At 41.6% G+C, this 288,358-nt stretch overlaps 2 protein-coding genes and 2 pseudogenes across 9 annotated transcripts; 2 read left to right on the top strand and 2 right to left on the bottom strand.

The window, feature by feature from the left end:
* Nucleotides 1-14,558: 14,558 nt before the first annotated feature.
* ARHGAP29 (Rho GTPase activating protein 29) lies at nucleotides 14,559-87,027 on the top strand. 7 transcript variants are annotated; one of them, XM_033114745.1, is made up of 24 exons: nucleotides 14,577-14,707; nucleotides 30,576-30,812; nucleotides 42,664-42,798; nucleotides 55,822-55,918; nucleotides 56,280-56,352; nucleotides 58,521-58,569; nucleotides 58,989-59,126; nucleotides 59,962-60,026; nucleotides 60,442-60,552; nucleotides 60,666-60,746; nucleotides 60,957-61,145; nucleotides 61,898-62,035; nucleotides 70,717-70,874; nucleotides 71,437-71,576; nucleotides 71,843-71,947; nucleotides 73,042-73,128; nucleotides 74,664-74,762; nucleotides 75,806-75,945; nucleotides 76,240-76,428; nucleotides 76,705-76,842; nucleotides 80,069-80,298; nucleotides 82,206-82,536; nucleotides 82,668-82,776; nucleotides 84,947-87,027. In XM_033114745.1, exons 2-24 carry the CDS (start codon nucleotides 30,608-30,610, stop codon nucleotides 85,831-85,833), a joined length of 3,894 nt encoding a protein of 1,297 aa, XP_032970636.1. In that variant the 5' UTR covers nucleotides 14,577-14,707; nucleotides 30,576-30,607; the 3' UTR covers nucleotides 85,834-87,027. The 7 variants fall into 7 exon arrangements, with proteins under 7 accessions (XP_032970640.1, XP_032970638.1, XP_032970642.1 ...); XM_033114746.1 differs by lacking the exon at nucleotides 14,577-14,707 and adding an exon at nucleotides 24,951-25,081; XM_033114749.1 differs by lacking the exon at nucleotides 30,576-30,812 and having other exon boundaries at nucleotides 14,559-14,707; nucleotides 84,947-87,026.
* Nucleotides 87,028-108,535: 21,508 nt separating this feature from the next.
* On the bottom strand, nucleotides 108,536-108,906 carry LOC117027565 (60S ribosomal protein L28-like; annotated as a pseudogene).
* A 12,139-nt stretch (nucleotides 108,907-121,045) lies between these two features.
* ABCA4 (ATP binding cassette subfamily A member 4) lies at nucleotides 121,046-246,013 on the top strand. Of its 2 annotated transcripts, XM_033115500.1 has the most exons (50): nucleotides 121,046-121,111; nucleotides 128,706-128,799; nucleotides 129,925-130,066; nucleotides 132,532-132,671; nucleotides 137,995-138,122; nucleotides 142,698-142,895; nucleotides 157,729-157,818; nucleotides 160,125-160,365; nucleotides 161,381-161,520; nucleotides 162,212-162,328; nucleotides 162,999-163,193; nucleotides 178,548-178,753; nucleotides 179,377-179,553; nucleotides 181,472-181,694; nucleotides 184,941-185,162; nucleotides 187,020-187,224; nucleotides 190,756-190,821; nucleotides 193,577-193,666; nucleotides 195,408-195,582; nucleotides 197,192-197,323; nucleotides 198,275-198,414; nucleotides 198,899-199,036; nucleotides 200,054-200,247; nucleotides 201,337-201,421; nucleotides 204,181-204,386; nucleotides 204,745-204,793; nucleotides 207,935-208,176; nucleotides 208,815-208,939; nucleotides 209,420-209,518; nucleotides 210,341-210,527; nucleotides 214,881-214,975; nucleotides 216,483-216,515; nucleotides 217,891-217,996; nucleotides 218,114-218,188; nucleotides 218,446-218,615; nucleotides 220,573-220,750; nucleotides 223,329-223,444; nucleotides 224,469-224,616; nucleotides 226,483-226,606; nucleotides 227,010-227,142; nucleotides 228,155-228,275; nucleotides 228,711-228,773; nucleotides 229,834-229,940; nucleotides 231,934-232,075; nucleotides 236,143-236,277; nucleotides 237,201-237,304; nucleotides 237,389-237,481; nucleotides 239,244-239,493; nucleotides 240,909-240,995; nucleotides 245,656-246,013. In XM_033115500.1, the coding sequence occupies exons 1-49, from the start codon at nucleotides 121,046-121,048 to the stop codon at nucleotides 240,966-240,968; spliced, it is 6,765 nt and encodes a 2,254-aa protein (XP_032971391.1). In that variant the 3' UTR covers nucleotides 240,969-240,995; nucleotides 245,656-246,013. The 2 variants fall into 2 exon arrangements, with proteins under 2 accessions (XP_032971391.1, XP_032971390.1); XM_033115499.1 differs by lacking the exon at nucleotides 245,656-246,013 and having other exon boundaries at nucleotides 240,909-241,565.
* Nucleotides 246,014-254,500: 8,487 nt separating this feature from the next.
* On the bottom strand, nucleotides 254,501-255,144 carry LOC117027105 (poly(rC)-binding protein 1-like; annotated as a pseudogene).
* Nucleotides 255,145-288,358: the final 33,214 nt, after the last annotated feature.

Raw genomic sequence — 288,358 nt, 5'->3', positions numbered from 1 at the left:
GAGTCCCACTACAATGCAGATGAAAAGAAGCAAAGGCCAGGACACTCTGAGGCCTGGTTCATAAGGCATGGAGGAGAGAAAAGCAGAGGGGAAAAAAAGATGTGAGGCAAGGAGATATTGCTAGCTCTTAAGTTGGCACTAAGTAAGTGCAATATTCAGGAGAAGTTAGCCCCTTCTCTCAGAAAGGGAAAGAGATCCAGACTCCCATTCAAAACTCTGATAATTCCCCAACATAGTTTGGAGATGAGAGAATATTGACTTTATTGAGAGCAGTTTCTGGAGTAGCATGGGTTTCAGGAGTTCGTTGTTTTTGCGGCCCAGGAATAAGTATGCCACAAAAGGAGCCTACTGAGAGTCACCAGTGCTCATCTAGTGCCTGGTGTTTGAACCTGGATGACCCACTGCCCTGAACATGTCAGCCAATTTGCCTGTCATCCCCTACTTCCCTGCTAGCTTTGCCTTAGAAGGGCCAGCCCTTTCTCTCATTCCAATGACCTGAACTCTGAGTAGGTTTCAGTTTCTTTTAATCAAAAGCAGCTTGACCAGAAAGAATACCACCATGTGCCTTCCTGCTGGCTCATAAAATAGGCCAGAAACAAGAGCAGTGTTTCTCCCCAAGCTCCCTACGTCCACATTCCTGATTCTGTGTCAAGTCTGTAACAGCTGCTAGAGTGGAAGGGCACCAGACTCTCCTCCTGGGTTTTTAGACTTTGGCTTCACAAACCAAGACATCTCCTCACCTTCTTGGTTTTGGTGTTCCTGCTCTCTCTGGTGAAATAGCCCCTGCCCCTGTAGAACTTACCAAGGCTACCAGCCACTCCCACCCTTGAAGCAGGGAATTCACACAGTCAGCATGAGGTCTAAGGAAAAGTCACTGGGGCTTGGGGAGCAGGCAGCAGTAAAAAGGAGGGGTGATCCCAATTATGTAATGAAAGCACCGCGAGAGCTCCCAATACATTGATGATATGGAATTGGATAAGAACACCCCATAGAAGGGGAATAGGGGCGTTCTAAGCAATAATTGATTATTTGTTTCTTAGAATTTCTTCAGATCAGCGTGGCTGCCCCTATTCTCCATATTCCTTCCTAAGGCGTGTCCATGGGAAGAGTTTGCTGGAAAGGGATGGTCTGAGCCTGAGCTGCCCATATTCAAGTGTTAGGCCTTACCTTTTCAGGAGAAAACTGAAATTGGAGAGGTTAAAATATCCTATCCACACAGCTTCTGGAGCAGGGCCAGAGCCAGGGAGGAGGTAGGGCCCTCCGGAATGCCAGGTCATCCCTGCGAGGGCAGCTTATGGATTCAGCTCTTGGGGAAGCCAGCCCAGCCCAGGAATGCCAAGTCAGCAGGCGAGAGCCAAGTGGGGCACAGGGGTATCATATGGTGGGTCAGAGGCCAGAGGGAAGGTCAACCAAGGTGCTGATATCAGAGGGAGCTTAAACAAATGGGAGGCAGGAAGGACCAAACGAAAGTCGGAGGGGGGGAGGATAAGCCTGAGGAGTGGAATAGAGTTTATTAAGATGAAACTGGCAAACTGCCACAGCCCTTCAGTGAACATTTAGTACACCCTCTTAATATCCTGAAGCAAGACCTTGAAGCGTCAGTTTCTCACCGGACTTGCAGTGCACGGGCCACGGCATGCTGGGATCAGAGAAGAAGCCCTGAGCCAAAGTGAGAGGGACTTGCCAGAGTCAGAGGCAAAGCTAGGGCAGAGGTGGCAACCCAAAGAAGAGTCTGGCAACAAAACCAAGAGAAGGTTTAGAAAATACTGCCCCATTTCATAGTTGTCAAAATCAATGGGACAACTGACACAGGAGAACAGCTTCAGGAAATGGTCTCAGTGGCCTCTGGCAGAGAACAGGAGAGGGGGTGGAATGGAGGATTGTTGGGATGGAGAATCGTGAGATGTAAAGCTAAATCTTTCAGGAAAGATTTACCCATTAGGAGATGGAGAGAGCAAGAGATGGCCCAGCCTCAGGTAACGGGGCAGACAGGGGTGATGCAGGGAAAGCAGATACCAGCTTGATGGTGGAGTAAAGGATGAAACTCCTGTGAGTGAACTCAAAAGCCCAAAAAAATCAAATGGAAGGGAGTCGTAGAGGGGCATCCAGGCACAAAGAGAACCATTTCCCAAAGACACTGAGGCACCTGGCTCTCCTTTCAGACTGAGAACAAAAAACGACTTCCAGACCTTCATTGCCTAGTAGGGCAAGGACACTGATGTTCTTCCCAACCAGAGCCTCCTGAGGCTTGGGATGGAAGGGGTAGGTACCAGTTATGCACAGCGAAGATGCGATGACGATCAGCATAAAACCTAACAAAGAAAGACTCAGAGAGGAGCCAGCAAGAACTCCTAAGGTTCAATGGGACTTGTGCTAGCTTGTGGGAGAAAGAAATCAAGGGCTGCTGTGGTAAGATGGCTATTCTGATATGCCACTGCCAAGACTGTGAATAGGTATATTCTCTCTGGAGACCAATTTGGCAATATGTAGAAAGAGCTATAAAAATACGCCCAGCCTTTGGCCAAAAACTTCCACTTCTAGGCATCTAATTTAAGGAAATAAATGGAAAAGCAAAGTCAAAACAAAATAAAACAAACAGAAGTAGAAAGTGGCATATATAGAATAGTTTCAATTTTGTGAAAAATTTAAATATATTTACATAGAAAACGAGATTGAAAGGAGTACCTAGGCATTGATAATCACTATCTTTGTTAGTAATATTACAAGTTATTTTAAAATGTTCACCAGCTTTCTAAAATGAGCCTGTATTATTACGAACAGAAAACATAGACATATTGTGTAACACCCAAAGGGAATTAGGGGACGCGGTGAAATTCATTACATTGAGGTGTTTTGCCTCCTTATGTGATCCTTTGTGATTGTGCCTCAAAATTACACATGTGCACACAGTTCGCAAGGCTTTTAACATCCTTAGAATATAGTTGTCTCTGATTATACATAGACCAGACACACAAGAGCCCCAATTTTTTACTTCTAAATTACTGAAATATTTAGTTCTGTTGTAAGGTAGCTATAGTTGACCAGTATGCATAACACAGTACAGACAAATGAGACCCAGAGTTACTGAAGCAAACAAATGTTTATTACTTCATCATTCAATTGGATCAGTGTTTTCATGACCTAAGTGCCTTGATTTGTAAGGCCTGCCAGTGCTTCTGCGGCAAGTGAATTGGGAAAGGGGACGCAGCAGAGCTGGGGGTAAGAAGGACTAGTTAAGCTATAATAATGAGCCATCCAAGAGTCAACGTCTAATAGGAGACTAGGTACTCAGATCACTGGGATGGTGTCCAAGAATGCTAATCTGATGGCAGTTAGCAGTGGCAGATGGTGGTCTCATGGCTTGGTTTTTTAATGTTTCAAGACTAGAGACACATTTAGCTAAGTTAACGGGGGGATGGGAGGAGTCAGAAGATGGTGTTATAGGGATGTAGTATGTAAGGAAGTTAGGGAACATTCTTAACAGCTACACAGCTGTACCTCACAGGGACCAGAACATCATTTAAGACCTAGGAGCTGCTGGAGAATGCAAGGCAGCTTGGGTTATTCTGTGGGCCCCTTGGTACCCATCAGCCTGACTCTAATGCTCTGCTATTGTTACAATGATACAGCTATTCTTCGTTTTTACTGTTCCTGCCACTTACGACCATCTTCTTGTATTCACCTTTTTGTCTTATGATTTCTGCCCACTAATGGCATCTGCCACCTCAAAGAGTCTGCTTTCTGTGTATGTTTTTTATTTCTGTGTATCTTTCCAACATCTCTCCCTACTACCAATAGCAGGGCTCTCCAAAGGCCTCCTATTTAAACTCTCCAACCTAGAAGGTCTTATCGGTGTTGTTGCTTATCTTTTTCTTCATGGGGTACAGCTCACTTGCCAGATTATTTCACAGAACACTGATCGACCTACAGATGGGGCACCATTGAATGAGACAACCAAATTTGGTAGACTCAGCTAAGGACGGGATGTAGGAGCTGTGGCCAGCTTTCCTCAGAAGGGGCAATGGGCATTTAAGGAATTGAGAGTGTAAGAGATTCTTCCTCAATGCAGAGTCCACCCAATGCGAGGCAGACCCCAGCCAGAAGTTAGAGTAAGGCAGAGATCTGTCCTTAGAGAAATAAAAGCTGGCAAGAATCATAGTCAGAATTATAGTCTCAGGAGGGAAATGGAGTCAGATGCCAGTTAGATAGATAGAGAACACTTGGGAAAAGACTAACACGTAATGCACATTAAAATGTCCATGGCTCACGCCAGCCATGTCCGATTTCAGTCTTGGGGCATTGTGATAAATGGTGGTATATTGGTAGATGGACTTTTTATCACAATAAGTCTTGGTCAGGATAAGCTCAGAGCTGAGCCATATTGAACCAACATGCTGGGAACCCCTGGTGCTCTGTAGAAATTCCATAAATGCTTTTGCATTACTCGTAAATAGGGAGGAAATTATTCCTCTCTGAAGACTTTATTCTTTAGCTAACAGAGGGTCAGGAAATATTGCCTGAACTCGTGACTGGGGAACTCTGAATTTAAACATTCAACACAAATTCTTCCATTTCATCCTGAAATACTGTCAAATCAAAATTTACAGCACTTAATTTTTTTCCTTCAATGTGTATATTAGTTTCCTGTGGCTGCTGCAACAAATTCACAAACTTGGATGGTTTTAAAAAACCCAAAAATGTATTCTCTTACAGTTCTGGAGGCTAAAAGTCCCAAATCCAGTCATTGACGGGACCATGCTCCTTCTGAAGGCTCTAGAGAAGAATCCTTCCTTGGCTTCTGATGGTTGCCAGCAATCCTTGGTGTTCCTGGCTTACAGCTGCACTGCCCTGATTTCTACGTATCTTTTTTTGGCCATCTTCCATCCGTGTAGATCTCTGCGTCTCTTTCTCTTCTTATAAGGATTTCAGTCAACAAATTAGCGTCCACCCTAGTCCAGTATGACTTCATTTTAACTAATTACATCTGCAAAGACCCTATTTCCAAATAAGGTCACATTCTGAAGTTCCAGGCAGACATGAATTTTGGGGAGACATTAGTCAACCCAGTACAACATGTTAAACAATTCCCAATCTTTGGTCAAATTAATAATGGAAAGAAAACCCTATACTTTTCTTAGGTTCCATTGGATGAGGTCTGTTTGTCACTTGCATCTCTAAAATTGATACAGGATACAAAGATGACTGGAAGTATAAAACCTTAAATCTTTGACCAGTTGCTGAGCACCACCATAGATACTCAAGGGATATGGGTAAAAGGGACACCTGGTAAACGAACACTGCTTCTGACTAACAAGGACTCTGGCTCTAAAAGCCCAGAGGGTGCCCTTTTTAAAGATTTGGGCTGAACGACAGGGCCTCTGGTCTAATGCCCTGTACAAAGGCAAGAAAATGCCTTCTTATAGACCCAGAATCAAGACTATAATTTTCCATAGTGACAAGAAGTAAAAAAAAATAATTAACGCAAATGAAAAATGTCTAAAGGAAAAGAGAAAGCTGATCTCTCTACCTTGGGAAGCAGCAGACAGAGGATAAAAGCTTGGGCTTTGGAGTCAAGTTTGACATGAGTTCAAATCCTGGTTTCACCACTTACTTATTGGGTGACTGTGTTCAAACTAATTAATCTACTTAAGTCTCAGTTTCCTCATTAGGACAGTAGAGATAGTAATATCTTCCTCACAGAGCTGTTGTAAAGAGTAAATGAGCTAATCCGCATAATGCATTTAGTACTTGAGACTTGCTGCCTTTACTCATTACCAATGCCTGGAAAAACTGACCTAAGCTGCTCATATCAGGCCTTTCACCTCCTGGACCCCACACTGATTTCTACCGGAACTTCCTAGAGCAAGAAGGCCCTCCCCTGTGGGAGGCACTCTAAGACCTTTGTCACCAGCTGCAGGAGAGACAAGTTCTCCAAAAAAGCAAACCAAAAAGCACTTTCATCTAAGCTAGAAGTTTTAACCTGGAGGTCGCAAACTGGCAGCTCCCAGACCAGATTCTGCTCCTTATGAAATTTACTTGACATGGATAAAATTTTTAAAAATTTGGAATTTCTTGGCCACACTTAAAAATCCAATGATGTTCTTTAAAACACAAATGTCTGGTTTTAGAAATCAAAAGACCAGGCAATTCTATGCCTAAATTTTCCTATGACTAGAGTGCCCTAATTGTAATGTAAAAACTGGCACACTTTTGAGAGTGAGAGAAGGCTCTGTTAATAATTATGCCTGAACAGGCATTAACTGAAACTGCCTGAGGCAAATCAGGATATGTGGTTGGTTACCCTACCTCAGTGGTCTGTAGCTACCTAGGAATGAATTCCTCCTTTCGGGGGTCTGGCTCTCTGTTTGTCCCTACTTCTAGAGCTTTGAGTTTTCAACCTCAATTCTACTACCTTTGTATGTCACACCTAATAATTGGCCCTTCGTCACCAGAAGCCAACATCTCTGACCTTCTCTAAGAAGGAAAGAGTCATCAATCAGTACATATGCTGGACTTCATGTGGGTGCTATCAGGAATTCTGATAGAATTTCCAATAGCCTAGCAACACTTAAGTGATGTCATTAACACTTTGTCGTCACCCGGTATCTTATTAAGTAGTAGTCTTTCTCTGCATCTATAGGGCATATGTCATTGGGCTATGTCATATGTGTCATAATCTTTAGAGACATTGCAAGATTCTTGAAGTGTCTTCTGAATCATAAAATGATCAGTTTGAGAAGAATATAAACAAATTCTTTGAAAATTCTTAATTTTCAGGGAGTCCCCATCCAATGAATGGGTCATATTCCAAAAGTTTGCTTGTAACTCTAGCCTAAAGAATCAAAAAGAGTATTCCTATAGAAACAATGTTGTTGCCACGCTACCCCAAACACGTATACACACCCCAAATAAAATGTATTATATCCATTACAAAATAAATACACTATAGACTATCTAAAGATTAGTACTGGGCACTAATCTACCCCTGAGTATTAGTAGTTGGAACTCTGTATTTATGTCATGGAAAGTATCTTTTAAGTATTCTTTTTATTTTTTAAGTACTCACGCTTTAGAAATTGGTGAGAGAAGTAACTTACTGAGGGGGGCTTGGGGGGACATTCTACTCTTCTGCCCATTTGTAGGTGCAAAAGTTTATTCACATAGTATTTGTAGGATAGGGACAATCTGTATAACAAATTTCAAAGCTCTTTATTACCTAGAATATTTGATGAATACAGAAAATGTCATTCTTTGATCAAAGTGGATTGTTTGAAACTTAGTGTGGAGTAGGACTATTTAGAGCTGGGGGTGCATTGGAAAGAGTCCTGCTTGAAGAGACAGGTGACCTTGCTTTAAGTTCAGTCTTATTAAGTTGTTGTTAACTTGTTGTGCAACTTTGGGTAAATGGCTTATCCTCATTGAAATACAGCTTTCTTATCAGAAATCTGAATAGGAATGATAACTATAATTCACACTCATATTTCACAGACTTGTTTTAAAGATACATTGAAGTTATATGTGTGATAGAGCTTAGCACACTGTGAAATGCTATGGAACCAAAAATAATAGAAAAGTGAATTAATGTTTGTTGACTCTTATTATGATCCAAGAACTGTGATGGAATTACTATTATTAACTAGCCACCAATATTAATTGCAGTGGCAGCAATAATATCCTTAACATTGCCAATCTAGCTCTTCCTCTGTTGGATACAAATGAAGAGACCAGGGTATCCCTTCTACTCTGAGCAGAAACCAACTAGCTTCCTCCCACTGGAAACGCTCACAGAGCACCAGGCTTGTAAACACCCTGCCTTCTGATTTTAATGACAATATTACAATGGATGTGATGCTGTATCCTGGTCTACACCCCAGAGTAGGAGTGATGTTGACTCATTGGGACTTGTGAATATTATGCAGAAGAAATGCCCCACTTAAAGAGTTGGATAATGGCAACTTTTGGCCAGACCTGTTGGACTTAATTAATATTCTGATAGGGTTGGGGGAGTAAATGGTCTTGGGTCCTTCTAGAACCCATTAATGGTATTATTATTTGATTCCTAGTACTTAAATGGTGTTGTGTGTTAATTTGCTGCCCTAACAAAATACCGTACACCGGGTGGCCTAACAGAAATTGATTTTTTCAAAATAATTCAGTATTCTGGAAGTTAAAAGTTTGAAATCAAGGTGTTGGCATGGTGGTTTCTTCTGAGGATTCTCTTGGATGGTAGATGGCGTCCTTCTCCCTGTGCCTTTACATGGTCAGTGTGTGTCCATGTCCTAATCATCTCTTCTTGTAAGGACACCAGTCATATTGGATTAAAGCCCACACTAATGGTCTCCTTTTAACTTAAGTGCTTCTTTAAAGACCCCATCTCCAAATATAGTCACATTCTGAGTTACCGGGGGGTTAGGACTTCAAAATATTGATTTTGAGGAGACACAATTCTGCTCATAACACCTGATAAGTCAGTTTTCTGTTTTGTTCTCAAGGAAATTTCCCTGTGATCTCTATCTCCTTTATCTTTTCCTCTTTCCTCTAGTCTTTCCCTGCCCCCACTACCAAAACCAAGTAGCCACTTCAGTTTTCATAGCATTTCAAACACTGATTCATGAATGTAACATTGCTATTTGTATTGGGAGATCCATTTCACTGACTTGAAGTTCAAGAAAAGCTTGTGTAGATTCAAATACCACTTCTCTGTGAAACCTCTTCAAAGAGTCCTTCTAGAATCCGCTGTTCATTGACCCATATTCTAAACTTGTTCATATTCAATATTCATATTCATATTCAAATATTGACCCATATTCAATATTTGTTCATATTCTAAACTTCTACTTTTTTTAGTCTCTAAGTAACTTCATAGTCTATAATAAGACCTGTCTACTGGTCTACTCATTTCCTTAGATCCTGGTGTCTTGGTAAGCTTGTTTTATCGTTTTGTAATTTTTCCAGAATGGAACTCTTTTTTTCCCCCTCTTGGTTCTTAGTCATTACCCAAAAGGAAGTCATTAGAAGCTGGCTTGATCATATTTATTTCAACTAAGAGTATTGTCTTCATCTATTCACAGGAGAAATCTAAAGCATATTTCATTTTGCAGCCCAGTTCAGGCTAACTTCTAAGCAAAGCAACTTAATGCCTTGATGATGTCTTGTTTGCCAGTCCATCTTCTCCACCCTGCATATACTAAGCTGATGGTTTCAGTGATGTTGCCTAACAGGTATTTCATCAGATTTTTGGCTAGTAGGATATATAGTTATGCTTGTGACCTCATATACTCTAGTACCATGTAGCTCCCAGACAAAATTTAATTACACTGATGAATATCCTAAACTAAATATGTCATCAAGCATAATAAGGATGTCAAATACATTCATGGCAAAGGATGTCAGTCTATCAATGATAATCAATAATTTTCAAGGACTTTGAAGCAAAAGTTTATAGACATTTTGAGGCACCAATATTATAGAATTATTAACTCATAGTACTGTTTTTCCTGTGTTTTATTATTTCTAATTTAAGCCTCACATTGTCAGCTATTGAGTTAATTTCAGAATAAAATCATTTAAATCCAGGTATCTAAATGATTGGATAATAACTGTTCTTCTGATTCTGTGGCACGTAATCTTCTATTGAATGAGGAGACTTCGCTGAACAGGTTTGTAAAGCTAAATATTTTTCAGCTTTTACAAGCAGTCACTTCCCAATCCTCTGGCAAGTATGCCACAGGCAGCCACCCCTATATAAATATGCAGTTAGAAAGATAAACACTCATTAAAATCCCTAGTGGAAGCATTGTTTCTCAGGGTTCAGCAATATTTGTTCAGTGGGTAGATAAAGACAGAGATTAGCAATGTTTCCATTGGGCTCCATTCCTTCCGAAAGCCAGCCAGCCTCTCTGAGAGAAAGCCAGGACTCTGGGCAGGTGTTCCAGAATGCCTCAGGAAAACTTTCTACTTCAAGGGCCAAACCAAGCTCCTCATTGGTTCCATGTTAAGCCACCCATTTGTTTTAGGGCCATTATTTTTCAGTAACTTAGTAAGTCAGACCTCCAAATTAGTAAGGGTAAATTTGTAGTACAAATTTCATATTTAAAGATATTAGTATAGCTTAAATATTTACAGATTAAATATTTACAGATCAGGTGTGCTGATCTAATTTCATAGACTTACAATACATTTGAAAACCTTAATCTATCAGTCTAGAAAGACCCCTGGTCTTGGTTTCAGTCTAATTAGGCCAATGACTAACTGTGATCTCTGGGAAAGCTGGGCTGGGCTTTCCTTATAAAATAAAGGAGGATAGAGTTGATGAGCTCTAACATCCCTCTGACTCTGAAAATTATATTTTCTTGGTAAAAAAGTGAACTCATCTTTCCATCTCATAAGGGTTTTGTGAGGACCAAATGTACACCACAGCATAGTTTTATCCATCAAATAAAATACACAAGTGAGGGGTGGCTGTGTTTGCTGTCTTATCTGGTCAGTATTTGGTAGAATAGATGAAAAAAGAAACAATAGCAGAAAATGTTTACCCCTCCACTTTAGAAAAGCAAGGAGATAATTTAAGATTCTGGTGTTATTTATAGTTCTTTCAGGTAAAGATTGGGTGAAATGGTTAAACTTGGCATGCATTATGTTAATTTACAAGCAGTTAATGTACAATCTTTGTCAAACAAAACAATATGTTGGCCGGCCTGGTGGCTCAGGCGGTTAGAGCTCCATGCTCCTAACTCCGAAGGCTGCTGGTTTGATTCCCACATGGGCCAGTGGGCTCTCAACCACAAGGTTGCCAGTTCAATTCCTTGAGTCCTGCAAGGGATGTTGGGCTGCACCCCCTGCAACTAGCAACGGCAACTGGACCTGGAGCTGAGCTGCTCCCTCCACAACTAAGACTGAAAGGACAGCAACTTGAAGCTGAACGGCACCCTGCACAACTAAGATTGAAAGGACAACAACTTGACTTGGAAAAAAAAGTCCTGGAAGTACACACTGTTCCCCAATAAAGTCCTGTTCCCCTTCCCCAATAAAAATCTAAAAAAAAAAAAAAAAAACCCTAAAAAAAACCAATATGGTACTTTTATTAAAAAACTTTAAAAATATTGACAAACTAATCTATTCAAAAGATAAATCTAGTATTTAGGCATATGTACTGTGATTATCCTTAAACCTTTTCACTTATTGATGAATTCCAAGTACTTTTCCAGGGGCTGGGGATACAATGGTGAACAAAACAGGTAGAGTCCCTTCTATCACAGAGCTACCATTCTGACACTAGCGTGGGGAAATAAAAAACACACAAATAAACACATAACTATACCAAGCCAATAGAAGGGTAAATGCTATGTGACATTTAAAGCAGGGTAAGGAAGATAGGGAGAAGCAAAGAGAGGGAATGCTGTTTTCTACGAAGTGGCCCGGGAACATGTCAATGACATGGAACATTTGAGGAGAGACTGGAGAGAAGCAAGGAGCAAGTCACATAGGCAGGTGTATGGGGGGAGGCCATTCCAGGCAGAGGGAACAGCAAAAGCAAAATCCCTGAGGCAAGTGAGACCCTGGGATATTTGGGCAACAGCACGAAGGCCAGAGGGGCAGAGGAAGAATAAGAGGAGTGATTCTCCACGATCTTTTTCTAAGAGAAGTAGTCAAACTTATTTTTCATCTTAGCATCGATTTTCATTAAGTCCAACAGAAACTCTTTATTGAACTTTAGTCCTGTGCCTCAGTTTTTCATTTGTAAAACAGGGATGATAATAGTACTTCGTAGGGTTGTTGTGAGGACTACGTGACTCATTAAATATAAAGAATAATTAAGACAATGTCTAGTACAGAGTAAACCACGGAGGGCTGTTTTTATTACTATCATCATCGTCGTCATTATCCTCTCCTTATTCACAACAATATCAATGATTCAATTTTTAGGCCAATGGTATACTTGTGCACCAACCATTAATTATGGGGAGAGTTTCCTTACACGTGTTGGTTAGACATTAAGTAGGATCATGGTACATAATGACTCAGGCAAAGAGGTTCATGTTATCAAATGTCTTAGAGAGAGCTTAAAATAATATAAAAAACAGGTTTGAAACTTAATATGATAATCTAGATGTAAAATTAGTATGAGATCATATCCATACACTCACTTGAGTTTTTTCTTTTTTCTTTTTTCAGTCTTACTCAGTTTCCTCGCCTCATGACAACACAGAATTCTTGGATGTTTGCAATGTTTTCCACATTCATTTCCAGTATTTGGTCTGAACTGATTCGTTGTTTCTCAGTTTCAACCGTCATGGAATCAAGATTAATAACCTGCTTGGTGAGTTTTGTCCACTTTGGAATCTGGTGCCTTTGTAGTCAGCATGGCCCGTCGTGCTCTCCGTGATTCCTTCTGAATGCTCCAGTAGCGAGCGTCAAGACAGCTGCAGTGACAGGAAACCTGCCTCCCTTTCGACCACCCCTACCTGCTTCCATTATTTCATCTCCTCTCCCAGGCATTTATTCATGGATGAGGAGAGTCTGAAAGTGGATTTAAAGTTCACTAGTATAATCCCAGTGCTTAGAATAATGCGTGGCATATGGGAGGTACTCAATAAATATTTGTGCAATGAATAAAATAGGACAGGTCTGGTGGACGATGTTGCACTCTCCTAAACAGACTGTCACTGAAGTGTGGCTGAGAGGAAAAGCATATGCCCACTGTACTCTGCTGTGGGGTTGGGTTCCCATCTCCACCGCCCACATGGAGCATCCACCTTCACTATCATTCCCTGCACTTCAGGGCACGGGGTACCTGGGACGGGCTTTGCTTCAGGCTCGTGGTTTTATAGCCATTGCATTTGGTTTCACTAGTTATAACAAGTTGAACCGAGCTTATGGTAACAAAGAAATAAACCAAAAAACCAAAACCAAAACAAAACAAAACTATCTTGGAAGGATTTTCATTCCTGAGCTCGTTGGTCATTCCCTCAACATTCCTCCAGGAAATACTTAGTCCCTTCTATACCAGACACACACCTAGATAATGTAATACTGTAGACCTTCACAGTCTAATTAATATAACTAAAGACTACCAAACAAAATACTGCATGAGAACACAAGTGCCACAAGAATGGGACTCTACATACCATATAATGTCAAATGAGATGATTGGTTTTCAGTGAGGAGAACAGGAAGGCTTTAGCAGAGGTGGTATTCTCTCTATCATGGAAACAATGAAGAACATTTCAAGAGGCAGAGTGGTTACATGTTATTAATCAATACTATAATTACAAAATAGTAATACTATACCGTCTGTCATATCTGTTTAATTATTAATCCAGCATCCTTTATGCCTCTGAATTTTTCCTTTGTTTGTCTGCGATTCTTTGTCCTCCAAAGCAATGATCCTGAGCAACTTTAACCAAGAAACATTTACATGTAAAAAACAAGTTGGTGTATAAGGGTATGTTCTAGGACTGTCATAAGATTTGATGGAGGTATTGCCTTTTATTTCTTCTTTTCTTTACCAAGCACATGAGCCACCTGTCCCAGATAACAGATTTTTGATGTTCATTCTTTCTCAGTAATTGCATTTATTTTATAAAAATGAATTGCCATTTGTCTCTGTTTTCAATTATCATATTCCTTCTGACTAAGTGGAGAATATGGCAGATGTTTAATATATTTTTAAAAAGAGTTAAGGGAAGGACGAGATTGAGGAACTTTTCCAAATTCCCTTCTCATAATTTTACACATTTATTCAGCTAATATTCATGGAGTGCCTGCTATGTCTCAGCATAGATGACAGGAAGGGTATTCTTGGTAGAACGGTTGTGTTAACTAATGTATACTCTCATTATTCAAGAGAAATGCTATACTTTTTTGTGTGTAGGTTGTGTGGTCCAACCACTAGGTAAATGCTTTAATTTTCGTTGTTCATTTCCGCTGCAGTGCTGATGAGTCCCTTTACTCAAGGAACATCTAATGGTAAGAAGCAAGTAGCACAGTTAGGGAGACACACATTCAACTAGTATTTATTGAGCAACTACTATGAGCCAGGTACTTAATAGTTGATGTTTTGAGAAATTTAGTTTTCTGAAAACGACAGTGTAAGACAGAAAAGAGTGGGTGCAGTTTTAAACTTAAGCACAGAATATATTTTTGTTCCCAAAGGGTGTGGGAAGAAAGCAGAAAAAACAAGTTGAAGACCAGATTCCTTACTGGAAGGAATTCAAAGTGTCCATCTGAGAAATCTCACAAACAAGGACAGAGGACCTGCTCCTTGCTAGAGGGTGCAAAAGGTGACTTATTCCTAAGGTTCGCTCCGCATGTCCTGCCCCAAGCGGCATAGAGTGGCTAATACGTCCTGCATTGTTAGGGGCAGTCTGCGGGCTCGGGTACAGCTGACAGCTAGCGACTTGGGCGCCAGAGCTAGCTGCCGCCCCACCTGCTGCCGGACGCTGAGCCCCGCCTCCTAGGCGCGCGGGCCAATGGGCTGGGCGCCAGGGGGCGGGGCGAGGCCGGGCGGGAGGAGCGAGGACAGGGGGTGGGGCGGCGGCAGCCGGCGCGATCGTGGCTGTAGCTCCAGGGGTGGCGGCGGCGGCTTGGCCCGGCGTCCGCGGGCCGTGGGGGATGGGGTCAGCGAGCTCCAGCCCTCGGCGGCGGCGGCGGCGTCCGTGAGTGTAAGGCGGGCGTCCGCGTGCAGGACGCGGGATGGAGCGCCGCGGTGAGTGTGGGGCGGCGGCGCTCGCTTCGGCCGCGGCAGCTGCGGCTCGGAGCTGGGGTCACCCGCGGCGGCCGCCCACGATTTGCGGTTCAGGGTCCCCGCGGCCGAAGCGGCGGTCCAGAGCGGAGGCGGCTGCGGGGTGCGTTGGGGCCCGGGCCGGGGTCCTCGGGGCCTCGGGTCCTTTGAGGAGGGTCGGACCCGAGCGGTGGGCGCGCGGGGCGCGGCAGGAGCGGAGGAGCCGGGAGGGCGCGAGCGGTCGCTGAACGGACACTGCGGACCCCGGATGGGTATCCTGAGTTAGGCGACGCCGCCCGGTCCGCCGGGAAGAGACTTGCCGGGCCGGCTTTCATCCCATTCCACGTCCCCCCGAGCTTCCTGCAGTCTCTCTCCCTTTTCTGGCCACACGCCCTCATCCGCCTCCATGCGGAATGCAGGGGCTCCTTTTCCCTTTTCCCCATTCGTTTCCTTCAGCGGGTCTTCACGTTCGCGTTCCTCACTTGGGATCTTTTTGAAAGTTTGGTGGCGTTTTCTGAAATTTCAGCCTGACAAATGCGAAGGCTGAGATAAAATAACAGACATCTGGTGTCGCATCTCTACCTTTTCTTATCACACTTCATTCACCTCACCTCGGCCCAGGCTGTTTTATCATTTGCTGTGGGGGGGTGGGGTAGGGGGACCAACTGAAGGTAGAAAAACACTCCCCTTCCCTTTCTATCCGAGTGCCCCCCTCTGGTGCATCGTTGTCACTCTATCCACACCCCTCCCCTTCCACTGTCCCCACCCCTTCTCTCTCTTCCGCCTGTAGCTGTCCCTTCCCCAAACCCCCCTCCCACCTCACCCCCCTCCGTCCCCGCCTCTCTGCACCTTTTCCCAGCCTTGGCCCAAGTGAGAGTCCTGTGCTTTGCAAAACAGGAATTGACAGGCGAGGAGTTGCAGCTCCTACGAGGAGGAGAGTGTATCCCTGTGAGTTAGTTTCTCTGGGTGTCCAGGACCTTCTGATCGCAACCTCGTGCTCAGGACGGCTTTCCTTTGCCCGGAGGAATAACCAGGGACTCTCCTCGTCGTTTAGCCTCTCTGACTTGTCCAGGGTCTGTCTCCCTTTTTCACCACTATCCCTCTTTAGAGACAGAGCTGAAGTTTCTTTACTGCCACCACCACCCCCACGTTGTTGTTGTTGTTGTTTTTTTATCTTTGATATACTCTGTCTTCTAACGGTGGATCTTTTGGGAGTGTTAGAGGGTGTTTCTTGAAAGTTCCAAGACCGCGGTGAAGCTGAAATAGCTAACACGTTTTTAGTTCCACATTTCTTTTCACTTCTTTTTTTGGGAATTAGCTTCACCTCCTGTTCAGTTTTGGGGGAGGGGTATCCTCTTCACAAAAAAGAATTTTAAATGAGATATGAAAGCGAATATTTTAGATTGAGTAAAGAAATCGCAATAAATTATGAGATCCCTTTCTTCAGAAGATTTTTTAAGGCAGTTTGCCAGAAATGTGTACTCAAATGCTTTCTGACTGTAGGAATTGTGCAAATGAGGAGTCTTGACCTTAAGTTTCATTAGCTTTTAAGGTACAAATAGCGTTAGTCTCCTGATTCTGAGAAGAGTTTAAGAGTGAACTTGAAAGAAAGTAAGATAGGCCTGGATAGAAAATGTTTCAGTTCCCAAATTGGCAGGAAATAGAACTTTGGCTGAGATGAAGAAAGTGCTGTTCAGAGAATATATGGTGAATGGTCATTCTAGCTCTGCCCATCTCCCTAAAATAGAACATCCACCTAAATTATCAGCACCTTCACTGCTCACCTGTAAAGGCCCCTGACCTAGGAATGTGGACTTCTACAACTACTGCTGTTGGTCCCAGGAGTTAGTAGTATGTTGAACAAAACTCATGCCCAGAAGCCACCCTGGAAGGATTTGTATTCCCTGTGCTGTTGGTGATTCGTTTCAGCTTTCACTAAGACAATTTTGTGTGATCCCACTTTGTGTTAGGGTCCTGTGGAGCCTTCAGTCTATTGGGTAGAAGGGATAATATTGAATAAATAGGGCCCAAGACATAATATTTTGGATTACTCAAGAAATGTATGTTGGATGTCCTATGGGAAAGTAGAGGGATGATTTATTTTCAGTGGAGGAAATGAAAATGCTTCTTGGAAGAGGTGAAATTTTGTATGAGATTGAAGTTAAGAGAATGATTTTATTAGGTTGGTGCAAAAGTAATTGCGATTCAAAAGGTTAAAAATAATTTCAAAAAACGCAATTACTTATATAATAATAAGCACAGAAGGCCCTTCTGGCCAGAATTGATGGTTATCTCTAATGTATACCAGGATGTCACTGATCAGCTTCCACCATTCTGCTTTGAAGTCTATTTTGTTTACTTGTTTTTAATTTCCTACCTCACCTCCAGCATGATGATGAGTCACAACACATAAAGACACATTCACGTGTAAAGAAACAAAGAGGTTTAAAAGGAAGGTTAAGAACACATTTTTGGTACAATGAGAATTTTCCCCCGTCTTCTTTGTCTTAATTATTACTCTAAGAAGCACAAGAGCCATTTGATGATATTGCCTCCCTAGATAAGAATTTTTCTTTTTCTTAAAAAAATGTTATTTGTCACTAAGAAAGTTTTCAAATACCATATTCTTTCTTTCTAAGGAAGAGGATGGAAAATATTTTGAAAAGTATCAAGGGAGGAAGTTGAGTTTAAGGGAATATTCAAAAGGAACCTCCTATAATTTTACTTATAACTTATCGAATATTCATTGAGCATCAGTCATAACAGATTTTTATATACTTTGAGTGAGTTTTCACAGATGTATACACTCATGTTATCACCACCATAATCAAGATATAGAACGTTTCCATCACTCCAGAAAGTTCCCTCATGCTTATTTGGAACTGCCCCACCCCTACACCACAACCTCTGTCCCCTGGCAACTATTGATGGTTTTTATTACTAAGGATTTGGTTCCATCTTTTCTAGAATTTCATGTAAATGGAATCATACAATATATATTCTTTTGTGCTTGGCTTCTTTCATTCAGTATAATGCTTTTGAGAGTCATCCATGGTTTTTGCTATATCATGGATATTTATTGTTGAGTAGTATTCCACTATAAGGCTGTATCACAATTTATCAATTTATCTGTTGATGGACATTTGGGTTGTTTCCAGTTTTTGACTATCATGAAAAAAATTGCTATGTACATTTGTGTACAAGGTTTTAGATGAATGTATGCTCATTTATTTTGGGTATATAAACGAGTAGAATTGCCGGGTGGTTTTGTAAATGTATGTTTAACTGTATAAGAAACTGCCAGACTATTTTCCAAAGTGGTTATATACTTTGTGTAGCAGCAATGTGTGAGAATTTTAGTTGCTCTGCATCCTGCCTAAAATTTGGTATTTAGCTAAAATTAAGAATTATAGTAGATATTTAGTGGTATCTCATTGTGGTTTAAATTTGCATTTCCCTGATATTAATGATCTTGAATACTATTTCATGTGCTTATCACCCATTTGTGTATCTTCTTTTGCTAAGTGTCTGTTCATATCTTTTATTTATTAACTTACTGGGTTGTGTGTTTTCTTAGCATCCAGTTGTAAGAATTCTTAATATAATTTGTATATAAGTCCTTTGTCACATATTTTCTCCCAATTTGTAGATTCTATTTGATTTCTTAACAGTTGTCTTTCTAAGAGCAGAAGTTTTAAATTTTGGTTAAATCCAGTTTACCAATTTTTTCTCCTATGGTTCTTGCTTTTTGTGTCAATTTATAAATGTATAAATTTATAAATTGTGAACAATTTATAGAGAAATTGTTCCCTAGTTTTTCTCCCATGTTTTCTTTTATAGGAAGTATCCTCAAATTTTTTCTTAATAGACCAAATTGTAAATATTTTAAGCTTACAGCCTGTAGCAACTCAATTACTCAACTCTGCTCTTATATCTCAAAAGCAGTTATTGACAATACATAAATAATTGGGCATGGCTCTTTTTCCCCAAAGCTTTCATTTATAAAAACAGGCAGCCGCCCCTCCTGACTCCTGAATTTAAAAGACTTAGGTTTTAAGTTATATGTTTAGGTCTGTGATACATGTTTGAGTTAATTTTAGGGGTATGCTGTGAAGGGCCGAGGACCATTTTTTTTCCATATGGATATCAAGTTATTTCAGCCCCATTTGACTACCTTTCTTCCTATTTAGTTGTTTTGGCACCCCTTGAAAATCAATTCATTGTATATATGTGGGTCTATTTCTGGACTCTATTCTATTCTGTTAATTTAAATTTCTCTTAATACTAATATCACCCTATCTTATTGTAGCTCTATACTAAGTGTTGAAATCAGGCAGTGTTAAGTCCTCCAACTTTGTTCACTTTCAAAATTGTTTTGGCTGTTCCATATCTTTTACATATTCATGTACATTTTAGACTCAGCCTGTCAATTTCTATAAAAACTTCAGGAGGGATTTATTTGGGATTGTTTGAAACTATAGATCAATTTGAGAGAAATTAAAGTCTTAACAATATTGAGTCTTCCAATCTATGAAGATGGTATACTTGTTGATTTATTCAGTTCTTTAACTTGTACTAGTGTTTTGTAATTTTAAATTTAGGATCTTGGACATGTTTTGTTCAATTTATTCCTAAAAATATTTTGTTTTTTTTTATGTTATTGTAAATGATATTAGTTACTAAAATTTTATTGTCCAGTTGTTTGTTGCTAGTATATAGAAATAAAATTGATTATAGTATATTGACCTTGTATTCTATGCCTTTGCTATATTTATTTATATATTATTCAGATGTTAGTACAACCCCATCCCCAGTTGTAAAAAGCTTATTTATAGGTTCCTTAGGATTTTTTAGGTACACAAACATATCAACTTGGAATAAAGTGTTTCACTTCTTCCTTTTCAATCTGAATGTGTTTTAATTCTTTTTCTTGTTCTATTATACTGGCTAAGACCTTCAGTAACAATATTGATCCTGGTCTCATTGGGAAAACATTTTCTTTCATCATGAACTATAATGTTAGTTGTAGATTTTTTTGTAGATGCCTTTTATCAGGTTGAAGAAATTCTTTTTTATACCTGCTTTAATCATGAGTGGATGCAGAATTTTGTCAGATGCTTTTCTGCTTCTATTGAGATGATCATGTGATTTTTTCGTATTAAATATTAAAGCTCGCATTCCTGGGAAAAACTCTTCTTGGTCATATGTATTATCCTTTTTACATATTGTTGAACTTGACTTGCTAATGTTGTGTTAAGAAATTTGTTATATTTTCTGGTGATGTCTTTCTCTGGTTTTGATATCAGGGTCATGTTGACCACATACTATGAGTTGGGAAGTGTTCCTGTCTTTTCTATTTTCTGAGAGTTTTTGTAGGATTATTTTACCTGGTTCAATAGATTTCATCAGTAATATAGGTCATCTGTGTCTGCAATTTTCTTTCTGAGACATTTTCAATTTCTTTAATACATATAAGGCTATTCAGATTTTCTATGTGTTAGGTTTTGTCATTAGTGTCTTTCAGGAAATTTTTCCATTTCATCTGAGTTGTTGAATTTATTGTCAGAGTTGTTTGTTATAATGCCTTGTTACTCTTTTAATATCTGTAGGGTCTATACTGAAGTCCCTTCTTTCATTTATGATGTTAGTAATTTGTTTTCTCTCTTTTTGGTCAATCTAGCTAGATATTTATCTATTTAAATGATCTTTTCAAGGAACCAGCTTTTAATTACATTGACTTTTTTCTAATTTTTCTCTGTTGTCTGTTTTATATGTATTGATTTCTATTCTTACCATTATTTCCTTCCTTTTACATACTTTGTGTTTAATTTGTTCTTGGTTTTCTAGCTTCTTAAAGTTGAAGCTTAGCTCATTGGTTTTAGACCCTTTTTTCTTTTTAACAAAGCATCTAAAACTGTATATTTTTCTAACCACTGCTTTTACTGTGTAACTTACACATTTTGAAATGCATTTTCATTTTCATTCAGTTCAAAATATTTTCAAATTTCTCTTGTGGAAACTTGACCCATTGATTATTTAAAAGTATATTTTATAATTTACAAATATTTAGAGATTTCCCAATTATTACTGTTATTTATTCCAAATTCAATTTTGCTTGGGTCAGAGAACATACATTGTTTGATTTCAATCCTTTTCAATTTATTGAGACTTGTTGTATGGTCCCATAGACGGTTTAGCTTAGTGAATATTTTATGTGCACTTGAAAAGAATGTGTATTCTGCTGTTGTTGGGTAGAATTTTCTATAAATGTCTTGTTTTTAATTTTGTCTCATCTGTTTTTGTTTCTTTTTCTTCTTATCCTGCCTTCTTTTGGATTAACTTTTTGAAATTCCATTGATGTCCACTGTTGGCTTACTAACTGTACCCCTGAAGACTTTAATATGAATTTTTACTTATTATAGTATACCTTCAAATAATATGCTACTTCACATATAATGTAAGAACCTTATGTATACTTTCATTTCCCTCCTCCCATACATTTTGCTATTGTCATATATTTTACTTCTGTATATGTTGTAAATGCCACAGCACATTGTTATTACTTTTGTTTTAACTTTAAAAAATTTACAAAATGAGACTTGTTTTGAAGCTTCATTGGGGTGAGTCTAGAATGCCATTTTTATTAGGCCTATGTTAGATGTACTACTAACACACGCCTTTCTGGGATCGTGCCTTGAGTGTTCAGCAGGTGTCTCTACTCCAGCTGATGAAAACTCAGAGGTCTCCCAGGCCTGTGGGAGCCATGGGAAATGTCCTGCTATAGCTCCCTGGAAATTCTTTCCCCCTCCTTGTGGAGTTTCACCCTACACATGTGCAGCTTTATATTCAGTAAGAGAATTAAGAAATTGCTTATGCAAATTTCTGGAGTCTTCCTCTTTTCTTTCTGGTACTCTGTCCTGCAGACCCCAGCCTCCCACCCCTCACTGCCCATCTCTCTGAAGTGTGATCCCTGTCTCTCAACACAAGTACCACGCGCTGCTTGGCTTCCCCCTTCCTGTGCTATAGGCCAGAATGTGCCTCCAGACAGAAAGATGGGGAAATTGCAGGCTTTACCTCATTTGTTGTGATCCCTTCTCAAGGATCACGGTTCTGTGCTATCTGTAGTAGTGTCTGAAGACAGTATAGGAGAAGGGCAAGTTGGGTCTCATTTATTTCTGGCACTTGATATATCTAAAATTTTAAGTCTTTTTTAATCTACAGATTTTCTTCCCATCTTATCCTTGCAATTTATTTGTTAAATAAATCGTGTAGTTTGCTCTATAAAATGGCCAACAGTCTAGATTTTGCTGGGTGCATCCTTGATGTAATTTAACATGTTCCTCTATTACTGCGTATAGATTGGTAATTAGGTCTAGAGCAGGGTTTCTCAGCCTTGACACTATTGATCATTTTGGGCCAGATAATTCTTTGTTAGGGGTGGGGGTGTGAGGGGTGGGGGGTGCTCTCCTGTGCAAGGAGGATATTTAGCAGCATCCCTTGCGTCTACCCACTAGATGTCAGTACAACCTCCTCCCCAGTTTTGACAACCAAAAATATCTCAGGACATTGTAAGATGTTTTTAGACCAGTGTTCTGTTATGAAAAGTAGGCTACCTAAACTACAGAATCAACTGTGGGAATATGAAGAAACCTAACAAAAATAACAATACTACGTTAACATTGCAGAGAACACGTGAAAAAGATTTTAACAATATGTAACTTGAGGCTTCACAGAATGGCTGACTCAAGAGCAACATTATAAAGGATATGGATTTCTTTTTGAGAAGGAAAGAATACTAGAGACACTAATACTGTGAAATGGTAAAAATGCAAGTAGTTTCTTCTCAAATAAATGTTTCTTAAGTTTTTTTCGGTAACTAATTGAACAATATTTTAAGTTGTTGGACATTTACAATAAATATACAGATGATTTACTTTTTCTTTCTTTTTTTTTTTAACACTTTACAGTTTAATTATAAACCAAGGATTTTGGACTTGCAGAAAAGTATTGTTGCAATAACGTACTTTTCACACTTGAAACTTATATGTGTGCTATAACATTACTTTAAAACAATGCAAGTGGGGGGATTAATAAAATAATCCTTTTAATTTAAAAGTGAACTGCCATTTTTTCTAATGTTTCCAAAGGTCATCATCCTTCTTACTCAGAAGAAGGATGGAGAAGATGAGATAATTAACATATTTTTTAAAAGATTTAAGAGGAGGATTGGGATTACAAGACTTGTCCAAAATTTCCTTCAGGTGACCTTACTTGTAATTTAACCATCAATTATCATTGAAGACCCACTCTGTGTCAAGTCCTGTGCACAAGAGTTGGCTATTTTGAGATGGTTTAGAGGTAGATCTAGTGGGAAGGGTCTTGATATGAACACAGAGCAGTTGCGAGGGGGCAGACTTTCCTTTATTTGGCTCCCTGAGAGTTGCCTTGCCATTACCATCCTTGGCCTTCAGAATCTTCTCTTCCCATTGGTGTCCTTTAGTTTAGTCATCAGTGGTTTTCATGATGAACGTCCATGGCACATCATTCTCTCCAAACAGGAACATTTGGATGTTAGGTATCTTCAGTATCTCTAGTGCTTTTTATCTTAATACAGTTAGGTTTAAGGCTTAATGGATAAGTTTTTAAAAATTAAGTCTGCAAAATAATTATAGAGCCTAGGTAATAAAGGAGCCTGGGGTTCATATATATATATATATATATATATATTTTTTTTTTCCCCCGGTAACAACCTAGGAGCCTAATTGGCTTCACTTCCCTAGAACTGTATGTGAGAGGTATCCCCTTTCCCTTTCTTGGTCAGTGGGCAGTCTCTCTGTCATCTCTGTGTCTCTTATCTTACTTATTCTGTCTCCATCTTATTTTCTCTTTCTCTGCCTCCACTTGTCTCTGCATCTTTCTTGGTCTTCTTCCTCTCTCTGTCTTTTTCGCCTCTCCATTAGTTTCTCACCTTCTCACGTCTCTGTCTCTCTTTCACTGCTTTTTGTCTCCCTCCCTGCTGTGTGTTCCTTTCAGTCTCTTGTCACACCACTACCTCCACCCCAAATACCCTTTCTCCCATCAGAACCTTGTTCAAGACATTGTCGGTGACACTGTGAGTTCCACTTTAATGAGGAACACAGTCCTCTTTACTAAGGGGAATAGTAGATAAGATAGCACAAAATAATGTATTTTAAAATAGATATACGGGGCTGTTTGAGGTTGAATGGCTTTCTCATATTTCTTCCCCAAAACCTTATTTATGATTTAATCAGGGTTGCACTGCACTGGCCTCCCACCCCCTCTTGGCCTGGGAACGCCTGATGCCTCCTCTGAATAATTGTTTTCAGGTCAGGGCATCATCAGTTTTCATGGTGAGAGTCCATGGTTCATTTTTCTTTTTAAGTGTAGTTAGAAGGAAAGTGGTTTTGAGGTTTCCTGAGTATCTGTGGCATGCATGTCTTGGTACAGTTGTGTTTAGGATTTGGGGGGTGGGGTGGGTAAATTTGTGTAAGTTAAGTCTGAAAAATTCAGTGTGGAGCTAAAGTAACCAAGGAGCTGAGCATTTTCATATTTATCTTTTCCAAGTAGCACCTGAGGGGCCAAATTTACTTTATTTCCCCAGCATTGTTTTCATCTTTCTCAGACATTTTTCTCATTCTGAGCGAGTTTGAGAGTGCAGTTGAAGAAAGTAATATAGGTCTAAGTGGAACTACACAAGGCAGAGTAGTTAGCTGGTTTTGAGGTAGTTCATTCTTCTGAAAATGAGTTGAACCAGTCCTGGGTCACCCTTTTCCTGTGTGGGGTCCTGTTTTGGTTTTTGTTTTCTTAAAGGAATTGGAGAGGGAGGTACAAGGTGGTCAAAGGAAGCACCTCATAAGAAATGTGGATTGGTCACCTGAGAAACTCCCACTAGCCAGATGTAGTCATCAGGTGACTTGTTCCTAAGGTTCGCTCCGCCTATCCTGCCGCGAGCCACACAGGGTGTCTTAACATGTTCTGCGATGTTAGGGACAGTCTGCGGGCTCCGGTGCAGCTGACAGCGGGCTTCCTGCGCGTGAGAGCCAGCGGCCGCCCCACCTGCTGCCGGCTGCTGAGCCCCGCCTTCTAGGCGCGCGGGCCAATGGGCTGGGCGCCCGGGGGCGGGGCGAGGCCGGGCGGGAGGAGAGAGGACGGGATGGGCGGGGCGGTGGCGGCCCTTGCTGTGCTGGCGGTAGCTACCGGGGCGGCGGTTCGGCCGGGCGTCCGCGGGCCGAGGGGGGATGGGGGCGGCGAGCTCCAGCCCTCAGCGGCGGCGGCGGCGGCGGCGGGCGTGAGTGTAGAGAGGACGTCCACGTCCAGGACGCAGGATGGAGCGCCGCGGTGAGTGTGGGACGGCGGCTGCGGCTGCCGGCGGGGGTCTCCTCGCGGCAGCCGCCCTTGAATTGCGGTACAAGGTCCGGGCGGCACGCGGTGGCCCCAGGTGAAGGCCAGCTGAGGTCTTCGCTGGGAGCTGGGCCGGGGTCCTCGGGGCTTCTGGTCCTTCCGGGAGGGGTCCCACACGGGCGAGGGGCGCTCGGGGCTCGGCCGGAGCAACCGGGAGGGCGCGAACGGTGGCCTGAGCAGATGATGACGATGATAATAAAAACACACACACAGCACATCCCATCGTCCGCATCCAGTTCTAAGAGCGCTCCACATTCAATTTCTTTAATCCTCACCACAGGTCCGGGATTACTTAACTCGTTTTTCACACGGGGAAACTGAAGTTAAAACCCTGCTGGAATACATAGACTAGTAATGACAGAGTGCGGACTTAAACCCAGGCAATTTTGCTTCATAATCTCTGCTCTTGACCGCTGCAGTCCGGTCTTACTTCTGATCCCTTCCCGCTCCCACCTGCCCTGACAGCAGTCCTCGCTTCTACTGGGTCTCATTCCTGAGATATTTCAGGATTTCCCTGGTGCATTGTTCTCCTCGTCTGTCTTTTGGGCTAAGGGGAGGGGGGTGTTTCGTTCAGTCTCAATGGTTTTCCTAATTCCGTCGTGCATGTGTTTGGGGCTTGACGGTGTTTTTTTGTTCGTTTTTAAAATTTTCTTTTTGACGCATGAGCTCAAGTCTGAGAAGTTTCAAGGTGAAATGGAGCCTTAGTGAATGACGAGACGAGCCCAGTGTCTTCATGTTAATCTTTTTCTGCTCTTTCTCAAGTAGGAATTGGCCTCATACCTTTTCCGAGGGTAGGACTGTTAGCTGCTAAAGGCGGGACCTGAGCGCCCCTTCCCTTTTCTCCAGCTGTCTCCGTGACGGTATCTCTTGGCTCTCACTATCAATGCTCGCCGGCCCTTTTTGCTTCTTTTCCCCACTCTTTCTAAATCCTGGGATGGAGAACGTGGTCTTGGGCATTGGATAGTTTGAGCTGGTCAAGGGAGAGCACTGCCTGCCAGGAATGCTAGACATTTTGGAGGCGTGGGAGGTTGGGCAGCTTCCTCTTTTTTAAACGCGCTGGGTTCTAAATGCACAGGAATGAAGTGTATGTGCATTGCATGCCTTTCTTTAGAAATTACAGTTATTTGCATATTATTGCTAAAACTTTTGACATGCCCCTGTTCTTTTTTTTTGTGGAGATTTTTAAAAATATGTATTTAAAGACCTCCAGGATGATTTTTTTCTGATTTGTAGATTTCTGATTTTTAGGTAGAGTCCTACCAAATCAGAAATTGTGTTGGGGGAAAAAAAGAAATTGTGCTGAAATGGCAGATTTCTGAAATATCTGGCAGTTTTTTCCCTGAGGTAGAAACAGTAAAATGGGAAGTATTATATACAAATATTTGGGGTAATTTCACACTTCAATTAGACAGCCCAGTGCCTAAAATGAAAATAATTCTGTAATGATACATTTGGAGGGGAGGTACTTAGGGCAGGGACATTAACTCAGGCTACTTAAGTCTTGGAAAAGACACATTCCCAGGGCACAAGGAAGTTAGTGTTCATATTTCTAATGCACATATTGCTTAGAATTTAGAATGTACAGAGAAAGTTTTGCACAGTAATTTTCTATTTGCTACAGAGTTCTTTGAGAAGTGTATTAAACACGTTTTTAATGTTGATGGTTTGGAGTGGAGGAGATGCATGAGAATAAGGAGCGTTTCACAAATATTTTGCTCAACAATCTGTTTGTACAGTTCAAACTTCACTTGGAAGAGATTTATTGGGTTTCCATGAAGTCAGTTAAGTTTCTGCAATTCTAGTGGTATATCTCTTGCTCACAGTCTACAGATATATTGTAGTGAAGCCACATCCTGTTCATTACTTTTGTTTAAGAAGAATCTCTCACAATAAAGCACTGCTAGTAATAATGGCTAACACTTATTGAGTCTTCATTTTGAACTAGGCACTGTGCTTAGTGCTTTCCATATTATTGCCTCATTTAATTAAATTGCCAACTGTTACTAACTACATTTTATGTTACCTCTAACTAAAGGATGGTCAATTTGGGACACAGTAGTGTGGATGGTCTTGGAAAGTGTATATCCTCAAAACTTTCTCATTATCATAGTCCAATTTTATGAGAGCTTGAACTTACTTTGCTATTTAAATATTTTCAATTGTAATGTTTCTTTTTTTCAGTTTGAAATATGAATAGTAGTAAAATATGTATAACCAAATTAGTATATTACTCATATTGCTGATATAGGTAGAATATAATAACCATTTTTTAGTTCCTCTTTTCCCCACCATTTTTGTTTCTTGTTTACAGATTTTTCTTAGTCTTGACTAAAAATATTTAAGCATTTTTGAAGCACTTTTTACAGCTTTGGGTTACTAATTTGACACTTGTTAAAGTAAATTATTTTTGCTGAGATAGGTGAATTGTTTTATTTGGAACTTGTGATATATGTCTTTAATTTTTATAAGCATCTTTTTACCAGGACAATGACCAATTCTCTGATTTATTAAACTAAAAGCCATCAAAGTTAATCAGAGTGACTTTATTAAGTAAGCTGCAAAAATGTTGGGTTAATAGTCTTCTCAATTAATGATCTGTAAAAGAGCTGCCCAAACAAGGCACTTGTTTTTTTGTTGTTGTTGTTGGGGACACTTGGGTATTATAATAAATAATAGCTTAAAAATTGTTGTAGGTTAATTTTAGAAATTATCTACGCATTTAAGTATTAATGTTAGATAAGTTTACAACTAGTTTAAAAATTACATTCTTAGAAATAATTTGAGATTAACAAGATTATTGAATAAAGGAACTATAACCGCTATTAGAGAAGTATTGGGACACCTTATTTAATAATCAGAGGTAGAGAAATAATAATAGAAATCTAACTTTGATTTCAGTTTTATGTAATCTTGCCTGTACTCAACTTTATATGCTTGGGTGTGTGTGTGTTTGTGTTTGAAAGACACTGTTTTAGAGACAGATTTTTAAAAATCATTTATATTTTCCATTAAAACCACTGCAGCAGTCTGGAATTAACCATTTTTTTCTATAAACATTAATAAAAACTATAAATTTATAAGCTCATTCATTCTGCAAATAGTTTTGAGTAGTTCATCCCTCATATGCCATGCACTGTGCTGTAAACAGAGAATATGTGGTTATGTAGCAAACAAATGTCATCTTGATATCCTTGAGATTATAGTCTAGATAGGAAGACGTGAACCATCTATGTGAACTTTGATTAAGTGAAGTGATGAAAAGTACAGGATGCTGTAAAACATCTAACAGGAACTTCTTCTTTAGTTTGGTCGTGGTAGTTACGGGGGCAGGAGTGGTCCAGGAAGATTTCTTTGAGGAAGTGATTTTTGAGCTGAGATTAGAATGAGTAAACCGAGGGGAAGAAGTAGTCGAGGCAAATGGAACTGCACAGAGGTAGGACCCTGAGTCAATCAGTCAGTGTTTTACAAGTTGTAGGGTCATGGACCCATTATGAGTAAGAAACCAATTTGGTGGGTTGCAGCCAGCATTTTAAAAAATGAAACGGGATAGGATAGAAATCATCTGAGTATATCACCTGGCTCCTTCCTTAGCTGGAATCTGTTTTCTGTTTTATGCGTGCCTACACGTAACACCACACACAGACATAACATACCTGATGTGTATCCTGGCCAGGATGCAATATTATTTCCTACTGTGGGTCACAGTAAACAAATATTGTTGGAAGAATGAGAAGGAGGTGTGTGTGGCAGGAGTGTTGAGTAGGAATCCTGATTCCAGATGACATTGCAGAGGTAGGTAGGGGCCAGATCTCCTATTGAGCCTGGTAGCGCATGCTTCCCGTGGCCGTTTCGAAGAGTTTTGAGCAGAGAAATGACATGATGAGATGCATGTTTTGAAAAGTGTACTACTACATTTGGAATGGGACAGGAATGATGTGGAGAGATCATTAGGAAATTAGTAACAGTAGCTCAGACAAAAAAATGATAGTAATTTCACCTAGTGTGGTAGTAGAGATACAAGTGGATAGGTGAAAGGCCTGTAGATTAGGAAGAAAAAATCTATAGAGTTGGGTGAAGTACTGGAAAGAGTAAAGGATACAAAATATATTTTACACATGACCTGAAAATAAGTATTACATAAAATTTACTACTGTAAATTCTGTGGAAGCCCTTAGTAATTCTACCATTTTGAAATTATCCAAATATTCAAGATAAAATATTTGAAAAATGTTTTAATGATGATGCTTGAGCTAATTTAATTCCACCAGTCATTTCCTTTTTGATTACAATAGTAACAAACAAAATTAGGACTTTTTATTCTGGAAAGGTAAAATATAAGAATGAAACAGAAACAAACTAAGATTTTTTTTTGAGTTCCAACTATGTGCCAGGATTAGGTGTTTTAATATCTGACGTCTTTTAATTTTGTGTTTCCTTTTAGTCCTCAGATAGCCTGTAAGCAAAGTGTACAGGTCACACATTCAGAAAGTATTCAGCAAGGATTCAAATCTAAATCTCATTCCAAAAGATGGTGTTTTTATTATACCATCCTGAAATTATCAAAAATATTGCCCATACGATCATACATTTATTTGACCAATCAGGGTGTGTCAAATTAGTGGACACACCCATAGAACTTGTTTTCAACAAAGAAAAATTCTTGCTCAAATTTGATAACCCAGATTGTGTGTATGTGTGTGTATAAGTGTGTGTGTACGTTTATGTATGTGTATGTATGTATGTGTATGCATTATTGAGAGCTAACTGTAATTGAACCTCTTTTATGGACTGGATGGAAACTTCTATACCATTGTCTCTTTTAATGCTTACTGTCATCTCATGAGGTAGATGTCAGGATGTTATTCCTGTTTTATAAGTGAGCACACCAAAATAAAGATTAACAGCTTGTCAGGTTACACACAGTAAGTGATGGAGGAGCATTTTGCAAACAGGTCTTTCTTTTTTCAAAGCTCATATTTCATCTTTATTTTTGAAGGTGATGTCATCGAGGGAGAATATGTCCTTCTACTAAGTGACATTTCAGGAAAACTTTTACAAATTAAAAAAGTTCTGTACCCTAGGAGTTAAGAGGATGGATTTTGGTAACAAAGCAGATCTGATTTAAGTAGCCAGTTCATTTATCAGCTAAGAGTTTAGACAAATTATTTAACCTCCAAACCTCAGGCTCTTTAATTTATGAAGAGACTAGTAGTTTGTATATCATAGAGTTGTCAAGATTACTGGTACTTACTAAATAGAAGCTGCTACTCTTAGTAGTGATATAGTACAGTTTTTGTTGTGGTGGTTGTTTTTAATAGAATACTGAGGGGGGCTATGGGCTGGCTATTTGTGAAAACCTAGTTGAATGTTTCCCCTGGTTGATGTAGTATTTGTGTTTCTCTTTTTTTTTTCTCGACCCCCCCCCCTTAAGGATTTCAGTTTTTCTGACTGTTATATGAAAGGATGATTGCTCACAAACAGAAAAAGACAAAGAAAAAACGTGTTTTATCATCAGGCCAGCTCTCTACTGATGTTACAACTTCTGAAATGGGGCTCAAGTCTTTAAGTTCCAACTCCATTTTTGATCCGGATTACATCAAGGAGTTGGTGAATGATATCAGGAAGTTCTCCCATATGCTATTATATTTGAAAGAAGCTATTCTTTCAGGTTTGTCCACTATTTTCTCTTAGCATTTTTATTGGATAGTTTGTAAAATTTTGAATGCCAGCCTAGTTACAGAGAAATAAATGTGTATACAGTGGTAGGAACAGGATATTCTGTAGTCGTTATTTTATGGTTTTTTATCCCCAATTTTTGATGTTTACAGCATAAACTATTTTATAATCAGATACAGTGCAATACATTATAGAAGCTTTGGTAAGTGTGAGAACAAGAATACAAAAAACTTGAAAATCAGTCTTAGCAGTTGGTGCCATTTGACATAGGACAGTTTTAAATCATTGGAATTTAAACCTTGTTCATGGTAACACAGTGCATTGATTCACCTTTAATAAGCAGACTAATGTTTATAGTTCAAATTGTTGAGACTTCTGCTGGGATTCAGTTTTCTATATTGTTCCTAAAACCTAATCTAAAATCTCTGCATTTGAGTGAATTTTTTTTGCTTAAAAGTCTAACTTAATTCTGTTTTGCTGTTCTTCAGTTTGCTTGTTCAGTTAAGGCAGGGGTGTCCAAACTGTGGCCCGCGATCCATTGTTAATTGGCCCGCAGCAAATTCCAAAAATATATTTAGTTTACTTAAATAAACCAGGTGAGGCAATACGTACTTCACCTCGAGTGAGTGGCCCGGCTGTTTGTGTATTTTACCGCATATGGCGCTTGGTGAAAACCGTTGAAAAAAGTTTGGACACCCCTGAGTTAAGGGATAATCACAATTTATTCTCCGTCTAGTTAGATATGGATAATGGAGCACAAGACTTGATTCTTCTGATGTAAAGAGGACATCTGTACTCCTTGACTTGCTCTTAGTAACTCAGTGTCAACTTTTAGTGTCTCTTTTATATCCAAATTTGATGGCAATGATAATGAAGATACAGCTCTTATTCTTTTGTGATAAGTAGTAGTTCATTTCTATATTCATAATGGTATGTCAGGATGTAGAAAATGAAGATACCTCATGTTACTTATATAAGACCCCCTGGGGTTTTGTAGACATTTGTAAGAGTCCGAGAAATATTTTCTGTATATATAAGTTAAATATTAATTTTCTGATGTATGTTCTGAAAAACAGAAACTAAAACCATATCATGTATTAAATGATGCTTTTTAAGAGTTCATTCTAGCCTAACTGTAATTTTCAGTTTGAAATGCCCAAAGTACATGAACTTGAATTGTAGCTTCACAATTTTCGTATTTGAATTTACCTTAAAACAACAGTCACATAAGCCCCGTTAAACTGTGTGTGTGTTTAATATTTTACATAATTTTCAGTTTCTGAGTAGACAATTGAGAGATTAGAAAGCAAGAGGATTGAGAGCTGATCCTAAGTAAAAAAAGGAAAAAATGATAATACGTACAAGATAGCCAAAGGAGACTACCCCGTGAGGTAAAAGTATGTATATGGAAATATATTTTTCATGGAAATTTAATATTAAAAATCTGTAAGGATATTATCCTTTTAATAAGAAAACCCATATTTCAAAATTTAAATATTCGATTGTATTGCTATTAATAAAAAAGCTTGCTATTTATGGCTGGTAAATTTAAAAAATGTAAAAACCATCTTTTAGATAACCAACTCTCATTAGTAAGCAGTGGCCAGTGAATTTTCATTCTTTACCTTTGGAGTGATTTTAATTCTTGGTTCTTCAATCATAATTAAAAGGATATATGTATTCCATCCCAGAATGAATCTTGGATTTGACAAGAATTTGTTTTCTCTGTCTTTGGATCATTGTTATGAAAATGCAGAAATATACTATTTAGTTTATTTGAGTTGATAGAACCTTTTTTGTTTGTTTTTCTTAAACAAGGGAGTATGTATAAACATATAAATTAACCTCATTATAAATAAGAAATGCTTGTATTTAATGTTGGTTGTGATTTTCAGCTTGCTAGAGTATCAGACTATTCCTTATTTACTTAATAGAATTATTACAAGAATCACATGAGATACAGTCTTCAGGAAAACAGGTAAAAAGTTTAAAATTCTGTAACTATTTAAGGTGGTATTATTATATGTTTCTATAGACTAGACATAGGCCATGCTTTTGTCTTCTGGGTATTGAGAAATATCCCTGGCTTTGCTGTTCTTTAGTCCCGCCACTGTTGTAGACTGTGGCCAGACAGCAAAGAGCTGTTTCATTGTTTTTCTTTTGCAGTGAGGGAGCCTTGTCAGTATTTTGTCAGTGGCCTTGCCAATATTTTGTCTTTTGCCTCCTTAAGAGAAAGGATGCCAGATTTTTGGCATTGTTGATGGCATTTTAATTCATGTCAGTTGTCTGTCAAAAAGCTAAAAAGTTAGCTGTTAAGAATATAGAATGTAGGCATACAATTCAGTCACCTTTTGGTGTAATTTGAATATCATTTTCTTTGTATACTTTACCTGTCATGAGGCAATGATGTGCAAAATCACTTGACCGTTGCTTCCGGTGTTCAGTCATATTGTTGAGCCTAGGCTTTGTTTCACAGAGTACTCTTAATGGGAACAGTACTAAATCACACGGTCCCCACAAAGGCAGGTACGTTTAGTCCCATTCACAGATGAATTGTGTGTATAATTTACACTCTGATTTCATCTGCCCCTACTCCTGATAAATGATTTCATTTGGAACCCAGAGGTCATGAATGCAGAATGGTGTGTTCTTTCCATGCTATGTCACCTGCTTCACATCGCAGGTACTCTAAAAATACTGCAAAATCACTCAGTTTTCGTGATTTCATTAGTTAATTCTGTTTTCACTGGGGATTATCTAGATCTTTGCTATCCAACATGTTAGCCTCTAGATGTGTTACAATTTAAATTTAATTAAAATTAAAAATTCAGCTTCTCAGTTGCACATTTCAAGTGCTTATTAGCCACATGTGGCTAGAAGAGTGGCTGCATGAAGATATGAAAATTTCCATCGATGCAGAAATTTCTATTGGAAAGTCCTGGTATAAACATTTGGCCATTATCAATCAAGAAATTGAGATGAATTTTTGAGTTATAAATATTTTTGATTTGTATAGCATTAAAAGGAAACCTAGAAAAAGTTGGTATGGGAGCAAATTTAGGAAAATTTTACCTAGGAATAAGAACTCTTGAAGTCTATTTGGACTCCCCTTCCTTAAGCTGCCTTTAGAGTGTGTAACTTTCATGCCCTTCATTGATTTGAGCGAGCAGATCAGTTTCCAGCCAGGTTGTATATACAATTTGGTTAAATTGGAAGTAAGGCGTGACAGAAAGAGCTCTGGAAAGACAATCTCGTGATTTAGATTCTAGGCCTAGGTCTGCTACTGACTAGTTCAAATCATTTAATTTGTTAATGATGCTAGCAATTTTATAATTCTGTGATTCAAAATTTGAATCACAGTGGGGTTCTACACTGTTCTGAATATTGATAGTTCAGAGCTGAAGCAGACAGCTACTGTGTTTCCCTGAAAATAAGACCTAGCCGGACCATCAGCTCTAATGCGTCTTTTGGGGCAATAATTAATATAAATTATTTATAGTAAAATAAGACCGGGTCTTATAAGACCCGGTCTTATATTAATTTTTGCTCTGAAATACGCATTAGAGCTGATGGTCCGGCTAGGTCTTATTTTCAGGGAAACACAGTATTTGTTTTCAAACTACATAATGCATTTTAGAGGATATCCACGTCCCACCAGTGTATAGGATTTTAAATGTGAATTTTATGATAACTATCCTAAGTGTGGTATTTATGAAAATTTGCCAAGTGAGAATGTAAAACTTACATTGCGATAGTTGTTGAGGAGCTGATTAGAGAAAACAAGTGCCTGCCAAAGAGCTCTGCCCCTTAACAGAGTTAAGATATGTATGCAGTTTGCCTCTAGTGTTTTTATTAACAAATAAAAATGGAGAGCTTGATGTGGGAGATTAGACTGGAAAAACACTTGCTTTGGTAGTGACAGAGTTTGTTAACTCTATCCACTTATTTACAGGAGGAGGTTATCCTATAGTCGTTTATACAAGTAGCAGATGTGAAATTTGAAGTTTAGATCAATCCAGTGTTATTAAGGTGCATTATGAATAATTATGGGGGTAAATATTGCATCTTATATTAAAATGCTAAAGGCACTCAATTATATACACGTTCTCTGGGTTGAAATATAACACAGATTAATACATGTGCAGTATAAGTGCCAATTCAGGTTTATGGTTGCCCCCTGAGAAATAATGTGTTCTGAATTCCAAAGAACAGATTCATAAATGTTCCTGTAATTTATACAGTAATCTTAAACCTCTGTCTTTGTGACATACCTCCTCATTCCCAGGTAGAACACCACACAAGGAAGCTCAAAGTTTGGGAATTTGGAAAGTGCAAGACTTTATAATTGGGCTAGAAAGAATAGGACAGAAAGAATAATTTTTCTGGTATTCAATACTTGGAAGTGTCCATTGTCATATTCGAAGGAAAATCAGCAGTTAGTGTAAGACTTCTTATAGCTTGTTGATTATATGACACTTTTAAAAATGTATTTTAATAAAAATTTACTATTGTGACAATGGTGTCTTGTTTTTCTGCTTTGTTTTTTAAACAGGCTAGAAAGAATGATAAATAAAACTTTATCTTCAGTTTCAGATAAAGTTTTCTAATTTTTAAAAGTGCTTTCTAATTTAAGAGTATCACTTTTATTTTGTAAAAACATAACTCTGTCATAAGAGAGAGCTTCAGATGAATTCTACGTCTTAAATTTGACAGAACTATAGTTAGAAGAAGAATATTAACTTTCTAAAGTAAATTTTATTGAACAGAAGAAGTTAAATAAAATGTTTAATACCATTAAGTAATATGTTCTGTTGTGAGAGGGAAGTTCTGCAAAAATGTTCAAAGTCTTAATTGAAATCCTGTCTTACGGATTAACCCAGTTTTTTCCCAGGGTTCATGTACAGGAGGATGTATAAATTGATTTCAGACAGATTTCAATAGGTGTTAATTTGACTATTGATGACTATTACTTTCAGCCTTTCTAATGTGCAAGAAATTTTGTGAAATACTGGAAACCTTAAGTTGTGAGTCTCAGATATGCTCTCCTGCTGTGTCCTTTTAGAAGTAAACCTCTCTGAAAGTGATTTCTAATGGATATCACTTAGGAGAGGTTAATGTGAATGCTGATAGGTGCCTACAAGGTATGAAATGAATCTGAGGAATGAGGTATGAAATACAGGTAGCGCATTTATTACACATGTGCCAGCTCTTAGGATATTGCTTTCCTCTTCTGTACTTGCCTAGAATGGTTTACATAATTTAACAGCACTTAAAATAGTTAACCGGCATATTCAATTGGAAGTGAAAGCCTATTAAATCACAAATTGTAGAGTACTATCGTTAAATCATAACTTCTTAAACCATATTGATATGTCATAGTGATTAAAAGCATAAATTCTGGAGCCAGAACATCTAACATGGAATCCTTTGGCCACTGGGCAAGTTACTTATTTTTGTTGCCTCAGTTTCTTCATCTGTTAAAACGAGTTAATAGCACCTACATCATTGGGTTGTGAAGATTAAATGAGTTCATAAATGTAAAGCTTATGGAATAAGTGTTTTAAAATGTCAGCTATTATTTTTACACTCCCCAAGTGGCTGGATAAAGAAAGCTGCTATTCAGGCTTTACTTTTATCCTGTAAATTCGTAAGTCGTTACAGAAAAAAAAAAAAAAAAAAAAAAGAAAGAAAGAAAGAAAAAAAAGAAAAGGGAGTTTCCTAGTGATAAGTTCTGAAACTTTTTTCCTCCTTGTTGTTTTCATTGCTTTCCCATAGAGGTTAAGCTGAATTAACAAGACTCTTTTAAAAATTGTCAGGGTTTTTTGTTGTTTTTTTTTTTTAAATCAAGGAAAACACCATGGATTTTTTTCATTTATTTACTTAAGCATTTCCATGAAGTGTTTGCAATATAAACACTGCGGTATTGTGTTAATGTATGAGAACCAAAAAGTGGAGCTGGCTAATCTGTTTTCACTTGATAAGCTGAATGAAGCAGAAAATAAATGGTACAAATGAGTGAAACAATAAATTAAAATTCAGATTACCATATTATTGGGATAGTAGATAAACAAACAAACATTGGGATACAGGAGTTTTACTGTTTTAGATAACTACTGTTAAGATTTTGGTTGAATATTTGTATATATAAAAACTTTGTGTAGTATAAATTAAATTTTATTACATTTACAATGTGGCCGCTATAAAGTTTAAAAATTATCTTGTATTTAGTTATATTACTGAATTAAATATTGTAATGTAACTTCATAGGTATAGAAATATCTTTATAAAGTATCTTTAATTATAATTTTATTTCCAAGTAATTTACTAATTTAGATTTTTATATACAAAATGAAATTGAAACTTAATTTTAATGTCTGTTTTTCATTAGCCAAATTATTGTGCGACCCTGCTATATTTGTTATTGACTGTAGTTGTATGTGAGACAAATCAGTTTTCAAAGGTATTTAGTTTGAATGACTTACAGATTTAACAGTAACAATAACTTTATATATTAAGACTATAAAGCAGTTTTATTTGTTAATTTATTTGATAGTCACAACCTTTTAAGATAGCTAGATGTTCTTATTAATTCCGTTTTTCTGATGATGAATCTGAGATCAGAGAAGCTAAGAGTTTTGTATACAGTCATCGTCATTTCAAGGAAGTGTGTGGCAGATCAAGCATTGGAAGCCAGGTTTCTTGATCTAAATCTATTGTTTTCTACCACACCAATCAGCCACTTCACCTTTCTTCTGTATTGGGGAAGAATAGTTATTCCCTCATGTGCTTTGCTCACTCCTGCTTCTGTTTGGGGGGAGTGGGGTGGGAAGACTTTTTCTTGTGGTGAAGGAACTGCTTAAATTCCTTAAAACCTTTCTGAAAATTTACTTTCAGCTTGAGACTTTTTGCCTCATAGGAAGAGTTTGAAGTAGCTTTATTCTTTTATAAGGGAAAAGAACATTTGGTAAAAATGGAGTATTTTTTAGCACTTATAAAATGTAATTAAGGGCTTGCAATAATTTATAAAGTCCCAGCTGAAATCCTATCAGGATATAGTGATGTGCTAGTAGGTGACTCTTCTATTCAAAAATTAGAACATTTATGAATCTTTGTAATTAACATTTTTTAATTTAGTTGTCACGTTCATTTCTGTTGATTTATAGGCTTCAGAAGTGTGTTCAATCACAGGAAATTGGAATTAATTATAGGGTAATTTGAGGTTCTTCTGAAATTTCTTGCTGAATAACTCAGTTACTGTTTTTCAGCATTTTGATTTGGAACAACTTCAGTATGTGTTTATAATGGCTTCTTTGTAGGAAAAAAAGAATTTCAAGTTGGTAAAACATTTATGCTGATAGTTATTGGAATGTTTTGCAGTGATTTTTCAGAATAACCATAGCAGGGATTCTTGGGACCCCTTATACTGTTAAAAATCATTGAGGATCCTAAAGAGCTTTTGTTTATGTGGGCTATGTCTATTAATATTTACTGTGTTAGAAATTAAAACTAAGAAAATTGAAAAACATATAATAATTTTAAAATATATTCATTTCAACATATTTAATCTCCTCGACTCTGAGAAGACCAGAATCTATTACTTTGGTTTATTTAGGCATTTAAGCCAATAGTGTTTCGTAGTTCTTGCTTAATACCCAACACTAATTTTGAATATTAATGGTTGTTGTTGACACTCAAAAATCAAGTGCTTTTGGCCTAAGACCTGAAAATAAGGCAAAGATTCTTAGATTCCCTAAGTATATTAATTTCTATAGATTTTATTGTGAAACATCAGAGTAGGGGATAGAAATGACTGGCTTTCCTTTCTCTTCTCTTTTAAGACTAAGATAGGTTTCAAAAAGAGTACAATACCAACTCTGTGACACTCGGTAATCACTCAGCCTTGGTTTTGATAAGTCGGTAGAAGTATTGCCATAAACTACCTTGTTTTAGTTATAGGCCAAACAAAGAATAGATTTTGCAATTCAAAACTGGGAAAAAAATACATTGTTATTTCTTGCAACTAGTCAAATGTTATATTTTCAGACGTTTTTTGCAAAGCTACTAGGTTCCATTTTAGACCTTAACTGTGTTATTAACCTGTTTCTACTGCTGTGTAAACTAATAATAAGAATAGCTGCAAACATTTATTGAGGGCTTACTATGTTCCAGCCACTCACATAAAGTACTGTGAGTACTGTATGTTTTTTAACTCACTTAATCCAACAGCCCTGTGAAGTAGCTGTCATTATCTTCTCTTTAAAGGTGAGGAAACTAAGGTACAGAGAGGTTAAGTAACTTGCCCCATGTCTCTCAGTCATGGAATTGGAATTCAGATTTAGGCAATCTGGTTCTAGAGGCTACACTTTTAACCAACCACTAAGTTATATTGCTTCAACTAAGGACACTGTTAGGTTGGTGCAAAAGTAATTGTGGTTTTTGCAATTATTTTTAACCTTTTAAACCGCAATACTTTTGCACCAACCTAATAACTGAACATCCACCATTATAAAACAGACAAAATAGATATTGATCATTTATTTAATTAAGGTAATAATTATTATACAGATAACTGCATATTCACATTTTCCTGTGCATTAAAAAATACATAAATGAATTTTTAACTATAAAAATAGTACATATTTATGGGGAAATTTTCAATAGTACATAAAATTTCTAAAATCTTTTGCACATTTGTATTTTATTTTTTAAATAGACTTTATTTTTAGAACAGTTTTAGATTTACAGAAAAATTCAGAAGATAGTATAGAGCATTCCCATTTATTTCTATACCCAGTTTCCCCTATTTATTAACATTTTAACATTAGTATCGTACAGTAGTTAATCAATATTTGATAATAATGATACATTATTAATGAAAGTCCATAGTTTATTTAGATTTCCATAAATTGTCCCTAATGTCCCTTTTCTCTTCCAGGATCCTATCATATTATATTTAATTATCATGTCTCCATACGCCCTCCTTCATTGTGATAGTTTCTCAAACTTTCTTCATTTTTGATGATCTTAACAGTTTTAAGGAATATTGGCTAGGTATTTTGTAGGATGTACTTTGTTTAGAATTTGTCTGACATTTTTTTCATGATTAAGACTGGGGATATGGGACATTGGAAGGAAGGTAACAGATGTAAAGCGCCATTTTTATCACATCATATCAAGAGTACTCACTGTGAGCATGATTTATCACTGTTGAGGCTGACCTTGATCACCTGTTTAAGTAGTAGTCAAGTTTCTCTACTGTAATTCTTTTTGTCCCCCCTTCTATACTGTAGTCTTTGGAAGGAAGTCACTACGCTCATGCTTCACCTTGAGGACAAAATATCTATAGAAATTATTTGGAATTCTTCTATACAAGAGATTGTCTGTTCTCCATCTATTTATTCCATCATTTATTTGTATCAGTATGGACTTGGATATTTACTTTATGCTTTGCGTTATAATCCAATACTACTTTATTTATTTGTTGCTCAAATTGTTCCACCTTTGGCCATTGGGAGCTCTTGGCTCCTGTGCACCCTTGGCATACCCTCTTCAATGTGAGGGTTTAAACAAAACAAAACAAAACTCTTACCTTCTGATACTACAAGATGCTCCTAATTCATCTTGTATGTTACCTTCCCCAGTCCTAGAATCAGCCATTTCTCTAAGGAGCCCTGGTTCCTTTTATTGGAGAAGGTATTAGAAACCAACATCTGGGGGCCAGGTGTGCTCATTGCTACTGGGCTGTCATTGCTTTTAGGCCCTCTCAGCTGACAGAGCAAAGAAATATATGTGTGTATACTAACCTGTATATACACATATATCTATAAATACTTCTATATGTAGCCATCTATATCTACATTAGGCTAAACATGATTTCTTACTGAAGTATGGAACTAAAATCTATCCCCACATGTATCATTATTGCCTCCTCCCCTAGCTTATTTGTAAGTTTCCACTCAACAGGGAGGTAACTGGCTCCTACCATCCACTATCCATGTACTCAATTGTTTAGTTCCAGTATATAGTATCAGAATTAACCTGAACCCTCATGGAAAACACTTTATCAACTAGAGAGAGCACAGTATTTATGGGCGTTTTCTTTGCTTGTAGTCTTATAGATTCCACTCATTTCCAAGGCTACTTAGGCCAGCAGCTAGTCCCCTGTATTTTTTTATTTTCCCTATCATTAAAACTTGTTGGTTGAATGAGTCAGATTCTCCTCAAGGCATTCTGTTCTCTCTGCTTCCATCACTACTTGAACTATTTTTCTGTGCCTCTTCCTGGAATACTCATTGTTCCAATATACACAGTTTCCAACGTTGCCTGCTCCTCTTATCCTACGTATTTCTTTCTCTTGCTTATGCTGTTAATGAATGGAATATTTGATGGACACTGGTAAGGTTTCTTGTTTTTGTTTTTTATCCTATTGATAGTTTTTCTTTGTAGTGATTATCTTTTAACATTTCTGGAAACATTAATTGTATTATTATAAAATGCTACTATTTAAAAATGGTTTTTGTTTGTTTTTTAAGCAATTTCAATAGAGAGGCTGTATAACATAAGAGCATAGCTTCTAGAATTATACTCCCTGGGTTTAAATTCTGGCTCCACAGTTTAGTAACTTGGTGAACTTAGGTGTGCCTCAGTTTTTTCATCTTTACAGTGGAGATTTTGAAATTATCCACCTAATAAGACTGATGTGAAAGTTAAAGGAGATAATATCCTTTAAGTACGTTTAGGTAGTAAAAGCACATAGGACGCACTTAATAAATGTTAATTATTATTAAGCACTAGTGCTATCTATGTAAGGTTACAGAAAGGAAAATTACTTCAGAGTATTGTATTTAAAGTAGTTGTCTTTCAGACTTTTGAGGATTACTTCAGGAGTTTTAAAGGTTGGGGTGATTTTGCTTTCTGGTTTGCCTGGGATAGTGATCCAGGAATACGCCTGTAAGTGCTGTTATGATTAGGAGTAGCACCCCTCTTATTACTGGCTAGAGTGTTCTAGTTTGAATGATAGATTATATGGTCACCTTATTTCCAGAGGTTATTAAAATGCTGTCTGTGTCCCTCTGACCAGAGTTGGTGTAAATGAGTGGAAAAGGTAGGCTGGGGGAGCCCAGTGGGGACTAGGAAAGAATATACAGCTAAGAGAGCAGTGCTGCTTTGTTCTAGCTCCTTGAGGCCAAGGAGGATGGTATAACCAGATTTTGATTTTTTAAGAGTAAGCAGAAATCTGGAATTTTTGTAATGAGCCCACAAATCTCATCATTGGAAACTAATTCAGTTTTTCTAAAAAGCACAAAAATTAATTGAACTATGTAAAGGTCTATGCATTTTGTCATATATCTGACTTGCTGATTTCTAGTATCTTATAATTCATTCAAAGAATCAATTCTAACATGGAAACTTAATAAGTAAGTGTTCTTGAGTATTGGTTAATATATCAGACATTGTAGGGCTTTATTACCATATATATGAAAAAGTATAGTAGAATAAAAACTATAAGAAAGAAAAACTCACCTTATAAAGTTGCTGCAAGGGAAATCTGGAGAACATATTTAGACTGAGAAAACTGAAAAAGGTACTGCTAAATTGATCATAACTGTGAGTGCCTTTGAAATCTTTAATGAATTAAAATGATTAAAGATATTTTTGAAGGTTATATATACATTTAAAATTGTACATAATTGCAATGGTAAAAATAGAAGTGAATATATAGTAGGCAAAAATTGTGGAATCATTGCTTCTATTTGAAATATGCTTCAAAATAATCTTTCATAGGTTAGATTCCTGAAACTTGATTTTGGAAACAAGTTTTAAAAATGTTTTTCCTTTTTAAGACTGTTTTAAAGAAGTCATTCATATACGTCTGGACGAACTTCTCCGTGTTTTAAAGTCTGTAATGAATAAACATCAGAACCTCAATTCTGTTGATCTTCAGAATGCTGCAGAAATGCTTACTGCAAAAGTGAAAGGTAAGAAAGATATATTAAAAGAAGGTTAGTGTGGGCAAAAAAGATCCAAGTGATACATTTTCGTTCATAATGACTACAAAGCATCTCCTCATGGCTTTCGTGTGATGTGTGCTATTAGGAGTTATATGTACCTCAATACTTACATTCTCACTGTCACACCTAAAACTCTCTTCCTTTTAAAAATTTAAACTATTTGGCAGGAAACACTCGAAAAATACTAACTGTGAAATAAAATAAACAACTGATGTTTAAAATTTTTGAGTTTTTTGAAAGAGTTCATACTCCTTTGAAATAGGTTATTAGTGGACAAAAAGGCTTTGTTATGCGAGGACAAGTGGTGCTGGAAAATGGCCATTTGTAGTGACTCCACTTAAAGGAGGGGAAAAAAATGGAGAAAAAGGAGACTCAATTGGAGATGTATTTGAAATGTGAAAAAATGAAACTAAAATTGTAAAATAAGTTTATCGTGTATGTGTTTATTTATGTATGTATATATGTATATAAAACATGCTAAAAGAATCAAGAATTGGGACATTATCTTCTGATGAAATGACTTGCCAACCAAAAACATTAGAATCTGTTATTCTGGACTGCGGTATATAAGAAAGACTGAGGGTGGAGGGAGTATTTGAGAAAAGACGAGATTGGAGGCATGAGTTCAGTTAGAAGATTGTTAGAAATGGGCTAGATGAGGGTTGACAGTTTGATCTAAGGCAGAAGCTGGGAGGTGGTAGAGGTGGAATGTGGTTTTCCAGAAAAGGGGATGAATGTTGATTTGACGGAACATATCACCGGTTGTATGTTAGGGTTAAGTTGGAGTTTGGAGTTGAAGAGGACTTGAGAATTATTGCTGTGTAGTAGGTGGTGATGGAAGAGGACAACAGCAGCTCAGGGTATGCAGAGTAAAGAGAGGACTGAGTATGAGATCTCAGGGACAGAGAGAAGCTAGAGGAGCCTAAGAAACACCTGAGAAGTAACGAAATGATCTGGAGAAAGATGTCATGGAATTTAAAAAGTGCAAGTTTCTAAGAAGCGATCGTCAGTCAGTGTTCAGTGTCACTGACAGGTAATATGAATTCAGGTAATGTGGAATTCCATGAAAAGTGACTCCCTGCGGGTTTAGTAAGGAAAGGAAAGGCTTCGTTGGGGAGAAGGATTACCTATCCTGAGTCTCAAAGGAAGAGTAACTGGCCTTAACTGGGCTAGAAGGAGTGTTGAGGACTGATACAGGGCACTTGCACGAGAACTCGGGATGTTGAGGAACATGATGTGATTGGTGAACACACTCATATCTGGAGAGGGCAAAGGGCAAGTGTCAAGGGATGAGGCAGGAAGAGAAAAAAAATCTTTTCAGTAAAATATAGTCCATGTACTTAAAAACCGCCTCCCCTACTTTTGACGTAGATTTATCATGTTTGTATGGTTCTGTTTTTACTGTATTTCAAGCACTGAAGAAAAATGTAGATGGATTTAAATGGGAAAAAATGGATAACTTCTACTGTGACTTTTTAAAATGTGCTTAGTAACCAAATTTGTTTTTAAATAGACTGTTTATAAGTGCCATTTAACTTAGATAGGGAAATTTGTGTCTATAGATAGTAAAATTTCCATGCTTGGAAATAGCGACCACAGTTCATTCGATTGTTGTCAGTAGCTATTGTGTTCAGTCAGGATGTCCTGGGGAAGGAGTGTGCCTGTGTATAGTTGGTGTCCACATTCCAGAAACAGACTTGAGGAAAGTGGCCTCTCAGCTGCCTTGAAGATCTTTTTTCTTTGAGGTAAAGCATATCTTTTGAATATTGTTTCCCACTACGACTGTCTTTATACCCTTAGGTTTATTGTTAGGATTTTACTTTTGTGTTGGATGAAATTCAAGAGATTATTTTGTTGGGAAACTTACTCTGTTTCAGTAGGACTTCATGAGACTAGAAATTTGGAAACATTAAAAGTTGTGTTTTCTATGGTGTAGGTTTATGTTTTTAAATAAAACTCCCCCCGCCACTCTTGTTCTTGAGCCCATCTAAAAATATCACTGAAATTCCAAATGAAAAATATTGAGTGACCTAAAAAATTGAGATCAAATCAGAGCTTATGTCTTTCATTTAATGATTATTTAGTTTTCAAACCCTGAAAAGGCAAGGGAAAGGTAGAAACCATTTATGAATGTCTAATTCTGTACAATCTAACTGTTTTGCGTAAGCTGTCTACTTTAATATTTTCCAAAAACCTATAAAGGTACATTTCAATTTCTGTTTTAAAGAGGAGAATCATTGTATATTAGGATCAGAAAGCTGTCAGGAATGTGGAGATGATCTTGTCTCAACCGCAATTACGTTTCGAAAACAAAGGTGACCTGACTTGCTTTGGAGGTCTTAGCTGTCAAATACATTTTGCCAATATACCAAACCATTTCAAAAAATAACATATAAATACAAAGTAACTTTAGAATCAGCGAAGTATAATCTCGTTTGTGCTACTACGGGTTTGAATGTGTGAAATCTATGTATTTCTATGCATAATAAGTGAGAAGTTGGAATTTTACTCCTCTTACTTTTTATTTTAAATGTGGAATTTATCCTTTAATAACTTTAAAAAGAAAAATCCTTAGCTTTTTCCATTTATTCTAGTAGTGATTTGTATTTCCTGTGTCTCCTCCTGTTTCCAAGCAGGAAGTTTAGTCTGACAAAATATTTGCAATATGGTAAGACAGATACAGCCTATTTTTGAAATAAAGACATCTTCAGCCTGCAGTAATTTATTATGTACTTAGTATTTGTGTTTTCATTAGTATTTACAATTATTTGCTCAATCTTACTTATAATGTAAATTAAAAGGACCGTTTATTTAGATTTTTCATGATCTGTATTTTTTAGGTTTTTCATAATCTGTATTTTACCTTATGTTTAAAAATTGGCAAATTATACTTACACAATTATAGACGCCTCCTGTTTTCTTTGTTTTGAAAACTTAATTTTTAAATGGGCAATTCATTTTTTCAGTTCATAATGGAAATGGTATAAAAGAGATTCAATGGTGAAGTGTCTTTTCTACCTCAGACACTTAGCCACCCATTCCTTTCATTAGATAAACAACAACTGTTACTGGTTTTTGTGTATCTTCTAGAGACATATTACTCATGTATAAGCCAATACTGTATGTTCTCTTTTTTACTCTCCTTTTTACATAAACGGTAGCATTCTGCTTCTTCCTCATTGTTCTGAGTTATCTGAACATAAAGGGTTTACTTATTCTCTTACTTGTTTTGTTTTTTCAAAGTTGCATGGTTATGCATTATATTGATGTTATGTAATAATATTTAACCAGTTTACTACTAATAGATGTTCAGATTGTTTGCAGTTTTTTTCTGTTACAAACAATGCTTTAATGAATACCCATGTAAATTCTTAGATGGTAGTTACTGGATCAGAGAGCGTGTGCATTTATATTTTAGATATTGCTGAATGCCCTCTGTAGAGAGAATAGTGCAGAAAAGGCTGATTTCCTCCTGCACCTTTGCCAACAAAACTGGTTACCAAGCTTTGTTATCTAGTCTTTGTGTATCTACTTATGGTAAAAATTTGTGTTTCAGTGTAGATTTGATTTGCATTTATGTGGATTGACCCTTTAACATTTTTTTCTTTGGTCTTTTTTTTTAGCATTGATTTGTAGAAAGTCTGTATAAGTAAAAGTAGCCCTTAATCTTTGATATAAGTTGCAGATTTTCTTTAGTTTGTTTTTTATCTTTTGATTTGCATGTGACATTTTATTTTTGCATTTAAATTTATCAATCTTCTGTATGGTTTTGGGGTTTTAGGAATTAGGAAGGACTTCTCTGCTCTGAGATTATAATAGCATTCTCCAGTGTTTTTTCTTCTAATGTTTTCATGGTGTCATTTATTAAATAAGCCTTAATAAGCCTAAAGTATTTATGTGCTTAGCTAATTTATCGAATAATTCATCTTTTCCCCACTGATTTGTGATGCCATCTTTATGATAAATACTAAATTGCCACATATATTTATATCTATTTCTGGGCCTTATTCTGTCCCATTGATTTGTTCAGTCTTGTGCCAATACCTGGTAAGGGTAGCTGCTCTTTCTATTACTCTTTTTGTTCAGGATTTATTTTTCCATCAGGATTTTGGAATTGGCTTGTCTAGTTTAATATCGTGGTAGGTTGAGGGTGATTTGAATTAAATTTGTAAATTAAATTAAGGACAATTTATATACTTAGCATTTCTATCTGAGACTATAGTATGCATTTTATTTCAGGTTGTCTTTTGTGTTAATGAAAACTTAAAGTTTTCATTTCGTAAATCTTGTAGCTTATTTAACCCCAAGCATTTTTCCCCCTGTGTGAATGGTGAAAATTTTCTTCCATTATATCTTTTAATTCAGTGGCTTACAAACTGTCACACATGATTTATGGCATCAAGTTAGAAGACTATGACCTACATTTTTAAATTATGAAAAAGAATAGGAAAAAAATCAGAATGCAATACTCGTATAAGATTTAAGGATGTTTCAAAAACTTATATAACTGGTAATTATTATGTATGTATGGTATTTTTGGTAATGATGTGTAATATATATTTCTTACTGAAGGTTGTGGTCAAAAAAGTTTGAAAGTTGCTACTCTAAAAGGTATATGTATGAAAGCTATTCATGTGATTTCTTAAAGAGGTACTAAATGTATCTTAGTGCTTATTGTTATGACATAATAGGGAGTCCCAGAGAGACAATTATTTGAACATTGAGCAAAATTTTGATGAGGTTTTTGAAAAATGGCTAATAGATGGGAGAGAGTAGAGACAGACACTGATACTCTGATTAGCAGGTTGTTAAATAGTCCAGAATAGAGGTACAATGTGACCTTTTGAACTAAGGCAATAACAGTACTAGTGGAAAGGAATAAAAAAATTATTTTAGAGGCATTTTGAAAGCTAAGCTAATGAGCTAAGGGATGTAAGGAGAAGAGTAGGTTTGAGCGACAGAGCAGAAGGGAGGATACTCAGTTTAGTCCATGCTGAGATTGCAGTCCTGGTAGGTAAAGACTGGGAAGTGGGAAGAGCAATATATCAAACAGACCATTGGAAATGTGGGTCTGGGGGCTCCGAGGTTAAAGCTAGACAGGTAGTTTACGGATTCATTCCCTTAAAGGTACGAAAGTGAATGAGATTCTGTGGAGATAATGAATAGAGAAGAAAGCCACTACCGTGTTTCCCCCAAAATAAGACCTAGCCATACAAATTAATATAAGACCCACCATTATATTATATCATATGATACTCAGTCTCATATTATATTAAAATAAGACCGGGTCTTATATTACTTTTTGCTCCAAAAGATGCATTAGAGCTAATGGTCCGGCTAGGTCTTATTTTCGGGGAAACATGTATGAGAAATGAAGGCTCAGTGGGAATGACTGTATGAAGTACAAATTGCCTATAGATGAATATAGAACATGAAGATGCTCATGTTTACTGATTACCAACAACTGTACTCTAGAGGCTTTACATTTATTTTCTCAGAAAAAATTGAAGTTAGGTAATATATTTAGAGTAACACAGGAAGTGGTAGAGGTCACAGATTTGAACTCAAGTCTAAAACTCTGAAGCCTTACTTATTTTACTTATTATAACATGTTGCTTCTAAAAGAGCAGAATACTTCAAGATAGAAGGGGGTAGTTAAAATCTGTAGTAATAATAGCCGACATTATTGAGGATGTATTTAACTGTATGCCAGAAACTGTTAAGCTCTTTACGTGGATCATCCCATTAATCTTCACAGCAAATTTTTGAGGTTAATAGTATTTTTGTATCAGCTCTCTTGCAGATAATGAAGCTGTAATAGAGAAGTTTGTCCAAGGTTGCATATGTATTAAGTGGTAGAGATGTTGAGAGTTACAGAATGGTCAAGTAGGATGAAAACTTAGAAGAAAATAGGCCTCCAAGTTTGACTAATAGGAGCTTTTGTTGATGGTGTTATTCAATGGTATTGAGTGAAACTAATAGCTAACATTTATTGAGCATTTTTTATGTAACAGGCTCTGTTCTGAGTTCATTCAATCTTCACAACATTTCTCAAAATACATATTATTCCCATTCTATAAATGAAAAAACTGAAGCAAATAGAGTTGTTACTTAACCTAACAAGAGACAGAGTTAGGATTTAACTTAGGCAGACTGGCTTCAGAACCCATCTAGTATTCAGGGATCAGCAAACTACCAGTGGGATAAATCTGCCTGCTGGCTGTTTTTGTAAATAATTTTATTGGAACACACCCACTCATATTTGTTTGTGTATCTTTGTATCTCATTTGTTTATGTATGGCTCGTTTAGGCCAAGTTGAATAGTTGCAACAGACTGTATGGTTTGAAAAGTCTAAAATATTTACTATCTAGCCCTTCACATAAAACGTTTTCCAACCCCTGATAATCATTAAAATGGATGAAAAGCCAAATCTTGGTGAATTCAGTCATGACCAATTTATAGAGGTTTGATAGTAAAGAAATATTAAATTAGATTGAGTGGTAGCTTTAAGAAGAAATATGGTAAAACGAAAATTTTTTCGAGAACTCAAGTTGGCAGAGTGGATAAATGCTGTACTCGCCTCCTCCCATGACCACATCAAAATTACAATCAAACTACAGAACAGCCATCATTAAGAACTGCCTGAAGTTTAGCTGAACCGAAGTCTCACAACTAAGGACATGTAGAAGAAGCCACAGTGAGACTGGTAGGAGGGGCAGAGACGCGGAACAGGCTGGTCCCACACCTGCATGTGACCGTTGAAAGTCGAGGCATATCTCAGTTGCGAAGGTTCCCCCTGGAGCAGTGAAATATCACAGCCTTGCACCAGGCTCCCTAGCCCAGGGTTCCAGTGCCAAGGAGAGAAGCACCAATAATTTTTGGCTGTGAAAACCAGCGGAGACTGTTGAGTGAGAGAGATGGAAGGGGGCTGCAGTCCCAGGTGTTCCTCTGAAAGGGCCTGTGCATGAACTTACTTGCCCTACCGGCTCACTCACTCTGAGCTCCCACATGGGCACAGGCTCGAGGGGCAACAGGGACAGGCAGGGAAGAACTGAGTTGTCTGGCTTCAGGGCCAGGCTGGAGGGGTGGCTTTCTTCCAAATAGAAGTGTTAGTAGAATCCATTGTTTCTTTGTTGAGTCCTCCTCCATCCTGGTGTGCAGATGCAGGCAGCCACCTTATCTGAGTCTCCATCAAACTGGCTGACACTGTTTGTTCATCCCACCCTGGTGATTTCGAGTCCCTGCCCACCCAACTTTTGCACGCACCCAAGCCACTTACAGTGGCTTTCCATACAAACGGCCTCTCTTGGCTCATGCTGTGGACTTTCCTAAAATCTCTCAAAGGTTCAGAAACCCCAAACAAACAACATCTGGCTTCAGCTTGCCCCGTACCCCTTGCTGAGCAACCCTAAGCCCAGCACTAGAGGCAGCCAGCCTTAGTTCATGGTCTGGCCTCTCAAGGCACCTCCAAGTTCAGCGCGGAAGGCGGCCACCTGTGTATTACTTTGTGGTTCATGACAGATGGCCTTGGGTAGGGCACAGGCTGAAGCTGAATTTGACTTGTGGTGGGGCCCTTACCAAGAGGCCATGGGGCTAACACACCCAGTGACCAGCTTCGGACTGAAATAGAACATCACAGGGCTGCGTCTGAGGACAACACACCCAGAGAGTGGACTGGGCAGGCACCAGAGCCCTGCTAAAGCGAATCCTGCTCCATAGGGTCAGCCCCTGCACAACAGCTCCTCCACTGTAGTCATGGAGAGTTCTCACAGCCAGTCAGCCCACAGTCCCTCTTATGGATGTGAAAACAGCAACCAAGGCTCAACTACAACAGGAAGGCACACACAGCCCACACAAGGGACACTCAGGTGACCAGGCAGACTGCACCACTGGCCCCTGTAGAACACCTACTACGTAAGGACACTCTGCTAAGATTGGGAGACATAGCAGCCCTATCTAACACATGGAAGCAAACACAGGGAAGGAGCCAAAATGGGGAGACAAATATGTCCCAAATGAAAGAACAGAACAAAGCTCCAGAAAATGAACTAGACAAAATGGGGCAAAGAAACCACCAGAGACAAAGTTCAAAACAATGGTTATAAGGATAGTCAAGGAACTTAGTGAGAAGTCCAACAAAGAGATAACAAGCATAAAAAAGGACGTAGAAACCATAAAAAAAGACCAGTGAAGGATACAATACAATAACTGAAATGAAGAACGCACTAGAAGAAATTACCAGCAGACTAGATGAAGCAGAGGATCGAATCAACAAGGTATTAGAAAACACCCAAACTGAACAGCAAAAAGAAAAAAGAATCCAAAAAAAAAAAAAGTAAGGATAGTTTAAGAGACCTCTAGGACAACATGAAGTATAACAACATTCACATCATAGGGGTACCAGAAGGAGAAGAAAAAGCAAGGGATTGAGAACATATTTCAAGAAATTATGACAGAAAACTTCCCTAAGCTGATGAAGGAAATAGACATACAAGTCCAGGAAGTGCAAAGAGTCCCAAACAAGATGAACCCAAAGAGGCCCACACCAAGACATATTATAATTAAAATGCCAAAGATTAAAGACAAAGAGAATCTTAAAAGCAGCAAGAGAGAAACAGTCACCTAGAAGGGACCTCTCATAAGACTGTCAGCTGATTTCTCAACAGAAACTTTGCAGGCCAGAAGGGATTGGCAGGAAATGTTCAAAGTGGTGAAAACCAAGGACCTACAACCAAGATTACTCTAACCAGCAAAGCTATCATTGAGAATCAAAGGACAGATAAAGAGCTTCCCAGACAAGAAAAAGCTACAGGGGTTAATCATCACCAAACCAGTATTATAAGGACTCTCAAAGGGACTTTTTTAAGATGAAAAAAAAAAAGATCAAAACTATAAATAATAAAATGGCAATAGCTACATATCTCTCAATAATCACTTTAAACGTAAATGGATTAAATGCTCCAATCAAAAGGTATAAGGTGGCTGAACTGATAAGAAAACAAGACCCTTACATATGCTGTTTGCAAAAGACTCACTTCAGATCAAAAGACACACAGACTGAAAGGGGAAAAAGACATTTCATGAAAATCGAAATGAAATGAAAGAAAAAAAAACTGTGGTAGCAAAATTTATACTGACAAAATAGACATTAAAACAAAGGCTATAACAAGAGACAGAGAAGGACCCAGTAATGCCACTTCTGGGTAATTACCTGAAGAAACCCAAAATGCTACTTTGATGGGACCTGTGCATTTGTATGTTCATTGCAGCATTGTTTGCAATAGCCAACATGTAAAGGCAGCCTAGTGGTACACACACACACACACACACACACACACACACACAGAGGAATATTGCGAGGCCTCAAAAGGGAATGAGATCTTGACATCTGCAGTGGCATGGATGAACCTGGAGGGTGTGTCCTGAGTGTGAAGTATGTCAGGCAGAGATGGATGCAATGTGATTTCACTTATAATTGGAATCTAAAGAACAAAAGAGACAGACAAAACAGAAACAACCTTATAGATACAAGACTATTTTGATGGTTGCTAGATAGGAGGGGCTGATTGGGGGAGCAGGTAAAAAAGGGATTCAGGGAAGGAGCAGGGAAGGGATTCAGAAGTACAAATTGGTTGTCAGAAAGTAGTCATGGGGATGTAGGGTATAGCATAAGGAATATGGTCAATAATATTGTCATAACTATGTATGGTGTCAGATGAGTACTAGATTTATCGGGGTGATAGATAGGAGGGGGTTGGGGAGCAGGGCGGAAAAGGTGAAGCCATTAAGAAGTACAGATTGGTAGTTAACAAAATAGTCATGGGGATGTAAAGGCAAAGGTAGAGAATATAGTCAATAATATGGTAATAACTATGTATAGTGCCAGGTGGGTACTAGACTAGTCATGGAGATCATTCTTAAATTATATAAATATCAGTTATGCTGCACACCTGAAATTAATATAATACTGAGTGTCAACTGTAATTGAAACATTTTAAAAGGGAGGAAAAGGTGCAAGGGAATAAGAGGTTCAAATTTTCAAGTATAAAACAAGTCATGGGGATGTAATGTACAGCATAGGGAATATAGTCAACAATAGTGTAATAACGTGGTGCGGTGACATGGGCATGTAAATAGTGAATAACTGTGGTGTACACCTGAAACTAATATCATATTGTCTGTAAGTTACATTTTAATAAAAATCTTTAACAAAATTTCCAATTGGGAAAGATTTGAGTATGTTAATAGCTTAAGAAAAGAAAAAGTCAATTGAATGGGAGATAGTGAAGCCATGAGGGAGGGGTAATGGTGGTGAAGGGTTGTGGAGAATGCAGGAGACAGTGGGAAGATTTGTTATTGGAAAGGAGCCAGATTTTTCTTCGGAGCAGTGAGCAGGAGGAAAAACAGAAAGGATGTTAGAAATATAGGGCTGTTTCGAAATGGAGGCAGTAACAGGAATTTTCATTAGATGGCTGTAACTTCATTCAAGTAGGAATGGAGGTAAGGGAGGAAGATGGTTCGAATAATTGTCTTCTCACCGCTCACAATTATTTTTTCAATCTCCCAGTCATGTTTTGTTCTACGAAAAAATATATTCATAGGAAAGAAAGAAGAATAATAGAATTTTGAATAGTGTTATAAAATATATATATTTTTAAGTCTAACAGGTTAAAGTTTGGAAATAGGAGTAGGCTTTACATTTTTGCTGGTATTACATTATAAATTACTATTTAGAGTCTACTTTCCAATGAGATTTTAAAAACAGCTTTATTGAGGGGTAATTGACATACAATAAACTGTACGTATTTAAAAGGTACAATTTCACATATTTAAAGGGTACAGTTTGATCAATTTTGATATTCATATTCTTATGAAACCATCAAAATCCAGATAACGCATGTCCCTTTGTGATGTCTCCCCTTCTGTGCCTCCCTGCACCACTTTCATCAATTTTGATAAGTTGTGTTTTCATTTTCAAAATACTTTCTAATTGTCCTTTTCTTCTTTGACCCATGTGTTATTTAGAACTCTGTTTTTTTAATTTTTCCTCTATTGGGGGATTTTCCAGAGACCTTTTTGTTATTTCTAATTTAATTACATTTAGTTACAGAACATACTGTGCATGATTTGAATCCTTTTAAACCCATTGACATGTGTTTTATGGCTAATAATGTGGTAAATATTCACTGTGCACTTGAAAAGAACATGTATTTTGCTGTTATTGGGTGGAGTATTCTGTAATTATCCATTTGGTCAAGATGGCTGGTAGTATTAAAATCTTCCATATCCTTACTGATTTTCTGTCTCTGTGTTAGTTATTGAGAAGGGTTATTGAAATCTCTGGCTGTAACAGAATTTGTTTATTTCATTGCAGTTATGTTAGGTTTTTCTTCATGCAGTTTGAAGTTTTTATTGGGTGCATAATGTATAGGATTGTTATATCCTCCTGATAGATTGACTCCATCATTACAAAATCATCTTCTTTATCCCAGGTAGTTTCGTTTGCTCGGAAATCTACTTTGTGTGATATTAGGCAGTAGGCTGGGGCAGTTGTGGGGTTTACCATGTTTGTTTCTTGTCTGTCAGGATTCTTGTCCTTTTTTGCCTCATAGCCAGTGTCTTGAAAACTGTTGTTTCGTATATTTTGTACGGGTTTCTTTTAGTATTTCACGCAGAAGTATAAGCCTGTTTTTTCATCTTGGCCAGAGCAGAAGTCCAAAAATATTTTTAAAATTAGTTATGGTGCTTCTTAAGTTTTTCTTTTTGTTTGCATCAGGGATACTTAACATCTGAAGAAAAGGTATAGACCTTAGCGCCTCATTTCTACAAGGGTTTATACACATGAAGTGTTGGTTGTAATTTCACGAGGTTTACCAGCTTGAGGTTTAATTCATCCCTGCTTAGGAATCTTTGCTTTCCAACAAGCATTTTCAACCTTATTTGCACATTAGAATCACCTGGGAGAGCTTTTTAACAAATATCTAGACCTGTGAAATCTGAATCTTTGGTGGTAGGATCCAGACTTTGTTTTCAAATCTTTCTAGGTAATTCTAATGTGCAGCCAAGCTTAAGAACAACTCTGTTTTAAGGCAAAGGATGGCATGCTTTCTACTTGGTTTCTCTACCTTCCCTTTGTTGGCCAGGATCCTAGGGAGGGGGAAATACAGGGAGCCAGTGGCTCCTTAAACTCAACCTGAGTAGAATTGGGTTACTTTTTAAAAATTGCCTTTAAAATACTACCTTCAGAATTTGTCTTGGTAAATTGTATCTGATTTTTAACGAAGGTGCATACAGAGAAGTTACAGTAAGAAACCTTTTTCAATTATGTTTCACAATTTGTTTTAACAAAATGCAAAATGTTAGAATATCTTTACGCTAAATAAAAGACAGCTACCTAATTAACATGGACCTCAGAGCCCAAGAGCCTATAAGAAATAAGGCTATAAATAAATAGGAATTTAAATTTTCTAAAGCATTGGGTGATTTATATGTGATATGCTTTGTATATAGGTTTTATGCTATGTCAAATGTATATATGACTTCAATTACTGGTAATTCATAATGAAAAATATACTTCACTTTGACTTAAGTGAGCCACAATGTGTTTAGCTGTTTAAAATAAAATGCCATAAAACAATAAGCAAGAGAAAATAGAACAGAGCACTCTTAATGAGAGAGGTCTGGTGGAACATGGACTCTGGGACTCCAAGACTTGATTGATTGATTTCACATTGAGTCATTTCTTCTATGTGTCTCATTATGTAATGCATGTAGTAGTCAGTTTGGAATGCCAGCTACTTTTATGCAAGCTGATTTCTTCAATGAAAAACTTGAACATCATATCCATTTTGTGTATTAAGCTGTTTAGTTTCTGAATCTTCTATTGCTTCTTTAAGTAACAGTGGATTTTTAAGAGATTAAATGACTTGATACAAATCTAGTTTAAAATATTTTCTTCCTCACTTATTGTAACCAATCTTTCCCTATAGCTGTGAACTTCACAGAAGTTAATGAAGAAAACAAAAACGATCTCTTCAGAGAAGTGTTTTCTTCCATTGAAACGTTGGCCTTTACCTTTGGGAATATGTAAGTAGAGGACAGTCATTTAAGGAAATTTGGGCCTCGGTTTCTCAGTGAGCATATGTCACACAATTCAGTAAATAACAAGTAAATTATTAACCAATATAAAATATTGTCACAACTTTGGAAAAGCTACATTCTGTGCTGTTTTTCTACTGAAGGTGTCTTTATAGCTGTTCAGAAGCAACATTCATTTACAAATGACTACGTGATTTGGTTTATGTGAATAGATTCCTAGGAGTTTATTTCTGAGGGTCTTACAGAAAAAGCATTTATTTTAGATGACATGTTGAATGTAAAGCCTATGACAGAGCAATGTAATGACTTGTCTTTTTATTTCTGGGTTTTTTTTAACCTCCGTGGATAGCCTGACAAATTTCCTTATGGGAGATGTGGGCAATGATTCATTATTGCGACTGCCAGTTTCTCGGGAAAGTAAGGTAGGCCAAGTGTGAAAGCAAAACTTTAATATTTTTAACTTAATATTTCAGTAATTTCCTAATCTTAATCTCCACATTACTCTTTGATAGTTTTGAGTTTAGCAAGAAAAACTGATCAGTTCATTTCAAATACTATCATTTATGGTCAGTTTCTGGAGGAACAATTTCATTGTACTTTTTAAGTGAAACTATCACTTAAAAGAGCATATCCATTAATTTTATAGTATCTTGTATAATAAATCTATATGTTATGTGGTCTAAAATTTTAGTAAGCAGTTCTTAACCATTTTTCCCTCCTGACATTGTCATGGATCTTAAAGACTGGTGGAAACCTAGAAAAATAATGCAAGAAGTAAATAATGCATCTTTTCACACATCCCACAGTTTGTTTGTTACAATGGAACATTATTAATAGGCCTGTAGGTCTTAATTCTCCTAAGAGCATCCCTTTAAGTATTCAGAGGATTGGGGTTTTGATTCCCAAATGGAAGCAAAATTGCTATGAAATAATAATAGAACACGAGGAATATATGTAAAATATTGCTTTACAGATTTATAGTACTAGTAATATTTTCATTTAATTAAATTTTTTTCACCAAATGCAAGATACATAAACAAACCACATTAGGGACATAATGTTGATCATTTACTTTTAAGGATGGTTAAATCCAAAAATGATTTCAACAAATATTTGGAATTGTGCCTAGTACTTGTATTTATATCAGAAAAATATAAAAACTTGAAGTCTTTCTTAAAATGTTACAAAATGTGAATGACTACTTAAGGCATTAGTTATGTGTACTACATTACTGAGAAAAAAATTTGACTATTTCTAATGTCATGCATTGATGACTCATTGAGAATAGTTTATAAACCTTATCAGAATGATGAATAATTTTAAGATCTTTACATATTTTGCTTTCATTCAGGATTTTCCCTTAGTGATATCTTTTCAAACTTGCTGCTAATTCAGAAGATGTAATAAAAACTGTATTTATGTGACAAGGCTCTGAACAATTTAAATTTTAGGTGTGAATCATATTTCCTGTTCCTGTACATCTATTGTGCACACTTATTATACTCATTCTTAATAGGAAAATATTTTTTCCTTTCTTTTTCTTTTTGCACCTAGTTTTCCTGTTTGCGATTTTTAATTTACCCTAGAGATTGAAATAAAGTCCACAATATAATACTGCTAATAAAATAAAATTACCTCGTTTGATGAAGAGTTTTGAAAAATATCTTTAAAAATAGTAGTTGCCATTTATGTAATAGTGCTTATTATGTACTGTGTACTGTGTGAAGCCTACATCATCTCAATTCTTAAAATGGCTTTATGAAAATAGTCTAATTATCCCCATTTTACAGATGGGCAAACCAGAGCTAAGTGAGCTGAAATATGTAGCCCAATGTCAGCTAATAAGTGATAGATCTGGACTTCAAACCCAGGCCTCTTTGATTTCTTTTGCATTGAATCCCTTCATTCTCTGTATTGTCCAATTAAATAGATCAAATGTGTTTGAGATCTCACAATTTTGACAGATAATGTTTTCCTGCATTGTCTAATAAAGTAGCCTCTTGCCACATGTAATTCTTTAAATTTAAATTAATTAAAATAAATAAAATTAAAAGTTCACTTTTCATTTACATTAGATACTTTTCAAATGCTCAAACAACTACATGTAGCTAAGAGCTACCTTAGTAGACGGTACAGCTATAGAATATTTACATCATCATAGAAAGTTCTGTGCTAAGCTCTCTGATAGGCTTTCGGAGAAAATGCTTATCATATAATAAAATGGGAAGAGATGGCTGGAAGAGACAGGTCTTTGTCTTCTATTTAGATTGCTTCTGTAACTTCCTGGCTAATATTTTCGAGATGGCAGAATTTAAAGTTTTGAATAGATTCATTAATGTTAACTAATGCTGTTAGTAAATAATGAGGTTATTTATTCTTGGACCTTGAGAACTGCTGTTGTAAAAAGCTATATCATTCTTATAAAATGTTCTGGCATTTAAACAGAGTTCTCAAATCCTTTGAGTTCTAAATACTTGAAATTCTTTAGCAGGAATTATGTCAGAATAACAAGTTAGAGTGAAAAAATTCTGAAGCAAAGATCTGTTACCTTCTGCTCTAATCTTAAATTTGTTTTCTTCTATGTTGTAAGTCTTTTGAAAATGTTTCTGTGGAATCAGTGGACTCATCCAATGAAAAAGGTAATGCTTAAGGTACTTTAAACTTCTGTCAACTTTTTGCAGTTATTTTTGATAAATGTTTTGCATCTCTTCTTGCTTAGTAAACTAATGTATTCATTTTAGCATAAACTGAGATGTAAAGTTTTACATATAAAACTTAAGGAAAACAAACACTTGCTAGAATAATGTGGTGATAGAGACTGATCAAGAATTGTGTATGGCTTGTTTCTTGATAAATAATAGTAGAAATGCACATTAAGATCATAAATATAATTTGAAACCATTTTAAGTTTAAACTATGACCCTTTAATTTCTAAACTTGTTGCTTGTATTTTTTTTTTAACCAGTTTTCATTGAGCATCGTAGGATTTGAATGCTTTTTTGCTTAGAGTTACGTGATCGTATTTAATATATAGTTACCTTAATATTTTTATTTTCAGGAAATTTTTCTCCTGTAGAACTAGACAGCATGCTGTTAAAGAACACTGACTGTATAGAATTGGCTTTGTCGTATGCTAAAACATGGTCAAAATATACCAAGAACATAGTGTCATGGGTTGAAAAAAAGCTTAACTTAGGTAAGTGGCCCTTTGGGGCATCTGATTAACTTTGGAGTGTAAGAACTAAGTTGTTTGCAATTCATTTTGTACAGACTCTGAGTAATATAATTACAAATTAGTAGCTGTTTCATTGTAGTAAATAAAATTATTGTCCATTTTCCCTTTTTGAAATAGAAAAGACTCTTTTTACAATAAATGTACTTTTTGGCCATTACTATAGGGCAACCAACAAATATAGTAGTGTACTGTCTTTGCCTTTAAGGAAGTCATGCTCCAGTGGGTAAAAAGAAATGCAATCAGATAATATAGTAAAAGGAGATAAAAGCAACAATAGGTATATGAGCTAATATTTTTCCAGGGTTTATGTTTGACAGAATGCTTTCACATCTATTATCTCATTTAATCCATACCAAAACCCTAGGAAGTAGACAAGACAAGAATTATTATCCCCATTTTACAGCTGAGGCAAACAAAATGCTTGACATTAGATCATAGGTTTGTCTAAGATCGTAGCAATAACTGGAAGAATATAGAATTTACCCACAGCCTGTCTCTTTCTACTCCATTATTTGTTATTAATAGGGAATGCCCATGAGGATCACCTGAATAGCCTTATAAAGGGATAGGACACAAACCTAGGTCCCATCCCCCAGAGGTGAGGTCTAAGCAAATATTTTGGAAGTTTCCCACTTGATTTTGGCAAACACTTTTGATGAAGAATCACAGCATCATATCGTGATATGGACTAGTATTTGTGATCACGTTTTACTTTGGGAATTACAAGTAATTTTAGAGTATGGAAGGGGAAAAATAAGTTAATTTTATCTTCTGATGCCTTCTTTCACATTTTCAGAATTGGAGTCCACTAGAAATATTGTCAAATTGGCAGAGGCCACTAGAACTAGCATTGAACTAGAGGTAAGTTGTTCAGTGAACTACTAGGGTTCTATACCAAGGGATTATTCAGATGAGCTCCCGATTGTGCCTTGCAAAATCAGAACGTTTCAATTACTGTAGGAAAGACTTAAATGCTAAGCTTTTTATTAACAAAATAAAATTCTTTTAAATTTGCCTGGATACCCATTATGAAAAAAACTAGGAAATTCACAATTTTATATGAATGTTGCTTGTCTTGTTAGCTACTAATTTTGCTAACTAGTTTATAATTAATTGTAATGAATTTTCTTCAGTATTTTTCCAGTCATATTTATGACTAGTCATTTTCAAAAAAATCTAAACTTAAAATTTCTCTTTTTAAAGAAGAGTAGTGGAGGGGTCTAGAACTCTAGTGCCATTTCTATTGGAAAATTTACTTTTCAATTTTAAATTCCAGGAATTTATGCCACTGCAGTCTCTGTTTACCAATGCTCTTCTTAATGATATAGAGAGCAGTCATCTTTTACAACAAACAATTACAGCTCTGCAAGCCAACAAATTTGTACAGGTAAAAATTTATATGCACAGTACACATTTTTTTGACAACAGCATACCTTTAGAAAACAGCTTTTTTTCCCCTTGCTTTTTTTAAAGTAACCCCCCTCCTTTTTTTTAAAACAGCCTCTACTTGGGAGGAAAAATGAAATGGAGAAACAAAGGAAAGAAATAAAAGAACTTTGGAAACAGGAACAAAATAAAATGGTTAGTATTATAATGGAGTTTTATCTACCTATCTAGGAACATCTAAAATCATCTGCAGTGGATATTAGCATCTACCCTGGGAAGATGCATATCTTACTCTATAGTTCTTCTAAAATGCTCTGTTAACCATCTTGCTGAATATGTTAAAGAAACGTGTATATTAGGGTTTCTTTCTTATTCTATATTTAATAATACTCTTTTTCTGTGTAGCTCGAAACAGAGACTGCTCTGAAAAAGGCAAAATTGTCATGCACACAACGTCAAGAAGAGTATGAAAAAGCAAAATCTTCCATGATTCGTGCAGAAGAGGAGCATCTGAGCTCAAGTGGTGGATTAGTAAAAAATGTCAACAAGCAGCTAGAAAAAAAGCGAAGGCTGGAAGAGGAGGCTCTTCAAAAAGTAATGATCCTATTTTATTTGCAAGTTGAATTAGCAATGGTCTGCTAAAGCTTTGGTTCTCAAACTTTACTATGCGTCAGGATCAGCTGGAAGGCTTGTTGAAACAGATTGCTGGGCCTCAGCCCCAGACTTTCTGATCAGCCCCAGACAACTTGCATTTCTAACAAGTTCCCAGGTGATGCTGCTGCTGGGGGTGGTGGGGACCCACACTTTGAGAACCGCTATGCCAAGAGACTTTTGTCTGTCTTTCAAATTTTGGGGTTCTTTTGTGAAAGAAGTATCTTAGAGAAGCCAGCAGTTTAGTATTTTTGACTTGATTATTTAGAAAATTCACCTGTTAGGCAACTATGTGTATATGTGTACTAATTCCAGTACCAGATAGCAAGGCTAGGCTGAAGCTTTGTATTATTTATGAAATTTAATTTGATAAACGAATTAAGAATATTATATAGAAAATGGTAAATGTACATAGCAAATGCTGTTAAATAGAAGTGAACATTTATGTAATAGGCAATACGCTAATTGTAAGTCGTACTTGACTGTCCATTATAATCAGGTGCACTTGAGTCACTGGCCAAAACAGATTATTTGTTATCTTTAGAAATATTGTATTTAAGATATAGAATATTTCAGAATTTTTGTGCGTAAAGGCTTTTTAATTATTTAAATTCAGCTTTACTGCAATAAGTATTTGTTTTAAAATATAGATTCTAGTGATCAGTGTTATTTTTGTGTGTGTGATATTCTTGAAGGTAGAAGAAGCAAATGAACTCTACAAAGTTTGTGTGACAAATGTTGAAGAAAGACGAAATGATCTAGAAAATACAAAAAGAGAAATTTTAACACAACTCCGGAAACTTGTTTTCCAGTGTGATCTTACCCTTAAAGCTGTAAGTAATTTCTTTAGTACTTTGAAAGCAAGAGGGAAAAAAAAGTCTACATATCTGCAGAAGGGAGAGGGATGCTTGATGAGTCATGATTATTATGAGATTTATTTCTAAGATTAATGGAACATTTAGAGTTTGAAAATTGACTTTCAGTTTTTATAGAAGATTTCTTTGTTTAAAATTGAAATCTGAGACTTTGAAATTGCCTCTAAGACACTGTCTTGCTTGGGTTGCTTGTCAGAATGGATTTGACCCCTGAAACTTCTATCAGCACTATGAGATCTACTCTTCAAAATTTCAGTAAACTAGATATTAAAATTGAACTCAGTGATTTATTTGAAGACAAAATTATCCTGCCCTCATGTGTTTTCATTTGCCTCTTTACAACAGTTTTTGTGAAAAATTTACCAAAAATAACCCTCTTTTTTGGTGTACACTTCATGAATTTTAACACATGTATAAATTTGTATAACCACCACCACTACCACAATCCGGATTCAGAACAATTCCATTACTCAAAAAAAATGTCCTCATGCTGCCGCTTTGTAGTCAGACTCTGCACTCACCTCTAACAAATACTGGTATGTTTTCCATCTTTATAGTTTGGTCTTTTCCAGAATGTCATATAAATGAAATCACATAGTATGTAAGTTTTGGAGACTGGCTTCTTTTACTTAGGCATAATACCTTTGAGATGCTTCAATGTTATGCATGAATCAATAGTTTATTCCTTTTTATTGCTGAATAGTTTTCCATTATAGGAATGTACCATGGTGTTTATCCATTCACCAGATGGACATTTGCCTTGTTTCCAGTTTTGAGTGATTGAATATTTGTTGACAGGTTTTTGTGTGAACATAAGTTTTCATATTTCTAGGGTAAATACCTACGCGTGAAATTACTGGGTAGTATGGTAAATGCCTGTTTAACTTTACAAGAAATTGCCAAACTGTTTTCCGCAGTGGCCATAACACTTTTCATTCTAAGCAGCAATGTATGAGAGCTCCAGTTGTTCTGCTACCTGGATAACTCTTGTCAGTTGTTGTTGTTTTAGCTAGAACAGCTTGTTAGAACATTAAGTGGGTAGTGGTAGGAGTTTGAATTTGTGTTTCTGAAATGACTAACGATAGTGAGCATCTTCTCAAGGGCTTATGTGAAGTCCGTATTTTGCCACTTTTTAAAGATTGAGTTGTTTGTTTTCTTATTGTTGAGCTTGCATATATTGTCTTCCTTTCTGAAGCTTCTCTTTATTCTTCTGGCAGTGTCTTTTTTGGAGCAAAAAATTTTAATTTTGATGGAGTCTAACTTGTCAATTTCTTCTTTTTATGGGTCATGCTTTGGTATTGTATCTGTGAGTGCTTCACCTAATCCAAGGTCATAAAAACTTGTGTGCTTTCCACTAAAAATTTTATAGTTTGACATTGATATGTGATCCATTGGAGTTCATTTTTGTATAAGGTGTGAAGTACAGGTTGAGGTTTGTTTTTTGCATTTGGTTGTCGTATTAAAATTATACCCACCAGATTTTAATTTATGGAGATGATTGAACACTGACCTGGAGAGGTCAATGTTATTGAAAGATGAATTACTTACTTATATTTTCCGAGAGACAGGGACACGCTATGCCACACAGGGCCACAGGAGAAATACCAGTTTGGTCAAACAGAGTAGGAGTGAGGGGAAGCGAAGTACAGAGCCTTCACTGGGGTTTCTGAGGAAAAGGCAAGATAGGGAAGGATAAGCCATATAGGATTGGTTATTTTGAATAGTTCCAGTGGGCTTTAGGGTATAGGAGTGTCTCTAGTTGCTTGGTACCTGGCCCTGGGATGACATACGGGAGGAGAAAATACTGGCTTGGTGTGTTGGAGTTGGCATGTGAAAGACATGCTATGCTCCCAAGCTAAGAATTGGCTGGCTCTGAGAGGAGCACTTTCTCCCCAGCCAGCAAGCTTTTTAAAATGTCAACACATCATAAAATACAGAAAATAAAAAACATGGTTAATACAGTTGTCCACTTGTTCCAATACCATTTGTTGAAAATATTGTGTCTTTGCTGAATTGCCTTTACATCTTTGTCAAAAATCAACTGACCACATTTTTGTAGATCTCATTTCTAGTCTCTATTTTGTTCCATGGGTATATGTGTGTCTGTCCTTTTGCCAAAGCCCTACTGTGTTATTACTGCTTTATAGCAAGTCTTAAACTCAGAGGTAGTGTGAGTCTTCCAACTTTATTAGTTTTCAGAATTGTTTTTTGAGTATTTGAGATCCTTTGACTTTCTATAAAAATGTTAGAATCACCTTGTCTATATCTACAAAAAAATCTTGCTAACATTTTGATTGGGGTTATATTAAATCTTAGATCACATTGGGGAGAATTGACTATATACGTAGCATCTTAACTATATATAGAATTGTCTGGTTCGTGAACATAGTGTGTGTCCCTACTTATTTAGGTATTTGATTTTTTTATCAGCATTTTGTAGTTAAACCTATGTATATTTGTGTTTATTTGGGGGGCTATTGTGAATGTGATTGATTGATTAATAGATAGAGCTAGAGATATATACATACGTATAATTAAAATAAAATAATACCAGATATATATATATATGTATATATATATATACACACACACATAGGCAATTTATGTGTGTGTATGTATCTATAGACGCATACACATACATTTACTTAATTTCAAAATCTAATTGTTCGTTGTAAGTATTTAGAAATACAGTTAATTTTTGTATGTTGATCTTATATCTTACAACCTTGCTAAACTCACATATTAGTTGTAGGAGCTATTTTATAGAATCAGTTGGGGTTTTCTGCATAGAAAATCATGTTACTGCAAATAGGAACAGTTTTATTTCTTCCTGTCCAATTTATATTCCTTTTATTTTTCTGATTGCACTGGCTAGAACTTCCAGTTTATTGTTGCATAGGAGTGGTGAGAAAAGACATCCTTGCCTTACTTATTCTTGATCTGAGGGAGAAAGCACTTAGTCTTTCACCATTAAATATGAGCATAGCTGTAGGTTTTCGTCCTTTATCAGATTCAGGAATTTCTCCTTTTTCTGGTTTGCTGAGAGTTTTATCATAAAGTTGTTGGATTTTTGTCAAATGCTTTTTTGTATCATTTGATTGATGTGAGGATGTAGTGTTTCTTCTTTAGTGTGTTATGATGGATTACATTGATATTTGAGTATTGATTTAGACTTGCTTGTGATGCATTGCTCCTTTTATATATTGATATCAGGGTAATTCTGGCCTGATAAATTGAATTGGGAAGTGTTCCTTCTTATTCTGTTTTCTGAAAGAGATTGTTTGGAATTGATGTTACTTCTTTACATGTTTGCTGGAATTCCCTGGTGAAAGCATTTGGACTTAGTGTTCATTTTCAGAAGATTTTTCACTATGTATTCAATTTCTTTGATATTGGACTAATGAGTTACTTATTTCTTTTGGGGGTGAATTTTTGGTAGTTTGTGGCTTTCATGGAATTGGTCCCATTCATCTAAGTTGTTGAGTTTATGTGCACAGAGTTGTTCATAGTATTCTCTTATCCTTTTAATGTCTTAGTGGGCTGTGGGGATATTTTCTCTCTTTTATTCGTGATATTGGTAATTTTTGCTTTCTCTTTCTTTTCCTCTGTCACTGGTTAACCTGGCTAGAAGTTTATGAATTTCATTGATATTTTCAAAGAAACGGCTTTTAATTTCATTGATGTTTCTCTTTTTTTAAAAAAAAAACACAAATATTTATTTCTGCTTGCGTTGGGTTTATTTTGCTTTTGTTTTTAATTAAACTTGGAAGCTTCGATTGTTCATCAAGACCTCCCTGCTTTTTTAATACAAATATTTAATGATTTAAATTTCCCTCTAAGCACTGCTTATCTGCATCTCACAAATTTTGAATTATGTATTTCCATTTTTGTACAGTTCAAAATATTTTCTAATTTCCCTTGAGACTTTATCTTTGACCTGTGGGTAATGTAGAAGTTTGTTGTTTAATTTTCAAGTATTTGAGGATTTTCTGGACATCTTCCTGATACTGAGTTGTAGTTTAATTGTTGTGGTAAGAAAAATATTCTTTATGGTTTCAATTCTCTTAAATTTGTTAGGTTTGTTTTATGACCCAGGATATGGTCTGTCTTGTTGAATGTTCCATGTATGCGCTTGAAGAGAATGTGTATTTTGCTGTTGTTGACTGGAGTGTTCTGTAAATGTCAATTAGTTCCTGTCAGTTTATGGAGTTGTTTATTTCTTCTATGTCCTTGATGACTTAGTTTTTACTTGTTTCAATTACTGAGAAGGGAATTTTGAAGTCTCCAACATATAGTATATTTTTAGATCTATCAGTTTTTGCTTTAAGTGTTTTGAAACTGTCAGTTGCTTATACATTAATGATTTTTATATATTCGAGGTGAATTGATCTTTTTATCCTTATGAAATGTCTCTTTTTATTCTGATCATTTTCCTTACATTTTAGTCTGCTTTATTTAGTATTGATATAACTATTTCAATTTTATTTTTAGCATGGTATACTTTCATTTTTTTACTTTTAACTTTATCATTATATTTAAAATGAATTTTTTATATAGCGTATAGTTATCTTGATTTTTAAAAAATCTGTTTTGACAGTCTGTATCTTTCAAGTGAAATGTTTAGACCATTTATACTTGATATAAATATATGTTCAGATTTAGATCTATATCATTATTGGTTTTCTGTTTATACCTTCTGTTTCCCTTCATTTGTTTGCCTTTAGCTGCCTTATTTTGGATAAATTGGCAATTTTTTAGAATTACATTTTAATTTATCCATTTAATTTACCTAGTATAGATTTAATTTAATCTATTTTATTTACCTATTAGAATTATGTTTTCATTTATTAAAATGCTTACATACATTTTAATTTATCTATTGGGTTTTTGACTGTATTTCTTTGTATAATTATTTTTAATGGTTGTAATAGGCATAGATACATTCCTTTTGGAATTGGAATCTGCATTTTGAACAAGATCCCCTCACATGATTCATTGGCACATTAACTTTTTTGAAGCACTTGTTTAGAGAAGTTATAAATAACTTGATCAAGGTCACCCAGCATGTAAGTTGTAAAGCTGGGATAAGAACCTGATTAAATGACTTTAAAGCATGTGCTCGTAAATACTGTGTTATCTTGCTTAATGATTATTCAGTCTGGATTTGAACAACTCCAAAATTAGGATGATGTTTATATCGAGCTAAACAAAATATGTTTCCTTGTGGACCTTTCAAGTCATTCTGTGCTAATAAAATCCCTCTTCCACAAGATAACACTTTAAATATTTAAAAATTATTATTACCTACCCTCCCTGGGTCTTTTCTCCAGATTAAATACCTCCAAAACTGATTACTTTTCTTTGTATAACATGGTTTTTAAGTTCTCTCATGAGTTACAATCTTGTTTTCTGCATCCCTCTTAAAACATGATGCTATTTGGTGATCCAACAATTATGATTTCCTTTAATTTAATGTCATGTCAGCAAGAGGTTGCCTGATTTTGTATGTAATACATCTGTATTCTTTAATGCCTACTAGTTATGTAAAAGAAATGTAAGATATATGCCTGCTGTCAAGGAGTTCAGTATCTATTTAGAGAGAGAGAATTAACACATCTGAAAAATTGGAAAGTGATGTATACCGGTGTGTGAAGTAGACTTTGATGTTCAAGTTTCCCAAACTTGATCAGATCCCCAAACTTATGAAAATCACTACAACATGTAATGTATAGAGACAGTTTATGTAGAGGTTCCATATACATATTTGTAAAATTTCTTATTAGCTAGAATTCTTTTAAACCAATTTGCTCAGGTTTATTTGTTCGTATGGCATTATTCACATTCAGATCCAAGTAGATACCAAATGCAACAGCATTTCTTGACTGCAGATACTATTTTCTCAGATTTCTGTGTTTTCTTCTCCATCAAAGGCACAAGAATTTGGGATTTTGGGTGATTTATTTTTCAACACCACCTCCAAAATTGTTTTTTTAAAATTATATTTTCATTCTAGGACATATAATTGCATATGTATTTCAGAGAAAACAAAATCATTTGAGATACAAAGATGCTAGACACTCAGATTCATTCACAATCATAAGGAACACACACAAATCAGATTCACATCCCAGCAAAATTGTAAGTTATGGTTATCAAGGATTATTCCTGAATATTCAAAATTGTCTTGAATTATAGTATTGATGGCATAAGATGTAGATCATAATTACATTACTAAGCGAGAGGAGGAGAAATGACCAAGTCAGTCACTAAAGATCTAATCAATGGGCTTTGAAGAATGGGAAAAATTAGAATAAGAGTGTTTTGTGTTGTTCTGTTTTACAGAGCATTCAAGAAACCTTTATCCTTTTTCTAAAGTATAGGACAGAAAATTATATTGAACAAAATTTTTAGATTAGGGCTGATTAAATGGGAGAAACTTTTCCCATTGATTTGAAATTACAGAAAATTCTATTTCACCAGTTGTCAGAAAAATTAGCACTAATCTAGGTGCCATGGACTAAAAATTAAATGTCAGTGATAAAAGCTGGGCATAAAGTTGGAAGTCTGTGTGCTTGAGTGATCAATACCAGAAAATGTGCAGAATTACAGTATGATCTTGACTAATAACATTTTCTACTACTATTCATTTGGTCATTTCCCCTTTATGAAGCATTTAGGACACTGCGTTACACATTGGAGACCTAGAAGAAAAGGGCTAAGTCCCTAACTCGGAATGCCAATTGAGGGACAAAAAGGTCTAGAGACTTGATGATTTTTTATGTATCTGTGAGCCACCCTGCAATTAAGATGCCCAGCAAGTCCTGCAGTATCTACCCCATGGGGGCCTTACTCTTTAGCATTTCTGTTAAGTGAGGGAAAAGGCTAAGTGTTTTAGGGAAAAGAGATTTTAAGATTGGGCTATCTGTATATATTATTACTTAAGTCTCTTACTACTAATAAATACCCAGAGACAAATATTCAGCACATGAATCCATCTGTTAATACCATTCTATTCATTTGGCTTTTCAAACTGGTGGTTTTTTTAACTAGATTAATAAAATTTATTAAAAAGTATTAAAAATGTACAGTTACCTTTAGGATCAAGAGAGTGCGTTCACTTTACCATTAACGGGAGAATTCCCTGAACATTGCTAGTTGCTGGACTTAAGTTTTACTATCGGCAGTTTGAATTTCCTTTGTCCCTTTGAAGAGTCAGGGCACAAATAAGCGATTCTATTAGGTTTACTTTTCAAATACTGTTTGTGCTGAGTCATAGTTATCCTTGAGAAGTGGCTGTCTAGCCTGAAAAGGACTTAGAGGCTAATCAGAAGTTCACCATATCATCTGGTATCTGAAGAGATATGAAGAAGAAGCATGGCAGTCTTGGAAATAACATTAGTCCAATCAAATTTCCATTCATTTGCATTCCCCGCACAGGAGCTGGAGTGGCATTTTAAAAAATAGATCATGTTATATAGTTTGTAACTCTCTTTAAAACCCTCTACTGGCTTCCATTGTACTTAAATCCAGACTCTTTAACGGTGGGTTAGATGACTGCTTCCCTTTCGGGCTCCACCTCTTTCATTGTGCTTCAGCCATATTGACTGTCCTCTATTTCTTGAGCACAGGCTCTTCCCACTCACTCTTGCCCTGGGGTCTTTTGTCTGGATTGGTCTTCTCTCTTCTCCCTGTAACTTGGCATTGGCTCTTTCTTATATCAGGTCTCAGTTCAAATGCTACCTCCTCAGAGAGGCCTTCATTAACTTACTATGTCAAAAATACCCTTCCACAAGCACAAGCTCATATTCCATAACCTGACAACCTTATATAGTAGTATTTGCAGTTTTTAGTACCAGAAATGATCTTTATTTAATTTGTTTTCTCTCCAACACCACCCTCGGGAGAACATAAACGCTATGAGTACTGGAATCTCATTTGTCTATTTGCTATAATATGCCCGAAGCCTGGGTCTTTATGAACATTAAATTAGTTAAGTCATGGGAAGTTCTCAGAATGGCTCTGGTATAGTATCAGCACCCATCAGCTGCTATTATTGTTATTGTTGCTGTCACTATAAGTAGTAGTCGTAGTAAGAGCATATTTAGGCATTTGTAGAAACTCAGTGGAATAATGTATTTTGAATAGATTCAGAATAATACCTAATTATAAAAATTGAGTACTGTAGGATACATTATACATATAAAGCATTTCTATTTTCATAGGATTGAAAAATGGAAGTCAAAATAATCGTGTTCTTATTGGAATTTCCCCCCCCACATTTTTCACTTAAGGCTTTAGATAGTTGTGATCAGACTATGAGAGTACAGAGCTGAGAATTCTCAAAAATACATTCGTTTAAAATTATGAACGAGGAGGGGCATGGGATTGTATTTTTGAACTTCTCAGTTTAAAGCTAGTTTTGCTGGAAATGATTGATATATTGGGTTAAGACTACTTTTTTCCCCTTCTGATCAAGATCATGCACAAAGTCAGGCAACATAGTATGCTCACGATACTATTCAGTGCTGTATGTGTCACTGGATGGCCTTTTTCTTGGTGCTGTCACTTGAAATAAATGTTTCCATAGCATTCTATATATCATGAATTATTTTGCCTTTTATCCCTATCTGTGACTGTAGGTTACAGTTAACCTCTTCCAGATGCAACAACTACAGGCTGCCTCCCTCGCAAACAATTTACAGTCTCTCTGTGATAATGCCAAACTGTATGACCCAGGCCAAGAATATAGTGAGTTTGTCAAGGCCACGAATTCAACTGAAGAAGAAAAAGTTGATGGGTGAGAATTGATGTATAGATGAAATTTTCTTCTTCAGATAAAATATTTATTGCTAACCTCCTGTATAGTATCAAGTGGTATCTTTTCTAACACTGGCAGATTTGTCTTTAAAATTTTCTGAAGTTTTTTATATTATTTAAGATATAGCTAATTCACTTAAGAATAAAAAAAATTTTCATTTTGACACAAAAGCTCAGTTCTTTGAGATTTAAAAATCCTTTGAGAACGACAAATAATGGTCATATCTACTATTTTGAATGCAGAGGACACAGATTTAACCTACATTTTCACAGGTTATAGTAGAAAAGTTTAACCATGACGTGAATAATTGATTTTACTTTTGCTACTCTTTTCTGTATTTCAGCTGTAAAAAGTACAAATGGTTAGTAAGTTTTATTCACATCTCCTTTAAGAAGTTGAACCACATAATATGGTTTGTTCTTAATATTTAGTTAAATTACTCAACATTCATTAAATTAACAGACTTTCCTGAAAATAAAATAAAATAGGTTGATTATTAGTCATTCTTCTCAGTGATGAGTTTTATTTGGGTTTTTCTTAGCAATGTAAATAAACAGTTAACAAATCATCCCCACACTTCTGGATATGGACCTGCTGACTCACTAGAGGATGTTGTGCGCCTTCCCGATAGTTCTAATAGAATGGAAGAGGACAGATGCTCCAACAGTGCAGATATAACAGGTAGTTTTCACATTAATGAGAGCACTAATTTATGAAAGATCAAATTGTTTAAAATGCAATTATTAAGTGAGTTGCAACTCTGGAATTTAAAAATCAAGTTTTGAATTGTAACTTTATGAGGCCTTATTCACAGTTGTAAGCCCTGTGTCTTTCATAAAGTGAGTTATTGATCACTGTTAAAGAAACTTATCTCATTTTAAATAATGTCAGTGTTTTCTCTTATCCATCTGTAGCCAAGTTTAACTTTAAATATTCTTTTCTTAAAGGTCCTTCTTGCATAAGACCATGGACATTTGGGATGTTCAGTGACTCTGAGAGCACTGGAGGAAGCAGTGAATCTAGATCTCTGGATTCAGAATCTATAAGTCCAGGTATATAAGTCTAGCAGTGAAAATTCAGTGAGAGATTAAAATAATCCTTTTTGGGAATATGCTTTGCTTTGCTTACCTTATGTTTATAATTGAACTGTCTCTTAGAGAAGAATATATACCAGGGGTGCCGAAAAAATGTGTACACATAACTTGTATTCATCTTTTGTTATTGGTATATATTATTACAATTTTAACACAGTTTTTTCCTTTCTTAAAATGTGTATACATTTTTTTGGCACCCTCTGTATGTATGTATGTGTATTTACATACATATATATGAATGTATGTGTATATATGTATTTATATACATATATACATGCATATATATATACAAACATATATATGTATATACATACATATATATATATATTTAAAAGAAGAATAAATCTTCGTATATTTACCACCCAGCCTAAGAAATAGAACATCATCAGTATATTACAAGGCCCCTGTGTGTACCTCCGTGATAACATTGTCTTAACCCACCAGAATAAGCCATCATCCAGAATTTTGTTAATCATTCCCTACCTACCGTGTTTCCCCGAAAGTAAGACCGGGTCTTATATTAATTTTTGCTCCAAAAGACGCATTAGGGTATATTTAAAGGGGATGTCTTATTTTTTCATGTACAACAATCTACATTTATTCAAATACAGTCATGTCATATTCTTCTGGAACATCGGCATAATGTCCTAAATGCGTCCATCTGGCTGATGATCTTAACTGGGGCTTATTTTCAGCATAGGTCTTATTTTCAGGGGAACACAGTATGTTAAAATGTTTTAGTACCTATATTTGGTTGACCTTTGCCCTCTTTGGAGTGTTATACAGATGAAACTGTACTGTCCTTTTGTGACTTTCATGCATTTTTTTTTGAGATCCATATTGATGTGAGTAGCTGTCTTTATTTTATACTATATTCTGAATAGCATTCTATTCTGTGAACATTATTGTCAATCTTTTTTATTGTTTTGTAGTTAATTGCTATAATGAACACCATAGTTAACACCAGTTCTTATGCCTATGATCACTTATTCTTATTAATTTTTTACAAATGTAATTTAAGGCCCGTAATTTGATAATCTCATATTCCTTAGAGAGGCAGACTAGGTGTTTTGAACTCTCCCTTAGTGGCTTCAAGGAGGACACCTTGCCATGGGTTATACAGCTAGCAGGAGAAGAAGGTAGGTAGCACTTGAACCCAAAAGATTCTTACTTCAACATCCTTCTTCTCCGCTCCTCTACCAAAGACTGCGCCAGTCCTTTTCTTCCTGCTACGTTCCTTCCTCCTAATTGGCACTGCAGGAGATAATGCTACAGGATTTAACCACAAAGTCCAAGACATTTTTTTTAGTGTTCTACATTTTATAGAAATTTTATTCATGTAAATAAATGTCTTGAATTTAAAGTTAGAAATAACTTCCATGCAGTACTGGGGTTTGTAGGCTTACTTTGTGTCCTCCTTTAAAACTAGTTCTGTTCAAGGGACACTCGAGATTGAGCCTAAATATTTGAGTATTTGTAATGAGCTTTATAAAAACAATGTAGTTCCAGCTGTCCCCAGAAATTAAGACCCATTCTAGAGCAAGCCCTAAATTAGTTGGAATCCTGTAAGACTTCAAGTGATAGACAAAAATTTGGAAACTGGTCACATGATAAATAGGTGAAGACCTGGGGATGCCTAGCCTGGAAAAGAGGAAACTTGGAGACATTACAGCTGTCCTCAAATATTGGAAATGTAAAGTGACTAAAAAGTGTAGTTAGAGTGCTTTTGTTTGCTCCTTTAGGGAGAAGTATGACCTAAGACTAGGATTTATACGGAGGCAGATTTCTGCTCAATAATACAAGAAAGCTATTCTACAATTAAAATAGTTCTAAAATGGAACAAATGACCTCATGATTTCTAAGTCGTTGCGGATATGTTCAAAGCAAAAACTAGATGACTACCTTTTAAGAATATTGTGCAGAGGAATCTTTTTGGGGCGAGGTTATTGCTTTAAATCATTTGTAAAGTCCTTTCTAACTCTGACCCTTAGACTGTTAGGCTTTGATTTAAGTAAATTCTTCCACTTAGTTGTAGCCCTGTTTGTAATATCAGCGGGGAGCAAATGAACCTCATTACCTAGTTGGGCTGCTTCTGAGCTTGCTTTGATACACATGGCAGGATCCTTTGCTGGCATAGGCATCCGGTGCTCTCTGCTCCTGCCAGGAATCATTGTTCCTGCTTCCCAGTCTCCTGTCTTCCTGGGAATATAAATGTGATGTTATTGTTAGTGTATTGCTATATTTAAAGATTTTTGTATACTTTACAAAGCTTTAGGTTGTATCGTGTACATTTATCTATAACTTAATTCAGCAAGCATTTAATGACAACTTTAGTATTGTGCCAGGCACACTGTCAGGTATTAGATATGAGACGTGAATAGAAAATGCTCCTTGTCCTGCAAAGCTTACATTCCCTAGCACTATCAGAAATTGGCAGTCAGGGTCTCATTGGGATGTCTGATCCTCAATTTTGCATTGATTTGTACAAATTTTAGTTCAGTTCTCTTTTGTTCCCAGGAATTCCCTGTATCCGAAGTGTGAGAATGGAAGCAAATTTTGTACATTGTAGCTAATAAAAATAGTATGACTGTATTATTCAAAAAATGTTATGATCAGGCATTCATAAAATTCTCCAGTGCATGATCAGGTAATTGGACCCATAATTTTCTTTTAGGAGACTTTCATCGAAAACTTCCACGAACTCCGTCCAGTGGAACCATGTCTTCTGCAGATGACCTAGATGAAAGAGAGCCACCTTCCCCTTCAGAAACTGGTATTGACAATCCCTGAATGTCACTGAATCAAGTTCTCACTAAACCAGTTGAATCAGTAGCACTGCATGATATTAAAAATAGTATAATTCAAAGAATTACTCTGCTGTGTATTAAACAAAAGGCATTTTAATGACAAATATATTCCAATAAATTATGTACAAGTATGGGTTGATAATATATTAATCAAATGTTACAAATGTAAAAACAAGCAGCAGAACTACTAGATCTAAAATGTACTAGCACAGTGCTAAAATAGGCTAGATGTTTGATCTTTCATAAACCTAATATAGTGACTTAACTGTTAAAAGGGTTGCAGTGCATGAGAAATTCTGAAATAAAGCCACTTTAAAAGAAACAGTGCAAGAAGCTAAGCAGGAAGAATAAATAAGTATACTTCTTGATGACAAGGAAAGTTGTGCATGTTGAAGGATATAAAAGAGAAGTCTGTTACCTTAATGACTTGAATTAGACTCATATAAATTAGTTTTGTATATTTGAAATCAACAGTTACCTGTTTTGGCATCTTTTACTAAAATAATACAGAACATTTGACCTCCGGTAGGATATTGATACACAACTAGCTGTTATTATCTGTAATTTTATAATGATTTAAAAATAGCTTTATCCTTAATGCAAATAATGCTAACACACTAATGTCATACAGCTAGTTTTCTTTGAAGCTTTTATATGGGCATTTTTTCTAAGAGTGTAATGCCACCATTGTAACACCCTTCCCACCTCTATAAAGGGCATATTAATAACAGTATAAATTTTCTAATTCTGAAAACATTATGCTGTGCTGTTTTAGAAGTATCTTACTGGTTTGGTGGTGCTTTTTACTCATTGCTAAAATGTTTGATAAATATGTGCATTGTAAGAGATCTTTAAATAAGATGCTTATTTTGATGTTACAGGCTCAAAATAATGGCTTTTTGTAATATATGAATGATTGCAAAGTCTAAAGATTTTTCAAAATACACTATTCTGTGGTATAATTTTTGCCGCCTTATAATTCTATATAATAATCTATTTCTGTTGCAAGGACCCAATTCACTTGGAACATGCAAGAAAACATTGATGTCAAAGGCAGCTCTCACCCACAAGTTTCGCAAATTGAGATCCCCCACGAAATGTAGGGATTGTGAAAGCATTGTAGTCTTCCCAGGTGTTGAGTGTGAAGAGGTAAGATGTTTCTGGCATTACCTTAGCCCCTTTATGCTTTCTGTTTTATCCTTTTTTGTTACTAATTTTACTAAGTCGGATCTTTTGCAAATATACTTTTAATAAATTATATAGGGAACCACAATGTACCTTCTATAATTTTATATTTTCTTTTGCTATTAAATGTATTTCAAGCACCACAAGTTATATTTTTAAACTCATTTTTGTTGTGTTACCACTCTCTACCTATCGTTTGTCCAGTTGTGAATAGTTTTAAGGTAAGTTAACCAGTTTTAAACTTTCATTTTCTTGCAGTGTCTCCTTGTTTGTCACCGAAAGTGTTTGGAAAATTTAGTCATCATTTGTGGTCATCAAAAACTTCTAGGGAAAATACACTTATTTGGAGCAGAATTCACACAAGTTGCAAAAAAGGAACCAGATGGCATCCCTTTTATACTCAAAATATGTGCCTCAGAGATTGAAAATAGAGCCTTGTGTCTACAGGTATGTTGTAACTCTTGAAATTAAAAATTTTAAATATAAATGCCTTTGTAATTTGTTCTGATGATAAGAAGACTTTAAAGGAAAACAATGATCTCAATTTTTAATAAGTAACTGATTTTATTCAGATTTATTTGGAAAACATTACCTTATTTGGCCTAAGTTTTTTTGTAAAGTATTAATAAAAATTAAAATAGACACATCAGATATATCTAGATGTCCACATTTAGCCATTTGTACTAAAGCAGAATTTTCAAAATTTTTCTTCTTTTTCTCAAGGGAATTTATCGTGTATGTGGAAACAAAATAAAAACTGAAAAGCTTTGTCAAGCTTTGGAAAATGGAATGCACTTGGTAGACATTTCAGAATTTAGTTCACATGACATTTGTGACGTCTTAAAGTTATACCTTCGACAGGTAAAGCTTTTACCCTTGAAACCTACCAGTAAATAGAAAAGAACAAAAATATGATTTGCATTTTGCTCATAACATTTGCTACACAGATCTTTTTATTAACAAAGACCATATTAATATTTTTCTACTTATAGTATAGATCAAAGTGAGTATAAAATATATGTACCGTTTACAGACAAATACTACTAAAAACACTCATTTCCCATCACCTATCTTAAGGAAATTGAACATTATTGTACCTTTTAAAAGGGCCCTGTATGCCCCTCCCCAGTTGTAGCCTATAACCCCACCCCAGTGATCTTTCCTAACCATATTAGTAACTCCCTCTTTTTCCTTAATAGTTTTAATACCTGTTGTGTATTCCTAAGCCATGTATCTTTGGTTTTAGAAAACTCTGTAGATAACATAAATCTAGCTATGTAAAGAAAGGCTATTATTCAGATTGTTAACATGAAGGATTCAGTAAATAGAACAGTGTCTAGGTCATAGTCCAACTTTACCTTCATTGATATTTTAAAATAGCTGTTGTGGGAGGTCAGTGGGCAAGGTCATGAACTCATCCTGGAAGTTCACCATATTTGGGACATCAGGTAGGGCTATCCTTGCATAAGCTGGCTACTGGAAGTCAGCAGGAATGTGGTTGGGCTTCTCTATATTTTCTCTTTCTATGCTCACTGTTGTACCTGTAGTTTTCAGGATTAGATCCAAAGAAAACACTTCTGTGGGGTGAAATAAGTGACCTTCGCGGCTTCATGCAGCAGTTTATGAGGGAGTTTCAGGAACAATCAGCACACTGTCATGATGAGCCAAGTATAAAAATGATCTGGTCCTTGGCTAAAATTGAAGAGACAGTTACAGAGAGCATAGTGACTACGGTCTTCAACATGTCGCTCTCGGGAGTTCTGATCTCCATCTGGGCCTTTCTTAACATAGCGAATAGCTGTCATCCTGGGATCGCTCTTCTCCACCCTCTCCTCTTTTGTAAGGGAACACCTGTCTTCTGTGTCTTGGCTTCCTATGTTGGTTTATTCTCCTGTTTTGATCAAGCCCATCTCTTGAGCAAGGTGGATTAAGAGTACGTATTTGAAACCTTATTCATGTGTCTTTATTCTACTTTCTGGAATGGGAATGGAAGAGTGTGAATGGTGTGGAATAGTAGTCTAGGCTGGAAATTATTTTTATTCAGAATTTTGCAGACATTTTTTCTGTTGTTCTCTTTGAAGCCTGAGATCCTCATTCCTGATTCTCTGTATGTGGCCTATTAATTTTCTCTCAAAAGCTTATAGAATCTTCTTTTTCTCTTCATTATCCTAAGGTTAAACAATGATGTGCCTTGATGAGGGTGTAGTTTCACCCACTATTTCGGGCACTGCAGGAGCTCTATCACTCTGGTTACTTGTCCTTTAGTTCTTACAACTTTTGTTGCTCATTTCCTTGAAGTTCTAGGCCTTCAAGTTGTTTTTCCTACCTATTTTGATTTGTCTTCCATGATCGTCTGCTTAAAATGAGAGTTGGAAATTAAAATGTCTTTGGAAACTCTTGAATGAATACATAAAGGCTTTCAAGATTTTGAACTTTACTGTAGTGTGATCTAGGTGGGCTGTTTGGGAAACACGTGATGTCTGCATCTCCGGGGCTAGTCTGATACCTTAGAGGAGGGTCTTTCGCTACCTAGATGTGTGGTGCCAGCACTCTGGGAGTCAAGTAGGGTAAGAAGACTCTAGGATCTCTGCTTTCGGCATGCATCCAGTCACTAAATTTCTGTTTTTTGATGATTGTCCACCTGTTTCTTGTGCGTGGCATTGCCCGTCCCGAAAAACGTTAGTTTAACACTGCCCAGAGAAGAACCCCAGACTTCTGGGGAACAGGTTGCCCAGGAACATGGAGTGGAGACAACAAGGATCTAGAGACCTAATGCTTCTTGGGTAGCCTACCCTTCCTCATGATTAGAGGACCTTGGGCTGACAGCCCCTGAGTTTCCTGATGCTGTAAACTGATGTATCTCAGTTTGGAATTGCAGTTTTCTCGGGACTGCTAAGTCAGCACTTGGTCATCTGCCCTTCTGCTTGTGAAATGTTGCTTTTGTCTCCATTCCTATTCTCTTGGTCCTATGGGCTGAACTGTATTTCAGTAGGGTTGCACAGGGAAAAAAAAAAAAGATACAAATGTTGGACCTGCCATGTTACCCCAGGAAACCATTGATAGTTCTTTAATCACATTTTATAATATTCTCAGCTGAGAAGTTGAGAAAATGTACCTTTGAATGACTGTAAATCTCACAGTGAATCATCCTTTATCTATTCTAGCCATACAGGAAAAGGAAATGAATGGGGTCCGATACTATCAGCTATCATTCTGTCTCAGGAATACTATGGGACCAAGACTTTAGTGTGGGAAGCCATGCTCAATTGTACAGTATTAGAGAGTAGCCTTCATTTTACTCATATACCATGTGGGAAATCTGAAGCTCCAAGAGGTTAAGTTACCTTCTTCAGATCTCGGAGTGGTGGAGGTAGAAATGGATCTCAAAGTGTCCCCTCTCTGGGACCAACAGGGGAAACTGGATAAGCAGGTGTCTACTTCACCACAGATAGTATAGGACATCAGATGTATGCTGTATTTTTCATTGCTAAGCAGTGGAAATATTGAAATAAGTTATGCCAGTAGACATATCAAGGGTGGCATACCCTTTGATAGTTTGAGGAACTTTTTCTGTTGAACTACTTACGCGAATTCAAGTTACATTTAAAAATTTGATAAATAAATTATTGACAGTTTCTTTCTTGTAAGCCATATTGTCTTATCTTCAGTCTGATTTAAGTAAAACACAAAGACCAGAAAGCATTTTGTTCTGTTTCCCCCATACCAATTAAATTGAGAGTATAAGCTTTTTTTAATTAATTTGGCTTAATTTTTGTATCATCATGGGTTAATTTCAATAAAACAGTTGAAGTTTTTACTGGCTTAGGTGCAGTCATGAATCTAAGGTTTAGAGTTTTACTGATTATGAGTTAACTCATTTTTAATATAAATATGATTTATGGTAATTATGTCAGATCGACTTTATAGATTATGTCTGTAGCAAACATATGTACATTTCTAAATGTGGATTGACCTTAAATCTTGTTAATGTAAAGGGATGTATTAAACCATTCAGTAAGCTATTCAGTAGATATTAATGGGAAGAAAAGGACAGAATTATATTTTTAATGTAATTTTATTTCTTTAGCTTCCAGAACCATTTATTTTATTCCGATTATACAAAGAATTTATAGACCTTGCAAAAGAGATCCAACGTGTAAATGAAGAACAAGAGACAAAAAAGGATAGCCCCGAGGACAAAAAATGGCCAACGTGTATAGAAATAAACCGAATTCTTCTAAAAAGCAAGGACCTTCTAAGACAATTGCCAGCATCAAATTTTAACAGTCTTCATTACCTCATAGTACATCTTAAGCGGTAAGAACTTTGTATAAGATGAGTATCCATTAGTGGATGGATAACTGATCAGTTTTATTGTTTTTACTTTTTTTTAATTGTGATAAAACACATAACAAATTTACCATCTTAATCATTCTTAAGTGCACAACTCAGTAGTATTAAGTACATTCGCATTATTGGGCGAATGTGTTTAAAATGAACATTTCATTTCATACAGAGGGTGCCAAAAAATGTATACACATTTTAAGAAAGAAAAAACCTGTATTAAAATTGTAATGATATATACCTATATCAAAAGGTGAATACAAGTCATGTGTATACATCTTTTTGGCACCCCGGTATGTGTTAGGGAAAGGGAGTCAATGTCTGGTCGGTCATGCACCTGGCATCTTTGCCTCACATGCCTCTGACGTGCCCGGCTCTGGCTCTGGCTGCGGAAACAATGAAAAGGTTTCTGTCATCTGCTGTGCTTGTCAGCTTCAGGGGCAGACCTGCAGACAAGGGCAGTGCGGCATCATTCTTATTCTAATAGAGCTATGCACTGCAAGCCAAGGAAAACTGGGGAGGGAGGGTCATGAATCAGAGAAGGTCGCCCTGAGCCAGACTTAAAGAGCTAAATAGTGGTTTTCTGGCAGGGAATATGCAGAAGAGCATTCCAGGCTGAGGGTAACAGACACAGAGATACAAGAAATCATTTTGCATTGAGGAAGTATAAGCAATTTGGTTAGACTAGGATATAGCAAGCAGTAGCAGGAATGAGCTAGCTAGGCAGAGGCCTGGTAAAGAAAGCCTTACATACCTGGCAGGTAACTAGACTATCTTCCTTCTGTGCCCACTAAAGAATTTTGAGCCAAGAATTCAACATGCTCAGATTTGCCTGCTACATCTTTCTGGCAGCAATCTGGAGAAGGGTTTGGAGGGGAGGGTGGCCTTTACTGCACTTGAGATCTCCTGGAATAGTCATAGAAGTAAAGGTGATGAGAACTTGAAGTAAGGCCACAGCAGAGGGAGTGGCAATAGAACAGAGCGATCTTTAGGAGGGACAATCAGCTGGGCTTGAAGACTAGCTGTGAGCAGTCAGAGAGAATTTGACAATGATGTTTAAGTTTCCAGCACCAGGACCTGCAGCTTTCAGGGGTGTTTTTTATTTCTGCTGGTAAAACTCTAGTAGTTCTGTCGCCGGAGGCTCACGGGGATGTACAGAGAGGGTTCAACTGGAGCAGCGGTGACCAGGTTCTAGTTTTTGCACAAGAAAGAATTCAAAAGTAGACAGATGCAGGAAAGCAATTTATTGAAAACGAAAGTACACACTTGAGAGGAAAGTGCGGGCACTCCGAGGAAGTCAAGATCAGGGTTTTTCATCTCTCCTGGGGCAGGAATTGGTGATGTCCCATTGACTGGTTCATTCATGTCCTCCCCCGGGCAGGACCCAGCCTTTTCTTCCTTATTTTTCCTCCGAAACTGTAAAGGTGTCAGATGCATGGTGGGATACATGTCTCATTGGTCATAGTAACCACAGTATAAATGAGATTATAATGACATTATTATAATCAGTTAAATAAATGTCACGTCGGGAATTAGCCTAGCTGCCTGAATCTAGTTCTTGTTTTTCTCCAGCTGCAGGTAACTGGATACAGTTACTTGTTACTTGTATAACCAGTGAAGCACCTGACAGTTATACCCTGGAGAGGGTTGTCAATATCCTCGGCTATATATCCTGCCTCAGTTTCTTCTACTAACTTAATTTTTATCCTCTTACTGTTGAAACCCAACTTGGTGTGTGTCAGTTTTTAATCAAATAAATATATCCTTTTCCTGGACTTCAGCCCATTTTCACTCCAGCCTTCTCAACCCCTAGTAGTAAACTACCATCAGGGCAATCTAACAGGCAAATGTCATACAGCTTTATGTGTTCTACTCTGCAGGGTCGTAGATCATGCAGAAGAAAACAAGATGAACTCCAAAAACTTGGGGGTGATATTTGGACCAAGTCTCATTAGGCCAAGGCCCACGACTGCTCCTATCACCATCTCTTCTCTTGCTGAATACTCCAATCAAGCGCGGTTGGTAGAGTTCCTCATTACTTACTCCCAGAAGATCTTTGATGGGTCCCTACAGCCACAAGATGTTGTTGGGTGTAGTACAGGCGGTGTTGCACCTCAGGTGGATCAAGGCTGTCTTCTGAAGCCTCCGTTATCACCAGAAGAAAGAGAACTAGACCGTTACATGAAGTCACTGTTTTTTTCTTCAAAAGAAGTGAGTTTTGACCTTCATGCAATTGTGTTGGAACTTTATAATGTTTATGTTAAGTTTAACAAAAACCTTTGAATTGTTTATTTTGAGGTGTGTTTGCTTCTTCAAGTTTAAAAATTCTCTTCCATCAACAGGATATCCACATAGCAGATAGTGAAAGCAAAATTCTTGAACCAGCTACATCGTTTGAGGAATCAGAACGAAAGCAGAATGCATTAGAAAAATGTGATGCATGTCTCATTGGTGAGTGGCCAGATACAATACGTGTTTTCTGACTTAAAACTATGTCAATAAACCATGCTTAAGAGCAAAGGTGAGTGGAGCTGAGAGAGGTCAGAGAAAGAAGCTGCTTTAGTACATGGATCTTTGCTAGCCATTAAGAAAGTTGCCTTTTAGTGGACCTCGCATTTAAATGAATGTCATTGCCTGTAATAGTCTTTCTTAGAAAAAGACATCTTGTAGTTCATAGATATTGCTTGTGCTGTCGCTGAAAATTTTTTTGTTTTCATTTTTGCCATGAATTAAAGTCATGGCAGAAGTGTATTGAGCAGTATGGTGGTTCATTGGCACCTGTTACTGTAGATCATTGTATTGCTCTCACTGCTCCTACGGAGTCAACTGGATTCCTAAAGTGACAAAAAATTTAGACTCCTTAAACTTCTAAAATTGTTTTCAAATGCTTTTACTTATCACTTGCCTTTAACACATTAAGCACACATATATGTATGTCTTTTTATTTCCTTCACTGCAGTCATTTTATTCACTATATGATGATTTCAGTTGCAGTGATTGGTAACTATCAAGCTGGTATAAAGGCTTCCATTTATTACTGTAATTCTACAAGTTACTAGAGCTAAATTCCAGTTTTTAAAAATTCAGCCATATATGTTAAATTTGATGTATAATCAAACAGCAGTTATCATAGCCTGATTGGGTCTAAAAAGTAAGGGACCTAATATTCATTAAGTGCCCCCTGCTCTTTGCTAAGCACTGTGCTTATTGTTTGATGCCACTTACCTGGTTTGATCTTCATAATAGTCTGTGCTATAAAGTCAGTAGTAGTATTAGGCCCATTCAACCTATAGCCTAATAGTCTGAGAAATCATGCCAAAGGTCATGCCCCTAATAAATCGTCAGTCAATATTTGAGCCTATGTTTGTGCTCATTTCACTATCCCATGATCTAGGGCTCCCAGTTCGAATAGTTATAATAATAAATGTCATTTTTGAGTGCTTATTATATACCAGAGAATTCTAAATACTTTTCATGATTAGATCATTTGGGCCACACATCAACACAGATACAATTATGATTTTCTTTTGGCAGATGAAGACACTGAGGGACAGTGAGATGGCTTTGCCCAGTGCAGAAGTGGTAGAAATGAGTCAAACGCAGCCACTGGGCTTCAGAGTCTGCACTCTCTCCATTAAGCTATCAGTTTTTCCCTCAGAATACACTTTGGTGGTTACCTACAGCCCAACCACAACGAGTCAGTTCCCTCAGAGGGGTCTGTAAAAGTGGGGTCGGACCTGGGAAAACAAAACAAGAGAGTGTTGCTTTGGTAGCCCAGGGAAGAGAGGTCAGCAGTCTCAGATAAGAAAGAAGGTCAGATGAGATGGCTATTGGCAGTGATTCTCATGGGCACCTTTCAGCAAACTGCTGCCCAAAGGACTGTGAGCAGAGGGCTGGAATTTTTCAGAAATGTGACTTTTTTAGGAGAGATGTAGCAAAGAGGCACAGGGTTTAAAGGAGCTCAGCGTTCTTGTCTGAGGCAACCTGGACCACAGGAACTTGATAGGAAAGAGGAAAGTAAGTCTGGAAGTAAACTGTAAATGGAGTGAATGGCATTTTTCCTTAAAATAAAACAATTCAACTTCACTGGGATGGGATGAATGTTGTACTCCATTTATTAGTTGATCAGATATGAAGGACATGTAAAGCGTTTTACGTGATATGCTCGCACTGTGGGTTGAGGTAACTGAAAAGCAGATTAAGTGAGTTGGCAAAAGCCTGGGAATTCAAGACCTCTCCTACTTTGGTATGTGAATTGGTGTAACTTTTCTGAGCTTAATTTACCAGTGTCTGCATGTTGAAATCATGACAATCCTTTGACCCAGCAAATACTTGTTCATGTGTGGCACATCAAAAGAGGTTACTTCAGCAAGTGTATTTTATTCTAACCCAAGTGGATTTTGTTTATTGTATTGATTTTATTGATTTAAGTAAATAGACAATTCCAACATTTTTATTCAGAGTCTGCCTTTAAACTCATCTGCATAGATAACTGAGACTAGAAAAAAATATGTAAGACCTTTGTTGTTTGGAGAGTGTATTCATCTATAACTTATTCAGAATCTCTTGTTAACCAGGTACCGTGAAATTGGCTTTTAAAATAAATTTTCCCCTTTTTCAGACAGCAAAGTACATTTGCTTGTAGACCAAGAGCTTGAATCGGCATCACAAAAGGTGGAAGATGTTTTTAAAAGCTCCAAGCCACTTACTCTGAAATCCGACAGGGAAACAAACAGTGTTGTTGAGAGGTATACTCCAAGGACCAAGATTAGACCTGCAAGTTTGCCTGTAGATAGACTGCTTCTTGCAAGCCCTCCTCATGAGAGAAATGGCAGAAATACGGGGAATGTAAATTCAGACAAATTTTACAAGAATCCTACGTTTGAAGGAGTTTATAGAAAAGACACCCCTACTATTTGTTGCAAGTTTGATGGCTTTAACCAGCAAACTCTACAGAAAACTCGGGAGAAACAGTATGAACAAAATGACCTCACTGCAAAGACTGCAGTGATTGTGCCCAGCGCGCTCCAGGAGGGAGGAGTGCTGACCAGCGTCAGGGTTGGTGGGGACCATCCACTCAGCGCCACCCAGCCCAGTAAGCCATACACAGAACCAGCCATGTCAGCAAGACAGGTGTCAGAGAGACGGTCCTCTGACTCGTGCCCTCCTGCTCCTCTCAGAGCACCCAGAACACTGCAGCCCCAGCACTGGACAACGTTTTATAAGCCACGTGCTCCCGCGGGTAGTGCGAGAGCGGCTGAGGAGAAACCCACAGCATCCCCGCCAGGAGTGCCTCCTGGCTCCGCTCACATCCCTCAGGGGCGTGCGCTGAAATCAGTTCCAGACTCCGAAAATGCACCGGCTTGTCCCGTGCAGCCACTCGGTAAGCCTAAGGAGAACTCGGAGGAGCGTGACCTGCCTGATGTGCATCCGCCGTGTCAGAGACCACGGCTTAAGCGAATGCAACAGTTTGAAGACCTGGAAGATGAAATCCCACAGTTTGTGTAGGGTTGTCAAAATTCAGCTTTTCTTTTTTAGTTGTTTTGTTTTGTGGTATTGTGTTTGTTTTGTGAAAGAATTTTTGACAGGGCCCCTTTTGTAAAGGATTGCCAAATTGTGGATTTTGCTTTTTGTCATTGTATTGTATTATCCTGTGTTATATTGAATAGTAGAATATTTTGATAGGGCCACATTTGTGCCTCACTGGAATTACCTGTATTTCTGAAGTTGTGAATAAGTAGGTGGACTCATATTTTTTAAAGTTTAGTTGATTTTCCTCATAAAATGGTCCATTTAAATGCATCCCTAATATATAGTTCTCAGCTAATAGGTGCAATTGGGAAAAATCAGCTTTATTTTTTTGAAGTGAAACTATGCTTATTTATAAAACGAATGTTTCTGAATGCAAGTGCCTAAAAGATCTTTGTTTAGTATGATTGTTTTTTTCACACAATTTTATAGTGCATCTTTGACCATTGTGCTTTTCTTGTTATATATGTAAACTTTTTTTTTCCAATTGGCAATTTACTTAACTTTTAAATATTTACATAATGGCCAAAAGGCTTGCAAATCTGTATTTAATTGCATTTTAATTAATTGCCAGATTTTACATGTGGTAATCAGTTGAATTGTACAAAGAAAATGCACTTAAACCTGTTTCTAAATTACATAGTTCAGTTTTATCTTACTTGGCTTTAGATGATTTTAATACATTTAATAGTTTTTCACCTGTTGGCTTTGTTCTACGTAAACTTTTGTTGTTCAACAGTTCTGAACCTTTTGGTATTTTATATAATGGTCCAAAAAATGTTTTAAAATTCAATGCATTTCCTCTTGATATTGTCTGTTTTTTTTTTTTTAAAAAACCATCTCTTTTGTATGAAATGTTTTTACTTACAAATAATTTTATGTACTTTTTCTACCTGGACTTTTAACCATTGACAATGTATGTTTCATCTGAATCGTGCAAAGATTTATTTAAGTTGATTCTAACTATAGTTCAGTAAACCTCATTGTTTTGGAATTTGAGAGGAGGTATAGATGATTTGGATATATTTCATTTATAAAATGCCCAGTTTTTAGAACTAGTGCAGTTCTGTTATTGTCTGGGTTTCTTCATTTTGCCTAAAATAGGATATAAAAGGGACAAAAGAATAAAATAGCCTCTTTTTGTATATGTGAACTGTTTGTAGTAAATGCTTTTGTATGATCATGTTATACTTGATAAAATACACACACACATGTGTATATGTATATATACATACATACATACATACATATATATTAACCTGTGAAATTATTTCAAGTTCTTTTGGCTTCTCTGAAATTGTTGCCTCTTAGGGCATGAGACTTTAAGGTTTATTAACCACTGGCTTAGTGGTCATACATCCCTTGAGTACTGCAACACGAATGCATTTTATGGGAAGTTATTTAGTTCTGTATGACATTAAGGACAAGGGAGAAAAGAATAACTCTTTTGTGCTGGAGCCTTGTTTTTAGTCCTCATTGTACAAGGTATAAAAGAATTGTATTGCTACGAAAACCTAAAAAGAAAATAAGAGCCAACCTTTATTGAGCCCTCTCTATATGCCATGAGCTCTGCTAAGTTCTACATAAATTATTTCAAGTTCACAGCAGCCTATTACGGGTAAGTATTTTATTGCTCCTGTGTTACAGAAAAGGAAACAGGCTTAGTTAAATGATTTGCTCTAGGTTCCGTCGCTGTAATAGTTGGGGTCAAGTCTTCACACGCAGGGCCGTCAGCTTCTAATGGTTCGTGCTCTTAATTACTGGTTACTAAACCATATCAGAGTCATATCAGGTAGTGTGTAACAATAGAAAATTCACCTTTAAAATTTTTTATTATAGTAAAATATGCATAATTTTTACCATTTTAACCATTTTTAAGTATACAGTTCAGTGGCATTAAGTACATTCACATTGTTTTGTAAACCATGACCACTGCCGGTCTTCAAAACTATCTCATCATTCCATACTGCAACTTAGAAAATGTACTTTTAAAACTCCTTCAGTTTTCTTTTACTGTATTGATACAACCCAGTGAAAGAATGGATTACATAATCAGCTGTGCTCTCTGTTTCCCCTTCCTGTTAAACCTCACAAGTAAGAGTTCCTTCCACTTTGGGGTTCTTTCTGCCTTAAGGGCTCTCCGGCATCTTGTCCAGCTTAAGCTGCCGGTATCTCCTGAGAAGACGATGCTATTTGTCGAGAACCCATAGTGTGCACCGTGCTCTAGTACCCCGTAATGTGGTAGCAATCTTTGTCAGGAAATTCTTTTATGACACAATGAAAGAATGGAAACCAAGGGAAAGGGCGATAGTGGGGAGTCCTTTTAGAGCTGCCAGACCACCAGAAAGCTTTGTGGAAAGCGTATTGTTCAAGTTTCCAAGTCCTTTGTGAAGGGGTGAACGTAACTTCCCCATATGGGCTTGTTTTACATGCTGAGAACTTAGTTAGAATTTATGAGTATTTAAAATTACTTTGAGTACATCTTAGTATATTTTTTTGATACAGAGGTGAAGATATGATTCCTATGAGGGACTTGTTGCCTAGAGATCTCAAGCAAATAGAATCATACCTCACTTCCTTGGGTGATTTAATTTAAAGATGTTACTGTGGCTTCACTACTTCAACTAACATTGTGTTACTTACAGTCTTTGTACAACTATAAAAATCTCTTTAAAATGGCAACCATTATACATTTTCATGACAAGTTACAGTCAACGTAATTCTCTGGATTTTCTTTCCCAGAGGCAGGAAATGGTTTTGACGTGTTGATAGGATTATATTTGTAGACAATTGAGTAGCAGCTGCAGTTTAGCAAAGTTGCTACAATCAATATGCAAAGTCAGTTGTATTCCTTTATATCAGCAACTAACAGAAAATGAAAGTTTTTAGAAAGGTCTCTTAAACAACAGCATAAAAATTTGAAATAGTTAAGAATAAATCTAACAAAATATCTTCATGGAGAAAATTTTTATATCAAGAGGCATTTTAGGAGATCTTAAATAAATGGAGTGCTCCATGATACACATGGATCGGAAGCCGCCTCAATGTTATAAATATGTTCATGTACCTTACATTTACTTATAGGTTCAATATAGTCTCATCCAATATAATTTTTGAACCATTTGAAAGTAAGTTGCAGACATGGTGCCTCATTACCCGTAAATATTTGAGTGATATTTCCCTAAAACAAAAACACTCCTACGTAACCAGAGTATGACCATCAAAGTCAGCAGATTAACACTGACATAGGACATTAATTCACAGACCACACTCAAATTCACTGATTGTTCCAATAATGTGTCTCTACTCCAGCGTCCCAGTCCAGGATTATATAGTGCATTTAGTTGTCCTCTCTCGTCTTCAATCTGGAACAGTTTTTCACTGTTTTCTTTCATGACCTTAACACTTTTGAAGACTATAGGCCAAGTAATGTGTAGAACGTCCTTCAGTTTGGGTTTACCTAATGTTTCCTCATTATTAGATTCAGGATACACATTTTTGTCAGAAATACCAAAGAAATAATGTATTCTCACTGTATCGTGCCAGAAGGTAAACAATATCAGATTGTCCTATTTCTGGTGATATTAACTTGGATCATTGGTTAGGACAGTATTTATCAGTATTATTCAGAACTTTGTGAGGGATTCTTTGAGACGATGTAAATGTCCTATTTCTCATCAAATTGCACTCAGTTTGAGTCCATTAACACTTCTTGCCTGAATCAATTATTACTATTCTGGTTGTCAAATGCTTAGTCCACCATTGCTTATGCTTTGATTGATACTCTCCTGTAAGGAAGAGCAGTCCCTTCTCCATGTGTTCATTTCTTTATTCATTTTTATTGGTATGAACTCATGGATTCCTACTTTATTCAGTAAGTTACAATGTATTGCTGCCATTTGTTTTGAACTTTTGCCAGATGTGGTCTGTGGGAATCTCTTCAAGCTCGCCTCTATGTCCTTTTGACTTTTTGAGTTCTTCCTTATTTTTTGACACTTCAAGGTATCCCAAGCTTATCTTTTACTTTTCCCTGCCCCAACCATTTTTCCACGGAGCCTGGTTCCTTTAAAACAAAAATAGTATGTGGAAAACAAGAGCTGAGAAGAGCTCATTGCTACTGAAAAGCCATTGGTTTTAAGCCCTTATTGGTGGGCAGATCAAAGAAACACGTGTGAATACACACACACAGACATATGTATTACTATATATACATGCAAGTCGGACAATTAAGTTCAAGAACTTATCCTAGAAAAAGTGCTACACACTTCATTGCTGAATATCACTACAATCACCTGCGAAGTACCCCCCTTAGGAAGCTATGCACTGATGCCAGCGCCTAGTCCACCCTTCAAAACAATTTTGGAACTCTTTCTGGAATGGCCATCAGAGCTGTCATCGTATTACACTTGATGTCCTGAATGTCGTCAATATGTCTTCCTTTCAATATTTTCTTTATCTTTGGGTAAAGAAAGAAAGTCATTGGGGGGCAGATCAGGTGAGTAGGGAAGGTGTTCTAATACAGTGATTTGTTTACTGGCTAAAAACTCCCTCACAGACAGTGCCGTGTGAGCTGGTAAATTGTCGTGATGCAAGAGACATGAATTGTTGGCAAAAAGTTCAGGTCGTCTTAACTTTTTCATGCAGCCTTTTCATCACTTCCAAATAGCAAATGTGGTTAACTGTCCAGTAGGTATAAATTCATAATGAATAATTCCTCTGATATCAAAAGAGGTTAGCAACATCGTTAAAAATGAGATCATAAATTTAATTGTCAGATCTCATATGTCCTGAAAACCTTGAGTTCACATTGATACCTTCAATTCTAGTTCAGTACTTCAAGGTTTAATCTTGTCTTTACATATTGTACCGTGTTTCCCCAAAAATAAGATCTAGCCGAACCATCAGCCTAATGCATCTTTTGGAGCAAAAATTAACATAAGACCTGGTATATAATATAAATAATATAACAACATAATAATACTGGGTCTTATATTAATTTTTGTTCCAAAAGACACATTAGAGCTGATGGTCTGGTTAGGTCTTATTTTCGGGGAGAAACGGTAACTCCTTTCTGTCATAGTGAGGAAACTGGCTCCCATGACCCTAAATACATATTTGCTTACTCTTCCTTTGTGTTCCAACCTCCTGACAATGCCAGCTGCTGCCTTGGCCCACCTAGCCCCGAATATGCCAAATAAGTCCTCAGCCATCGCTACACTGGTCCTGACCCTACCGCTCCCTAACATGGAAGTCGAAACCCTACCACTGAGGACCAGGCCAGCTGAATCCTTGACCCCAGTGACAATCCCCACCATGCCATTTGAATCCTAGGCCCTGGTCATCTGGCTGCATCCGCTACCCCAGCAGGAAGGGGAGGGAAGGGACAAACTCATGATCTTTTGATAATGACCAACTATTAAATATTTATTGAATTTACTAAAAGTTTAAAATGAATAGTGATACATATAAGAAATGTTTAAACATGGATATATTTACAAAATAGGAAGTTAAATTATTTGTTGTCCCTTTTTTTGTCTCAGCCCTAACTCTTGCAGCTATTTTTAAATAGTATTAGTACTTCCTGTAATTAAACCATATTACATATCATACTATTTTTAGTGTCTTTACAATCAACCAATTTACTCTTCATACATAAAATTAGCATGCTTTTCTGAAAATAGACTAAAAGAGACTAATTTTCCATGTTTCTGAGGTACACATTTTATTTGTGGTGTTGGCTTTTAAGTAAATAAACAAATAGCCGTAAGTCACATGAAAACCTGTCTCAGGTTTCTGAATATGGTCCTGCCCACTCGGTACAGGATATTTTAAGTCTTCCTTATAGTGTCAAAAGAATTGGAAAGAAAAGGTGGTGTAACAGTGAATACACCAGTGAGTTTGTCATTGTCTAGAAAGTGCTGATTAATAAGTGAATGTGACCCAAAACTTTAAAAATCAAGACATAGACTGGTAAGATCTTATTTACAACTGTAGGCACAGAGCCTGGTTATAATTAAGTTGCTGTCTGCTAAATTAATGATCTATATCTCATTCCATTTTACATCAGAAATTTGCTTTTTGAGCTCTGCTTCCAAGGAAATCAAAACTTTTCCTATACCCAACTATTTTCTTCCAAGTTGTGAGAGTTCATCTAGTCAGTTGCCAATCAGCTCAGAAGGTGTGGTTCCACGCGGGAGAAAGCAGTGAATCTATGAATTTTCCACTTACAAGTTCAGACAGATATTTAATAATTTAGGTTCAGTGAGTTTTAAATGATTTTTATTTTGAAATAGATCATAAATGCAGAAGTGTGTAAATGTATCATTTAAAGACTAATTATAAAATGAGCTCCCCTTTGCCTGCAACCCCCTTAATAGAACGTTAAGGAGCCACCAGAGACCCTGCCCTGATCACATGCCTGCCTTTCCCTCCACAGACTGTAACCGCTGTCTTGAAATTTTATGTTAATTGTTTCCTGGCTTTTTGAAAAATTTGCTACCTATGTGTTTAATTTTGCCTGTTTTTTGAAACTTCTACAAGTGGAATCGTTTGATTCTTTTGTGGTTTCTTACATTCAACATGTTTCTGAGATTAATCCATGTAGATGTTTGTAGCTGCGAACATATTTTTCCTTTTTTTAACCACTGTGAAGTATTGCTGTGGTAAATGTGCTACAACTTATTACTCATCCCGCTGTTGATAGACACTTAGGTTGCTTCCAGGGTTTTGGGGGGTGTTTTTGTTTTGTTTGTTTTTTTGTCACTGAACAATGCTGCATTGAAAACTTAATTTTTACTTTTTCTTTTCTTCACTTTTTAAAAAAACAAATCTGCTTTCTGGTTGTCATCTCATTTAATCTTCACCAAGTCAGGTATTCTTAACTGTGTTTTTCCGACGAGCTAATAGACTTCAAAAAGATTAAATAACTTACTATAAGTAACATAGCTAAGAAAGGGTGAACCCTCAAGGACTTGAACCCACATGTCTGTATTATAAATTTTATCTTTAAATTCTGTTTATAAATTCTTTCTAAATTATTTCATCTTCACTTTTTTAAGACAGAGACTGTCATAAGTCATGTATTTTCAGGCTATATTTTTTCTTTCTAGTTGCTGGGATACTGAAGTTTAGGGTTATCATATCCCATTTTTAGTATGTGTGTATTAAAGCTCATTCATTTAGTTAAAACCGTTGCATCTAAAATTGCCCAGTTTTTCTGGGTTACAGAAAAACTTGTAGGTTAAACTTTGCTAATAATGGGAGAACAACAGCAGGTGACAGCATAAACAAGTTTACCCCTCCACACGCTATCCCAGAACAGTCTGGAAAACAATGCTGTCATGGAGAGCTGTTGAGATTTGAAGCACAGAGAGAATAGGGTTTGCATGAGCTCTCTTAGCTTCTGCCTGTAATCAGGAATAGTGTCAGCAACCCAGGTGAGAAATAAGTCCTACATTAAGCCACTGTCTGTGGGGATGATGACCTAAATTCCAGTTTATTTTTAGGAACATAATTGACAGGGATTAGTGAATGAGTTGGTGAAGTCTGAGGGTGGAGCTGGGCAGGATGCTTAACCTGGAAACTGGAGACACAATAGCTTTCTTCAAATATCCTAAGTGAAAACAAAGGATGAAGTTAAACATCTTGCTTACTCCCTTAGGTAGAATGAAGTCCTATGAGAGTTAAACGGAGGCAGGTTTTGCATCAGTATTCTCTAAGGAAGCAGTTTATGATTAGAACTGTTTTCACATGGAATACATTATCTTGCAATTTAGTAGGTTCCCCAAACCTGGAAAAGTATTCAAGGCAAAAACTAAATAACCGTCTATAAGAATTATTATTAGGGAGGAAATTGGGCTGGATGATCTGTAAAGTCTTTTCAAGCTCTAATCCTGATTCTGTGACCTTCAATTTAAAGTGATTGAGATGTTTCTAGGTGCTAGAAATCCTAAAATCATTGCATTAAGCAATTTCAGTGTTTTCATTTTGCCACTGTCTTTAATGTCAGCACAGAAACATTTAAACCTCATTATCCAGAAAACATCTTTGAAGCTCTGGGGGAAAAATGTCAACCAAAAATTCTATAAAGAGTAAAAATATCTTTCAGAAACAAAATGAACTATAGATGTTTACAACAAACCAAAAAGAACTAGTCAGCAGAGGCCTGCACTAGTCAAAATTCTGTAGAAAGGTTCTTGGGCAGAAGGAAATTCAGAAATGCAGGAAAGAATGAATACCTCTAAAAAGGTGAATATAAATGAATACTGACTGTTGTAAAACAATACTAGTTATGTGGAGTTTAAAATTTATGTAGAGTTAAAATACATGACAACGGTAATGGAAAAGGCAAAAAAAAAAGGAAGTATTATAAAGTTCTAGCATTATGAAGGAAGTGGTAACTGTATTAAATTTAAAATACATGTTGTAATATCAGAAAGAATGATAAGTTAAAAGGAGGGGAAAATGAAATATTTGAGTAATCTGAAAGATAAGACAAAAGGAAAAAAGTGAAAACACTTGTTCAAATAGGAAACAGTTGGATAGTATCATAGATTAAAAGCAAAATCACCTAAATCAGTAATTACATTAAGTGAAAATGGACTAAATACTCCAAGTAATAAACTAATGTCAGACTAGGAAAGAAAACAAAATCTAACTACATCCTGTGCATAAGAGACACATCTTAAACAAAGTCACACAAACTACAAGGGTGGAAAAGATAAACAATGCAGCTACTAAAGAAAAAACTGATGTAGCTATATTAATATTAGATAAAACAGAATTTTAGTCAAGAAGCATTACTAGAGATAAAGAGGGATATTCCGTAATGATAAGTCAATCTATAAGGAAGATTCCACAATTATAAATAACACTGCTTTAAATGTATAAGGCAAAATAGACAAAGGAAAAACTGGCAAATTCACAATCATGAGCATTATTTTAATATACCTCTGAAGAGATTAAAAAAGTAGTAAAAATATAGATCTGAAGAACATAGTTAACAAATGGCCTAATTCACATACAGAGAACACTGTCAACAATGACAGAATTGTATTTCATTTAAGCCCATATTTAAAATTTACCCAAACTGACAATAATCAGGAGATAAAGCCTCAAAACATTTCAGAGGATTGAAATAATTCAAAATATGCTCTCTGATCTCAGGGAAATTATTGTAGAAATCAGTAACAAAAGATAACTAGAAAATCCTCAAGTACCTGGAAATTAAACAGAACACACTGCTAAATAATCCATGGATCAAAGAAGAAATAACAGACATTAGAAAATATTTTAAACTGAATGATAATGAAGACATGCCATATCATTCATTGTGGGCTGAAGCAATGCTTAGAAATTTATAAGCTTAACTACATTTACTATAAAAGTCAAAACGTTAAAATCAATTAAACTTCATCTCAAGAGACAAGAAAAATGGTAAACCAAACCCAAAGAATGTAGAAAGAAGGAAACAATAAACAATAAATATCAGTGAAATAGAAAACAATAAAGCTACAAGCCTGGTTCTTTGAAAAGATTAAGAAAGTTGATAAACCCCAAGTAAGAAATCAATTAAAAAAGAAAAAAATAACATCAGGAATGGAAAAAAAAGAAAAAAAGGATACGAATCATGAGAGACTCTGCAAACATTGAAAAGATGTAATGATATAATAAAGAACCTAACATCAATTTGAAAATTTAAATATGGACAAATTCCCCCAATATTAAGCTGACAAAATAAACGGAAGATCTGGAGAGTCTCTGTCTATTAGTTCAAATTAAATTGGTTATTAAAAGCCTTTCCACAAAACAAATGTAAATTACCCCAACTTTGTACAAATTCTTCCAGAATGTAGAAAAAGGAAATACTTCTAAACTCTCTAAATTCATCCTAAGCGTGGTAACAAAACCTGTTAAGGACATCACAATCTATATAAAAGAAACTTGTAACATATAAAAAGGATAATGTATCACTACCAAGTGAGGTTAGCCCTCCATGTATGCAAATGTGGTTTAACATTTGAAACATCAACGAATTTACCCTATTAATTTTTTAAAGGGAGAAAAATATAGTTATCTCAATAGATGCAAATTAAAAAAAGGATTTAATGAAATTCAACAGTCATTTATAATAAAAACTCTTAATAAACTGAATAGAACTTCCCTAAACATACAGATGCAGTCTATAGCAGACATATGTAGTAGTAAAGCATTGCAGTTTTGTCCCTAAGATCAGGAACCACTATTTCTATTCAACATTGTACTGGAGATTCTAGCCATACAATAAGGTAAAAAAAAAATTTTTAATTTATAAAAAGCATAAAGATTGAAAAGGAAGAAATAAAAATCATTTGTTTGCAGATGATACAACTAGGTACATAGAAAATACAAATGAATTTACTAAGTACGTGTATTAGAATCAGCTGGACAGGTTGAATGTTATAGTCTATTTACTACTTGATCAGATATGAAGGACACATAAGGCGTCTCACTGTGGATTGAGTGTAATTAAAAAGCAGATTAAGTGAGTTGGCAAAAGCCTTGGGATTCAAGGGCACACCTACATTTGGATGGTGTGTAAATTGCTGTAAGTTTTCTGAGGTTAATTTACCAATGTCTGCCTCTTGAAATCACAACACTTTGACCCAGCAATTTCACTTCTATGAATATGTCTTATGGAAATACTGAAATTTTCATAAAGGAATTTCACAGAAGCAAGTTGTATTAAAAAGCAAAAGTGTGTTTTGTAGTTGTTTATTACATTAGACATATATACATATAATTTTATTCCAAGTGAAACTTTAATCCTTTACTATAACTTTTGGGATAGGTATTTCTATTGAGTAGGTAACAGTTTTTGTCTGCTAAGCAGGATGAAATATTCACTAATTCCTACATATCTTTTAGACTGTGAATAACTTGTTTAATAAAATTATATAATTTTATTTTTCTGATAGTGAATCTGTCAACTCAGGCTTTATAATCAAGTGCCACACAAGTTCGATTTTGATATAGACAGTGACAACCCTTTCTTCACTTTTCTTTTCTCTTCTTTTTCTTAGATGACATTATATACCTGCTTGAAGACCAAAAGCTCAAAACATCTTTCCTCCCTCAAAATAAAAAATGTCTGAAAAATCCCTCATCTACTTCCTCTAAAACCTGAGTAGATCTGTAACTTTGCCCATAGACTTCTTCTTATAAAGCCTCCTAATGAGTGAAATGGCAGAAACAGGAAATGTAAATTAAGACAAGTTGGGAAGTGTTCTTCTGTAGTATCTGGAATATCACCATTTTCCCCTGGTGAAACCATACGAGGGAGGATGTGAACCTAGGGCAGTCTGACTTCTAAGCCTGTGGTGATTCCACTATCCCATGATGCGGTATATATTACAAGAAATGTTTATCATAATAAAAGAGCTACAGGTATTGAGAATTAGGTCAAGTACTATTCTAAGCACTTTGCATCTATCTCTCACTCAAGAAACTTTAGTGAGCTCTCTAATGATTTATAAGGTTATACACCTATGAACTCAAGCTCGGCTGTTACTGTGTTTCCCTGAAAATAAGAACTAGCCGGACCATCAGCTCTAATGCATCTTTTGGAGCAAAAATTAATATAAGATCCGGTCTTATTTTAATGTAATATAAGACCCAGTCTTATTTTAATGTAATATAAGACCCGGTCTTATATAATATAATGTAATATAAGACCGGGTCTTATATTAATTGGTTCATTAGAGGTGATGGTCCGGCTAGTTCTTATTTTCAGGGAAACACAGTAATTAAATGCCCTTCAAGTTTAGTTTGTAAAAAAAAAATTGGCATTCATTCCTTTGTAAAGAAAACATCGGGTTTCTGGCCTTGGACCAAGATGTTCTAAAAAACAAATCAGTAAATATCTAGATCTTGCTCAGCTTCAAATTCTTGAACTGCTTTCAGAGTGCTGAGAATATTGCAGCCCAAACATGTAATGACAGTCTATAAATCTCCTGAACGACTTCTGAGCAACACACGCATCACACATTTGGTGTTTGGAAACTTAGAAATGCAGCAAGCTATTTTAAAAATTTTAAAGATCCACTGATTTTTTTGATCCTGTAAAATGGTCTCTTTTAATCCATCTTCAATACAGTACATTTGTCAAACTGATAGATAAATTCAGTAAAAAGCAGTTTCACTTTCTAGGGTGGAATGAAGTGCTTACTTTATAGAAATAATTTTCTGACTGTAGTGGTTTAAAAAAAATTCTCCAGTATAAATTATGTAGTTGTAAAAAGAGAATTTTTTAATAGTTGTACTCTGTTAAACGTAAGCTTTTATATTCTAAATGACAACTGACAGCTTTATTTTCTAATATTTTTCTGTAATAGCCTAAGTCTAGCAACTATGTTTACATATTTTCTTACCAGGATTTTAGTTTTCACCAGTGACAATCATCTGGATTGCACAAAGAAGATGCACATAAGCTTGTTTCAGAATCATGTGGTTTAGTTAACTCTCATTACTTGGATTTTAAAATATAATGATAATTTGTTTTCCATCACTTGGTCTTTGGCATATGTAAATTTTAAATTTCCAATCAAATTCGATGCTAATGAGTATTTTATGTAATGAAAAAAGTTCAGAACTGGATTACAGATTAAAAAATCAAAGTGTATTCATTTACATGTGGAATCTAAAAAACAAAACAAATGAACAAACAAAATGAAACAGAAACAAACCATTGACACAGAACAAACTGATGGTTGCCAGAATGGAGGGGAGTGGGAGATTGGGCGGAAAAGGGATTACCAGGTACAAGCTTCCAGTTATAAAATAAGACAGGGATGTCATGTATAGCAGAGGGAATAGAGTCATTAACATTGTAATAACTATTTACGGTGACACATGGCTATTAGACTTACTGTAGTGACCAATTTGTAAGGTCTCTAAATGTTGAATCACGATGTTGTATACTCAAAAGTAATATGATATTGTATGTCAATGATAATTAAAAATAAATTTTGAAAAATCAAAGTGTACACACAACAAAGCAGAAATATTGGGAGAGGGATGAACTATTAGTGTTTTAAAGCCATCAAGTCATATTCCAAAAATATGACTTCTTTGATCTCACAATCTAAAGAGCACCTTAACTGTAGTTTTTCATTGTAAAAGGACACATTATAAAACTGAACAACTAAAAAAACAAACAAATAAAACAAAAAAATAAAACTCAACAACTGAAGTATAGGTATAAAATAAATAAAATACAGTTTTAAGCTTTTTCACTATTATGGAAAGCATTTTAAAACTGTGTTATATATTTGTAACATATCAATTATATATATAAGTATATATAATTATATATCTTCATTTGTGAACAGTGCACAAAGTCTTAACTAGTACAGAGCTCAAACTAATTTAATCTTGTTTCTGAATAGTTGAGTAAATCATATTGTTGAGAGTATGATGTATTTTTTAGAGCAAGGCAGCCAGCCATGGCCTACGGACCATATCTAACTTACTACATGTTTTTGTAAATAAATTGTATTAGAACACAGTCAAGCCTAGTCATTTACACAGTGTCCATACTTGCTTCCCTATTACAATGTCAGTTGAGTCGTTGGGACAGAGACCCTACAGCCTGCAAAACCTAAAATATTTACTATCTGTCTCTTTACAGAAAAAGTTTGCTGACCCCTAGATCTGATGAATGAGTCAGACTGTGAGCTAAATATTTTTCTTGCTATTCCAATAAGTGTCTGTTTTACGTACAGGAATTCCCTCTTCTGGGTTTTGACTAATACACCTAAAATAGAATATAAGACAGGCCAAAATAGCCTAAGTGTCCACATTAGTATCTGCACATTATATTTATCTGTGCTACATGTTTTTGTATGACCTTGTTATAGCTGCTAAATTTATATAGATGCATAAACTCAATTTTTGCACCTATTTCAAGGATTCATGGCTCCTCTGAAATCATGGTTTCTTAGAATTTATTCAGGTCTGTGAGCCATACTATTGGATTTCAACATTTTGAATCATACTCGCCTTGGCTGTGAGAGGAAATACATTTCATGGGAAGTAGTATTATAGTTCTTAATGCACTAAGAACAAGAGGGAAAAGAGTAGCCCACCCTGTTTGCCTGGAGCCTTGTTTTCGGTCTGCACTGTGTAAAATATAAAAGCATCGTTTTATATATAGGTTTACTTACAGAAACCTAAAAAGAAAACCGTGGTAGCTAACATTTAGGAGCCTCCATTATGTGCTGGGTTTCCAGGTACTCTACACACGTTCTCTCATTTCATTCACACAAGCTTAAGAAAGAGGTTGGTGCATTATCCCTGTTTCACAAACAAGGAAACTAAGGCTTCGTGAAGGCACTTACCCAAGAGCACGCAACCAGTAACTGACAGAGCCAGGACTCACACATAGAATTGTCAGATTACAAAGTCAGGGCTCTTAATCTTACTATTAAATAATAGGTGCTAGTGCTTATGCAGTTTAAGATACCTTCACATGTCTTTCAACATGTCAAGACAGCCAAACCGGAGAATATAATGGAATTACCTGGTAAATTGACATCTCCGTTTCCCTCACTGCAAACCTCAGTGGGCGTGCCATTCCTTGCTGTCACTCCTTTCTTCTCACCTAGTGTTCCTTTCCCATTCCCCAACTCCCTGCCCCCCACCCAACCTGCACACTGAGATGAGTTGGGAAATCCAGCCTTCAGGGTCTCTGGCATCTCATTCTACTTATAATCCTCAGCCTGTAGACACATGCCAGCTTCTGAAAGCCATTAAACAAGAAAAGACGCTGCGATTTCTATTGTGGAAATCACTCGTCTGGCAGGTGACTTATTACAAATGGGCAGAGAGGGCAATAGCATGGAGTTTATAAACCAGAGTTTACAAACTCTGCAGTTTCTGACTCCCAGAAGTGCCCGGGCTGGTGTTCTGTGCGGGTGTGTGAGGGACAGAGTCTAAGAACTTGGAGAACTCCTCCAGGTAATCTGCGTTTATGATCTGAAGACTCAGCTACAAAGATGGGAGGGCATTTGATATGTTTCTTTTTTTTTTTTTTTTTGTGGGTACTTTTCACTTTATTTTACTTTTTCTTAGCCATTGCAGAGTATATTGAATTGAGAATCCCAGTTGTACAAAATCCCTGTGTGAGAAACGCAATGTGTCAATCTGGCTAGTGGGGCCTGGCCAGTTTGAAGCGAGCAGGCCTGAAGGGGCTGGGAAATTCAAATGATGCTTAGCATATCAAGTATTCAAAAACCCTCGTTTCCCAAACCGGCTCCTCGGATGTTTTTCTTGAACAGGGTGATATGTTTCTTATAGGCCACATTTGGGCAATGAGTATTTATGGATACAGAGGTGGAGAAAATATGTTTCCTGTGATGAATTTTCAATCTAGAGATCTCAAGAGCAAGCAGAATACGATCCTCTCTATTTTGGTTCATTTACTTGAGAAACGGTACTATGGCTTCTTAGGCCCAGCTAGTATAGTGCCTCTTACATTTGTAAACTCTGGAATTCTTCCAGGTATACAAGTATGGTCCTGTAACATAAAATCTATTAATGTAATTTTACCTGGGGATGGAGTGGGGGTAACAACTTTAAATGTCTGCATCATACTTAATGGATCAACAATACTAGAAGCATTCTGATATAGAGAAACATAACAAGAATGCCTACTGCTACTACTATTTAACTACCATTTAACATTGTACTACAAATATTAGAAGTAAGCAAGAGAAAGAATGCAAAAGTAAAAAACTTGGAAAGCACAAGATAAAATGATGGCTTATTTATAGATGAAATGTGATTGTTAACATAAAACCTCAAAGAGAATCACTAACGAACTAGAAACAATAAGAGAATTTGGTAAGAGGATGGGAAATTTTAGGAAAAGGATCCTAAATTAATGAGTAACACTTAACAGCTATCTTGAAATAGTATCATTGACCCACCTAATAATAATTGACTCTGGGAAGCGGTAGCTACACAATTGACTGTTCTGTTTAGAATTTCTGATTTAAAAACAATATGTTTATCCTCCCAACTCTGAAAATTCTCTTCAAGTCTGTGTCCTCAAATTACCCAAGAGAATCTTCCTGAACCAATATGGTTAGCTAATTAAGTATTTTTTCCTAAGCAGCCTATTAAAAAAGAAGCCAAAAAGCCTCAGTGGAATTTTTGACCTGTTTGTCATCTGAGGGCCACCTCAGTTTTCTCCCTCTCTTATAACACTGGTAGTCCTACCTGAGACTTTTCCATTTATGTGAATTGGGTCTTTTGAGCATTTACAAAGAAAAAGCAACTTTCCAAGCAAGGTTATTGCAGCTATTTCAATAATCACTGTGCATATGTCTCCTGTAATACTACTTAAAATCAGATGATGCTGACCCAGTTAGATAAGCTCAGGATTAAAGAAATCTGCTTAGAATTTAATTGAGTCCACTAGAGTAACTGCCAAGAGAAATACCTTCCACAGAATGCCCTTCAGAGAACCTCTCATTAGCCAGACTGCAAACCTTTGATTCCCTTACACTTGATACGTGACTGCCTGGAATTCATTTAAACATGCATGTAATGTATATTTGTACATGTTCGCAGCATATTGGTGTAGTCTTTCATATTTCCTGGACAGCATATACAGTCTTATGTAGAACTTAAGTTATTTGTAGGTCTACCCTAAAATAAAAATTAGAGGTCACATAATTTCAATACCAGTTGTATACACTCTAGATACTTTCTTTGTATAATTTTTATACAACTTCAAATACATCAGAATTATGAAAAATTTAAAGCATTACCTTTTAAACTAGAATCAGTTTTTCTGACTATAAGCCTTTAATTTGAAATTCAAAAACAAAAAACAAAAAACAAATGCAGAATCTATTACTCCTACCACCAACCACATGAAATAGAATCTGTCCAAAAACAGCTCTGTGGGGACAGAGCCCCAGAGAGCAGTTTCCAGGCTCTCGACCTCACATGGAAAGATGCTGGCTCGGGTAGTAGATGGCCGTCAGCTGTGAGTAGTTGGCCCTCAGCTGTAACCGGTCAGCCATTAGCCACTAGTATAACTGCCGTGGCTAAGCTAGAGGGTTGGTTGGTTGGCAGAGAAGCGGACTGCGGATTGCAGCTAGCAAGTGTGGTTAGCAAGCGGATTACATTGCGGATCGTGTTGATCCTACTTCTGTGTCTTGCACGGCCGCCAGCTAGACTAGGGCTGCAGGAAGTTTGCTTTTGTGTCTCAACCGGCTGCCATCGAGAGTGTAGAGATGTGGCTCCGCTATTTGTGACTCCGTGGGTGTTCCTTTTTGGCCTCACCATATCCTGCGTTCTTATGTGGGGAGCCGGAGCTGAGACCCTGCATGACATTGCCCCTAAAGCTTTCAGTTCAGTAGACGCGGGACGGGCCCATACTTCAACATTTTTAAAAACCTTTACCAGTAATTCTGCTGCTCAGCTGAGTTGAGAGGTACTCTTTGTAAAATTATACCTAATTCTGTCCATAACATCCAGCATCATTCCCTGGCACATAGACCCTCAAAAACTGTTTGCGTAATTGGTGAATTGGTTTCAGATTGAGTTTAAGGGATTACTGGAAATCATTACATCAAGTAAGTCCAATGATTTTAAGGAAATAAAATGCCAACAAAGCCACAGCGGCACTTGCTCAAGTTGTGTCATTTAAGTCCACCAAATTATTGGTTTAACCCAGACAGGCCCAATCTCTTTTAATTTTTTTAAAAAAGGTCTTTTTTTTTTTTTTTTTTTTTTTGGTAAAGACATTCTGGTTGCTATCAATCTCAGACTGCAGAAAGGATAGACCTTTGTTGCCACAGAACATTCTTTATATTTATGAAGTCCTTTTTCTTGAATTAAACATGAACAAATAACCACACACTCAAATAAGAACCTCACATAAAAAAATCCCAGAGCTGAGTTATACGGTTCAGTAACTTAAAATTCCCAAAGATTTGCAGGTGATGTAATGGAAATCAGTATTACATTTTCTTAGTATAAACCAATTCTACTCCTGGTGGTTCCTACAATAGCAATCAGTTTGTAGTAATCCTAAAACTGTGAGAATTAATTAGACTCAGACGACAGAGACTGAAGGCAAACCCTGACACCCCAGTGGAAGTCTGGCCTGTCTTTCTATTCTCTGAGGTGCTTCTCAAATGCTAGCTGTATCAGAATCACCTGGAAAGCTTGTTAAACCTACAGATTCCTGGGCCTCAACCCGAGATCCTGACTGTGTAGCTCGGCCACCAAGTCAGGGGACTCTGCATGTTTCAAGGCCATTCCAGGTTGATTCTGAAACATTGGTTATGACACCTACAGATGCTCTGGGTTGTTCTTTGGTTTTTTCACATCCAGTAGCTGAAGGAAACCTATGCAAGGGCTTGACAACAGAGGCCGTTGTGGTAGTTTTCCCATGCTAGGTGTGTGTAATACTGTTTTATTAAACCTGTTTTCTTAAACAAATGTATTTGTGCACCCAATAACCTTACATATCCTTGGAGACATTTATTCCTGGTTGAAATTTAGTCTCAGAGTCAATGTTTTCAAACCCAGTGAACTAAACTGTTTTATCAAAGCTGCTGGAAGTGTTTTACAAAGCCTACCCTTTAATCTGAATGAAAATAGAATGCGGACCCCACTAAAACAACTTCAAATATAATCCATGATCTTATCAAAAGAGGATACTACTAGGAAATCTGACACAATAACATTTCTCTACAGCTGGGAGCAGTTAGGAAACCACTTACTGTTGCAAAGGTATTCAGCTAAAATGGTGATTCTGCTGGTGAAACATTTGTAGGAGGAGAGGAGAGAGGAAAAGGAATACTAGTGACTCTTCCCGACTGCATCAGTTCCACTGGATTTCCCCCACTTTGGGCTAAGGTTTCCTGAGAAGGACCTGAGGTTAGCGCCTTCCGTTCTCTCTGCTCTTAACTTTTCTAGTCTTTTTCCTCCTCTCTCCCTTGCTTTCCATTTTGCTTTCCCTTACTTTTTCTCAGAAATATGAGTGAAGTCTGAGACCTAGAGCCTTTTGAAGGGAGTTATTTGACCTTTTTAAAAGATAGCTGGATGATACACTCAGCTGCAGGCTCTCAGTCAAAGGTCTTATCTTCGGGATTAAAAGGGTATAACAGTGGGTAAAACCAACCCATCTTTCCCTCCCTTTGGATGCTCCCAGTGGTAATTAAAGTCTATTGTTATGATTTCTGAAATGGAGAGGAAATAGGAAGTTAGTCTCCAGAAGCTGTATTGGAACCCCAGACAAGCTGCCAATATGTGGCTGAGTCACCAAAAGGTCTGCAAGCTATTTGCCATCTATCAGCACAGAAGGAGGTTAGAATGGAAATCAGCGAAAAACAAATGACTCAGTTTTCCCCTTTAGAAAATGCTCAATTCCAGCTGCCTGATTTCCCTATTGAAATAAAAGGGATAAAACCACGATTGACCAATGGCAGTCTAAGGTGGAGAGTTAAGGACTGCTTTCTGCACTGGTGTCAGTCGAAAAAAGGACGCTTCCCACTCATTGATACACGGGTAACTTTTTGCAGAAGCTTATGACATTATGTACCAGGAAGAGGAGATGTAAGTCAAAGGAAACTTCAATCATGTATTTATTTCCTGCTTTGTCAGAGACTCATGTGGTGGGAAAGAATGAGAAGGCCTGTATTTCCGTCCCAACTTTTCTATTTACACACTTTTTTTGTTTATTTATGTGACCTCGGCACGTCATCCAACATTTTGAGAGTGTTTCCTCATCTGTGAAATGATAATGATATCAGCATCACAGGAGAGTTGTGAAAGACAGGTGAGCTAGTATGCTTGAATTAATGCACATTTTACGCCTTATAAAAATGAAAGTATCTTTGCTGCTGCGAAGGTATTTGGAGGGATGGTGATGGTTTCTGGGTCACAGAAATGAGGCAAGACAGGAAAGTGTACTGTTACTGCATTGAGAGGGGAAATAGTAAATGTTTGAATGGACTTATCTAATAACACAGGTATATTTTTATATGTGTGAAGATGGACCTCCACTTTAAAGGCTCAATCATGTCACCATTGATTTCAAAATATTACATAACAAATGCACGAACAGTAGATATTTCTTATCAAAGAATAATAGCCATCCCTTAATGCTCCCTTAGATTGAGCGTGGTCTTCTTCTCATATCCTCTCAGTTAATCACGGCCTGTGATGTAGGAGTTCTCAACAGCCACTATCGACAATAACCGTACAGATATTATTATCGACAACAGCCACTATCGACAATAACCCAACAGATATTATTATTTCTGCTTTACAGGTAATGAAACTGATCAAAATTAAAATTTTAGAAGCTTTCCTAGGGTCATTAGAACAAAATAAACAAATGAAACAGAAACAAACTCATAGATATTCCACCTAATAAGCAGTGGAATAGAGTTTCAAACCCAAATGTGTCTGACTCTAAAGCATGTGTACTTAATCACCCAAATCTTGAAGAGAATGGTAGCCACACTATTTTCCGTCGAATTGGAGCAGAAGTCTTGTCTCTGTGACAAGTTGACCTTGACTTAAGTTCCTGCCTTTGAAATTGGTACATGATGATGAGAGTAGCTTAAACACATGTACACACACCTGGGGCCCTGTCAACCATGCGTTTGCTAAGAAGGAGAAGTGTGATGTGACTTAGGAAGTGTCAGAAAGCTCAAGTTCTTATTCCTGCCTTAATAAGGACGAGCTATGTGTCTTTGAGTAAGTAATTTAAACTCTGAGCCTTAATTTCCTCTGTAAGTGGAGGTCATAATAGTTATCCAAGCCCACCTTACAAGGAGTTGTGAGGATCAATTGAGATGGTGTACGTGAAAGTACTTTCAGATATTTAAGAGTTTCTTCAACCAGAAAGAGGTAGGGAGAAGGTTTAGTAAGTAGTATAGGAAAAAATTGAAATAACCATCAATCCCCTGCCTGTAATAGTCACTCCCTTCATGATATATTTGACCATCTAAAGAAGTGCCTTTCAAAGTATGGTGTGCCTACTGGTGAGACATAAGATTATTTTAAGAGATACATGAACAATGTATTTTAATAGTTCTGGGCTCAAAAGAACTCCAGAAAAATACATATAACAACACCCCTGCGATTTCCCAGATTATTGTTGAGGATTCAGCTAAGTATAAAAAGTGAGGCAATTTAAAATCAATTCAACTTAATAAAGTACAGGTGTTACATGGATCTGGCAAGCATGGTAAATTAAAAGACAAAGGCAAAAGATCTTAGGAAGCACTGACTAAAGCTTGCTTTGAACACAGACTTATTTCAGAGGAGCTTGTCAGGGCTATCTCTAATTGATCTCTACATGTCTTCAACAGCAGTAATAATAACAGTAAAGAGGTCTGTAGACATTCTATCCAAAACTCACCCATGCCCCACCTTCCCTACTTTGGCTGAATTCACCCATCCCATAAGGAAGGCACCTTCTATACAGGATGTGAGTCTGTAGTTTGAAAAGTGAGAATTTACTTTTGGTATCTTGAAAGTCCTGATCCAACAACTTTCAGAGGGAAAACCTAAGTGCTCTGGAAAAGGATTGTAACAGCCCTGTTGGGATTCATGCCTTGGTTTAGGCCTTGAGTGTTTGCCATTCTTCCGCTGCAATTGAGCTGCTAAAAGTTGAAAGCCGGTGAAAACTTTTTTTTTTAATTTTCAATTACACCTGACATTCAATATTATTTATATTAGATTCAGGTGTACAGCATAGTGGTTAGCCATTCATGTAATTTATGAAGTGATCCCCTGATTATTCTAGCACCCACCTGACACCACAGTTATTAAATATTGCTGACTATATTCCCTATATTGTACTTTACATCCCCATGACGAGTTTGTAACTCCCAATGTGTACTTCTTATTTCCTTCACCTTTTTCACCCATTCCCAAACCCTCTCCCATCTGGAAACTATCAAAGTGTTCTCTTTATCTGTGAGTTTGTTTCTGTTTCATTTGTTTATTTTGTTCTTTAGAGTCCACTTATAAGTGAAGTCGTGTAACATTTGTCTTTCTCTGTCTGACTTAACTATACTCAGCATCATACCCTCTAGGTCCATCAATGTTATTGCAGATGGTATTATTTCATTCTTTTCTATGGCTGGGTAATATTTATGTATTTATGTACCATTGTATTTATGTACCACCTCTTCTTTATCCATTCATCCATTCAGGGACACCGAGGTTCCTTCATATCTTGGCTACTGTAAATAATGCTGCAATAAACGTATGGCTGCACAGGTTCCTTTAAAATAGCATTTTCGGTTTCTTCAGATGAATACCGAGAAGTGGAATTACTGGGTCCTTCTTGGTCTCTTGTTATAGCCTTTGTTTTAAAGTCTATTTTGTCTGGCATTAAGTATTGCTACCCCAGTTTTATTTTTTTCTTTTGTTTCCATTTTCATGAAATGTCTTTTTCCAGCCCCTAACTTTCAGTCTATGTGTGTCTTTCAATCTGAAACGAGTCTCTTATAGGCGGCAAATGTAAGGGTCCTGTTTTCTTACCCATTCAGCTACCCTATGGCTTTTGATCGGAGCATTTAATCTATTTACATTTAAAGTGATTGTTTTTTTGTTTTTTGGGAAAGTTGGCTGACGCTTTATGCTTTATTGCTTTGGGGGGTGCTCAGGAGCTCTGGGAGGGGTGAGCCCTCTTCCTCTTCAGCGTCATGGGCTCCGGGCTGCGCAGGTCCAGGCGGTACTTGTTCTTACGGATCATGTTCAGGAAGCTGCTGATGGGTCCAGGGCGTTCGTGTTGATGGTGGTCCGCACATAGGAGGAAATCCGCTGGCCGGATCTCCTCATCATGACGGCCACCACACCTTTGCGGTTGGTCTCTGACGCCACGCCCACCGTCTTGCAGTGAATCAGCCCGTTGTAGCAGAAGGAGTTGTGGGCCTTCAGATCATTGGGTTCGGTGGTGTGTATCTGCTTGTTCCTTTTGATCAGAACTCTGGAGCAGTTGCACACAGCCATCCATTGCAGATGCACGGACATGGCAATAGCGCCTCTTGCTATGGCGGCTGGAGATGGAAAGAGCTAAAGTGATTGTTGATAGATATGTAGTTATTGCCATTTTATTATTCATAATTTTGATCTTTTTAAATTTTTTATTCATTTTAAAGCAGTCCCTGTAAGATGCCTTGTAATAGTGGTTTGGTGGTGATGAACTCCTTCAGCTTTTTCTTGTCTGGGAAGCTCTTTATCTGTCCTCGATTCTAAATGATAGCTTTGCTGGGTAGAGTAATCTCAGTTGTAGGTCCTTGCTTTTCATCACGTTGAATATTTCTTGGCAATCCCTTTTGGCCTGCAATATGTCTATTGAGAAATCAATTGACAGTCTTATAGCAGCTACCTTTAAGTAACTAACTGGTTTTCTATTACTCCTTTTAAGATTCTTTCATTGTCTTCAAACTTTGGCATTTTAATTATGATGTCTCTTGGTGTGGGCCTGTTTGGGTTCATCTTGTTTGGGACTCTCTACAATTCCTGGGCTTGAATATCCATTTCCTTCACCAGGTTAGGGAAGTTTTTTGTTATTATTTCTTCAAATAAGTTTTCAATTCCTTGCTCTCTCTTTTCTCCTTCTGGTGCCCCTATGATGCAAATATATCATGCATATATCATATGCTGCAAATATCATATGATGCACATATCATATGATGCAAATATTGGTAAGCTTGATGTTGTCCCAGAGACCCTTTCGGTTTTTTTAGATTATTTTTCCTTTTTGCTGTTCTTATTGGGTGTTTTCTGCTACCTTATCTTCTAAATTGCTGATTTGATCCTCTGCTTCATCTTATCTGTTGATTTCCTCTAATGTATTCTTCATTTCAGTTATTGGAATCTTTTTTTCTGACGGGTTCCTTTTCATGTTTTCTATCTCCATTTTTATGTTTCCTTTCTCTTTGTTAAAGTTCTGCCTAAGATCACCGAGCATCCTTATAATCAATGTTTTGAACCACGTCTGGTAGATTGCTTATCTCCATTTTGTTTAGTTCCTTTTCTTGAGCTTTGTTCTGTTCTTTTATTTGTCTCCCTATTTTGGCTGCCTCCCTGTGTTTGTTTCTGTGTATTAGGTAGGGCTACTATGCCTTCTGGTCTTAGTAGCCTAGTAGAGTGGCCTTATGTAGTAGGTGTCCTGTGGGGCCCAGTGGTGCAGTCTCCCTGGTCACCAGAACTGGATGCTCCAGATATGTCCCTTGTGGGTTGTACGTGCCCTGCTATTGTAGTTGAGCCTTGGTTGCTATTTGTACATCAATGGGAGGAATTAGCCTTTAGGATGATTGGTTGTGAGGGCTGGCCATAACTAGGGGAAGAATTGTGGTGCATAGGCTGATCCTACAGAGAAGGATTTGTGTTAGCAGGGCTCTGGTGCCTGCCCAGTGTACCTTTGGGTGTGTCACCCTTGGAGGTGGCCAGGTAATGATCTGGCTTGGTCCAAAACTGGTAACTGGGTGTGCCAGCCCTAGGGCCTCCTGGGAGGGGTCCTGCTATAGGCCAAATTCAGCTGCAGCCTGTGCCCTGCCCAAGGCCACCTGGCATGAGCCACAAAGCAATCAGCTACCTGCGCTGTGCTTGGAGGTGCCTTGAGAGGCCATGCTGCAAACCAAGGCTGGCTCTCACTAGTGCAAGCTTAGGGCTGCTCAGCCATAGGTATGGGCCACACTGAAGCCAGATGCTGCTTGTTTGCGCTTTGTGAACCTTTATGAAATTTTAGAAAGTCTGCAGCTGAGCCAAGGCAGGCGGTTTGTACAAGTGGCTGGGGTGTGCCCGTAAGTTGGGTGGGGCAGGGTCTCAGAATCTTCAGGGCGGGGCCAGGTTGATGGAGATTCAAATATGGTGGCTGCCTGCATCTGCACGCCAGGAAGGGGGAAGGCCCAACAAAGAAACAATAGCTTCTGCCAGCTCCTCTATCCAGGAGAAAACTGCCCCTCTAGCCCTCACCCTGCAGCCAGACAACTCAGTTCCTCCCCGTGTGTCCCTGTCATTTTTCAAGCTGTTGTCCCAGTGCTGGAGCTCATAGTAAGTAAGTCCATTAGTGAGTAAGTCCGTGCTTGGGCCCTTTAAGAGGAGCACTTGGGACTGCAGCTGCCTTCTGTCCCACTTAGCCACAATATCTGCTGGTTTTCACAGCCAGAAGTTCTGGGGACTTCTCTTCCTGGCACTGGAACCCTAGGCTGGGGAGATTGGTTGGGACCCCAACCCTGGGTTGGGACCCCTCACTTCTCGTGGGGGACCTCCACAGCCTAGAAATCCCTCCTGATTCTCAGTGATCACATATGGGTGTGGGACAAGCCCATTCCACATCTCGGCCCCTCCTACAAGTCCCGAGGTGGCTTCTTCTGTATATCCTTAGTTGTAGGGCTTTGGTTCAGCTAGAATTCAGGTGGTTCTCAATGACGGTTGTTCGGTAGTTTAGTTGTAATTGTGATGTGGTTGTGAGAGGAGGTAAACACAGTATTTACCTATTCTGTCATCTTGACCAGAAAATCCAGTGATAATTATTTTACTGCAAGGTTTGTTTTGTCTTTGATGACAGGGCTTTCACTTAAGATGGCATCTCCAGGCCTTGTTAGGAAACAAATAATGACCTCCTATGACCTCTTAAAAAAGCAACACAGTCTTCTGTATTAGGGGACTTTGATGGACCATGTTCAATCTTTCTCCAAATATGCGTATAATCTAACAAATGTAAATATGTGTTGAGAGAAAAGTAAAGAAACATCATTTATTTTTTTTTTTAAAAAACTTCATATATTTTCTTCAGGAGCTCCTGGTTTAATGCAGACATTTTCTCTCATAATTTTAACAGCAACATCCTGCTTTAAAAAAAAAATCACACAGCTAAGGGGCAGATCTGAGATCTGAACCCAGTTCTGTCTTTTTTCAAAGACCATGCCTTTCCACAATACCACAGTACTCACACTCAAATATTTATTGATTGATATAGAGAAATAGCATTTTTCAAATAATTTAATTTCATTACAGAATAAAGAGAATCAGAATTTGGTTAAGTTGTGGGGACGGAAACTGCTTGCCCACCATTCATGGGGGCTTCCGGATGACTACTAAGGGGGACTGCTTGGACCCCAGTGCTCCGTGGCTATCTGTGTTCTGTTAAAATGGCCAAGCAACATTTCCACTGGGTTTGAGACAGAGATGAGTCCAGGGCAGGGACAAAGGCTGACACACCATGTGTAGCTAACCATACGGACCTCTTCCCCGTTCCAGCTTTCCTTGTCCCAAAGGGTGTAAAGAGGAGGAAGTAGAGAGCCAGGGTGCTATGAGTCATTAAGGAAGGCGGTGATATGGAGCTGTTTGAAGAGAGAGAGTTCCCTCATCCAAGAGAGGTTTTTGTCCCTTTGACAAATTTAGCTGAGGGAATCTGACAACAAACTACAAGCTTTCTTTGTCAGGCTGAGCAGGCAAGAACCTTGGGAAATATGTTCCCACGCTGCTTCTACCCCCTCACAGAATGCTGCCTACGTTGTTTCCACTTTCCTCTGTTTGCCCCATGCTCAAGGTCAAACAGTAACTGAAGAATTGACATCGTTTTTGGTCATTGTGTGGTTTTTGCCCGTTGGCGGGTAAATTGGAAGCAAGTGCCTCCTGATCATTTGCTTGTTGCAGGGTGGCACCAGGAGGCAAGCTGTGCACCTGTTGTTGAAAGCTTTGCAGACACACATGGCCCCGGTCTGGGGGAGATTTCACTTGCCAACCTCCTGATTGCAAATTCCTGAGGGCAGGTGCCAAGTCTTCTCTAGAATTGTAAGGAGGCACATACTCCCACACAGGTACTCAACGCACTGCTATTATTTATCTTCTTTAAAAGATCACCACAAAGAAGTTGTTCTGAATTACTCCTGGTCCCTGATTCTCAAAAATTATTTTTGGTACTAGAATGTCTCTTTCTCTGTGCTAAGTTTGTCACTTGGTTGTGTTGCTTGACCCTGGCTGGCTAGAACCTTTTGAAATGTCTAACTCTTGAGGCCACGCTCACGATGCCCTGGGATTGTGGAGAGGCAGATCTGACCAGGGAGTGGAGTTATTCAGGTGTTATCAGACTCGACGCACAGCCAGCAGCTCAAAACTCCTGCTCTAGCTTATGTGATAACAGTCCAGACTAATGGTCTGCTATGAAACACTCCTCAGCAACCCCTAAGACTCTGTTATCTGGCCAAGTATTTTACACTTAATACCCAGAAAACATAAAATCTCTGAGCTCTGGTGGGTTTTCTGAATGTCAAGTCAGCAAAACTCTAAACTGCTTTTGAAGTGAGGGTATAAAATGTGCTTGGAATAGCAACCTGCCTCCTCATGTTTGATAACAGCTTGATTTAGTTTTATTCTGCTAGAGCAGAGTTCTTCTTGCTCCAGTGTGTAGACTAGCCCTTCCCCCACTTCCCAAAGTCCACGAAGAGCTTCCAAAGATACATGGATACATTTCCAAATCTTTAATTTCCATATGAATAATTTCTTCCAAATTGATCTGCGTTCGATGGAGGTGGGGGTGCCAGTAGATGCTCCATGCAATTTGAAGAATGGGGAAATAATTGGACCAACTCCAGAGATAGGACTGGGGCTGGGTGCCCCGGAAAGAGAGGAGTACAGGGAAACCAACAGGGGCCTGGAGGGTGCGGCGTGAGACCCAGAAATAGGACCTTGTTTTCCCAGGGTCAGCAAACCTTTGAAATGGTTCAGTTCTCCCAGTGCAGAAATAACTGTAACTGAGAAAAAAAATTCCAGGAAACATTTTTATTGGTGCTGACTATTAGTTTAAACTATCAATCTGAATTGAATAACAGGACTACCTGTAATTTGCCAACTAATTAGATGAATATAATAGCGTGTGTGTGTGTGTTGGGAGGGGGATTGTCTAGGAATAATTTGGCCCCTAAGATCTACACACTGTATATGAATTACTCTCCCATTTTAGGTGGCTGACTAAACATGTGCTTTGCTTAACAAAGAGTCAAAGGAGGGCAAAGAAAAGATGAGACTATCAATTTGCATGTTGGTTACCGATTTATAATTCATAAGGTATTTCCACATTATCTCACTGAATCTCCTTATTTTCCTATGCCACATTTAAGATAGCAGCCCCTAGGGTGAACCCCTCCACTCCGGGCCTCGGCCTCCCCAGTGAATCTGCACCTATACCTTCCTCTCATCCCCCTCACAAGTGTCCCTGGAATGCAACATGCCCCTCCCCCTGCCCAAGGCTAATTCCACCTCCTCGCCTTCCTTGGGACCCCATCAATCATCCATCAGGAACTTTAGCATCTTTCTTTCAACTGGCTCTTTCCCACATATTAACATGGTCAAATCTCTCCTGTCTTCAGGGAAATGATCAACTGCTGGCCCCAGGCTCCTTCTAGCTACTCTCTCTGTCACGCTTTCCCTGCACAGTCACGTTACTTGAAAGACCAGCTGCAGTCTTCATCTCTCACTCTTCAACTTTCTGCTCTCTGGTTTCTGCCTCCCGTTAAAACTCTTCTCTCAGAGGTCAGTTATCAAATCCAATGGACCGCTTTTGGTCTTGATCCTTCGTGCCTTTTCTTAAGCCATTTGGTAGTGAGGACCAATTCCTCCTTCTTGAAATATCGCCTGTCTGTGACTTCCAAGGCACCCCTCTTTGCAGACTTTTCCCCGTTATCTCTAGCTCATCCTGCTCTGGCTTCTCCACTGGGTTCTTTTCCTTCACCTGCCTTTTAAACAACGATCATGATTGGAGGATAACATACATACAGAGAAGCTTACAAACCATATGTTCACAGGGTGATAATTTTCACAAACTGAACACACCCAAGTAACTAGCATCCAAATCAAAAGAGAAACTATTTCCGCACCCCCAGAAACTCCCTTCCAGCCACCACATCCCCGCCGAAAAGTAACCATCATCCTGACTTTGAACATCAGAGATGAATTTTGCTTGTGCTTGAACTTTAGGTAAATGTGGACTACAAATGCTTTGTGTCGAGCTCCTTTTGCTCAGCACGCTGGGTGGGAGAATTTTTGTTCATGCTCATCGCTGTATGAGCTTTGACCTAGAGAATCCACCACAATTCGTTTATCCATTCTGCGATGGACATGATGGTGAGTTTTAGGTTTTGCTATTAGAAGGTGTGGTGTGATACAACACTCGTGTGCCTGCTTTTTAAAGACCTCCCTAGATTTCCATCCTAGACCTCTCTCTCTGCCTAGTCTCCCCGAGCGGCTTTGGGGTGCTTGAGGAGCAGATGGGCAAAGATTGCTTAGCCATGAAAGCAGTGTCTCCTCTCACTAAGCAAGAATGAAGCTTGTGGAAATGTTTCAGGGGAATATTTTTTCAAATAGTACTATTGTCACAAGCTAAAATTCAATGCCTACCCATTAACCCAACATTAACAACCTGAAGTCCAAAAATCTTATAGGAAAGATAAATTAGTGCTAGCTGATGGGCAAGACTTCATAAGAGAGATTAAATTAGTAAAATATAACTTATTTCTCAGTATATGGGACCAGTGAGACCATAATACCACTGAACGCTGAAGTTCTATTAGTTTGGTTGTTAATTTCTACTCCACAATAATTAGGAGGCCTGGACCTCTTTTAACACGATGTAAATGTTGCTATCAATGTAAAGTAGAAAATGGTCATGCCTTCTTGCTGCAGTGACTGGTTAGGTCAAAGCAATAGACAATAGCTCTAAACCACAAGACTCACGAATGAGACCAAGTCAAGTAAGAGTCAAGATTGGTTAAAAGATGAAATTGAGCTGTAGCTACATTAGGTAAAAGCCAAGTTCTAGGATTACACTCATATCAAGTTGGTAAAGGAATTTTTTTTTTATGTCTTTTGATATTGCTTTACTTAATTCAGAAAGTATTCTTATTTTGGTATAATCATTCTCAGAAAAAACATGTAAATTTAAATCTAGTAACATAGTTTGTGATCCATAGTAATAGATATTAATTTTATATTATCCTGAGGAGGTAGGAAAAAAATGCACTAACCAAATTCTTGTGATTTCTAATTCTTTCTCCCCCAAAGATATTTTTAAATATGGGACTTTTAGAGATTATTTTTCTGGAGAAATTCCCACTTTGTGCCAAATGGTGTTGACATATTCATCATTTTTCTCTGATGATCAACTATGTGGTATTGCTTCTACTTTTAAAAACAAAGGAAAAATGTGTTTACAGTTTCACTTTGAGGCTGTTTAGAAAGAATTCTTGTAACATTTAGTGAATGGTAAATAAATTTTAAACAAATAGTTGGTTCAAAACTGGAAACAATTATAAATACCCGACTTAATTCATTGGCCACCACTGTATTTGAAGGATTGGCTCATACAATTTTTAATGTTTTGATAAATTAATAAAGTGCTTCAGTCCCAGCTAATATGCACAATGAGTGATGTGTTTAGAACTTGCCACACATCATTCTACATGTTATGCCTTCATACTGCTTAGTGTGTTTTAAAAAATTGTCAACCTTTTCCTAATAGATACAGGAATTGACAATATTGACTATTTTGAAGTTCTTTTACTTTCTTAAAGCTACGACGGTATAGCTCTTCTCCTTTAAACTTCACTGCAACTCTTTCTGCTTACATTAATATTGCAGTCATGTACCTACCCAGGTACTTTATTCAGAGACATTCCAATAGGCTGCAAATAATTTGTTTTGCCTTATGTCAGTTAGTCCAGGTCATATCCTCTCCTAGATTAATATAACTCACATCAGTCAGGACTCTTTTGGTTGCAATTAATAGAAGCCAAACTTGAGCTAAGTCAGGCAAAAGGAGATTTTATTGGAAGGATTGGGGTGTCTTACAGCTAAATTGCCTGAAAGAAAATCAGGGAGCAGCTGTGTCCCAAGGACAGCTGGAAACAGGGACACAGCTGCAGCTGGGACTTATGCCGTCTGCCTCGGCCTCTCTCTGTGCATTCTCTTCATTCTCTCTTACTGCAGATCAGATTTCTCCCCATGGTGGGGTACAGAGCCTCAGGGCCTTGACTAGCCTGTATGGCATGTTTCTGCAAATTAGGAAAAGCGCTCCTCTGGGTAGAGGCAGTCTCCCAGTTGCATAGTTTGGTGAGCAGAAGGTACCTTTGTGAAAAGAAAAAGGCACTCCTTTTTCTTGGATGCAGCTCTGTTATACCAGGTCCCAAAATTTGGTCAGCAAAAGCCAGTGAGATTTCAGCCCAAATTCCACTTTTTACATGAGGACCTTTGCATGGAGTACAAAATGAATCAAGTGACCCAGCATGGCTTCTAATTCCTCATAGCTTCTGAACTTCTGTAATGACGAACTCATGCCTCTCACAGGTCCACGGTCAAAAATTCTGTGAATAGAATCTGATTGGCCTAGCTAAGGTCACGTAACCACACATGACCAATCAGCTATGGCCAGAGTGCAGGGATTTACAGCATTGACACGTCTACTCTAGACCTTCCTTTGGCCTTGGGGTCACCCTCAGAGAAGAGCAAGTCTTTGTGAGCCAGGTAGAGAAACTGCTAGTAGCATCTACCCAGACTTGAATTTTTTTTCTATGAGTAACTTTCATATAATGGATGCTTATTCATTTATTGCAGTATTACCTCATTAAATATTATTGAACAAATTGAGGAAATATTTATGGTACTCATGATGATCGAAGGAGTTTCAGATTTTAATTGCCCAGTGATTTAGTTTTGAATTGGGTAGGAATAAACTCAAATTTAGAAATCAAAATATTTTTCCTTTATCTTACAGTTATGATGTCTCAAAGTTGTCTTTATGCTTATAACATAGATTCATCATGCTTCCTACCTCACCTCTAATCACTGTCTTCAAACAAATATATATTTAAAGATGTGTTTAGGAGATGTTCTATTTTCCTCTGCTTGTTTCAAGTAAACTGATGGCTATTTATGGGTATTAATTCATTATCAAATTTATCTCCACTGCAAAATTACAGTTATTCCAACTCATTTAACTTATACATTTTCCAGAACTTTCTTCCAAATAGAAAATTTTTTAAGTTATAAATTATTTTTTATTACTAAATTTTTGTTGGCATAATAACTGGTATAAGAAACAAAATGTTCACTTAGCATAATCTTAAGCTGCATTTCAATCCTCAGAAATAGGAATGACAAAATATGAAAAACTTCACCATTGATCCTGACTTCTTTGTACTTCTGATGATAAATATGGGTTGGTATGATTCATCATTGAACTTCACAATTCTCAATCCATGTGTATGGTTCTAGCCTGAAACCACTGCGTTCTCAACGTTTACATCAATTCCAGATTTACCTCTATCAATTAGAGTTACTGGTGATAACAATGAAAATGAAATATGCAGTTATCCGCACCATTCTTGACTAACTAGGCATATTCTCAGAAATATTTGAGATAACTGAGAACACAGGCTTTTATTTTGACATTATTTTTAAACACCTGTAGTTACCTAGGGGGAAAAATGCATACCTAAATAGAGCTAAAATATTTAAAGAGTAAGTGTCTTCAACGTCACTAATCATTAGGGAAATGCAAATCAAAATAACAATGACATGCCATTGAACACCCATTAGGATGACTATTATAAAACAAAACAAAACAAAACAAAAACAGAAAATAACAAGTGTTGGTGAGGATGTGGAGAAATTGGAACCCTTGTGCACTACAGATGGGAATGTGAAGTAATATAGCTGTTTTGAAAAACATTATTGTAGTTCCTTAAAAAAGTAAATATAGAATTAGCATTTGATCCAGCAACTCCATTTTGGGGTATATACCTCAAAAAATTGAAGATAGAGTCTTGAACAGATATCTGTGCACCCATGTTCATAGCGGCATTATTGACAATAGTGAAAAGATGGAAACAGCCCAAATGATTATAGATCAATGAATGATCAACAAAATGTGGTATATATACATACAATGAAATATTATTTGGCCTTGAGAAGAAAACAATTCTGACACATGCTACCACATGAATGAATCTTGAAGATTATGCTAAGTGAACTAAGCCAGATACAAAAGGACAAATATCATATTTGATTTATGTGGGTAGCTAGAGTAGTTACATTCATAGAGACAGAAAATAGAACGGTATTTGCCAGGGTCAGGTGATGGGGAACGAGGAGGTGTTGTTTTAATGAGTATATAGTTTCAGTTTTGCAAGGTGAAAAATTTCTGGAGATGGACAGTGGTGATGGCTGGACAACAATGTGAATGTACTTAACACTACTGAACTCTGCCCTGAAAAATGGTTAAAATGGTAAATTTTATGTTATGTATATTTTATCACAATAAAAAGAGTAAGTGTCAACATCAACAAACACTTGTTCAGGCAAGAACATCAGTTAGATGGGAATAATGATATTGGAGTCATATCAATATATTATAACAAAATGCTTACAGTTTAAGTTTTTCTTTTGTAACTCAACAAAAAATGGATTCTTTTAACACTATGACAGAACGCAATTTATATAGCTGATATCTGCTGACTACAACTTTTTTCCCTTTAGGAATTAGGAAGGAGGTAGATTTCTTCACCAGCTGTCGCTCCCCTACAGTGAACCCCACACACTCCAAGTTCATTGTCCTTTGGGAATCTGCTTAATCACACCCAGGGTTTAATCTATATGGTTTTTTCAGCACTTCTCCATCCACACCTTCCACGCCAGCCATGATTCACTTCTTGTGGTTTCTCTGGGCAGGATCAGCTATTCCTGCCTCCTTGTTTCTGCATAAGATTTAAATGACTGGAACGTAGCTTTGTCATGTGTGACCCTGAGCAAAGGACTTAATCCCACGAGGCTTCAGTCTGCTCATCTATTAAATAGAGTGAATATGTACCTCCCAAAATTGTAGTGAGGATAAAATGAGATAACACGTGCAAAAACAGTTTGTAAACCATCAATATACCATAAAACATCATTTTGTAACTCATCAAAGCCTATCTTTAATACCACCACCTGCAAGAAGCCTTTTCGATATCCTAAGCAGAAGCCATCCTCCTTCTCTGGGACGGCCCATAGGCCCTCATGGCTTCCATCACATCCCCCTTTAATTTGTCCAAGTTCGTGTTTTGTTCCTACAGCCAGATCACAAACCCCAGGAAGTCAGCATCCATTCCTACTCTATGGCTCTCCTTCCACGCTCTGTAGGTCTCAAGTGTCTAGAGTCTTTCAAAGAGAAGCAACTTCTGTTCTGAGGAGGCAGAGACTAAAAGTTGCCAGTGGTGAAATAACAGGGAGTTTGGGATGCCCCTCAGGATCATGGATCCCTCTCCAGAGGAGACATACATCCAGCACCTCCACACTGTGAGCTGCAATGACAGGAGCTGGCTCGCCGGTTGCCTCTCCTCAATCTTGGCCAGTATCTGACGTGGCTGGTCAGTCATGGGCTCTGTCCTGCTGAGCCTAAAGGGTTCCAGTGACTCTTACAGCACAGATCCAGGTAGCCATGACTTAGAGATCAATTTTAGCACAAGAGATAAAAAATAAAATAAAAATTACCATTCACTAAGCTCAGAGATGCCACCAAACAGCTGATCTAAAGTGACTACAGAGCAAGCTAAAGGGCTAAAAAAAAAAAAAAAAAAAAAAAAAAAAAAAACGATGGGGGCGGGGAGGGAGAAATCACCTCAGATCTGGCAAGTGGGTTGATTGGGCTACAGGCACCGTCAAACCCTGGATTACTCAGGGCAGGTTATTATGGAGGACAAAGCCCAGCCTATAATTATGCAAAGAGATTTTGTCCCAAATTCTAGGGTCACAGATTCCCAAAGGCTTCCCCTTCTAGAATGCCCTCTTTCACAGAGGCGGGAGCCTGAGGGTCTTGGTTTCCCGTTAAATGTCTCCACCTCAGTTTGCTGAGTGCCCAGCCACTGGTTTCTTTAGGTTTCTCTTTCCCTCCCTAAAAAGGAGCCAGCAAAGTGTGCGCCTGCTTTCCTCGACAAAGGGCTTATGTATAATTAAGAGGGATTATGCTTTGAAGGGGGAAATTAGCCTTTAATCACCGAGCGAAAGACACAGCAGACTGAGTGGGAGATGCTCTGGGCAGCACTTCCGGCCACTGCTGCCCATCGGCCTCGGCCCTAGAGGGACGGCCCCGACTGAGTTAGTTACCCACCGGTCTTCTGTGGTCACCATCATGGGCTCTGCCAGACAGATCCAGCTTTTGCTCTGGAAGAACTGGACTCTGCGGAAAAGGCAAAAGGTAATAGGTGCAGTCTGTGGTCTCCAAGTGAGGTGTGGAGCGAATAAACAGGTGGAAAGAGAGGGAGAGGATGGGGGCAGGGAGGGTGAGCAATCGATGGGCTGGTTGCCACTTAGCACTGAAGCAGCGGTTCAGTGTCTGGCTGCTCCACGAGCCTCGCACAGGTAGACGTGCTTCTCCGGCCTGAGATGGACGCTTTCCGCCCGCAGCCCCGCGTGACCACATTCAAGTCTTCTTTTGCCCGCCGTCCCTCCCTGGTTTGTAAACCTGCCAGTCCAGTCCTCACAACCTTGAGCATCCATGCTGTGTAGTGGAAAAAACCTAAGCCCTGAAGAACAGGTTCAACAGAGAACAATGCTCTCCAAGGGCTTCCCAGCCCAGCGATACCGTGTTTCATTGGTTCTAGGAGGCACACTGGATTTTCACGTTGTCACATTTCTGAAATTGGGATGCAGCTCACACTCAAGGGACACTTTCACAGGACACCTTTGTCTCTTCCGTAGAGTGTGAAAAGTAATCGTGTATCTTACAAAATTGATGGTGTCTTAGATCCAAGGAGATACAACACCTTATCAACCATCACAGGCATTCACTGAGCCCTTTCACTGGGCAGACACGGGGCTGGGCGGAATCAGGTACTAGAAGAATAAGACACAGGTTCCACCCTGGACTCACTTCTAGTCTGGCTGGCAAAACTTGAAGTATGTTTTTAGACCAAAAGCAATAAAAGTAGCAGAAACCAAATATCCCCTGAGAAGTACAGGCAAGAGCCCCAGGAGATCAGAGCACCCAAAGGTAACATGTAAATGGCAACGCTTCTAAATTGTTTCTGGAAAGGGGTAAAGAGTGAATAAATAACTGTAAGAAAATATGTGCTTTGCTACAGGCTTCCACCGTCATGCAAATGGCAAATGACTAAAAAATGACTAAAGGAGCTAAAAGAGGAAAGGGGAAGGGGGTGAGGAGAGGGCAGGGCTGAGCTTAGAAAGACGGGAGCCAGACAGGAAGGGAGAGCTTGGCAGGAGGACAGGGAGAAGATCTTCTGTGGGGAAGAAGAGAACAGATTTATTCCAAGCCTCAATTCAGGATGGGTTTATGTAGGCAGAATAGGTTTTTCCTCGGTTTTGGAAGGAAAGGGAGAGAAGAAAGGGGGCCAATTGGTGGAACACCTGAAGACATATGATTGAACATCTCAGTCAGAGAATTTAATATAAAATAATGTTCGCTATGTACAAAGCTGATAACTGAGAGGATAAAAGAGTACTGCAAGGTGTCAGGGAGGTAATGACGGCAGGACACAGCTACTAGCCCTATGTCCGAGAGAACCATAGGAAGAAAGTGGAATTGTGACGACTTGGACCCGTGAGGAAAGGGTAAAATCAGGCTGCTGCTGGGATCTCTGAGCCCGGTCTCAGGTCCAGACCCATGAAGAGGGAGCCCTGGCTGGTGGGTTTGGACTGAGGGACAACTGCTTAACAACTAGCACAAAAGGGAGCAAGAAACACAATCCAACCAGGTGCACAGATGGTCCTTTCCCGTGTGTGGCTGGGATAGGATTTAGGGAGACAGGGGGGGAAGCCAAGTTAGAACCTGCTCATCTGTGGGAAACACCACTGTTCTCAGGCTGCTTTCCTTTGTCAAAGCTGATGTGAGTTTTCAAATTGGTGTTAAAGTTATTTGTTGTCCCCAGGAGCCAAGTGCTAACAGCAGTCAGAGACTCAATCCCTTGCTTCTAGGAGCTTCTCTTTTAGAATGAATACAGGCAAAACTGAAACAAAACTCATTATTAAATTCATTCATTTGTTCCTTTAGTCAACAAATACTTAATAATCGCCAGGCACTGTGCCAGGTTCTCGTTACGCAATGGCAAACAGACAATCGGGGTCCCTGACTGCATGGCAGTGTACAGAATGCCGAGGAAAAGCCAATATTGCAACATTTCCCCCCCTCCCCTTTTCCATAAGAAATTACGATTCTCACTTACTTTTACTCTCAATGTGCTCTTTGTGGCCATCAGAAAATATACCTGAGGACTGCGGCTGCTGGCCTGAAATGATTCCATTCCTGTGGCAAGCATATTGCTGTTACAGAGAATAACCCTCTTTTTAAAGACAAGATTTGGCTCAGAGCCCCTCACAGTCTCTGCTGCCTTTCCCTGGCATTGGTGGGTGTCTCCTCTTCAGGGGTTCTGTCTTCTCCACCCCTCGAGCACATTACCAGTCCCTCTGTGGTGAGAGGGGGCCGTCCAGGCTGAGGACCATGGCTGGGGGAATCTCCCAGGATGCACCAAGTCTGGCTGACATTCCTTTGATGCCAGCAGGATGGCCTGGGAATTGAGATCTCTAGTCTGGGGTGTCTCCAACCTACTTCCCCACTGCTACCACATTCCAGGAATTTCCAGGATGTCTGGGTAAAGATGCAGGCATCCTCCACAAGCCCTCAGTAGCTCTGAGAGGGGTCTGTGGCTCTTTCCCTAAGGTTTTGGAGCTTCTGGGAGCTTCTGCCTGCACAAAATGGTGACTCTAAGAAAAAAAGTACAACACACTCGGCCCAAAACTCATCTCCTAGGTTTATAATTTCTCAAACTTCCATGGTTTGGGGTGTTTACTATTATGAGTAAGAGCAAAAATAGATACCAAATTCCCCCATTCCTCCTCTCCCATTCCCTAAAGGCACAAGATGAAAGTTTTTATATGTTCTGCCCTCCCTTTTCTTTCTTCCTCCGTTAACATTTATCAAGTATTACTAAGTACCTGGCACTGTACTGTCAATCTTATTTAACCCTCACCTCAGTTCCATGAGAGAGATACCACTATTGTCCCCATGGGAACTGATGAGTCATTGAGGCTTCAGAGAAGGTTAGTGACTGGCAGATATGGCCGTCACCCCACGCTACCCCCATGTATCGAGCCCTGTCTAATAGGCTGGCCATCTAATTTTTCATCCATACCAAGGCAGTTATGAGAGTGAAAGGGGGCACTATACAATCGCACCAGGACAACAAATGTAAACTAACTCGGGACAGAGCAAACTGGGCTGTATAGTTACCCCATACGTCCCAGGTGAGTTAGACACAGCCCCTGACCTCATGGATTTTGGAGCCAGGCACAATTGCTGAACAGAATAGCATGTGCAACACTGGAAAGGAAAGAAGCCCAGGGTGGGAGGTGAGGATGAGCTCTGGGAGCTCAGAGCAGACCCTGGGATTGGAGCAGGTGAGAGATGACTTCTCAAGGAGCTCTTCCCTAGAACATGCATTTCCAATGACAAGAGCTCTCTGCACTGCCTGGGACAAATACACATCCACCCGTATTTGTGATGGGCCAGCAGGCACTGGTAAGGAGAGTTTATAAAGACCATTAAGTGTGTCTCTTGCCCCTGACAGCTCACCGTCTAGGGCCCCTTGGTGTCATCATTTGGTCCCAGCTTCCATGTCAGGGAAGGATATTTGGGGCCCAAGGACTCATGAGGGTAGGGGGCTTCTTATTTCCCGGGGCCCAGACCTGGGCACTGGGTACAGCTGCAGGCTTTGGTTCCTGGCCCAGCATTAGGCGAGGAGAACCTGGCAGGTGCAGGGAGGTTGGGCAGTTAGCTGCAAGTGTAGTCAGGTCCTGAGTCATATTCATCCAGGTTCAGAATCCTGTCTAGGCTCTGGGTGCAGAAGGGAGACTCACACAGCTCCTTTCAAGCTTAGCTACCCACTTTTAAATTGAAAACAGAGTAGAAGAAAAAAAAAAATCTAACTGGCTAAGATTTAAAACAACAAGCACAACTCTGCCCTTCCCTGCGACCCCTCCTCCCCCATGTAGGTTGAGTGGTAGAGAGGGGGAGGGGAAGCAAAAAAGACAGAGAACAAGGAAATACCAGTTTGGGGAAAGAAAAAAAATTCCACCGACCCCTTCTGAGTTTGGCTGGGCTTAATTAAAGTTACAGACATGTTTAAAGGGAAAGGGTGGGGGTAGTCAGAGCTGCTCTGAAAACATGTTTTTAATTACGTTGTGGAATTTCTCCCTAGGGTATGCCCTGCACAGTGGAGCATCAAGGACAAGGATGTCACTCTGGAGTGCGGGTGCTGAGCACGATTCTGGGGGAGGGAGAAGAGGTTATTGCGAGGACCTGCCAGGCAGGAAAAGAATTGCCGGTGGTCTTTGTGCAGGGAGTGAGGTGTGAAATGCAGCCCCTCGAAAACAAATGCTCACAGAGTTAGAACAATAACACTGACCTCTCAACAAATGTTTTTTGAAGATAACCAACCACTACCTAGGCTGGTGGTTCTCCGCCCCAGCTGCACATTGGAATTACCACAGAAGTGTTAGAAAACAAAACAAAAAACAAAAATGATGTCCCACGACCAGAGGTGCGGGTGTAACTGGTCAGGGGGCATGGCCTAACCTTCCCACGTGATTCCAGCGCAAAGCCACTTGAGAACTGCAGACCTAGGTCAGTGAAGGGGATCACGTGAGGGGAAGGTTACAGGCAGGAAACAGCAGCCCTAACTCAGAGCTATAGTGAAGAGGAGAACCTGCAAAGCTGCGCTTGTCCTAGGGCCAGGCAAAGAATAAAGGAGAAAAGGAGAATTCTGATTGGACGCCCCCACAGCTGGGAGGACTTTAAATCACAATGCCCTGCAAAGATCAGATACTTCAAAAATACAAGGAGGGAGTGAGTAAGTCAGTCAGTCAGTGAGCGGTGAGTCAGTGAGTGAGTACTGAGTAGGTGAGAGTGTGTGACTGACATTGCAAAGAGGGATGACAGGCAGGAGCTAGGGCTTGGGAATTTCATCTATGGACCAAGGTAGGCCAGGCGGGCTGATCCTCACCTACCTCCTCCAAGCCACTCTAAGATACAGAGCGTGTGTGTGGTTAGTTTCTCAGGAAGACCCGCGTTTCCAAACTGGCAAAGGAGCTGTTCTGAATCCAGACAGGGAGAAAGGGAGGAAGCATGAATGTGAGGCCTAAGAGCGGGCAGATAATTTTAATTATAACTCCTGGCTCTTAACCTTTACAACTTGCTGTCCCCTACGGTGTCCCCGTGGTTCTTGTGAGAAGTGAGGGTCAATAATGAATGGCTTGTGTTTATTGAATGTTACCTTGGGCCAGGTTCTGCTTTAGGTGTTTCACATGGTGAATTCATTTCTTCCTCATAACTGCTCTGGGAAGTGGGTCCTGTCATCACACCCTATTTTACAAATGAGACCCTGAGGCACGGAGAGGTTGAATGGGTTACCAAGGTCATGCAGCTAATAGGGAGCACAGCCGGGTATGAACCTCAGTACTGACACACTCTTTACCCTCAGTGTACACCGTAAAACAAAATAGTCCCATTCCACAGATGTGAAAACTGAGACTCAGAGATTAAGCAAGCCCGAAAGTGATTCTTAACCCAGATCTTCTCATTCCCAAACCAGCATCAACGTCTAACATATCAAACTACTCCCAGATGGACTCTACATTCAAGGAGGTTGATTTACTTGGTAGAAAGCCAAGATTGCAAGCAGTTGTCTTAAGGAAGAATCAAATGTATAGAATCTGGACTGGTTGTCTCATTTCCTTGCTAAAGACACCGGGAACAACTTCCAGTTTCATCGTTTGTAGCTATTACTCACATTGCTATCTTGCCAGACTTGCTCCTCAACCTTACTCACTGATGGGAGGACCAGGAATGGAAGTTGTGCCAGGCAGATCGTTAAATCTGAAAACTGTTGGTGACCTGAGCCTCTGTGTCACCTCCACCTTTTCCAGAGGAGCCTCCTAGACTAGTCTTGACAAAGACTCACTCATTCCATATTTATTGGGCACCTGCTAGGAGCTCAGCCCTGTGTTGGGTGCTAGAATCACAGCAGTGACAAGGATAGATATGGTCCCTGCCCTCAGGAAGCTTACAGCCAGTGAGGGGTCCACTTACATGAAGGAATAATGACCCTGACACTGGATGAGTGACAGGACAAGGGGAAGTGTGGGCTGCTGTGGGAACACTTGTGCGGGTTTGATAAGGGCAGGGTGTTAATTATGAGCTAGGGTAGCTGGAGAAGAGGCTTAGCCCTTCCTCCCTTGATTTGCCTGCCCGGGAGGAACTGCCACATTCCAATGGCTATCAAGTATGCTTGGGGTCAGTCCCTTTAACACCAGATGGGAATTGTCTAATATTAGTGTTTTGCCTTCTTGTGGGAGAATGTGTAGGGGGAGCCCTGAGAAATAATTGCCTTAAGGAAAAATCTATTCTTTCTTCTTTCCATAATATTTGTGTGTGTGTTTCCTATGACACATCCTCCCTAGACATATTTTGGGTAAAACATTTTGTCATGTTACAACTGCATAATCACGACCTGTCCTAAACAGTTTTTGCTGTTTTTTTTCAATGCATTATCTTTTTTTTCATCGTAGATTTATGTTACAATGCTCATAGATTTGTAATAATTCAGGAAAGGAACAAACATTTATTGAGCACCTGATGTGGTGTCCACAATTTTGCTGAGAGTTTAAGTACATTTCTTTGGTAGGAATTTGCATGATTGAAGACCATGCAAATAGCTCCTATCTGATCTATATACCTGTATACTTAAGTCTCTATTCTTAGCCACCTGCTTAAGTTCCCCTTTAAATCTTTTTAGTTTCCTTCCTAGGGTCTCTCCTAGGGAGTAGGGCTTAGGCAAAAGAACTATTACATCCCCCAGTTCACATCCCCCCTTTCCTCCCGGTCCCTCTCCATAATCCCACAGCTCCAGCCTCCACCCTCATGTGCAATGCCTCAGAGCGTGGGCGGCAACAACCAACTGCTTCTCCCTTTGGAGTCAAGAGTCCTTGAACTCTAAATTGAACCTAAATTTAAATACCAACTTTCAACCATATGTTGGTATCTGCAAACTCTTCCGGTATTATCAAAACCCACAATAGTATGCCCTTCTTTGTCTCTTCAAGCAACAAGAAATTGTTCAAGGAAAACATTGGTAAACCCAGATTTCTGTGATCTTTGCTACGGATCATAGTAGTTCATAGTCATTTGCGCGTTCATTCATTTATCAGTGACCATGCAAAGTCTAGTGTGTGCTAGAAGGCAGGGCAGTGGGGGAGGGGCAGAGCATTCACCCTGGAGACGTGAGGCTAGATTTTGGTTCCAATGCTGTCACTGCTGGTGTGATGCTGCACAGGTCATCTGCCCCCCTGGGCTTCTGTTTCCTCACCTGCAGGAGGAGAGGTAAGACATGAAATCTTTACTCCCTGCAGAATCAGCATTACTTGGGAGCTTGTTAGACATGCAAGATCTGGTGACGCCCTACAGAATCAGAATCTGCATTCATGTACACAGCGACATCTGCAAAGCCCCGAAGGACATATGTTGATGACCCTTGATGAAAATCCTGTGCTCATGCAGTTTTCTAAAATTGAGGCAGAGTGACACCAAGTCTTGCTAGTCTGATATAGCTGAGTAGAGGTAGAGTGGGAGAGGGGATTTAAGATAGGAAATCCTGTAGGAAATATCCCACAACCAAGGTCCTGTTGTGTAGACAGGTGCTGAGATGAATTGTGTCTGCTCTGGGTATGTTTCCTATAAGCTCTTAGCATCACGGGTCTTTCTTTTTGTTTTGCTTTTTCAGATTCGCTTTGTGGTGGAACTCGTGTGGCCTTTATCTTTATTTCTGGTCTTGATCTGGCTAAGGAATGTCAACCCACTGTACGGCAAACATGAATGTAAGCATAACGGAGTAGCCTTGGTAGACCTGGAGGTCCCATCTTTTTAGAAAGGTCTTGGGGGTTGGGGGTGCCAGGATTGAGGGTCTTCTTATCATCATTTCATGCCTGCAATGCAGAAAACAGAGATCCATTAGTGTTACACAAACTAATCTTTTATTCCTACACATTCTATGCAAATACTTGTATGTGCTTACTGAAGAATCGTGTGATTATTTTTTGTTTGTTTTTATTTTTGTTGGGTTTTTTGTCTTTTTCTTTTCTGTACCTGAGCTCTGACTAGTTTTAAAGGGAGCAGAGTATAGATGAGTACTCTAAAATATTTTGGAGACCAATTTAGGGATATGTTATGCATGGTGCTAGAGAAAGATGAGAACGGCTGCTATACAATCACACTTCATAAAATGTTAGTTTTTGGACCCCAGTCATCCTGGGACCTAGAGTGAGCCTGTCAGTACCTCTTTTATACTATAGCCCTCTGGGAAAACCTTCATCTGGTTTCTGGGCAGGATAACATCTTCGTCTAGGCAGCTGGTGTGGAGAACTCAGAAGTTATGCAAAGCTGCTCAGTCCCCTAGTCTTGCTCCTCGCCCTTTTCTTCATGAGTTCCAAGCCCCAAGCTCTGAGTCACCTTCCTGTCCTACTGTCCATCAAATTCTTGCTTCTTCTTCCCCTCCCCCACCCCCACCCCCCACCCCAAGAGCCTATAACCTGTAACTTTCTTGCCTGCTTGGGGGTAGGTGCTCATAAGAACAGTTGTTGAAGGAGTAGGTGAACCTCTTCTCTTCAAGTGTCAGCAAATCATGGAGGCTTCTTGAGCTAACATCCCTTCGTCCTTCCGACCATAAAATGATGTATTCCCATTCTGTTCTCCTTCTGTACTTCCACCTACGCCTCTAATCTGAATCTTTGTCTGTCCCCCCAGTACACTGGGAGCTGGAGAGAAGAGACCCTGTCTCTAGCACCCAGTGCAGGGCCTGACAGATGCTCCTGCTTCTTAAATGTTGACAAGTGAAGGAAAGCACCAGGGTTAAAGGCTTCTTCCTGCAGAGGCCCCAGCACCTAGGGCCTGTGTCTGGCTTGGTTGAGACGACTAACCCCTTGTCTTCATTTCCTGTCTTAAAGGCCATTTTCCCAACAAGGCGATGCCCTCAGCCGGAATGTTGCCGTGGCTCCAGGGAATTTTCTGCAATGTGAACAATCCTTGTTTTCAAAGTCCCACCCCGGGAGAATCTCCTGGAATTGTGTCAAACTATAACAACTCCATGTAAGTGTTGAGATTCCCACCAAAAGGGGAAAGAAGTTGTACACCCCGTTAGTCTTGTCATATGCTGGAACTCACGTGGGCACATACACAGCGTGAATGCTGGATGACTGTTTTTGTGGCTTGCTGAACCCTTAAGCTCGTAGGAGCAGGGCGTATTTCCTCTCTGTGGATCATTGCGTTAGCTGTCGAGGTGCTTGGGGAGAAAGCTTCAAGCTAAGACCACATGACACGATTTCTCGGTCCTTATATTTCTAAGATGTGACCTGAAGTCCGATGGCTGCACTCCACTGAGATGTGTCCAGGGCCTCCAGGTCATCCGTCCACTTGGGTGGATTCACTGAATGAGAAAAACTCTGTTCCCCTTCTGCTGTCTTACGTCAGTCCACCCCAGTCAAGCCTGACAGATCTCTGTTCCTTTAAAAGCCTTCTCGGTCATCTAAAGGCTAAGAAAAATGTCAAGGAATATTTCAAAGGTGAATGAAATCAGATTTGCAAGGTGAAGTTTTCTTCCTGGGAGAAAAGGACAAATTCCAAGTTTTCTCTTATAGATGCCATCAGTTCCCTCGGGCAACAAAATCTTAGGATATGGCTGGAGGGCAGCGGTTCTTAACCTGCGGGGCTGAAGACCACTCCGAGAAGCTGATAAAACTGATGGCCCCTCTCCTAAGAAAAATGAACACACACACACACACACACACACACACCCCATTACACTGATGTCAGGGCACTTGTGGACTCCAGGTTAATGACCACTGGTCTGGGGTCGAATTTCAAGCCCAGTCTTACAGGAAAAGAGTCTATCTTTGGAATTTCCTTTCAGGGCAGGAGGTGGGAGGACATGATGTGAGCATGTCCTATAGACAGAGGCTCAGGAATGAGGACAGTGTTGTCCTTCACCCACTGGGCTGAACTTGAGTTGCAGCTTGTGAAATTAACACCCAAGGGTCACCCACGAGGATTTGGTGGAGAGCGGACTTCACGTTTCTTGTATAAACACCAAGTCAAATGAAAATCAAGATATTTGGTTACTCCAGTTTTTCCTTAGAGGAGCTCTGGATATAATTCTAGGACAAAACTGAATTTCGGCTGAAAAAAAAAGAAAATTTGGTAAATCAGCCAAATGCCCAGAGGTAGCCTTCTCCACCGGAAACAAACTGTGGCTGCTTTTGCCATACAATGGCATAGTTGAGTACTTGCGACAGAGACTCTATAGCCCACAAGCCTAGAATACGTAACTGTCTGCTGACCCCTGGATTATAGGAAGGTAAAAGAGGGAACACCAGTCTTCCTGGGAAAGTCAGGGAGGTGACATTTCAGCTGGGCTCCCATGGCTGCAAACACTGCCTGAAGGCTTTAATTTACAATCTACACTTTGAGCTTGAATCTCTTTGAGGTGCCTAAAAAGAAACACCTACCCATCTAGAGAGATCCCATGGGTCGCAAAATGGAATCCGGGAAGCCTTGGAGACGTCTCAGGGGAGGCTAGATGGAGCTTTGGTGGTATCTGTAGGCTGAGGGGTGAGAGCTGGGGAAGGGGGCCTTCTGACTCCGGTTGTATGCTACATTTGAACCAAGAAATCGGGGTTTCGTATTTCACACACACACATTACAGGTGAAATAATTGGCTTATTCAAGGATCTTTTGCTTGCAAGGCACAGAAACCCATTTAAATAAGCTTCAGGCCCAGAGTGAAATATATGATTTGGAAACTATACCTGCTCAGGGCAGGTCTCAGGAGAGGCAGGGCAAGAACTGCAGAGCTGTCAGAAGCTGTCAGGAGCTGCTCTCTGCCATCTGGCCTGAAGGTCCATCCTCTCTGCCTCTCTCTGGACATCTACTCCATTTGCCTCTCTCCATGGACCTGTGTTCCCTGCTTCTCACTGCCCAATCTGGTGCTGGTTGCCCAGTTCCCCGCACCTTATCTTGGGCAATCCGAAGCGCATCCTTACATATCACTTAAATTCCTGGGAACGAATCTGGTTGGCTTGGCTTCATTCTCCTAGTCCAATCAGCCTTGGCAGAGGTGTGTGCACGCACAAGTTCAGGGAGGGACTTGTGGATCAAGTATGGCTGGCAGAACCTACCCCTGTGAATGGCTGGAAGGGCAGGTCTCAGTGAAGCTGGGGATGGTTGGGAAGAACCTCTAATCATATCTACGAATGCTAACCTGTTTAAGGCTTCTCTGAACAGGAGACACGTAGAGAATGGGGTTGAGAGGTGACCTGGCCCTGCCAAAGTTGGAATACTGAGCAAATTGTTTACCACTCCTGTTTGTTATTTTCTATATAGAAGGAAGTAAAACTATCTTTCTCCTTTTGTTTTGGCAGTATTCTAAGGATGCATTATGTAGTAGCTGGGAAAAGCAGGTGGTATCTTAAAAAAATTGCACAAGGCGGGATGATGATGATGATGAAGAAGAAAATGGCAGCAATGTCTTTATTGATGAGGCATTGTCTTTCTTCCAGCTTGGCAAGAGTGTATCGAGATTTCCAAGAACTCCTCGTGGATGCACCAGAGAGCCAGCAGCTCGGCCATGTTTGGACAGAACTCCGCACCTTGTCTCTACTTATGGATACCCTCCGGACTCAGCCTCAGAGAATTGCAGGTAAGGTGGGCTTCGATGTTCTCAGCCATCACCTCTCACTTGCCTCATACATCAGAGACACTGAAGATACAGTGAAGAGTGGGGAGATTTGGTGAGAAAAGATACTAGAGGAGACAGGAAGGGATGGCATCTAGAGGTGGAGTGAGGCTAACCTTGGTGGGGACTCCTCTCCCTACCAGCCTGAAGGTAGGAAGTTAGGAAGGAGAGCAGGCAAGGTCTTACCCTTACCCCTGGTAAGTCCAGAGACAGAAAGGGGCATGCCAGGAGAGCTTGTGCCCTGGGAAGTAGGGGAGGAGGGATTTGTGGAGTAAGGTAAAGGTGTGGGACAGTTTTCACAGAGCCCTAGAGAATGAGCTAACCAGGAACATGGACAAGCAATGCCTAGTAGCACTAAGGACTCAGGGAGCTCAGAGAGCGTATGTTCATCATGACATAAATATGTACAGTCGTTTGATTTCTTTCAGTAATATTCAGCACCCCAGGCCCTGAGGCAGAGCAGGTGCACAGTGGGGGGATGCAGGCCTGGGTGTGTGTGGGGAGGTGCCACAAAACGTCCAGGAGGCAAGGGGGTTGAGGGAGGTTTGGACTACACACGTCAAGTCCAGGATGCATAAGGATGGACGAGAAGCCAGAAGTACTGAGATGGCCCAGGAGAAAATGGAGGGGAATGGAGGTCTCAGGGGGTTCCATGACCCTGTTTAAGGACTGAGAAAATGAGCGTGATGGAAGGATTGACAGCTTTGGTCAGAAAGTGAAGTATGTGAATTCAGGATTTCAAAGGCAGGCAGAAAAGGTGAGAATGAGCCCCGAGGTGGGGACATGGTGGTTGAAGTGGAGAGAGCGGAGGTAAGGGTTTAGTTGAGGAGGCGAAGGAAATGAGAGGCCCGGCTGGATGGGTCACCTGGGCACTGAGGCCGTGTGGATAGAACAGCTGTTTGGGGTCAGGAACAGTGAGGAGGAATCTCCTGTGTCTCTCCTCCCCAGGGGAAGAACAAGAAACAAACAAACCCAACCCCGGTAAGTACTCTGACGTCTCTTCCTAAAGCACAAGTGGATGTTGTGTGGTTGTCGTTTGCCCAGTAGGCTCCTCTGCAGACGGCCGGACGGACTGCACATGGCAGCGGCCTGGGCACCAGCTGGAACCCATCCCTTGGGAGGAGCAAATGAGTGGCTGGGAGGGAGCAAAGCTTATCAGGAACCCTGAGATCATTGCAGTCCAGGGGTGGAGAAAAGGCCGCTGGTGTGGGGAAGATTTTTCACGGGAGGAGGGGGACTCAGAGTCTGTGAAGGAAGCAGTGTGGAGATGGGAGATGTCTGCTCCTAGGATGGGGGTGGGGCGCTGTGATTCTCGGGACAGACTTAGAAAATGACAGGGATAAGGAAGGGGTCTACCACGGGGACTGGGGGTGCTGGCTAGAGCAGCTCCTACTTAGGGCTCCAGACAAGGAGGATTGGAGAAGGGTACCGATCGGCCCAGGGAGCCACACATAGGCAGCTGTCAACATCCAGCAGGTATTTGGCAAGCGCCTACTGAGCCAGGCGCTGTGCTCGTCCCTGGGGTCCGAGAGACACGTCCCACTATGTGCCTGCCCTGCTGCCGGGCAGGGTGGAAGGATTGAGTGACCAGTAACCACACCACGCTGAGGCGAGAGCCCGGGGAGCTTCGAGAGCTCAGGGGAGTCGCGGGGGGAAGCTCTGTAAGGAGATGTGATCCTCCTCACACTGGCCACCTTCACTCTTCTCACCCCACTGAGCAAAAAAGGACAGGAGTTCAGATGGGATGTTAAGGTTACTTCATCACATTCTAATTGTTTCAAAAATAGTAACGCAGGTACTTTATGTAGTAAAACCAAATTAAGCACTACGTTCTTGGCTGCTTTGGATAGAAGAGTTCACTTAGCTCAATTAGCATTTTCACAATAAGGGGGAGAAAAGGGGTGGGGGGTGGGGACACCAACCAGAAAGCATTTTTTCCCTAAGAAACAGTAGAGGAGAACGTGGCTCTCCAAGCCCTGGAGTGATGGCCCACCCTGTTCATCCAGCAGACATTTTATTTTGGTGTTTGATCACCAGATGGAGTCCAGCTGGGAGGAAGTGTAAAGGAAGTCATCTCAAACCACAATTTCTCTGTGGTCTTTACAGTGTGCACATGACAACCACAATCACTACTTCCTAACGCCAAAGTAGGACAAGGAGTGAATTGGCACACAGGTGGTTCCTTCTGCAGGCCTTCAGGGTCTGAGGGGAAAAAAATCCCTAAATGACATCTGAAGTCTGAGGAGACCAGTTCAGGGAATGCCAGCTGAGGCTCCCAACAAAATCTGGGGGAATGGAATGGAGACTATGCAGAAACCCTGACCTCAGTGGCCATCAGGAGGGACAAGGGACCATCCCCAAGTAAAGTCTGGGACACAGTCTCTGAAGGAATTCCAGGCTGGGGACTGAAGTCCACTGTCAGCACTCAGACGATTTCAAAGTCTGTCCCAGTGTCACCTGGGCACATGGCTGGCTGCGAACACGGAATCCTCAACCCAAAGCTGCAGTGGATGGTTAAGTCATTGAAAGTGAGGTGGGTGGCTGTCACTGGTGTGTGCTTTTGCCTGTCAGTTCCCCAGTCACCTGGGAAAGTATGCTGATGGGAGACCAGGCAGCATTTTCCTTTCTAGCAAACCTGTAGTACAGCATTCTCAGCAGGGGAGGATTAGTGGTAAAAGACAGACATGAAGCCCACTCCCCTCTCACCCCAAGCAAGCTCTGCCGGTCTCTCAATCATCTTTAAACATCTTCTTCCCATAAGCCTCACACATTCTCCTGGCTTCCCTCCCACCTCAGCTCCCCTCCGATCCGGGGGCCTCAGCAGTTCCCTCCCCCATTCTCTAATCTTCTTGGGGAAGAGAACAAGAAGAACCACATTTTAAACTAAATTTATTTTTCTTTCCTTGGGCCCCCAGTTCACATTTCTCCCTTGAGAGTCTAGTGCAGCCTCTGTCTGGTATCGGCCACCTCTTACATTGTGGGCCCCACACTCTCCCTCCAGGGTGGCCCCCACCTCCCCTCAGGTGTGTGGAATCAGAACGCCCCTTCCCCCGAGGGTCACAGCAGCCAATCACCTGGGAAGGATACCGTGCAATGCCGGGGCAAAATCGCTCCCTGTCTCCTTCATTTTGTCCCTCTCCCCAGCAAGGAATGTGTATGTAAGGTCAGGTGAGTGAGTTAAAGAATAACAAAAAGATCAACAGTCAAATGGGGTCCTAACTCTCAGGTCAAAACAACAGGTATTTATTGGGTGCCTCCTCCCATTCCATTTACGGAGGCCCTGAGTCCATGTCAGAGTCTAATGCGGGGTGTCAGAAACAAGTGACTCCAAGGGCTTATATCTGTGTGCCCAGCGTTGATTGCTAGGTATGAAAAGGGGAATTCATAAAAGTAGAATCCATAAGCAGACTCGTGTGTGTGTGTGTGTGTGTGTGTGTGTGTGTGTGTGTGTGTGTGGTTGTTGCTGGAGGCCAGAGTATACAATATAACGCTGTATATAAAAAAGTGATTGGGAGAAGAACAACTGAGCTGGTGCCCCAGGAGATGGATGAGAGGAAGCAAGAGCTGAGTTTGGAAGATGGCAGGATTTCCATTAGTGAAAAGGAGGGAAGGCAAGAAGCAAATAGAGCAGCCCCTCTCAGAACCCTCCTCCTCCCTGCGACTCCGTCCTGTGTCCGATTGCCCTACAGCCTTTGGGCCTGTGCTATGCAAAGGGAAGTGATCCTGAGCTACCCGGCTGCACGACTCTGAAGCACCCATTCTGGTGAGGGAGGCGGCTGTGCAGTGGGACGCAGGAGAGGTCGCCCCTGCCCTCGCTACATGGCCAGGCCTGTGGTTGATCCATTTCCCCTTTCAAGAGGAAATCAGCGGCCACATCGATCTGGACAAGGCACTATACAGGGAGAGTCACAACAAGCAAACGAAGGGACGGCCCTGTCGAGCACTCAGGGGGCGGGGCCTCTTGGCTGCCTGGGAGAGAAGAATCTGGGAAGGGAGGAGATGAGCTCTGCGGTGTTACGGCCTCAAAAGAGCAGGAGCATTTGACGATCAAATTTAGTTAAAGAAGAACTAAGCGATATACAGTCAAACGGTTTCCAGGAGAAGCATTTTCAGGCAACCTAAACGCTTTCCCTTAATGTTGACATGGTTCCATAAATATCTGGGCCTGACCTTCTTCTCTGGCCTCACGAACTGTAACAGTGCAGCCCTGGAAACAGGTAGAGGAGGTGGGAACCCTGGGTGTGACTGCCTGGGGAGGGGTAAGAATAAAATCAGTGCAGTCAGAAGAAGCATGTATTGGGTCCTCACTCTTTGCATGCCGGAGATTTAAACACTTTGTGTTCCTGGTTCCTCGTCAGCCCTACAGCAACCCTGAGAGGGAGATGTGGAAAGTGCGTACACAGAGAGGGTCAATCACTTGCCCCAAGGTTACCTAAACTGTTAGCAGTCCTTTATGCCTCCCCAGAAAGAAATGTCTGTTTCCAACAGGTATTGAGTGGAGCTAGAGAGAATGTTACTGGGATGATCAGGGCAAGAAATTGCAAGCTCAACAATAGGCCATTCCCTTCTTTCCCGGTTGAAGCTTTTTTGCCCTGAACAGCCTCGTGTCTCTTAGTTCATGTCGATATCTTGAGCTTAGAGCCTTAACGGAGACGACAAAAACACGAAGACGAATCCTGTACCCCATGACAAGGGCGCTGTGGACAGAGCACGAGTCTCCTCTAATCCTAGACTAACAATTCTCAACCTTGGAACCATTGGCATTTTGGACCAGATAGTGCTTTAGGTTTTTGTTTGCTTGTTTGTTTTTCGGTGGGGGGAGCTTGTTGTCCTGTGCATTGTGGGTTATTTAGCAGCATCTGTGGTCTTTACCAACTAACACCTTCCAGCTGTGACGACCGAAATGTCTCCAGACATTTCCAAATATTCCCAGGGGGACAAAATTCCCCTGCTCTAGTTCCTCACCCCCATCTCCTGGAGAGCCGCTGACCTCGACCAACCCCTCAAAATATCGGACGCCCCTACCCCCACCCTGAGCTAATGTTGTTCACCTTCTGTGCCTTCTCATCAAACTTTGCCCAACTGCTTCAGCAGCCAATGCTGTGACTCTGTTGGCGACAGCCTATCGGCAGGACCCCTGACCTCCCGGTGCTCCCAGGGAACACAAGAACAGAGGCTTCTTCTGAGCGTCCAGTTGAAAATGTTTCCCATCAGTTCTCGAGGTTTTCACTTTTTTGACCTACCTCCCCTTCAACAACCTGACTTTTTTTTTCTCCTTCATGGACAGGAAAAGGAATACGAATCCTGGATGTCCTAAAAGATGAAGAAACACTGACACGATTTCTCGTGAAAAACATTGGCCTGTCGGACTCAGTTGTCCACCTTCTGGTCAACTCCCAAGTCCGACCAGAGCAGGTAGGTGCATGGCCTCGGTCCGTTGTCCCTGAAGGGCAAGGGCAAGCGTGAGCCTGAAAAAGGCCAGGAACACGGGGGCATGTTTTCCTTCTTGCTTTCACACTCAGAACCCATGATGCATGCCACAAATTCAGAACAATACCTCGGGGTCACTTGAGATGATGAGTGTTCCCCTCCTGGGATTCTGAGTTGGTATAAATCCTGGTAACAGAACCTCTCCGATTTGTAGGACGAGAAGGAACTTATAGATCATATGGCTCAACCTCCTCTTCTAGGTGTGGAAACTGAGGCTTATTCGTGTATCCATTAAATATTCATTAAATATCACAGTGTGAACAACACGGGGAAGACCCTGACTCTAGGAGCTTATATCCAGTGGGGGCGACAGGAGATAACAAAGTAAGTAAAGGAAACCATGAGTTTCCAGGTTGAGGAAAATCTAGCAGGGTCAGGGGTTTGGGAGGGACTGAGGGGTGTGGGACGGGGGAGGTTTTAAATGAGGTGGTCAGGGAAGGCCTTCCTGAGGAGGTGGTGTCTGAGCAGCCCTGACTGAAAAGACGGTGGCCATGGAGATAACTGGGAGAGTTCCAGGCAGAGAAGCCGGCAGTACAAAGGCGCAGAGTGTGCTGCGCTCACTCCCAGGTAACGGCAGCGTGCAGAGTAGACCCCTGATTTCCTGCACCATTTCTTCTCCGTGCCAGGCAAACCCCTTCCTCTTATCCCCTTTGCACAATATGGCCTATTCCCGCCACCACCCCCAAATCTATTTCATCCATTTTCATACTCTCTTATATTTATTCAGAGCATGTTTACCATTGACACATGACTTTCACGTCTCTTAGCTGTGTGTTTTTCACATGAATCCTGACATGGGTCAAACAGATGGGGAAACTGAGGCATCTGGTGACCGAGTGATTTGCCCGAGGCTTTAGAGCTAGAAATTGTCAGCGTTGCAGTGGAATCCGGGTCTCCTCATTCCTACTCCAGTCTTCTGTACTCCATCCAGTTCAGTGGTCCCGTAGCATCGGCGAGGACTGGGGGCTTGTTCGTACGTAATGCACATTCTCAGGTTCCACCCCAGACCAACCAGCAATCTGTGCTTTAACCAGCCCTCCAGGTGATTCTCACAGGCTCCAGGGTGAGAACCGCGGCTCTGGTTTGGGGCCTTATGGGCTCCTGACCCAGCATCGTGGGTGTGTGTGGGTTCCTAGTGGGATGAACTCAGTGAGAAGGCAGGGTAAGCAGCAGTGAGAGCACGCACACACACCCTTCTGCGTCTTCTGGCTTGGTCTGTACCTCCCGCCCAGACAGCAGGGGAGACCAGACATAAACAAGAGAATTTCGGGGCCTGTGTCCGTCCTGAGATAAAGGTCTGCCCAGGGTGCTGTCTCAGCCCAGAGGAGGGAGAGGCACCCCACCTGCCTGGTTGGGGCTGGCTCTGCTGAAGGGGGTTTTCAAGCTGCTTCCCTGCACAACAGTGAAGAAGCCCATACCTGCTTTTCTGGCTTCTCAGACCCTGAGGTTTTCACCGAAACTAGACAAGGGGACCTGAGGGTAAGCCCTGGGGGCTGTGTGTCAGGGCCCTTGGAGCATGGCGCCCGCAGTACCCAGGCCTCGGCTGCTGTGGGCTCCTGGCGAGGCCCTTGGAGTCAGGCCTGGCTGCCCCGCTCTACTTCCCCTGCCACCCCCACAGAGGGGTTGGAAGCAGCATTGATTGTTCATTTTCCCTTCTGCTCATAAAACTCAAGTCCTGGAAATGCCTGTCATGACTTCCAGTTGGTAATAAAAGGGAGGTGGAGAAAAGGGCAGGAATTTAGGGGAAATTTCTTTCCAGTGTCTCAGAGACGTGCCATTTGGATCTCTCGTTGCTGTGCTACTAGCGTTAGGGCTGAGGCCTTTCATGGGGGAGAAGGAGCCAGGATCACTGGGTTATGACTTTATTTAGTAATGAGCTAATGCGTCCCTGACCAGCGAACCCAGAATTTAAGAGGGAGCCCAGCGCTCCCACGCTTGGCGATGTCATTCATGCTCCCTTTGCACCCGTGCCACCCCGCTTCCCAGCTGGCTGCCTCGGGCGCCTGCCTCCTGATCTGTACCTTGGTCTTGGTCTCTGTTCAGCTCGGTGGATCTTTAGCAGCATGTCCAGTAGAAACTTCCTCCAAGATGGCAGTGTTTTCTCTCTGTGCTGTCCGCTGTGGTCGCCAGTAGCCACATGTGACAGGCAGGCACTTGAAATAGGGCTAAAGCAGTTGAGGAACTGAATTTTAAATGTAATTTAATTTTAATTACTTTCAATTTAAATAGCCACATGTGGCTCACAGCTCTCTAATTGATCATCCTCATCAAACATGGAGTTTTGTTCTTTACCATCAGACTGGATATTCCTCCCGGTCCTTTCTGCCTAGTGTCTGAGCACAGCTCAGAAGGGAATTAATTGCATCTTTCGCCATCTAGGGAATTATTAGATGATGCAAGCGGTACAATTCTCTGGTTCATCCCTCATCCCACCCCCTGGCCCGAGCCCTGTCAACTCCTGGACTTGCTTCCTTAAATTGTTCATAAACCCTCCTTTCTTTGTCCTGACCTTTCCTTCTTCTCTACTCGACAAAGAGCTAACAGGTAATGATTAAGCCCAAGCTGTATGTTCAAATCTCAGCAAGGCCACATAGCTAACTGTGTGACCTCTGGCAAGTTAATTCACCACTCTGTGCTTCTGTTTCCGCATTTGTAAAGTGCAGATAAAAAAAAAAAAAACTTCCTACCATATATGGTTGTTGTGGGGGGTAACAGAATCAATATATGTAAAGCACTTAGAAGAGTGTCTGGCACACAGTAAACACTCAATAAATGTTAGCTATTTTTACTAGTGATTCTTAACCCCCCTCTTCTGTGCTCTGGTTTCACTATTTCCAATCATGCACTTACAGCTGTTTATACGCCTGCATTTCCAGTTAGCCGGTGAGCTCCTTGGAAAGCAGAAAACTCACCTGATTCTCTCTGTATCCCCAGTAACTATCCTAGTCCGGGCAGAATGGGAACTCAGTGAGTGAGTGCTGAATGAATGAGACTGAGTGAAAGAATGAGTGGGGGACTTCCGTGGGGTCCCAGCTTCCCCACTAGCCTGCTGTGTAACCTTCTCAAGTCACCTAACCGCTCCTCCATAACTTTTCTCCCCTGACATATGAGAAGTTTGGTCAAAATGAGCTCATTGGTTCTCTTTACCTCAAAATGCTTCAGACTCTGGAATTAGGGCTGGGGGTAGGATTTTGCCTGGAGATAAGAAGCAAAATATGAGCAAAACAGGAAGGCTCCGCTGGAATATGCACCCAGTGACAGTCCCCTGAGATTGACGGAGTCCACACCAACCCAGCATCAGCCATGACGAGTGCCTCGTTTAAGTACCAGGTTTCCATCTGTGGTCTGGACAGTCTCCACACAGAGGGTAGAGGGTACAGAGCTTGGGCCTGCTCTGCTTTGCAGCCTGGGGGGCTGTGTATAATTGGAAGCCATGGGGAAATTGCAGAAGCCGGGGAAGCTCGTGAACCTGTTCGTGGTACTCAGGTTCCTGTCCTTTGCTGAAAGGCCGGGACTCCAAGGGTGTCACTGTGCTTGGTGGCCAAGGGTCCCTGGCCAGGGTTGAGGCCTCCTTAGCCTCTGGAGGCCATTACGGAGATTGTCCTTCAAGAGTCACTGTCCCTGAATCCACAGGAGCTGTAGGATAGGGGTTATCCAGGGGTTAGGGTCATCAGACAAAATACAGGATGCCTAGTTTCATTTGAATTTCAGATAAACAAATACTTTTTTAGCATGAGTATGCCCCCTTTAGACTTTATGTGGGACACACTTGTACTAAAAAAATGTTCATTAGTTATCTCAAATTCCAATTTAACGGCATGTCCAGTATTTTTATTTGCTAAATCTGGTGAGAAAGGAGAGGGGGGTTGGTCCTTCTCCATAAGTCCAAATGCATTCTAGCCCCTCCCCCACCTCAGCTTCAGGGACTAAGTCCTGATGGCACCTTGGCATTGTGTGCTAAGAAGGGAATCTCTCAAATTTTAAATGGCTCTCTGATAAAATGTGGCGTGGGGTATATTAGTTTCTCCTTGCTGCTGTAACAAATTACCATAAACTTAATGACTTAATGGTCTGAAAGTCAAGGTGTTGGCAGCATTGTGTTCCTTACTGGGGGTGGGGGGCGCTGGTGTAGAGGGAAATCCATTTTCCACTTTTCAGAGACTGTCCACATCCCTGGGCTTCCTTTCATCTACAAGGCCAGCAGCAGCCAGTCAGGTCTTTCTCACATCGCCTTACTCTGACATTGTTTCTTCTGCCTCCTTCTTCCACGTTTAAAGGACACTTGTGATTACACTGGGCCCACCCAGATAATCTAAAATAATCTCTGTATCTTAAAATCAACTGATTAGCAAATTTAATTTCATCTGCAATCTTAATCCCCCTGGCCAAGCAACCTTGTAATGCATTCACGGATTCTGTGGGTGAGGACGTAGACATCTTTCGGGGGCCAGTATTCTCCTATAACAGGCAGGCTTCCAGTGTTGCTTCTCCTCCCTGCAGTTTGCTCACGGAGTCCCAGACTTGGCTCTGAAGGATATCGCCTGCAGTGAGGCCCTCCTGGAGCGCTTCATCATCTTCAGCCGGCGGCACGGGGCACGGACAGTACGTGACGCCATGTGCTCCCTCTCCCAGGGCACCCTACAGTGGATGGAAGACACTCTGTATGCCAACGTGGATTTCTTCAAGCTCTTCCATGTGGTAAGGGAGATTTTGAGCTGCTTGCCCCTTGGAAGGTCATTCCTGGGGCAGCGGGGCCTGGTTGCAGGCCACTGGGGACTTGTGAATTGATAGGTGGGCAGGACATAAGCCTGGTGTTCAGGGAGTCCTTAAGGAAGCTCCAGACTCCCTCCAAAGGCCCAAGGAATCCTGACTAGTGGCGTTTCTAAGCATTGGTCCAGTCGTCACCATTAGGTATGTGGCTGCGGCAGATCTGAGTTCACCCCAAAGATGGGATAAATCCTCTCCACCCTCTAGCAGCATGGAAAGGAGAAGGAGGCCTGGTTTAACTCCCTGCCCTGTCATTTCCCAGCTAGGTGATCACGGGCAACATAGCTGACCTTTCCTGTCCCATCACTCACCTATAAAGCAATATAATATTTATAGAGTGATAGGAAGAGATACATGAAAAAACATATGCAAAGCATTTAATAAATTCCAATACAGAAGAGCGTCACTCTCCCTCATGTGGGTCTGTTCTTGACCCCAAATACTGTTTCTGGGTAGAAAAAAAAATAACAGAAAATTTCATAGTTTCAAAAATTTGGAAAGCCCTGATCTAGCTCAACCCTGTGTTCTGGAACTGCATCCCTTCTTGGGAACTGATATCTCTTCTTTTGCTAGAAGGATAAGATGAGAGGTAGTTATGTAAGGGAATTTTAGAGCAGCGGTTCTCATATTTCAGAATATATGAAAATCATCAAAGAAGCTGGTAAAAGATGCAAGTTCCCAATTCCCACCCCCAGAGACCAATTTAGGAGATCTGGGCTGGGCCGAGTCAGTCCTGTAACCTTAGGTAATTCTGATGTAGTTCACTGTAGGTCATGCTTTAAGAAACACTCAAAATTAGAATCCTTCAGGGAAAGTAACAGATATAATGATTCCAGTATTGAATTGTGGTTTTTCTTGTGCCTACAGTTTAATTTCTGGAAACGTGTTATGGGAAATGTCAGTCACTAAGAGCTTGGTTGAGAAATTTGTGTTTTGCCTTTTTATGGTTACTCTCTCAAGTCCCAGAAAACCCACTCTCGGGCGTGTTTTTAAAAAGCCAGCTGAAGTCTTTTTAAAATGAAACAAAATAAAACAAGACTCCACAGTTTCTGGCAGTGTTCACACTTCACCCCTTTCAAAGTGTGACTTTCACTTAGAAGGTTACTCTACAGTGTTCCCAGCTCATCAAGGTAGTAGTACGGTTGGGACCTGTGGAGGCCACCACCACTGAGAACCCAGGAAGGACCCCAGGAAAGGTCTCTTGGCTCCCCATGCTGCAAGGAGAATAAAGAACCATGGGGTTCAAACTTCTCTGTCCAAAGTTCCAAAGGAACCCAATTTTAGACACACTCCTTGGTTTATTTTCAGAATCAGACAGAATAGTAAGTAAGGTGAGAACGATCCTTCTTATTCTGGGCAGTGAACACCAGTACAGCTAGGAAACCAGTACCTGTGTTTGCAGAGCTGTTGGCGGTTTCCAGGGTACCCAGGATCGTGCAATCCTCTGGTCACTAGAAAAGCAGCAGGGTCTCACCTCTCTTTTTTAAGAACCTTGGCTGGTGGGATAGATAAATGTACCTTTGTGGCATGACCAGCAATGCTGGGGGTCAGGTCTGGAAGTAGCAGGATAAAGGGGGACCTGGGTAAACTGTTTCATTAGGAACTGGAACCCCACACTGGCTTCAGAATGTTTATTTGTCAGACAAGAAAGACCAGAAAGTCTTTCTGACCTTATATGCTGCTCTGGCAAGTACTAGAGTTCAGAAGCCAGAGAAGAACTTGGGCCAGTCACCTTCACTGACCTGAGACGGATCCTGCATGCTTGCTCACCACCTCTGTGCCCGTGTCCATGCCCTTAAACCTGAACTGGGCACCTGTGAGGTGCCAGGCATGAGCCGAGGCCGACGCTCCAAGCATGCCCCTCCCACCCTCTCTGAACCCTGTTAGCAAACAGGCCATGCCACAGAGGGCAGCTTAGAAACGCCAACATTTGGCCCCTCGATCAATTGTTCCCAGCCAGGCTGCACATTGAATCACCTGGGGAGCTTTCAAAGACTGTGAATGCTCCGCTCGCACCCCTGGGTTCTGATTCTGTTGGCCCTTAGTATTTTTCAAAGCTTCCCAAGTTCATTCCAATCTCCTGCCGCGGTTGAGATTTCCTGGCCTAGAACATAGGAGTTTGATTCACAGTCTCAACCTCTAGACAGCAAGCATCATAATAATATGACCCCAAATGCCTCTAAGGCTTTGAAGCACCCATAAGACCAGGGTGGCTGTGGAGAATCATGCTCTCTGTGAAGCCGGCGAGTGGCCCCAGAGACTGCCTAGAGGAGAAACCTAGTGGGAGACAGGCCGAGAGGACTGCCCGCCCGCCATCTCCTTACTCCTGCTCATCTCAATGGGGACAGACCAGAACAATACAGGACCCATGGGCCCCAAGCAAACAGGACAAACACCCAGTCCGGTGCCCTTCAAATGTGCTTCTCCGTCTGACAAATGGACAAAGTGGCTAAACATTTTTTTTTTTAATTACTAATAAGGAAACCTAAAAGCAATGATAGGCATGAAGACAGGATTTTTGCTTTTATTGCTTCTATCACTGTTTCTAGAAAAACAACCCTGAGGCAGCCCAGAAAGGCTCAGGGCAGACCCCCACTCCCACCCTGTGAGAGGGGCACCGGGGAGGCAGGGGCTGCTCCGAGGCCAGGGGCCGGGACCCCTCTGGGATGAGGCTGTTATTGCAGCTGGTTGGCCAGCAGCCACGCTGAGCTGCAGAGTGGGGAACTCTGGGCCTTCTGCTCTCCTGGGCGGTTTTCTCATACGCCAGCGTATAAATAAGGTTTTATGAAACGCCAAGTCAGTGCTCATTAACAAAGAAAGAGGGACGATCCCAGTAAGCCACTGTGATGGCACCTGACCTTGTTGTGTAAGGAGCTGGGGAGGTTTCTGGAGGGTGGGAGCGCAACCCACCAGCAACTGGGGCAGCTGTGAGAATCAGAGAGGAGGTTTGGGGGTTTAGCACCAACTGCGGCCAGCTGTATTTTTCCTCAGCCCCTTGGAGTCAGTCAGTGTTGTCATCTTCAAATAATCCAAATACAAGACCATGACCTTACTCCACCCCACCCATCTCCGTACACTCTCAAGCGTGCAAGCACATGCACATGCGCGTACACACACACACACACACACACACGCTCACATGCTCACATTGGATGCCCAGTGACCTAGGTGAAAGAAACAAGCAGCCAGGTGGTTGGATTTTCTCCAGGGAGATTTATTTAGCCCCTCTTGGTTTCACCTTGGTTGCGAGTTGAAAGAGCTTGTCTTCACCTGTGGTCTTTCAGGATTACCGCCCCAAGCTTGAAACCCAGCAGCTCAGACCTGGGCCCACAGTATCGTGACTGCCAACATTACCTGAAATGTTTCACACCTCATAAAAAATGGTGTGTCAGTTTCGGGAGAGGGGTTGGGACGTTTCCCATCTGATTTGGCCCGAGGTAAGCATGCCCCTCCTCCTCCTTCTCCTCCCTCTAGCTCCTTCCTGTTTTTTCTCCGACTCTGGTGCACAGCTTTGAAATCTTGCTGAGAAGCAAATCTGTCCCTTCTGCTCTGATGTTTATTTGTGGAAGTTCGGCAGGGGAACTGAGGCGGGTGCCAAGACCTGCCACACTGCTGGGAAATCTGAGTTTCCCTCCCTACCCCCCGTCAGTGGATGTTGATAGAGGAAATCTGGCCTCCCCGGCATTTGGGCCCACGGTTTTCCCCTTTGCCGTCTCTTCCAGTGTGGCATGATTCAGCTTTCTTTCCTTCCCCTCAACTATTACTCTGGCACGGTTTTTACCTTACTGACTTCATTTTACCTGTGTCTCTTTGAATACGGGGTGACTGAACATTGCCTTGTGATAAAGAAAAGACGCAGTCTTGGGTGCCCTGGCTCCATGCTCCTTTCATTGCCCTGCTTTGCTCTTGGCTCTGCTCCCTAAATTCCTGAATCAGGGTGAATCAATGTGGGTGGACTACACGCTGCCTAGTCTGAGCTGGCCATGGTTTCTGCCCTCTGTGATCATTCATTGAGGTTTGTTAAATTTCAACTATGTGTTTCAATTGGGGGATGATACTGTCTGCGTCAAAATTCTCTGGAAAAGCCCCATGTCTCCAGGATTTTATAGTGAGTTCCCATTAATGACTTAACTTCCAATCACCTTAATCTTTGGTGTGTCAACGTTCTCCCACTTCTGTGTGAGGGTTTTGGGGGTGCAGAAGAGAAAGGAGTGATGCCCAGAGCCAGGAGCCGGGAGAGGGGGTGGGGAGGCAGCAGGACTCCTAGGTGAAAACAAAGCAAAGTCAGAAAATAGGGTGTTTTTTGCTTTTCTGAAAATTATTAAGCCACAGCAAGCACATTTTATTTTCAGCTTTAGTATACTGTTTGTTTCTGCGTACATCTGTGTCTATGCCAATCAAACTCTCACCTGTGTGAACAGATTTCAATACAGAAGACATAAAATGGCAATAGGAGAGAGGGACGTTGATGTGCTTACATTAAATGTGCATTAGGCCCGTGGGCTTGACCGGCCTGCCTTGATTTCTTTCAGGCTCCAGGCTCCAGACATACAGTGGACCAGGGCTTATTTTCATGACAGATCCTCTGCTGTTTTTGTGCATTTAAAGAGAAAACAGTACTGAGAGGTCAAAACTAAAGTCATTTAGGACACGAGCAGGCCCCAAGGCTGCTCTTCGGATAGTGGGTCCTGTGGTCCTGTTCTTTGTTCAGTAGGTACAGATTTAGGGCCAGGTATTAGGTAGCCATCAGGTTCTCTCCAGGGTAAACTGGTTTTAAGAAGAATTTTGGCCTTTTATATTTCTTGTCTTTATATAACAGTAGTTCTTCACCTTCTTATGGATTAGGACTCCCTGTGAGAATCTGACAACAGCCTTAAACCTTTTCCCTAGAGAAATACAAGTTCACACAGACCCACGGGGGCTGGGGACTCATGGAACCTGTGAAGCCAGATGCCAGGTTAAGAGCTTTTGCATTCAAATTTCTTTCCTGTCTCCCGTTAATATGCATCTTTTCTAACAGATCTCATTATAGCCAAAGATTCTTCCTTAACACTCATTATGAAGTAGTCAGCTTCTCCCCTGAGCGTGGGACCCACTGGTGAGAGGACCAGAGCGTGGGCAGCCTTCGGGAGCACGTTTCTCCTGGTGGCCAGGAGACTGGGTCCTGGCTCTGGGTTGGCCCCTAACCTGCTGTCATTTAAAAGGATCTCAGTTGCCGCATCTGTAAAATCGAGATAACATGACCCATGTTATGTATCCCATAAGGTTGTAGTGACACTCCCATTAGAGAAGAAATGGGAAAACATTTTTGTTCTTATCAAAGCAAGAATGCAGCTGCTTTGCCGAGGCCCCACTGTTCCCCCATTATTGTTCCACTCCCAGAAATGTCCTCCTCAAACGCTTAGGTGGGACATTCTCCTTCCACAGACCCCTCAGATTAGCAAGAGGTCTGTCTCATTGAGTGACCTTTGGACTGCCGCTAGGTTCCAAACTCAGTTTTGCTTTCATCACCCACAAATACTGGGACTGAAGTCACAATGGAGAGAAAAGGGTCTAGTTTCTGTTGAGCCAAAGAAAGTCCCATAACTTGTCTGTTCACATACCCTAGAGCCTACCCTCTCCTCAGACACTCTGTCCCCTCCAGTCCTGGGAGACAGCATGTTTCTGTGACCTCTCCTATTAGAGATAGTTTGGCATTTCCCTCCCACCTCTGAGTGATTTAGTCTAAATTCTCCACTCATGACGCATTTCCTGGTACTCAGGGTGTCCCCTCTGGTTGCCCCCTCACCACTGAAGCCAGCTTCCTCTCTTTTCATCTGATGCTTAACAACTGTCAGGTTGCAACAAACATGCTTTAAATCCACATTCTCCCAGTTGCCTAGCAACAACTTCCTTACCGGATAAATCTGGATTTCCTGTAGCAGCAGCCTAGGACTGAACACAGCGGGTCACACTGTCTGTCCACCACTTCATCTGCTTTTCACCTCTGTCTGGGTGCTTTCAAGACAGCAGCCCATCCTTCGCTCCAGAACCTACTGGCTCCCGTGTCATCCATGTAGACATGGTAACCTAAGGCTACCTATGCACCCTTGTGTTAAGTAGATTCTCAACTTAGAAATCCATACTGTTTTCCAAATGGTGTTCTTTGAATCAGAGAAAGTGAACAAAAGTCAACTCATAAAACGTTCCTTTTGTGTGCTGGCTGCATGGTATCTGTTTAATTAATCCATGGGATCCAAAGCATCAGCAAATACTGCGCAAACAAGAATTTTTCTGTAGCTGATATGTTTTATGCTGCCTTCAGAAAAAATATTTTGTCCCAAATAATAGGCATGTTTCTTGTCCCCTGAGAACCCAGACAGAGACTTTGACTAACCAGAATCTTCTTGGCTACTGGCTAGGGCCTTGTGTTCACAGAATCGAGGCCCAGGGACCCCTCAGACCAACCATAGCTGATGGGAGATAATAGAGATACACCCTTCCCATAGTCCTACTTATATATCCAGTCTCCTTATGAGGTCTAACCAGACCTTGGACTTAGGTTGGTGGTGCTGGGCCAGTTGTGACGTGGAGGTGTTACTTGTTATTTGGGAAATTAAGAGAACTTGTTTGGCATAGGAAGCAGTTGGGTGTGTGTGTGTGTGTATGTGTGTGTGTTACTTGCCATTTGTTCTATGACCTTTTTTCCAGAAATGTTTTTACATTTCCATTCAAATAAACTTACATTCTCTTCTGATTCTTTTGGCAGGAATAATCCATGAGAATTTGAATAGATAACAGGGGAGGGAACTAAAGGAAGAGGAGAGTCCTGGGAAAGTTAGTTTAGAATTTATGGCAACATCATTCAGACAATTGGTGATCAGATTTTATGGAGGGCTGGCTAGGAGGGGTTGGCACTATTCTGAGATGTCAGTGGTATCTAAAACGAAGGTGTTAGTGCAAGATTCTTATCATCTCCATGGGAACGCGCTCAGAAAGAAATTGCAGCTATAGTACCAGGCAACAGCTGAGCTCAGCAAATATGTGAATAATGAATATTATTCAATTATTCACAAGATTGAAAAAGAAAGTGTTAACCAGACACAAAACTGCACCTCTAGCTGCTGTCCCCCAAATTCCTGGTCTTGTTTTTATCTGGCCATCTCTCTAGTCACTCTCCCTTGCTGACTTTCCTCACATTCTTCCCTCCACCTGGATTTCCTGGCCCTCCCCTTCCATCTGCAAACTCTGCCCTCACCCTCACTGGTGTCAACCGGTCTTTCAAATATTAGCTCAAGTGTCACCTTCCCTGTTCCCAAAGTGGAACTGACCACTCCCTTTCTGTAAGTCACCAGCATACCTTAGAGATACCCCATGGAGCTCAAAACCTCAATAGACTGTCTCTTTTCCACTAGATTACAGTTAATTTACTCGTTAATTAATACAACACATCTGTGTAGTATGCTCTGAGGATATTTTTTTTAAAAGCCTATCCGTATGCTTAATGAGTTTATAGTGCAGTGGAGAGGCAGATACATTAAAAATCATAGCAAACCAATATAAGAGTAAAAAATGAATGCACTGAGAATTCTAGGAGCAGCTAGGAGGGTCCACCTAACCCAGGGGGAAGGAAGGCAGGTAGAGAACAGTAATAACGGAAAGAAGACCTTGTGGAGAAGGAGAGTGGCTTCAGACGAGTTGACTCTGGTTATTAGAGCTGGATTAGGAGGAGTGGAATGGGGCAGGTTGGCCTTTCATCTATTAGGCCCTCAAATGGTAGTCATAGCATCTAAGAGCTGCAAGCTTTGCAGAGGCCTACAAAAATGTGTGAGACTTGGGGGAAAAAAAAATTATGGCTCTGAAATACCAGAAAAAACTTTAGAATTGAACTTCATAAACATTAAATGTTTAAGGAAGATAATATTATTAAACTTTATTGTTAAATTTAGTACTTATAAAATTTGAAACCCGAACCTAGTTGATTGTTCAGGTTTCCCCACTTTACAAACAGTCCTAAGTATTTGCAATGATTGCTGAGAAAACATACCAGATCATTTATCAAATGAATTACACAAGGTCCGATAATTTCAAAAACAAAATTAACAGCCTAAAAATTGTATATATAGATATCTATCTGTATTGGTAAATAGATATTGCCACACATAGATCTGAATAGAGAACAGGTGCTTTTCAAGGTGTTGAATTTGACGTGGGATGGGGTTTTAAGACCAGTGTGCCTACAGCCTATGGAGGTAAGGGAGAGGGAATGGAGAGAAGATGTCCTCTTAGGCAAAACACAGCCACAGATAATCTCCAGCCCACAGTAAAGTGAGGAATACAGACAACAAACTTACAAAGAAGGGGAAGTAATTAAAAGTGATAGGAGCTGGTGACTGATTGATGTTTAATCTCTTTGGACACATGAATGTGACAATTCCTTATTTTCTGTGCCTCTGGGCTCCTAGCTCTTTTTAGGTGCCTCCCGATCATCTAGTACCTGATTGTTTTTTCTCTGCACAGCTTCTTTGGACTCTGGTCCTTGATTCCAGCTTCCTCCCAAAGCAGTCTTTTAGATGTTCCTTAGCTATCTTCTCTGTAAATCAGAGGGCTTATCCTGCCCCACACTCAGACCCAGCACTACTTCCTACATCTCCAAGCTGGGGAATTTGACACGGGGATTAGAATTGGGAAAGATCAGGGATGACTCCCAGGCTTCTAACTTTGGTGACTGGGCAGAAGGTGATGCCATCACTGAAGAAGGGCATACAGGAACAGAAGCTCGTTTGGGGGAAGGTGACGTGATCAGTTACGGACAAGTTAGATCGGGGCAAATGTCCAGCAGACAGTTGGGTATATAAATCGGGACTTCTGGGGAGAGGTCTGGGTTGGAGAGGTAGACTAAGAAATCATCAACAAAAAGGTAGCAGATTAAATGAGAAAGGGAACGGAACTTCTCAAGGAGAGCGTGCAGAGTGAGAGGCAGAAGGTATGGAGGCCCTGGGGACCCTCAGCACTGAAGGGGAAGGTGGAGGCAGGGGAGCTCGTGGCAAGGCAGAAAAGAAACAGAGCAAACCAGGGGAGAACAGACGTCAAGTGAGGAAAAGGACATGCCAAAAGTGTCAAGAAAAGCAGAGAGGTCTGAAAAGACAAGAAGCCAAAGTATCCCTTAGACTTAAAAACTAGGAGGAAACGGAGGGTTCTAGTTAAAGCTTCTTAGTAGCAGGGTGAGGGTGGAAGACATGGTGAGGAAGTAAAGCCCCTGAATGTGGACTACTTTGAGAAATGCGGGAATATGGGTGGTGGTGGGGGTAGTTAGACTATAGCTACAGGAGAGGGGGATGAGGAGGGATCAGAAGAAGTTCTGTCTTTCATATGTGAGAATATTGAGCACATAATAATAATAATGATGATTGGAAGCCTAAAAATACATCAGTGAGATTCTTGAAGATAAACTTCATAAAGGCAGGATTTTGCCTTGCTCGTTGCTGTACCCCCAGCAGCTGGCACAGAGCAGGCACTCAATATATATTTGTCAAATGCATAACTGTGTCATTTGGAAATTGCCATTGGGTCTAACAGAATGCTGAAAAAACAGTGGGTTTCATTTTGCTCCCAAAGCAGAGTCCTGTGGTGGGCCACGCAGGAATGCTCTGGAGGCTCCACAAATTTTCTCAAGAACCGGTCTCCTCCTCTTTTCCCTCAGGCATCTCTAGCATGATCTCCAGATGTCTGCTGTACCTCCCTCAGCACATCCGTGTTCCAGGCAGAGGGACAGTGAAGGACAGAGGACCCTTTTTCAAAAGACCTTTCCCAGAAGCCCCACCCTATGACTCCTGCTGATAGCTTATTGGTCAGGATTATATCATATGAACACCCCAAGGGAGGCTGGGAAATGTATATACAAGGGAGCCTGGGAAATGTAGTTTCTTAGGCAGGCATTATCATCTTTAGCAAAGTTGGATAGACAAACAGCAGTCTCTGCTGTCATAGTGAGAATCAAGTCACAGCAGAAGCAGAAGGGAAAGGGTCAGGAGCCTATGTGCAGAGATTGTCCTCAAACAGAAGGGACTCTGTTGCTTCTGAGCGTGGGTGTGATGTAGCTCAGTTTGGGGGCATTGGATAAGAACGTGAGGACGACCACTGACGTCAGTTTTCTCAGCAAGGACAGAGATCTGTTCATTTTTGTATCGCTCATGTCTAACACATGAATTCAGTGCTAGTCAATGTTTATGGAATATTTTTGAATTATCAAGACTCTTTTAGATAACAAGGTGATGAAAATGTGGGGGTGGGGAGATGCTTTTCTCGTGTCCTTGCAGTGAACCCTTAGTCTTTAGGGAAAGCAAAAGCCCGACTTGAGACAGAGTATTCTACAAGCTAATGCGATTAAAATACAAACTGTGTTCAAAATGCAGAAGTCTGTGGAATTGTCAACCAGGGCAAAGATGGAAAAATAAAGTAAAGGGTTGTTTTTTCTGGAAGGACACATGACAAATTGTTAGTAGTGATGACTCTTGGAGGGTAGCTACAGATTGCAGGGAAAGCTTTACCCTTTCTGTACTTCACGTAAGTAAGCAGGTATTACTTTTATCTTTAAAAAAATCTAAGTGCTATATGATTCAGAACTACCTGGGCAATAAAACTGATTGAATTAGTAAAACTGGATACTTATGACATTTCAGAAAATTATTAACTTAGCGCTCCTTCATTGCATCTACTTCTAACAGGATCTCAATGTGGGGGAGTTTGACTGCAAAATGAAAACACCACAAATTATTTGCTCTTTTTGAGAAGGCAACTTAAAAGTAGACTTATCTTGCAGAGCCTTTTCTAACTGGACGTTGAAGAGTGTATCACAGCCTCTAAGGCAACCTTCATTCCACTGCGCAGTATTATAATTCACAAATGTTTCCTGAGCTACTCTAAAAAAGGCAATGGATAAAAAAGTTTGAGAGATACAAAGATAAAAAGATAGCGTCCCTGCCTGTGATGGTTCATTTTATGTGTCAACTTGCCTGAATCATGGGGTGCGCAGATATTTGGTCAACTGTTATCCTGGGTGTTTCTTTGAGGGTGTTTTTGACTAAGATTAATATTTAAATAAATACACTAAGCAAAACAGTTTGCCTTCCTAGTGTGTGTGGACCTTGTCTAATCAGGTGAAGACCTAAACAGAACAAGAGGACAGATCCTCCCCCAAGTAAGAGAGAATTTTTCGTGCCTGACTGCCTTTGAACTGGGACAGTGGCTTTTCTTCTGCCTTCAGACTCAAACATCAGCTCTCCTGGGTCTCCAGCCTGCCTACTCACACTGCAGATTTTGAGACTTGCTAGCCTCCATATGCATTAGCCAGTCCCTTATAGTAAGTCTCTCTCTCTTTCTCTCTCTCTCTCTCTCTCTCTCTCTCTCTCTATATATATATATATATATATATATATACACACACACATATATATATATGTATGTATATGTATATGTATGTGTATATATATATAATATATATTTATTTGTTTATATATATAGTTGAACACATATACACACACACAATGTATGCATATATAATATATACAGTAACTCCTCACTTAACATTATCGACAAGTTCTGTGACTTTAAGCAAAAGAACATGTAACAAAATCAATTTTACCATAGGCTCATTGATATAAACAAGAGTTAAACTCTTATGGCATCTCAGCAGCATTATAATGAAATGACATTGAACAAAACGTTATTCAAGGACCTGCTATATATAATATAATATAATATATATATATCCTATTATATCTGTTTCTCTGGAAAACCCTAATATACTGCCCTAAATGAGCATATCATTTCAGGGAGTATCATGTATATAAACAATTACAACTGATTTGCTTGTTGCTATAATAAGACTATTCATTCATCAAATTATATATATATATATATATATATATATAGAGAGAGAGAGAGAGAGAGAGAGAGAGAGAGAGCGCCAAAAAAAGGTATACACATTTTAAGAAAGGAAAAAATTATTAAAATTGTAATACTCAATATACCAATAACAAAAGATGAATACAAGTCACGCTTGACTTCTGCAATTACAGGAGGTGCTCAAAGTGGTTCCCATCAGTGTCCAGACACTTCTTCTGACTATGGAAAACTGCTTGAGCGACCGTTGACCAAAGTGTCCACTTGTATACATTTTTTGGCACTCCCTCGGTATAATATAAATCACAGACATGGTTCCTGTCTACACTGAGCTGTATAAGATGACAAGTAAATAACAGAATAATTACCAGTGGTGTAGCCTGTAAGGAAGGAAAGAAACAACGTTCCCTAAACCACAGAACAGGGCAGGGTGAGCAAAGGAGCACAGAGAAGGGAATGGTATCTAAATCTACCATGGGGACAATTGTTTTCAAATAGATAGTTGTGTTAGCAGTGAGACTTGAAGGATGAGAAGTTTGCCAGGCAGAGAGGGGCAGGGGGCACGGTGTGCAGAGTGAGGAGGCATGAGAAAGAGACTGACATGCCTGTTAGGTAATGTAGGGAATGTAGGAAGAAGCCAGCCGTGGGAGGAGAAGCCAGAGAGAAGGCTAGAGAGGGAGCCACGTACCAGCCCATAAGAGACCATATGTCCAGGGCTGGTATTGACCCTCTTTCCTGGAAGCAGTAGGGAGCCATGGAAGACCTTTGAGCAAGAGAAGTGAGATGATTTGATTGGCCTGTTAGGTAATTCAGGCTACATTGTTGCACATTGGAATGGAGGAGATTAGAGGCAAGGGACCAGCCAGAAGGCTGTTCTAATACAATGTTCTGGGAGAGAAGCAAAGTGAGCCTGCGCAAAGGCAATCCTCGTCAAGAAGAAAAAAATATAGGAGAGGATATTTACTTAATATTCACTTATTCAGCAATTTATTTACTTTTGCATCCAAAAATCTCCTTTTATTTTAAAAACTTTTTATAGAAATAAATATAAAAAAGACAAAGTATTATAATGCAAGCCCATGTACCCATCACCCAGCTTCAGCTATTATCAGCATTTTGTTGTTCTTGTTTTATCTGTTCCTCACTTTTTTTCCCTGAAGTTTTTAAAAACAAATCACAGACAGTGGATCATTTCACCCTTACATACTTCCTTATGTATCTCTAATGGATAAAAAAACTACAATGCTATAATCACACCAAAGAAAATTAACAATAATTCCTTAATATTCTCTAATACTTGGTCAGGTTCACCTGTCCTCTGTGTCAGCTGGTTTGTTCAGATCAAAATCAAGAGAAGGTCTACACATGACATTTTATTAATGTATCTCTTAGATCCCCTTTCCTCTATAATAGAGTTTCACTGTCAATAGTTAGAAGAGTTGGCAGCAGGTGGTGATAACTTGCCATTGGCATACATTTTTTACCTGCTTGCTTCCTCCTTTCTACCAACTTTTCTCAGCCCCACCCTCCTATGGGAAAAATAAGAATTAACATGCTTTGCCCAGTATACACGGAAGCTATTTTCAAGGAGTTTGAAATAAATCATACCAAGACCAATGCCTAGGCTTAGTGTTAAAGTTAAAAGATACTTCTCAGCGGTATAGTTTCAATGGTGGCTTCGCTGTTCCTTTCTCTGGAAAATTTTCCTGTCTGCTTTGTAGCTCTCATGCATAACAAAGCCTTTCATCTTACATTAGAAAATAAACCTGAAATGCTAATGCCCCAGGAGTGTGCCTACATTTATTTTTCAATTTCAGGGTCAGAGAGAATGTGAGGACCCCTGCACCTACAGCAGGGAGAAAGGGGAGCAGGACACATAGCTAGAAAGGGGAGGCAAGGCTGATCAAAGCCTAATTCCACCTGTTTCAGTGCTTTGCCGTAGCTCCATCCACCCGTCATTTAGGAGAACCACACTGGCAAATACAAAGCTGAGGTTGTGGCTTGTGGTCCACAAATACTTGAATCAGAATTACATGTCGAGCTTGTTAAAATGCAGGTTCCCTCCAGGCCTACTCAAAATGCATACTAGAGTTTGAAAACTACTGTTTTAAAACTTAGAATTCAGTCCTGAAAAAGACATAGGATTCGTGATTCAATCACTTTTGAAACTATGAAGAATGAAGTCATTCATTCAGGACTTGAACTTGGTTTCCGAAAAACAAGGTGTTCCCAAGAGGTTCTGGGACTCAGAGCCAGCAAGTGGACTTCCACATTCCCCACCACTGTGGAAAATGCACGAACAGTTGTGTGTTGTCACATGGGCCCGAGGTCACCAGAACACTGCTGCCAGCTGGAGAATCTGCAGGGGAACTTCTCTCTCTTTAAAGCTACCAGCAGCCGCTTTGAAAGAAAGGTGAAGTGACTGGTCAAATCTTACATAAAAAGTAGTGTTGCATAGAGGAAGCAACACAACCTGCCTTAAAGGACACAAACGCAGAAGTCTGCGAGTGTATACAAAGCTGGTGGGGAACAGATGGGGGCAAGCACAGGCAGCCTTCCTCCATACTCTGTTTTCCTTCCTCCAGGAATCTTGTTTGGTGTCACTAAACCAGCAGTCAGAATCATTTTGGCGTGTTTAATGTCACCATGAAACTATTTGTGATTGACTAGCTCAGCAGGGTGACTTGGAACAAGAGCTTTTGATTTTCTCAATTAGATAAAAGAAGTTTGTTTCTGAAAGCAATCTTGCAGAAAGAAAGGGTCCTGATCAGAAAGAAGGAAGATGTTTCCAAGCATACAGGAGATCAGATATGTGTGTATGATGTATGATGTATGTATATATATAATTTTAAAATATATATATTTTTCCTATCGATTACAGCTTCCTACACTCCTAGACAGTAGTTCTCAAGGTATCGATCTGAGATCCTGGGGAAGAATATTATCTGATATGTCACCAAGAATTCAAGAGGTAAGTGGCCAGAGCATAGTTTGTAATTCCATTTTATCTTTCCACCATTTTACCATTTTATCAAACACAATTTAATTGTACCTCAAACTTGTTCGTGGAGAAATACATTTGAAATTTCCATCTAGCAATTTCAGAGTGCCTGTTCATATCCTACATCATCTGTGCTCCTGAGTTGGAAGCAAAAGGAAGGGAACTATTGTGATTTCACGCCTAGGAAGAAATGCCACCTTGTCTGGTGTGGCACAGATTATCAGTAGACTGACGATCGAATCTAAGTCTTTCCAGTGTGGAGGTGGCCTGTTACTATGTTTTGCTCTTAAAATTCATATAAATCTATACCCTAATAGTAGTAGCACACATTTATAGAGGGCTTAAAGCACTAAGTGGCTTACATATTTCAACTCATCACAAGGAAAATAATTGATTCTTTTGTGCTGTTTTGTGAATGTTGTGCACATTTTAATTAACATCTAGTGACACAGCCTTTGCCCTTATAGGAACTGCTATTTCACGCAATAGATGAGAGCTGCTGGGGGCATGATGATGAACAGACAGATATGGCAGCTGCCCTTGTGCAATGTACAGTCCAATGGGGAAGAGAGATGTACAATAAACAATTACCTTCCAGTGTGATGAGTATTATTAAGGGAGGTAAAAGGTGAAAATCGTTGTCCCCGAGCTTTTCCCTCCTCCATTGTTGTCAGCTGACTTGGGCTTAGCCAACCTGGAAAACTGCATGGTTGGGATCTGTTTTCATAAAACTCAGCTCAACCGAGGCAGAGTGTGAGCAGGGGAAGTTAGGGCAGAGTGCTGTGCAGGGAGAGTTAGAGAAGGGCCCATTTTTCTAAGGGCTACCTGCTATGATGGGAGTCTCTGTTTAACATTTTTCGTAAGCATTTTAAAAATTCATGTCAGTAGAATAGGGTTAAAGTTGATAAAGAATGTAATTAAAAAAGAAATCCCCAGTGCATATCAACACTCTTAATTCTGTGCGGGAGCTCCAGAAGATTCCTTGCCTGTATAGATAGCAAGTCTGAGCCTTTCTGAACTAGGTTGAAGCAGATGGCCTACTTTATATGAACCGATACTAGACCATTTGAGCCTGGAACAGCCCCTTCATCTCTGGGTGCTTTGATTAAACAAGCAGCATAATAATAACCCCTTGCAAGACTGTCATAAGACTTACTGTTGTTGAAGCAATTTGAGATTCCGACTTTAGTATTGAAGCCTAGACTGTGATTATAGGCGTGACTCACTGTGGATTCTACACGGTGCTCAATGCTTTCAGAGGGCAAGTGTTGGCATGTGGACAAAGAGAGGGGATGACAGGTAAACATCACTTAGTGCAGTAGGGGAACTGTTTTCAGTTTCACCTGATTGAATCCTAATGGTTTTTGAAATTCCCAATTGCCTTTGAAAATGATTAATAAAGTGTGTTTGGGGAATAAAAGCAGCATTGTTTTTATTTGTATTTTCCCCTAAAGCAAAGCCAGGTAGCATTATGGGAGTTGAGACTCTGGCAACGCTGGGAGCGCTCAACTTATTTCCCAGCATTACAGATGCACCTTCAAAGGATGAGGCCAGTTAGTGCCATGGAGAGATCACCAGCCTCTTCTTAGATGGGTGCGGAATTTAAAAAGAGTTTTTCCAAAACAATAAAGTGTTTTTCCAAGTATGGGTACTTCATCTATTCTATATTTGCGTGGATCTTCACACACACACACACACACACACACACGCACAGAAACCACAAACCACACATTTCAGGAATATGGAAGAATTCACATTTGGTAAAATTAAGCTAATAAGAAGATAATTTTCCAAATATAAGAAACTAAATTCTAAATTATTTAGCCAAAGAAATTTGCTCTGACTTTGCCTTTCTAGGACAGAGTGGTTCCTCCATCATTTTATTTCCCAGTTTTTCCCAGTATCTCCATCTTGATGGAATAACAGAACCCACGAACTGGCTTATAGAGAAATATTCTCTGCATTCCCCCACGGACACATTCCCAAGGAATTCAAGTAAAGGGGACTGGAAGGCAGAAATGATATTAAAGTGCTTTGGGGGTTCACTCTTTGATGTTCTTTAAGGCTCATCCTAGTTTCCTCTTCGGCCCTGAGTGGATAGCAGTGGGTATAATTTTACAGCTGAATTAAAAATTGCTTAGACTATGGATGTTTTCTTTTAAACGTGGTAGTCAAATACATATGTGGAGGTCTCCATGTACTTTAGAGCTTTGGCGTCACAGTAGATTATGATTCTGACTGCTTTAAAATAATCCAAAGCCTTTGCCTTGCCCTAGTTCATCCATCGACCAAGTGTTCAAGACCTATTGTGGGTGACCGGGCCCCTCCTGCAGACTGGAGGTCCGGAGACCTTCACACAGCTGACAGGCGTCCTGTCTGACCTCCTGTGTGGCTACCCAGAGGGAGGAGGCTCTCGGGTGTTCTCCTTCAACTGGTATGAAGACAATAACTATAAGGCCTTCCTGGGGATTGACTCCATGAGGAAAGATCCTGTCTATTCTTATGACAAAAGAACAAGTAAGTTCCCCGAGTCCTGTGTATAACTCGGGCTCTGAGGTTGGTGAAGCTGATGGTTTGACACGTCCAGGTGAAACCAGGGTTGGAGTTGGCTCTCCCTTGGTCTTGTTGAGGAGCCTTGAGCAAAGAGGCTTCTCCTCCCAGAAAGTCCAGTTCCCCTCATAGGAAGGGGGTGGCGTGCATAAAGAATTCCGGATGTGAGCCATGGAAAGAACTGAGACCCACTTGGAAAGGGAACAGAGAGGACATTTCCCACTGATCTGATTGAACTAGGGTTGCGTTCTAGAGGAAGAGAAGAAAGATAAATGAGGAGGCAGCCCAGAGTTGCAAGCCAAGCTCAGGTCAGAAGGGCCCTGGCAAGTAAACATGGCTGTGGGATGTTTTTACAAACACAATGCACTGAAAATCTGTGTGTGTAGTACTGAATTACGTTCCACATGGCAAGTCCCTGGCAAGTCCTCTTTCCCACCTTTCACTATTTGTTTTGGCTCCTGTGGGGTAAAGGAGAGTGGAGTGGGGAAGAAACGCAACTAGAACCCTCTTGTTAAATATTAAAGAGGCAGCAAGACACGTACGGAAGGTCTTTGGGCCCTAAGATAGCCACACACAACCAAGAAGTTAAGCAGCTAATTGAAGGGAAACTGTTGAGACTAAAGCTGAGATTCCAGCGGGAGGCCTCGTGTGGCCTCTCGGTCCCTTTCATCTCCGAATGGCCTCTGTTCCTTACAATAATCACAAGCAGGCTTCTCAGCCTCCTCCTTCTGAAGCAGAATAAACCACAGGGCAAGCCCCATCCTTTGTTTCTCTGATGAGGCCCTTATTGAGATGAACTGTGGCATTTTGTTACTCACTAATGATGAGCTTGTCATTGGTGGGGTACAGCCTATTAATTTAGGTTATTTGTGAAATCCTCCAGCATAGAGTTGAATAAGACATGTGATGTGAACACACTAATGACCATGTTTAGCTCCAAGCAACAGGAGTTTCAATAAAAACTGTTCCTTCTCTCTGGCAGCGACCTTTTGTAATGCATTGATCCAGAGCCTGGAGTCCAACCCTCTGACCAAAATAGCCTGGAGAGCAGCAAAGCCTCTGCTGATGGGGAAAATCCTCTTTACTCCAGATTCCCCTGCTGCACGCAAGATACTGAAGAACGTAAGGTCCCAGCTGGTCTTGTCCCTTCTATATTGTATTGGACCATTCGGAAAAATGAGAGAGGGGATGGGGGGGAAGGGGGGAGAGAGAGAGAGAGAGAGAGAGAGAGAGAGAGAGAGAGAGAGAGAGAGAGAGAGAAAGAGAGAGAGAGAGAGACTGTGCCCTCCTGGTAGGAGGCTTCTGTTTCTTTTTTGCTAAGTAGACTCGAGTTCCTCTACCATCCACAGTCATCATCAGAATGCTTTGTGCCAGCACCCCTGCTTGGGTCCTCCCCTCTCTATGCAGCCTACACTGAGGTTTTGTTTCTCAGCACCTGAATTATCTCCATAATAGAAGAGTTCACATTGTCTGAATCCCGGCTACCTGAAACAGATAAAGATAGGGAGGAAAAGCATTTGCTCACCCAGAGTCCAAATCTGGCTTTAAGGGGGCTCTGAGACAGTAGCATCATCAATATTACATGTACCTCTGAGATACTAAGAAATTAGATTCTGTCAGTCTGGGAGGCTGGGAAATAGCAGATTGTTCTGGGGAAATATCAGTAGACTGAGAAAACTAAGACATGTCCTTGAAAAGCCTTTCCTACACATTGAGGGTTTGTGACATGAGCAGGAAAGATACAATGAAAGGTTATCTCTCACTTTTTTTTTTCTTTCCATTCTTGTCTCTGTCTATCTCTGTCTGGTTTTAGGCCAACTCGACTTTTGAAGAGCTGGAGCGTGTCAGGAAGTTGGTCAAAGCCTGGGAAGAAGTGGGACCCCAGATCTGGCACTTCTTTGACAAGAGCACACAGATGACCATGATCAGAGTACGGATGGCAGGGGGACGGGAGGAGAAGGGTCAAGAAAGTTCCACTTGTTTCCTTGTTCCAGTAAAGAGTTAATCACTGCTGGAGTTAGATCAAGATACAACAAGCAGGGCCTAAGGGCACTAGTTCTACAAGCTGTCACCAAGTAGAGTCACTAACTTTGAGTGGGAGATATGTTTCTTGAATTCTGGAGGAAATGTAAAAACTGCCCCAAGATGAGTGGCTTCGTGAGGTTTCTTGCTTTTATGAATTGAGGGTCTCAGATTCAAAGGGACACTTCCCCAAAGGCCCAGCTCTGTCACTGAAAAGATAGTTGAGTGTGTCTGTCCTCATTTCCAGCTTTGCAAGTCCAGGAGACTAGTGTCCTATAGCAGAGATAATTAAAAGAGAACAAAAGATCTATAAGAAAAAGAAAGCTTTCTGTATACCATTTTTCCCCGCCCCTCTCCTCCAAGCCCCAAAATATGCATCTTCCCTACATAGAGACCTGTGTACTGGGGGGAAATGGGACATAGATAGGTACATCTTATGGTGGAAGAAAAGCCATTAGCTTTTTAAGGGACCCTTAGAGTCTCTATCCTTCTTCATTAAAAATTGGATATGGCCCTAGAACAAGACCAAAAATCCTATGGAATTTCTAAATGCTGTGACTCGATTGCCTCTTCCCAAGGACACCCTGGCGAACCCAACAGTAAAAGCATTTCTGAATAAGCAGTTTGATGAAGATGTCACTGCCGAAGCTGTGCTGAACTTCCTTTATAAGGGTCCTCGAGAGAGCCGGGCTGACGACATGGCCATCTTCAACTGGAGAGACATATTTAACGTCACTGATCGTGCTCTACGCCTGGCTAATCAGTACCTGGAGGTAAGAGGCAGCAAGCCACCTGCGGGCCACACTGGGCTCCTTGAAGACAGTGTGGTAGGTGGGGCCAGAGATCTCTTAGCAAGTCAAGTGCTCTTAGGTGTCAGCTCTCATTTTCCCCACTGAAGAAGCAAGAATTCCCACAGCCCCCAAACAGAGATGGGTCCTGTTCTCTAACAGCTTATCCACACTTAAAGCAGTTTCTCTGCGCATCTCCTGCCTCCTGACAGCTCCCCGACTCCTCCTTCCTTGCAGCCCCTGAAGTGTCTGTGTCTGTTCTCGACCCTCTCCTGTCCACCATTGCTTCAGTGGCCATCGTTGGCCATCAAACCTCGAGTCTGAGGTTCCATGGCTTGTTGGGCACTCCCACCTCCAGGTTCTGCCGGCACATCAGACTCATGTCCAAAACCAGATTTGTGTGCTCGTTCCCCCCAAAACTTATCCTCCTCTTGCCTTTCTTATCCTGATTACTGTGCTCAGCATTTTTCCAAATTCTCCAGCTAGAGATTTTAGGGTCACTCTTAATTATCTTTCTTTTCCCTCTTCCACAAAACAGCTATAATTTATTGAGTGTTGCTTTGTGCCAAGCACTGGGCTAAGTGCTTTTACATGTGTGAACAAAAATAATTGTAGACTATAGTAAAGAATTTAAAAAATATATTTATTTGGGTGAAAAGAGCTGCCTCCCAGAAGACAGATCAGGTAGCAATCTAAATTGTATTCTGCTGAGACAAAGGCGAGGCTGCCTTTTATAGTGAAAGTTTCTGCCCAGGTTCCCAATTAGGTCCATTTTATGTAAACAATGTATCCCAATTTGTAAACTTCTGATTGGCCTGAATCTCACAGTCCTGAGTGGTTGCCAGTATGTGGTTATTATGGAACAGTCCTGATTGGATAGGGCACATCTTCATCCATTGGTCGAAAGATGAAACCAGTAACTCCCTTATAATAGTTGACTCAGCCCATTTAAAGGAGCAGGGCATAGTGTGGGAAGCTGAGAGTTCAGTCTGAGGTTCTTCCCAACATATAGAGTACCTGAGAAGCCCCTGTCAGATCAATTCCTTCTCAGGGTTCACATCAAATGAATCTTTCTTCTCGGGTTCACACATACGTTAGCTCCTTTAATCCTCACAACAGCGCCATGAAGTGTGCACGGTTATCCTTACCATTTTACAGATGTAGAAGTTAAGGATTAAAGATGTTAAATAAGATCTCATCCCATACCTGCTAGACAGGATGCAGATCTGAGTGTGCCTGAATTCAGAGCTTGCCCTTCTGACCCCTCTACGGTCTCTGTCGTATCCACTCGCTGAAGATTATTCTGCACCCAATTCAATGCATGGAGTTTTTTCCTACACCACCAAGCAATTCTCCAACACTAACTGGGTGTCAACTCAGTTCTGACGCTGTCTACCTGGAGTGGCATCACATCTCACAGATTAAGGGCTCGGTCCCACAGCACTGCCTACCCCCCAACTTTAAACACCAATCACAAATCCAGGTTATCAAATGGGCTATAGATCAGAGGTTTCCATGACCCCCTTTTTGGGTTGGATTAATTTGCTAAAGCAGCTCACAGAACTCAGATTAACAATTTACATACTAGGTTACCAGTTTGTTACAAAAGGGTATAACTCGGGGACAGTCAGATGGAAGAGATGCATAGAACAAGGTCATGGGGAAAGAATGCGGAGTTTCCATGGCCCCTCTGAAGCCCCTCTCCCCAGATCTCCAATGCTGGAGCTCCCAGAACTGCATCCTATGGGGGTTTTATGGAATCTTCATTACAGAGGCATGACTGCTTAAATCACTAGCCCTCTCCCCTCCCAGGAAGGGAGGGAGTAGGAAGGGGAGGGTGGAACTGAAACATCCAACCCAGTAATCACCTGATTCTCCTGGCAACCAGCCCCCATTTTTAGGTGTTTTCCAAAAGTTAACCCTTAACACAACAAAGGCAGCTTTCTGGTGCTCAACACACAGAAAGTTCTAAGGGTTTTAGGAGCTCTGTGCCAGAAACAGGAACAAATGCCAAACATGTATTTCTTATTATAAGTCATAGTATCACACTGAGCTTTGTCTATTTCCTAAATATCTCTCAGCTCCAGCTCTCTGTGGCACAGAAGCCTTGTCATCTGTCCACCAGCCTATTCTAACTGTTTCTGCTGGGATTCCAAGGTCCAGTTTCTGTTGGCTCAGGCATTTCTCCACACTGACACCGGAGCTACATTCATTCCAAACACAAGTCTGCAAGCATCACTTTCACACTTAAAATCTTAATGACTCCGTCCCCAGGGAACACAGTCCTTCCAAACCTGCCCAGCTCTTCTTCACAGCCATTGCTCACTCACACCTCTACTCCGGCCCTTTTACCACCCTCAGGCATGCCCTTACCTCTCCTGATTCCACCCTTTGCAAATGTTGTTTGCTCATTTGTTAGAGCCTTTTTGCTTAAACAAAAAAGAGATGTATCGGTTGACATATCTTGGAAGGTCAGGGTGTCTAGGAATGAAATGCCACCGTGAGACTCTCCGGCTCACCTTGCCACTTGCATCCTCCCTCTTCCATCTCTGCCAGGCCCTCTTCATTTGGTGATGTGTCAGCAACTCACGGCCCTCTGTGGTCATCCTCGCACCAAAAATTCTGCTGGAAGTGGGAGTGGTTCCCTAGAATGTAAGCATTACTCCTAGAGGTTCTCTGATTGGCCTGGCTACTGTCTACCTGTCCCCGACTCCCTCAGGGGATTGTGTACTACGATGGGGGTCTGGATCATATGCCCACCACAGGGAAAGGAGAGTTGTCTTCATCTGAATCTCGCGGACTGAGCATGGACTGTGAAGTTGGGGAGGCTGTTTCTTCAAAAGAAGAAACATAAGGCGGAAAAGCCTGAAATGACTTTTTCTTCCCCATCTGTTGAGCTTTCCTATTCATTCATTCTTTGAGACTCAGCTCTAAGTGTCATTTCTGCTTCTACTCACTACTCTGTGCTTCCCTGGCCTTCTCTTCACACTTCTCTTCGACCCTGTTCATGTTAGGTTTGAGTTACCTGTTAACATGTCCATCTCTGGCTCATCAGCAAGACTGGAGTTACTTGGGGTCAGGGAAAACATCCCAGTTATTTTCAAAATCGTGACCTCAAACTCCCAGAGAACCTCTCCATCTAAGGGCTTGTCACATCTGCCAAGGTCAGGGGGGCCAGGTCAGGGCCAGGTCTAGGCCTTGTGTCATCTGGAACCATTAGAAGGTAGGAGATGTTGTGGGCAACAGGGTAGGGAATTAGGGTAAGGGCCCCCAAGAGCGAGCCCCCTCCCTCAGACTCCTGGTTCTGAAGGATAACTAAATAGTGAGGAAAAGCCTGCCTTCATCTGTCCCCACAGTGCTTTTGAGGGCTCTCTGCTGCCACCAGAGTTTCCCCAGAGTATGGGACCTTCCCTCTAGAACCATGGAAGTGGCAGCACAGGCTCCCTAGGTAGCCTTCCAGAAGGAGCCAGGTGTAACATCAGCAGCAGCACCGGCGTTCAGGTCATTACAAAGTGATTCCCAACCTGTCTGAAGGCAAGAATGACCTTGGGTGCTTTTTACAAAACAGTTTCCTGGACACCAACCCAGATCCGCTGACTCAGAGTTTCCGCAGATGAGGCCTGGTCACCTGTATATTTGCACACCTACTAGATTGGTGGGGCTTTCACATCCCCTTGTATACTTACTCAGTTGATGTCATCCTGCCTCTGCCACTAAGTCCCTCTCCTGGCCATGCTTACCACCATCCCCTGCATGGTTGTACTAGAGGCAGAACTCTTGAAGGGGGCGTGGATGGAGGAGAAGCGGTCTATTCTTTTATTCTTGCAGAATGGAGTTCAGTGGTTCTCACAGTGTTTTTGAGAGGTACTATCAGTAATAAAGAATACTTCTTGTCTTTTGTTTGACTTGACATTTGCATGGTGACATAAAGGTCTTGTTTTCTTGAAGGATTATTTTTTTTTTCTGTGTAGCTTGTGCTTAATGTAGCACCAGGCCCCCAACGGATACTTAATATATATTAACTGCTTACATGGTTAAGAAGTCAGTCTCCGGAGCCAGGCTGCCTGGGTTCAAATCCCTACTAGTTGTGCCTCTGTTTCCCCCATTTGTAAGACGGGGATATTAATAATTCTTTCCTAATAAGCTTCCTATGAGAATTGAATTAATTCATGCCAAGCACTTGGAATAGTTCCTGGCATACAGTAAGCACTTAATAAATATTAACTTTTAAACAAAATACAAACCAACAGAATTACTGCTTCAGAGGAGGAAAATGGCAGGAGTGAAATCAGGCCCAGCCACTACGGATCCTTCTCTGCTGATTACAAAGCTGCTAATTCCATCCCGCCTCAACCCCCAACACTTCCTGAGGGCTTTGCAATCCCATCAGCAGAGGCCTGGTGGCCACAGGGCAGGTCAGTGGCCTCCCCCAGGGGTTCCTAAGAGGGGTTGTGACAGGGCCAAACTCTCAGCGGGTGATTATGATGAGGTTTCTGATCTTCCTGCCCTTGGGGGGAGGGAGGAGGAAAGTGGGGGAAGGGGTGGCATGAACTGAAAGGAGAAGGTAGGAGGGGGACATGTGCAGTGAGGGGAAAAAAAACAATCATTGCAGTGGGTCCTGGATTTCTCTGCTGTTCTTGTGTGTTGGAAATTCTGGAGGAGCTTTGGCGACCCCCAAGCTCCCATTCTCAGGACTGCTGAGGAGCAGACAGGGCAGGAAAACCCCTCCTAGTTGGCTCTCAGGGTCTCTCCAGGACATGGCAGCAAGTGTGTTCCTTCACAGACTGTTCACAGCTTGACTGAGGCTCTCCTTTTCAGTAATATGACTTGTACTAAAGATCTGTGAGAGCTTCCTGGGCCAGTCTCTATGCTTAGTTCCCTACCTATTGCAGAAAAGAAAAAAAATCCTTTAAGGAAAAGTAAGCAAAAAAAAAAATCTTTAAAATGAAAAGCATGTCAATCTAGGTGCACTTAGATTGATATTGACCGGTAATAGAAGTTCTGAGAACTAAGATCAACGATCTTTAAGCCTTTTGTCATTATAGGAAAAGGAGTGATTCATTAGGTTGTCTCTTCAACTAATAGAAGGGCTAAATCCCCTTTCTTTCTGCTTGGAGTGAGGCCTTGGTAACTGGACTTTCCACTGAGTGGCCTGGAGGAGTGCCATTCCCCAGGAGCCACCTTGCTGGGTCACTTGTATGTGATGTCAGGCTACTGCTTGTGGAAACTTCTCACCCATCCAGTGAGGACAAATGGGCCTGGATCTCTGCTTCTTATTAGCTGAGTTGCCCTAAGAAAGTCACTTTACCTTCTAAGGCTCAATTCTCTTACCTGTAAAATCCAGGTAGTAAGACAACGGAACTTACAGGGTTGTTGTTAACAAAATAAGAGAAGTGTGCAGGTGGTTAATAGTGTTTCACATTCAGGCCATTGACTAGTTAGGCATGAGTGTAAATCCTCTGACTTCCAGTTCCTCATCTGTTAGGAGGCAGTTCCTTTCCGGGTGGCTGTGAGGATGAAATGGGAAAAGGCTGGGCACACAGCAGACGTTCGGTGCATAGCAGCTCTTACTAATAACCACCTGAATGTCTCCCCCTGAACCACAGACCAAGTGAAGAATGTGCCTTTTCTCAGATTCCAAACTTTGTGTAAACATTAACCAGGGACTGTGAAGCTACTCTTCATATTAACCCTAGTGAATGGGCTTAGAATCAGGAATGTCAGGCCATTCCTGAGGGCCCAGTAGATTGGGCAGCGTTCTGGCGCTTCTGTAGATGAAGGTCCAGTCCTCTGGACCTTTTCTTGTCCTTGGAGCACCTCCCCAGTAAGAGGCTTCTACAACCTCGTTCATCCCATAACCATGTTCTATTCCCTGAGGCCCAGCCCTCGGCTGCCGAGAAATGAATGAATGAATGAAACGCAGACCTTCTGGTCAGAAGGTAGACAGTGGACTAGGGAAAGGGGTGATGGTGACATTTGGGGAGCTTCATATCTCTAACATGTGGGAAGATTCATCTCTATAGGCCTTTTGATCACCCTCTTCTCCACATCTAAGGAGACAGGGCAAATGAGTCTTCATATAGGTAAATATCTTAAACTAGTATGTGTATACTTTTATAGTCATAATTTACATGTGTCCTATTCATATATTTTTTTCTTCCGGAGAAAAGCACATTTAGAAAAATGAATAATGTATCCCACTGATTACCCTTGAGTTAAAACAAACACACACCCCTCCCCTTTGATTTCTTTGTTTAGGGAAATGTTAGGCCTGGCACAACTGCGATACTATTTAGAGTTCACAGTGTATTTTAATTTCATAGTATATTTGAATTTCAGGTCTTGAATTTCACATCAGGAAGCTGAATTCAGCCAAACTTTAATATGATAATAGCTCTGATCAAGGCATAAAATTGTGCATTAACCAGTCACAACTACCTTTCTCTAAGTCGTGAATAAACATGTATTTATTAACTGTTTGCTGCTGTGCTGTCAACACAATCAGTGTATGTGCATAACTCTTTATTATCTACATGGTGATTATCTTGTTGATGAATTGTCAGTAGTGAGATATTTTGTGCTCCTTTTCCTTTATACTTGGCATGCTCCTGGCCACATGCCACCCAATCCGAATGTCCTCGGGGAGTGTATTTTTGAGTCTAGCTTAAGAAAGAAGAAAAAAAAAAGAATTGGGAAGATAAAGCTACTGATCCTGTAATGTTCTTTAGAGTCAAATGGATAGATATTTGCGGAGTGTCTGTCCTATTGCTTTCTTCTATTGATTCGTTGACGCCACATGTGCATTGGCAGGCTAAGGAAAAGTTGGAGGAGAGGCAGGCAAGGTACATAAGTCCACACCATGAGTGTGCTATTATTTCAAGAGCCATGAGCTGGATCATTAGCAACGCAGGGGCAATGGTCTCATTTAATGCCTCATCAGTCTCTCAGAAACATGGGACGGGGCTGAGTAAAGAGGACACAGGTGGGGTGAGCTGGGTCGTGGGTGGAGGGAAGGGCCTGGCACGTGCGCCTGCCATGAGCCAGCCGCGACATCAGGCACTTTTACCTGTCACCTCACGCACTGCTCCTACCTACCTGCTCAGGAGGCACGATTGTTGTCACTCGTAGAATTAAAAACTGATGTGCCTAACATACCACAGCAGATGAGCGGGGGTTCCAGAATTCTAGGTCACACCTGTCTGGCTCCGATGAGGATGTTCTTTCTCTTATACTATGAGGGGCCCGTTAGTAGGGGACTTAGGAAGAATTGTTCGGATAAATTGTATAATGAGTCGGATGAAGGCATCAATTATTTGATAATCCTGGGAGCGACTGACACTGTTCTGATTGGGTCTTTACTGCTAGATTTATGGTAGACAACCAACATGATTTGAGCTCATTTAGTCATTCATCTATTTGCATGTATTGACTACCTACATCTGAATAAATACAATAAACCCCTGACCCCTAGAAGCTCACTTTCTATGGGACAGATAAGCATGGCATGAAATAGCACCATGGCAGTGGGATCTCAGTGGGACAGCTAGAACAATCATTCAATCTGATGGAATAGAAACAGGTCGCCTAAATCCAAGGTCACAATGTCACAGATCCTCCAAGGATTGTCAGTTCTTCCTCCAGATGATCTCTGAAATCCCTCCTTCCTCTCTCCATGTAAGGCCTGTACCATTTCTCCTCGCTGGTCTCTGGGCCTCCAGACACTCACTCGCTCCTTCCGTTCAGTTCCCACACTGCCTCCAGTGAGATCTTTCCAACACCCCGGTGTCTCCATGGTGCTCCCACCTAACGCTCCTCAGCGGCTCCTCGTTACTGTAATGGTGAAATCCATCCCAGGCTGGCCCCTTCATGACTCTTCCACGGTAGATGGGACGGCATGCAGCTCTGGGCCTCCCACCTGAGTGGCTCACCCCCTGCCTCTTCTGCTCCCCTTCAGGACTCAGCTCCTGTCTTTCAGGCCTTCTATGCACCATATTCCCTCCATCGTAGCCCTTGAGAATTATTTGTTCATATGCCTCCCCACCCCCACAGGTCTGAACCCCTAAGGGTCCAAACTGTCTTAATTCATCTTCTGATTTCCCAATTTACCTTAATGAAGCTGCACTGGCATAAAATAGACACCCATAAATGCCAAATTAAAAATGAAAATACATTTAGGCTGGGCCTTAAAGATTGAATTTGCTGGCCAAGCAAGGCAGAAAGGCAATTTCAGGCAGAAGGAAGAGCATTAGCAAAACACAGGGGTGTAAATCTGCAAGACAAGTTCAAGAGAAGCAGATAGTCTGGGCAGGGGTGTGGCTGTACATCAAGGAAGTGGGTGGGCGTGGGAGGAGCAGCAGTGTCCAGAGACGGGGCTGGAAAGGACAGCCGGCCTGGCTTATGATCAGCTTCATCCTGCAGTGACAGTACATTGTCTCGAGCACTTATTTATGGGCTCTGTGATGGTGGGCAACATCCGGAAAAATTGGGGTGAAACTGGAGCTGCATTCTTGGCGGTGTTCCCCAGGGAGGGTGATCCAGGCATTCAGGACCAGAATATGCTCTGATTGGCCAGTGCCCGGCTCTGTTGACGATTAAATATTTTTAATATAGTAGCACCTACTTCCCAGAGTTGTTGGAATGATTAAAGATGAAAGCTTTGCGAGCTGAAGTCCACGGCAGTTGTCAGCCAGGTTGTTCTGTCTTCCCTTGGAGCCCACTAGACAGCAAGACTTACCTGGGGGCCTTGTCCCAAGGTGAGGCTTTGTGTTCCAACGTGGCCTTTTTATTTGTTTCTTTATTGTGTTTGTTTATTTTAGAAACAGACATTTTTTAACAGCTGTGCATTTCCTGTCCCTTTGTTTCCCAGTCGGTACATTTCCTCACTCTTTGTGATGGAACGCTTTTAGATGTCTAGTCACGGGCCCAATGTGTTGGATAAAATTTATTGCACTGCCTTGGGCCTCTGTCTCACCATCACTACCAACTCAAACAGCCCAAAGCTATTTTATCCGTTGGCTTTTTCCATGGGGTGGGAAATGAATCTTGAGTATTACAGTCTAGATCTGCCAGGAAATTCATTCTGGGATGTTTGCCCACATCCACTGGCATTTTTCTAAAGGAATGGCAGGTGTCTACGTTAACACCAGCAGGACCACTTCAGGCCTCCATTGGCACCATCGGCCACTTTGTTCTCAGCCTGAGTTTGGAAGTTAAAGATGTAAGAGGCAGGATTATAGAACCGACATCTCTAACGGTGGGTACAGGACTTCCCTTCTCCCTGAAGACTCACCCGCCACATGTCCTGGGTATATTCGTCAAAATGTGTCAGCATGGGTGCCAGGCCCCTTTGATTATCAACTTCAAACAAAAAGTAAGATTTTCTTTATTCCTTTGCTTCCACTGGGCAACGTTTCCCACTTAATAGATAATTTAATTTATCTATTACTTAATGTGTTTGAATTAGAGTCAGAGAGGTCACAGTTGAAGAAGGAAGCCTGCTGCTACTGTGGCTTCTTCTCCCAAGGTGGTGTTTGATTTAGCTGTGTAAACAAATGATTGCATTCTCCAGCAGTCTTGGTCTTGAACACAGCTGCCTGCCCTGGAGAGAGAGCTCCAACATTTTCTGCCAGGGTGAACTCTGCTTACTGGTGACTATCAGCAAAACAACCAACAGAGAATTGTAGGACTTGTGTGGACTTCACATGGTGGTGGCCCTGCCACCTGGGTTTTGCTACAGCAGTTGGGAACTGAAGGGGACAAAGAAACTCCTTTTCTTGGTCAACTGCCTTTGGCTATCGTAGAGTGTTATAGGGCTCTCTGAGATGATGATCTCTGCTTGTACAGTTTGCCCAGAATCTGCCTCTGCGGCGTAAGTCACTGTCTTCTTATTCAGTGACAATGCCCTTTGAATTCTTCTCCCCGTAGTGGTGCTGACTTTATATTGTATTCCTTACCCTGGCCAGTTCTTATCGGCCTCCACTCTTCCCTAACATCCATGATCACACAGTTTCTCTCTGTGTAGAACTAAATAGCTTTTATGGATACACTCCATGGCCTCAGCCTCATTAGAGTTTACTATGTTTTAACTTACAAGCTAATCAGACCAGACCAAATACATATGTCAAAATCAATGACCTTGGCTAAGGGTTTCATCATTCATCTCTGCCTCCCAAATACACTCAGGCACACACACGAATAGACACACTCATTCCCCAAGATTTTAACTTCAGGGACCAGAGCAAGTGCCAGTAGGGAATGAGGCCACTTGGCTCTGAAGTAAGTGGCCTCCGCGTAAGAAGAATGCCGGGGTGCACGTGAGTAACACCTCAGAGGACAGCCCAGGGACTTCTGACTCAAGTCCCAGGCAGCTTCCACCATGGCTCAGCCTTGACCTCAAGTAGATTTGGTGAGGTTGACACTCTGGATTAGCTTCGTGAGACCGTCTTCCGGGTGGAGTTGTCGGATTTCCATCTAAGGGCCTGTGTTGTCATCTAAGGGCCTGTCAGCGGCTAGTGAACACCAACAGGTTAGGACTCACCTCCCCCCCCCCCCCACTGCTCAGGTGAGGTGCGGGGCTTTGGCTTCTGTCCGTAGCGTTGTTCTAACCAGATGCAGTGCTGCAGATCAGCTCAGGAGGAGTTGTGTGCCCAGACGTATTATTTTAAGAAAATAACTGCCTTCCTCCCTGGATAAACAGCTGTCACGAATGAAAGGTAACCTGACAGGGGCTTAAAGCCATTAGACTCTTTTGACTTTCAAGATGTTTTGCAAAAGCAGTGATAAAAATGGTATTTATTGAGACAGTTTAACTATGTGGTTAAAACACAGGCTCTATCCGGAGGACGTTCACTAGGGCTCATTGGGCCTCATAAGTGAGCTTGGAGTGATCATTGTAAGTGACTTCCTAAGGTGGTTATGAGAATTCAAAGGATTAGTCCAAGCAAAGCCCTTGGACAAGTTTGGGGCACATGGTAAGCCTTCAATAAGCAGCAGCTTTTGTTCTGACCAGGAAGCACTGGCGGGCTTCACAAATGCTGTCATGTGATCCTTAAAACAGACTTTCGACGTCGGGCATATCTCAGTTCTACCGAGAGGGAAACAGAGGCCACACAGGTAGGAAACGGCAGAGTGGGGATGGCCTCCGAGCCTGTTTGCCTCTTAAACGTTATGCTATACCACTTTCCAAGATGGGGAAGATAACCAAACTTTGAAAATGGGTCAGATGTTTCAGGGTCGAAATGAGTGTTTGCAAACCTTTTAAGTTTTGTTTTTCCAGAGAGTATCAGGGTACCAATCTAAGGGGACACAGCAGGAAACATGACTGTGAATCAGGCAGCTGTGCCTGATAAAACAGCCAGGATGGAGCCCACGTCACCACAGGACTCAACAATGTCACTGAAAACATCAGCCAGTTATTCCCGTATGGATTTCCCTTTAAGACATGAAAGGGGAGTTCAAAGAGAGTGGGCTAGCCAGCTCAGAAAGTCACATTATGAAAATGTATTTGTTTTTATTAGCTGTTTTGCTTCACTGAGAGTTATTAGCATCTTAGCAAAAATTCGCTTTTTACTAATTTTTCCTAGTTTATCATCTGTGTCTGGGGTGCACAGGATTACTTTCAAAACACGCAGCTGTAAGGCTGTATTTCTTGGAGTATTCGGGGCTTCTAAATTTAAATCAATTCAATTCAGTAAACACTAATCTAGTCGCTTTCATGAGAAAATAGTAAGTATTCCAGAGACCACAGTGAACAAGACGTGGCCTCTGGCCTCAAGGATCTTATTGCAGCTAGAGCTGTGCTGACCTATACAGTAACCAGCAGCCATAGGCAGCTTTTTAAATTTAAATTAATTAAAGTGAAAAATGCAGATGCACTAGCCACATTTCAAGTGCTCAATGGCCAAATGTGGTTACTGGCCACCATATCGGATAGGGCAGATAGAGAACAGTTCCACATTCTAGAAAGTTCTACAACATTCCAGACAGTGCTACTCTAGGACAAGAGATCTTCCTGTTCAGGAATTCTGTTGCTCCGACTTTGTGCTTAAGAATGTGACTTACTCTTAGAGCAATAAGTGGGGAACAGCACCACCCTCAGGCGTGACACTTGAAGACATGGAGTCGGGTTCTGCTTCTGACCTGTGCAGACCCGTTGCCCCTCACCTCTCTGATGCCAATTTCCTCACAGGAAGCAAGGACATCGGACCACAAGATTTCTGCAACTCCTTTTGTCCAATGCCCTGTAATGCTGTGAGTGAATTGGTAGAGCAACGTGTCTGTGTGTGTGTGTGTGTGAGAGAGAGAGACAACATGCTACAACTAAAAGAAACTGCAAAGAAAAATTGCATCTCTCAAAATAATTTTGCTTTTTATTTTACAAATCTAATTTCAGATTCACTCTGATTGTCAATTCTAAAATTTTGTATATGTAGGACGAAACTAGCCAAGCTGACTTCAAAAAATGAGATTATTTTATTATTCGTCTTTGTAGAAGGCCGAGGTCTCCTTAGAAGAAACATAAGTGTGTCTGTGTGTGTGTGTGTGTGTGTGTGTGTGTGTTAAATATACCCTAGCAGTTCCATTTTGATGCCTGTTTGCCCAAGCAGCCTACTGCCAACTCTGTCCCCATAGCAGTGTTGTTGAGCTAAGTCCTGACAAACACTGGCAGCTTGATCTTGGCGCCAGAATACATATTAGATTCCGCACCAAGAAAAGGGGGAGGGAAAGCATAAAGTAGCAAATCCTACATTATTTCTGTCTAGAAAACAATGAACGTTTATTAAGGACCTTCGGTACTTAAATCCTCCATCTCCTTTAAGAACTGACTAGTGTTAGTTAGACTGGGCAATGCCTGTTTGCAAAAGCATAGCTGGCTAAAGAAAGTTTATCATTTCCCTTAACTCTGTGACTACACTGACTGGTATTTCTTAAAACACTATCAATTCCATGTCCTTTTCAAATAACTATCTTCTTAGTATGGTGTCCCTTAAGCCTTGGCCCTATAGATTTTCTCCTGTACCTGTGTTCCTCGTTTTCATATCAGCTGGAAAACTAGTAACTTCCTTTGTTTTCTTTCTTTTCATCTAGAAGACTGAGAACATTACTGGGGACTGGCTCCCAGGGTTTGCAGCCTGAGGCAGGACATTTAGTTCTTAAGGCTCCAGGAAGGTGGGTTTGTAACAACTCTGTCAGTAAAGAGTTCTGGCTGACCGTCTGATGCCCTGGGTGGGATTCAGCAGTGAGGGGTTTTCAGTGAATGAGTTGGGTTTGCCGGCTTCTTACGGACCAGTGCAGTGGGAGTGTGGGTCTCTGGTCAGGGCCTTATGAGCGCTCAGTCCACCTTTCTCACTTCTTCGTTTCTCCTGGTAACTGTTGTGGGAGCAACAGGACTGGGGAAGTGAGCCTAAGTCTCCGGGACTGCAAAGTGGGGATAAATACTAACTGTGCTCTCCTACTTTACAAGACAGTTGTGAGCATCTGGAGGGCCTGTGGACCCGGCTATACCTGTGGCTCCTGGTGTAGGGGGAAGAACTCAGGGCCTGGAGTGGGAAAGTGGGGAGAGAATCTGGTCTGCCCCTTTCAAGCTGCCTGACCTCTGGCAGGTCTCCTTCTGTTCAGTTTCCTCTTCAGTAAAATAAGGAGGCCAGGTAACTCAGGCTCTGTGAGAATGAATTTGTCCCTTTAAGCCTGCATTACATCATCCACAGCTTCTGAGCCGCTCTTCCTGCTTCCTCTTGCCCCCCAGCCCCCAGTGATCTTTCAGAAACATGATCTGATCCCATATATCATACCCCTGCTGAAAACCCTGCAGTGACTCCTTAGGGCTCTTTAGGGTTTGCCCACAACACGCTTGATTTTAGCACGGAAAGCCTCATGTCCCAGGAAACCCCTCTGTTAGTTGGTCACACTACGAAGTCCAGCACAGCAACTGGTGCAGTCCCCACCTACCTTCCTAGGGTTCATCTCTCATCACTCAGCTCTGTTCACCTATGAGCTTCTCTGCACATTGGAACTACCTGATGAGCATTTGACAAAACCCCGGTGCATTGGCCCTGCCTCCTGAGAACCTGACTTCATTGCTTGGAGTAGGGCCTGAGAGTGGGTGTCTTTTTAAAGCTCTCCAGTGGCTCAAAAGCACAGCCAAGGATGGGAACCACTGCTCTGTTTTTACAGATCTCCAGATAACCCACGTTCCCTGTGCCTGAGCAGACATTTCCCCTGCTTTCCTCCTGTAGGTTAATTCCTGCTCATCTTCCTTATTATACTCAGGAGGCTTTTCCTCCAGGCAGCCCTCCTGCACCCCTCCAGGTAGACTTAGGTGCATTCCTCCACTAGGTTCCCAGACTACCCTGGGCTTACTTTCATCAGAACTCAATCATTCTGCATTACGATTGGTGGTTTATTCCAACCCTCTCCTTCATTAGATCTTGAATTTCCTTCAGGAAGAGATTTTATCTTTCCTCCTTGTATCCCTGGAGCCGAGCAGGCTCTGGCACATTGCAGGCTCTCAGTAAGTACTCGGTGAACAAATTAATCAAGACAAGGCCATCTGACCTCTTGTGAGTTACATTCTAAGAAAGAAACAGTGACACAATAACCCTAGTGTATTATAGGAACAAGAGGTTTAAGGAAAAAACAGATCCAAGTACACTATAATACTTTAACAAATCTATAAAAGTGGACAACGCTAATATTCAAGTTAAAAGAAATTCTTAGTTATGCTCTTTTGTGGGTAATGATTTCATTTTTTCTCTTCCAGGGGGAGAAAAAAGACACATTAGGAAATTGCTCCTTTACCGGTATTACTGGTCATAAAATTGTGATTGGAAATGATTCTCTCACTAACTCGTTTTGACCTTCTGTTATTTTCTTTCTTCCTCCTTGTTCTCAGCTGGCCATCCTAGTGTGTTTGCAGAGTGGCAGAAATGTTCACCGTTTCTTTCTCGCTTTAAAAATCTTTTATCGGCAGGCTTTCTGATCTTCAAAGCAGCCTGCATTTAATGTGATCCCCACTCCCTTGACTCCCCACGCTGGGGAGTGAGAGCTGTGAGTATTTTTGTCATTTTGACGACTTGCGTATTTAGACAGCCTTGGACAGCCGGAGAGTACGGTTCTCACTAAATCTGCAGGATTCAAAGCAAGTCAGCATTTCCTAGCTCCCTTTCACCTATAAATCTAGACACATTGAAAAATTGACACCAGACTCTGGAGTTAAGTAAACAGTAAGTTTATAGGTCCCCTTGCATTTGACCCATCCCCTGGGGCAGCAGCCTGCCCTTTATTGCAGGTGAGTCTTTGCAATTGGTTCTTCAGTCTCTCAACCTTTGTGATTATCTGCAGTGCTTGATCCTGGACAAGTTTGAAAGCTATGATGACGAAATTCAGCTCACACAACGAGCCCTGTCTCTGCTGGAGGAAAACAGGTTCTGGGCTGGTGTGGTATTCCCTGACATGTATCCCTGGACCAGCTCCCTACCACGCCACGTGAAGTACAAGATCCGGATGGACATAAATGTGGTGGAGAAAACCAATAAGATCAAGGACAGGTGATGTTTTAGGCAATCTCAGAGGGCCCTGGGCATCCCCCGGGATGTAGGAGGCAAGGAGAGGAAACACTCATCTCCTCCGATGGCAGGAGAGTCGCTTGGAAACGTACAGAAACACTTTGGTACCAAAGAACTAAACTAACCAGTTGGTGGGACCAGGAGAGCTCAGCTACCCTGTCTTCACACCCTCAACTCTGCACTTGTCCCTGTCTGGCCTTTGTGCCACTTGGAGATAGAAACTTCTAGATACTGAGTTATCTTCACATAGAGATTCTGCCATTGGGGTTTCTCCAAAGTCACTGGCAAATTACTTTTGGTACAGAGTAAGGGACTGAGACTGGACTCAGCCTCTAAATCAATGAAATGAAGTTAAATAAGAGGTAATAAGAAATTTTGTAAAGCTCAAAGCAGAGTCTTTGAATGAAAGCAATTATGAACCACCCTGTGGCTAATATTCATAACTGAGATTTAAAACGTGAACTAGAAAATAGACTCGGCTAGCGTGGAAAATATTTAGGGCCAGGTTTTAAGAGAGTGAGCGCTGAGTCACCTCATGTTTGTGAAGTGTGTGTGAGCTGTCCATTCCCACACATCCTTTGCCCCCCACTGCGGTTTCTTCTTAGGTACTGGGATTCTGGTCCCCGAGCTGATCCCATGGAAGATTTCCGATACATCTGGGGAGGGTTTGCCTACCTGCAGGACATGGTTGAGCAGGGAATCACGAGGAGTCAGGCCCCAGCTGAGGTTCCAGTTGGAATTTACCTCCAGCAGATGCCTTACCCCTGTTTCGTGGATGACTCGTGAGTGGGAGGCTCCCAGTCCCGGCTCTGGACAAGCTAATTGGGTGGCTGGGTGGGGTGGGGTGCTCCCCAGGCTTCAAACTCTTTGGAGAGAAACCAGGGACTGGGACCAGCTTGGGGAGAATGGAGCTCTGACTGAGGAACCTGCTTCTCCCAGGCTCCAGGCAGGGCCAGATAGACAAGTGAAGTGGCAGGGAGAAGGGAGTTGGCGTTTTGGATAGAAAAGGGAAGGTGAAAATTAAAGCAAGGGAAGTGAGGTTAGGGGAGGGGACAAAGGCTCTTTAAATTTCTACTGCGTAGTATGTTTGGTATGTGGAAGGATTCTGGCCAGAGTGTTTGCCCAATGATTGCCAAATTAGCAAATGAGGACTGCATGGCAAGTAGGTCCGGTTCCTAGGAGCCTCGGAATAATGCAGCTCCTTCCGTAATTAACATTCCCGTGATGTATGCTTAATGAAAAGGTAGGGGAGTGTGTTGGGTGAGCTCATGTCCTCCTTCCCTGCCCACCCTAATCCCCAGGCCTGGACATTTGTTGGCCAGTAGCAAGCTCAGCAAGTCGCCTGCTGTTTTCTGAATGTTCATTTGAAGGATGGTAGAAAGAGGAACAGAGAGGCCGAGGGGGTTGGGAGGGCTCGTTTACCACGGTGGGTGGGGGCGGAAATGCTCCCAGGACAGCGGCAGAACCCTACAATTGGCTTAGGGACTCCACACCTAGGAAAAAACTGGGAAGTTCACCATAGTGTACATGTGTGACAGCAGGGTTCGGGGATGAGAGAAACACGCACAGCCTGAAGAAAGGAAGAGTCAAATTGCTAGCTGGCAAAACAGTAAAATAAAGCCAAGGATGGGCACAGGAAACTCCCTGTCAACATCCTGGTCCGATCGGTTCTCCTTCCTCAGCTCTGCAGAAGACCAAAGAGATAACAATGGCTATTCTGCAGTCAGTTTGGGTTTGGACAATAAGCAAATGTGAAGGGGCGTCAGGGGGCAAAGGCCCAATTCCACTTTTAGAATCAGAATAGTTGTGGCTGGCAGGGAAGCAGGGTAACAGCGAGGAGGCAGTAGGGATTCTGGCCGTTCAGTGTGCGAGAGCCCTCTGGTGGCAGTTCTCAGAAGAGCAGGCTCTATGAGTTTATGGTTCTCTCCCTAGGGCCATCTTGAGTGAAACCCTCCCATGCTGTAACTGGGCCTTTCCTGTGATACCTAACAGTTTTCAATAGATAATAATTCCAGGGGCTTCACTAGCACATCAAGCACAGGGAAATCATGTGTAAAGTTCAGAATAAAGTAATTCCATGTTATAAATCTGCCTTGCTTTCTGAAATGGACATCCATGGATTTATTCCATAGGAGCATGGCTGGTGGGATCGGTGGCTGGTGGGATCACTGATTGATTTATTGATAGCCTCCTGAAAGTGCCACACTCATTAGTTATTTGGTGCCTCATCCTGCATAACTGGGGTTTGATCCTCCCGGGTAGACAGTGCTACACTGGCTGACCCCCTTGGGGAGCCCAATTATTGATCTCACCACCACCAGTTCCCTTTATGGTCCACCTTCTTGAACTTCAGTGTCCGTTAACATATAGCTGTCTACTCCAATCACATGTCACATCAAGTTTGCAGTCTTTTCCTATGAGATCTTACAAGTAGGTATATACTGTGTAACAAACATAGTATGGTTTTATTTAGACATTTTACTTATAGAGCATTCATCTAGGCTAACTAAAAAGCTACCATCTTGTTGTAAAGGAAAACTAATCCTTCAGAGCAAAGTGCAATGTATTAAGACTCAAGCCTATTTTTCTACCTTTCCTTTCACCTGGGCTTTGTTCTCAACACATTCACTCAAAAAAATTTACTCCACCTCTATCAGGTACAGGGCATTCTGCTATTCTGCTTCTCTCCTCTTGCTTCAGTTTCATGATCATCCTGAACCGCTGTTTCCCTATCTTCATGGTGCTGGCCTGGATCTACTCCGTCTCCATGACTGTAAAGGACATCGTCTTGGAAAAGGAGTTGAGACTAAAGGAGATGTTGAAAAATCAGGGTGTCTCCAACACCGTGATTTGGTGTACCTGGTTCCTGGACAGCTTCTCTATCATGTCAATGAGTATCTTCCTCCTGACAATATTTATCACGGTAAGCCAGTTGGAGAAGGCCCAGAAAATTTCCAATAGTTTTGTCCCTCCAGTCTTTCTTTCTGTTGATGAACTTGTGCCTGGATTAGTCATCTGGCCACCAAGGATAGCATGACAAGTAACTGCCCAGCCATTTCAGACAAGATGGAAGATACTGGGAGAGACAAAGTCTTCCCCAAGGAGCCAATGTATCATAACACCTTTCCTGCTTCCACTCCCTGCCCAGGGAACCACAGTCTACATAGATTATCCAGCCCCTTTCCATGGACTATCTGGAGAAGCTGCTGTTAGCAGAGCCCAGCATAGGGTGATTATATGTGCAAAGGGTTCTCTCTTTCCAAACAGAAGAAATGAGTCTAAGGAGTGTTTTCTTGGGATTACTGTCCCAACCACCAGGTGGGGTGGGAATGTGAAGCGCCTTTTCAGTATATTAGAAGAGGAGATCTCGACTGTTTATTAATTATCTTTATGGTCTCACCACTCATGGGTTGACCACTGAACATTCTGCTGCCTGCAGAATCTCCAAGATCTCTCTGTTTCAAAGGACGGAATTTGGAGTCTATCCTTTCTCAGTGATAGGAGTTTTTGTAGCCTCAGATAGCATGCACAAGTCCATCCTTTGCAAAAGTGCAGTTCCTCACAAGCTAGACTTGGAAATAAAACATTATTTCACAATTATTTCAGATTATTTTACACTGCTATCCTTCATTTTTAGTGCCTCCACAGTAGATGATTTTTTTGTACTTGTAGAATGATAAGGACATAAATCTAGGTAGTTTTGATATTTATTTGATGGGATTTGATATAAGTTTTAGACTTCAGGCTTTGCAATCTCCTGATACAGTGTCACCAAGCTTGTTCTGCCTCTTTACCATCATCATATTATGTGACCCTTAGCCATGCTAGACCATACATGGTGCCTATCTGATCCAGGAATGTTCCATCACATGTCCTGTTCAACCAACACATACCCATTTAAATCCTGCCCCTTCTCTTTGCAGTAAAATGTGCTAAGTCTGAGGGGTTTTGATTTTACTGTTGCACTGAGATCTAGTGAGCTGTGGCCTTAGCCAAACGCTGTGCTATTGTCTTATCAAAACCAATGCTGATGTGGAGGTCATTCTGCTCAACCTAACCCAACCCAGCTGTGACTGTAAATATGCAAAGGCTCTCAGAGCTCCACAGAGATGAGGAGAGAAGCTGAGCACTTTGTCTTCCTTTAAGGGTCTCTTATTCCTTCTCATCCTTCAGTCTGCTACTTTTGCCGCTACCAAGACATTTGTGTCCTCAGAACTATAGGAATCAAAATGCAGAAACATCATTATGCAAAACGCATATGCATAAACATGCGCAACATCTTGCAATGGCCATGAGATTTGTGGCTGATAAATGACACTGAGATCTGCCTTCCTAAGAATGAGCATTAGGACTTCAAAGCTTTTAGGATGTGAGATAAAGAATGTTCACCAAGAGTTTCGTGCACAAAAGTGTTTCTCCTTGTGGGAACCAGAACATTGTTCTAATAATGACGGAAACACTGCCTTCCACACCAAAATAGGATTTTCCTTTGAATGACATGCCCGTCTTTCCCTAGTCCTTCTTTCTTACCTCAACTATGCAGGAAAGAAGCTGGAAGCTGGTACAATGGAAAGGTTCCTTTGTTAATTCAATCCACTGCGAACCAAATCAGAACAGTGGTCCTTAGAGGAAGGCAAGGCCAGTGAAACTGTTGGGTCGGCCAAGTGAATTTCATCTTTGCCTTAAGTCAGTGAGAAATTATATAGCCCTAGTGGTTTGTAAGATTTTGCTTTGAGCTGAGATAAGAAATTAATTTCATTCTTCTGACAATAGCAACAACCACCTTAAAATTCTTTTAGCCAAAAACCACAGGTTCAGTTCTGGACTTGCTTTTATTGAGTTGTGTGATTAAGGAAAAGGGATGAGCTTTCCTGGGGGATGTGGAGACCTCTTTGACACAACATTAGGAACTCTGAATCCTAATCTTTTATTTAGATTTCCTCAGTTTAGTTCTAGTCAAGAATGGCTCTCTTCCACCTCTCGTTGTCATTTGTTTTATTCTGTCTTTTAATCTGTTGAGCAGGAGAGCATGAATGGAGGAGAAATGGTAGCAATAGCAGATAATTAGCACATTTGTTCTACTCAACTCTCAAATGCATGACAGGTATTGCTAATTGGTCTCTCGTTTTAACTAAGAAGAACCCATGCTGCAGGGCACCACTTCCAATTAATCAGAACCAATTCAAGGAATGAAACTTATTTGTACTTTTATGTTCCCAAGAACAGGGCGACCTATATGTTCCTCCTAGGATGCCATAGTAAAGGAGAACCAAAAAGGTCTAATCAATTTGAGCATCTCAGTGTATTCTATAATGTTGTTTGGCAGCAGTTCATTAAAAATATCTAGTTGGGTTTTATTTTCTACATAGCTATAGTGATGGAATCATTAGTTAATGTGAAAGATACTAAGTATTACTCATGGATTCTATGGTACTTGCATGATATTATGGATGGGGGAATAACCTACTTCCAAGTGATGTGGATTAATTACTGATATTTTCAGTAATTAATGTGAGTGGCAAACCTCAGAATGCAAGCACAAATGGTTGAATCAGCTGCCACACCCCGGGAGAAAGTTAAACCTTGTTGAGTGCTCTCCCATCTCCCTCTTTTCTTTGTTTTATTTAAACTTTTATCTATTTAAGTGTGTTTTTCCGGCATCCATCAGCTCCAAGTCAAGTAGTTGTTTCAATCTAGTTGTGGAGGGCGCAGCTCACAGTGGCCCATGTAGGGATCGAACCGGCAACCTTGTTGTTAAGAGCACCAAGCTCTAACCAACTGAGCTACCTGGCTGCCCCCCTTCTCCCTCTTTTGTTCCTCATCTACTCAGTATATCCAAGAGCTATTGATGCTCCGAGAACCCCTATGCAGATCTTCCTCTTCTGCTCAAATCCCACCCAGGATTTGCTTACTTAACACATAATAATTACTTGGTACTGATAATATGTTACCCTTCTAGGGAAAATGACACATAGGATTTGAGGAACCCAACACATTGGGTCTTAAATATGGAAATTTAGGCACCAAAAACAGCTGGTGGGAGAGATCGTTCTGGGGCAGAAGGTTTCTGAGGGCCTCAGAACCACCGCACAGAGGTCACCCACTGAGAGGGATGGTGGCCCTGGATGTGGATGGGAATTATTGACTCAAGTGGCCTCTTTGGTTTTAGCATGGAAGGATCCTACATTACAGCAACCCGTTCATCCTCTTCCTGTTCCTGTTGGCTTTCTCCACCGCTACCATCATGCAGTGTTTCCTGCTCAGCACCTTCTTCTCCAGGGCCAGCCTGGCAGCAGCTTGTAGTGGTGTCATCTACTTCACCCTCTACCTGCCTCACATTCTCTGCTTCACCTGGCAGGACCGAATGACAGCTGACACGAAGATGGCTATGGTGAGGGACTGTGGGCTCACCCCTGGCACATGATACAAGTGCTCTGAGGGGTCTGTAGCAATCCGAGAGGTTGGCCCGCTCTGTGAAGGGACCTACTTTGCCTTTTGGCTCAAAGGGGTGTGAGGTTCAAAGGCAGGGGGGCAGAAGTGGGAGTGACCTGACGGTTCCTCACACCAAACCTGCTTGATTAGTCTGCCCTGGGAAGTAACTGAAAACCAGTTCAGCTCATAGGTCCCTTTGCATGTCCACAAGAGGAAAACATCCAGGCCCATTTCACTCAGTTTTCTTTTCCTAGCATTTGAGAATATTCAGAAGGAAGGGAGCTTGCCCCACCAACTATTTGGTCCATGAATTAAATTCATGACTGTAGTGTTTCCATGAATTGAAAGTTTTTGTTTCTCTGCAAAAGCACTTACTTCAGTTGGGGCAGCCCTACCAGTGCACGCAGAAAGGGGTGCAGAAATGAGCTAGTCTAGAGTCAGGCCCTCTTGCTGGGGGAGGTGTCCAGAAATTGACTTTTGATTGCCCAAGGGAGCCCTTAGTTCACAATTCCCAAGCACCACTGTCTTTTTCTCCAATTGTTTTCAAATAGGCCATTTCCAACCCCCTCCCCACCCGCCCTCCCCATTAACCTGTGGGATGCGCTTGGAGCTTGTTCACAATTCTCTGTGCAATGGAGTCCAGAAAGGACTACCACCTGCTTCTGGTTAAGGAAAGATCTAAGGTCTAAGTTGTTCTCACGTTCAAACTTATTTGGCTCCAGAGCTGCCAGGGCATCTGCCTTTTATTTCTCACGTTAAATAAGAAACTAATTGCTACTATTTATAGCACCCAGTTTTCTAAAATGATCACGACGGGCTAGTAGCAGGAAACCCTTCCTCAGCCTGGGGAGAGCGGGACGGTCTGACACACTGAGTAGACGGCCAGTCCTGTAAGGCCACAGCTGGCTTCCTGCGTGTGTGGCTCCACCAGGAAGCAACAGTTCTGGTAACTGTGGTCCAAGGCTGGGCTGAGATTTTAAAAATGATTTTTGTGAACATATAGCTGAAGAATCCCTTCTTTTTGCAAAGAGACACTCTGAACCCTCCTCGGGGTCCTCTAACCTGTGGGGAGGCCTCTGAGCAGAGCAAATGGGAAGAGCCCACCTCTCTGCCTGCGCTTCCGTGCTTTCTGTCAGGTCAGGGACCACCCATGAGATGTGGCGGGGAACTTCCTCTTCAGACATATTGCTGCATGCTGCCTATTCCGTGGACTGGTGCTCTCCACAGAGAACCTAAAACAGTGATTGTTCCCAGTCTGAAAATGGGGGAAAGTGATAATCAGTGTAATCTGAGGCTCTTCTGGCCTCTCTGACAGACCTCAGGAGGTCATGAGGCCATCCCCTGCCTGGCCCACTAGCCTGCCCTAGAAACCTGACGACTTTGTGGACCCTTCGAATGGGATTCTCACAAAGCATCTCAACTTAGCTTCTTTGTTCTGCCAAGAACTGTGTGATCTTAAGAAAGAGGTAGGAAGAAGCGGGAAAGATAGGTCGGTGAACACGAGGACCCTCGGTCCTTTCACACCCTGTGCTTGTTGTATGTGTTGTATTTGTCCTCCCCATTACACTACTGCGTTCCATTGAGCAGATGAGAGGTGGCCCCGTGGGTAGTGGGCGGGGGTCTCTGAGACCTCAGAGGCATGCCTAGATTTCTCTTCCTGTGGGAAGACTGCCTTAAGCTCTCCCTGGGGTGGCTTTACACCCGGGCACAATGTGCACCCTGTTTTGCCCCTCCTTCCTACCTGTGAGCCTTTGGGTGTCACTGGGTTGGGTTAGAAACCCTTTGCTCATTTTGGACACTCTTTGCCCCACTGCAGAGCCTGCTGTCTCCTGTGGCATTTGGGTTTGGCACCGAGTACCTGGCTCGCTTTGAGGAGCAAGGCCTGGGGCTGCAGTGGAGTAACATCGGGAACAGCCCCACGGAAGGGGATGGATTCAGTTTCCTGATGGCCGTGAAGATGATGCTCCTTGATGCTGCTCTGTATGGCTTGCTTGCCTGGTACCTTGATCAGGTGTTTCCAGGTAATTGTCCCTCTTCATAGAGTAAAGGTATTTGAGTTCTTCATATCTCCAGCCCTCCCCTTTCATCTCGTTTAAATCTCATCCTGTCTAAGCTGCTTCAGTTTGGGTTCTCAGAACCAGCATTTGAAACTGAAATCCAGGAGTCAAAAATCTTTCAGTGGATTCTGTTGGTTCCACATTAGAAATAGATCCAGAATCGGAGCGCTTGTCACACCTTTACACAACCTTTCAGTCCAAGCCTCCTTCTTCCACGGTCACCTCCTACCAGTCTGTTCTCTTCACTGTAGTCAGAGATCCTTTCAGAATCTCAGTCAGACAGTGTCAACCTTCTGTTCAAGTCCCTCCAGTGGCTTTTCCTCTTGTTCAGAGTAATTCCAATGTCCCAAGGCTGGCCTGCAAGATGCTTCATGATCGGCCTCCAACTGTATTCCTCATCTCCTGTCCCCCCATGTTTCTCTGCTCCAGCCATACCAGCCTCCTTGTTGATAGTTCTTCACTAAGCTGAGTTTATTTCCTTCTCAGGACCTTTGCACCTGCTGTTCTCACTGCCTGGAGCATGTTTCTACACACACACACACACACACACACACACACACACACACACACACACACACACACCTCTGCAGGCTTGCTTCCTCACTTTGTTCAGGTCTCTGTTCAAATGTTGTTTTATCACTGGGATCTTTCCAGACTGAAATGTCGAAATCCCTATATAAATAACATTCTTTTAATGCTCCTGTCCCCTTATCCTTTTTTTTTTTAAATCACCATCTGACGTGACATTTCTTCATGTGTTTGTTTATTGACTCTATGCCTAGTAGAACCTGGGCCCATGAGAGCAGGCCCACGGTCTGTTTTGTTCACTGTTATAGTTTCAGTTCCCAAAGTAGTGCCTGACTTTTGGTGGGTAAATATCCAATTCATCTGCAACATGGAAAATCAGCTCTTAAATCAAAATGGGCTATTTGTATACTTTTGGATTTGCTTTGAGAAATCAGATTTTCCTTCAAATTAGTCTTTCCTGGTAGCTAGAGACGTCCCACCTCCATCTGATGGTCTCCAAGCCAACCAACAGCCACCTTGTGCCCTGGCGTCCATGGGCTGGCTCTCGACACCGTGGCTGGGAGCTGGCAGGGGAGAGAGAGGCTGGGTCTGGTCCCTGGGAAGGGATGAACTCACAGCTCTAGATCATCTCAGGGCAGCCTTTGCTGGCAGAAATATGTAGGCAGCGAGCCTGGAATAGGGAAAAGATCACTAGGCTGAGTCAGGAGGCCAGGGTTTGGATACTAGCTGTGTGACTATATTAGTTTCCTGGGGTTGCCATAACGAAGAATCACAAACTGTGTGACTTAAAACAACAGAAATTTATTATCTCATAGTTCTGGAGGCTAGAAGTCCCAAGTCAAGGTGTTGGCAGGGCCGCACTCCCTCTGAGACCTGTAGGGGAGAAAGGATCCTTCCTTGCCTCTTCCTAGCTTCTGGTGGATTTTCAGCAGTCTTTGGCCTTCCTTGGATTGTAGATGTGTCACTCCAGTCCCCCATCTTTACGTGGAGTTCTCTTTCTGTGACTGTCTTCACGTGGCGATCTTATAATAAGGACACCACTCATACTGGATTAGGGGCCAGTCCTACTCCCGTATGACTTACTCTCCTCTAATCGCACCTGCAACGACTCTATTTCCAATAAGGCCACAATTCTGAGGTTCTAGGAGTTAGGACTCTGATGTCTTTTTTTTCTGATACCACTTCTGATACTAAATGTATCACTTTTCCCAACGCCAGCCAATTCTCCGATATCAACTGGTGTCCAACAATTCAGTTCAGTTCTGACAGTAACTAACCAGCATTAGTGCTGACCCCACAGGTTCCGTCCCACAAGACGGCTCACACTTCAGATGCCAGCTGCACTTTCAGCGCTCAGGCTACCCACACTTGTGTTCAGCTGCCGACAAACTCAGAGGTTCTCACAACCCCCGATCAGGTTCACTAATTCACTAGAACATCTCACAGAACTCAGGAAAGCGCTTTGCTTACAATGACAACGTTATGATGAAGAACACTACCCAGGAACAGCCAAAGGGCAGAGATGTGGAGGGTGAGGTACGGGAGGGGTGATGTGTGCAGCTTCTCTACCCTCTCCAGGGGCATCGCGCTCCTGGCTCCTTGACATGCTCGCCATCGGGGAAGCTCCCTGAATCTCCCTGTCCAAGTTTTTATGACCCCAGCTTCTATCCCCCTCCCCTCCCCAGGGGTGGGAGGGGGTGGGGCTCAAAGTTCCCATCCTCTTTTTACAAGCTCTGACTTTCTGGTGACCAGACTCCATCATGAAGCTATCTAGGGGCCCCACAGAGTCACATCATTGGCATAAATTCAGGTGTGGTTGAGAAAGGAGCTCGTTATGAATACCAGAAGGCAATCCTATCACTCAGGAAAGTCTCAGGGTTTTAGGAGCTTTACGCCAGAAACGGGACAAAGACTAAGTGTGTTTTGCATTCTACCACGGACCTCAGCATAATCATTTTGAGGATGGGGGGCAGACAATTCAACCCATAACAGTGACTTTGAGCAACACATTTGACTTTTCTCAGCCTCAGTGTTTTTTCCATTGGCCATTACAAGGAGATGTAATAGGTAAAAACTAGTTGGATTAAGGGTGAAATTTGTGCACAATTCAAGAGCTTATTTTAGCCAAGCTAAAGCTTTCATTTGTTCAACAACCATGTACTGAGCAGCACCTGTGTGTTAGCTCAACACCAAGTTCTGGGAAAAGGGGTGGAAAAGACAGAACCAGGCCTACCCTGGGGGAGCTTACAGTCCAGCAGTGGCCATAAAACATGGGGTAACTATTAAATAAGCAAAGACAGTGTTCTTGCAAAATCAACGTTTTATAGGGAGCAAAGCTTGCTAAGAGAACTGGGCTAGAAATCTGGCAGTCTTTTCCTTGAAACCCAGATCGTTCCAGCAGAATGGGGTGCTTAAATCAGCGGTATCAGAACCAGATTACCCGCGTTATAATCCCTGCACTTCTATTTAATTAGCTGTGACCTTGGGCAGATGATTCAAACTCAGTGTGCCTCGGTTTCCTAATCCACAAGAATACTGCTATTACCTGTCTCCTAGGGTTGTTTTGAGGATAAATTATTTAATCCTCATGGAAAGCACTTACAGTAATACCTGATACAGAAAGGGCATCTAACAAACGTCAGTGATTATCATCATTATTATTATCTGGTAATTGTTGAAAAGGTCTTGATTAAATTCTTTAATAAAATGTTTTCTTAGAAAACTAATGTCAACCAGTCTTCCTATTGCTAGTCCCACCCAAAGCAACATGACCCTTTGAATTACAATATGTTGGAAGGAGTAAGTAGTCTTTGTGGTATCCCGTGAATAGCTATGCAATGGCTTATGAACTATAAACATCTATGGTGACAATATGAGGTTCAGATAGATAAATTCTAGATTTTATAGAACTGTCAGAATGCAGGATGACTTGGACTTTTTCTCTTTATTTGCCTGTCTATTTTTTAGGGGACTATGGAACCCCACTTCCTTGGTACTTCCTATTACAAGAGTCCTATTGGCTTGGTGGTGAAGGTGAGTATTTTTAATTTAAAAATTTTTTAAATCCCCCAAACTTTAATGTTTGAAACTAGCTTCTTTGCCTATGTGTGGGGTATGCATGGATTACACAAGTGGCTCTTCTGTCAAGTGTTTGATTCCTGATTACTCCACTGCCCCCTGGGAGCTCTGCCACCATCCAGCCTCCAGGAACCCACCTTTGGTGAGTTGCTGGGCATTGACAGATCCTATGTCCTGTACAGCTTGTGCCCAGTGGATTAAGTTGCCCTAGTAAAATAAGGCCAAACCACTTCAGGGTGCAATGGACTTTTGCAGCTTCTCAATTTAAAGCAAAGAGATCCACAGAATCCTGAAAGAAAATTTGCACTTATCTTCTGCCTCCCCTTCTGTTTTTTTATTTCTCTCTACCTTTTCAACATATACATTAATTCATTCTCTTAAGGTAAGGACCCAGCCAGAGGCTGGGGCAAATTCCCCGAGGCTCGTTTTGTATTGAGCTTTGTGGTGGCTGGGTAAGGCTAAAAGGGCATTTGCCCAGAATGCATCTTAGATAAAATTTACCTTTCTACTAAACAGGACAGGAGGCTGAGGGAGAGTTCTAGAAGTGAGGGAAAACCACAGATTCTTTAATGAGGTATGAGAAGGCAGACAAATTCCTGACCTGAGAGCTGGGGACTCCCCTGAAGCTGGAAAGTTCTGGAAACAAATTTCCAATCTGTTTGTTCCTCACCTCCTTACTTTTTTCTTTGTATCATTGGGCTTGGGCCAGGATTCATCCTTTAAGCACTTAGAAGTTAGATGTTTGTTTTCTCTAGGGGATTAACCTAGGGCCTTTAAAAAGGCTTGGTGGGTTTTTTCTTTTCTTTTTTTTTTTTCAATGATTCAAGCAAACAGCACTTCAACAGCTCAGTATTTTTCCATTACATTGGTTTGTCTGTCTTGTCTATCTATAAACTTTTAAATTTCTGCTATAATAAAGTTATAATCCATCATAAATGGGGATTTTCAGCACAAGAGTGTGTCCCTGGAATTTTTCTAATTTCAATACTGTGTTTCCCCAAAAATAAGATCAGGTCTTATACCGTATTTCCCCAAAAATAAGGCCAGGTCTTATATTAATTTTTGCTCCAAAAGACGCATTAGGGCATATTTTCAGGGGATGTCTTATTTTTTCATGTACAACAATCTACATTTATTCAAATACAGTCATGTCATCTTCTTCTGGAACATCATCATAACATACTGAATGTGTCCGTCTGGCTGACGATCTTAACTGGGGCTTATTTTCAGGGTAGGTCTTATTTTGGGGGAAACATGGTATATTCATTGATTATTGTGCCCAGAAATTATGGGTGTTTTATTTTTCTCCTGTACAATCTCAGCAGATACACTGCCTCTCACAAAAATATATATATCAATTTTTAAAAATCTTAAGACAAATGTGCTCCTTCAAAAATGAATCACATATTGTTGCCAACAGGAGCCGAATATTTTTCACCTGTCTCACAGGCTAGACTAAAATAGATTCCTCAAGTCTCTCTAAAATCAGAAAAGAGCTGAGTTTCTCCACCTAACCCCCTCCTTTCACAGATTAAGAAATGGAACCCAAGTGTCATCCAGTGTTCTGCCCAAGTTCCCATCGGTCACGTGGGACAAAATCTGGAACTGGGACCCACTTTCCGGACAAGAAACTCACCCCAATGACTAAACTATCAGAATATTTCCCCCTGCTATTTTATTGCATGTTAGTGCAGTGTAATAGTTAATAAAGTGATGAAAGAAATGTGGGTAATAGATTTAAAAATCATTTAGGAAGCACAAGTGGAAATACTGGAGGTGGCAGGTCCCTGGCCACCAGGCTCATTACTTGCCATTCCACCACACATCCTGCAAATCTACAGAGAGCAGTGTGGACAGAGAGGTCCTGGCAGCTGCTGCATTGAAACCTCATCCTGCCCAAGTGGGTGCGCTCGAGGCCGGAGGGTTTATGCTTGGAGACAGCGGTTTCCTTCTGCCCCTGCTATCGTCTCTGGCTGACTTGCTCTCCTGCTTCTCTTCCCCTTCCAGGATGTCCTGATGTCCTTTTAAACCAAATGCCAAGGTTACAAAAAAATCCCTCTGTGTATGTGTGTGTGTGCGTGTGTGGCATGTGTGTGTTTACACCATACTTCATAATTTGTGCAAACCTGTACCTCAACCGTGCTTAACTGTGGTGTTAATCCCAAAATATTTGAATGTCCATAAAAGTGGATTTCTGAGGTAAATCATTTCTCAGTCTGTAAATTAAGCTGGCTGCCCATGATATCACCTTGCACGCACTTTTACTCAAGGTTTACTATGACTTTGACATGTTTGAGATGGCAGTGAAAAGTACTGTTGTTGAGCTAAAGAAAAGTAAGCCATTTCAAATTCAATTTTGGTTTTGTTAGTTTTTAAAAATCACAATTTCTGACATAGTGAACCCCTGCTGGCATGTTAAAAGGATGAGGTGAAACTCCTGTTACAAAACTCCCTCCAGGCCGGCAAAGGTCACACAATCCGGCCCACTAGGGGCATCGCTGGCCACTTGCAGAACCTCACAGACCCACAGGCCAGAGGTTGATGGGACCAGCTTGTGCCTGGTCCCTGGGAGTGCTGACTTGGCCTTTTGAGGGAACTGTGTTTTCCAGTTATGGTAGGAAACTGCTACCCCCTGTCCTCCCCTCCTTTCCTGCCTTTACTGACTCACAGCTCTCACCATGGGAGTAACAGTGGCTTCTGGTTGGTGCAGGGTGTTCAACCAGAGAAGAAAGGACCCTGGAAAAGACGGAACCCATAACAGAGGAAATGGAGGACCCAGAGCACCCAGAAGGAATACACGGTAAAAACCTCAGTCAAGAACGCAGAGGCAAGGAAAAGGCTCGGGATGCTGCAAAGGGCCCGAGCAAAACTGGGCGAAATGGAACCCAGGAAACTGACTCTCTCTGTCGACAAGGGTTAAACCTGGTAGCTTCTTTAGGGTCCAGCTGCACGTGCGTGGAATGAATGGCCCAGCCAGACATTAACGCATATTTCCTGGAGAAAGCAAATACCAAGTACGTGGTGTGTTTGTGCCCTTGTTAGGCAAATCCCAAGTGAGTTGCACAAATGTGCTGACTTCCGAGGATTTAGCAAGAACAATAACTTGGGTCACTGGGACTTAAAGCGGATATGAGCTATAAGGAAAGACAAAAATAAATTCTTCTGTGCACAGGGGGAAAGAGACTGTAGTACTGCTGACTTCACTCGTGGTTTACAAATCTAAGAAGCCCATTCATTCAAGCCATCAAAAGCCCTTCCTGACCATAGAGGTTACCTAATGAGTCCTGAATTGATGAAGTAGGTTTGCAAGTGTTTCCCTGGCCTTTGCTCCCCTTCGCTTCCCTCGTGAATCAGTTCTGTACTGTTTCTCCCCACGTTCTCCATGCATTTCCCTGTGGATGCTAAAATGCTATCCTCACCCTGGCTTTAGAGAAGCAGCCTAGCCTCCGGACTTTGCCCAGGGTCGTATGAGAGGGTCCGGCCTCCATGCGCATCCCAGGTGCCATTTCACAGAGCTGAAGTTAGGGGCCTGCAGGTCCTCAGAGAAGTGGTTTGCGGTCTGCAGTGCCTCTGGGAAGCCCCTTCTCCCAGAATGGCATTCCACGGCTGAAAATCAGAGCATTGGAGCTGGTCCCGTCTCTGTTCTAGGCAAGGCCAGGAGGCAGAGAGAGAAGAACCACCGGGATGTTTTTCTCAGGGGAATACATGCTCGAATTACAGTACTAAGATGACAATTAAGTAGTGCTGTACAGAGTGAACTAAAGCAGGGAGAGATTAGAGGCCAGGAAAAGGGTGATATCACCGTAATAAGGGTCTGCAGTGGAGGGGAATGTGGGGGTAGAACAGTGGAGGGGTTGAGTTTGAGGGACAGTGATGAGGAAGAGTGGACTGTCCTATCCACTTACTTGGAGAAACTCTGGAGTCTGAGGAGCAAGAAGTCAGCTTTAGTCAAAGTTGCCTCAAAGATTTGAGTGAAGGTGACCAAGAGAAAAGCAGATCCAAGAATGGACGTGAGGGAGTCTGAAGGAAACTGTTGTTTTGGGAAGAAGATGAGGAGCCTGAACTGCTACCAGAAATCCATGAGGAAATACCCCACAGACTGCTTGAAATGACGGCCTGGGGCTAAAGCCTGAGTTTAGGGCTGACTCTCCATATAGACAGTGAGTACACTCTGAGTTTGAATCCCAGCTCTGCCACTCATGAACCTTGTGACTTTGATTGACACTTGATGCCTCTGTGTCTTAGGTTTCTTAACCTATAAAAATGGATATAATATCTACCCCATAGGGCTGTTCAAAGGGTGAAATGAGGTAATCTATATAAAGCCCTCGAAATAGTGCCTGGCACATAGTAACTGCTCAACAAATGTTAGGTACTATTATTACCATTATTATTCTGTAGTTGTTCTGATAAAGGTCATAGCTAAAGCCATAGGGACAGGTGAAATTATAGGCAGAAGACAAGGGTCTGAAGAAAGAATTTGGGGGTATGTGTACATTAAGACGTCATATTCGTCTCATGTTTATTTGTTTCCCTCCAAGACTCCTTCTTTGAACGTGAGCTTCCAGGCTTGGTTCCTGCAGTGTGTGTGAAGAATCTGGTCAAGATTTTTGAGCCCTATGGCAGGCCAGCTGTGGACCATCTTAACATCTCCTTCTATGAGAACCAGATCACTGTGTTCCTTGGTCACAATGGATCAGGAAAAACCACCACCTTGTGAGTCTTCAGGCAGAGAGGCTGGCTTGCCATTCCATCCTTTCATTTTCTGGCTCCACTCTTTTCCTATTAGCTGTATTCTACTCTTTCCCACTGAATTTTAGTGACAAAAATGTGCTCTATATTTGTGTCCCACTTCAGTATTCAATGCTCCCTCACATATATTGTTCCATTGGATCCTCACAAGAAGTTGGAGAGGGAAGTGGAGTACGTTTATTGCCCCCTTTGTGTGCCAGGGAAGTGGACATTAGAAAGGTGAAGTGACTTTCCCCGAGGCCACCAAATCATAATGGTTCGGTGGGGGCAAGAGCCAGGTCCTCCCACAATTATCTCTGGTCTCCGACACTGTGAGCCTATTCCCCGACCCCCCACCTCTCCAATGTCACTATCGTGGATGGAAGTGATAAAATCATCATCTTCACCATCATATGCTCTCAGCCTGTAAATTCTACTTATTTTCAAAGAGCATTCCTTTTCCTACCTATGAGGGTTGGTGGTAGTTCTGGAGAAAGTAAAAAAAGGTGCAGTCTCTAGAGGGGTAACAACCTGGTGATTGAAGGCCAAGTTCAGGGCCGATGAAGGCCAGGCATGGGCCCCTCTGCTCAGGAAGCTTCCTTCCCTTTGCTAAGGGACCTGAGCGCCATCTGCTGAGAAGGAGAACGCAGACAGCTAAGGTTTCCCAAGGAGCGGCAGAGGCGGCCCTCTCAAGGGATAGGGAACCCATGTGATATGCAGTCTTCAAGTCCTTTGGCTTCTTTCAGAGCCCCAGGAAGGAACAGCAGTGTACACCCTGCGCTGGAATGTTCTCCGAGGGCGGGTCAGCCCTCGGGATGGAATGTGGGGCTGGTGCCATTCTACTTGGTTCTGTTTCCCTCTAGTGGTTGATCAACAGAGATTTCAGCTTTTAAACACAACTTCAGATAGCCTGGGATTGTATCTGAACTCAGGGACAGAGCCGGGTGGGGCAGCGCTAACTCCGTGGCATTTCTCTCCTTGTTAACAAATATGGTCAGAGAGCCTAAAGCTCCATCCAGGACCCCAGGGCTTCGCACAGGCAAACACATTACTTCATCGACGGCTGAAATGCAACTTCCCCTGGGGGTTGAAACACAATGTGGAATAAAAAGAATATTTTTCAGTTTTACTTTATGCTGGCACTGTTGTAAGTGCTTTTAGGGTATAAACTCATTCAATTCTCACAACAACCCCATGAGGTGGGCATCATTCTCTCTCATTTTGCGACAACAACAAAAAAGACAAACATTACTATCGGGTTCTTTGTGTTTTGGATCCAAAGATGATATTGCCCGTTGTAATTCTCATGCCTGGCTTCAATCAGTTAATCAGCAAATACACATCGAATGGCTGGGCTTCTCATTAAGACACTCCCTCTATGTTTTGTAACGGTGACATCAGGCAAAGCATTGCCCGTGCACTGAATACCTTTCATTGAGTCCCTAGAGCACCAGGAGCTGTTGGTTCCCCACAGCTAATGATGGTTTGGGTTCAATTGCGAGCCATAGGCAGGAGTCACTGGGAGAATGGGGGCTGCCGTCCCCAGGTGCTCCTAAAGGCCATCCTCTCTGACACTGACTTCTGCGTTCGGCAGGTCCATCCTGACGGGTCTGTTGCCACCGACATCAGGAACTGTGCTCATTGAGGGAAAGGACATTGAAACCAGCCTGGATGCAGTCCGGCAGAGCCTTGGCATGTGTCCCCAGCACAACGTCTTGTTCCACCAGTAAGCAGGACAGGAATTGAGACCCTCCCCAAGCCTTGTCCCCGCCCTGCCCCCCAGCAGACATGTTCTCTAGAGCCCATCTCAGGGATGCCAGCTCTGGGGACAGGAGGCAATATGCTGACTGGGTTTTCCCCATGTTCAAGGTCCTTTGTACTGCTTGCAATGAGAGGTGTCCCTTAGAGCATGGGACTGTGCCTGTGGGGCTCAGAGAAGCTAAGGTGCCCCCCTCAGAAGAATGATACCCCTTCTCTCTGACAGGGTGGCCAGCCCTGGGGCCCCTCGCTCAGCCCTGAAGTACTCCCTCTCAGCGACCAAGAGAGGAGATCATTGTTCCTTTTCCCTCTTAAACTAGGTACTAAAAACTGACTTTTTCAGGAAGATTTTCAGTTGCTTTCCCCCCAAAAAACTTTTATTTCTTATCTAAAAAGGTATATATAATCACTGAAGAAAGGAAGAAAGGACATATAGATTAAATGAAGAAATCAAAAGTCACCTGTAATTTCACCACCCAGAGATAACAACTATTAATACCTTGGTATATAATTTTTCCAAACTTTCTCCTGTGCATGGATAGATATACATATATATTTTAAAATTATACAGGACAGTAAAACGCTACATATAATTTTGTAGCCTCCCATTTTTTAAAAAAGCGTGATTGCATTTTTAAACTAAGATGTCATGAACATCTTTTCATGTCATTACACATTCTTCTATAAAATACTTTTTTAATGTTTACAGACTATGCCGTTGTATAAAGGTACTATTTGAGCTGTCCCCTCTTATTAGCTATTTTAGCCGGTTCTGTTTTTGTTTTGTGTTTGTATGGTAAACCACGCCATGACGAACATCTTGATTGCTAAATCTTTGTGCTTAGCTATTTCTGTAGGGTAAATTGCTAGAAGTGGAATTGCTGAGCCTGTTGCCTTTCTTCTTGCTCCATCCCCATAGTCTCACGGTGGCTGAACACATCCTGTTCTACGCCCAGCTGAAAGGGAAACCCTGGGATGCAGCCCAGCTGGAGATGGAAGCCATGTTGGAGGACACAGGCCTCCACCACAAGAGGAATGAAGAAGCTCAGGACCTCTCAGGTGCTTGGTGTCAGAGAAAGACAAGACTGCAGATTGCACATCCATTGTTTCCCAATGCACAGAACTCTCTCTGTGTGTGTGTGTGTGTGTGTGTGTGTGTGTGTGTGTGTGTAGGCTTATAACAGATTTCCTAAGAGTTGGGACATCTCTCTAAAGTCATTCTGAGCATCTACGAGCCCCGCCCTCCCCATCATTTCCCACGTGGAACATAGCAGCCTGGGCTATATTTGTTCTGATGTTTATGTGTTTGAATTAAAAATGTGAGAACAGCCTTCAAAAGTTCTCATCCTAAGAGGAAGGGGTTGCCCTTTCTGCATTTAAAGAGGCCTGTACACCACTAGGGTTTGAATGCTGTATAAACATATAAGGAGGCAGCGTCTAACCACTGCCCGACTATGGCACCCCCCATTTACGCTGCCTGCCCAGGGCCTTTTTCATCCTGCCCTCCACGTCCCCTGTGACACCCCCTACCTTGTGCCTCTAGGTGGCATGCAGAGGAAGCTGTCCGTTGTCATTGCTTTCGTAGGAGATGCCAAGGTGGTCGTTTTGGATGAGCCCACCTCCGGGGTGGACCCCTATTCGAGACGCTCAATCTGGGACCTGCTCCTAAAGTATCGCTCAGGTAATGGCCACTGCTCAGTGCCCTGTGCTCTCACTGAGACTTTATCTATGGTCCCCACTTTCTCACACCTGGCATTTTGAAACTCAGGATAGTAACAGCCAGAACTATACTTAGATGGAGCTTTATCAGTGACTTGGGTGAATCTAAGTTCTAGTGGAAGCCTCCTGCGATTTTTACACAAATGTAAATAGAGTCTACTTACCCAATGTTTTAGAAAGTTCTCTCAGCTTGCAGCCCTTCTGCCTGGAACAATGGGCACAGCTCTGTGTGCAATTCCCCTTTGACTAACGGGACCCAAGTCACCTGCAAACATCCCAAGAAGCTCCATAGCTGTCAGATGACCATCCAGGACTAGGTGTGAGGGCAATATGCCCATATTCAGTGCTCCAGAAGACTACTGCAGATAGAAAGGTCTCAAAATGGGACATTTCGATCCGTATCATGGCACCTTCCAAGCAAAGGGTGCAGATCCAGAAGAGATAGCAAGCAGAGCTGAGTGCCCATAAAGTGACGGTGTGGTTCACTCCTGTGGTCAATTTGCCATCCTGGAATCCCCATTACCATTTTCTTTTAATGACATTTCCAGCTAGTATAAAAAAGTGTGTGTGTGTGTGTGTGTGTGTGTGTGTGCACGTGCGCGCTTTGCAAAGATTATAAATGCTGTGCTTAATGATCCAGAGACTATATATATAGAACTCAGTAGACAGACAGAAAGACAGAACTCAGTAGACTGACAGACAATGATAAATATGTCCCATATATGGTGATTTATTTGAATAAGGTACTATGCCTGATGTACACATACTGTATGTGAAAGCGCCTTACCACTTGGAGGATGCTGCACAGTGTTAGCTGTTGTCATTATTATTCCGGTACTCTGGACTTTGCTGCAGAATACTTGCTTTTATTTATTAACTCGCAGTTTGTGAGCCCATGTAACGGGGAGGTTGCTGTACGTCCTCTCCCATCCAGCCTGGTCCAGGCCTGCCGGTGAGTCCCCAACCCCTGCCCTTGCAGGCAGGACCATTATCATGTCCACTCACCACATGGATGAGGCCGACCTCCTCGGGGACCGCATTGCCATCATTTCCCAGGGAAAGCTCTACTGCTCGGGCACCCCGCTCTTCCTGAAGAACTGCTTTGGCACGGGCTTCTACTTAACCTTGGTGCGCAAGATAAAAAGTATCCAGAGCCAGCGAACAGGCTGTGAGGTATATGTCTGCCAGGGAAAGAGTCCATGCTGGGTGAGCAGGAATGCATAGTGCAGTACTGCCTTTCTGGACATTTCTACCCAAATCAGGCTCCAGCTGGCAGAATCGATCTCTTTGTTTCTGGGGCCATCTGTAGATTTTGATAAACTGACACTCTGAACACTCCTACAGATGCTTTACCCCAAATGAAACCACTAGTTTTAAATGACCTGAGATTATTGTACTCCAGAATCCTAACCCACGCACGTTGTATGCTGTGACACAGAAGTGAATGTCTTATCCTGCAAGGTTATACTTTTTTAAGGAGAGTGGTTGTTTGAGCTTCCTTTTTCCATTCCAACACTTATATTCCTTAATTAAACCCGAATGCCACTGGCAAATGAAAACCAAGAAAAGGCTTCCTTGAGAACTAAAACCTAAAAACAATAAGCCAAAAAAACACCAACCAGCAGAGACCTCCTCAGCACATCAGGAGACCCAGGTTCAGATCTGGGCCCTAAAATAGACAAACTGTGTCATCCAAGGCAAATGACTTAATTCATTGTCATTGTTGGTGTTTTCGTACACAGAAAATGAAACAGATAATCTCTGCTTCCACTTCTGAGGATTTGGTGAAGATAAATAAGATAAAGTATTATGAATGTGCTCTGGGCTCCTTGAGAATAGTCATCGCTCACATTCAAGTTGTCACAATTATTATATTGTAGCAGCTTTTATGAGTCTGGCCCCTGTCATTTAAGGGTCTGGCTGCTTCTGGGTTTTCCTGCCCTGGGTAGATTTCCACAGCCCAGCCTACATCCATGGGGAAGGCGGGGTAGAATGACTTCCACAGTGTGAGGCTGTCACATAAGTAATGACAAACCAAAGGGATCCTTTGAGGTTCTGCTTCTCTCTGTGCCTGACTCACACACTCTGCAGGATAAAATCAAATAGTTGCACCTTTAAAATGCTCCAATGAAGTAATAGATTAAAACTGTGAAGAAAAATGTATGGACCACCCTTGGTGAGAAACAAATAAGGCGTGGTGGTGACAGCAGTCGACATCAGGGAGATGCTATCATTGAAGTGACTGGTGTCCATCTGTTGTAGGGGACCTGCAGCTGTGCCTCTAAGCATTTCTCCATCAGGTGTCCAGCCCATGTAGATGAGATAACTCCGGAACAAGTCTTGGATGGTAAGGACTGGAGCAGGCAATCATCTCTTGGTATTGTTGGGTGTGCCTCCTGTTGTCACACATTTTAATGGGAGCAGAGAGAACACTGTGTGTACTTCTCAAGTCCACGTCATGCATTTGCTTATCTGTTTCTTTGAGCTTCTTTCTCTTCCTCCATTCCCAAAAGGATTTAAAAGTCATGGACCTAAGGCTCTCTCCCTTTAATGAGGCATCTAGTCTTTGTCACTCTGTGCACTTGACCATAATTAAGCCTCCATTCCCGGGGTGCTCCTGGCCTGCCCCAGGCCACATTCCAGAGTGCCCGAGAGATGGGCTTCTAAAGATGCCAGGTGGAGCCACAATGCTGCCCGGCTCTCACAGTGAACTTTTCCAGGGAGTCAGATTGCACTGAGTGGGTGCCAAGTCGGTGGAATATCGCACATCCCTGTTACCCTCCGAACTTTCCCCTCAATTTACCAATTTTTCAGCAATTCTTCCTTGGGTTAGGGTGCATTATACCTCCAAAGGGGTGCCCCCACCTCCAGGGCAATGCAGAAGAAAGGCTATCACTGTAGAAGGATTCTGACCTCAAGGACCCAGAGTGTTGTCGGAAACTCTTTCCATTCTCCATGAATGCCCACCTCCCAACTCTCCCCTGGACTGTCTTTGCGAATGGAATACCACACACACAATACACCTAAATATTAATAGGAGCACAATTAAACCTGTGGACTGACCCAGGTTAATGAAGCAGGAAAGTATCTGCTTATCAAAGAAAAACAAAGTTTCCTATTTAGCACATTTTTTTCCCCTCAATCTGAGCAATATATAAACTAAAATCATGCAAAACAAGAAAATGAGACAAGGTTTATGTACTATGCTTTAAATTTGAGGGAAAATGCCCAAAGTCATATCCTATTTAGTCTCTTGCCCTTTTTTTTGCACTGGCAGAACCTGTGGTGAGCATGACACATCCTTTTAGGACAACATTTCTATGTCGTTTTCCTAGCCTCCCTTGCTGTGGGTTCCTCCTTGTTTTCTGCGGTTCCTTCCCAGGACGAATCTTGGTCAAGAAAGTGATAATTTTTTAAAATGAATACTAATTACTGTGGTGTACCAAAGTCAAGTTGGAAACAGAGCCTGCTATCTGGGGTGATTCTTTAAAAATATTCCTTTATTTCTAAATAAAGTTTTATTTTCTTGGAATAGACTAGGGAGGCTATGAATAGTGAGAGGCACAGTAAGTAGTTCTGCCCCAAATCAGAGATCATTCTAATCTCCGGTTCACTCCTTGGAAGACTTTCCCCTCACGTGCATGACCGTGCACGCACTCACAGACCTTCCTGGCATACGCTGGCAGCCCTGCTGCCCTAACGGACCACTTCTGTAGAGGCTGACACACACACATCTAAGACACAATTCCTGGGAATCCAGCAGCTTCAGGTTGGATTTCCTTCCTAAGAGAACAATGAACGTGACCCCTAGAGAGCTGTTAGGGCAGAGCTGCTTCCTCACTCAAGGAGCCCTTCAGCCTCTGTATGAAGTCATCTCTGAACGAAAGACAATTGTGTCCAGCTTGCAGGTTTGACATAAAACAAGCCTTCCAGTCCAGGTAGGCAGAAGGATTGGGGTTGAAAGCCACGAGATCCCTCCACATGGGTCATGTCTTAAACAAAGAAAGAAAAAGAACCCACTGGATAATCCTGACTCGTGAGGACTACTTGTGGTAATACACACAAGAGCTGGGTTCAGAGCCTCCTAAATCCTTTACCTTTGACCTGCCTCTCAAGATAATGGACTAGGGAGCCGCCTCTTCAAATGCATGCTTTAACCTTTTTTAAATTGGATTTTTAATTTTAAAGTCACACCTGCTTGTGCATAAAACTCAATTCTGACTGTATGCAGGTATTGGGTCAGGACTTGACACCGGGCACTGCCCCACGCCCCAGGCTGTGCAGTCCATGCTCCATCCCCGGGGTCCATTTCCACAGCTTCCCAACCCCCTTCTTCATTTCCTTTGAGCTGGGCATTACTTTTTTGGTTTGTTTTTTGTGGGTTTCTTTGTTTGTTTGAGGAGGCCGGGTGCAGTCACAAGGAAATTGGCACAGTCCTCCAAAAAGTGAGACCAGCCTGGGAGTGTGTGATTCAGCAAGGGGAATTCTCGCTCAGTTTAGTTACCCCTTCCAGGTATGTGCCTTGGGCAAGTCCCTTATAGCTGGAGCCAGACCAGGAAAATGAAAGCAATTTGACTCAACTCTCAGGCTTGTGGTGAATAAAAACAAGCAGCAATAATGGCGAGGGCTTTCTTACCTGAGGTAATGTTCATCCTAACAATAGCAGCTAATACTCACCTGTGCACCAAGCACAGCATTCTCAGTGTCTTATGTATATTAACTCATCCAGGCCTCGCAGATAACAATTAAGTCAATGCCATTATTTTCCCCTTTTCACAGAGGAGGAGATTAGGCTATGACCTGCCCAGTGTTACATAACTGGTAAGGGACAGAACATTCGATTGAACAAACTGGCACGGAGGCATTACCTGACCTCCCAAGGTTGCACAGCTGGTTAGTGGGGACACTTTTGTTCCATCTCCCTCTCTCTCCAGTGCCCATCAGAGGGCCAGCTAAGCTAAAAACAGACATTGTAGAGTGTCAGCCCTCCAAAAGAGTCACTCCTGAGGAACAAAACGCCCCTTCCTCCAATGGGAGGAGAAAGAAAGTCATAGTGTTCCAGGTTCTAGAAAACAGAATTGACCTCAGTGCTTTTTCTTGTCCTAGGAAATGTGAATGAGCTGATGGACGTGGTTCGCCACCATGTTCCAGAGGCCAAGCTGGTGGAATGCATTGGTCAAGAACTGATTTTCCTTCTTCCAAATAAGAATTTCAAGCAGAGGGCATATGCCAGCCTCTTCAGAGAGCTGGAGGACACCCTGGCTGACCTGGGGCTCAGCAGTTTTGGAATTTCTGACACTCCTCTGGAAGAGGTAAGACAGAGATCACAGCTGGTTTCTGCCAGGTACCAGAAGAGGTGGTTCTTTGTAAAAGTCTCACACTAGAGGGAAGTTTTGTAAAGGCAAAAAGCCATAAGCCCCACCCAAGCATAACAATCTTCATGTTTGGCTTACTTTCTCCTGCCTTTTGTCCATATGTACACGTTTTCTTTAGTTGTGGTCACCGTGTGCATACACTTTTGTATTTATAGAAGACGGTGTTCTTAGACAAAGTGTCATGATGTGTTTTCTTCTCATTCTGAGGCAATACCCCCCAAAATTGAGCTTGGCTTAGGTTTTTCTGAGAGTGGGAATGTCTAAACCAAATTCTTTCTTTTTTCCTTCTTGACAGATATTTCTGAAGGTCACAGAGGATTCTGATTCAGGACCTCTGTTCACTGGTATGGTGCTGGAGTTTGCAGCTAATTCCCTCACCACATCCCTCCCCTACGTTCTAGCTTGAAAATCTAAGGAAAAATTCATGAAACAACAAAGCAGATAAACAGTCCTTCGTAGTATTTATCTAACCCCCAAATAACAGGCATTTGGCATTCTTGGTTCTTTTGAAGGACAAATGGGGTTAGGTCTGGGAGGGAACGCTGGATTAATCAGGCTGGTAGCTCCCCTGTCCCTGGGCTTCTTATCCCACTTGCATGTCTCTTGGTCCTGCCACGTCACCATCCTCATCTCCTCCCTCTTATCTCCACCAGGCCTCTGGTTGGCTCCTGTCTGCGTGAGTGATAGCCTGCAGAGTCCTTAGAGATAATGGTGACAGTAAATACAACCCAGATGCCAGCTAGGATCCCCTGACCGCTTTGAGATCAAGATACAATTATTCTGAACCCTCCTATAGTGCCCTGTGGAAATTTGAAACTTCAAGGACCATAATTCCGGTGGATTCTGGGGGACTCTCGTCTATATATGGGAGCCTCAGTACCATCTAGCCGCTTCTGTGATTTCTAGCCAAACCCCCAAGGCACACAGCATTCATGAGTGCAGTAGACTTTGCTGTGGAGGGTGGGGGTGGGCAGATGAACGTGTAGGAGGAGTTACCTGCCACAACACTTCGGATGGAACAACAGGCATCCACCCACCCTGATAAAACCCTCTCCCTGGCTCCTCTAACCCCATTCGTGTTCCTCTCTCCTGCAAAGCTATGTGGCAATTCTCCTTTGCTGCTTTGGGCGCCTGCCACTGGTTACCTCCCTCTACCCAATGTGGCATATCACAGTTTACCTATGCAACAATTGTTTCCTCCCTGTGGCATCTCTGGTGCCAGCTCTTGAGATAATATGGTTTTCATCTTGCTTCGTAAGTGATTCCAGAAGTTTATTTGTCAGCTATGCCTAGAACTTTCAATGGTCAAATATTCCAGCCCAGATGTGCTCCATGACCCAGGTAGGTTGTGTGGTAGCCAGAAGAGGTGGCCACCTTGGCAGAGTGGGGAGCGAAGGGCAGTCCTTGGGAGGAAATGGGAGCAGCTCACCACAGGGCCCCAGGTTTTCTTCCCAGCTTTGCAGACACAGAAATTGAATTCTCTCGACCCAGCCAAAGTCAAAGACTTACATTAACCAAGATCAGAATGAAAATATGCTAATTTATATCAGAAGCTCTGCTGGATTCCAGAGTTGGGGCTTTCATCTGCAGAGAATACTTCTTTTTAGTAATTAGGCCCTCTCGGGAGAATGAATTACACATCAGAAGACTGGTCGGCCTGGGCTAGAATGGAATGTTCCAAAGAGATAGGCAAGCGTAGTGGTTAAGAATAACCACAAACATTAAATCCGAGCTTCATAATTTGATAAATAAATACTTATCATCTTTGTACTTCAGTTTCCTCATCTGCAAAATGAGGGTAATAATATTATTGACCTTTTAGGGTTGTTGAGAGAATTAAATGAGTTAATACATGCTAAGTCTTAACCCAGTATACAATTTTTGATTAAGATTTAACAACACCCTAATTTCTACATTTACAAATCATCTCTTACCTCAAACTTGTATAGCCCTCTATACTTCAGGAAGCACTTAGCATGCATTGTTTTATTTGATTGTCACTCTAATCTCATGAGGTGGATAAGGCAGGGATTAGCCCTACCTGGGGGAAACTGAGTTCACACAGCTTGGATGACTTGCTTAAAGTCACGCAGGCTTCTGTCTCGTTCCCTGGTTTTAGCTTTCAAATCTAGGACCCAGGAGACCAAACTATCACTGCCTTCCATTTTTCAGATGGCTAAATGCATTTGTTTTGAATTGGCTCAGTTTTAGAGGATGACATTTTCTGATCTAGTCTGCAAAGTCTGAAGGAACCTGTCCACTGGAGTCACATGTTGCATGGTACCAAGAAGGTCAGTGCCACTTCTGAAGGGGTGGCTCAGAGCCAGTGACCACTAGAGGGCAGCAGAGTCAGGACAAACTGGGATTCTAATTGTGAACTTGGCTCTGGCTGGGAGATTGGGCTCCAGGCTGGATGGGGCGTCAGGGATAGACATGGTAAGAGGCAGCAGGGGTCCAGAGGGAGGGCCGGCCACAGCAGACATCAAATCTGAGCCCACATCAGGAGAAAATAGACTAGAGAACTAGGACTCTGGCATCCCGTAGTCAGTGAGCCTGGAGTTCTCTGCCCTCTGAGCAGCCGGTCCTGCTGCATCGCAGGTGCCTGAGAACGCCAGCTGAAAGGATGACAGAGCTGATGCAACCCCCTTGGCAGCTGCCCTTGTCCTGGGATACTTTAGAAGGGTTAAGAAAGCAGCTGGGGAGCAACGAAAGATCCCCCACGCTTTCCCTTTCTGTCCAACAACACGTTCTGCAAATGAATATTAAACAGTAATGATAAACTATAGCTTCAGCATAACGGACGACTTGCAATGGCTGATAAAGCACATTCACATGTGTTAGCTTATTTGATCTTTATAACAACCCTGTGAAATGTTCTCATTTTCATTTAACAGATGAGTAAACTCACATTCAGGTAGATAAATCACTTAGCCAAATTTATCTAATAAGAGTCAGGATTTAAACCCAGGTCTCCTAACACCTAGTTCATTAGTCTTTCCACTACTTCAAATCATACAAAGAAGACTAAAATCACCCTTCCCACTTCATCCCCCGTGCACCTGCAGTGTTAACCTCTGTCAACAGGTGGGCAATCTTTCAGAGCTTGGCAGTTATATGTGTAGGTATAAAATATCATGTGTCTTTGTATATGATATATGTGCTCTCTAACATAAATGTGATCTTATTACACATATCGTTCTGCAACTTCATTTTTTAAATTCAGTTATACGTTTTAGACCTCTGTCAATGCATTTAGGTCTATCCTGTTCTCGTTAACTTTCATAGAGAATTTTTAAGTGATTTCAGGCAATTCTGTCTGTAGATGATTTACACTGAAAAAAAAAAAATTTTAAGAATTTATCAACCTCCCTGGCCTGAGATTTTGTCACTGACTTCAATGGACGAAGACCAGTGCAGTAAGAAAAAAATAGCGTATGAGATTCAGACCTTGTGCATGTTTTTCTAAATTATTAATTCACTCTCAGGCAGCACCCAGCAGAAAAGAGAAACCATTGGCCCGCGACACCCCTGTTTGGATCCTAGCAAGGAGGCCACACAGACTGCCCAGGGCGCCAGCACCTGCTCTGCGGAGCCAGCTCCTCCTGCCGAGGGCCAGCCTTCCTCGGGGCTCCACACGGGAGCTGGGCTCGTCATCCAACACGTGCAGGCGCTGCTGGTCAAGAGATTCCACCACTGTGCCCGCAGCCACAAAGACTTCCTGGCCCAGGTATTACTGAAGGTCTTTGGCTGGGCTTGGTAGCTCGTGGCCAGGGCCTGCCTGCCCTCTCCTGGTCTCTCCATCCTTTCCCAGGCTTTTCTGTGCATGTGGGCTCAAACACAGCAGGGAGCCCCCTCTTTAAGTTCTCTGGGCTCTGTTTCCTCCTTCTCAACCTCTAGTTTGATTCTTGGTTAACACAACACTTTTCTGTACGTATTTGACCTCACTTAGCAGAGAAAATAGAATAATAGTGAACGTGTTAATATTATCATTATTTTTACAATGAAAGGTAAAGTCATGTTTTCATTCATTTTTGCAGTGACCCTACATATCCAAGTCATTGTCCTCTTTTTTTCTTTTTATGCTTTTTTCTCTAGAAAAAGAAACTCTTGTTCACCTCTGGCTAAACACTGGCCTACTTAGTGCGCGGTGTTGGCCTACTTCAACCATTCTTCAGTGGTTACCAGATTATTCCATTTTCTCCTACACAACTGACCTTTGCACGTGCCACCCGTAATGTTCCCCAGAAGCCTGAGCTTCCACCAGGGCCCAGTTATGAGGCTCCAGGATAAGTGTGTGTGTGTGTGTGTGTGTGTGTGTGTGTGTGTGTGTGTCTCTTCCGTGTTACCATGTTTATTTTCCCACAGATTGTGCTTCCGGCCACTTTTGTGTTTTTGGCTCTGATGCTTTCCATCATCATCCCTTCTTTTGGTGAATATCCTGCTTTGACCCTTCACCCCTGGATGTATGGGCAGCAGTACACCTTCTTCAGGTGTGTAGACTCATCCCCACAGGTCATCATTTGCCTCCACGGGTTCCGAGGCTCTTAGGTCACATGCTGCTTGGTGGGGCTCTGACCGTCCCACTCCCTGGGGCAGTCACCAATGTGGCTGGAGTCCTCAGGCGCCCTCAGAAAGGAAATTAAGGGAACTGCCACTTGGGAAAGGTGATCCCAGTGGACAAGCAGAACTGCCAGGAATAAGGAAAGAGAAAGTAAAGGTTGGGTGAGTGCTGGAAGCTCCATCTTTGTCAGATCCAGACATAATATGCCATCAAATCAATAGGCATGTTCAGGTCGCCTACCCCCTTTCCAGGAGACCTATAACCACCCCAACGTAGCATTTTGTACCCTGTGTACATGCCTGGCACCTAGTAGCCACTCAATAAAATGCTTGTAGAGTTGCATGTTGGCTGCTTTGTCCCTCTGTCCTAGTCACATGTCCATTGAGTAAGCCCCTGTCACTTTGTCCAGCATGGACCAGCCAGGCAATGATCGGCTCGCAGCACTTGCAGAGGTCCTCCTGAACAAGCCAGGCTTTGGCAACCGCTGCCTAAAGGAAGAGTGGCTTCCGTAAGTCCCTGTGCACCCCTGCCCTGTGCAACAGCTGCCCTGGGAGACCAGATGGTGGGGTCCCGGGGTGGCAGGGCTGGGAGAGGCCCCAATTCAATCCTGCTCCGTATTACACAGACACTTCCATCTCCCTGACCAGCGCTCACCCAGCTTCTCCTTCAGTACCTGCATGCAGAGCTGTTTACGACCTCTCAAAAAGCCCCTCCATCATTGGACAACCCTCTATTTCTATAATTTCCAATATTAAAAGTTCCATACTAAGTTGACATAGGCTTCCCACAACCTATTTAAAGGAATCTGAACAGGGTCAGGAGGGAGACGAGAGATGTACTGCTGGGTAATTGGACCTAGATGGCATTAATTACAAATATGGCCAACTTTCCATTATTGCTGTAAGTATAGAGAAGGACGTTACAGAGGGCCGTTGAAATCCACCAAGAATTTTAAGAGGTCAATACAATTTAATGCTTTTTCGTCCAGTCTTTTTCAGAGCTATTGGTAAGGACCAAAATAGATTAATTTCACGTTCCTCTTTTATTTCTTCTCTTAACCACTAGAGCCACCAGAAGAGAAAAAACAGATAAAACCATCCACAAAACTAGATGACTATTCCCTAGCCCCACACCTAGTGATTCAAAAAACATTCCTGGTCTTGATGTTTCTTGAGCACAAACTAACTGGTCAGAGAGTAAGAAGAAAACGCGTGGGTCTGAGGACAAGGAGGAAAGGCTGTGACGCAGACGATCGGGCACTATTTCTCATTTCTAGGGAGCACTCTCAACTTTCGAGCTGACTGTGAAATATTTTCTTGTCTTCCATGAGGGAGTACCCCTGTGGCAACTCAACCCCCTGGACGACCCCTTCAGTGTCCGTGAACATCACCCAGCTGTTCCAGAAGCAGAAATGGACGCCAGACTACCCCTCACCTTCATGCGAGTGCAGCACCAGAGAGAAGCTCACCATGCTCCCCGAATGCCCCCAGGGTGCCGGTGGGCTCCCGCCCCCTCAGGTACCATGACCTCCATGGAAAACAGGGGCCCTGAAGCTGCCTGCAAAGCATGGCTTGGGGGAAATACATTGTGCCTGCTGAGTGTCTAGCCAACTAACATTTCAAACTGACAGCTGAGTGAAGGACTAAAGGAGGCTCCGGGTCCTCTCAGTGGGGCTTCCCAGAGGGCCCTGTCCAGCCACCAGAAGGAAGTCATTGACCAAGAGCTTCCTTTTCCACCAACTACTTCCTATTCAATCTAGTAAGAAAATATCTTTAAACATTGAAAAAATTATATGTCAAGCATGCTCATTATAGAAAAATTATATAGAAAATATATATAAGTCAGAAGAAAAAAACATCCTATCACTTGGAGACAACCACCAATAACATTTGGTTTTTATCCATTCAAACTGGATTATATCCAAAATGCTGCGTTGAAACCTGCTATTTTCACTTGCTGGCATATTATGGACATATGTCGCTGTCAAATACACATCTACATCATCGTTTTTAATGCCTGCATACTATCTCACTGTTTGGGTTTACTTTAATTTATTTAACTAATCTCCCATTCTTGGACCTGTGGGTTTTCAGTTTTCTCCATTATAAACAATGTTGTAGTGTCCATTCAAATGCATATATATTTGCACACTTATTAACCATCTTAATTAAGAAGCTTGCCATGTGCTGTGTAACTGACATGCATACACATGCACACAGAATACACACACACACACACACACGACACACAGCCAACAACCTGTGTTTTGCAGGGACATCAACAACCTTGGCTCTGAGTAGCATCCTCTCTTGGGGTTCTGAACTCCAGAATATATCAGTGAGCCCCTCCCGGGGCTTTCAGAGACAGAAGGGGCCTTTGTCTTGGGTTGATAATGGCCCCCCAGCTGACATGCACAGAGTGGGTCCTTACCTGGTCATGTCTAGTGATTTGCCAACGAATGAATGATTCCCAGAGAGGCAGTGTGACAGAATGGCACGAGCACAGGCTTTGGCATCAGAGGACCATGGGTGGGTTACTTGGTCTCTCTGAGCCTTCACTTCCTCACTTATAAATTGAGGATAACTGTAATTTATTTCATAACATTATTATGAGAATTCAATGAAATAATGTGGGTAAAGAAACTGTATTATTTAGAATTAGATTCAACTCAATGATGACAACCCGAAACTAACAGTGGATAAAATAAGACACACCTTGTTTCTCTCTCATGTAAAAGTTATGGGGGTGGTCCAAGACGCTCGGTTCTGCTGCTTCTCCATAGTAAACAGGCCTCAACCTCATCGGCCAAGACGGCCCAATCTGCTTTCCAGGCAGCAGAATGGAAGAAGGGATGAAGAAAGAAAGAGGGCAAAGTGTGCACATACGCTCTCTTTTAAGAAAGATTTCCAGAAGTTGCCACATACACTTTCACTCATACAGCTTTGGCCAGAACTGAAAGTCTAGGGAGACTGGGAACTGTAGTCTTTATTCGGGTGGCCTTGTACCCAACAAAACAGTCTATTACATTGGCAGATGGCAGCAGAGCAGAGCAGGTAATGGGGGACAACTCAATTTTCCCATATCATCAACCACAGTGCCTGGCTTGTAAATGATTCTGTGTTTATCAGCATCTTATCTTTCTCTTTTGCCTTTTTTTATATGCTGAAAGCATATGCCTTTATGTTTCTCAAGCACGATTATTTTCCCCTTGAATCATAACTCGGCCACTGCAGCATCACAATGATCCCAAAAGAGAATCTCGGGGAGCTTGTCCCAATTCTCTGTACCCCAAGATGAAATTTTACTTCTGTTGGGTTTGTTGAGAGCCCCTGTGGCTGCTTCTGCTCTAATACATCCGGCCTCAGGACACAGAGGCTGTGACAATGCACCCTGAGTTCTTGGCTAGGGCAGGGAGGGAAGGCAAGAGGAGCTATGTGGAGATTCCATTTCCTCGGTGAATTTCACGGCTGCCTGTCTAGCTTACAGAAACTTATTTTCAGTGCTTAGTCCTCAGACTCTGGGGAAAAAAAATTTAACAGGTCACTACAGCCAAAGTCCTGGAGAAAGGCAAAGCATTTCTATGATTTTGTTTCGCTTGTGCGTTGTCTTATCATTTATGCCTCTCTTGGGAGCAAAATTGAACATCACCCATCTGTACAGAAGCTGCTTCCTCTCTGTCTCTCTGTCTCTCTCTCTCTCTCTCACACACACACACACTCATACTTACACCCACTCACTCAAACACACTTTCTCATTCAGTCTGGAATTAAGCCAGAGAGTGTGGGCTTGGTTCAGACGTAGTAGACTATCCTCATCTGGAAAACAGGGTGGGGGATGCAATCTTCTCTGAGGTCCCTTCTCTGAGGTCCTAGCGTTGTTTGATTGGTGGTGGGTCCTGAGGCGGAAGTGCTCCATCCCTCACTTCTAGAACACATAGGGTTCTAGTTATAGGAGTATTTTATTTAACAGAATTTTTAGAAAACAGTTTATCATAAACTTCCCAGACAGCAGCCGTTGTTCCAGCCTAGATTCCACCAGAGGAGCTTGACAGTTCCCCCTGGGTGACATTCTCAGCTTGAGAAACAGGGTGATGGAGCGAAAAGAGTGAAGGCTATGGAGTCAGACAGATGTAGGTTCAAATCCTAGGTCAACCACCCGCAAATGCTGCTACATGGTCCAAGTTTGCTGAGCTTGCTGAACCTCACTTTCTCTGTCTGTTTATTATTACTATAAATTAAAGTAATAGTTCCTCTTTCATCAGGGTATGAGGATTAAGGGCTATAGTATAATGTGTGTGGAACATTTAACACAGTGCCTGTCACACAATAAGCATTCGGTAGATCCTAGTTCTCCTCCTAGCATTAGAGAGAAGAAAAAGGTATAGAAAGTGAATTGAAGAAGTAAAATGGGAACGTGGGAGGGCGAGACAGAAAGTGTATAAAAATGAGAATGTTATGTGATGATGGTGGTTTTAACACCACCAAAAATTCCCTCAGCTACCCAAGGTTTTTTGACCAGAAACCACACTATGTATTCCCAAATTTAAAGTAATAGTGCCACCTGGTGGCCACATTCATGCTTCTTAACTCTCCAATGTCTTTTTTTTTTTTTTTTTTTTGGTTTCAGGTGTGCAAAACAATGTAATAGTTAGACATTTCACCCCTCACAAAGTGATAACCCCGCCTCCAATCCATTGCCCCTCTGACATCATATATATCTATTACAATTCCATTGACTCTATTCCCTATGCTGTACTCAATATTGTATGTCAACTATAATTTTATATGTATATATATATATATATATATATATATGTATATATGTATATAAAATCATGGGATATGGAGTCCAATGGCTTTTGATTACTAGCTTCCAATTCTAGATGTATTTTGAAGTTATTTGTAAATTGTAAGGTACTGTTTGAATTCTTTCATCTATGTCACAAATTTATTGTTTCAACTGTAATGCCAGGTACTATTCTGGGTGCTGAGGACACCACAGCTAACAAGTCAGAGAAAGTCCTGACTCAGAGAATTTATATCAAACGGGTATAGCAGAAAAAAACAAGTAAACAGATCAATTAGAAAATTTCAGATGAGGCTGTGGCAATAGCACAACTGTATTCTACAATAGAGAGTGACTAGAAATACAAAGCACCTCCCTGAGGAATGAATACAGTTTGGGCTGATGCTTGAATGACGATGCGCTAACTATGTGAGGTTGTCCAGGTAAAGCATTTCAGACAAAGGGAACCACCAGTGCAAAGAGGCCTCCGGAACGAGGCGCACATTTGAGAAACAGGGAGAATAGGTGGGGAGGGCGAGAAGGAAGAGGAGAGTGGCAGCAGGTGAGTCCAGAGAGCAAGGCAGGGCCAGATCACGCAGGTGTATCAGCCTTGGTGGTGAATTTGGATCTGATCCTAGGGTGTATTAGAGTGTGCTACGCAAGGTGACTGGGGTATCTGATTTACATTTCTAAAGCTCAGTCTGGCTTCGGGGTGAGGGATATCTTATGGAGGCCAAGGGTAGAATCGGGAAGATCAGTTTGGAAGTTTTTGTAGAGGTCTAGGCGAGGTGTAGGTAGAGGCTTGGGTTAGGGTGGTAGGAGTGGAAATGGAGAGATGCACATGTGCTAGAGATTGATTTGGGAGCTAGAGCTATCCTGTGTTGTCAATGAATTGGAGAAAAGAGAGATCAAGAATGAGTCCCATATCATTGATGCAGGGACACGGGAGATGCCAGGGCTTTCTTTGGTTGCTTCATTTCCCATCAGCTGAGTCCATAAATAACTTTTGGGGAAGAACAAGCAGTTTCACAGACTGTAAGGCCTAAAATCCCAAAGGAATTAATGCTAATGTCTTATTGCCTCAGAGAATACAGCGCAGCACTGAAATTCTACAAGACCTTACAGACAGGAACATCTCGGACTTCTTAGTAAAAACATATCCCACTCTTATACGAAGCAGGTATGAAGAGACCCTTTTGTGCTTTGTATCCTGGTTCCCTACAGAGAATAACTAAGGACAGGAGATCATTTATTCACATGATTTCTCAACAATCAGAGCAGTGGAATTTTTTTCTTTGTCCTCATCTGAGGTCCTCATCCAACAGAAAAAGCAATTGAGATATGTACAAGTACAATGCAACTGAGGATTAGTTTTGTTTTTATTTTTTGTTTTGTGTAGGCCAAGTAGGCTTCACGTTTAACCCATGTGCTATTAAAAGTAAAATAAGAAAGTCTGGAATTTATTCAATAATGCAGCCTCATATTTTAACTAGTTAAGAGAGAAAAGGTTTGGAGGGAGACGGAAGAGTAAAGGGGAAAAGGTAGAGGAAAACAAAAAAAGAAGGAAAAGTAAGAAGCAAAAGGGAGAAAGGAAAAAAATTAGACCAAGATAGGATAGAGGCAATGGGATACTGTCTGAGTGAGCCCACAGGTTGGCCAGGTTAGCTGCACCTGTGACACTCTTAACTGCAACTATCACCTGTGTCACTGCCCTTTAATATGCCAGTGACCTCTTCTATAAGTGTCTACTTCTCTCAGGTCTGCAGCTCTTCTTACTAAGACCCAGCCGGGGATGAACTGGTTTCAGCAGCCCCTGTCAGCTATGGAAAGAGTATCCCAGGGGACCTTGATCCAGGCCTCCTGTGCTCTGTGGTTTTAAAATTTAAAAAAATACTGTCTAATTTTAGTAGTACTTTCAGTTGCTTCCCCCATCAGAGCCATGCCCAAGGAATAAATGAACTCAATTAACTAGAACACACTGCAGATGGCGAAAGCAGCTGCCAAGGAGGCAGTGTCAAGCCAGCAGGTAGCAAAATAAAGAGCGCCACCAAGCACAAAAATAAAAGCAGAGTGCATAGAATTTATTCAATAACGCGATAAACAACAACCATCCCGATCTTTGTTCTCAGCAGCAAATTTGCAATATAGAATTTTGGATTTTGTGCTTGGTGATAAAGATAGTTCATGGGCTTAAACTATGAGATCTAAAGTTGGCCTCTTCTCGTCTTATATCTTGTAATTGTACCCCCGGTTAGCTGGAAGTCAGTCTCTGTGAACGTTGGGCTTGGAGTAAGTCAGAACTTCCCCCAAGTGTGCAGGTGATTACTAGAGCCTCATTGGTGCAGGTGGAAGAGGAGAGGGCTGCAGCTTTCACTCCACACTGCTGTGGGCATCGTCATACTGTCTGGTTCCAGATGGTCTGACAAACGACCTGGCAGCAGGGCCACCCGGAAGGCCCAGCATGTGGGATGTGACTTGGAGAGTCAGCGGTAGAAAACGTTGAGGTTTTTTTCTGCCTGTGTATTCAGGCTTGGCTCCTGGGCTGGGGAGGTTCCCATATTGCCGGGATATCAGGAAATGCAAAAATGCCCCTTAAGACTGAGAAGCCCCAGTGGGTGTTGGGGAAGGAACGTGAACACCACTGCCATCCTTGTGATATTCATTGCATGATTTGTTTTCACTCTCAGCTTAAAGAGCAAATTCTGGGTCAACGAACAGAGGTAAGAAACTATTTTTATCAGAAGTGAAAATCTCAAATTGATCTATTTAAAATACGTGCCCATAGAAAAGCCACACCTCAAAGCTATGCAGATGGAATGTTCTGGGTGTGCTCAGGAATCACGACACATCCTGGAAGATAGGTGACCAGGGACACCCTGGACCCAGAAGATGCTCCATGCTAGTTCTCCTTGGAGTACATAGATGGGAAGTGGTATTCCCTGAAGACGTGCTCCAGAGCATTCTCACTCAAGGGACTTTCCAAAAGCTCAGAGCGTGTAATACTTTACTCTGCTAATGAAAGGACACGTGACCTGGCACTCCTTGGCCCACTCCTTTTAAACCCCAGACTCACCCCGTTCCTGAGGCATCCTGGAGGCTCGAGTGATTCCAGAGGTTTGGAGAATCCTCCAGGGATGTTCTAGAAGTGAGCTGGCCTCCCAGGCTCCCTGAGCAACAGGGCCTCTAGAATGAATGTAGAGCTGATGTTGATTTGATTCTAGACTGTAAAAGTGAAATCCAACTTTTTTAGGGCCTTAGTGGGAGCAGAACCTTGCATGGGAGTGGGCAATTTGAGTCCCTGAAAAACAAAGGTCAGCAAATTAATTTTGTTTTGTAGAGGAGTTTGGCTTTTATCCTGCCGTTGAAGAGTTTTAAGCCAGAGAGTGACACACCCAGATATGTGTTTGAGCATGCTCAGTTGAGACTTCCAGAGCAGTGTGGAGCATGGGTTTGAGCGGGACAGACCCAAGTCTGGGATCCCGGTTAAGGGGCTAGAGCTTGAGTCGAGGCAGGAGGTGGTGAGGGCTGCCTGAGGAAGGGCAGAACTGAGAGGCACTGAGAGGTGGCACCGCAGGGCTGGGCCTGATCAGATGAAGGTGAGTCCAGAGCTGCCAGAAATCCCTGTAAAGTACAGAATGGCACAGGACAGGAATCAATGTTGGGATGTGGGGAGGTCCGGGACGACTTCCAAGAGAAGGTGACATGTGACAGATGAGTCGGAGTTGGCCTGATGTTCAAGAAAGGGAAAGGCACCCCTAGCAAGCTAGCACCCCTGCAGAGGTAACCCAGCCCATTGGGAGCTCACGCTAGAAGTGATTGGACATGGCCGAATATGCCATTCAAGGAAGGGCATGAGGAGGGGTTGGAGGGAGAAGCAGAGACCAAGCTCAGAAGGGATCAGGATTTCATCTGGAGGCGATGAGGAAGCATTAAAAGCTGGTGTGTAAAGTGGAGCCATGTCACTCGCTAGTCCAGGCACTTCGCCCAAAAGCACACATTCCCCTACAGAAACCGAGAGGGCTACTGGCAAGCATGAAGCAGCCCAGACATCACGGTTCACGGCACTTATCTGAGGACTTCTTGTTCCCTCGTCAGGTATGGAGGAATTTCCATCGGAGGAAAGCTGCCGGTTCTCCCCATCACTGGGGAAGCACTTGTTGGATTTTTAAGCGACCTTGGCCAGATAATGAACGTGAGCGGGGTATGTAAACAGGCTGGAGATTTGGGCAGGACTTTCACCGTGCCAGGAAACAGAAATTGTCATGAGTGCTAAGAAGGGAGGAAAAAAACCCTCTCGCTTGTTCCTATGGTTTTCTAGGGCCCTATGACCAGAGAGGCCTCTAAAGAAATGTCTGCTTTCCTTAAACATCTAGAAACTGAAGAAAACATTAAGGTACTGGCCCTGGGTAACCTGCCCTAGAGCTAAAAGTTCACATGAGCTGGTTCCTTTATTTTTATTTTTCCAGCATAATTAAATTCCATCCCTTCTCCTGTTGAAATCTAGCATGGAATGTCTTCCAGCTGCCAAACCCTTCCTCCCCCTCACATTCTTTTGCCTGCAGTTTGTTTTTCTTTAAACAGCTGTTGTTAGCGCAGCGCCCCTGGTGTCCTGTCCAGTGCAGCCTAACAAAGCCCCTCTCCGCCCTCTAGGTGTGGTTTAACAACAAAGGCTGGCATGCCATGGTCAGCTTTCTCAACGTGGCCCACAATGCCATCTTACGGGCCACCCTGAGCCAGGACAGGAACCCCGAGGAGTACGGCATCACGGCCATCAGCCAGCCCCTGAACCTAACCAAGGAGCAGCTCTCAGAGATTACAGTGTAAGCCGCCTTGGCCTCCGGCCTCTGGGCTCTCTTGTCACCCCCTCTTCTCTTTGGATGCGCTGAGGGGATTTTCACTAATGTGAGCGCCTGGGCTGGATGGCAAGGTGTTGTTAGTCAGGCAAATGTGATCATAAGACTTGTGACACTTCGTATACCAAACTGCTCGACCATTCTTTCTCCTCATACTTACCGTATTAAGAGAGGAAATATGTATTTGGTTCCGTCCCCTTTTGGCCCTAGATAAGAAGTTGCTTCTGGAGCTTACACAAATACTCTCCTTTCTAGTATGCAAAACGACTGCCAGGAACTGGGCAAGTTCAATAAATCTTTCATCTCCCCAGCAATAATTATCTCAGATTCCAGTAATTTCCCTCAGATGGTCAGGTTTCAGAGATGTCGACGGATCCTTGCCTTCCTCAGGCTTAGACTCTTACCGCACACCTTCAGGCAGTAAAAACTTCCATCTTGTTCAATTTGTAGTGTGTTTGGTGAAAATGTCTTTGTTAGTACAAATTTCTGGTTGGCGGTAGGGTCCTCAATTTCCTGTCCCCATATACTCTGAGTGCCTTCAACACTGGGCCCTGAACATACCACTGGGCCCTGAACACTGGGCCCTGAACATACCTCAACACTGGGCCCTGAACATACCTCGGCTAAAAGTTGGGCCCTGGCCCCTTGGGGCCGTCCTCTGGACACCCTCCAAGGCCCTCGACTGAAGAAGGGACATAGTCTGTCCTGTGTTTTCTCACTCAGCCCAAGTTTCTGTATCTTCTGCCAAGTCTTTTGAATCTAAAATAGGAAAGAGGAGTCTGTGATTATAAAATAGTATTTGTTCATTAAATAAAGCTTAGAGAACAGAGTTTAAAGCACTTAGTATCTATAACCCTACACAGTCTGAGCTATTTGCTCTAAACATTTTTGTGCGTTTCCCTTTCTGTCATTTGTTTCACTCTTACTACGTGTGCGGGTCATGCTGTCTGTCGTTTTATCAGGACAGTGATTGGCGCCTGCAGTACCTTTGTGGGAATTAGTAAAAGGTGCTTCCTGGAGAATTAACCAAAGACCCCATACAGACACAGAAGGCCATCCTGGCCCCTGGTCTCTTGTCCAGAGTAGCTGGAACCTTGGAGGGCTTGGGGGTACAGCAGAGAAGTAGTAGATGGCGTAGCAGTGAGGGGCAGACCTCACTTAGTAGGTGGGCACTGTCCCACGTGAGGGTCAGGACTTACATGTGAAGCTCAGGTTGGATTTCAGCCCACACTCGCCCCCCTTAGCCGGATGCCTTCTGCTTCATCCAGGAAAGGGGGAATAGAGCCGAGTGCTGTATAACCGGCCTGTTCTCTTTTCACTTAAACTTACGTTATGAACATTTCCCCACATATTGATGTATTTCTTGAAAACACGTTTTAACAAGATAACTTACTTCTTTTAACAAAAGAAATAAATTTCATGGACCATGTGACTGTCTGCATAGAAAATTCAAGAGAATCGATAGACAAATTATTAGAACTGATAAGAGCATTGCAGTATATGAGATTAATATAAAAATCCATTTCTACATACCATCAACAGATAATTACGTAAAAAACGTAATAAAGTTTATCTAGACTTTCATGTTAACATGGAACAATATTCAACATTAACATTGATATTAATATTTAATATTAGCATGGAACAGGAAACCCAAAAATATCCACTTACCCTTGACACAGTTTAAAACAAACAATTGAATGAGATGACAGACCTCAGGCTAGGGAAGCAGATTCTGGAAGCTGTTACCTGGGGTTGGGTGAGGCTCCCCAGAGCCTGACTTTGTTCTCCTGCTTCTGCTCCCCCTCTCTCTCTCTCTCTCTCTCTCTCTCTCTCTCTCTCTCTCTCTCTCTCTCTCATTCTCTCTTTCTCTCTCTCCCCCTCCCTCTCTCTCTGTCTCCCTCTCTCTCCTATCCTGCTGCAGGCTGACCACTTCGGTGGATGCTGTGGTTGCCATCTGTGTGATTTTCGCCATGTCCTTTGTCCCAGCCAGCTTTGTCCTTTATTTGATCCAGGAGAGAGTGAACAAAGCCAAACACCTCCAGTTTGTCAGCGGAGTGAGCCCCACCACCTACTGGCTAACCAACTTCCTCTGGGACATTGTAAGTGTCAGGTCATGGCACCTCCCTCACCTCCATGGGTCCAAAGTGGGTGGGTGCTGTGCCTGCTCTGACCGAGGGGACTCAGCAGGGTGGGGCTCTTACACTGCCAGGGCTGCTGGAAGGTGCTGTGTCGAGGGCCTTGTATATCTGTTGTCTCTTGACATCTTCTTAGAAAGGCACAGAACTAGGAGCCTCAAGCTGGGGAAGGATGTGGGGCTCAGCTTAACAACTGCTGTGTGGGGGGCTCTGTGTGCCCTGCCCCAAAGGGCCTTCTGGCCCACCAAATAATCACTGCACTGCAGGCATGAGGCTGGCTTTCCTGGGAATCATCTGGAGCTGAAGAAATAATACAAGCTGTCCTGCAGCATACGTGCTCTTCTTAAATCCTGCCCCACCCCTACAGGGGTAAGGACGGAACTTCTCCTGTGGTAGAGTCACCAGATACATATAGGACACCCAGTTAAATTTGACTTTCATATAAACAATGAGTAATTTGTAGTGTATGTTCCACTCAAATGTCATCAACTGCCCAAAAGGTCTTCTATAGAAAAGGATCTAACTCAGGATCATGCACTGAGTTTAGTTTTCCTGTCTCTTCAGTCTCCTTCAGCCTGAAATGTTTCCTCAATCTTTCCTCGACACCCATGACCTTGACATTTTTGAAAAATCACAGGCCAGTTATTTTGCCGAATGTCCTTCAGTTTGGATTTGCCCATGTTTCCTCACGATTAGATTCAGGTTACAGCAGCAGAATCACGAAGGAGTGCTCTGTTCTTCTCATTGCAGCCTATCAGGTAGCTTCTGCTCGCAATTTGTCCTCTTACTGATGGTCACTTGATTAAGACGGTGTCTGCCTGGTTTCTCCACTGTACAGTTCCTCTCTTCCTTATTATAATCGATAAGAATTTGGGGAAGAGCTACTTTGAAGCTATGCAAATGTCCTGTTGTCACACTTCCCGTTTATTCACTTATTCATGTATATCTATATGGGATCATGTTTCCTGTGTTAGTCAATGGATTACAAGCCGATATTATTATTATTTATCCAGATGCTCTAATTATCCCCAGTTTGGCCATTGAGAGCAACTTCAAGCTGGTTTCTGCCTCCTCTTGACTTGTGTCCCCATCCTCCTTGAGCACCTCCAAACTCTCTGGCACAGCAAAATATTCCAGATTCATCCTCCACCTCCCCCAAGCCCTATGTGAAATCTAGCATTCCCTCCAAGGAGCTGTGGTTCCTTTCAGCGGAAAGTGACCCTCAAAACCAAGATCTGGGTACTAGATACGTTCCTTCCCACTGGGGTCTCACTGGTCCCAGGCCTTCTCAGAGGAGACAAGTAGGGGAGGTATGTATGTATATATCTGCCCATGTTTCCTCACAATTAGATCCAGGTTACAGCAGCAGGATCACAAAGGAGTGATTCTCCTTTGATAAACACACACTTATATCTATATTTCTATATCTCTCTATACACCAAACACTATGAGCTCACAAAACCTCTAGTTCCAATCCAACACCACAGGTTCATTTTGACTTTCTGTCTTTCCATATTTGTAACTCCCTTCTTCAAGAATGAGAAACTGATTACATTTCCCCAAATTGACTTTCGGGAATGTAATCCGTTTCCCATTCTTGAAGAAGGGAGTTACAATAATGTTGTAAAGGTTTTGTAGGGTATCCATCCGATGGACACTTGTCTCGTTAAGGAGACCACCTCAGGGATGATGTAGATGCCTGATCACTGCACTGGACACCTGAAGCTGAAGCTGAACAATAATGAATGTCAACTATTGTTTTGTGCACCTGAAACTAATTAAAAAGATGCTGGGGAAAAAAAAAAGAGAAACTGGCTCCTATTCTCCCTGGCTTCTATGATTCACCTACCTGAACAACACACCTGTATGTAATAAGTCCCCCATCTCTGCTACCATCTCCTCCCGCATGTGGACACCCTCTCTCCCTGCTCCAGCTGCCCCCCACACGGAGGTCCTCCTCCTTCTGCTCTGGCTCTGATACCCACCCTCCTCACCCACTGGGGCTCCATCACCCCACCAGCCTGCCCTCTGCAGACACCCTCCTCACCCTTCTCAGGTTCTCATCCTGCTCGGGACCACTGTGACTCTTCCCCTAACCCCATCTTTACCTGTCTGTCCTAACGGCTTTAGGACAGAATTGTGTAGGAAGGGAAGAGAAGACAGAAAGTGATAAAAGGGTATCGTCTATTTGAGCTTCGTGAGACCAAGAACTATATCTTAAGTTTTTCTGAATTCTGAAGACATGCTTAGAAAGTAGAATCCATAGGACTTTGTGACCAATTAGAAAGAGAATGAGAGATGTGGTGAAATTTTACAATTCATTATTTTGAAAGATACAGACTGAAGGTCACCTGTGCAGAGAGGTGGGGTAGGATGATCAGGGACAACTTAACATATGTTTACTAAGCAAGAACTGTGTAGACAAGTAGAATCAGAATCCCAGACTGTGTGTGCTGGAGGAGCCGGGCGCAGGCTGTTTGACAGAACAGGGAGGAGAGCTCCGGAGAGGTAAAGTGCCTCGTTGTCCTCTTCTGTCTTCAAGATGAATTATGCTGTGAGTGCTACTCTGGTGGTGGGCATCTTCGTCGGGTTTCAGAAGAAAGCCTACACCTCTCCAAGCAATCTTCCTGCCCTTGTTGCCCTGCTCATGCTGTATGGGTGAGTGGTTGGAGCCATTAGGTAATGCCACCGAAAGGGAAGCCAGGGGAGGGGTGTGTCCTTCTGACAGAAAGCCGCGGTCTCTGGTGGCAAGGTTAGCTTCCAGCCCCTGGCAGGGAGTGTGGCTGCTGACCAGGAGTCTGCCTGGCTTCTGTTTCTGACGCCACCCACGGAGGTATTCCTGAGGCCCAGTCCACTCAGGGACAGTGGAGCCGTCCCCTCATGTTCTGTATCTTCTTCCACTCAGACTATAACCTGACTGAAGTCTGGGAACCTGCACTCCCCAGTTCCTCACCCAGCTGTGATTCTGAAATGACTAATCTGTCCAATTCACTGTCTCCGCCTGTACTGGCCAAGAGTTATTTGCACACAGTAGAAGACTCCAGCTGAAAAGCCATTTCTGAGGCAGGGCCCGAGGATGTCACAGAGATTAATTCAGTAGAATTATAGAGCAAAGCATGCAACTTTGTGTCCAGGCCTAGCACTTACTACCTGTGTAACCGCGGACAAGCAATTCACATCATGTGGGCCTCAGTTTCCTCATCTGTAAAATGGAGATAATGATACCTGGCCCTTCCTACGTGGGCCAGTAGAGACTTACCAGAGCAGTGGTCTCCATTGATCTCTCTTGAAAACAGAGATTTCAGGAACCAGCGTGACTGTGACAGTGGACTGTGAGGAAGAGCCTGTTGGGATCTCAGCTCAGCTTTGCTGATCCGGACTAGAGTGAAAAGCACCGCAGGGCCGAGAATGTTCCTATGTGTTGTACAAGGCTTTATAATTTACAATGTACACTCGCAGCTCCTCACAAAACCCCCATGAGGAGGTCAGGGAAGGCATTACTATCTCCATTCAAAGATGAGGAACGAAGAGCAAAGGCTGGAGTATCTCTTTGGTCTCCCTGGGATGCTCGCTATTTCACACATGTCACCTCATGCGTGAAGGGAACTTGTTATAGCTAGGGGTACAGCAGATGGAATTGAAATCGGCACTCCGTCCCACTGAGCTGTGTCGTTCCACACAGATGGGCGGTCATTCCCATGATGTACCCAGCATCCTTCCTGTTTGATGTCCCCAGCACAGCCTATGTGGCCCTGTCTTGTGCTAATCTGTTCATTGGCATCAACAGCAGTGCCGTCACCTTCATCTTGGAATTATTTGAGAATAACCAGGTAAGCATGACTTTCCTGGCTTTCTTGTTTGATTATTAGGGTCGTAGAGAGTATGTGATGGTCAAGCAGAGCCATGGGCGAGCTTAGTGCATAAACGGATGTTGCCCCTTCCTTCCTTCCTTCCTTCCTTCCTTCCTTCCTTCCTTCCTTTTTTCCTTCCTTCCTTCCTTCCATCTTTCCTTTCTTCCTTCCTTCCTTCCTTCCTTCCTTCCTTCCTTCCTTCCTTCCTTCCTTCCTTCCTTCCTTCCTTCCTTCCTTCCTTTCTTCCTTCCTTCCATCTTTCCTTCCTTCCTTCCTTCCTTCCTTTTTTCCTTCCTTCCGTCTTTCCTTCCGTCCTTCCTTCCTTCCTTCCTTCCTTCCTTCACTTCCTTCTGTTCTTCTTTCCTTCCTTCCTTCCTTCCTTCCTTCCGTCTTTCCTTCCGTCCTTCCTTCCTTCCTTCCTTCCTTCCTTCACTTCCTTCTGTTCTTCTTTCCTTTCTTCCTTCCTTCCTTCCTTCCTTCCTTCCTTCCTTCCTTCCGTCTTTCCTTCCGTCCTTCCTTCCTTCCTTCCTTCCTTCACTTCCTTCTGTTCTTCTTTCCTTCCTTCCTTCCTTCCTTCCTTCCTTCCGTCTTTCCTTCCGTCCTTCCTTCCTTCCTTCCTTCCTTCACTTCCTTCTGTCCTTCCTTCCTTCCTTCCTTCCTTCCTTCCGTCTTTCCTTCCGTCCTTCCTTCCTTCCTTCCTTCCGTCTTTCCTTCCTTCCTTCCTTCCTTCCTTCCTTTCTTCTTTCCTTCCTTCCTTCCATCTTTCCTTCCTTCCTTCCTTCCTTCCTTCCTTCCTTCCTTCCGTCTTTCCTTCCGTCCTTCCGTCCTTCCTTCCTTCCTTCACTTCCTTCTGTTCTTCTTTCCTTCCTTCCTTCCTTCCTTCCTTCACTTCCTTCCATCCTTCTTTCCTTCCTTCTTCCTTCCTTTCTTCCTTCCTTCCTTCCGTCTTTCCTTCCTTCCTTCCTTCCTTCCTTCCTTCCTTCCTTCCGTCTTTCCTTCCTTCCTTCCTTCCTTCACTTCTTTCCATCCTTCTTTCCTTCCTTCCTTTCTTTCTTCCTTCCTTCCTTCTTTCCTTCCTTCCTTCCTTCCGGCTCCTTGTTCATGTGGTGTGCTCTGAGTATCATGGTTTTCTGAGTTCATTCTGCAAGCTGTAAATGACATTTTATGATCCTAAGATTTTGTGTTTTCTAACTCCTTCAAGAAGGTTTCCTTGGGGACTTTGGGTGTTAGGTTTTCTACACATACACATAGGTAATGCATTCGTGTGATTTCAAAATTTCAAAGGAACAAAAAGGAGTACAATGAAAAGTCTCCTTTCTATCCCTATTTCTCAATAGCCTAGTTTCTTTCTCCAGAGGCAAACTCTCATTTGAGTTTCTTGTGTGTTCTGAAGACGTATAAGCGAATATATACATACATTCTTTCACCCACTTACACAAATTGTAAGAGAGTAACGTATACTATTCTACATGGAAATTAATCCTGAGGACAGGATTAGGAATTTGTGGTGCTGAAGGACTCGTTTTTATGAGCTAGACCGTCCAGCTGTCCCATTCCCAGTCTTTTCTTTGTCCGGAAAGACCTGTGTAAATGTCAAACTGAGTCTACAGTGAGGGTTCCCCAAGGGGCTGCCTGGCTAGAGGCCTCTCCTGTGAATATTCCAAAACTTCCCTATCTGCTTGACCAATCCCTCCTACGGCCAGTCTGGCTGCTAGGTCCCCTCTGTGTGCAGGGCAGGCCTTCCCCTAATCCTGCCCAGGGAGGGCATCCAGACACCACCCTGCAAAGGAGGTGGCAGGCGGGCTTGACCCCCATTCCTGACTATCCTGCTTTTCTATGTTTCAGACGCTGCTCAGGTTCAATGCCGTGCTGAGGAAGCTGCTCATTATCTTCCCCCATTTCTGCCTGGGCCGGGGCCTCATTGACCTGGCGCTGAGCCAGGCTGTGACAGACATCTATGCCCGGTTTGGTGGGTGGCAGTCACCGCCCGTGGAGAGTGGCCCTGGGTCCTCTGAGGCTGGGAAGGCTGCCGTGGGAGTTCCTGTGCCAGACGGGCAGCTTGGGCTGGGGCGGGAGAAGGGGGGGCCTCCTGATTGGTCCAGGGCAGGTCTGTTAGGCACCCACCTAAAAGGGACCAGAGGCGTGTGCCTCTGTTTCTTTGGTTGAGAAGCCACAGGAGGGTCGAGGGCAGGCTTTCCCCTTCCCTGCTCTGACCTGAGGAGCCAAGATGAGGCTTGCATTTCACTCTTGCTTAATCCCTGTCATAATCCCTGGTCTAGCTGGGCCGAGTGTTGTTGCTCTGTCTTTATGGAGCAGCTGGGGCAGCTAATTGGACTTAATTCCTGTCGCTTTCTGGTGGCCTCCATCTCCAGGGGAGGAGCATGCTTCAAATCCATTCCAGTGGGACCTGACTGGGAAGAACCTGGTTGCCATGGCGGCAGAAGGGGTGGTGTACTTCCTCCTGACCCTCCTCATCCAGCACCACCACTTCTTCCTCGCCCAGTGGTACGTCCATGCCGCTGTCCTGAGGGTACCGAGGTCCAGGGTCTTGGCTTCACACCCATGTGTTGTCTTTCTCCGTATGAACCCCGCCACCATGATGGTTTTTATGTTCTCAAAGCCTGACTTACTCTGAGTAATGCAAGAAGAGACATTAAAATAGACACAAAAGAATACGTGAAGAACGTAAATCTTAAAGTACTTAAAATGCAGTGTTATTAGTTCCAATCACTAGTATTTAATCCCTCTCATTTAATCAATGGATACTCATTTTAAATTGAATGATAGCATTGCAAATGACCATGGTTAAAGAGTGTCCACAGCGCTAGGAAATAGCGGTATGTATTCACAAGCAGATAGGCAGAGCAGGCCCCTTTACTAATTAGAGATTTGACAGTCGGGACAGGGCCGGGAAAGAGAGGAATATGGGGGTCATATGAGATAAGTGCCCCCAGGAGCAGGGTGGAGGGGCAGAGCGGTGGGGGTGCCCCTGGCGGCGTGGGAGGAGGCTGCTGAGCATAACCCAGCCCAGCAGCACCATTTTTCCCCAGATCCTGCCTCCTGTGGGTGCTCAGGGTTCCAGAAGGCAGCCCCTCTGCAAGCCAGGCTGACCTTCACTGGCCCGCGGACTGCATGGCACACCACGGGACCCTCAGAACAAGCTTTCCTGGACAGTGTTTTGCTTCTTACCTTTTCACCCTCTCAGGCTGAGTCTGGTTACTTGTAAAGAAAGATTGAGAGGACCGTTCCTGGGTGTTGATCCCTAGGGAATTCAGTTATTGGAAACTCCCTACACCCGGGCTTGTGAGGCCTGGGTGAGATCATGGTGACTAGAAGCCAGGGCTGACTCTGGCCTCGAGCATTTGCCCTCTCTGCCTGATACCTCTCCTGCTGGGAGTCCTTTTGAGAATTCAAGTCTTGGAGAAGGGAGAGCCAGCCTGGGGAAAAGGTGAGGGGAGGGGAGGAAGAGGCAGAGGACAGTGCCGAGGGCGCTTCCTGTCCCCGCTCCTTCCTCCAGGGTTGCCGAGCCTGCTAAGGAGCCTGTCGTGGATGAAGACGATGATGTGGCTGAAGAAAGACAAAGAATTATTCGTGGAGGAAATAAAACTGATATCTTAATTCTAAACGAACTAACCAAGGTAAGAGAATAGGTGTAGGAGAGTTGGTTTGGAGATGCCAGTTGGACCCAGATATGGCACGACGTTGTAATTTGCCTTCTACGCAGCAAGCTATGTGCCTATGCAAGCAATTTGTTTTCTGATTTTATGGGGGGTTATTATCTTTGTGTTTAACGTGTCTTCTAAAAACATTGAATTCCAAAGCATTTTCCTAGTATTGATCTTTGGGCCTCAGCCAGCACCACTGCAACCAACCTCACTGGTCTTTCTTCAGTCCATCTACACACAGTGGGTCAGCTTCAACATTTCTCAGCGCTCACAGCCCCTCTCTGAATGCCCGTGTCAGTCTGTACCCTCTTTGTGTTGGCAGTTTTCGCCTAAACCATCCTTTGCTCTCTCTTGCCCTTCCCAGCTCTAACCCTTTCTGTCTTCAGTCCAATTTCTCTGATCTTGCAGATTTATTCAGGCACCTCCGGCCCGGCTGTGGACAGGCTGTGTGTGGGAGTTCGTCCTGGCGAGGTAGGTACTCTGCAGATCACGTTTAAGGGGGCTTCAGAAAATCTGTTCCTGTGCATGTCTCCTCTCCCCTCTAAAGCCAAGCTGTTAAATAGAAATAAAACACAAGCCATCACAGGTCATTTTAAAGTTTCTAGTAGCCACAGTAAAAAGGTTAAAACAGGTGAAATTAATCTTAATCACTTATTTTATCCAATATATGTGAAATACTGTCACTTCAACATGTAATTCATATAAAACATTACTAATGAGATATTTTATGTTCTTTTGTTGGGGTTTTTTCTAAGTCTTCAAACTCCAATGTGTGTTTTACACTTACAGCATATGTCAATTTAGACTACATGTGGTTTTAGTGCTCAGTAGCCACTGTAGAGGAGGAAATATTCTCTTTCCTACTACCCTCCTACATTCTCAGGCTCCATAAATTGTCCTAACAAAAGACAGATTAACAAGAGAAAAACAAGGATAAGTTTGTTAGCGTGTGCATCGCACATCTAGGAGGAAACATGACTCAAAGGATTGGTTAGTATTGGGGTTTGTATAGCATCTTAGCAAAAGAACAATATATTTTTAGAGAACTGACAAGACAAAGGAAAGGGACCTTGAGTTTCTAGGGTGGCCAATTGTTAGAAGGCAAATATATGGGAAACAAATGGTAAATGAAGGCTAGTTAGTAAAATTTGTTATGTAGATTCTTCTGGTGCCATCTCCTAGCTCATAAGGATCTAAAGTTGTCTCCAGCGATTAACTTCGGTCTTGGTAGAGAAGGGAGGGGGGACAGTTTGTAAATTTATGTCCTCCTTTTAGGCAAATACGGGGAGGGCAGAGAGCTTTTCTTGTGTTTGCTTCTTCTCAATTGCCTGCAGCTCAAAATCATACTCATGCCAAAGCGGCACATTTGATGTGGCATATTCTGCCCCCTACACCACACACAGATAGTGGTTTCAGTCATGACCGTACAGGTCTGAACTGCCTCCCCCCACCTACACACTTGCCCTAGGGCCTGGCATTCCAGACCCCGGTGGGTTCGAAGGTGAGGCCAATTCTGTATTTTTCCCCTCAGTGCTTTGGCCTCCTGGGAGTGAACGGAGCTGGCAAAACCACCACTTTCAAGATGCTCACTGGGGACACCGCTGTAACCTCCGGTGATGCCACTGTAGCAGGCAAAAGGTGAGTGTCCTGCTCGTCCTGTCTCAGGGTACTTCTCGCAGGTCCTGTGCCAGGTCCCCATCCCAGCCTAGGGAGGGTGAGCAAGACCCTGTATCAGAGGGTGACACTGAGAGCCTGAAAGCTCTGAGCAGAGAGGTGGCCATCCCAGCGGGCATAGTCCGAACAGTCTGAGACATAGACCTTCTGGAAAATTCAACTGAATTGTGATTGTTAAGACATTCCTCTGTTAACATGGATTCTCAGAAGTCTGGGAAGCACCGAGTCAGTGGTTCTTATTCTTTTTTGGGTCGTGGACTCCTTTGAGCATCTGATGAACACGTGCACCTTCTTCCTATAAAAATACACCATTGTCCCCCATTACCTCCCTCCACACATTTTTGCAGAGTTTCCGGGAATTTACTGAGCCCTGAAGTTTATGATCCTGCAAGACCTCTGGGCCCCAGGTTAAGAACGTCTGTGATGAAGCATCCTTCCTCTGGGTGGAGTTTCTAGGTGGGGGCAGGTTCAAAGGTTGTCGGGGCCTTAATCTCCATTGGCTATTTCTGTGCTGATGCTTGGATTACCCAGGTCAAGGAGCCTTTATAAAGGGAAAATTGCATGTGCCCTTGGATTCCGATGGGTACCTGCTGCTCTCGGTAATAAGATGTGAGTAAACAGACTGGTCCTCTATGGGCACAGGATGGAGAACATGAACTCATTTGCCTCTTTCCAGGCTGCTCCTTGGACAGCAGAGCTCACACACATTAGATGTGCCCAGGGGAGCCTTCTGCCCTGGTTTATAAATGGAGTTAGGCACTGTTCATGCTGCCCAGCGTCTGCCTGACTGAGAGCTCCTCTCACCTAAGAGCCATCTTCAACATCACGCAATGTCCACTGAGCAGGGGGAAGACTGAGCATGCTTCACTGGCCCAGACAGGATGGTCCCCCTGCCTTCCCCAGCCATCCCTGTTGGGGCTAGAGCAAACGGATTGGCAGGGGTGGAGCCAGGTCATGGCTGGATTTCTCTCATCTGCAGATCCAGCTTAGCTTGCAACCAAGCAAATGATTTCATGATGGTAACAAAAGAAGTCTTGGGGGACAGAGGGTGGAGGGCAGGGGGGATACAATAGAATTTGCCATGAGACATCAAATTGTAGTCCAAGTGAGACATAATCTGATGCCCAGAAGTTAAAAGCAAGATGGAAGCTAGAAAGAAACTATAGCTTTAAAACACAGAATTGAGGTTTTCTGGTTTGGTAGCTCCTGTGAATTTGGTAAAGTACCCTCCTTGTTTCCCTGGGTGGTTTTAATTGTCCCAGCCATTACTGAAGTCAGTTTTGTCATAGTGAGGTGACTACATGGCCTCTTTCTGTTTCATCCTTTATATATAGACCCTAAATTATAAAGGAAGGGGGAAGAGATTGACCAGTCTATGGGCAGTTTATTTTTTCATCAAGGAATTGTATTTTCTAGTCGGGGAGAATATATTAGTCAAAGGGAGTTGATAGAACTCAGTTCACTTTATCTCTTCTCACTGCCAGCCTCTTGCTCTGGATATGATCTCTTTGGTTCCTCTTTCATTGACTGTATCTCTGCCAATAAATACAGATGCAGAATTGACTTTGATTGGGAGGCCTGTGTCTTCTCTAGCTACTTCCCAAATGTCTGAAGGGGATCAAAAAACCACTGTTCATTTCTTAAACCTGCTTTCTTTTGTTTTTAACCTGACATGTCAAATGATCTAATCCAAAACCGCAGTTAACTTGTGTAACAGGTATTCAGTTTATCCTAGACAGGGAAAATTGGGAGGATATGACTGAATTCAAAGCTCAGAACTCCTGAAGTTTATCAGTTTCTAACCAAAGGGCCCCTACTTTGATTCCTCAATGTTGTGCACATTTGTAAAGCAAAGTAGGAGAAGCTTCCTTACTCTGTTGGCAAAAGTCCTCCAGCCTAGCTCTCTGATCACCTCCTATATAAAAAGAAACTTGCTAACTGCTTTTTCTTGTTGTAGTATTTTAACCAACATTTCCGAAGTCCATCAAAGTATGGGCTACTGTCCTCAGTTTGATGCAATTGATGACCTGCTCACAGGGCGAGAACATCTTTACCTTTATGCCCGGCTTCGAGGTGTACCAGCAGAGGAAATCGAGAGGGTAAAAATTGGTTTGTTGTGGCCACTTAGGAATTTGGTAAACCATAAGGCTATTTCATGAAACTGCAATTATTTAGAGATGGGAAAGCTGTAGAATGCTATCGATTCATTCATTCAACAATTGCTTACTGAGTGTCTACTATGTGCCAAGTATTGTTCTAAAAGATGAGGATAAAGCAATAAGCAAAACAGACAAAAATATCCTTGTCCTCATATGTAACAAAACAATGTATGTCTGTTCTTCTACCCAGCAATCCCACTTCTGGGAATTTACCCTGAAGATATGCCTCCCACAATACAAAATGCATTGTCACAAAGTTATTTATTGCATTTGTAGTTGCGAAATATTGGAAATTACCCAAATGTTCAGGTATAAGATGTTGGTTGAATAACTTATGATACATACATACAAGTCTTAGGCAGCTGTTAAAAACAAAAAAAAAAGGAAAAGCTCTGTGAACTAATGTGGAGTTACCGTATTTCCAAGAGATATTTTTAAGTTAAAAAAGGAAAGTGCAAAAAGCACATGTATAATGCTCTTTATGTAAGAAACTAGAAAAAAATAAGAAAACATACATATGTCTGCTTATCTTTACAAGTAGAAAGGCTAAACCAGAAAACCATGAATTTGATTATCAACAAGAGGGAACCGGGTGAAAGGAAAATGGGAGGGAATGGCACTTCCCTGAGGATATCTTTTTGTATAGTTTTGACTTTTGGAAACCTGTTAATGTTCTACATATTCAAAAAATAAAACTAAATAAGAATGGGAAGGGGCAAAAATGAAAACAAAAAGAAAATCCTAACACTGAAAGCAAACTGAAACAAATAATCCAATTTTATTTCAAATAAATATTATCATCATGCAAAAGGCGAGGAAAAGAACTAATACAAATAACTGATGACACAGTACTTGACTTTGTATCCTTAGTCTTAAGCAAGTGGAGCAGAGGGGGAAAAACTACAAATTCTGAGCTCCTTTTAGTCCATTATTTGTTTGTTTTTTTATAATTGCGTGGGCAAAGCAATTCTGAAACAAATTTTACATGGGGTGTAGGATTAAGTAAATTTAAAAGTAAATTGTGTTAATGTTGTTGAGGGCCAGAGTTCTCACTGCAGAAGAAGTGACATACAAATATGGAAAAGAAGAAAGCAAGAGAGACCCTATGGGGATGGATTGGAATTGGAGATACCACTGTAAACTCATGAAATATTTATATGCATGAGTTGGTGCATATGTGCTCCTATATATCGCTCTTAGGCATGTATATGCATATATGTGTGTATGTGTTTGTGTATGTGTATGTCTGTCCTCTGAAAGGGCTAAGAAAAGTAGCCCAGTAACAATGAGCACACTTAGTGCTCATATTTTGTTATCTAATACCATTCCTCACTAAAAGGAACTGTGACTCCTCAAACAATTACAAATTCTAGGGCTGAGACAGCGTAGGTATTAAATTAGCCTGGAACATCTTATTTACCAGAAAGTAAAGCAGTGCTTAAAAAGAAAAACAATAGAGACATGTCACAAGTACACAGGAGCCATCTTGAAGGGATCCCAATAGCCATATATGGGAAAATTTGAACATCAAAATAATTAAATACCATGATTAATTATAAAACACTGGGACGGTGGATAGTAATTTATAAGTCAATACTATTAAATAGATAAATAAATAAATAGGACAGAAGGAAGGGTTCTTGCTTACAGTGAAAAAACAGAGACAGCTGGTTATGTGGAGGAAGTTATGGAGTTGAAAAATCATTTTGCAACGTCGTAGATTGGATTGTACAAGAATCACCAATGGTTGATAAATCTAGGGGAAATTTTTTTATGAGAAGCAAAATATTTGTGTGGTTTAAAAATATCTCCCACAGATTGCTTATTGTTTGCGAGGTGGAAGCACAATCATTTTACAATGGAGAAATTAAACAACACCTTAATTGGATGATCAAAATTAACATTACCTGAGAGGCAGATGGATATCTCAGGCCACTATATGCAATACCCTGAGAAGGAACACAACTTCACTTATGTAATATTCTGATTGGGAATGTATAAATCTGAATCTTATGAGGAAACATCAGATAGACATCTATCCTGCTCTAAGTTACTTGGCCATAAAAAAGAATGGAATCTTACTATTTGCGACACCATGGATGGACCTAGAGGGTATTATGCTGAGTGAAATAAGTCAGACAGGGAAGGACAAATACCATATGATTTCACTTACATGTGGAATCTAAAAAACAAAATAGAAATAGACTCATAGATACAGAGAACAAGCTCATAGTTGTCGGATGAGAAGGGGGCTTGGGGGCGCTGGGTGGAAAATGTGAAGGCAATAAAAGTAGAAATTGGCAGTTATAAAATAGTCCTGGGGATATAAAGTACAGCATAGGGAATATAGTTAATACTACTGTAATAATGACGTGTATGTATGGTGCCAAGTGGGGGATCACTTCGAAAATTATATAAATGTCTAATCATTATGTTGTACACCTGAAACTAATATAAAATAATATGGAATGTCTACTGTAATGGAAAAAGAAAAAAACTCTAAAGGAATATTCTATTAAAAAACACAGGGGCTGTATTCTTCAAAAGAATCAAAGTCAGGAAAGGCAAAGAAAGATTATGGAAATGTTCCTGATTACAGGAGGCTAAGGAGACACGACGACTGAATAATGGACACTAGGCTGCATCCTATACTGGAGAGAAAACAATGCCGTGAAGCACATTATTGGGCCAACTGACAAAACCGAACTGTGAACAATAGATTCAAGTATTATGACAATGTTAAATTTACTGACAGTGATAACTGTACTGTGTTTATGTAAGAGAATATCCTTATTCTTAGGAAACCGACACTACAGTATTTAGAAGTGAAGGACCATGATGTGTCTTATCCTCAAATGGGTCTGAAAAAATTGTGTGTGTTTGTGTGTGTGTGTGTGGGTGTGTGTGGGTGTGTGTGTGTCTAAGAGAGGAAGAAAGAAAAAGAGAGTAAAGGGTTTATGAATATTCTTTGTACTATTCTTCTTTTTACATGTTTCTGTAAGTTGGAAACTATTCCAGATAAAAAGTTAAAAATGGAGCTTACATTCTAGTGGGAGGGACAGACAATAAATAGATAAATAAACTCTACAGGACATTTGTGAGGGAAAAGTTTTTAGGGGAAAAATAAAGCAGGGAAGAATTGTTGGGGTAGGGTTTGCCCTGTTAGATAGGGTGGCCCAGGGAAAACCTCACAGAAGTGACTTCTGAATGAAGACCTGAAGGAGCTCAGAGAATGGGCCATGTGGATATCTAGGGGAAGAACATTCCAGGCAGAGTTACAAGTACAGAAGGCAGAAGCAGGGTGGGTTTGTCTCCATTGACTTCCCTAGTTTTATTTCTATGCCCATATGTGTGCGAGCGTGCATGCTCACACACACACACACACACACACCTGTTATTCTCTGTCATAGTTCCCTGTTGAGTGCCCTGTTCCCTGCAAAGCACTGTTATAATCTGTCATTATTCTCTTTATTTCGATTATCACGCAGGCCCCATCTCTGAGTACAAGGTCAATGGCTACGTTCACCATTATTCTCCAGTGCCTAGTACAGAGCCTGGCTCACAGTGGGTGCTCTATAAGTATACATCTGATGCATGAGACCTCAAGTGTGAGCTCACTGAGGGGTGGAATCAATGGGACCCACCATCTTCTCAAACAGACCCTAGGACTCTTCCTCTCCCCCTCCCCCTCCTAGCCATAGTCTGGGACATTGGGTAAGAAGCTCTGTTCTGCTCTTTGTAAGGCTGAAACCCATTTCTCAGAGGGCTGCACCCATCAGGTGCTGAGCTGACGAGGACACATTGGAATCTAAGGCAGTGGAAAGGTGAAGCCTGGCTCCTGAAGCTGTGGCCAGAGAACATGAGCCAGCAGGTGGCACTGTTTTGGCTTAGTTTTTGTCTGTCATCCTAGATCTGTGAGATCTGGTAGCTCAAGACTTTGAATTGGTGGAGGTTTGGGGTGTTTGGTTCTTTGTCTCTCCTAAATGGGATTTCTTCCTCTTCCCTAGATGGCAAACTGGAGTATTCAGAGCCTGGGCCTGTCTCTGTATGCGGACTGCCTGGCCGGCACCTACAGTGGGGGCAATAAGCGGAAACTCTCCACAGCCATGGCCCTGATTGGCTGCCCACCACTGGTGCTGCTGGTGAGGGGCACTGTGACCAAGGGCTGGAACCGAGTGGGGGCTCTCTGGGTTTGGGTCAGCAGATTAGAAAATGCAGCAGTCTGTTTCTGTCTGGACTGGTCCCTATTCTGCCCATTTTGAGCAAGTCAGCCCAGTGTTGGGTTCACAGCTCTTGGGGGAAACTTGAGCCACACACATTCTCACTCTGAGTCCTGAGGCGTTTCTTGTGGGGCCACTGGTTCACAACAGGGAAGTTCAGCCCCTCTGTGGACTGTCAGTGTCTGCTCAGAAATGACTGCTGCCTGAGGAGGCCTGTTTGGGACTGAAGTGGACAGGAGCATTGGCCTGGATCAGAGTCTCATGTGACTCAGACTTGGAACCTGAGGCCCCCGTGCCCACAGGGTGTGGGGTTTATGAGACCATGGGTCGCAGGACTTGGAGGGAGCCAGAAAAGGCCCCTAAGCTATCTCCCTGCTTCATTGCAAACATATGTGTAGAATCAATGGCTCATGTGACTGTCACCGGAGCCAGACCAAGCCCAGGCCTGAGGCCCCCACGCCCGTGCAGTCTGAGCTTTATGAGGGAAGGACTTGGAGGGAGCAAGAAAAGGCAGGTACATGGGCTAGCTCACTGCCTCCTTGTAAATATGTATAAGGTTTGGTGGGGAGGGAAGCGTTGTCTGTTTTTAAAGTAATTCTACCATTGCCTTACTCAACCTTAACCCATTCCTGGGATGACATGGTGTGTATGATTTCGCTTCACTCTCTTGCTTCATCACCTGCCTTCTATGCTCTGCACCTTGGTCCCAGGTCTCACCCCACTGGGGAGTGACGTGGTGCACCGTCTGCCAGAGACAACGCTCAGAGGAAGTCAGCCAAGGAGGATGCAGTAACCAGTGGGGGCTGGCTCCAAGCGTGGCCCCTGCCCTCTCTGCTTCCCCACAGGACGAGCCCACCACAGGCATGGACCCCCACGCACGCCGCGTGCTGTGGAACTCCATCCTGAGCATCATCAGAGAAGGGAGGGCTGTCGTCCTCACATCCCACAGGCAAGGGATTCCCAGGGGCCGGAGTGGAGCAGGGGACAGGCGGGAGTCCCCCCCACCCCTCACCTCCTCTCTCCTGCCCCACAGCATGGAAGAATGTGAGGCCCTGTGTACCCGGCTGGCCATCATGGTGAAGGGCACCTTTCAGTGTCTGGGCACCAGTCAGCATCTCAAGTCCAAGTAAGGAGATGGTGGGCCTTTGTTACCTTCCTGGAGGCGCCTTTGTTACCTTCCTGGAGAGCTCCACCAGGCCCGGTGCTCTCTACTGTCACTTGGGAGTGTCCTGTTGCCCCTCACTGCACGGGCAGAGGCAGGTAGTGGCCAGGCCTCGTTCTGCTGCAGCAGATGGAGAAAGCCATTGTGATGAAAGAAACTGTCTATATTGGGCTAATTGTCTGTGGTCGAAGGCTCCCCCAGTTTCCAGGTGGAGGGTTCTGATTGGGACGCATGCAGAGCCTGGCTGGGATGAGGGAATGTAGTACCACTGCCTCATTATCCCAACAAATCCAGCACCGATGACATTTCATAAGAGGCCACAACCAACATAGGAATGATTAGGAGACCAAACAGCCTGAGAATCACTTTTCCTTTCTGGAATATCGTATGCTTTTGAGTTTGAGAAATGACCGTGTATTATACAACAAACCAGCAATGCCAGTAACCTTCCGTAGGGTTACCCTGCCCCCATAAATTGTAAACTGCTGTAAATAATGCGTTATTATTAATGGTTTGTGCACCAAACCTGACAATCCGTTAAAACAAGATTAGGATAATAATGCCAGGTTCCCTTGCATTCTGGTGTGCATTATAAAAGAGGAAGGGGGCATTTATCACTTGTTTGTTCAACAAACGCTTTTTGAGAGCCCAGAATATAAAAATCAACATGCTAGTTGGTAAAAGGAACACACATAACCCACTTTATCTGTGCCGAGAAGCACCCAAGGGAGTGTGTTGCACAGAATACATCATCCTTATATGCATCAGGGCAAATTAGTGACTGAGAAAGGTCTGGTTGATTAGCTGTGTTTGAATATTTGACCCACGATTCTTGAGCCACAAAAGCTTGGACGCTGCACAGATATTAGGGGCACTTCTGTATGTGAGGTCATCAGACCTGTGTCAGCACCTCCCTGTGTCTGCTGCTGGACACATGACGTTCCTCCCTCCTTCTCACTTCTCAGTATCCCCATGGGAGAGGCGGTGAGAGGGGACTGTCCCCATGTGGAGGGACAGTCGGTTTTCCATAGCTAAAAGGTAGAGACATTTTATTGTAGAGGGCAATAACCCTTGGTCCCGTTACAACATTGAAAGAAGTTATAACTGACACAATTATAGCGGGACATAAGGGTGTAGGGAAGCCAGCTGGCCGTGTACACACTCTCTGGCAGACCATTCTTTAGCCATGTGCCAGTGACCGGCTCACCTGGTGAGGGGACTAGGGAAGCACCAATCAATGGCGGTGGCCCTGTCTGCTCCATGTGTTCTGGACGCTTCTACAGGAAATGCTGGCTTTCCAAGCCTTTGCTCCCACCTGGTCTCTTAAAGGGCCAGGCAGCCTTTCCACCCCTGAGTGAGCACTGGGCCCATGTGTTTCACGGGCAGGCCTGTGATCTCTGCAGGGGACTAAAACCACCTTTGACTTCAGCAAGTATATGAGAGGCATAGGAACAGGGAACATCCATGCCTCCAGGCGTTGGAAAGAGGACACAGGTCTGGTGACCCACGTCACCACACAACACACAGTTAGACCTCTGAATTTGTATCAAACTATCTCTCCAGGAATTATTACAGGTTTTTCACTCCTAGTTTTAAACACGCACACAGGTCTAATAGCATGGACTTTGAATCCCCAATAGTTTTGATGAGTCTATGCCTTATTTTGGGACTGCCTTAGACCCAACTGCTAACAGGCCTGTACTACGCCACCGTGGGCATCCCCTAGGTTTGGAGATGGCTACATCGTCACAATGAAAATCAAATCCCCGAAGGACGGCTTGCTTCCCGACCTGAATCCTGTGGAGCAGTTCTTCCAGGGGAACTTCCCAGGCAGCGTGCAGAGGGAGAGACACTACAACATGCTCCAGTACCAGGTCGCCGCCTCCTCCCTGGCCAGGATCTTCCGGCTGCTCATCTCCCACAAGGACAGTCTGCTCATTGAGGAGTACTCGGTCACACAGACCACGCTGGACCAGGCAAGTCTCCCGAGGGGTGCCATGTGCAGAGCAGGGCTGTGCAAAGACTGGGCTGGACCACCTAACCTGGGCCAGAATCCACACAGGAGGGAGGTATGACATGCCTGAGTTTTAACACTCTCGTCCATCTGTCCATTAGGGTGAAATGCCGTATATCAGACATTATTTTCTAACACTATTTTAGTTATCAGCAACCTTCATTAACTTTATACCATCCTTCCCCACTACACTCTGACTTCATTTTATCCTTTCGGGTTTGTGGTGGTGGCTTTACTTATTTTCTTTTTTACTCGGCTTTACTGTTGCTTAATTTACTTACAATAAAATACACTCATTTTTAGGTGTACAATTTGGTGAGTTTTGATAAACGCGTGTGCCAGGTGTCAGGCTTTTTGTTTTTTTAATGTGATCACTTTTTTATTGTGGTAAAATATACATAACATAAACATAATTATATTTTAAGTGTGCGATTCAGTGGCATTAAGTACATTCACTTTGTTGTGCAAGCACCATCACCACCATCCATCCCCAGAAATTGTTCATCTTCCCAAATTGAAACTCTGTATCCATTAAGCAATAGCCGCCCCCAAGCCACTGGTAACCACTGCTCCACTTTCCGTTGACTACTCCACATACCTCATATAAGTGGACTTATACAGCGTTTTGTCCTTTTTGTCTAACTTATTTCATTTGACATAATGTCCTTAATGTTAATCCATGTTGTAGCAAGTTCCAGAACATCCTTCTTTAAAAGGCTGAGTAATAGTCCGTTATATATACATATGTGTGTGTGTGTGTGTGTGTGTGTGTGTGTGTGTGTGTGTATGCCATGTTTTATTTATCCATTCATTTCTTTGGACATTTGAGTTGTTTCTGGGGGTTTTTGTTGTCCCTGTATGTTTGTTTTAAATAAACATCCTTAAAGACTGTTAGTGGAGCAGTGGAAATAGACAAGCTCCCTTTGAGGAGCTGGCTCACCAGCACCTTTTTCTCAGCCGTAAGCAGATGAAGGCAGGAGCACGAGTCACGGCCACACGGCACATTGAATGAAGAACAGAAAAGACATGAGATCAGGCTCCTGTTTTGTTTTGTTCTTTCTTCTTTAGAGGTTTAGGAGGACGCTGCTTGCTGAGAGCCTCCTTGTCTTGAATACCCCAAGCTCGGGTGCCCCAAGTCCTTGGGAAGTTCCATGGCAACGCCTTTATCTTAGCTCAGAATTTGAAGAAACAAGCCCCTGTCCAGGGCACTGGTGGCTGGGCTTCCTCGGGTCGGCCAGTCTCCTCTCCCACAGTACACAAGCTGCTTTGGCAGGACTGTATATGAACTGTGAAAAAGAGAAAAAAAGTGGGTGGGTGGGTGAAGGGTACCATTTTTCTGGAAACATCTACCTACTCTTGCTTTTTTCTTGCTTCTAGGTATTTGTGAACTTTGCTAAACAGCAGACTGAAATTCATGACCTCCCTTTGCACCCTTGAGCTGCTGGAGGCAGCAGACAAGCCAAGGTACCCTGCTCCCCTTTCACAGTCCATTACTTGAGGCAGATCCTCAGCTCAGGGGCCTGTCCACTGGGCCTGAGGGGTCCCAAGGCCCAGATTTGCCTCCTGCAGAAAGCCCCACCCATACCACATCCTCTCTACATCCCTACCACTTCCCTGCCACTCCCGACTCCAGTTCTGTGATAAAGGACTTTTCAATCCATATTTGTATGGGTTCATTTTGTAATCAGAAAACCATTTGGATGGTATCGGAGGGCTTTTTTGAAAAGAACTTCCCCATATGTTTTTGCTTAGAGTGAAGAAGAAAAAAGAACTTGGATTTTGAAAATAAGAAGCAGGGAAGATAGAGAATGTTAAAATGTCTTGGTTGTTGGGATACTTGATATCCGTGTCTGGTTATGTGTTCGGAAGGGAATTAACTGGCACTTCATTTCAATGGTGGACACATTTGGTTAGAGCAAGGATTGCTGTTTTAGGAAGAGGGCTATTTGTTCTTTATGAAAATATCAAGATGATAAAGGAAGAAGCAATTGAAGTTATGTATCCTGGACTTGATTACTCTTGGGATACGTGCTTCCAGGTTCCTGCCCTGGAATGACACCCCAGCCCCATGTAAGGAGCGCTCCCACCGCATCCCATTTTCCCCGACAGAGAGAGAGAGAGAGAGAGAGAGAGAGGGAGAGAGAGAGAGAGAGAAACAGAGAGAGAGAGAGAAACAGAGAGAGAGAGAGAAAGAGAAAGAGAGAGAATACTGAAGGAGATACCAGAATCCTTGGTTTAAGACTGGGATTTGATTTATTATTTTCCTTATTTATACTTTTTATTTTTTCATTTTGTCTGTTTTTCAGTTACAGTTGACATACAATATTATATTATGTTGCGTCCGACGAGGGTTGTGGGGAGTGAGGAGGGCGGAGTAAGGTTAAGAAAAGACAGTAGCCATGAATAGAGTGAAGCGGGACCAAGAGTCTCCAATCTCAAGAAGTGGGCGCCAAATTGGGCCTATGCATTAGCTTTTATTAGTTAGGTGAGGATAAAGCTTGTCAATCTCAAGATCTGTGACTCCTATACATCATAATAGGAAACTGATTCAAGCCAATCACCCTTGCTAAGTCTCAGGATGTCTGTACTTCCCCAAGGGACAAAACCTATATGCATATGAATACATGGAGAGCACACCATTGAATCTCTTCCCCAGCAGGTTGCGGGAAGGAATGCAGCCACAGGGGCGAGGCTTTCCTTAGCCTGAGGAAGGTGGGGGGCTGTGCCCACTTCTATGAGCCCCGTGGGTTTTCCTGTTGGTCCCCACTCGACTGCGCCTGGCTTGAGTTGTCCCCACCATGGGGAATCTTATTCGTCATGGCTGACCAGCCATCTTTCTGGGGCCAAACAGGGAGACATAAGGTGCAAGCACAAAGGTGAAGCAAAATCCCTGAAAGGATCCGTCTCACAGACTCTCCTTGCTTTAGGGGCAGGTACGAGGAGACAGACGGGTAGGCTGCTGCGTGGCAACAATATTAGTTTCAGGTGTACAGCATAGTGGTTAGACATTTATATAATTTATGAAGTGATCCCCCTGATAAGCCTAGTACCCACCTGACACCACATGTAGTTATTACAGTATTATTGACTATATTCCCTATGTTGTACTTTACATCCCCATGATTGTTTTGTAACTGACGATTTGTGCTTCTTAATCCCTTCAGCTTTTTCACCCAGCCCCTCCCCCCCAAGCCTCCTCCCATCTGGCAACCATCAGTTTGTTCTGTCTCTGAGTATATTTCCGTTTTGTTTGTTGTTGTTTTTTTAGACTCCACATATAAGTGAAATCATACGGTGTTTGTCTTTCTCTGTCTGACTTATTTTACTTAGCATAATAAAACCCTCTCGGTCCATCCTGATTGTCACAAATGGTAAGATTTCATTCTTTCTTATATGGCCGAGTAATAGTCCATATTATGTATGTACCACCTCTTCTTTATCCAATTGTCTATTGATGAGTACGTAGGTTGCTTTCATATCTTGGAGGGGCTATTGTAAATAATGCTGCAATGAACATAGGGATGCATGTATCTTTTTCAATTCAGTTTTTTGGGTCTCTTTGGATAAATGCCCAGAAGTGGAATTGCTGGGTCATATGGTAGTTCTATTTTTCATTTTTTTGAAGTTCCTTCATTCTGTTTTCCATAGTGGCGGCACAAATTTGCAATCCCACCAACAGTGCTCATGTGTTCCCTTTTCTCCACATCCTTGCCAACACTTGTTGTTTGTTCATTTGTTGATGATAACCATTCTGACAGGTGTACGGTGATATTTCATGTGGTTTTAATTTGCATTTCTCTGATGATTAGTGATACTGAGCATCTTTTCATATGCCTATTGACCATCTGTATGTTCTTTTTGTAGAAATGTCTATTAAGGTCCTCTGACCATTTTTTAATCAGATTGTTTATCTTTTTGGTATTAAGTTGTATGAGTTCCTTATGTATTTGGATATTAACCCCTTATTGGATAGATCATTGGTGAATATATTCTTCCATTCAGTAGGTTGTATTTTTATGTTGATGATTTTCTTTGCTGTGCAAAAACTTTTTAGTTCGATGTAGTCCCATTTGTTTATTTTTGTTTTGTTTTGTTTCCCTTGCCCAAGGAGACATATCCAAAAAAGCTATATTACTAAGAGCAATGTCAGAGAGTTTACTGACTATGTTTTCTTCTAGGAGTTTTATGATTCTGGGTCTTACATATAAGTCTTTAATCCGTTTTGAATTTATTCTTACATATGGTGTAAGAAAGTAGTCGAATTTTACTTTTTTTGCATATGGTTGTCCAGTTTTCCCAACACATTTACTGAATAGACTGTCTTTACTCCATTGTATATTCTTACCTCCTTTGCCATAGATTAACTGACCATACAGGCATGGGTTTATTTCTGAGCTCTCTTCTGTTCCATTGCTCTATGTGTCTGTTTTTATACCAATACCTCTTTTGATTACTATCACCTTATAGTATATTTTCATATCAGGTACCATTATACCTCCAATTTTGTTCTTCTTTCTCAATTGCTTTAGCTATTTGGGATCTTTTATGGTTCCTTAATGCCATGAAATCAAAGCATTTTTCCAATAAGCAAAGATGTGAAAATCCTTATTTCCCATACAATTCTCATTTTTCCCATTGTTTTGCTTTTTTTGAGAAAAAACAAATACCACTAATGATTTAAACACTCCTTTCCAAGGTTGTGCTTATGATGGATATTTCCTCTTCCTCTTGACCAGTAGAGATCTAATGGTTACTTGACAAGTTTGACTCTTCCCACCATCTTTCCACGGGGCCCAGAAATGCCTAAGTAAAAGCACCTATCCAAGAAAAGTTAGTTTTGCTAAGATTTTCCAGCCACTTTTTTTCGTTTATAGATCTTGTACTTGCTGTTTATACCTGTAGGAAATTACTCTTTGAAAGTCACTTGCAGTTATGAATCCCTTTCATAACTCAGAATAAATCATTGTGTAGTATTACCTGGAACTACCAGTGGTCTCCCCCTCCCCACCTGGCATAGTCTCTCTTAAAGGGCTAATGCCAGGTCATCTCTTGGCCTGGGGAGGGGGCTCATGGTCTGTGAACTACAGCGGTTAATTCCAAACTCCCTCCCGCCATTGGATGTGACCATTTTTTATGTTGTTGGTCGTATTTTAGCATACAAATATTAGAAAACCTACTGCAACACATTTATTAAATTGCTATATTTTTATAATAAATTTATGATTGAAAACCGAACTCTGACTTTATGACATAGTACCTTTATAAAGGTTTGTCAAAATCCTTCTGTATGGCATTGTAATAAACAAATGCCATGAAACAAATAGTAATTACATTCCTGTTTACATTATACCACTTTAAAAGAATTTTCTTTAAAGTATCCTACAAATAAGAAAAAGGTCATTTCTCTTAGTTCTAGAAAGTTCTAGAAGATGTTCACAATTTGCCTCTGAACAAATGTGAGAGCACCGCTTCAGAAAGTTCAGCAGGCGAGAGCCTTCACCCAGTCTGTGAGTGAGGACCACACCAAGATTTCATTGTCTAGAGATCAGTGTGTCTCCTTATCAAGACTGTATAAATTCTTAAAGGGCTCAGTCCTGTAAAATATATTCCGAGAGGAGATTTTGTGGAATCTAGTTTATAAAAACAGGTGAGGGTCAAGGTTTTGGTAGATGACCAGATGGTAGGTACATGATCAGTCAACTTGGAATCATCCTGAGTGACCATCACATGTGTTTTCCAAAATCAGAAACAACTCAGCTGAATTTCTGACTCTTATTCTTACACATTGTTACAGAGTTTCTACAGATAACTTACATCTCTATCAATTAGTTTCAGGAGTACCTGCAGCCTTGATTGGGATGCTTGTTCAAAGCATGTTCTTAGCTCTGGAGACCATGTGTCTCAGTTAGAAAAATCGCTTTGGTGTCACCAAGGACAGGAGTTGGACTTAGTGCTCAGGCTTTGATCTGGAGCCTGCCATCCCCAAAGCCAGCTCCAGCATCTCCCTACTCTCCCATCCCCTAGTCATGTTTTCACGCTTTTCTGGAACCACCTCTGTAGGAAGTAGACAAAGGGAATTATGCACTTCAAGGATGACCTAAATTATGACTTCTTGGCTTTTAAGACAGGAAGAGCTTGGTAACTTTCTTGGGCTAACCAACAACCCAAAGACACCATGACAGCCTTTGGAAACCACACAAAGAGTGTAGCTTCCGCCTAAGATGGAAGGAAGCATGGACATACACAGAGGCTGTGAACCTACATGACATCTGCACCGTAGAGCCCGAGAGTTCTGAGGAATCATCTGTTCCAAAGTTTTTACAGACAAGGAGACAAGCTTAGCCCATAACTTTGGTGAGCTGACCAAATTACAGAGTCCTTGGCTGAGCTCCCTTCAGTGATTGATTGATGGCTCTTTAATTTTTAACATCCAAAAGCCATTGCACCATCTCTTCAGAAAACCGAAATGACGAAATCCATCTGATCTCCTTCTGCAGATCTGCTCTCCTTCCACACTGTTCATTTGCTAGAACCGGAAGGGAGGTCTGGACAGCTGGAAGTGCAGGAGCTTTTGCCATGCGGTCATCCTATCTGACCAGCCAGCATAAGTAAGACATCGGCAGCAGAAACAAGCACATGTGGGGCTGACAGAGAACTACAAAGGGAGCTTTTTCAGAAGGAAGCCAAAACGGACTGGCTCACCTGGGACTCCTGATGCTGAAACTGACCCAGCCAAATGAATACAAAACCCTTTTCATCCAAACCATAGAAGTAGGAATCCTGGTCCATCTTACTAGTAGCTTTGACCTTGCTGTCACTCTCACCTCAAGTGGATCTGCCTCTGTGTGTGTGTGTGTGTGTGTGTGTGTGTGTGTGTGTGTGTGTGCTATTTTTAAGGAGAAAATAAAATACAAACATACTTATCACAAACTGTCCAAATTCACTATCTCCCTGATGTTCACCATCTGGTTTTACACATTCTTTGTGCCAGTGCAGTTTCCTGTCGTGTGAGCTTCTGTGAAAGTTATTGCCACAGGAGTGCAGTCATGGCAAGATTCTGCAACCCGGGGCTAGAAGTGAATGGACTAGTCTTGATGTTTCATGTCAAGTCTGTTTCATAGGATTTGAAGAAAACACCCAGCTGGCAATGGGTGAACATTTTCCATTGTTGGGTGGGTGTTATTTGAATCTAGGTTTCACGTCTGTTTGCCCAGCTTATTTGAGTGCCTACCTCATAGGTATAGTTAAACAGGAGAAGAAGAGGCAAGGATCAGGGAGAGTGGATCTTTGGTTGGATATGAAATCCCACATGTCTTTGGAACTGTTTAACTAGGCCAAGGCCTCATTCATACAGTGTCGTGCCATTTCCACAGTGCTGACATGTGCATCTTCTGTCGTGACGCCTGGAGGCAGTGGTTCCCAGGACATCTAATTGTTTCCATGTAAGCTCACCACCTATCAGAAAAGAGCAGTTTTGAACCAAACCATTTCAAAAGACGTGTGGACAAAAAGAGCAAACTAACTTCCTTGCCAAGCAGCCTCCTCTGTGACCCACTGATGGGCTTCCTAATTTAAACACTTTCTAGAGCAGTGTCTCTCAGAGTATATTATACTATGGCTATCCCCCAGAATCTGGAGTGTGGAGATTGCAGGGAAGGGAAGGAAGAGGAAGAGAAAGATGCTGAGACTCAATAACTGTTACTGAGAAGGGGACATGGAAGAAAATGAATGTAAGATGGTGACACTTTTCCCCAGGCAAGGAGAGTCCTGCGCTTCTCCAGAAGCAGACAGATGGCAGAGGACTACACAACTTTAAATCCTACACAGCTACTGCTGGCCACTTTGCAAATAACTGTAGGGATTACAAAACTGGTAGCCTCAGAGCTTAATCTGGTTTTGACTTTTAAAAAAAATCTACCAATGACCAAAGCCATGAAACCATTTCATCGAAGGTTAGAATAGAGGTTGGGAAAGCTCGAGAGTGTGCTTTCCCAACTCATCATGCTGGTGCATCCCGCATCCCAGCTGTGTCTATAATTTGAATTAGCAACTATAACATTATTGGGGAGAAGACTAAGCAAGAAGCCGGGTCAAGCTGTCATTCATGGTGAATTGTGAGGGTTTTAGAAAGGCATCACGAACTGGAAAGAGTCACGTATACATAATACCTCACTCTTTCTTGGGGAAGAAAGTTCACTTTGGCTGTCTGTCTCCACTATACCTCAGCTCTCCAATGGCAAGGTCTGTGTCTTTTCCTGTCAGTTTCCTCAGCTCCTGACATATAGAAAACACTCAGCAAATACTTGCCAACTGAACAGTATAAAAACCCAGCAAAAAAAATGTTCAAAAATGAAGTAGGTCCAAGAAAATGATTCCTCCAATAAACTAAAGACAACAGCAAAGGAGCAACAGGGGTGCCATGCTTTAAAAAATATCAGTCACAAAACGTAAGCAGGAAAAAAAATCGAGGAGGAGGAAGCACGCCTACAGTTTGCTTGGGTTTGAGGAATAGTTAAGTCAGAAGCTTGGCCCAAGTCTCCTGAGAATGTGCTAGTCTATTGAAAGAGCTCCCGATCTGGCTTAATAAGGGAGATTTACAAAGAAGGGGAGAAGAAAATGGAGAGAGTCAATTCAGAACATAAGACCACTCAGGGCATGTTCCAGGAATACGACTTGCTGCCAAGTTTTCTAAACTTCCAGTTTTCCTTTGGGGAAGCTCAAGTTTTTGGAATAGCTGGGATCAAAAGAGAATCTCTTACCATGAGTAGAAAGCTCAGTGAGAACTTCATTTGTACCTCCTGCTATGGCTTAGGAAACAGAGAGGAAGGGGAAAGTAGTGCAGACAACAGGTCAGCAAAGCTCTGGGCTTGGAAGAAGGGTCTCTGTGACACCTTGGGTACCTGCACTCGGGCCAGCAATGAGGAGGAAGTTCTACACCAACCGGCCTGCGGGCCTTGTGGAGAAAGGAAGATGTTTTCCCCTAGAAATACTGCAGCATCATCCTTATGGGATAGCTGCTTCAGGCCCTGGAGGACTCAGCCCACTGGGCCCAGCTTATTCGGGATTGGTTTCCTCCATGTGGTAATTTAATGCCTCAGCAGGTCCCCTGAGATGAACAGTTTGTGACTCCCGATGTTCACAGGGCATAATTGCTACCACATTTTACCAAGGTGGTTGTCAAGTTGAGGAAAGCTTAGGTAATAGAAGTTTCAGATTCATAGAACCACAGGCTTATAGAACCAGAAAATACCTCAATTTTTTAAAAAACTAACCCTTTACATAATTGTTTTATTTTGCATTGTTTTAATGGGAAAGGAAAATGAGTCGCAGAAAGATGAAGATACTTGGCTGGCCTTCAAGCCTTCCCGACAGGCCCCAGGCTGGTCCTCCTCCAATTACTTCGCTCCCATATTCGAAGAGACATGCCTACCTGACCCAGATGGTCTAAAGCCTACTTTTGGGGCCTAAATGGGGACTCTTCCTTGGGTCAAAGGTGGTCTTTGATCCTGAAGGCTCATGTCTACACATGGCATATGAGGCTCTTGGAAAACCAGGGGAGGGATGAAAAGAGGGGTAAGCTATGGGACAACGGGTTCTGCACCACCATAGTCCAATGTGGAACTCCAAGAAAACCAAGAAGTCGAAATTTGAACTTAGGTCATAATGAAAGCCATTATTTAGCAGTTTGTGAACTTGATTTATTACTTTAAGAATTGAGACATAGATGGTATGAAGACTCCCAAAATGTTCTCTTTTCAGAGGCTTTCTCAAAGCTCTGTCATACACTTGGCTTTCTGAGCAGATGCCTGTATTGAGGCTCAGATGTGTATGTCTTGTGAGTCAAGCTTTGCCCAAACTAGCCATTCAAGATCTTGGTCTTGTACTTTGGTAACTTTAATGAGGGACCACAGCTTATTGGAGCCAAATCCCATCTAGGATGGTGGTGAGTTTCAGGAGGCGTAAAAACCCTGCACAGACCACACCTGGTCAGTCAGCATCCCCAGCACACAGCTGAGCAGTGCTACTGGTCTCATTTTCCACCAGAGCTCAGAAATCTCTGTGGTCTTGAATGATACTGATCACTGAGTTGTTCTTATGGCTACTAGAGAAGCAAAGTGGAAGACAGAAAGGAGAGAGGAAACTGAGGGGAGCAGAAGGACAGAAAATACTCAATGCTCTATGTTCTGGGAATAAAGAAGCAAACAAGACACAGCCTCTGTCTTCATGACCTTAACATTATTAGGCTGGAGTCCACAAACTCTCTGTAAAGGGCCAGAGAGTAAACATCTTCCACTTTGTAAATGATACAGTCTCTGGTAGAAACTATTCAACTTGGCTGTTGTACCACAGAAGCAGTGGACAATCCATAATTGAATGTTCGAGGCTGGATTTGGCCCCCGGGCCATAGTGAGTCTACCCCTGTTCTAATGAGTAAGAAGAGGTTAGTGTTAGAGGGGTAGCAAAAGCAGCTGTGGGTGCCTTTGAGGGAGCCCATACCACTTGTTTCCTTTCCTCTGTTTTATAGGAACTCCAGCAGATGTTCAAAGATAAGTCTAAGCATGGAGAGTGGGGATGATTTTCAAGCTCAAGAAATATCATTCCAGGTCTCCATTCTTGACGAATGCCCAAGTGTACAAGACGATCGTTAGTGATAACAACTGACAACAGCCAGCCCACAGGAAGGTGGAACCGAGTCTGGGTTTTCACCTGCCTGCTAGTCATGCAACAAGACATCTTATGGGCATAGTATCAATTCCTACCTACACCAGCAGGTGTCTGAGACCCTGACTCCAAACATCCATGCCCTTATAAAAGAGACCCCCAAAGATTTCCCTTGCCTCTTCTGCCATGTAAGGTTACAGCGAAAAGACAGCCATCTACAAACCAGGAAGTAGTCCTCACTAGCATCAAATCTGCTAGCATCTTGATCTTGGACTTCAGCCTCCAGAACTATAAGAAGTACATTTTTGTTGTTTATAAGCCACCTAGTCTATAGTATTCTATTATAGCAACCTGAATGGACTAAAATAAAGGGGAGAGAGAAAGAGGAGAGAGAGAGAGGGAGAGAGATACAACACGAATGAATGAATGAATGAATGAATTATAGGAGCCCACTCAACCCTGGGAAGCAGGAAGTAGGAGGGAGAAGCACAGCCTTCTTAAAAGGATTCACTTAATCAAGTTTTCAATACTCTCATACCCCTCAAAATTACATATAAAACCCCCACCTGGCATTAAAGACCTCTAATGATTTGTCCCCAGTCTATCCTTTCAGCTTTATTCCTTGTCAGTCTCTATGTATGTGTTATAATCAAGCCAAACCAAACTCCTTAAAGGCCTTCATTTTTTTGTCTCCCTGTCTTTAATCATTCTCGTTTGTCTTCCTAGAACATCTCTCTTTCTAAATTTCACTTTAAAATTCTGTATTCAGCATTAGCAACGAATTATCTACATGAAAACCATCAAAAAACAAAGTCCGTTCTTTCTGTCTCACCATACACAAAAATAAATTCAAAATGGATCAAATCACTCTTTTTAAAACATAAAGAGCCATTTTTATTTAATGATTTTTAAATTGTGAAACAATCACAAAGTTACAGAAAAGTTACAAGTGTAGTAGAAATAATTTTTTCTTGAATCATATAATAGAAAGCTGCTGACCTGATGCCTTATTATCCCGGAATAGTTTGTATATTTCTTACACAAAGTGCCTTTTCCTACATTATCACAACATAGCCAGCCATTAAGGTCAGCAAATTAACATGGTTATGTCAGCACCATCTAATCCTCAGACTCCAAGTTTCAGCAACTATCCCAATAATGTCCTTTATGGCGAAAGCAACTGATTCAGAACCACGTGTTAGATTTAGTTGGCCTATCGTTTTGGTTCTTCAGTTTGGAACAGCTCCCCAGTCTTTTGGAAGATTACAGGACAGTAAGTAGTAATTTTCTTCAATGTGGTCTTGTCTGATATTTCCTTCTTATAAGATTCAGGTTATGTATCTTTGGCAGGTATATCTCAGAAGTAATGCTGTTTTCATTGCATCTTGTTAGATGGCACTGGATTTTTATTTGACCAATTATTAATATTAACTTTGATTACTTGATTCCTTTGATTCCTTGATTACTTGATTACCTGATAGAGGTGTCTGTTAGGCTTCTCCACTGTAAAATTACTCTTTTCCCCTTTGTAATGAATAAGTATTTTGTGGAGATGTATTTTTGAGATTATGTAAATTATGCCATTCCTCTTCAAATGCTTAATATAATCATTTATTTATTTACATCTGTATGGATTCATGGTTTCCTATTTTAGTCAATGGATTTCATTTATTACTATATTATTTACTTGAATTCTCAATTTTCCTCTGATTTAGCCAGTGGAAATCTATCAAGCTGGCTTCTGCGTTCTTTCAACACATTTTACAGCATTCTTTAAGCACTTCCTTGCTTTCTGGCAGAACAAGACTTTTCAGGTTCACCTTGCCATTTCCCCACCTAGAATCAACCATTTCCCAAGGAGCCCTGGCTCCTTTTAGGTAACATGCTATTTAGAAGCCAACATCTAGATTTTCTCAGTGGACAGTTAGTGTTTATATATGTATGTATGTATGTATGTATGTATAGATAGATAGATAGATAGATAGATAGATAGATAGATAGATAGATAGATAGATAGATGGTGTTTGTGTGTGCGCATGTGCATGTGTACATGTTTTTGTCTTATATGTCTTTTGAGAGACTATATAGAGTAGTGACTAAAAATATGGGCTCTAGAACGAGACTACATGGGTTTAAATCCCAGCTCCACCACTTACTGTTCAATTTAGGGGAAAGATTCATTCATTTGAATATATTAAACAAAACATAAAACATTTTTTTAAAAAAGTTGTGTTCCATAAAACAAAACGTACTCTAAAAAATAAAGACAGGCCACAGGCAGGGAGAAGTTATTTTTAATGCACATAATAAACAAAGAATTAGTGTCAGATATAAAGAACTTCTGTGATTCAATACGATAAGACAACCTAAAGAAAAATGAGCAAAGAATATGAATAGGCACTTCACAGAAGAGGAAGCTCAAATGGTCAGTAGATATATGAAAAGTGGGTCAACTTCATTAGGTTTCCTCAGTCGAGGAAATGAAAGTCCAAATAACAATGGGATACTCTTTCACATCTATCAGGTTAGCAAAAATTAGAAAGTCAAACAATACTGTCTTACTCCATTTGAGCTGGTATAACAAAGTACCATAGGTTGGGTTGCTTATAAACAAGAAAAATGTGTTTTTCACAGTTCCGGAGGCTAGAAGTTGGAGATCAGGGGGCCAGTACAGTCAGGTTCTGGTGAGAGCCTTCTTCTGCGTGGCGTACTGCTGACTTTTCCTTCTATCCTCACCTGGTGGAAGGAAAGCAAACTAGCTCTTTAGCCTCTTCTTTCTTATAAGGGCACTGATCCCATTTATGAGGGCTCTATCCTCATGACCTAATCACCTACCAAAGGCCCCACCCTGATTCCATCACACTGGGGGAATGTTAGGAGATACGAGCATTCAGTCCATAAGAAATACCAAATCTGGCAAGGTCATGGGGCAATGAGAACTCTCACAACTGGTGAGAATGTGTGAAAGGAGTCCCCAAGACCCCTTCCATGTTCAGAGACTGGCTAGGAGGACTTACAGAACTCAACATATAGTTGTACTCATGGCTAAGATTTATTAAGCAACATAGGACGAATGCACAGACAGAGCATAAAGGAAATATACCTGGATGGAACCTGGTGGGGTCCATGCATGAGCTCCCTTATGCTTTCTCCGGCTCATGAGGGATCACACAGAGTCCATTCATTCCCTAGCAGTGAAAATGCAGCAATAGGTATGTGATGTTTCTGCCCCAGGACTCAGCACTCATGGATCTTCTGGTGTCTAGCTAGCATGTTCCAAAATTCCAGACTCCCAGAAAGAAAGCAGGTGTGAAGCATAAACCAGTGTTTGCACAAACAGTCTAGTCACAGGACACTCCCCCTTATTAGTGAAAGAGCACTCCAGAAATCTGTTCCCAGACACCAGCCAAGGGCCAACCTTGCCAGCAGGCCCTTCTAAAGACAGCAGCTGCAGGCCTGCCATGTTAGCCATTTTCTGCAGACAGTGTGCATGCATATGACCAGTTTGGACAGCAATTTGGAAACATAATGGAGTTGAAGACATGCATATCCACCTGCTCAACAAGTCTCCTCCTAAGTGTAGTCTGTCTTAGAGAAACTTTGCACATGTGCACATGGGGACATGGTTCAAGTACACTCCTTGCAACCTTGTTTCTAATAGCAAGATATTTTTTTAAAAAAACTGAATATTGAGCAACAGAATGAAAACTGAATTGTGACCTCCTCATTGTAATGGATGTTATATGTAGCAATGGAAATGAACAATCTAGAAATATGTTTCAAAACAATGGTTAGCAAAAATATCTAATGGTGGAAGGATAGGGATAGCAAGGCCTTTCCTGGCCACTCAATCTAAGATTTCAACTGCTCCAAATCCATCCCAACTTCATACGCTCTTACCTGCTTTTTCTGATATCCTGAGCAGTTATCTTTATCTAACATACTATGTGTTTTTACTTACTTTTTTTGCTTATTGTCTCTCTGCCTCTCTAGAATACAAACTCCAGGAAGGCAGGAATTTTTGTTTGATTTCTTCATTTTTTGTTATTGTTAATCAATCCACTTTTTCATTTTTAAATTCTTGACATTACAGAACTAAGCTGAAGTTTATTAACATTCCACTCTAACATTTCCATTTCCATTTCATTTCCATTTTAACAAATGGAAATAAAATTCATGAGCCCGAAAATAACAAAACAAAATTAAATTATAAAACTAAACATGGATCCCAGCAACAGCTGAACAGAGAATGTGATTTTAAATTCTTAGCAGATGATAAAGTTGTGTAGAAACTGAACACTTACAAATTATTTAAAACTTAGAATGACTGACCAGAAATTACACAGTTGGATCATGGGAAAACGGTTGAAAGAGGTTATCATTGAACCTATGCTGTTCCAACTGCATTCCATGCCCTTCTCAGAGGAAAGCCTCGCACTGATGAGATACTGGGCCAGACTGATGCTGTCAGCAGAACCAGTGATGGTTACCTGCCTACCAGAAAAGCCTTCCACTGTGTTGGCAATTTTGATTGGGGCCCTGGACATCTGGCAGACCTCATTAATTAGTGTTAGTGCCTTGGCACCTGATTATGCAGCCAATGAAGTTATTTGCAATTGCAAGTTGATGCATCCAAACTTGCCCAGTAGCCTTTCACCTGTGGAGAACAAGAGTCAGTCCCAGCAAATCCAGTCCCATCATGCATCACGGCAAAGTGACAATGTTGTCTTGCCACCTAGTTCAGCTTGGCCAGATTGAGCAGAGAAATGGTATATTGTCCTTGAATTGGGTAGGTACCTACAGGTGGTCCCTCCGGGACATGGGTGGCATGGGGTTAGGCCACAGCGTGGCTGCACTGATTTTGGCTGCCCTCACAGATGACTGGCTGGCATGTGCTGCTATGGGATGGCATGACTCTCCCTTGTAGAGATGGGGAGACCGTCTCCAGCATTGGCGCACTTGGTGGCAGACTGTGGCACACCAGCTCGGGGCAGTTGCACAGAATCGTCCCCTCCCCCAGTGCCTAAAACAGTGCCTGGCCATAGTAGCTACTCAATAAGTTTTTGTTAAATTAATGAATGAATAAAGTATGATGCCATTTTAATAATATTTTTAAAACATGTAAAAGTACTGAAGATTATTTATAGATGCATGTATAGACAGTAAAAAATACTGTGACATGCATGGGGATTATAAACATTGGGATTTCAGGAAGTGATTGCTTCTAGGTGGGGAGAAAGGGGAACGAGATCAGGGAGACAGAGAGGAGGCCCAACTGCATGTGTAATATTTAAATATTTACAAAGCATCTGAAGGAAACGGCAATATGGTGAGACGTGACAAAACTAAGTGGTGGGTGCATAGAGATTTGTAAGATTACTCTCCACATTTTCTGTATGCTTGAAATAGTTCATATTTTAAAAAATAGCCTACCTTATACCACCAAGCCCCAGCCCCTGTCATCACCACCACTCATCAGAGGCCGCCTTTCGTTCCCACGAATATTCACAGCAGTGTGTGAGCAACCCTTCTGGATGACACCTCCCTGCATGTCTGTCATCCCCCTACTAGATCGTAACACCCCTGGCATTGAATCTTATCATTGCACCCCTCCCTGATCTTTATGGTGTCTCACTGCAAAATGGATTTTCAGTAACTACTGAATTGGGTGGAATGAAAATGCTAATTTGGGAAATGGCAGGCAGAACTGGCTATGTAATTTTGGGAGCCCGATGCAAAATGAAAACAGAGGTACCTTGTTAAAAAAATCATTTAGAATTTGCAGATGGCCAAAGCAGAGCTTTGAATCAAGCGCAGGCCCTGTGAGTGTGGAATCCTGTGCCGCTACACAGCGTTCACACCCACGGAGCCGGTCCTGAGGGCAGTCTTGGAATGCAGAACTCGTGAAGCACCTGAATAACTGAGAAGGATAGGATGTGGGGAGGCTGCTGTCTATGCACCAAAATCCATTCTCTCCGTCTTCCTTAACCACAGAGTAATGAATTGGTGCGTAGTTGCCCAGGTAGGGAATGCATGCCCCAAGCCTTGTAGGGACGGGTGGCCGTGTCACTAAGTCCACTCCAGCAGAACTGAGTGGACGTGTTGTGTACAGAGTTGGAGCAGCAGTGCCCTCCGTGGTCTTCCCCACTCTGATGACTGGACCTTGACATAGCTTGAACCATGGAAACAACCTCAAGGAGTCAGGATGGCAGAGCCACAGGACAGAAGGACTCTGGGTCCGAGAGAGGGAGAGAGAGAAAGAGCGAGAGAGAGGGAAAGAGAGAGAGACAGAGAGAGTTTGTGTGTGTGTGTGTGTGTGTGTGTGTGTGTGTGTGTGTCAGAGCTGCCTAGCAATGTTGCATAGCCACCCTTAGATCATTAAATGGCCCAGATTAGTGTGTGTCTCTGGTTACAGCACCTAACTTGATTGACTTAAGTGATGTGATAGAAATATCATTGTCGATTCCCCCAACAGCCAAAAAATAAGCCCTTCTAGACTGAAGCCAATGCTGTAACAGGCCCCCAGGCCCCGTGCACTGGCAGTAATAACGGGCCCTGGGGCACCCTCATGAAGGAGTTTGCACAGGAGAGGTGAACTGTGCTCTCCATCCCAGGTGGAAGCACATATGCTCCTCCAAATAAACTCAAGCAGCTGCTTAGGATGTTCAAGTTCCTCAACAGAACAAGTCTGGAAACCCCTGCATAGAAGTACGGATGTCCTCAGGGGGACCTAGAACCCTTCCTGCAAACCTGGAATGAGCTGCCCTGAGCTCAGCAGCCAGCTCCTCACTAACCGTTCAGAACTCTTTCTCTAGGAGTCAGAGTAAGCAAGAGCACTAGACCCGAAACCCAGGTGGGCTGTTTCAGATGGACCAGGGGAAGAGGTTGTTTATCAGTATGATTGAAACTCCATAAAGTCATCTAGTTCCCAGCAAGGCTACAAACAGCTCCCAAGACATGGTAAGCACTAAATCCAACCAGCTACTCATGAACTAACAGCCAGGGATCAAGGATCAGGTGTTACATCACACAAAGCCCACAGCAGGAGCACACACGCGCACGCACACACACACACAAATCGTTCTTTGGCAAAAAGCTTTGGCTTTCATAACCACATTCTACTTGAATATGCGCAGGAATTTGGGGATTTTTTTAAATACCTATAATAAATGAATATCCATGCCTGATATTTCTATTTCAATGAAAAATGGGCCAGCTATCTGACCATGTTCAGGCAGAGGGAAACTAGGGTATCTGACCCTGGACCTTGCAGAAAGGAATATGGAATTTGCCAAAGCAAGCAGCTGTGAAGCCGAGAAGATACCTGTGAAAGTATTTTCTGTAATTGAGTTTTTCAGCAATATTTTGCATGTCTTTAGGAAACAACCTGGACTCCTTATTAGAGCCGGTAAAAAGGGGAAGATTTAAGGAACTTGCCCGAGGCCAGAGGGAGACTCGATGTCAGAGCCAGGATTAGACTCAAGTCTCGACGGCCCCAGTCCTGTCTTCGGTCCATATTCACACCTTTTCCCTTTTAATTAAAAAGAAGAGCAGACAAACAGGCTGGTATCCAGCAAAGGCCAAAACGGCACGTATATGCTTGTCAGACCCTCTTCTCAAGAGCACAGGATTTCTACAATTATCACCAAAGAGCTAGAAGGAAGGAATGGGATACACTGCAGTGCTCAACATACTAATGAGAAATATACCTTGAGATGGAACAGCAGTGTAGAGTGGAGAAGGGGTTTGCAAAGAAGCTGAAACCGTGTGCAGAGAGATGAGGGAGCGACTGTACACCCACCACGTGGAGATGGGCACACACCTGAGGGCGTGCACAGGGCCCAGGACAGAGGCTGGGGGACACAGGGACAACTTGCCTTCATGATGCTCCTCATCAACATGTTCTATGAGAAATCCAGTGAACAAACATTGTTTCATTCGACCTTTTGTTGAAGTGAAAAGAATGGCAGATACTGGCCCAAAGGGAAATAAAAAGACAAAAAGGATTTAAGAAAGCTAAGGAAACATGAGTGGTGAGACATTTGGAATAAATATTCTGGTCCCGACACCCCCTGGGGATCCAGGCACAGACTCAGGTAATGCAGGGAGGCCAGACCCAAGCTTCGTGCCAGGACAAAGATGAGAAAGGCGTGCAGAGAGAGGTAAAGCAGGCAGTGGGTGGTTAGGAACCTGCATCTTCTATCAGAGACAAGTGCCAAAGGAAAACGGTTCACAGCTTTTGCAGTGTTACTCGAGTTTCAAACATGCCAACTCATAGGCTCACTATTTCATGATCTGACTTCATTGTGGGGTGCAAGTGATGAAAAAGCAATGATTTATGGTTAGCCAGAGCAGGAAGAGAGATGGTAGCCTTTTTAAAACCATAAAAGCCACAGTCAGGAGCAGAGTCAGAGAGAGAGGCGGAAACAAGAGAGCTTGCTTCCTCTCTTTACACTCGGCCGTGGGAGGACCCAAGGAGAAGTCAGCAGTCTTGCAGCCCAGAAGAAGACCTCCCTAGAACTCAACCCTGCTGACACCCTGATCTCCAACTTCTAGCCTCCAAAACTGTGAGAAATAAATTTCTGTGGTTTATTTTTAAAAGGGAGATAGAGAAGAGAGGGTGGTAAGAAATTTATCAAGGGGTTCCTGCCCACCAGGCCTAGATGCCCACCCTCCTATAGGTGTCATGTTCCCATAAACATACATCCAGGGCCTACAACTAACCTTCAATGGATTGCCCCAAACAAGGCTTTCATTATAAAACCTCATCATGGGTGCCTATCACACCATCCCAAGAGCTCCTGGAGAGTGGCGCTAGCCCTGTCTTTCCCAGTCCTCATGGTTTTTTGCCTAGTTTTTGTCTGCCTCCTGAATCTTGATAATGGTGTGTTCATGGCCCTGGCCCCAATGGCTGCCTTCAGGACCTGATCTTTGGAGTGCGAACCCTTGGTACACCAATGCTGACCCAGACCTCTGTTTTCTCCATAGAGGTCCTGGGGTAGGACCTCTATCCTAGTTTCAGCCCCTGGGTTTGCCAACTCCCGGTTGTAGACCACCCATCCAACACCCCCTCCATCTAACTCCAGCCCCGGGAGGGTAGTTTTGCAGTTAAGACAGGTCCACGCTATGGTTGTACCTCCATTTGTAATTTGCTGCAAATTACACTTTGCCTGATAATCTCTAACAGTGTGTACGTGGTTAATCTCATAGCCTGGGTTTATTTCTTTTTTAATCTCTGTTGTCCTTGAGAGACCAGAATTTAAAAACAACTCCCACAGCCACTACTTGGATTTTGTGAAGAAGATGTACCCAACCTCAATAGATCAAGGCTCTGATCCCTCTAACTTGAGAACTTGATTCATTCCCAACTGTTTCTGAGCCTCTACAAAGGACCAGGAGCATAGTTCACACTGGGACACCCAGGACAGGACACGCCCCGATTCCCATGGAGCTCACAGTCCAGCGGGGAGAAGGACGAGCACCCAAATGGTTATGAGTCCGTGTGAGCACTGCTGAGAGGTTAGTAGAAGAGGCATGCCTCAGCCACAGGAGGTGATAACTGAGCTAATAGTTAAGAAAAATCAAAGAATAAAACGGGGAAGGGAAGAAAGCGGGAATGGGAGGGAGGGTGTGGTGAGCAGGGGGAGCAGCTTCGTTCTATGAGGTGCGTCCGTTTGGCTAGAAGTACGGGGGTGCAAGATGGGCAGGTGCGTCCAGGGGAAAGAGAAGATGGACACGAGCAGATCCAACCCTGGCGGTGGTGGACTCCAGGCTAAGCAGTCCGGGCTTTATTCCGTCATGTACTTTGCTTCTCAAACTTGAGCATGCGCAAGAATCAGTGGGGAAGCTTGTTTTAACAGTAGATTCCTGAACCCTCCACGCAGAAATTCAGATTCAACAGGTCCGGGAGTGGATCCAGAAATCTGCATTTTAATAATCACTCCTTTCGCTGAGTGACTTGAATGCGAAGGTGACTGAGTGACACTTTTCCAAATACGGCTGCAAGAGACACGGAGCCATAGAGGAGTGTTTCCAAAAAATCACTCTGGCAGAAAGTACCTTGTACATGCTCACTCAGCAAAGCCCCAGATTCTTTGATAGTTTCCCACTAATCTTTTGTTGCCCAGGGACAGCAAAGCTCGGAGTTGGCTCTGAAAGAGACAGTCTCCTGAAAAGAGAGGCTGCTGGGAAGCTCATGCCTGAGTGCTCCTGGACTGCTCTGTTTTGGACCTTTTGGAGCCCAAATCTCAGGGCAACAGGGTGTGCTGATTATGAAAGCATGAAGACCCTGGGGCCCCAGGTCCACTGGTGGACTTCCGGGTTCTGGAGGGCACAGACTCTGCTGGGGGCTGGCGCCTGGAGCAGATCCATGTCTACGCTAGTCAGGGTGACAGCACAGAACCTGTGCTCATTTGGCTAACAAATGCCCAGGGAGAATTTGGGTGCAGGCCATGTCAGCTCTTCACCCCTGAAGGACCAATTACATCGTTTCCCAGAACTGAACCCATCCTGATTAATGTTGCCTAGTTTCTTGCAGTCAATGGTGATACATACGTTGATAAATATTTTGTGGTGGCTACAACAATGACATTCCAACCAAAAGCCTGTCCACTCATTTCTTGGAAATGCCTAATCGATTGAGCTGGATTTCTGCTACTCAGAGCCCCTTACCACCCAGCTACCCCAGGATCCAGGCCCCAGGAGCCTTCAGAGCCCAGAACCTGTCCCATCCTCTCCTGCCTCTTCCACAGCAAAAGTCCCATCTCTCCCAAAGTTGGACAATGCTACAGTGAGTAACATTTTGTTTCATATTCTACCATCTCATAGGGCAAGAACCGCGCCGTGGGCTTCTGTTTTCTGGCTCCCTGCTCCAAGCAGCGACTCAGATAAGCAGGTCTGACATGAGCAAGAGGCCTCTGTATGCGTGAGCTGGGCCTCACTTTCAACCCCCAGCCAAAGTGCTAATAGCTCAGCTCTGCAGCCCCCCAGTCACCAGCCTCTAAACTGGGACATTAGTTTCCCAAACACTCCGCAGAACTTTTTTTTGGTTTACGCTTAGCAGGGTTGCCCCTTCACCAGCTGAAACCTGACTGGGATTTTCTGGGATTGAGCCTCATGGACTTTCCAGTGGGACACCATTGAGGATCTAGAGAAGAAAGTGCAAAAATACAAAAACAGTCATAGTCACGTTCAGGTGCTTTAAACAGCTGTTAGGAGATGATTCCATCTAAATCAGCTGCCAGGGACCTAGCTCAAACACTTTGGCTTTTCTCTGTCATCTTTTCCATCAGTTTCCAGACCATAAATGTTTAAATATCACTTGTGTGTGTGTGTGTGACCTAACGACATTTGTGAGTGTGTAGTGATACCTTAAAAAAATCTAAGAAATATCAACCTGATATTATTAATTGAAGGGTAAGTTTCAACACAGGTATCAAAAATATTTATAGTAATGAGTTTCTAGAGAGTTGGTCATTTGTAATCGACTTCCAATACCATGGTTAAAGCTTGAAGAGATGGCCATCAAGATGCTATTCTACTCTAAAGAACTAAAGTAATAAAGTCACTACAATTCATTAACATTATGAGTTGAGTGGTTGGCTGTCTTGGTGCAGAGGCCAAGAGGTCAGACAATTCAAGGATGACTGTTTCTCTGCTACCCACAATGCCTGGGGCATGCTACTGGCCCAGCTGGTGGGCACTGTCAGTATCCATTCTGATCTGGGATAAAGATACCTGAAATCTCAAGAGAACTTTAAGATCTATGAATTGATATGTTTTAATAAAAATAGACTTTTAAGTAGTCTTCAAAATAACATGTTTTTTGTTATTTTGTCAAAGGTAAGGACATATGTGTCGGGCACTTCCACATAAAATTCATTTCATATCATTTAATTCTAAATATTATTATCCCAACTTTATTAAGAGGATTAACCTAGGGCTCAGAGAAATTCAAGATCATCTAACTGGTAAGTAGTAGCGTTGGAATTCACCCAGCTCTGTCTGCCGCAGGCCCCATAGTCTTTCCACCATACTTGCTTTCCATCACACCATACCTATGCTACCTGGGTGTCCTGCCTTGTCCTGAAGACACAGCTGTTTCTCATACTTATGGAAAAGAATTCTGACCTAGTGTAAACAAAAATTACAACAGAAACTCTGCGCATTGGTCATGTGTGGCCTACTGGCCTAGGATGTCTCCGAGCATATTTATACCAATGCCATTAAGGCCAGAACCAAAGATCAGGGAGCCCCACTGCCACACTTCTGCCTTCCCAAATGCCCTCGGCTTGCAGACACTACTCAGAAACACACAACTATTTTTCAGACATCAAATGACAAAACCAAGTTTCCAGAGAGCAGTGTTTACACACACACACACACACACACTCACACACACACACACACACACACACACACACACACAGCTGAGCTGCCCTTCATCTTAGCCATACAAAAGGCTTATTGTGCACCTGGCTGGTTCCTCTCAGAGATTTTCTTACAGGTGGCTTGGGCTGAATCCTTCCCATTCTCAAATTGTTGTCTCTGTTTATAAACTCTGACTTCCCCAAGCTGTAATAATCACGTGGCAAAGGCTGTGATGCTGTAACCCACCCACGACAAACAGAGAAGGCTGAAAAGACGTAATAGGACTGGGAGGAACATTATCGTGTGTCAAGTTCCTATTGTCAGCTAGAAGCTTTCAAAATAACTCTGTTAAGTAGTTATTTTTATCCCTCCTTTTAAAATGAGGCCGCCCAAGCTCTGGGAGGTTGAGTGATTTGCCAAGCTCATACAGCTAATGAAAGGCAGAGTAGGATTTGAACCCAAGACTCTTGCTTAACACCCCTATGTTATCTCCTTTTATTTAATTTCATCTCATTTTCATTTTATTCTATTTCATTTCAAATTAATATAATTTACTCTTCCTCACATTGAGATGAAGGTATTATCATTCCTACTTTATAAATGAAGGAACAAGTTGCTTCCCAAAGAGGTTTGACCTCTGGAACACTCAACTCAAGCACTTTTCACACTTTCTTATATAACCATTATTAATACATAAGTCAAGACTTTTAGCAGAACATAGTAGAACATAAGCTCCTTGAGGACAAGTCTGTCACAGTGAGTGTTTGATCCCTTCGTAGTTCCAGGTAGACTGTCTTCAAATAGCCCTCGTGTTTTAATGGCATAATCATTGTCTACATGGTAATGATGCAATAACCTACATCAAAAGAAGCATGACTTATAAATCAACAGCTTAACTAAAACTCAGATTTAGAAGCACCTGATGTGCTTTGTCTTCCTCAGCTTCTAAGCTTCTTGGCTAAGACTTCCTTGATTGCAAGTAACAGAAACCAATCTGAGTGAGTGTCAATAAAACAAGGGTTTTATTGGGTAGATGAAATCCCAAAACCAGCACAAGACAGCTTATAGGATCTCAGTAAAGGAATTTGAAGAAGTGCCCTCTACCGCCTTAGACAGCTTACATGACTCAATTCCCAACTCCAGGACTCTGTCCAAAATCCCAGAATGAGAACTGAATGGGTCCAACTGATTAGTTATAGTGGAAGTAGGGTTATCTGGTAGAAACACGGCTTCCAGGACTTACCCCTGTGAGGTTGCAGAGTTGTTGGCAAAGAGAAAACTCATTCCTAAATATTCATTCACAAAAAATATCTAAAGTAACTCCAATTCTAAGCAAAAGATATAAATAGAGGTAGCACAATATCGTGGGGGAAAACACTATATAAGAAATCAGGAGCTCTGGTTCCCATGAATTCTCTGCACTGCCTTTGGGCAATTCCTTCCTCTATAAAATGAGGAGTTAAAGTAGATGACCAAAGGCCTTCCAATGCCACCTTCAATTCTAAGTCTCTTTACATGGTTTGTGTAACCGTCACTTCAAGGAGATTTTGACACAGCTATCTGAGGAATGTACGTGTTTTGACGAGCCCCAGGGTTTGCTTGAAACTTCTTCCTGTGAAACCACCGAGTGCAACGTCTCAAGAATGTGGACATCCAGCTCTGTGAAAGGTCAATGTGACGATTCTAGGTGTTCAGTCTGGCCTCACAGACCCCAATGAGTCTTCTAATGAGACTTCTTCCACACCTGTCTATTGTTCTATTTGTCCTCAGCTCACCTATCAGACCACATGACAGCAATGTCATGTTATTGTGCTGGAGCTTTAGCCAGGGCTTTATTTTAATCCAGCCTCAAATTAACTCTGAACCTGATTCAGTTAGTGCTGGCATTACCCAGGCGTCTGATGCTAACCAACTAATAGAACTCAACTCATTATTAGAAGAGGAATAATGAATCAAGGCAATTTGTTTCAACCATATGCTTTGTTTCTTATCGTGCCCTCCAGGTCCCTTCTTTCAATGATTCTATTCTGCACCAACCACAGTATTTGAGTTCTTCTCTAAAACTAAATTCGCTCTCACCTGAAACACATTTAAAATTGTAAAACATTTGCCCCCTTACTCACCTATACTCCTAACCCCCCTTACTCTACTCTGCTTTTTATTTTCCCATAGCATTTATCACCTTCCAACATATATGACATTATGTCTATTTTTATTGTGGTTTTCTCCCACCAGACTGTACGCTCCATAAAGGCTTATTATGGGTATCTTATCTTATTGTGGTATAATAAAAATATATATATATTTGGTCTTTGTCGCTGTTTCCTGGCACAGAGCTCCTAAAACCCGTGGAATTTCCTGAGTGATTGGAGTGTCATAATGAACCTCTTTTTGACCACAGCTGAGTTTATACTAATGAGGTGACTAGTGGTAGGACCCCAGATAGCTTCAGGATGGGGATCGGTCACCAGAGAAGCAAACCGTGTGATTAGAGGGTTGGAAGTTTCAGCCCATTCCAGGGAGGAGAGAAAGGCTGAAAATTGAGTTCAATCACCAATGGCCAATGATTTCACCAATCATGCCTATGTAATGAAACCTCACATAAAAATGCTAAACAGTGGGGTCCAGGAGCTTCCAGTTTGTTGAACTCATCCACATGCTGGGGGCATGGTGCACCTAGATGCTACCAGGACAGAAGCTCCTGTACTTGAGAATTTTCCGGACCTTGTCCTATGTACCTCTTCATCTGGCTGTTCATTTATATTCTTTATAAAAATTGTGATCATAAATATAAGTTTCTGTGTTCTGGGTGTCATTCTAGCAAATTATCAAACCTGTGGGAATATCTTGGGAACCCCCAATCTTGTAGTCAGCCAGGCAGAAGTGTGGGACTGCATTCGCAGTTGACATCTGAAGTGGGGCAGTTTTGAGGGACTGATCTCTTAATCTGTGGGGTCTGTGCTAACTTGTGACAGTGTCCAAATTGAGTTGAATTGTTGGACACCCAGTTGGTGTTGGAGAATTGGTTGCTATTAGAAAATGACACACTTCTACTCCTAGAAAAGTGCCTGGCACATAGTAGTCACTTAACTAATATTTGCTGAATAAATGAATGGATGGATGTCATTTCCTCTACACAAAACTGCCATTAAAGTTCTCCTATTTTGACCATCTTCTTCGGCATCCCGAAGCCACTTCCTTCCTAGTGGCTTTCTAACAATTCAACAAATAAATATGTTTGAGTCCTCAACAAGTGCCAAGCACTGAGGTACCATCATTGCAGTTCAGCCAGGAGGCATTGAGGATCTTAGGGTCTTAGAGCAGCTCAGAACTCAGGTTTTTTTGCCCACTCCTCAGGTAAGTCCTGGCCTTGTGGACAGGAGAGTCCTGGCCCTCTCTGAAACTCAATCCTCATGACCCACAGTGATTCTTCAGGTTGTCCCCACATGCAGTAAAACGCAGCCCTGAACACATCCCTCTGGACCTCCGAAGTCTGGACTAAAATCACATGGGAAAGGCTGGTGCTAAAGACACAAGGTTATGAGATTCATTCTCAGTAGGAAGCAGATGGGACTCCAAGCTGGCCAACAGCAGAATCCTCTGTGTTTTCAGCAAACAAGCTTCTCCTAAGCAGGGTATCCAAGAGACAGCTGAATCGCTCTGTTCATCTTTTCTCTTAGCTGTTAGCTTCTACACCCAACTCTGTGGGGAATTTTAAAGAAATTCCACTTACTACACGACATTTACAAGAACAAATTTCAGATAGATAAAAGCATTTCACAAATATACAACTCCTACATTACTAGAACAGAAATATTATTGTAATCTTGGAGTGGAAGAGTCCTTTATAAGCAGAAAGCACAGAGGTAATAATGGAAACACCAGGCAGATGTGACTAAGTTTCAAAACATTTTAAGAACAAAAGACTAACAATGTTAAAGATAAACTGATACACATATTTTCTTTTTATTGAATGCTTTTATAAATTTCTTATTAAAATATAGCTAACATACAATATCCTGTTAAATTCAGGTATACACCATAGTTATTCAACATTTATATACCTAAGGAAGTGATCACCATGATAAGTCCAGCAACCATCTGACATCTACCACGCTATCACAATATTATTGACTATATTCCTTATGCTGTACATTGTATCCCCATGACTTACTTGTTTTATACCTGGAAATTCAAACCTCTTATTCCCCTTCACCTTTTTACCCCTTTTAAAATTTTTAAATTACAGTTGACATTCAATATTATTTTATATTAATTTCAGGTGTACAGCATAGTGGTGAGACGTTTATATAACTTAAGAAGTGATGGGCCGGCCCAGTGGCTCAGGCGGTTGGAGCTCCGTGCTCCTAACTCCGAAGGCTGCTGGTTCAATTCCCACATGGGCCAGTGGGCTCTCAACCACAAGGTTGCCGGTTCAACTCCTCGAGTCCCGCAAGGGATAGTGGGCTCTGCCCCCTGAAACTAAGATTGAACAGGGCACCTTAAGCTGAGCTGCCGCTGAGCTCCCAGATGGCTCAGTTGGCTGGACCGCGGGCTCTCAACCACAAGGTTGCCAGTTTGACTCCCGCAAGGGATGGTGGGCTGTGCCTCCTGCAACTAGTAACGGCAACTGGACCTGGAGCTGAGCTGCGCCCTCCACAACTAGGACTGAAAGGACAACAACTTGACTTGGAAGAAAGTCCTGGAAGTATTGGGGAACACTGTTCCCCAATAAAGTCCTGTTGCCCTTCCCCAATAAAATCTTTAAAAAAAAAAAAAGAAGTGATCCCCTTGACTAGTCTAGTACCCACCTGGCACTATACATAGTTATTACCATATTATTGACTATATTCCCTATGCTTTACTTACATCCCCATGACTATTTTGTAACTACCAATTTGTACTTTTTAATGCCGTCAACTTTTTCGCTCTGACTCCCAACCCCCTTCCCATCTATCGCCTCAATAAATCCAGTACCCATCTGACGTCATAAATAATTACTACAGTATTATTGACTATATTCCTTATGCTATAACCTATATCCCCAGGACTACTTTGTAACAACCAATTTGTGCTTCTTAATCCTTTCCCCCTTTTCACCCATCCCCAACACCCCTCCAGTCAAAACGTTCTCTGTATCTATGAGTTTCTGTTTTGTTTGTTTGTTTATTTTGTTCTCTAGATTCCACACATAAGTGAAATCACATTGCATCTGTCTTTCTCTGTCTGACATACTCCACTCAGCACAACATGCACCAGGTCCATCCATGCTGCCGTAGATGGCGAGAACCCATTCCTTTCCATGGCTGAACAACACTCCATTGTATACATGTACCACCTATTTATCCATTTATCCATCGATGAATACCCAAGCTGCCTCCACATCTTGGCTATTGTAAACAACACTACAACGAATATATAGATGCACTTGTCCACTTGAAGTAGTGTTTTAGGTTTCTTCAGATAAATATCCAGGAAGTGGGATTACTGGGTCCTTCTTTGTCAATTGTTATAGCCTTTGTTTTAAAGTCTGTTTCGCCTGGTGTAAGTTTTGCTACCACAGCTTTATTTATTTTTTTTTCATTTTCATGAAATATCTTCTTTCCTGCCTTTACTTTCAGTCTGTGTATGTCTTTTGATCTGAAGTGAATCTCTTATAGGCAGCATATGTAAGGGTCTTATAGGCAGCATATGTAATGGTTTTGTTATCCATTCAGCCACGCTATGTTTTGATTTAAGCTATTTACATTTCAAGTAATTGTTGATACATATGTATTACAGTAATTGTCATTTTATTCTTTTTTTTTTTTCGATCTTAAAGAAGTTCGTCTAACTTTCCTTGTAATACTACTTTAAAGGTGAGGAACTCTAGCTTTTTCTGGTCTGGGAAGCTCTTTATCTGTTCTTTGATTCTAAAGGATAGCTTTGCTGGGCACAGTAATCTTAGTTGTAGGTCCTTGCTTTTCATCACTTTGAATATTTCGTGCCAATCCCTTCTGGCCTGCAAAGTTTCTGTTGAGAAATCAGCTGACAGTCTTATGGGGGCTCCCTTGTAGGTAACTAACTGCTTTTCTCTTGTTGTTTTTAAGATTCTCTCTTTGTCTTTAACCTTTTGCATTTTAATTATGATGTGTCTTGGTGTGGGCCTCTTTGGGTTCATCTTGTTTGGGACACTCTGCACTTCCTGGGCTTTTATATTTATTTCCTTCCCCAGGTTAGGGAAGTTTTCAATCATTATTTCGTCAAATAGGTTTTCAAATCCTTTCTCTCTCTTCTCTTTCTGGTACCGCTATGATGTGAATGTTGATATACTTGATGTTATCCCAGAGGCCCCTTAAACTCTCCTCATTTTGGGGGGTTCTTTTTCTTTTTGCTGTTCTGATTGGGTGTTTTCTGCTACTTTATCTAAATTGCTGATTTGATCCTCTGCTTCATCTCATCTAGTGTTGATTCCCTCTAATGTATTCTTCATTTCAGTAACTGTGTTCTTTATTTCTGACTGGTTCTTTTTTATGTTTCTATCTCCAGTTTCACATTTCCTATCTCTTTGTTGAAGTTCTCCCTGAGATCATTGAGCATTCTCAAAACCAATGTTTTGAACTCTGCATCTGGTAAATTGCTCATCTCCATTTTGTTTAGTTCTTTTTCTGGAGCTTTGTTCTGTTTTGTTATTTGGGACATGTTTCTTTCTCTCCCCATTTTGGCTGCCTCCCTGTGTTTTTTTCTATGTACTAGGTAGGGCTGCCATGCCTCCTAGTCTTAGTAGAGTGACCTTATGTAGTAGGTGTCCTGTGGGCCCAGTGACATAGTTTCTCTGGTCACCAGAGCTGGGTGCTCCAGGTGTGTTCCTTGTGTGGGTTGTGTGTGCCTTCCTGCTGTAGTTGAGCCTTCATTGCTGTTTGCATGTTAGTGAGAATGATTGACCCTCGAGCTGATTGGTTTTGAGGACTGACTGTGACTACAGTGGAGGAGCTGGGTGCAAGGGCTGACCCTACAGAGCAGGATTTGTCTTAGCAGGGCTCTGGTGTCTGCCCAATCCTTCCCTTGGGTGTGTCATCCTTGGAGGCAGCCAGGTGATACTCTGGCCCAGTCCAAAGCTGGCCACTAGGTCTGCCAGCCTCAGGGCCTCCTAGGAGGGGACCAGCTGGAGGCCAAGTTCAGCCACAGTCTATGCCATACCCGGCGCCACCTAGCATGAGTCACAAAGTAATCTGCAGATGGCCACTGCCCTTGCTGTGCTTGGAGGTACCTCAAGAAGCCAAGTCAAAACCCAAGGCTAGCTGTGACTAGTGCCAGGCTTAGGGCTGCTCAGCCAGAGGTATGGACATTCCAAAGCCAGATGCTGCTTGTTTGGGATTTGTGAAACTTTGAGAGAGTTTAGGAAAGTCTTCAGCATGAGCCAAGGCAGGCCATTTATAGGGAGAAGCCAATGGAAGTGGAAAGTTAGGTGAGCGGGGCCTGAGGGAATCACTAGGGTGGGGCAGAGGAAAGGTGATAGCCAATTTGATGGAGACTCAAATATGGCATCTGCTTGCGTCTGCACATAGGGAGGGGGAGGGCTCAACAAAGAAACAGTGGCTTCAGCCAGCTTCTCTGTCCAAGAGAAAGCTGCCCCTCCAACCCTCACTCTGAAGCTAAACAATTCAGTTCCTCCCTTAAGTCCTTGTTACCTTTCAAGCTGCTGCCCCAGCACTGGAGCTCAGAGCACGTGAGTCCGGCGTCAAGTAAGTCCATGCATGGGTCCCTTAAGAGGAGCACCTGGGGGTGCAGCCACCCTCCATCTCAGCCACCATCTCTGCTGGTTTCACAGCCAGAAATTATGGGGACTTCTCTCCCCAGCACTGGAACCCTGGACTGGCAAGACTGGTTGGGACCCCTTGCTTCTTGTCGGGGACTCCCACAGCTGAGATATCCCTCCCAGTTTTCAGTGGTCACATGCGGGTGTGGGACCAGCCTATTTCGCATCTCTGCCCCTCCTTCCAGTCTCAGTCTTGAGTGGCTTCTTCTGTATGTCCTTAGTTGTAGGGCTTCCGCTCAGCTAGACTTCAGGTGATTCTCAATAATGGTTGTTCTGTGGTTTAGCTGTAATTGATGTGGTCCTGAGAGGTGGTGGGCACCATGTTTACCTACTCCACCATCTTGACTGGAAATCCCAAATATTTTCAATATTGATAAATTAAAAGGTTAATAGTGATAATATATAAAACTTCTACAAATTAATATAAATCCTTTGAAGACAAAGGACAGGAAAGATGAGATTTTCTTTGTGAGGGTGGGCAGAGGCAGAGAAAAGGCAAGAGAACAATGAGAGAAGAGAGCATCTCTCCTTCCACTTGACCCCAGACTGAATTTGAGGTCCCTACAAGAGGCATTAGCAGCAAACACTGATGGAACGATTCAGTAGACATGTCTTAAGTCTCAGGATCAAAGCAGAGCAGTCGTGGGGCCCCTGTTGACACAGGATGTTTGGCACATGGTGAGCAGATGTCCTTTTCCCCAACTCTGCCTGAAACTCAATATCCCAACTCTGCCAACCAAGGATTGGAAACTTTGGAGACAGCACCCGTGACACAGACTGTGGTGTTTGGCTGCTGTGAAATTCTTCAAGCTTCTGTGAGCGGTGGATACAAAAGAAGCATTGGAGGAGGGGAACAGAGAAGTTATCACACAGGAGGACATTTTGAGGGGCCCAGGGGTCTGTTTTTACTTGGGATACTGAAACAGAAAGTGTCTGGACATACATATCTATCCATTTACTTTAAAGTCTGGAAGGATAATGGCTTTTTTGGGGGGGGAATGGGATTATTAGAGGAGGCAGGAAATACCACTTTCTATTGTATATGCTTCTGGGATTTTAATTTATAAATAAGAAATATATATATATATAAATATATATATATAAATATATATATAAGTAATATATATTACTTTCATAATAGTAACATGCAAGAAGATAGTTCCATTTAGAAAAAAATACACAAGATATGGCATTTGGCTTTTAAGGATTGACCCTTTCTCGGCAGGGTGCTGTCCCAGCATGAGCCCACAATAATGTTATCTAATGTTTGTTGTAAACAGTGTCCGGAAATAAAGCACAGAGCAGAGGAATGCATGGGAGCTTCCCTGGCCCCAGTGGCAGGAACCAAACCATATCCAAAGGCAAAATCTGGTCTGGTAGCCAACATGGAGCGTGAGGGTTAGTTATTATCCCTAGCTAGATTCCTTAACTTATTCTGCCTCCAGATTTCTTAGAAAGTCACCTTCTTTTGTGGGCAGTCACCACAGGGTTCAAAGGCTTTCTCTCTCAAACATGCTTAGGTTGCAAGCAAGAGATGTAACTGAGATCTCCTTCCCTGCTGCTCTCATGAAAATATCCAATGTTTCCATTAAGATTCACAAGGCCTGGCCCTGCCTTCCTCTCCAGCCTCATTCCTCCCAGCTTCCTGCTCTTGCTCCAGGCACTAAACTAGATGTGGTTCCCCAAACTGTCACCTCTCTCTAACCTGGAACCTCTCACCTGCCCCTGGGTTCATGATTCCATTACCCCCTGCAGAGAGTCCTCCCGAGGTGAGATACCATCAATTCTGCTCCCTGAATGCCCTGCGTCATCCTCTGAAACATTACCGCTCTGTAGAACGGCAGCCTGATTACACGTTTGGCCCCCACCAGACTGGTAGCTCTTTTGTTGGCAAGGGTGTAGTATTACCCCAGTGGCCTCCAGCTCTGGACATAAAGCTCCATAAATATTTGCTGAATGAATAACCTACTGTCCTGGACTAACCCTTCAGGCATCCTCGAGTCAGGCCTCACTGGCTCTCATAAACTCCTCACAGTTCCTGGGTGAAAGAAAGATGATGGCAAAACTCCAACAAAGGGCTGTACTTACTAAAGTGTCTCTTCCCAGAAGAGAAACTTGAACACAAAAAGAGAGTTAAATGCCAACAGAGGTAACTGGGATTGCAGACCTCCCACATAAAGTTCTCAATGTGTCAATTAAACCGAACAAAGAGGAGATACAAGGCCTGGCAGGACCAAGGAAAGCAGGGGACTGGAGTTCTAGTTCTGAGTCTACGCTAAACCGCTGTGACTTTAGTCAAATCCCATCACCTCTCAGGCCGGTCGGTCCCAGGGCTGTGAAGTAAAGAACTGGGTCAGGTGCTGGCTAAGATCCTAGGAGGGGAGATGGGAGAGAAGCTGACCAACCTGAAAAGCACATCGGTTGGGCTGTACCACCCAACCTTGACCTCAGCCCTGGATACAGCCCAACCCAAATCCTCCTGCCTAAAACAAACTCTCTTTGCAGGGAACATGCACAGTCTGGGTCACAGGGCAAAAAATCTCACCAACGCCCTTGCAGTTGGTACTGTTTACAAAGAAAGAAGTCAAGACTGGACTGGTGGTACCTTTCCTTTGAGAGAAAGGACACATGACTCCTCACACCCCATTTCCCACAGTGCAAGTTTTACTCAGAACTGATTTCTACCCAGCCAGGCAATGACTGCCCTCCGGGAGGGGCTGTGTCTCTAGCCTGAGCCTGCCTCCCAGAGGCAACTCTGGAAGCAAATCCATGCCCCTTTTCCTGTGCTGGAGTTGGGAGGCTGCCGACTATGTTACAAGGAAGAGGGGAGCACATCTACTATTCCCACTGATTTCACTAAGCTGGGGAGAAAGAGAGTTTTTTGATATTTTCCCTCTATTCTACTAAGTATACAGGCTCAGGTATCAATGAGACCTGGGTTCAAGTCTCAATTCTGCCCCTTTCTAGTTATTTGACTTTATGCCAGTTTCCAACTTCTCTGTATGTCAGTTTCAAATCTGCAGAGGGGCTATAATGCCTACCTTGAAGGGTTGGTATGAGAATTAACTCAGACAACATCTGTCAAACACACAATACAGGGCCTGCCTAGCAGAGTACTGTAAGTGCTTAGCAACTGTTAACAGCCTGGAAATATCTGGCACAGAGCGATAAGGCTGATGTTTTTAAAAGAATTTCCCCATGAATCACGGTCAGGAGCAAATCCTGATCCCACAGCCCAGAATTCAGGTCTTTTCATGCCACCCACTCACCACTCAATCGTTTCAGCTACTTTGGGTTAAAGAGCTGAGGACTCAGAATTGTGAAAATGAAAACCCCCATGAAAAAAAAAATGAAAGACTGGCCTATTCCTGACCACAGTGGCAGACCCCAAACCCAGGAAACCACAGGGCTCAGATCTGAAGTTTCTTTCTGCCCTGGTGGCACAGCCCTGAGATCAGGCTGCCCAAATTCAAGTTACTGACTTTGAGCCTGCCATGCCTCCGCCCCAGTGAGCTTTTGCTTGCTCAGTGTGGAAGCTTCAGAATAGTTACTTTTTAATCTCATGAAAAATCTCTGTAGCCTGCTTTGTGGGGCACTTAGTACCAGGAAGTTGGAGCACCGACGGGATGCGTGATAATGGATGGCACCTGGAACAGAGAGGCGGGTCCTCAGGTGCCTCTGCCAGCTCTGGGCCAATAAACCTTTTTGTTCTGTTTGGGTTAGTTTCAGTTTCTTGTATTTAAATAAAACCAAAGGATCAAGTTACGTCAGGCTACAGGGTGAATAAAGACTACTACTCCTAATGTAAGTTAGGTTCCTCAGACAAACTCTCCCTGACTTGGTTAATAAATAAGCCAGTGATTAAGCTGCTCTAGCACATTCTATTCTGTAGCCCAGAAGGGATCTTCCCTGTTACGAAGGATATAGACGCTAGACTAGTAGCTTCTTTATTACAACAGTCTGTAGTATTAGTCTCTAACTTCTCCGAGTCTGTGTCTGCTGTATGTGGTGCATATAGCAAGACCACCTCCAACTCCAAAGTCACTTATCAGACACCACCAGGACCCGAGGGGACCCAGAGATGAAAGGAAGCTTCTGGGGCCCTATTGTAGGGGTTTGGACCATGAAGGCATGGTGCATGCCAGGCACTGTGCCAACTACTTTACATATATCGCCTCAATTAATCTTCATAATAATCCCATACACAGGGTGTGGGGACAGAGTCCCAGAGAGCAGTTTCCAGGCTCTCAGCCTCACCTGGGAAGGTTCTGGCTCGGTTATTAGATGGCCATCAGCTGTAATCAGATGGCCATCCACTGTGGCTGGGTGGCCATCAGCTGTTACCAGTTAGCCATTGGCCACTGATATAACTGCCGTGGCTAAGCTCACAAGCGCGGATTGCAATTAGCAAGGGCTTGGTTGGTTGGCAGAGAAGCAGACGGCAGATTGCGGATCTTGTGGCTCCTGTTTCCTGTGTCCCCAACCCAGCTGCCAGCGGGAATATAGTGGTATGACTCCCCTGTCTATGGCTCTGTTGGTGTTCCTTTTTGGCCTCACCATATCCTGCGTTCTTGTGCGGGGAGCGGGACCAGAGACCCTGCATGACACAGGGACTATTATGTGTGAAGGCTCCGAGAGGTTAACTGGCATGCCGAAGAAATTGACAGAAGCAAGTCTTAAACCCCACAGTCCAATGTGGGAGGACAGCGCATAATACTGCCTTTACCGTTTTCCTACAAATTACAAATGTTATACATTTCCAAAAATTGGGAGATGAATGAGCACTGGAGTTACTTGGCAAAGGGGGAAGGATTTGGAGGGGCCCAGGCAAGGGAGAAGAGGCAAGGAACCTATGTGCTGGGAAGGAGTCTGACATGTTCAGAAGGCAGGGGCAAGACCAAGTGCAGACTTCGTCACTGCAAAATTTTCTCACATCCCTGCTGCACTGTATCTCATCTGTAAATTAAAGCCTACCTGAACATGTATGGATGAGTGCTGTTAAAACACCTATTAATTTTAGCAGCTCTTGGAAATGCCTCCTCCTCCAGCTCAGAATGAAAGAGCTGCAGGACAGGCAGAGCTGTGTCCTCCCACACGATTCTCCTCAGCCAACCTCTGCTGACTTCCGTCCCCTCTGAGCACCTGGGGCACTGTGAACTGGGGTGGCTCATGATAGCTTCTTCTACCAGCTCTTTAGACTCAGAATCCTTCTAAAAAGAGAGTTGCTTATACTTTGTGGTTTGGAAATTCCACTGTACAGATGGTTCTGTGCAAGTTTAATTTCTTCACTCTTTGGCATTGACAGAACATTGTTGGTTTTGTTTTCAACAGACTTATACAAATCAAATACATAATATTTCTCTTAAAGTTGAGGTCGTTTGCGTAACTAGTTCGAGATTCACAACAAGACACATTCCAGGTTGTCCTGACACAACCAGAGAGACCGGTCACTGTCCGGCTGAGACCCCAGTTCCCTGTGGGAGAATGTGGAGCAGTACAGTCAGCCCCCCAGTTCCCAGATAGCATGAGTCTCTCCCTCCTCAGGCCCTCAGCCCTGGGTCTATGCCTCTCCTGAAATCTCTGCCTCAGACCTCATATTACAGCTCTCTGTGACCAGGCCACCATGGAGGAAGCTCCTGGAGGTGTGGGTCATGCTTCATCCACTCTTCCAACAACTGTGCCTTCATGTCTTCTAAAAACCAAACAAACTGCCGAGCCCTGGATACACTTGTGAGCAAGACTGTCCTGGTATTGGAAAGGCATCATGCTTAAGAGTATAGACTCTGGAGTTAGAATTCCAGCTGTGCCACTTGCTAGCTATGTGACCCTGGGCAAGTCACTTCACCCTGTGTATCTGTTTCCCTAAGTATTCAATGGTGATAATAACTCCCTACCCCATAGCAATGAGAGGATTAAGTGAATTCATGTATGTTTATGGTTAATACCCAGTAAGATCTACATATAAGTTAATATTACAGATTGTAGTGATACTGAAACAGACTGATACAATACAATGTAAGGGTTCTCTATGGCAAGTACAAGATATGTTAGGAGGACACAAGAGGGGTGCATAAATCAGACTTAGGACGACTTCCTAAAAGGCGTGGCACTCTAAACAGAGGCTTAAAGAATCGGTTAACTATAACTAACTTATTACTATAATAAGTTAATAACTTATTACTATAATAACTTATTACTATAGTAATCGGTTAACTATAATAACTTATTACTATAATAACTAACTTATTATTATAATAGTAATAAGATGTGAGACAGGGAGAAGAATGATCCAGATTGAGGGAACAGTAGATGGTAAGGCTGCGAGGCAAAAGTCCATGCTTTCTTTGGCAAATTTGCTTCCTTTTAGAAAATAAAACAAAGAGTAAGTCAGTCACTAAGTAAGAGTTGTTACAGAATTTGTAATGTGCCTTCTATCCTTTGAACCATTAATGTACAAACTGCAAAGAATTCCAAGTCAGCTCACAAAGAGCAAGTCAGAACTAAGTTCATCTTTGAAGTTTATACCAACAAGGTCAAAATGGCTCACAATGTCTCTTTTATTTTCAGTAGGAAACAAACATTTATGAACCTCCAATTTTTAGGTTAATTGAATCATTTCTTGGAAGAGTTCTGATCTGTAGACTCCCTAAGACAAGACATAGAGTCAGCTTGGTTTTTATTCCCCATCCCCGCCCCCAGCACCTTGCACGTGGTAGTTACCCAACAAACGCCTCTTTTTGTCCTTTTATACTCGCATGCACTGAATTTTTGTTTGCGCCCTAATTTTTTCTTTTTTAACAAATGCTTTTTCACTGGTGAGTGTTCAAATGAATCCTGCCAATGCTTCCTGGTTCTCTTCCCATTCAACTTACAGAGAACAAGTTTGGGCCTGCCTCTGATCTCTTAGAGCAGCAAGCTAATCTCCAAGATGACCTCACTGCAAAGCTGTGTTTTATAATCAGCTAGCAAATCTCAGCATGAACTGAGAGTGAAGGCTGGAAAGACAATAAAAATACAAACAAGCCAGGATTGTACTAGTCATGTCAGTTCAGAGAATCAGTTGAATCTATGATTAGATTTCAATTTTAAGAAAACTAAAGGGAGAAATTGTCCCAGCAGGTAATAATCCTTTTCAGAAGACAAGCAAAGCCTATTCCTATTAACAAATGAGGAAGGGTGGTTTCTGAGATAATAGAAGTAGGGAAGGGATTTTAAAATCCATCTAAGTCAGGGATTTTCAAACAGGTTTTTACCGAGGAACACTTTGCTCAAACTAAATACTACCAAGATGTGTAAACAAGAAAAACACACTTTTTTTTCTTCTCTCAAGAGAAGAACACAAAGCTTCTCTGGTTGAAGGCGGGATCCTGGCCTCATTTCCAGCTATTGCTCCCCTACTGCTGAGCACTTCTAAAACCACTCATTTTTAGTCTAACCCACTGCCTGCGCCATTGTACAGAAAGAAAAACTGACGCTGAGAAAAAAATACTTGATGTGTCCAAGGTCACACAGCTAGTTGCTAGCAGAGCCAGATGAGTCCCTAGGTCTACTTACTCCAAATTCAGTGACCCTTCCACTATACCACATGGATGGTGGGGGAAATAAGCTCACTGACGTGGAGGACGTGGCTGATGGGAAGCAGATGGAGCATAAGAGGAGGAGCGTTGCCCCGTCAAATGTACAGAGGGACAGGGCAAACGAAGGTCATGCAATGGCTACTACGGAGCTGCTTGGGGGCTCCAAGATGCCTACTTCCATGAGAAGCATGTCCCATCTTTCTGCTGAATCACCAGCCTGCGGTGATTTATTTGCATAGTCAAGTCAATAGACATGAAATGAGCCTCTGCTCTTAGGTGCTGGACAGCGTGCTGGATCCAGCAATGCAAAAGTGAGTGTGCCACAGTATTCACGCGGGGTTTCCAAGGATGAGTTTGTCACCAGGTAGATAGGAGAGGAGGGGCAGCTCGTTCAGAAACAACAGAAACAGATTTTAAACAAAGGCAAAATGTGCTCATTTGCAGTTTAGAAAAATCTGAGGTGGCGCTGTGGAAATCCACAGCAGGAGGAGGCTTCTGCAATGGTTGAACAGAGGGGACTAAGGGCCCGGATGGAAAACAAGGGCCCTTTTTTCAAAAGGAAAACCAGTATGGGGAGTGGGAGTAATAAAGGACTGGAGGACTCCACTGGCTACCGTGGTTCCTGGGACATTGCTGGAAGGTGGTGTTGCCAAGTTAGATAAAGAATTGTTTCCGGGGGGAACTAAGGAGCCAGCTTTCGCTGTGCTGGTGGGCCCTCTGCGTGGAGATATCCCGTGGGGAGCTGAGTGGAGGGGTCTGATGTCACACACAGCACAGGGCTGGGCTCTTGCCTCAACTCCTAAAGGAAACGGCAGTGCCTATTTCCCCTGTGGGTACAGAGCTTGTTTGAGCCCTCTGTTCTGAGGCTCTTTAATCAGTAGGATTTACTGAAATGGTGTGTTGGATGTTTTCTTTTCCCCTAAGCTATCTAGTAGAATCCAAACCCTATCGACTTTTACCACAAATTAGTTGGGGAATGCAGACACACCCCAGAGAAATTGGCTTCCTCTGTTACATCTGAATTAGGAAGCAAATTTATTTTAAGCAATAGTGAAAATGTATGGCATTGAAAAGTATAGAGCACATGTCCAATTTAGCTTTGTCCCATTCTCTTATGGAATAAAATTATCACCATTTTGCAAGTGAAAAATGTATAATATGAAGAAGATAAAAGTATACTTGCCAAAGTCAGGGAACCCTGTACCTAGAATTGAATTAGGTACACAAGTGGTCATGCAATCAATGTGTCTTCACCAAGAAATCTATGGCACTGGGACATAACACTCACAACTGTGGGAGATATTAAAATAGAAGAAGTCTAAGAAATAGCACATCATCTCCAGTAACTGATAATTAAGTGGCGAGATAAGCAAATATAAAAATGAGAATCTAAGGACGTTGGTGACAAATGTCAATAGAAATTAAACGTCACAGAAATTCAGAGGTAGGAAATAGAAGTTTAACCAGAGTAAGGAGGAAAGGTTTCATGGGGAAGATGTGCCATCTAAACGTAGTGTAGAAGGACAAGCTGGGTTTCAACAAGCAAATAAAGGAGGGGGCAGCTAGGATGGAGGGAGAGAATGGACTGAAGGCATGGAATGGCCACCACTGAATGTGTCAGGACACAGAGAAGAGGAGATTCTGGTTGAAGCAGAATCACTTGGGAGTGACCTGAGACAGAACTGGAGAGAGTCTGAGGGTCCTAACCCCTGCTGGATGTTATCATGGAGATCACGGGCATTCCCGGAAGGGAAACTGAGCAAAAAAGGACATAGGGCATCAAAGAGGTGGGAGTTTGGGGATAACCAGTCAAAACTGCTCATTATTCGTACTTCAAGGGAGAAGAGAATGGGGGCATGAGAGGAGTGGAGCAGAGAAGAGGCGAAGGTAGCTTTGTGAACAAGACAGCGTGTGAGATTGGGCTGTTTTGGATGTTGAAGTGCAAGAGCAAACTCAGGCTGGAGAAGTGCGACAGAGGAGAAAAGGCACAAAGTCCAATTGCCCTAAATGTTGGATGCGTGTATGAAGTCAAAGGCCTAAGGCAAAAGGCAGACCAGAGCCAGGAACCCTGGCCTATAGAGAATTTGGACTTTACCCAACAGGCAGTGGGACTCCCTGAAAGTGGTAGCTAAGAGGGCTTACTAGACCAGAAGCTGTGTGGGAGAAACATTTGCTAATGATAGCCCCACTGTTGACACTTGGCAATATTTACAGCATTTCAATGCATAGTAAGGATGGTTGCAACAGATCAGAAGAAGCTACTGAGGCTGGCAGGAGAGGTGGAAAGAGCCAGGCACCAGGCAGTGCCTACCTAAATTGGAACGCGTGCACCGGAAGGAGAGGGGACATGAAGGGCTTTTGGAGTCTGACCTGAAAGTCTGAATGTGTAATTGAAGAGGAGCTTTGGAGGTTTCGAATGCACACCTTCACAGACCTTCCATTTCCATCAACTGTGAACCATGCCAGCATAATGTTTATACTGATGGCACCCAACCTTTCCAAATACATATAAGGAACCACCCCTCTGGCTATTCTTAAAACCCTCTTTATACACATGCTTGAAAGGTACTCTGAGTGCAGTAAGAACTTCTGGAAACATTCTTACATTGTGAGATATACTGTCTTTACAGAAAAAGTAAGGAAAACATATTGGTGCCACTTACAGGATTATCAGGAAATAAAATGTGGGTAGCACCCCAGAAGCCAGCTGTGTGTACCTCCCAATCACTATCCCACCCTCACTCTCAGATCTGACCACTCTCCTGAATTTTGTAACTGCCGTTTCCTTCCTTTACTTTAATACCTGCGTATGCATTCTCAAATGGTAGAGAATCATTTTATCAATGCAAGCAAAATCATGCTGTGAGAATAAAATAAATGGTATAAAATAAAATAGCACGACGGCGTGCCACTGGATAGAAGACAGATCAATAGAAGAGAACTGAAAGACTAGAAACAGAACCAAGTATTTATATAAATTAGATGATACCTATTTCATATCCTTTATCAAAATCAATTCCAAATGGAGTAAAGATTTAGTGTAAATACTGGAATAATAAAAGTGGAAATAGAGGGAGATGTTTATGTATTCTTGAGGTAGAAAGGCTTTCCTAAGCATAACACCAAAGGCTGGAACCATAAAGGAAGAGTGTCAGATTTGTCCATAAAGAAATACAAATAATAATAAACCCAGTAACCAAAATAAAAAGAAAATGCCAAACAGGGGATGACATAAGACTAACAAGGCAATTATGTCCTTAGTTCTTACAAATCAGCAAGAAAAATCCACTGTGGTAAAGACGTGGCTAGGACATTGTATCAACTAGCTATTGGCACAAAATGATTAATAATAAATAGCCCCAAAATTTCATGGCATAAAACAACATTTATTCTCACTTATGATATGCAGGTCAACTAAGGTCTATTGGGCGTTGGGTTCAGCTGTGCTTGTCACAGCTGCAGGTTGGGTCCACGTCTGTCCCATATGTTTCTCATCCTTTGGGCCTGCAGAATGGCCAGCACGTGTTTAAATCACAGTGACGGCAGAAAACTAACAGAGCATTCCCCCATCAACTCAATATCTTCTAAGAAGGAAAAAATTTCTCTTTATATCTCTAAATATTACAATACTGTTCCTTCTTTTATCTCTGAATTTCAATACTTATGATAATAGACCTTTGCTTTCTCAGTTGCCAGTTATTCAGAAAAGTCCTTCTTTTTGACAAGTGGGCCAGCCATTAGGAAATAGCATCATCCAATTCAGTTTTTTCACGTCACAAATGAGATTCTGACACCAGAGAAATTTCCCAGCTTGCCGAGGTCCCTCCACTGCTTACTGCCTGAGGCCTGTCCCTGCTCTTGCGCCGGGCTCCTGATTCCCCCCCAGCAACCCAGGGTTTTCTCCAACCCGTCCCTTTTTTAAATGGTAATTCTTCATTTAATGGTAAACATACTATTCTGACTTTAGTCTGAGTTCGTCTTGAGATGGGGTCATCATCAAGGAAAATTAAGACAGAATCTATGTTACATTCCACGGTGCACTGACAGCTTAGACTTGGTCCTAATGTCACGGGTACCCAAACCAACATCTAGCAATGAAATGAAAGGCCCAAAGTTGGCTCAACACTAGTCAGATTTTAAATATAACCTGTACAGAATTAGCAAGTATTAGCAAGTTTTGAATACATTTGAAGGTCATTTCTTTCATCATTTAGTATTTCCTCGGGGATTTTGGATGACTCTCTGGGGAAAACAGCCAACATACCATAGGTTACACGAAATAATATGTAGAAGTAACTAAAACTTGAAACCAGTAATTATAGTTTCCTTGCCACAAAATTTTAATAGTCCTACTTGTCTTGTGTTTTCTTAGTGAATCACGCAAAAAAAATGTATATATCTGTTCTTATGGCAGCTAACACTTAGCTGTTTATGCCATACATTATGCTAAGAATTTTGCATGTTATCTCATTTATATAACAACTGTATGAGTTAAGTGCTAGGGTTACCCCCATTTTATAGATGAGGAAACCAAGGCTTAGAGAGAATAAAAAACTTACCCCGACACATGCTGCTGGCAAGTGTTGGAACCAGGGTTTGAAGTAAGGTTCTCTGAGGCAATGCTGTTTCTTTCCTAACCGTTCTACTCTAATGCTTCTGTGGCTAGCTATCATCTATCATTTATCTACCTAGGACTATAATCCTCAAAAATGTACATCAGAATTATGAATTTTTTCCTATTTTTAATCTCCCTAGAACTTTTAAATATTTTTACATAAAAATAAATTTTAAATATGTGTATCATACTTATGGGTGCTCTTTTGTGTATATAATTGAAAACTAAAGTTAGCGCTTTGCCCAAATGTATAAACACTTGTATCAACGTACATTTAAAAATTATAGAGTGATGTTTATCAGAGATGAGAAAAAGATTTATCTTACATTTTTAATGTAGTAGTACATTTCAAATGTGAGTATAAGAACAAAAATGGTATCACTCAGGGTTCATCTGCAGGAAACAGAAACCAGTCTATTTTAAGCAGAAGGTATTTAATACAGAGAGTTAAGTGCTTACAAAATTGAAGGTTGGACAAACAGGTTCTGGACTGGGCCTCTAGAAATAGCTCCCAGAGCGATGCTGCTCAATTGTCCTTCCAGGAGAGCTGTTCTTGTGCCTTAATAAGAAGGGTGAGCAATCAGGAGGCTGCCATTGAATCTGCTGAGTTTAAGAGCTTATTGCCATCACTATGATCCAGGGATCAGAAAGTGGCCCTAAGTGCCCCGTGACACCTGCAAAGCTGGGGATAGGACATCGGACCATGGCTGCAGCACAACTCAATAGCTGAAGACACAGGAAGATGCCCTTCTTCATCGTACCTTTGAAATCTAAAACTAGTACATGGAATTAATGTAATCCAATTTGTACCCAGAATGAGAATTGCAAGGGATCCTAAGAATTAGGATCTGTTTAGCTTCCAGTCTCTGTCGTTCAGAAGAAATTTGGGGATTGAGTGCCAATTTAAGATTTCCACCACATTATCAAATAACATAGCATGGAATTCCTATGGCTGTGAGACACTGTGGTCTGTGTCCCATTGAAAATCACCACCTCCCTAATGGGACAGCAGTCTCCAGTGCTTCATGTGATGTTATCCAACTTGCTCCACCGGAATTGCTACACAAACAGGAACCAAGGGAGAAGAAACTTTGCTTGTGGATTTTTAAAAATAATTACCTCTTGCTAAAAGCTTGTTAATCTCCAGGGATTACATACTGTCAATAGATATGTGATAGCAGCCTTGATTAAACACGTTTTAAGGCCAAAAGTATATGACAAGAATTAGCAATGTTCTTATCTGTGTATTAACAGACTGAAAACAATTTAGCATTATCACATGGGAAAATGCTTACATATAAAATTAATTTTAAAAGGATGCAAAATTATATAGAGTATGATTATGTGTCATAAAATAACAAAATCTTACTAGTAATCAAGAAATAATGAGATACCACGTATTACCCATCAGATTGGCGAAGACTGAAACGACAGATAATATCTAGTGTTGATGATTGTGGGATGAAACGAGTAGTCTTGTGCAATTTAGATTTGAGTGTAAATTGGTTCAGTGGTAACTATTAAAGTAGAAAACATGCACACCATTCAAGACAGTGATACTACATTTGGTTACCTCTCCAAGGAAAAATGTTCCCCTATGTACAAATAGGCAAGTACTAAGAATGCTTATGGCCACATTGTTTATTCTAGCAGAAACATGAAAACATCCTACCTGACCATCAACACAGAGAATTAATCATAGTATGGTCATGCAATATACTATTAGGTTGTTTGTAATATGGATGAGATAGACATCTATGTACTATATTTCCCGTTATGGAAAAATAATATTGTTAAATTTAAAATAAATTGCATATAATAATAATATATTCACATTTGTGTTAAACACACACACAAATGCACACATAACTAACACTCGTGGGACATTTACAACATGCCAGGACTATTCTAAAAGCTTTATTTTTAACTCATTTAATTCTCAGCAGTCTGCATCCAGAGTCCGTACCTCTCAGGGAAGAGAGAGAACTGGAAATCTGACGAAGTTTTGAATAACTCCAAGTCACAAATTTATTTAATCCTCATTTTCAGGTGACATCGCTGTTGGATTTTCCAGAAAATGACTGGTCATTTTACCTCGGTGGTCTCTGGGTAGCATGCCCTACTCAGAGTGAAATATTGGAATTTCAGGATCCTGATGCCCAGGATTTTTGTCATCTGGTTTCATGAGAATGATACCAGGGCTCGATCTGCTTTATGAAGGTGAGCCAGAGGGATTCTCAGAAACGTGCTGCCTTCTGAAAAAGAACTCTACACAGCCTCATTAAAAATCTGCTCACTTTCCTTGGTAGAAGTAACTCAACGCTAGACTTCTCTTTCCAGTAATGGAAAAACGTAACAGTTGAGGCTATCAATGATGCAGCTCAAGTACAAAATGCCTGGGTGTAGCAAGAAACAGATTATAGGCATTGTTATCAAGATTGCCAATCTCTCAGACACTTTATCACAATATTTTTTTATTTTCTTCATAGTCTTAAATAGTCATTGAAATCATTTTTAAGTTTTATTTATTATATGTCTTCTGCACTAAAAGTAAGGAATATCTGTCTTGAAGAGCTAGTCCAAACTCCGTAGAATGGTCCTTAGATAACATTAGATATTCAATAAGACTTTCTGAATGATTAAATAAATGCTATTCATACCATTTATTTTCCAGAGATTGTGTTGTGCTGTGTGTGATAAGGCCTGTGAATAGCTGATTTCACTTCCCTTTCTCTGGCAGGTACAACCCATTTAGGATTGCCCAAACTGACTGCTTTCTTCGAAAGGGTGTTCTCTCTTCCCATCCCTTGATTAGACTCCACAGCGTAAAGGGCCAGGGGGAGGTGAAGCCATCGTTGGAAGAAGGGGAAGTGGGGGTTGCTTGGGGCCCTTTTCTCCCCCTAGGTTCCAGCAATAATTTAGCAGTGGCTGAGTGAAGATAATGAATCTGGATGATTGTGACCTCAGAAAGTAAACAATGGACCCTCATCCCAGCTCATCTGTTTTGCTGTGCTCTTACCAATATGGAAAAATAACATTAAAAGGTTAATTGCTACATTTTGTCTCCCTGACTTTTCTCTGTGCCCTATTTTTAATTTTGCGTGCTCTAAGTAAATCTTATCAGTTTTTCTAAACCAACCATGGTAACCTGATTTCTTTCCTTTCTACTAAGTAGGGCAAAATGAAGGCACACGTATTCTGTTTGGGTGCATCTTCACAGCCTTCATTCACCATGGGCTGGTTCTCACTAACCTATGTCTAGGTGACTACCAGAGTCTTCTCACTGGTCTCTTGGCAATTTTACATACCACTTGCAGACTTATTATATTTGTACCCCATTTTCATAGGGTCAACTACAATAAAATTTTACATTTACTTGTAATTATATGATTAAAATTGGCCTCCTCCACTGGATTATGAATTACATGCAAACAGGGATAAAGTCACTTTGCTCACTGTGAATTTGTAGTGCCTAGTCCACTACTTAATAAGACACTTGAGAAATCTATTAAATAAATATTATTATTAAATATAGATTTTTTTTTCTTATTTATAGCTTCAAGTCAATACTCTGCTTTACTCGAGATCAAGAGTCTTCTTAAACCAAACCTGAAATCCTCAGCTTGATGTTAATGGTGCTCTTCCTCTTTCAAGGGGTACCTCTGCTCAAGGTAGGTGTCTCCCTTTTATTCTTGTCAGAAAATGTTGTGGTTATTTCCACTCCTCTGCCCTTGCCCATGTTACATTCCAAACCAAGTTCTGTTCCTTCAACTCATACGACGAATACAGTGTCAATTGTATTATTTCGAAAGAATTTGGGTTTTAGAATATTCCTAGGGAAATTCTTTTTAAACCCTCATTTCTAGAGTAGCCATGCCCCCAATTAGTGGCTCCTGAATGAGGTAACATGAATATAGTAATTACTAATTTCAGGAATTAAACCAAAATTTGAGACATTAAATCTATTTTTCCTTAATAATAAAATGTACCAGGTGACCCCTTAATAAAGTAAAATGAATTTTAATTCTCAAATTTTGTTAGTCCTTGTATAAAAAACAGACTCTAAATGAAAATATGATCACCTCCTCTAATAATTAATATATCCATAAGACTATTTTTTATGTTTGCTTTAATCTATACACTGACAGCTTATTAGCTCCTGTTGGGCTTCCAACAGTACATTATAATTTTGTAAGTGTTCTGTGAACAAATATTTTGAGGATATTGTGGTATAGTGTATTACAAGCCAAGCGAGGAGAGTGGTTTTTAAAGGAGAACATGGACAGTAGTATCAGATCCTAGAAAGGTCAGGAGAATAAAAAAAAAAAAAAAAGATCAGTCAAAGTTAGTGACTCTTCATAAACATTTACAGAAGAATTTTAAAGTATCTGAAACCAAAAGTTATTAACCCCAAAGATGGAAATGTGAACAATATTACTTCTCTTCCATAGACCAGAGAAAAAAAGACTCACTCAAAATAACCGTATATAATAAAGTTCTTCTGATTTTGCTTTCCCTGTTTTTGTCACCAAATAAATTCAGAAGATTAAGTTTCCCTGTCCCAAAACTATGGTGCCATGGCAAGGGTATCATTAAGTATAATATATAGTAAAATTAAGCTGTATAGGCATAAAAAGCATATAAATCATGCACACACACATTCAAGAATTAAAATCACTGTAATAAATACACTTTTTGTGTCATAGAGTAATTGTAGTATGAAAGAGTAAGGAGTTTGAAGATAAAGGACCAAGGTTTTTTTTTATTGGGGCCCCAAAACTTATTAATAGTGAGATTTTCAACAAAACCTGAAAATTTATCTGAGTTGCTGTGAAGAGTAAATGAGTTTACATGTATAAAATTTAAAAACATCATACAGTGCTGCTGTGAATTCATGTCATGAATTTGCCAATGTTGTAAGAACTGGATTGTAAGGGAGAAAGAGCAGAGGCATTTATAACAGGAGCTCTCCCTTATTGAGCATTTACTATGAGCCAAGCACTGTGCTAAGGCCTTTTCATGAGTTCTCTCATTAATTCCTCACACCTACCCAAAGTGGTAGATACTATATTAGGTGAAACCATCAGAACTAGCCATTTCTGTAGATCAAAAATAATCAGTTATCAGCAAATTCATATGGTTTGAACTATCATCTGCTCAGACTGGAGATAGTGAAACACAGAAAGACTAAGTGACCTAAGTTAAAATAGCTGGTACCTGGCTGGTAAAGTCAGGTTTGAAAGCCATACAGGTTTAGGTCAGTGACTAATATGCTATATAAATGCCCAGCAAAGAGGTATTTGCATGAATTCATGCATGGTATTAGAGAATATACAAAAAGTCAAGAAATGATTCCTCAGCACATTCAGCAAAGAATCAAATTTTTACACGAATTAAAAAAAACCATGTTTATTCCTGCTTCTGAGATTACCCTTCTCCTCAATGAATTCTTACTCACCTTCATTCAGCCAACAAATATTTACTCAAAATCAGGTTCAATTTCTAACTTCCTAGTAGAAGGAGCTTGTTTTCCATCCCTCCTCTAATTCTTACAAACTGCAATTCATCTCTCTTCTTAATAGCAGTTTGCCTTTTAATACATCTGATTACTATCAACAAAAGTAAGAGTTTCTTGAAGAAAGCTCAATAAATGTTCAGTTTGAGGTGCATACTAAGTTTACCATATATGAAATTTAATAAGAGTAAAGAATCACAAACACCTCTAAGGGAATGGATAATAAAATCTTCCCTGATCTCACTGGTTTAAGTATTCTCTTTAATCTGAATTTATCTGGAAACTGCCCTG

The sequence above is a fragment of the Rhinolophus ferrumequinum genome, chromosome 9, assembly GCF_004115265.2.
Source record: "Rhinolophus ferrumequinum isolate MPI-CBG mRhiFer1 chromosome 9, mRhiFer1_v1.p, whole genome shotgun sequence".
Lineage (NCBI taxonomy): Eukaryota > Metazoa > Chordata > Mammalia > Chiroptera > Rhinolophidae > Rhinolophus > Rhinolophus ferrumequinum.
Note: the sequence above shows the minus strand (reverse complement) of the source record. Positions and strands in the feature narration are given on the sequence as shown.

Excerpts from the sequence above, each read along its gene's own strand:
- ABCA4 (XM_033115500.1), top strand. The coding sequence starts at position 121,046 with ATGGGCTCTGCCAGACAGATCCAGCTTTTGCTCTGGAAGAACTGGACT. Across the intron at positions 121,112-128,705 it reads CTCTGCGGAAAAGGCAAAAG|ATTCGCTTTGTGGTGGAACT; the intron begins GTAATAGGTGCA and ends TTGCTTTTTCAG. Across the intron at positions 218,616-220,572 it reads CAGCTCTCAGAGATTACAGT|GCTGACCACTTCGGTGGATG; the intron begins GTAAGCCGCCTT and ends ATCCTGCTGCAG.
- ARHGAP29 (XM_033114745.1), top strand. The coding sequence starts at position 30,608 with ATGATTGCTCACAAACAGAAAAAGACAAAGAAAAAACGTGTTTTATCA. Across the intron at positions 56,353-58,520 it reads CAGTTTCTCGGGAAAGTAAG|TCTTTTGAAAATGTTTCTGT; the intron begins GTAGGCCAAGTG and ends CTATGTTGTAAG. Across the intron at positions 74,763-75,805 it reads ACCTTCCCCTTCAGAAACTG|GACCCAATTCACTTGGAACA; the intron begins GTATTGACAATC and ends TTCTGTTGCAAG.